Here is a 279,030-nt window from a genome sequence, read left to right on the forward strand (position 1 = left end):
AGGAATGAGTTTTGCACTTTGCTTCTGCCAGACACAGCCACATAAGTAATTATACTTCAGCAAATTGAATAATAGGGATGCATTTTTTAGAGATCACCTTAAGAAAAATGAAAAGAAAAAATGACATTCCTTTAATTTCTCAACTAGACTTATTTTGTGTTTGAATGAAACACATTGTTCTACCAGCAGCACTGCCCCCAAATTTTGATTAACAAGTGATGTTCTTGTTCTATTATAAAAATCTAAGAAATTTTAGTATCTCACAGTCTGTGCAAATAAAATTATGTTTCTTTGACAACATGTTAAGTAAATGAAACAATCTCAGGCTGCCTGGGTGGTTCAGTCAGTTAAGCGTCTGCCTTCGGCTCAGGTCATGACCCCAGGGTCCTGGGATCGAGTCCTACATCTGTCTCCTTGCTCAGTGGGGAGCCTGCTTCTCCCTTTGCCTGCCTCTTCCCCTACTTGTGCTCTCTCTCTCTGATGAATAAATAAAATCTTTTAAATTAATTAATTAATTAATAAGGCAATCTTAATTTCAAATCTTTTATTGAGGTTCTTCTGCTTAACTTCCCCATATAGGCATTGTAAGTGATGCTTTTCCATATTAGAAATTTATAGGAACTAGTCTTGGGAGTCTTCTAATTTCTTTTATCAGTGTGAATCGTACATAGATCAAACATACTTTTAAAGGGAGGGATATTGAATAATAAAAAGAAGCTTCCTCAACATAAAATGTCTATGAACATGAAATAACTTTAGTAGAATAAAGAAGAAAAATTCTGATAACAAAATGTTGAAATCTCTGCCCATATTTGGGGGAAAGAAAATGAGACTAAAATCTAAGCCAAAAGTTTTGGGGATTCATTTGTCTGGGGCCAATTTTTTCTTTTCCATTAAAGTCTATCTGGGACTTTTAATACATACCTTAAAATATTTAAGAACAAATTCTAATGTGGGATCCAAACAAAGCTAATGACCCATTAGATAAATTTGGGGGTTTCACTGCCAATAAAGTTAGAAGACAGGGAAGGTGAGTGGTGGGGTAGGGAGTGAAATCATTTTGCTACTATTTTTATAAAACTCAGAAAATCAATTGTCCCCATCTATCGCTGGAGATTCAGTTACTTAGTGTAAATGGGGAAAGGTATCTAAGATTTTTTAAATGCCATTATTTTTCTTAGTTTGAATATTTTCAGACGTACAAACACAGATATGGAAACACACTGTGTGCAATGTAATTTAGCTTTCTGTCTGTAAGTCAAGTTGTTGGTATCATCATTTTTAATTAGGTTTTTTTTTAAAGATTTTATTTATTTATTTGACAGAGATAGAGACAGCCAGCGAGAGAGGGAACACAAGCAGGGGGAGTGGGAGAGGGAGAAGCAGGCTCACAGCAGAAGAGCCTGATGTGGGGCTCGATCCCACAACGCGGGGATCACGCCCTGAGCCGAAGGCAGATGCTTAACCGCTGTGCCACCCAGGCGCCCCTATCATTTTATATTATATCATAAATGGAGTCTATGGAGGCCATCAGGCTGAAAGTGAATTTATGTTCTAACATGTATTTTCTTTCATAAATCCTTTCTATTTGCTGCTAGGCTTTAGAGCTCATATCTTTAAGGCCTATTGGGAAAAGCCTTTATTAGGTCGAACCATGAAATTGTCAATACGTTCATCATTTTTAACCTATTAAGCATCAGTTTCTCCCGGCCTAACCTGACATAATCAAAGGTCAAGTCAAAAGCTGAAGAGGTTTTCTGTCAACTCTCTTTATCAGCATCCTGTGACATTTGCAGAACTCTTACCATCTTCAAGATAATGAGAGGTAGGCTACGCTGAGCCACTTTTTCCCGTCCCCACACACAGCTGAGTGATTCCTTAATTCCTTCATCCACCGTTGACTGAAGCTTATGGTCTTGTTTTCCGATGCCACTATCTCAAGAAAACAGAGCCACACCTCTAAGGGAATGTCATCGTGCCCCGATGGCTTCTCTGGCAATATCGCTTTCTGATCCCCTATTTCTGGTCCACAGTCATCAAAGCTCCACCTGTTGCTTTGTATTGAATTGCCTTTTAGTACATTATGAGGAAAAATACTCGGGGCTTTGAATCACTGCGTTTTAGAGCGAGGAGAAATCTTAGCAATTACTTAGCCTAACTGTCCTATAATGACTATCGATGGTTGCTGGTCCCCTCTCTCAGCCCAATCTTCACCTGGTCTTCCAGCCTCCCTGACGCTGCCGGTGTATTTTGGCGATGGGCTTGACTTAGCAGTGGGGATGATCTCACCGGTTCAGAATCTCAGTCTAAGTCAATCTGTTCAGGTAGGTCCTTGTTATTAGGATGGGTGTTATGGGCTGAATTACGTCCCTCCAGAATTTACATGTTGAAACACTAATCCCCAGTACCTCAGAACGTGACTGTATTTGGAGATAATTCCTTTAAAGAGGTAATTAAGTTAAAAGCAGGTCACGGAGGTAAGCCCTGACCCAATATGACCAATGTCATTATAAGAGAAAAATTTGAACACAGACACTTACCGAGGAAAGGGAGATAGAAGACCCAGGGAGAAGACGACCATCAGCAAGCCAAGGAGAGAGGCTGCAGAAGAAACCAACCCTGCTGAAACCTTGATCTTGGACTTCTAACTTCCAGAACGGCGAGAAAATAAATTTCCGTTGTTTAAGCCCCCCAGTCTGTGGCAATTTGTTATGGGAGCTCTCATAAACTAATCCAATGGATTAGGCATAGGAATGGGACCCAATCTGAGACAACAAGAAGGGACGTTTTCGGAAACTTCTAGGAAAAGAATATCCCTTGTTTAAAGGAGAAGACAGGAAAAGACGCTCTTCTTCTCCATGTTAAGGGGTGGAGATGTGAAGCTTGTAAATTCTGCAGCCAAATTTGTCATCAGGAGGGATGCACTCTGAAAATGAATCAATACTCAGAGAGGTGCACGGCCAGGAAAATTGGGAAAGCAGTTGCTGGATTACTTAATTAAGCCAACCTCAAAGCCTGCTCAGTCTCTGAAGTTCCAGTTTTGTGAGCCAATAAATTTTCTCAGTGGTTTAAACAAGCTAAAACCAAGTTTTCTGTTATAGTCTCTGCCGTGTTTGATAAGTTACGTACCCCTTCATTTCACAGAGAGAGCCTGAGGCTTCTTCAAATCTTGTCTGATGTATCAGAAATTTCTTGTTTGAGTGATTTCATCCATTCATACCACAGCCAGGTTCAAGACTGAGGGCACCTCAATGGTAGGAACATTAAGAAGAGTGCAAGTAAAGGGTGTCACAAACAGGAGGAAGAAAATAGTCACTCTTACGTGATCAATCCAGAAAGGCTAAAGATAGAATTGGAAGTATTGGAAAAGGAGAAAAATAATCTGAAAAGTAGCTTTTGGGGTCAGTATGTCAACTCTTATGTTCCTCCTTTTAGCCTCCTTGTTAATGTCTTTAGTAGGGACTGTGCCTTACCCAACACGTAGCCCTCTCTTTTTTTGATTGCCTTCCTGCTTCTGGATCTCAAGATTCCTGTGCTGCTCCGAACATTCTTTCACCTGGGAGTAGTCCACTTATTCCTCTGCCCAGTTCTCAACACCTGAGCTGGATTTCTGCTCTCTGCCATGATCTGAAAAGCATAATTACATTTTCAAAGTAACTTTCATATTTTTAAAGTGTTTTATGAGAATGTAGATCATGGTGGTCCTTTTTTTCATTTATTTGATTTTATTTAAATTCAATGAACACATAATGTATTATTAGTTTCAGAGGTAGAGTTCAGTGATTCATCAGTTGCATATAACACCAGGTGCTCATTGCATCACGTGCCCTCCTTAATGTCCATCCCCCAGTTACCCCATTCCCCCACCCACCTCCCCTCCAGCAACCCTCAGTTTGTTTCCTATGGTTAAGAGTCTCTTATGGTAAAATCCCCACTTCCTCAAATGTTTAATATGCTTTTTCTATAAAAGGGAGGGAAAATAAAACAAGACAAAATCGGAGACAGAGACAAACCATATTTGCCTACTTTGAACTTCTTGGCAGTTTCAAGCCATTCTATCTCATTTACATTTGTTCTAGAATGTAGAAAGTGTCACACTGAGATATTTTCATTTTATACATTTCAGGTCATGATTTTGTGAATGATTCTTTCTTTTAAATCTCAGCAAGCTAAGTTATGAATAGGGATTACCGATCAAATTTAAGTTTTATCTTTAAAAAACATGTTATAAGTGTAATGAGAGCAAGAAAATCTTCTTGGAGTTTAAAATTGTGGCATATAGTACATGACGAAAATATATCCATTAAATATTTGAACAAATAATATTTTTTGTTTTTGTTTAGTTTTTTTACTCCCTTTACCTGAATGCATGATTTCTGACACAATTTTGTGATGCGTTTGTGCATTGCAAGTTGATGAATAATTTTATGTAAAAAAATGACCTCTCAGGTCAGTTTAATATCAAATTTTCAAAATTTCAAATAATATATATAACAAGAAAAGACAAGCTGGGCTATGAAGTTGGTGGGCGGTACATGGGATGCTATTATTTGAACATGGCAATCAATGACAGACTTGGACAGATATTACACAAAGCCTTGAATTTTTGGATACCATTGTGGAAGGAACTCATAGAAGGTATCCTTTTCTCCCAGAAGTGGGAGGAGCAATTAGAATGACAGTTCTTCTAAATTGCTACACTGTCCTCTTTTACATGGTGCCATCGCTTTCTTGTCACCCTTCTGTATGCTGTGGCTCAAATCAATAAAACCGATCTGGATTTTTACAGTTGGCATGGATAGAATATCACCCTTGTCTTCTAAAGGCTTCCTAGTTTGCTGTGGGGCCACACTATTGAGTATTTAAGCAAAACAGAAGTTGACAGACCTGTACGATTCTGTACTAGAAAAATCTAAGAACTTCTGTTTGTTTTTTAATAAATTAGGCATAGTCAAAACCCTGCTTCTGTTTTTGTTTTGATAGCTTAAATTGTCATGGTTAGTTCTTTTTTGCTGTTGTTCTTATTTGAATGATTTCAAAATTTGAACTGTCCAGGGTTTAAGTTGCTTATTATCTCAAAATACAATTGGCATTTTATCTAAATATATGTCCAACCCCTCGTTCTAGTCAGGAACTTGGCATGGGAAAATTATCACTTTATTAGGGTCAATTTACTTGGCCATTCATATTTTTCTGGAAGCTGTAGTCTAGAAATTGGATGTGAATAGTCTAGAAACTGCAGTCTAGAATTTCTGCATTTATGATCGAAAATCCTAAATATTCAGCACACCAACCTTTGAAGTTAGCCAAAAACTTTGCAGTTTTGTTGCACTGGTTGATTTTGTATTTTTATATACTCTATGTTTTCTTTCTTCATGCCAGAAAGGACAAAAAAAATTTCCTTAAGAAAATATTAACTACTTGATCGAAGAATGAAAAAAGAAAAATACATTTAAATTTCATTCAGCAAAGTCCGCCCATGCTTCACTGTCCTTAGTTCAGCTTCTTTTCTTAGTTTTGTGTATCCAGTGCTCCTTCTGCACTGGTATTTGAAGACAAGACAGATTAAAATAATGTGTCCTGTTTCTTGAGTGTAGCTAGTAAGGAATAAAAACTGCCTGCTGGCAGCCATCGGCTAGAATTTTTTTTCTCTTTCATGCTCAGTGTTGACGTAACAAGGTGAATCTAATCTCCTAGCCAAGTTTTACTAACTGCAACTCTGGGGGAGAAAGTTCTTTCTGATCTTTGCCGGTCTAAAAGCTACCATCATTGAATAATTTCCATATTAAATTACATGGTAAACAAGTTATCTTCAGTTATAGGCTATCAAGAAGACTTTGACAAAGTACTTTGTATTTCCATTTGTTTCCCCAGGGCAATGGTTTTCTGTTCAAACCGCCATTATCATTTCCAATCACTGAGCTCTAAGAAGTTAAATGAGACTAGAAGAGTATCGATGGCATTTTGGCACCCAACAAGAAGCCATTAGAAATCCCTGAAAGTGCGCATAAACTTTCTCACAGAGTCTAGGAAATAACACATCAAATGAAATTTTCATCCAAGATCATTAAAAAACAACAAAATTCAACAGACAAAACCAAGAGCAATAGCAAACAAAAACAACCCTTCCTCTGTAGCCTCCTTCCTGGCTGCAGATTTGAGATCTCGTGAACATGCCAGAAACAGCCAGCCAGGTCTCCTGACTCACAGGCACATGATGCTTCTCCCGGGAGCACAGACAGGTGGATCCAGATTTGATCGGTTCACCAACTTTGTTCTGGCATTTCGAATATATCACCCAGTGGTTGGTGGAAAACGATGCCATTTGAATCTTTCAACAACTGCTTAAAGATTCAAGGTAACTGTGAAAAAGGAAAGAAAATGAACTTTCAAATCAAGTCAGTTATGTGACAGCAGGCTCAGTATGAAAGATTCACTTGTAGGGGTTATCTAGGTAAGATCTAGATCAGTTTTCACGCTCTTTGTGCCTCAAAGTTACCACGAGTGTTCCTACTGGTGCTGGGGCTCCATCCCTAGAGATTCTGAATCGTTGACTCAGGAATTCCATTTCCAGATGGGAGGCAGAAGAGACTTCTCTTTTCATTTTGTAACTTTATATCCAGTTTGAAGTTTTCCATTTATACCTATTTTTTATTTTTAAAAATTAATTTGAAAAGCATTTGTCATCAATGTGGCCTTCCCTAACCACTCCCCACTTACTAGTGGTTATAGTTTTTCTAGGTAGTCAAATATCAAAATATCAACATCAAAACAAAAATCTATATGTCGTTTTAAATATAGAGGACTGGCGTTGTAAAGATCTATGATATAACGGATTTGAAAGTCTGGGTCTGCCAATATACAAATGAGCAATTTCTATGACCTCTCAGAGTCTAAGATTCTTCAACTGTGACATGGGTGCTTCAATACTGTACTTGTTTTTCAAGGTTGAGTGGAAATTAAATAGGAGCCATGTAAAGCAGTTTTTATACAGTAGGTGTTCAATAATGGTTTGTAGCCATTATCCACCTTAAGTAACCCCCATTCCCACCCCAATAGTAAAAGACAATTTATGGTTTATTGCATTCATTTATTCATATCATCTTTTCATGCAGTATGTGATGTTTTCATTTACAAATGTAGAAAATATGTGAACATTTCCTTAACGAGTATCCCCGTCTGAACTCAAAAGCAAATAGGAGTTAGTATAGGAGATTTTTTTTTCTAGTTAGCAAAGGTTCTCTGATCCTTTTCTGCCAGCTTTTCCTCATCACCTGCCATTTGTATACCTATCTTTCTTTACTGCTTTTGTTTATATATAACCACAGCTTTCACCACTTCACAAAACTCAAATAATGGTTCAGTGGGTGGTGTGTCTTAGTTAGGAGACAGATGGATTTGGGGTAAGCACGAGTCTTTGTTGTTGATGGTGATGGTGTTTCATGCCTGCCTGGAAGATGTCCAGTCCAGGGACTGAAACAAACAGGGAGACGGATAGATTGTACCAATTATAATCAGTAGCTTGTGTTTGCGCTTAATGGTTTTCCCTTATACGTTACCTCATTGACTGAGATGAGCATGGTTATTTAGCGTTCTCCTCCAGCTCTGGAGAGGGTCTTGGAGTCGCCTGTGGCTGGACCAGCAGCGTCAGCATCACCTGGAAACTTGTTAGAAATCCAGAATCTCAGCTGCCCCCTTCCCAACTGCGAAATCAGAATCTGCATTTCAGAAACACCCCCACGTGATATAGGTGGACAGTACAGTTGGAGAAACTCTCACCTGGGGCAACGTCAAGTGTTTTACTCACCAGTTGCCTAGGATTACTGTTTCGAGATGTCTTTTAATTGAATTGTGTGGTCTCTCTCTTGAAGAGACCCACAACATTCAGAATAAGTTTACTGCATCCGCTCAGTGGTATACAGTGTTAGTTATCTTTCACTGACTTTGGAATCACTAGGTTTACTGAATGAGAGTAGACAGAGGTTTTATTTTTCTTTTCACCAAACTTGTTCCAAGATTTTTAGGTTTTACCTCTCGTTGAACTTCTCAGTCATGTGCAAAATTATGAAATGTTTCCCAACCAGTAGTGCAAGAGATCAGGTTGTTGAAGGCAGTGTCAGGATCTGCTATCCTACTATTTCTTAAAAAGTTTACAGGATTTCGGTTAATGGTGTTGAGATGCACTTGCTTATTACTCTGTCAGTTGGTTTATCACTCAGCTGGGACCTGCTGCTCACTGTGAAGTTTTTGGTGGATATAAAGCTTTACATCATTCTGTTATTCTTATATTGTTATACTCATATTGCATTCTTAGCTAATAACTCAGAAACAAAAGAAATACGAATGACAAAGTACAAGATTATCAATGAGGACCGTAAGTATGATACTAATTCTCCAAGTCTCAGATTGATCCCCTCCAGATCGATCAGATTCAATCATCAAATCAAATTCTTAAATAGTATATCCAAATGGATTGATTTCTTTTTAAAAAATCAAACTTAAATACAAAACAATTGCAAGGATTACAGCCGCTATGATTTTCCAGTTATTGGACATGACTATTCACATATGTGTCATTTGCAGGGAGGTGCTTACAACCTCTGTTACCTCATCATTTGCAAACAAAACACAAAAGAAAAAAGAGTAGTTGATTTTCTCTTATGTGGAAAGTGCAAAAATTCAAAACACGTTTATTATTTTTTAAATTTATTTTTATTTATTTAAATATTTATCAATACTTTTATTTTTTTATTTATCCATTTTTGATGCCATAACAATTACATTTTTCCCCAAAGTAAATACAATAAATCTTTTAAAATTTATTTGTTGGTAAGTAAATATTCCTTATAAAATTAAAATGATCTAATAGTTATCTAATAATTATTTAATTTATTTAATTATTAGATAATTAGAGAATTCCTATTTGTGAAATAGGAAAAGACTGGATATCTTCACATATGATAGCCATTATTAAGGAATATATACAGTGAGTTTCCTAATATAATATTAAATACTATGCTGACCTTAAAGAAAATATTTTTTTATTTTAATGTTTTTTTTATTATATTGTATTAGTCACCATACAGTACATCCCTGGTTTCTGATGTAAAGTTCGATGATTCATTAGTTGTGTATAACACCCAGTGCACCATAAAGAGAATATTTTAAACTTAAAACCCCTTCTTTAGTATTTGAATTTTGTTTCTTAAAAAGTCTGCAGGGCTGTGGTTATGGGACCCAGATTCACTTATTACTTTGTTACTTCATTTATTGCTCATCTGAGACCTACTACCCACTATAAAGTTCTGTATTATATTGTAGAAAAAGGTGAAATTATTTTTAAATTCACACAAAAGTTTAGCTAATCATATATTACTGTGGAAAGAGTTTGAGTTCCAAAAACATTGAATAAGCTGAAGTAAAATTTACTAGGGCATTTCTGATCTTCTTTCAAATTCCCTTACTTCTCAGATACCCTGGGCCTTCCTGCTGTCTGTCTCCACTCTACTCCCTGTGAAAATCTGCTGTCCCAGAATTTGCTGATAAATGTACACTCAGATAAGACTGAAGGATTTAGTGCTATTAGGTGCTGACTCATTTTATTTTATTTTATTTTTAAGATTTGTTTATTTATTTGAGAGAGAGAGACTGCTTTCTTTTTTTTTTTTTTTTATTTTCTTTATTTGTCAGAGAGAGAGAGAGAGCACAAATGGGGGAGCAGCAGGCAGAGGGAGAAGCAGCCTCCACACAGAGCAAGAAACCTGATGCAGGACTCAATCCTACGACCCTGGGATCATGATCTGAGCCAAAGGCAGATGCTTAACAGACTGAGACACCCAGGTGTCCCAGATGCCAGCTCATTTTAATAAGAAGAAAAATCTCAGACCCTATTAGAACCCAAGGTATTGAGAATGAACTGGAGATGCATTTTGACAGGTTGGGAAAACTTGATGCCTTTGAAACCACCTGCCTGCTTTGGCTACTTATAAATCCTGTCTAGTTGCAAAATACTGCCAAGATTCAGATGATTAAGCATAGCAATCGTATCAATGTCAGCATGGAAACAGATAGTGTGGTCCAGAGCTGTCTTTGTCCTTGACTCTACTAGAAATTTTATATTAGTGAAGACCCACTTGTCAGATTTCCAGGTAGCATGAAACTGACAGAGTGAGTGCGTTGAATGGCAGTAAATTATAATCCGAAAGAAAAAGATCGCTAGAAGCTAAATTTAACTTTTACCAGGGACAAAATGAATCACACTTGAAACCCCAAATCCTACTACACCACAGGAAAAGATGGGTAAGATTCAGTCACCAAAAGCGTTCATGGCTTCAATGATAGAAGTAGAGGGCCTAGAGGGGGAGGCGGTATATTTCTCTCCTCTGTACTAGTAAGGACATTGGATACATTTTAAAAGTTTGTTGAAAAACCTAGAATGGAGACAATCAACCAGAAGGGGAAAGACACATAAAACACATCAGCTGGAAAGGGTCAAAGGAACTGGGGATGTCAAGCTAGGAAAAGTGAAGACTCAGAAGTAAGAGACAATCTTCACATCTTTTAAAGTAATCTCTGCCCAACGTGGGGCTCAAACTCACGACCCTGAGATCAAGAGTCACATGCTCTACTGACTGAGACAGCCGGGCGCCCCTCTCTTCACATTTTTAAAGGGACCAATGAGAAACGGTTGGACTTATTCTGTTAGGCCCTATGAGGGCAGAGTGAAACACAATAATATAAACAACTCTTATTATTCAGAGGTATCTGAAGAAAGGTTTCTTTGCCTCAAGGAGCAGCGAGTTCCCAATTAAAGATAGGGTTGAAGGATAGACAATTCTACCTGACAAGGATAGCTTCACAAACCAGGTAAATAGTTGAACTAAGTGCCTTTTATGGCCTTTTTCAGCAGTGAAACTCTGTCCTTCCACATTTCTATTACAAAATTGTAGGGATGAGGAAGTTAAAATCATCAGAATAATCAGAAGTTGTATCTCTAAATCTTGGGTAAATTTCTTGATCACCTGCTTGCACTTTGAAGTTTCTTTTCTATCATTTTCCATTTCCAGAACACACGAATTGAATTTTTACTTCATGTTGGCAAATAGACTACACTCGATAATTCTTTGCACTAGGATACTTTTTGGAGACAAGCTTTTGCTTTTATTATGCAGATGAAAAAATTTTCATGCTTTTCCCTTCAAAAGTTCTCAGACATCTATCTATTCTGTAGAGGAATAATCTCTGATGTCAAAGGTTGTTGGTTTCTCTAGGATTGTATTGATAAAGATTACACACCAACTTTTATCACATGATTTCTGAGTAAAGTAAAAGTACAATGATAGCTTTTGTGTAATTGAATTAGTGTGTGTCACGGTTAAGGCATAGATACTTTTTGCTACTATGAATCCTGAGTCAAGAATGGTTGATTCCCATACTTACAGAGTGCTTACTATGTGTCAGACAGTGTCCTAAGGTTTAAAAAAAAATATCAGTTCAGAACACTATAAGATATGTACTATTATCGTGACCATGTTCTAAATGAGGAAACCAAGACATGATGAAGTCAGGTAACTTGCACAAAGTCACACAGGCAATAATTGGCCTAAGTGCCACATAAGTAAGCCACTCCTCACGGTCACAGTGTCCTAGTTTTCGTCTTTGTAATCAGAACCAGGCTCAAACCCCTCCTGAGACATGCCATTATGTCTACCCTACCTCATAATGCCACATGCTTCAAAGCTAATTTTACTTTTCTTCTATTTCATTAAAATGGACATTCTCTGGCGCATTTATTTCAGCCGTTTATTAGGAAAAACAGATATCTGATTGAAATTAATTCACACTAAGGGGTATTGAACTATCAATAGATTCTTGCATGGGTTTTCACATTTTAAAGAACACTTGCTACTTTGCAACAATTTTTAAAATTTAGGAGGGCCAACTTTTGGGGTCTAGCAGGAAGGACCAAAATCCCAACAGTCTAGCCCCAAACACAAAAGCTCTGCTTTTCTGCATCAGGGTTGTACATAAAATTTTGTTTGGAAAAATAAAGGAGACTCCACTGCTTAAAATCATAATATGGAACCATTGCCCTAGTGAACTTTCCAGCTCTTCCCCTCCGTTGCCTGCCATGGGACATATTCCATCCACTCCCTCCCCGGGAAGGAAGCACTTAGAGGTTCACAAAACAGGGCACAGCCCCTCTGTGTTCAATGAACTTCAGGAGGAATGACAGGAAGTACTTTTTTTTTAAGTTTTTATTGGAATTCCAGTTAGCATAGTGTTATATCATACAGTATTTGTCTTTCTCTGTGACTTATCTTGCTTAATATAATACTCTAGCTCCATCCATGTTGTTGCAAATGGCAAGATTTCATTCTTTTCTATGACTGAATAATATTCCACTGTGTGTGTGTGTGTGTGTGTGTGTGTGTGTGTGTGTGTGTGTGTGTGCCATATACCACATCTTTATCCATTCATCAATCGAGGGACACTTGGGCTGTTTCCCTATCTTGGCTATTGTAAATAATGCTGCTATAAACATTGGAGTGCATGTATCCCTTTGAATTAGTACTTGTATTCTTTGGGAAAATACCTCCTAATGCAATTGCTGGATCATAGGGTATTTCTATTTTTAACTTTTTGAGGAACCCCCATACTGTTTTCCGGACTTGGCTCCAGCTCGCATTTCCATCAATGGGGCAAGAGAGTTCCTTTTTCTCCACATCCTCGCCAACACCTGTTGTTTCTTGTGTTGTTGCTTTTAGCCATTCTGACAGGTGTGTGAGGTGCTATCTCATTAGCGTTTTGATTTGCATGTCCCTGATGCTGAGTGATAATGAGCATCTTTCATGTGACTGCTCGCCATCTGTATGTCTCCTTTGGAAAAATGTCTGTTTATGTCTTCTCATATGTTAATTGGATTGTTTGTTTTTTGAGGTGTTGAGTTTTACAAGTTCTTCATATATTTTGGATACTAATGCCTTATCAGATATGTTCTCTGCAAATATCTTCTCCCATTCCGTAGGTTGCCTTTTAGTTTTGTTGACTGCTCCCTTCATGGTGCCGAAGCTTTTTATTTTGATGAAGTGCGAATAGCTTATTTTTGCTTTTCTTTCCCTTGCCTCAGGAGATCAGGAAGTAATTTTGAGCAGATGCTTTCAGCCTCTCAGCAAAGTGAAATCATACCGCAGAGGTGAACATCTCGGCGACAGGATTATTCTATTTGATACCTGGTGCCAACAGCCACATTTCCCAGCATCCTGACCTTACGAATTATTGACAAAGCAAATCTTTTAATACTGAGCAGAACAGGAAAGTCACCAGCCACCTCTACACCTAGTCCCACAGTAGCATTCCTCCTGTCCACCGCAGAAAAAGCCTGAGTCATCTGGGGGCCTGGACACCTCAGCCCCAGGCAGCTGGCCCTGCACCTCTTCCCGTGCACCGGCCGAGATTGCATCTGAGAGTGTCTACGACTGCTCCGGTGGAGTCAGATTTCTGGTCACGGGTCAGGTCACTGCTTGAAGCGGTTTCTTCCTCCACACCCAGTGAATTCTCCAAGGAATCATGAGTATACATGCAGATTTCTAGAGTCACATCTTGCAGTACCGAGAGCAGCCGAGAAACATCTTTCTGGTTCTAGTCAGTGATTAACTTTTGAAGGCAGCTTTTCGACAGCTGGTTTAAGTGAGTGTGGGGGTGCGGGGGTGGGGGGACATAGAAGACCTATTTTAAGTATCTACACAGAGTTACATACTCCCTTTCCTGATCAATTAATGGCCTAATTCCAAAGGGTTGTGACTATTACTGAGTCAGAAGTAATGAGTAAATTCCAGAGACTGTCGTACGACACAACGCCTATGGTTAACAATAAGGTATTATGCGCTGAAAACTTCATTGAGAGAGGGTCAATTTCGTGTTACCATAAGAAAAAAAAAAGTGGAGGGAACACAAGGAAACTTGTGGAGGTGATGGACATATTTATTACCTGGATGGTGATGGTAACAAGAATGTATACATATGTCCAAACTAAGTTGTATACATTTATTATGTGCAGTTTTTTACATACCAACTCTTCCTCAATAAAGCTGGGGGAAAAAAATGAAGTCTCATTTTCTCAGAAACTCTCGATTGCTGTAGAAGGGAAATCAGTGCACCTTCTCCCGGATGCCGCACTGTGGTATAGAGCTGACGAGATGGTTTTCCACTTACTCCTTTAGCCCCTGGGAGTCCACGGTCCAGTTCAGTGGCATCTCCCCAGAGGGATCAGCAACTTGATTATAGAGCTGTATGCCACGTTTCCCAGAGAGAAAGCCTCAGAAAACCATTTCTACTCGCTTCCCACTGACAGGTTTCATTTTATATTACTAAGAGTGAGACTCCTATCACTACATACACTGGAAACATGGTTGGAGCCGGTGGGAAAGCAGATTTCATCAAGACATTTATGGTAAAGGTTTTACATGTGCTCGATGATTATTAAATGCATATGTCCAGCAGATTTGCCCTCTCTTACATTTCTTAAATTTCAGTTCCTCATTTCAACTGCTCAGACTCTGCTATTAGAAAGACCATCCCCAGCTACCAACCCTGATGTTGCATAAATCACCTCACTATCTTCCCCAGCCGAAATACCACTTCCTCTGGATTCCCCATTTCTGTCCCCATGTCTTTAAAAAAAGCCTTTCTCTAGTCCCTCCGGCTCAGCATTATGTTTCATGTACTCCTCAAAGTAGTTTCATGGTTTAGTACGGTTTACTTTTGTAAGACCGTCCTACAGAACTGTTCCCTTTCGGGCATCATGCCTGCAATCCTTACAGGTGCCGACAGGGGAAATGTGGTTCCTGGCTATGGAGTTCAGTCCAAATGGTTAGCCTTCCCCAAGTGATTGGTAATTGCAAGTCAGTCTTTTGTGTATGTATTAGTTAACTAGTCATGCTAAGAAATGAGAAAATAACAAGAGCAAAATGCAGGGTAAAGAAAATAAGTAAAAGTACAGATTACTTTTTTACCCACAGATGATGTCAAAATAATACAATACAAAATAAAATCCAATAATTATCAGTTACTCTGCAGCTAACTATGCTCTTCCTCAACTAGCCCAAATAGAAAATACATTAATTTCAGCAAGTATTAATTGATGTGGTTACCCTGGTCTGTGGACTAGCTGTATTAGAATCATTGGAGATCTTTTTATTTTTACTTTAGTTTACTCGGTTTTGTTTTGCCCTATACTATTTAAAAATTATTTAGTTGTGAAAAAACAAATACACGTGCAAAGTACCAATTTCAATAGTTACAAAGGATGTACAGTGAAAATAAAGTGTCCCTCCTATCCTAGCCTCCAATCACTCAAATTCCCCTTCCCAGCTGCATCCACTGTGCTGGTTTCTTTTATTTCCTTCTGGAAACATACCATGTATGCATCTAGCAGATATTTTGGTTAATGTGTTTACTATCCATTCTTAACCTCTTGCTACCATGCCTTCCTGTGCTGCAGGAGCTAGAAAACTGAAAATAACATCACCCAGACTCCATCATAATCAGTGTTCCTGATGCGATTTAGGCTCGTCTCATCAGATGCACTTGCATGACACTTGGTCTTGAAACTGAGCTAAGTGAGGAGAGAGCAAGAGGCATCCATTTTGTTGGTGTGAATAACGGCAGAGGCTGCACAATTCAGCAGTGGAGTGCTGGATTTCCAATTTAGCAGAGGCAGCTTTCTGATTGTAGTGGCGGTGATGTAACTTTTACAGACAACAGCCTTACCCACAGCCTCCAGATTCCACGTATACATACCTGATTATATCAGTAACATCAGGTCTCTGGTAACACGGTTTTGCACTGTGTTCTTTGGGAATGACTCCTGGAAGCTTAGCTGAAATCTAGTTATTTAATCATCAGTTCTGAAGCCATTGAAATAGATTTTTTTTTCTGCTTAAGCTAACTGGAGTAGATTATATTCTCTGCAACTGAATCTTGGCTTATAAAATGTATATAAATGTGTAAGCTGTAGTAGGCTGAACAATAGCCCTCCAAAATACTCATGTGCTAATCCTTGGAACCTGTGACCATGCTGCATTAAATAGTAAAAAAAAAAAAAATAAATAAAATTAAGATGTAATTAATGTGGCAAATCAACTGATTTTAAAATACGGAGAGTACCCTAGATTTTTCAGGTGGGCCCAATGTAATTACAACGATCCTTAACAGTGGAGGAGAGGGGCAGAAGAAGAGTCAGTTAGAGGAATATATAACAATTGAAGAATGACTGGAGAGATGCAAAGTTGCTGACCTCGAAGACACAGAAAGGAACTATAAGTCAAGAAGCACAGGTGCCTTCTAGAAGCTGAAAATAAAACAAACTATATGGAGTATAAAAATAAATATTGGGGTGCCTGGATGGCTCAGTCAGGTAAGCGTCTGACTCTTGATTTCAACTCTGGTCATAATCTCACGTGGAGACGTGGAGCCCACTTAAGATTCCCTCTCTCCCTCCACCCCCACATCTCTAAATAAATAAATAAATAAATAAATAAATAAATATTGAGAGTATTGAGAAAGAGTTTGGGAAGAACATCAAATCTTGTTGTGCCTTAAATGTTTATTAAGTTTTAAATAACAATACAAGGAAGATAAATAGAGATTATGTTTCCTCTAATTTTATTTTGTGGAAGTGTTGGGAATGTTGGCATTCATTACATTAAAGAAAAAAAATGTTTCTGAAGCATATTTAACTTTTAGTTATTTCTTTCCAAATACACAATTGATATTTCAAGAAAAAATTTCTTATTTGGGGATTCTTTTCATGGTGTGATGTGAAATTAAAGGCAGGATGTCCATCGTACCACTTTAATATTTCACGGAGAAGAAAAACTTCAAAACCACACACAATATTCATATTATCTTCATTCAGACATAGTAAAGACTTTGAAGAAATTTCAAAAAAGGATAAATGAGAAACAACCAATTTTCTCACTAACCAAACAACAAAAACAAGAGTTACAAAGAAGTCCCTGATAATTCCACATACTTGGGAATCTACGGAGACACTGCTCTAGTCAATTACCATTGGAGACGGAGGGAAGCTGGAAAACATGGTGGCAATATTACAGCATTGTCATATCTGGGCAAAACTACTCTAAAAGTATCTTGGCCACCCACCGACTACTGTTTTAAGCTTGCAGACTTTGCTTAACAATGACCATAGGAGCAACTGAGCAGATAAGAGTGCTAAGAAATTATTGTTCCTGCTCCATAATGCTAAACTTAAAAATTCAACTTCTAGTATTTTCAATAAAGTTGGAATAATGATTTTTAAAGGAAGAATTGGCTTTTATTGATATCTCATTTTCAAATTACCATACAAACTTACCATACAAAAATTACGTATTTTGCCCAACATCTATCTGCAAAAAGTTTCCAAGATAGATGCATTTCTTGTTCAGTTGGAGTAATAATTTTTAATGAAAAGTTCAGATTTATTTGTGTGTGCTATGATTTCAATTTATATGACCATACCCAGCTTTGATCATGAGTTCTGATGAAGACTGATTTTTAATACTCAGTTGGAATTTAATCAAAATGTGTGTCTGGCATACTTTTAATGTTCAATCAGGCTTGGGAACCACATGTTTACTAAATATTTCTATGTGCCAAGTCCTGGCTAAACTGGCAGTAGAAAGATAAATATCTGCATAGAGTTGTACATGACAATTTATTAATACCTATGTTACCTGACCTAGAGATTGTTTTTGATATTGACTCACTCTTTCTTGCAGGGGCAAGGCCCTTTTGTAATTCTACACATTTAAAACAGTATATATTCTGGGGATGAGTCATTAGGGTGCGAGGGAGTGTTTCTCACAATTTCATATTAAAACATTGAGAAATAGTGAAATACAAACACAGGTATAGAGAGATCAGAGTCCAGAAATTGATCAAGGAGATACAGAATTAAGAATATGATATAGGTGGCATTTCAGATCTGTAGGAGTACTATGGATTACTGTTCTCAAACGTTATGAAGCGCTTGTCATTGAAGGGAAAACAAACCTGAATTCCAGTATCCTTCTATCCACCCTAAATCAAATCCAAACATATCACCTGACGTGTAAAAAGTGAAATTAGAATGACTAGAGATTTTACAGTTTGTGAAAATTTAGCAAGCTCTACATTTATGACATACATACTTTTGTGATTATATATCATTTATCAATGAACATTTTGAAACTAGGTTAAATGATAGATTATTTTTATAATTTCAGAGGAGAAAAGGCCTTTCAACTGTGACATAAAACTCCGAAGTCATTACGGGGTGCCTGGGTGGCTCAGCCTGTTAAACATCCAGCTCTTGATTTGGGCTGAGGTCATGATCTCAGGATCATGAGATAAAACCCTGTGTCAGGTGTGAAGCCTGCTTAGGATTCCACACCTTCCAGTCTTCCACCAGGGACTCTCATTGTCCAAACTCAGCTGGAAGCCAACTGGGAAAGCAGTCTACGTGGGCCAGCATGCCATATCTCCCCACCACCCCATATCCACCAATGGCAAGAGGAGAAAAGGCCCTATGAGCAAATGGATACCAGAAAAATTACTCATATTCCTAGATATGAGTTCTTAGAAATCAGTGAGAAAAAGATAAATAACAATAATAGAAAAATGAACCGAGGATGTGGCTTGGTGGGTTGGCCATTTTTAGATGAAGAAATAAAACGTAGTCAATCTAAAAAGATTCTCAGACTCCTTGATATAAATGCAAACACTAGGTAACACTATTTCTCCTACTATATGGATTACATTGAAAAGATTGTTAATACTCAGTTTCGGTGGCTGTGTAAATTGTTGAAAAACAGTAATTGGTACAACCCATTTGGATGGCTTTCGATCTATCAATTCCACTTCTGCGAAACATTTCACACAAGTGTGCAAAAACCTACATACAAAGATCTTCGCTGAGGAAGTAGTTACAGTATCAAAAAGTAAAACCACTTGTAAATAATTCAAAAGATCATTAATATAGACTTAGTCATGGTCAGACAAAAAATGAAATGCACCATTTGGAGCAATGACTTGTCATGGAAGTAAATGCATTGACATGGGAATATGCCTATGGGTGGACTGAGAAAGTACAGCTGCAGAGCAATATCTGTAGTATAATTATAAGCCATTTACATGTAAGAACATGAACAAAAATTCCAGTTAATATAAATCAAACTGTTAATAGTGGTTGTTCTGAAATGTGGGATTCTTTGAGACCTTTACCTTTTATTTTACACATTTTTGCATTGTTTGAATTTTGTACAATAAGTATTTTTTACATAATCTGAAAGAAAAGCATAAGAATGTAGATGTGATTAAATATGGATTTAAGCATAGGCTGATTTAAAAATTTATACTGATACATTTGACTTCAATTGATTACTTCATTAAAAAAAGTCATCCTGAGTCATAGTTAAAACATTCGCCTCTCGGGGTGCCTGGGTGGCTCAGTCAGTTAAGTGTCTGACTTCAGCTCAGGTCATGATCTCCAGATCCTGGGATCAAGCCCCACAGTAGGCTCCCTGGTTGGCCGGTAGTCTGGTTGTCCCTCTCCCTCGCCTACTGCCCCTCCCCCAACTTGTGCTGTCCTGCTCTCAAATACATAAATAAATAAATAAATAAAATCTTAAAAAAAAAAACCCATTCTTCTCTCAACACGAATGAATGAATCAATCAATGAGAGAGTTTCTCCCTCAGGCCTCTTACTGTCTGACAGTTCTCTCAATACATTTGTTTAAATTAGAGAGTTCCTCTTTCTCAGGGTTCTTCCCCCACAAAGGAAACCGTCCCCAAGCGCTTTCAGTTCCTGTCTCTTCAAAGTGTCTGCCATTAAGTTCCTTTCCCTTTCATTTTGGTTTCAAGAATATTCAAATAAACTCATTAACTAACACTTTCATTTGGGGAAGAGAGATCTGAATGTGGGCTTCCATTAGAAACAGGAATTTCTACAAAGCTGTTTCCCTTGGCATAGTATCATCTCTCTGGGCTTTGTCTTTTAACAAAACTCTGATGCGTGGTGATCACAACACCTTTCTGCTTTGTAAATGCTCTTGTTTAACCAGATTCTGAAACACTGAGCCTGTCTCCAAATTCTGGGTTCTCGTTTCTAACCTGATCTGAGGTTAAACCGCACATGGGTAGTGGGTAGGGAGTGACTTACTTCCCAATCAGCAGGTCATGACTCTTTAATAGGTTTTGCACACAACCTTGTAGTGTTGTAATAGCCTGGATTTCCTCATGCTTTGCATAGTCTTTAGGGGTGAGAGATAAGGCTTGAAGAATAAGGTGGTGAGTCCATGATGGAAAGAGAACACGCATAGAAACACGGCTACATGTCTGCACAGAGGCCGGGCTAATGGAGCCCAGACTTTGCCTCTGGGAGTGGCTGCTCTGGTGTGGACTGTGGAGTAGATAAGGCTGTGCCAGCTTTTCTCTCACACCATCAGCATTTATTTCACTACTCCCTCCCACCCCATAATTCTTAGAAAAAATTATGACTTTGTAATAAATAGAATGCATTTATTCTGAATATACTTCTTCAGGCTTTTTTGAGATAACATTTCTAAGAAATTCAGCATGTAAAAAAATGAACTTAAAACTGTTTCTTAATTCTTTAACAGGGGCTGCCTTCACTAAAAAAGATAAGGGACCACTTGGTTAAGGATCTATCTTAGGCAATCACATCTTGCCTAATCATCTCCAGGAAGAGTTTGTTGCAGAGTGGTGGAAAACTCATTTATAAGACAGCATTCATAAGAAGAAAAATCTGATCTAATCACTGAAGTAATAGTTCCTTGATTTGAAATCTTGAGGACACAGAGATATAATTTTACAGTGTTTTTCTATTGTTAAATTTAGGGCATAATTATCGAGTACGTCCTGTGTGTTACTAGTTGGCAAGAATGCAGAACATAGGTAAGGCATAGTCCCAGTCTTCAAGGACATCACCGTCATAACAGGAAATGGAAGTTGTATTACAAAAGAAAACACACCAAATGTCTTAGGAAAAGTATAAGGACAGTGTTTATGAAGGACAGAACACATTTAAGAAAGTCATGTAGCAGGTGGCATGTGAGAATTAATAGAGATGATTTGCATTGCGTACTTGGGAAATGCAGCTTCCTTCCTTAGACCATAAGCTCCATGATGCCTTCTTTATCATTTCTCTACACCCATTTACACAAGCACCTTGTACAGGACTTCAGTGAATGCTTAAAGGTGGGAAAAGAAATTAGCATCAAGAATCTACTTTGTGCCAGGCCCTTTCCTTGCTGATCTTTACAACGGATCATTGAAGAAAGATCCCTTTAGATCCTCCTCTTATCCTCTCTTTTTTCTCCACCTCTTTAAACAAAAGAAGAAATCCTGGCTCAAGGAGCAAACTGACTTGAGATAAGGTGGAACATTAGCCATGGAATTAGCCCAGGCTCTGCCACTTCATATTTATGTGATCTTAGGCAAGGTCATAATTACTGGTCTTAGTTTCCTGCTCTTTAAAATGGGGATGATAACAGTATGACTCATAGCCTTGCTGTGAGTATCATGTCAGATGAAATATATGAAGTGTTAGGTCATTGCCCAAGACTTAAAATGGTCAGATGGCGTTAGCTGTTATTAATGTTGCTGTTGTTGCCCACACTGTGAAACAAGAAATAATGCTGCCTACTTTACTGATTTATTTTAAGGAATGCATTGAGATTATATGCTATTAATGTGTCAACAACTGTAACCTCAAAAGAGTCTCAGTAAGGTCCAAGATTATTCTTTGAAAAGATATTTAATGGTGAAGGAGGGTTAGGAGGTTAAAGAGGCCACGTATGTCAGGTTTACTAGACTGGGCAGACTGGACTGACAATCCCGGAACAGTGTTAAGGAGTTAGAAAAGATGTGGCATAAGGTGGATAAAAAGGATGGGGAAGGAAGAATGGAAAAGGAGGAAGATATGCTCTAGGACTCTAAGGGTTAAGAAAAGATAGGCCAAATATAAAATTATGAAGGGTCCAAATCAGAGATAAGCCTGTCAAGAGAAAAAAAGAGGACACAGTCCATGTCGAAGAAGAATCGATTCTGTAAAGAAGGTAAGCAGAGGGTGCAGGAGATCATTTGGAAGGACTCAGGTTCCCTGGTTGTGAAGTGGAGCTATTAGTATAAGCCTCAGGAGCAAGAAGGTGGAAGTGTATCATGTTTCACTTGAACTTGCTCTCAGATACTTAAGGAGATGTGAGGAAAGGCAAAGCTGGGGAAGGAGCTGTGGGCTGACGAGGAGATGGAGAAGAGCTGCTAGGAGCATGTCTAGAATGTGGTGCAGTGGGGGAGTGGTGAGACCCGGCCCAGAAACCAGCAGAATGGAATGTGAATTCTCAGTAGTGTGCAGAGGGGAACGTCTTGGTTTATGAGCTTCTTTTGCTCTGGCAGGCATTTAATTCTGGGCAGCAAACTAATATGAGAACAGGTGGCTTAAGGGTTCCATTGTCAGAGGGGGCATAAGCTGCATTGTCATCTGGGCAGTGAAGGAAGTTACAAGGGATCTGAAATAAAAATTCCACTTCTTGTTTCAGAAACAGTTCTTGGCTAGGTGGGCAGAAGCACAGAAATGTAACAATTTGATGAGTGCTTCTTCGTGTCACATTAGGGCCAGATGAAGAAAGGGTAATGCCCAAGGGATAATGATTATAGATAGAATCCTCTGTGGAGAGTGCCCTTGGGTTAGTACTAAACAAACACACACAAAAAAACTCTTCTGTCATTTATATAAACGCACAAGGGACGAAAACACAGATGATGAATATTTTTGTTTTCAAAAAAGCTACCTTGGAGTAGAGAACTTGTGATAAGTACAAATATCACTTCTGAATATTGGGCAACAGGTCATTTGTATTTACTGCTTAAAATCTGCAAAATGATCTAAATAAGAATACTGCAAATACATTCCTGACATGAGAATGTGCCCCATTTACTGGTCTGTGCCATGATGATTCAAATTGCAGATTCTCTGCAATAAGGTGAATTTTACTTAAATAAGCATACATCACATTTCTTAAGGGCAGAGTTTGTGTTTGCTGTGTTACATATGCACAGTGCCTTGTATATTATATTGACTTGGACATTTTTTATTTAAAATTTTTTAAAAAATGATTTTATATATTTATTTGACTGAGAGGGAGAGAGAGAGCCCAAGCAGGGGGAGTGGCAGAGAGAGAGGGAGAAGCAGGCTCCCCACTGAGCAAGGAGCTCAATGTGGGGCTCGATCCAGGACCCTGAGACTACAACCCAAGCCAAAGGCAGAGGCTTAATTGACTCAGCCACCAGGAACTCCTGACTTAGATATTTTTTATATCAGAAAAAAGTCTAATTGATCGAGGGTAGTGGGTACTTTATCAATGTTTATTGAACCAAATGTTTTATATCAAATTTTTTGAGATGTGCCCATTTTTTGTGTGTGACCATAGATATGACTGAAAAAGCAAATCAATTATTTACTGAGAATCCTTCATTAAGTACCCATAACTTCTAGGATAAGACCTTAAATCATTTCTATGATACATGGAGCCCTTTGTGTTTGAATCTGTTTTCCTGAGCCTCGCCCCCCCAAAAGGCATCCCAGGGTTTCAGTTGTATACCTGCCTATTGACCTGGCTGTCTGAATACTCTTCCTTGTCCTTCTTACCAGGCAACCTCAATGGACCCCTAAAGGCTCCCCAATAGTTCCCCTTTTGAGGGCAGAGACTGTATTTTCTATCTCTATATTTATGACAAAGCAGGTGCTTATCTGTAATGGGTGATCAGTAAATGTTTGTTGAGTTGAACAAATGAGTACTCATGACTGGAAATTCTTGACATAATATTTTGTGAATAATTGAATTGCCTGCTATTTGAAAAATGCAAGTGTATTTGTCATTGGGACTACTTAAAATATCTGGTCCTTCAAAAGAGACTAGCTTAAACATTTTGAAAAAGTAATGCTTCTTGAAAGAGACTGTGTTTGAGAGCCTACAAGGCTCTATGACTTAACTGTTATACACCAGCTCTGTGATGACACTACTTACCTGAATAAAGGGCAAATAACATTATTAAAAAGGTCATTTCAGTTCGCAAAGCGGTGAATCGTTTGGATGGGCTCACCGTGTATTTAATTAAACTTCTTTTTTTTTTTTTTTAAAAAAAAGATTATATTTATTTATTTGAGAGAGAGAGAGACAGAGATAGTGACAGTGAGAGAGAGAGCACAGGCGGAGAGGAGAGTAGGGAGCTGCTCTCCCGCTGAGCAGGGAGCCCAGTGCAGGGCTCCATCCCAGGACCCTGGGATCATGACCTGAGCCGGAGGCAGATACCAACTGAGCTACGCAAGTGCCCCTAACCTTCTTCTTAATGTGCAATAATGAAAAGTGCTTAGAATGGTCATATGTTTGAGCACATCTCCAAAATTGCTAACAGAGTAGCAGGATTTTGTTGCAAGCTGATGGGTCACAGTTTGAGCAGGGAGATTTTCCAGCTTCAGTGATCTCACAATATAGGCATTGTGTTTGAGATTATTATTTCCTGCAATTGTTTTCTAAAGAATGATTTTCAAAATTCAGGTTATACATTGATGTAATTTGTGCTTAAGTGTACAGTAAATTAGCCAAGCCAAAACAAGATAACAATAGGAAAACTGGCCAGGAAATCTAGTACCGTAGAACTAAGAAATTAGAAACAAAATTAGTTGCCTGTAAGATTTGAGCTAAATGAATGCTTTAAAAATAACACAATCGAGTTAATGTTTAATTTCCTTCAGAATAAGCTTCCTGGTTAGAATAGTTTTTACCAGAAGGAAAGAAGGTAGATGATTTTTTCAATATAGATACCTTCCGATAAATTTCTAAGAAAAAATCAGGTAAAAATGATGGCAATTTAGTGAATTACGTTTGGTCTGAAGTTATGTTTTCACAGAGATTATAATATTCTCTTTGATACCAGATGAACATAGTCAGTATTCAGCAGAAAAAAAGAAAGTGAATGACCGGAGTGGTATTAGTCCATTTGTCTAGAAATACAAAGAAGGGTGAAGATGGATAGAAAAATCTAATTCATTATAAGGCAACAATAAAGAAAATAAACACAAAAGGATTGTTTTTAGCTGAACGGTATTTGAGGTTAGATCTAAATACATTGTAAGTATGACATTATCTTTTCATCATATTTTCTACCCTCCAATTAAGAGTGATTGCTGAGGAAAGCAAGGTTTTGAGCTGAGTGCTAGCTATATGGAAAACGTATAAAATATAGTGCCATACTTTGAAGGTCTCATTGGGAAAGCGAGACTCACAAGATGAAAAGACCTCCATGGAGAAATTAATCACAAACATTTGCTTAGTACTTGAAAGTTAAGAACATAGTTTTACATGCCATTTTGTAAGTTTAAAAATTTATTTCTAGATTTCATTCTTCTATTGGGATTTCCTCTGGCTTTACCTTTGGAAGGCGGCATCAGCTCTGGGATGGTGATTACTTCTCAACCTTTCTTACAGGTCTTATTCCCTGATCCAATTTCTTTTATGATACAATACCTCAACAATTACCCCAATGGGATGTTGCCCTCTGAATTTGCAAACTGATTTGCTTCTTCTGCTTTTCAAACTCGTAAAGTACATGGTTTACTAGGAAATAAAACGGATCCTGGAATTTCTAGGATAGAATTGATTGTAAATGTTTTTATCTTGTTGGCATATCAGATGACCTGACTTCTGGTTAAGAAAATATGGTTGGTCACCTTACCTACCTGTGGCCTCCACTCCCTTATCAATCATTTAGCCACTGAAACCTTTAACCGACTTTTAACTTTTCTGTTATATATATTCTGAATACATACAGTTATATCTATCATATATTGTTACATATATCCTGAAATTATACCGTTGAAGATATTATTATCAAATCCAGTGCTCTTTTTTCCCTCCTTCTATTTGTTTTCCTTAACCTCTCTTTAGTTCGATTCATTGGTCTTCTTGAATGTCTGGCATCCTAGAGACCTAAGAATTGTGTTCTGTTCCTATGCATTATGTTTTTCTTTGTCTCCTTTCATGAATCCTCTTTTGCTTCTCACCAGCCTCATTCTTTCAAATTTTACATTGTTTACTTTCTTATGGGCTGCTGGAGACACACAGACTTCTTTAAACTCAGAAATAGTCTGTTTGCATATCTGCCTCCACTCCTTACTTCTAAGACTCCTCCAGGCTGAAATTATTGCCTTCCTCCAAGCTTTAGTTCCATTCATACCATCTCCCTGAAGTTTGCCTTGCTTATGGTAATTTATTTTCCTTTAAGTTCTCAGGCATTTCACCTTCACTACCTCATACTTTTAACCAATGATATGCCCATGTCTAAGCTAAACTACAAATCTTTGAGTAGAAGGGCTGTACATCAGCTTGTGTTTGTTTGCTTGGTAGGAGACAGAGAACATAATACTCAACAAATACTTGTTGGAGGAGGGGATCAAGATAGTGGAGTAGGAAGATCCTGACCTTACCTCCTCCCACAAACACACCAAAATGTACAACTACATACAGGACAACTATCTCTGAGAATGAACTGCAAGCTAACAGATCTTACACAAATGAGGATATAAAGAAAAAGTCACAATGAGATTTGTAGAAGGGGGTGGAAATGCAGTCCAGTCAGGACCCACAGCCTGATGCAGTGACCTACAAGTGGGAGGGATATCATAACCATAGAGGCCCTGAGGGACAAGGGGTCCAAATCCCACATTGGGCTCCACAGCTCAGAAAACCTGCACTGGGAAGACAAGCACCCATAATGTCGGGCTTTGAAAACCAGCGGGCTTATGTTGGCTTATACCTAGAGAGTTAGAGGGCAAGCAGGAAACTGAGACTTTGCTCTTAAAGGGCCCACACACAATATCACTCACTGCCACGCCAACAGTTTGAAAGGCCCCTGGGTATCATGTGAAGGAGAGCCCCTGACTAATTTTAGGACATGTGCTGGAGAGGCAGGGATCTGTCAGAACATCCTTCAGCAATGGAAGCACTGGTGGGCACCACTTCTCTTCACTTCCCTTCTACCTAGCTGGCTCAGCACTAGGTGGGTGCCATTTCTGACTCTGTCCATCTATTGTGCTGGCACCACTTGCCAGCCCCAGTGTTCCCCCCAGACTCGCCTCACCCAACCTACCTAACCCAGATCAGCACTCTTACCAAGTGGCTCCCCACCCCCCTACACCCAGGAGGCAAACTCAGCTGGCACTGGAACCCCTATCAAGCAGCTCCCTTTGCCCCACCACACCTTGTGGGAGGCCTTGGCCAGCATCGGCAGTCCCTCCAAGTGCCCCACACGGGGCGCCCAGCCCTGCACACTAGAGTGCCTGCAACGGTCATACCTGGACCTTGCAGCCAGCCACACTGGAGGCCTGCCCAGCCCTCCAGCAAGCCCAGGGCTGTCACAGCTGGGCCTCACAGGCAGGCGTGCACAACAGTGTGCCTGCAGCAGTCATGGCCAGGTATCTCAGCCAGACAGGCTTGGGGCTAGCTGTACTTCACAGCCTGTGCGTAGCAGTCATGGCTCGGCCTACCATACAGCCACAGCACAGGAAAGCCTTGCACAACAGCAGGTCTACACCAGTCATGATCCAGGTGCACACAGGAGGGTGCACACAGCCCACACGGGGGATACCTCTGCGACACTGGCTCCGATAACCAAGGGTGTTTGTGCTACTGGGCCTCACAGGGCACATTCTGCATAGAGCCTTCAAGACCTGGAGATGTTACTGATCTACCTAATGCCACACAGAGTTAGGCAAAATGAAGAGACAGAGAAAGATGCTCCAAATGAAAGAAAAGACAAAAATTTCAAGAACAAAAGGAAAAAGAATGAAAACAAAACCCCAAACTGCAAACAAAATGGAGATAAGCAATCTGCCAGATAAAGTTCAGTGTAATAGTCATAAAAATGCTCATTGAACTGGGGACAGGAATGGATGAATACAGTGAGAACTTCCAACAAAGAGATTGAAAATATAAAGAAGAACCAGTCAGTGCTGAAGAATACAATAACCGAAATGAAAAACACACTAGAGAATCGACAAACAGATTAGATGATGCAGAAGAATGAGCTGCAATGTAGAAGACAGGGCAGTGGAAATCACCCAATCAGAGCATGAAAAATAACAACGAATAAAAAATGAGGATATTTTAAGGGGCCACTAGGACATCAAGAGTACGTACATTCATTATAGGGGTCCCAAGGAGAAAAGAGAGAGAAAGGGAAAGAAAACCTGTTTGAAGAAATAATGGCTGAAAACTTCCCTAACCTGGCAAAGGAAACAGACATCCAGGTCCAGGAAGCAGAGAGTTCCCAATAAGATGAACCCAAAGTGAATCACGCTAGACACATTATAATCAAAGTGTCAACTTTTAAAGATAAAGAATCTTAAAAGTGGCAAGAGAAAAAACCACTGGTTATGTACAAGGGAACACCCATAAGATTATTAGCTGTTTTCTTAGCAGAAACTTTACAGGCCAGAACGAAGTGGCACAATCAGAGGGCTGAATGGAAACAACTTAAAACCAAAAATGCTCTAACCAGCAAGGATATCACTCAGATTAGGAGAGATAAAGAGTTTCCTAGGCAAGCACAGGCTAACGGAGTTCATCAACACCAAACTGGCCTTACGAGAAATGTTAAAGGGACTTCATTAAATGGTAAAGAAAAGGCCATAACTAGAAATTTAAAAATTATGAAAGACAAAAATCTCACTGGTAAAGGTAAACATATAGTAAAGGTAATAGATCAACAACTTACATAGCTAGTATGAAGGACAAAAGACAAAAGTAGTAAATTATCTTAATCTACAATAATTAGTCAAGGGATACTCAAAAAATAAGATGTAAAAAATGCAAAAACATAAAACATGGCAGGGAGAGTCTGGAGGTTAAACAACCTATGCGTCAACGAAGAAATCAAAGAAGGAATAAAAAGATACCTTGAGACAAATGACAATGGAACCACAACAACCAAAATGTATGGGACATAACAAAAGTAGTACTGTGTAAAAAAAAAAAGAAAAAAAGAAAAAAGCAGTTCTGAGAGGGAAGTTCATAGTGATACAGGCCTAGCTCAAGAAATAAGAAAATTCCCAAATAAACAGTATAACTTTATACCTAAAGCAACTAGAAAAAAAGGAACAAAACCCAAAATTAGTAGAGGGAAGAAAACAATAAAGACTAGAGCAGAAATAAATGAAACAGAGATTTAAAAATATATAAAGAAATCAATGAAACTAAGAGCGGGTTCTTTAAAACACAAAACCAAAATTAATACACCTTTAGCCAGACTCATCAAGAAAAAAGAGAGGGCCCAAATAAATAAAATCAGAAATGAAAGAGAAGCACAAGAGATGTCACAGAAATACAAAGGACCATAAGAGACTTCCACAAAAATTATATGTCATGAATGAAACAATCTAGAAGAAATGGATAAATTCCTAGAAACACACAACTTTCCAAGACTGAATTACAAAGAAATAGAATATATGAACAGATTCATTGCTAGTAGTAAAATTGAATCAGTAATCAAGAACTCCCAACAAATAGAAGTCTGGAACCAGACAGCTTCACTGGTGAATTACACCAAACATTTAAAGAAGAGTTAATATGTATCCTTCTGAAACTATTCCAAAAAATAAAGAACAAGAAACACTTTCAAACTTATTCTATGGGTCCAGCATCACGCTGACACCAAAACCAAAGACCCCACAAAAAAAGAAAACTACAGGCCAATATCTCCGATGAACACCTATGCAAATATTAGCAGCAAACAATCTTAAAACCTGTATGGGACCACAAAAGGACCCAAATAACCAAAGCAATCTAGAGAAAAAAGAACAACACTGGCATTATCACACTCTCAGATTTCTAACTATACTACAAAGGTCTAGTAGTCAGAATGTTACTCTCACAAAAATAGACACTTAGATCAATAAAACAGAACAGAGAGTCCAGGAATAAACCCATGCTTACATAGTCAATTAATCTGTGATCAAATTGCAGGGGTCTCTTCAATAAATGATGCTGGGAAAACTGGACAACTACATGCAAAAGAATGAACCCAGATCACTTTCTTACATCACATACAAAAATAACTTTAAATGGATTAAAGATCTAAATGTCAAACAGAAGGGGGAATGAACTACGAGAGTCTGTGGACCCTGGGAAGCAAACTGAGGGCTTCAGAGGGGAGGGAGGTGGGGGATTGGGACAGGCCAGTGATGGGTATTAAGGAGGGCACATATTGCATGGTACACTGGGTGTTATATTATATAAATGTCAAGACTGGAAAGTATAAAGCTCCTAGGAGGAGGACACATATGCAGCACACTCTTGGACATCAGTCTTAGCAATATCTGTTTTGGATTTATCTCCTCCAGCAAGGGCAACAAAAGCAAACAAATGGGACTACACAAAACTAAAAAATTTTGCACAGCAAAGAAAACCAGCAGCATAGTGAAAAAACAACTTATTGTATGAGAGAAGACATTCACAAATGATATAACTGTTAATGGGTTAATATTCAAAATATATGAACTCACACAACTCAATATTAACAAAAAACCAAAATAACCAAGTTAAAAAATGGCCAGAGGACCTGAACAGACATTTCTACAAAAAAACACCAAATATAGACGGCGAACAGATACATAAGATATGCAACATTACTAATAATTAGGAAGTGCAAATCAAAACCACAATGCGATATCACTTTATACCTGTCAGAATGACTAGTACCCCCCCCCCCCCAAAAAGCAAGAAATAACAAGTATTGAGGAGGATGTGGAGAAAAACAAAACCTTGTGCACTATTGATGGAATGCAAAATGGTATAGCCACAATGGAAAACAGTATGGAGGTTCCTGAAAAAATTAAAAATAGAACTACCATGTGATCCAGCACTTCCACTTCTGGGTATTTATCTGAAGAAAACAAAAACACTAACTTGAAAAGATTTTTTTTTTTGCCTCTATGTACATTGCGGAAGTATTTACAATAGTCAAGATACAGATACAACCTGTGTCTATCATACACGAATGGATAAAGAAGATGTGGCATATATATATGGAGATGTGGTATACACACACACACACACACACACACACACACACACGAATATTACTCAGCCATAAAAAGAATCAAATCTTACCATTTGTGACAACATGAATGGACCTGGAGGGTATTAAGCTAAGTGAAATAAGCCAGTTAGAGAAAGACAAATACTGTATGATTTCACTTATATGTGAAATCTAAAAAACAAAACAAATGAAACAAAACAGATTCACAGTTACAGAGAAGAATCTGGTGGTTGCCAGAGGGAAGAGAGTGGAAGGATGGGCAAAGTGGAGGAAGGAGAATAAAAGGTACAAGCTTCCAGGTATGAAATAAACAAAACATGGGGATGCAATGTACAACATAGAGAATACAGATAATAATATTGTAACAACTTTGTATGGTAGAAATACTAGTTTAATTTATCCTGGTGTTCACAGTAAAGGACAGGCAGGGCTAGGTAGGAAGAGATAGGTAGGGGGCTACTGACCAGGCTCAAGAAATCCCAGATGAGGAGAAATGTTACAGATGAGATATTTTCATCAAAGTTACAAGCAAAACCAGAGCTAAGGGAATGTAAGGAGACCATCTTGTTTGTTTCAAATGTTATAGACAAGATATTTTCATGAAAGTTACAAATTGGCCACTGAAATTTACCAAACTTGAAGGGGAAATAAACATGGTGTTACCACTAGTGAGGTCAAGTTCTCTGGTCAGTTTTCTGTAAAAGACCCACCAAAAAAGCCCTCAATGGCAACCTATTAGGGACTCCTCTTACCCTAGAGAGTTTTTTCCTTTCCTTTCTGTTCTTACCTTCACTTAATAAACTTTCACTTCACCCTTTTGTGTCTAGGAGATTCATTCTTCAACTCGGTGAGACAAGAACCCTGCAATTCTGCAACAACCTAGTGTAATAATGTATATATGTTGAATCACCATATCGTACACCTCAAACTCCTATAATATTGTATGTCGACTGTACTAAAAAATATCTGATTGACAAAGGGCACATGCTCTGTAGTTTTAATACAACACAACCAACATGTACATCTCATTTAGGTATGCATATTAACCTTTTTTTCTTTTGTCCTTTTCAGCTCTGATTATGATTGACAATTCTTGCTATAAAGGTACCATATGCAACCTTTTTGGAAGAAAAAATATTAAAAGATGGCAAAGGCAGGTCTATAAAGCAGGTCTATAGTGAGAATAAATATTTAGAAGATTGCTACTATGTGACAGACACTATACAGTGTAAAGATTTCTTTCAGACTCAAGAAACTGAAGTTCAGCCAGGTTTAGTTAATTTACCCAAGATCCAACAAAAAAGTAAATGGCTGTGCTGTTTCAGAAACCCAGGTCTGCTTGATTCCAAACAGCAAGGCAGTTTTAGTGTTTAGATTTGTAATTCTTACAATTCATAGTTTTGAGAATTAAATGATATAATTTCTTTAAAAAGCATTAGGCACAGTAGTTGGCAGTCAACAAATGTTGCTCTCCACACATCCGTCTGGAATTGGGTCTATTTAAACAGTGGGGGAGAAAGCTGGCTGAATTACACTTGTTTCCAACTCTTCTAAGAAATGCTCATGTTTGATTACAGTAATCCCATGTCCTTCATTGAGGCTCGAAAAAATGCCTGGCAAAATTTCAAATCATGACTATTTCTCCCCCTGCTCAAGTAAAGGGATTTAGATATCGTAGTCAGCTGACAGAGGCTAAATGAACCAATAATTTATTTCTGTAAAATATAATTTTTTGTGTGTGTGCCTAGGGTTTTGTTTTTTTCCCACGAACAAATGCTTGTGATTCCTTAAGAACTTTGCAAGGTAAACTACGGGGGTCCCAGGAGCAGCTGGGCCTCTGAGGGTTGAAAGTAGGAGGTCTCTTTCTGTTCTCTGTTTCTGTCTCTTGCCATCTGTTTTCTGTTATGTCCCCCAGAACCTGCTGCTCCGCACAAAGCAACACCTCATCGCCCCCGCGGAAAGTGGGGCAACACAGGCTCACAATACAGGCTCACTTTGCTTATGAGCAAAAAACTTCGTATCCATCTGGGGCGACAAACCATACAAAACGGCCGTCCCAGCTGTGCAGAACTTCAAGGCGAAGGAGTAGCCGCAGCTCTTCCGGATTCCTTCCTCTTCAGCCTACTGCACCTGGACGCGGGTGGCGCGCGACTCCTCAGCCCTGACGTCACCGCACCTGGCACCAGCTGGGGTGCCGGGTAGTGAGACGGGACGCGGAGGGGGCGGGGCAGGGAGAACGAGGGGTTCTCGCGAGACTTCTCTCCTCCCGGGTCCAGCTCCCGGCACCTTCCCGGCCTCTGTGGGGTCTCCACCTCAGTTTTCGGTGTCGCGTTCTAGAACGACGGTTGTCGAAGGGAGGGGCGGGAGGCGGGCTTCGGGGCTCGGCCGGCGCTCCGGGTTGGAGCGGGCGGCCTGGACATACCGGCAGGTCCCACCCCTGCTGCGGGAACGACCGGGGTTTGGGAAAGCCGCCGTCTGTGCGGGCGGGGGAGGGCCCTCCCGCCGCAGCGGCTTCGGCGGAGGCCAGGCGCGAGGAACCGCGGCTGTCGCTTCTTGCTCGCGGGCCGCGCCGACGGGACTGTCCGGGAAACGCCGCGGGCGGATGGAGGCGCCTCTTCGCCCCGCCTGAGCTCAGGAGGGGCAGGAGCAGAGCGCGGAGCCCGCCTCCCGCCGCAAGTGCGGCCGCGCGATCAGCCAGAGGAGGAGCAGGGGGCGCCGGGCTTCTCCCCGCGGGAGCCCCCAGCATGGGTAAGAGACTCGCGGGCGCTTCCCGCCGCCCGGCTGGACCTCGGCGATTCGGGCAGGCGGTTCCCCTTGTAGGTCTCCGCAGGGAGGGACCGGGGTCAGCCCCTTCGCGGCAATACCGCACCCTCCCCACCGCCCCTCCTCGCGCTGCCTTCCACCTTGCTCTTGTCGCGGAGAAACTGGTCGGAGGGCTTTCGGGTGCTTTCTCCTGCGCTCCCCTCCTCGCCTCTTCCTGCTCTCGGGAAAAGTGAGGGAATGGGGGAGGGGCACCCGGTCCCCTCTCCTCGCCCACTGCCCAGCTAACCTAAGCCCGAACTGCCCTCCCTTCCCCAGCGTCCTCCTTCCCTCCCCACTTCTGATCGGATGGGGGAGGGCGATGGAAAAACTTGACAAAGTAGCACTTTTAACTTCTTCATCTTCTGCTAGGCTTTGTATAGATTGGCCTTTTAATAAGTTTTCCGTTTGTTGTTATTAGGAAAGGTAATTTTTTTCCTCCGCCAAAACTTTCAAGGGAGGGATGTCTCAAGGACAGGGAAGCTTGAGTATTTATTTTGTTTTTACCTAGGCAAGTGTGTTGGCACTTAAATATTAAATCTCTTCCTGAGGACTGAGTTAGGGTTTGATAGGATTTCAGTGTTGAACCCTTTGAGAAGCTGTTTCCTGTTTGGAGTTAGACTTCCTTGCGAGAGGAGAGAAAAGTACAAGGCCTTATATGTTATTTACTATGTGCTTTAAAGTTTTGTTTGGAGCTAGAAAAAGCAGAATGTGTTGCAGCCTGGTTTGAAAGGGAGTTTTGTTGAGTAGTGTAACAGTTCTTTTGATAACACATTTCGGTGTGGGCTAGACACTCTCTTAATCCTTGAAAAATTAAAAGCAATTTAAAGGAAGTGTGTGTGCCATTATAAATGTGTGCCATTATAAAATATAAATTTGTGCCACTGACGAGCGTAAGCATGCTCTATGAGAATAATCCCAGGTTGGTTTTGTAGAGTAAATCAGGAGGACTCTATCATTTTTTGTAGTTGAGAGTTGGTACTCTTCATATCAGCACACTGTTAACCGAAATTAATAATTCATGCAACTAACAAATGATTTAGAAGCAGGACAAATACAGACTACTGCTGATGTGGCACCTTCTGCCCACACAATGTTTTGTGGGAAATGCTTTAAGCACAGTGTTTACAGATCCTCACTTAGCTCTTCTGTATTTTGCTAGACTTCTACTTTTATGTCTTTCAGGTAGCTTTTGTACACAAAGTGCTCTTAAATCTCCAGACAGTAAAACCTTTGCTGTTTGGAACTTTCACATGAATTCCTTTCTAATTGATTAGTTGAGTTTACTGAGTATTTTGAGGGTTCATTCCTTTAAGCATCAAATTATAAAACCACTTTCACTGATTTGGATGAAAATCATACTAAAATATGTAATTATTTTTTGTCTTAAATAGGATGCAGAGTGTAATTAAACCTTTTGATGGCCTAGGGTCATCATTTATGACCCATCAGTTACCGTGATGCCTTGAGGGGTGTGTTGGACTGTGTATAGGACTGTTGGTAGATTCCTTTGCATTTTGAAGTTACTTAAATAAATATTTTTCTGCTTTCCTATTGGTTGGTTGTCACTGTGATTAGTGCCCCCTTCACTTTCCCTTTTCTAATTTTTCTACAAGTGTAGGAATCATATTCACATTTGTAATTCTGCATAAGGGGAAAATAAGTATGTTCTTATTTAGTGTGTGAGATGTTATCTTGAGGAAAATTAGCATCAATATTTTGACATTGGAGTATCTATTTTAATTGTTCAGAGGCCTTTTCTTAGTGACTTCTCTTGCTCTATTCTGGTTAGGCAATTTGCCACATTATCTAGGTAAAGTGTGATGTTTGTATGCTCTCAACTTGACTACACAGCATGTGTTTTGAAGATTGATTGCTTGGGGGCATTTGTAGTTAATTTTTGAAAGGTATTTGTCAGACATTTCCATATGAATGTATACTTTACATTTATTGGTCATGTAATAATTCATTCAAACTCGTTTAAAAGGAGTTTCCCCTTTAATATAAATCTCATTTGCTTGGTTTTGTTATAAGCAGTCTTTATTTTGTATGATTTAAGATGGCAGCTTAAAATAGTTATATGTTATTTTATCTGGTGTGTCGCAGAATAAAAAAATTAATTTCTTTGTTTTGAAATAACTTGAATACCTATTAAGTGATGGTTCCTACCATGTGCACTCTTTAGGTAGCATAGCTAGAGAGTTAAGAGCAGAGCTCTGGACTCGGACAGCTTAAAGCAAATCTTGGCTCTTCCACCTGTTAGCTGTTGTGACTGAGCAAGTTACTTAACCTGTCTCTGCTTCAGTTTCTTACTCTGTAAATGCAGTAAAAATAACCTCATAGGTTGTTGTGGGGATTGGATGAGCTAATGCTTGTAAAGTGTTTGGAACATGGCCAGTGTTGATTGCTGTTATTTTCATTTTCAAATGATTTCCCTAATTCTTGCACCAACTTATAAAAACAATTCTTAATTTTTGAGCTTTTTAGGAGCCATATTGCATTTACAGGATTGGTGGGATAAGATGTTTTGTAGTAATGCAGAAATTCATTTTTTTTCCTCAGAAATTTAATTTTATGTATCCTTATAAAAATTATGTAGGAAGATTTTTTCCAATATTGATTATATTTTGAAAAAGTCTATTATTGATAGTAAGTTTAGTAGTTTCTGGAAAAGTAAATGGGATGAGTACGAGGAGAGACTAGTTTCCTTGAATTTTATGTTAAACTAAAGCACTGCTTTTAGTTTCTTCATTTGTTAAATATACAAGAATGTTTAACATTAAAAATTTGAGGTACTCTCTGTGAAATTATTTGGGTAGAGTTTAGAGATATAGAAAGGCAAAACTTAACTTTTCTTATTCCAGAAATACAGATCTGCATTTTGGAGGAGAAAAGACAGTGAATGACACAAAGTGTTAAAATATGTGAATTTTTATTTTTGAAAAAGTAAGTGGATTTTAAGGATTGAATTTCTGTTAATTTTAGGTAAGGTAATGAACTTCTTAAAGGGTTTTTTTTTTTTTTAAGCTCACATATGGCCAATCAACATGTTTAAATTATGAGGCAGTGTTAATGGACAGGAAAGTGCAATTGGATTAGAGATGATCTGTGCACCAATATAATAGAGTGATTTATTTCCTTATTTTACTTTGTTGCACTATTTGGAGAAAATCTTGATTCATGAAGATAAGTAGTGGCAAATGGAAATTGCCTGCTAAGGGCTCACCTTTCAGTCTCAGGATTTACTTCAGTTAAACTAATCCAGAGCATGAACTAGGAATATTAGGAAATTTTTGTTTCAAATTTGGATCACTAACAAAACTAATAATAAGTTGTATTCCTTAATTACTAAGTACTAGTGATCAGGTTTTTCTAAGTGTTTCAAATTTTGCATAGTTACAGTTATATAAAATCCCATTAAGGGTGGAAATTCACACTGATAATATTTTATATTTTCCTATGGAAACTAGCCTGACATATGCCATATACTTCTCTAAATGAGGAGTTTGCAAAGTAAAGTGATGTCACATTAACTTAATAAAATACAACTTTTAAGGCATTTGAGATAAAAACAGAGTTGTTAAACATGAAGTGCTTTTGGTTCATTCCATTTGCTAATGAAAAAATACCTCCAGATTTTTATTTGTATGTAATCCAGACCTGTGATTTTTTTTGCCCTCTCATCTGTGATAGAATATCCTTTTTTATGAAATGTACTTCATTCCGAATCGATGAGTGTGATACATTGCATCAATAAAAGAAAGGACTAAGAACCATATTATCATTTCAATAGATGCAGAAAAAGCATTTGACAAAGTACAACATATATTCATGATAAAAACCCTCCACAAAGTATGTTTAGCAGGAACATACCTGAACATAATAAAAGCCATCTATGAAAAAACACAGCTAACATCTTGCATGGGGAAAAACTGAGAGCTCCTCCTCTAAGGTCAGGAACAAGACAAGGAAGGATGTCTACTCTCAACCACTTTTATTTAGCATAGTACTGAAGTCCTAGCCACAGCAATCACACAACAAAAAGAAATAAAAGGCATCCAAATTTGTAATGAAGAAGTAAAACTTTCCCTATTTGCAGGTGACATGATACATTATATAGAAAACCTGACTCTACCAAAAAACTGCTAGAACTGATAAATAAATTCAGTGAAGTCACAGGATACAAAATCAATGTACAGAAATCTGTTGCATTTCTATACACCAATAAGGAAGCAGCAGAAAGTGAAATTAAGAAAACAGTCCTATTTACAGTTGTACCAGAAATAATAAGATGCCTAGGAATGAACCTAACCAAAGAGGTGAAAGGCCTGTACTTTGAAAACTATAAAACACTGATGAAAGACACTGAAGACGACACAAAGAAATGGAGAGGCATTCCATGATCATGGATTAGAAGAATAAACATTTAAAAATGTACTACCTAAAGCAATCTACACATTTAATGCAATCCCTATCCAAATACCAACAGCATTTTTCACAGAACTAGAACAAGCTGTTCTAAAGTTTGTGTGGAACACGAAAGACCCTGAATAGCCAAAGCAGTCTTGAAAAAGAAAAGCAAAGCTGGAGCCATCACAATTCTGGACTTCAAGTTACGTTACAAAGCTGTAGTAATCAAAATAGTATGGTACTGGTACAAAAATAGATACATAGATCAATGGAACAGAATAGAAAATCCAGAAATAAACCTACAATTATAAGGTCAATTAATCTTTGACAAAGCAGAAAAGAATATCCAGTGGGAAAAAGACAGTCTCTTTAACAAATGGTGTTGGGAAAAGTGGGAACAATTTGCAAAAGAATGAAACTGGACCACTTTCGTACACCATACACAGGAATAAATTCAGAAAGGATTAAAACTAAATATGAGTCCTGAAACCATAAAAATCCTAGGAGAGAACATAGGCAGTAACTTCTTTGATATCATAGCAACTTCTTTCTAGATATGTCTCCTGAGACAAGGGAAAATAAAAGCAAAAATGAACTGTTGGGACTACATCAAAATAAAAAGTTTCTGCACAGCAAAAGAAGCAATCAACAAAATTAAAAGGCAAGAATGGAGAAGATATTTGCAAATGATACATCTGATAAAGAGTTAGTATCCAAACTATATAAAGAACTTAGAAAACTCAACACCCAAATACCAAATAATCCAAATAACCAATGGGCAGCATACATGAATAGACATTTTTCTAAAGAAGACATACAGTAGCCAGCAGTGACATGAAAAGGTGCTGAACATCACTTATTATCAGGCAAATGCAAATCAAAACTATAATGAACTATCACCTCACACCTGTCAGAATGGCTAAAATCATCAACACGAGAAACAACAGGTGTTCATGAGGATGTGGAGAAAAAGGAACATTGATGCACTGTTCGGGGGAATCCAGACTTGGTGCAAGCACTCTGGAAAGCAGTATGGAGGTTTCTCAAAAGAGGTTAAAAATAGAACTACCTTATGGTTCAGCATTTGCACTGCTAAGTATTTACCCAAAGAATACAAAAATACTTATTCAGAGGGCTACATGTACCTCTGTGCTTATTGATTGATTTGATTGAGAGAAGAATAGTGGGGGGCAGAGAGAGAGAGAGAGAAAATCCTAAGCAGGGCTCCATACCCAGCACAGATCCTGACACGGGGCTCAGTCTCGTGACCCTGAGATCATGACCTGAGCTGAAATCATGAGTGAGATGCTTAACCGACTGAGCCACCCAGGCATCCCAGGCAGCCCCAGCACCCCTATGTTTATAATTATAATTATTGTAAATAATTACAATATTCAAGTTATGGAAACAGTCCGAGTGTCCACTGACTGATGAATGGATAAAGAAGATGTGGCATATATATACATGTGTGTGCACACACACACGATGGAATATTATTCAACCATAGAAAAGAATGAAATCTTGCCATTTGCAGTGACATGAATGGAGCTAGAGAGCATAATGCTAAGTGTAATAAGTCAGAGAAAGAAAAATACCATATGATTTCACTCATGTGAAGGGAAAGAAGAGACAACGTGAGAAACAGACTTTAGATTATAGAGAACAAACTGAGGGTTACCATAGGGAAGGTGGGTGGCGGATGGGTGAAGTATTTGATAGGGATTAAGGACTGCACTTGTGATGAGCACTGGATGTTGTATGGAAGTGTTGAATCACTATATTGTACACCTGAGACTAATACAACACAGTGTGTTAACTAACTGGAATTAAAAACTTAAAACGTGTATTTTAAGTATGATAAATGTTTAATTTTCTGATGTGTATGTAAAAAGGGGTGTCATGGCAAGGGCTTGAAGATAGGCAGAAAAAGATGTAATGACTCGTGATTTGGTTGAGAAGAGGACAAAGCTGCAGTTTTGTTTTCTAGGTAAACTGGTGAAGCAAGGTGTTAAAGATCTGAAAGTGTTCAGTTTGTGTTCAAAAGAGAAAGGGTGAATAAAATCTAATATGATGTGATTGAAATTAGGTAAATTGGGTTGTTATTATTATGGTGGATCTGTGACTTGCTTAGTTGTAGGATTTGATATCCAGCTATTAGGTTGATCTCAAGTAGGATTTTGGTCTTTCTAGGTGGAGGAGAGGCCAAAACACTGGTCTGGGTAATCTGGATAGAGGTCCATATATTCCTGTAGTCAGTCTGTTAACATGAGGGACATGTGTAGTAAAAGGCAGTATATAGACAAATAGCTGGAGTGGGATGCCTTGGTGTGGGAGTGGGATGGTGGTTGGTAGCAGGCACTAGGTAGACGTTCAGACTGACATCCTGTGGGAAAGGGGAGGAAATGGGGTTTGGCAGCAGGCCTTGAAGACCTAGCCATAAGGAAACAAACCAGACAGGGCTCAGATTTTTATGAGATACAAGGTAGGTATTTGTTCCCAGGCACAAAAATGAACTTGGTTATTGGAATTGTTTAGGATGAGCCAAGCAGTAATACTGAAAGATGCTGAGCTCCAAAGCTATAGCTCTTACATATTTTCTGTTTTGAGAGTATACTAGTAGTTTGTGTTCGTACCTGGATCTGGGGATAACTGGGGTGGAATGAGATTCTCTGTCTAAATGCTTGAGAGGGTATTCACTGGTCACAGTCTGGGATTCTTTCTGTTTATTCAGTCCCAGGGATTTGATGTGTCTGCTTTTTCTTTGCTGTTCTTTTTCACCTGAGTTCCTCCTCTTTCAGACCCATTGCAAAGCAGATTACAGTTTCAGCCTACCATTCCGTTTTAGAAATAAGCACACAATCCTTAACAAGTGTTGAGTAGTTGTAACTACCAATATAATATTAAACAGGCAAGTAAGACATAAGCAATTTGAAAGTATCAATAATTATTGGTTTCTTGGTTCACTGAAGTCGAGTTTGGGTATTTGTTAGAAAGACTTGGGTTTTTGTTTTTTGTTTTTGGAAAGTGCATCTGTCCTTTTCACTCCTCCTACCATACTCCCTTTCCTCCAGTTTTCTTTTAGGTTCATGTTAGATACTTAGACTAGTTCAGAGTCATTTAATACCATTGTTAAGCAGATAAAATTCCCTTCATACTCTTACTAGGGCTTCTCTGACCCAAGACTGTGTTATAATAACTAGTTGATCCTTGAACAACTCCGGGGTTAGGGGTGCTGAACGCCCCCTTCCCCCCAAGTTGAAAATTCCAGTATAACTTTGATTGATTCCCCTAAGACTCGCTAATAGACTACTTTTGGTCAGAAGCCTTACTGATAAAACAGTCAATTAACACATATTCTGTATGTTGCATGTATTATCTATTGTAGTCTTAAAATAAGCTAGAGAAAAAAAAATGTTATTAAAATTGAATGGGGGCATCTGGCTGGCTTATTTTTAGAGTGTGGGACTCTTGATCTTGGGGTCCTGTGAGTTCAGACCCCATGTTGGGCCTAGAGCTTACTTAAAAAAAAAGTCAGAAGGAAGAGAAAATATATTTGCAGTATCATGCTCTATTTATATAAAAAAAAAATCTGTGTATAAATGGACCTGGGCAGTTCAAACCTGTGTTCGTGGGTCTAATGTACTTTCATTTTTCAGTCAGAGACTCTGGTTTTAGCTCCAAGTGAGGTAGGCATTTTCCTTTTGGGGTCCTAAAAGTTTCCTCCTTTGGACTAAATTTGACATTGTTTCTTTTTTGTTTTATTTTGGCTTTTGTTTGTTTCTGAAGGTCTTGGTACCTGGATGATGTTCTCTCTCAGTGACAGATTTCATTCAACTGAAAATGTATTTACTAGTTGTTTGCATTTAAAAGGACTTTTACTCCAAGAGGAAGCTCTGCTTTTAAAAAATTTATTGTTCTAAATTGATATGTAGCCTAAGATATTGATCCTGTTGACAGATATGGCAGTGTTATATAGACTCTTTCTTTCCTAGAACCTCTATTTATACCATATCAGTCCTTTCCAGTGCCTCTAGGAGACTTGCATTTTATAATCTTTCAAATTCTATATCTGTTATTAAAGTTTCCATCATGATCCTATTCTCTTTCCCAACTAAGTTACAAAACAGAGGTGACTAATATGGGATCCTAAATTCCAGGATCTGTTTTAGTGTCTAGTAGCTCAGGTTCTTTTTGATGGTTTGGTGTTCAGGTAATTGCAAGAGAGTGACTGGGTGGCACCTAATTACTGGGAATTTCTAGTAGAAAAATACTTTATGTTAACAGTAACAAATAGTTACCACCAACATTAAGAGAAAGGTTCTGTTGCAAGGTCTTATGGTCAAGGAAAGGAGCTTTATATGAAAGATTAATCAAGAGGTATTTGCCTTGGGGCGCCTGGGTGGCACAGCGGTTAAGCGCCTGCCTTCGGCTCAGGGCGTGATCCCGGCATTATGGGATCGAGCCCCACGTCAGGCTCTTCCGCTATGAGCCTGCTTCTTCCTCTCCCACTCCCCCTGGTTGTGTTCCCTCTCTCGCTGGCTGTCTCTATCTCTGTCAAATAAATAAATAAAATCTTAAAAAAAAAAAAGAGGTATTTGCCTTAATCTGAGGAATGTGATTAATGTCATGCTAGGCACTGGGGGGATTAGGACAAATATGTTTTGATGTCTTAAGTAGTTTATAGCAGTGTTATGGGTTGGGCCTATTACTGGAATCACTGGGATTAAAAAAAAAATTCCTCAACCCCTGGAGATTCTAACATAAATGCTCCTCTCTCTTCCTCCCTCCCAGTGTTGATGAATGTCATGAATGTTTTGGGATGGCTTGTAGTGCTATGATATGGATATGACTTAACATGATAGGAATAAAATAACACATGAATCATTAGAAATCCAAACAAGAGGGAATGTAGCACATTAAGAGGATGTATTCCATTTCAGATATGTTAAAATGTTACAGAAGCATGAGGAAGATCAGGATATAGATTCCTGTGTTAGAAGGCATTTGTTCCTCTCTCATTAGTTTGACCAGTGACATGGCAGTAGTCAAGATATTTATATATATGTATTTTTCCTATTCCTGGCACTGAGTCTTTAGAGTTAGGTACACTTAAGATCCTTTTACCTGAAATATTAAAACCGTCTTAACGTTCTTAGTATCTATCAGTGCCCTAGTACTGAGGCCAGAAATTTACCTAACATCTAGACTGACTTTAGTAACTGTAAGAGTGAAATTTCTAGAGCATTTATTTATCGTGATTATTATAATAAGTGCCAAATTGTTTGTTTTTGGTTTTAAGTATAGAAATTAATATATATGTTTGTTTGTTTTTTAAGATTATATTACTTGATTTTATTTTACACCAGGTGGTGGGCACAGAGCAGTCCTCCTTAAAGTTTACAATTAGCTTCACTCAGAACACTTTTAATAAGGCACATAAAAAGTATTCATCTTACAAGTTGTTCTGCAATCCAGATATACAGTAGCTTGGAAAACAATGTTCAGAAAACAAAAGCCAATGTAGAAAGACAGATTAAAACAACTAGAACTGTACAGGTTTTATATGGCTCTGTTTTTATAGTTTTCTTACCACATTATCAATGTCAGATCTGTTCCTTCAGTTGGCTCCATTGCTCGGAATTTAAATACCTTTCCTTTCAGGTTTCATTTCACCTTCTGGATCCATCCAGTATTCTTTAATATCAATTAGAACTTTCCCTTTAAAGTCCTGAACACTGACGTACCTCATTTTCCCTATCTGAAACATGTTATTGTCTCTTCTGCTGCTCTGCTCAGAGGATGACAGGGCTCTTGAAGTTTCACCAGTCTTGCTTCTTCACAGGTTTTTGTGGAGCAACTTGCTTTTTCCTCTTTAACTTTTTGTCAGCCTCACTGTTAGAATGGCTGCCAGAAAAGTTTGAAGAAACAAGTTCCTTTGATTTAGGCATTGCTGTCTGCTCTTACAGCCGAACTGCCTTCTGATCACTCACTTGCAACACAGAAGTTAATATATTTGTAGAATTGAGACCATCAGTCTTGGCTAAAGAATTTTAGGAAATACTAAAGTTGATCTTTCAAATGTATACTCTCCTACATGCTTCTTATTTATTCTGGAGTAGAAACTTTAAGTTCTTTAGAAATGTGTTCTCCTAATATCAGCTTTGTGTTAGACTTTAGTTTAAATTCCTGCTCTGCTGCGTCAGGTTGCACTCTGTTGAGTATTTTGTCTTGCTGTTTTGGGGTGTGTGTGTATAAATAAGACAAAGACTCCATTTTTACTTAACTATTAATCAGACCATTCTTATCTAACACATTTTATAAAGCAGTTAAAAAATTTGCCTTAAATGATGAAAATAAATCTGTTGAGAGTGCAGAATTTCAGAATGAATGTCAAATGAAGATGTAAAGGTGATATTTTAGATCCTAAGATAATTCCTTTCGTACAGATATTTCCTGAATTTCTCATATTCTTTATATTTAATAAAACCCAGTTGAATTTACAGTTAGAACCTCGTAGTGTAAAGCCTAAATAAAAACTCCTTTGTTATTCTCTTCATTTCATGTGTAATGAATGACCTTATTTGCCCTGAGCTCATTGTTGTCAGAGACTGTATCACTTATTCTACTAAAAAAATTTAACCCCCTTAATAATTAGCAGAAAATTGTAAGCCTGCTATGCATCCACTAAATCTGTGATTCAATAATACTTTAATTTGGAATAATTGGGGAGAGGGATCCAGCCAGTCTAATGAATAACACAAAATTTAAGTATATTGAAATATGTCCACCTAAACCAGGTTAACAAAATGCTGACTACTGGAGCTACTGTTTCAAGGTGGTATGAAGTCTAACTTTATTTTTAGAAATAAACTCTTTAGGGGCCCCTGGCTGGCTCAGTCAGATTGTGTGACTCTTGGTCTCAGGGTTGTGAGTTCAAGCCCCACATTGAGTGTAGAAATTATTTAAAAATAAAATTTTAAAAAAAGAAATAAATTCTTTAATCCTTTCTGTAAGACTCATTGAGTCTCTTAAATTCTTTTAATAGCGTAATTTGGGATAGTAAGTGTCTTGTCAGGTGGGTTGCTGATGGCTTACCCTGTCTGTGTTGCATTGATGTTACATTCTCCTAGTAAATAAAGGGAAAATTACCTATTTCACAAATCAGAGACATTTCTATGTAAGTCCCCAATTTATCGTGTTAAACAAATTTAAGTGTAAAGGCTTAAGTTGCTTAAACATTTGTTTAAAATAACTTAAACAATGTTGATTGAACTGTGAGATTATATCATCTTAAATGGGTGTTGCGAAGCAAGTATACACATGTTCTTTGAAGCATACTAACCTGATAAATTCCATAAATAATTAAAAGTTTACTAATAGCTATGTTAAAAAGTTAAAAGGAACAGGTAAAATTAATTTTAATATTTTGGATGTGTTGGGTTAAAGAAAATAATTATTTCCACATATATTCAGTATAAAAATTAATGAGATAGTTTACATTTTTTTTTGTCTTTGAAATCAGATATGCATGTTACATTTATCTAACATGTCCGTTTGGACTAGCCACAATTCAAGTGCTTAGTAGTCACGTGGCAGTTTTAGAATGTAAACCTTTAGGTTTGTTGTGAATCTAATGAGAATATATACAAAAATATTTCTAAGTTATTCAATTGTAAATTATTATATAAGGAATTGTACTATTTTAGGGTTTGTTAATGATAAACCATTTTTGGTTTTATCTGATTAATTCCGTATTAGATATTTAATTAGTGATGATTTATTACAGTTAAATAAGTTAAATATATTTTCTCTTGGAAAAAAATGCTCAGCTTAGTAGATTGCATGTAGTAGGCCTGAAGTTTATTTCATTCTGTCTTCTAAATAAAATACAGTTTTTGGCACTTGGCCTTCTGGTATATTAGAGAATTTGAAGCCTTTAAACGACATTCGGATTGTTACCTGAAGGTATTATTTGGCCTTAGTAATTGGAGAGCTGTTCTTTCAATTTTTAATGCTTAACTTCTTAGATAAGTAAGATTTAAGAGTGGTATTTCACAAATAAATGCTGTTGGCCAAGAGCACAAGAGAAAAACGCAGAAATAATTATTGGGCATATAATGTGTTCTCAGAAATGACATCGGAATATATTTCAAGAGCCTGTCAGTTTTAAACATGTAACATTTTGCATGGACCTCTGTGATGGAATTGTTTTGGGCAAAGGATCTATTTCTTTTATTGGATTTTCAGTGAGGTCTGAATTCTGAAAAAAGTTCTCAAGGACTCTTAAATAGCTATTCTGTGAATTCTTTCCCACCTTTTAACATTTCTGGTTCTTTGTAATCAGTCACGTCCCACAGTAGTTGCTTTTTCCCACAATAATAATAATTATAATCCTGTCTTGTCAGTAAATACTTTGGTTTAAATTAGACAGATATTTCTTGAGGTCTTGTGTATCAGTTCTGAGAGAAGCATTCCAAATAAAAAGGTGGACAAGTTCCTTACCCTGGGTTGCTGATGATTAGTGGGGAGATTGCAGTATATTGCAGTATACTGTGATGGATGTTAACATTTGGTGAATATTATTAGGTACTCCTATTTAAGCCATAGTTTGAGCACTTTACAGGCATTATTTAATTCTCACAACAAATCTATATATTTTTGGGTTCTGTTATTTTTCTTGTTTTACAGATTAGGAAGGAAGCACAGAAGTAGTTAAGTAGTTACTACTGAATCCAGGCAACTGTGTGTATTCCAGTGCTTGTGCTACTCTTAACTACTGTAAATGTGGAACCAATTCTTAACTCTTCCTCTGAGAGGTGTCCTTAGGGTTACAGATAATAGCCATTCTTGATCCTCCTTATCCTGCCCTACTTTTTTTTAATCCATTCTTTCTACATTGTAACTTACTTTGTATTTTCCTTATTTACATGTTTATTGCTTATTTGTCTTACCCTTTTAGAATATAAATGTAGAGTATATATTCCAGGAGTGCACAGCTTCTTTTTTTTTTTTTTTTTCTTCCTTCCTTCCTTCCTTCCTTCCTCCCTTCCTCCCTTCCTCCCTGGTACCTGGAACAAGTGGCTACCTTCTAGTAGCAGCCACTCAAATATATGCTGAATGAGTATTAAGTATCATTATACTTGTGTTGAAAGAAGAATTTAAAATTCTAGGCAATGTAATATCTTTCATTTCAGTGCTACAAATAGCTGTTTAGTACATTTGATATGTTAGGCACTGTGATGGGGCTTGGGAATACAAAGATAAATAAAACAAAGTCCCCTGCTCTCAACCCTGGCCAGATAATGTTTTCTGGTAATTTGAATTTAACACCTCTTTGAGTATAAGGATTTAGGTTATTTTTTAATGCACGTATTTACTTTTGGTGTAACGCTTGGCAACATGGAGAAAATAAAATGATTTCATGATCCTGATTTTCTTATAGGTTCTTGGAGTTATATAACTTAATTACACTTTTAAGGGCTACTTAAAGAGTGAAATTGCCTTTTAAAGCAACTTTCCATTTTTTGGTAACCTTAAAAATTCTTTTTAATTGAAATTTTGCTAATTATTAGCATTTAGGGAATGCTTACAATGCTAGGTATTTTACTCACTATTTAATTTCCACTGGAGCATTCTGGGGTAAAACATCATTGTTTCCATTTTTCAAAATCAGAAATTGAAGTTAAAGCGATTGTTACTCACCCAAGGTCAGAGAGAGGATGTGGAGAAGGCTGGATTAAAGTTTCTGTTGCTGTGATTTTAAAGCATGTCCTCTTAATTCTTTCTTTCTTTTTTTTAAAATTTTGTTTTGTTTTTAAGATTTATTTGAGAGAGAGTGAGTGTGTGTGTTGGGTGGAGGGGGGGACAGAGGGAGAGAGAGGGAGAGAAGCAGACCACCAGGTGAGTGCAGAGCCTGACCTGGGGCTTAATCCAGTGACCCTGAGATCATGTCCTGAGCTGAAATCCAAAGTTGGACATTCAACCGACTGAGACTCCCAGGCATCCCCTCTTAATTATTTCTTAAAACATTGGTGGGGAAAATGTTGAGCTAAACAGAGCAAGTAATATGGATTGAAATGACTGTCCTAATGTGGTTTAAGAATAAAAAAATTTAAATCTTTATCCCCCTAAAATTATGGATTGGTATTACACATTGTACATGTATTTGGGTAATTATTTTCTCTTAAAAGATTTTTAACTAATTCTGTGTGTTACACTTTGGTCTTTTACTTAAGTATCCAGTAGACTATCATAAGGCTTTTTTGGTGAATTTATAAAATTTTATGACAAATACATGGTATTTTATATGGCTTGAAACATGCTTAAAACCAATTTCTATAGTGTTTTCTCTAATAGTGGGAATACAAATCTGAATGAGGACTATTTAGTTGAATTTTCCAACTTGTTTGCTCTTCAGATGGATTTTGTATATTTGTTGTTCTTAGGATTTGTTATTTTGGAAGGAGCCATTAGTCACGTGTGCATGGTAATTTGTTTTCAACTAATTATTAAGTAATTGGTCTTTGTGAGATTAAAATACTTTTGTTTTTAAAATTTATATGATTTTTGTAGAGATTTGTCACAGATCTGATTTGGTAATATAAAAGGAATGTAATACTGTGTAAAAATTTTCTTACACATATTTTCTTCTCTTTGAATACTCTTTGAGTAAGTACCCTCATATGCAAATTTTGTGCTCTATTTAAAATACAAAAAGGAGGGGTGGGTTTTGTGTATGATTTTAAAGTGATTTACTTAACCTTTGTTGAAAAAAATGTAAGAAATGCTGATTATCAGTTCTATTTTAATGAACTTGAGGAAATTTTCTTATTAGTATTTTGACATTCTGGATAACTTTAGGGAACCTAGATAATGAAATGTCACTGGTTAATGACAGTAAGCAATGCTCATCAGTTTTGCATTTATGTAAAGATAGTCTTGGAAAGAAGTTGCTGGTAAAGACTTTTGGTTCTGGTAAAAAAAAAAAAAAAGGTATTTAATCCTGGGAATAATTTTTATCTTTTTTTAATAGGAAATAAGAGGTGGAACCATTAAAGTGTTTCTATCATATTATTGCTTCTTTGGAATAAAGCTTCTAATTGTTTCTGAATTTACAGTGGAGTATGTTTTTATAGAGACAGAAGGGAGGGGAGGGGCAGAGGGACAGGGAGTCTTAAACAGACTCTGTGCTGGGCGTGGAGTCCTAAGTGGGGCTTGATCCCTAGAGCCGTAAGTGGGGCTTGATCCCTAGAGCCCTAAGTGGGGCTTGATCCCTTGACCCCAAGATCTTGACCTGAGCCAAAACCAGGAGTTGGGCGCTTAACCAGCTGCACCACCCAGGCACCCCAGTGGAGTATAGTTTTGTTGATTTTTGTATAACTTTTGTATTTTGTCCTTTGCTATAATAAACAAAGGTTAAAGCTCAGTAGTATAATATAACAAGTGGTATAATATAGAGTACATTTAATTTCACAGACCTAATTAGATATTGTGATATCTATCTATATTGTTTTGATTAGAACCGAAGTAAATATTCCCTAGTGAATGTCCATACAACTCAAACCTGTTTGGAATTTGTGTAAATTGCTTATTTAATTTTTTTTTATGAAGTAACTTTTCATTATGAGAAGAAAACATGTTTATTAGGGCCATATAGTTGGTGAACTTAAAATATTACCATTGATATTTTATGCATAATTTAAAAAAAAATTTCTGGATTTTAAGAATTTTAACCTTGGTTTTCAGACTTTCCTTTGTTTTAAAAAAATCACTTCTTTATTAATTGTTTTTTTAAGAAATCACTATTAAAAAATAAAAAATGTAGACACCTTAAAAAATACTATCAGCAACCCCCCTGTGCGCCCCCCTCCCCCCGGGGGGTCCTGTGAGGCCAAGTTGTTGAGAAAATATGTTACTTTTTTTTTTTTTTTAAAGTGAGGATTAAATTCTTAGAGTGGCTGTACTTCATTTTAAATACTACATTTTCTTTTGCTTGTTTTTAAACCTTGGTTGTATTATTTTTCTTTTTGGTTCTTAGAAATGCTTTTAATTCTTTGGTTTTCTGTGGATTTTTATTCCTAGTTTCCAATTTGTTTACTTAAAAAAAATTTTTTTTAAAAGATTTTATTTATTTATTTGACAGAGATAGAGACAGCCAGTGAGAGAGGGAACACAAGCAGGTGGAGTGGGAGAGGAAGAAGCAGACTCATAGCGGAGGAGCCTGATGTGGGGCTCGATCCCATAACGCCGGGATCACGCCCTGAGCCGAAGGCAGACGCTTAACAACTGTGCCACCCAGGCGCCCCTACTTTTAAATTTTGACTCTTTTAAGTTTAGAAGCTTCTCACCACAGTTTGATATTTACTTCCATTCCCCCCCCTTGCATTTCTCCTACCCTCTTCCTTTCTTGTGTGTGTGTGTGTGTGTGTGTGTGTGTGTGTGTGTGTGTGTGTGTGTGTGTGTGTGTGTGTGTGTGTTTGCATGTGTATGTGTGAGGGAAGAGATTTAAAAAAAATTTTTTTTAAGCTTAATTTTTTAGTAATCTCTCTAGGCAGTGTGGGGCTCACACCTACAGTCCTCGGATCAAGGGTTGCACACCCTTCTGACTGAGCTAGCCAGGTGCCCTGAGAAGAGTTCTTTTTCACTCAACTGGAATTTACAGGATGTGGTTTGAGATGAAAATTGGTATGTAGCATATTTCCCCTTATATGGAATTTTTCATCCTTAGCAGTTTTGGGACAGAAATTAATTTGTTGTGGGGGACTGTCCTGTTCATTGATGGATGCTTAACAGCATCCCTGGCCCCTACCCACTAGATGCCAGTAGCATTCCCTGAGCCATGACAAGCAAAAATGTCTCCAGACTTTGCCAGGTGTCCCCTTTGGGGCAAAAATGTCCTGGTTGAGAACCACTGCCCTAATATAAATTAGGTCTGAATGTGCATATTATAAATATAGTTATCCTGAGAAGAACTGAATTGCTAATTTAGCCCCAAAACATGTGTTTTCTGGGGCAAAGTTTGAAGTTAAGACCTCATGTTAGGAGCTTTTTACTGGGATGAGAGGGATTGAGTTCACACAAGATACACTAATGCTCAAATTTATTGACTGCTACTTAGAATCTGTGGATCATGTGGTTTTTCTTATTTTATCTGTTTATATGATAGATTTTCCAAGATTTATTTATTTATTATTATTTTTTCAAAGTAAGCTTTACACCCAACATGGAGCTTGAACTCGACCCTGAGATCAAGAGTTGTATGCTTTATCCCGAGCCAGCCAGTTGCTCCAGATTTTCCAAGATTAAACCTCTATCCCCTGTTTATTGTGGTGGCTAATTATCTATGCATTTGAATTCCCTTTATTGACATTTTATTTAGAACCTCATGTGTTTGAGACAGTGTATTTGTGGGTGCAATTTTTGGTCTTAATATCACTTAAATTGTTTTTAAATAATGATTATTTTATAGATAGTGAAGCTTTGGAGTCTTATTTTGTGTTTTGTGGTAGTTTCGAAAGAATTAACCTTTAAAACAAATCATCTGTTTTTGGGAACTGTTTTTGAGACTATTTTTAGGCAACTTTCTGATTTTATTCCTGGATTATGGCTGTTGGTTTTATTTTTAATCTCTTGAGTAATACTTTTCTTTTTTTTTTTAAATAGAAATTTATCCATTTAATTGAGGTTTTTAGGGTTGGAAATTTATAGCCTAACCAAGAACCAGTCCAGTTTCATAGGATGTCACATGCCTCTGAGCCTCTGAGTCTGGCCCCAGCTCTGCGGCATCCCATTTTAGAGTGTTGAATTGACAAATCTCTTTGTGTATTCTGTAATCTTTTGTGGCTCCAGTTTATTTTTCATTGCTCATTCTGATAGGCTTCTTTGAAGTATTTAATCTTTTGAGATGTTTTAGAAGTGGATTGCTGGGTGAGCTAACCATACAAGTGCTACTGTTGTTTATTGGTTACTTAAAAAATCATAACTTAAGTCTTTGGGGTTAGGATGGCTCTTTGTATACTGGCAAAAACATCCCCCAAAATCTAGGATGAATTTATTTTGAAGTTTACTGACTTTAGGAAGATCTGGTTCACTTAGCTCTAATAAATGGGAAGTTAGTGTTTTTGGTTGTAGTTTATCTGAAAAAAATTAAAAATAGAATGCTACTTGAACTATGTATAAAATAGCTTTTATAACAAACTAATTTTTAAGGAATAAGTAAATTTTACTTAGGCATGAACTGTTGAAATGAAAGTTGGACTTTTGAGTAGAGATTTTGTTAAAGTGGATAAAATATTTGAAAGTCAACTCAGTATAATTCTCCTGCAAGATGGCACAAATAATTTAGAGTGATTCAACATAATTTAAAGAGGAGTTCATAGTATGACTGACATATTTTTTTGCCACACTTCATGACTCACTACTATAATATTTTGAAAAACATTGTGTATGTTTATATATAGAGAGTATATGTGTATACATATTATATATGAGAATATCATTAGAGAAATTTAACAATTCTCATATCCAAATATAGGCGTTATAATTAAGTAGATGGCTCAGATCAGATAGCACTATTAAATTGAGTAAATAGGCAAGAACTTGAAAAACAGTGCATTTGTAAGTCAGGAACATTTCTTGTTCCATATGACGTGTACTGTAGAATTTGTGGTTTCTAAGACAGCGAAGTGCTGTTGGAAGATTGGGATTAATCTTTTTGTATCGAGTTTAGTCTTGGTAACTAAATTATAGGAGAATTCTGTCAGACTAGGGTGGATGGGATTTACGGCTTTTTAATGATTCCTTCAGGGTTGAAACATATCCTAGAGCTCTAACTAGCTCTACTTCTAGGTGAAAGATTTTGATGTATACTGTGGAGCATAACATCAGATACCCTCCTGTATCACCTTGGAATGAACCCTAGCTGGAGCGACATTATAACAAGGAACACTTGCATAATTGGGGTTCTACCACACTAACATTCTGTAAATACAGCACATTATGAATTACCAATGTTAGTATCATCTTTGATTGTAAAGCTGTTCATTTTAGGAAGTTTAGAAAGCTTAGAATAAGGGAGAAAAAAACACCTGTAAATTTCTATAGAGTGAACAGTTATTTTGATGTCTTTCAGGTCTTAAAAAATAAATATATTTTACAGATTTGGTTTGTACTTTACATTTAGTTTGGTCTCTTGCCTTAATCATTTAAAATTTTATTGTATATGTTTTTGTAAACTATATCATTTTTTTTTTGATGGTTTCCTTTGCTGTGGCAAAAGCTTTTTATTTTGGTGTAGTCCACATAGTTTATTTTTGTTTCTATTTTCCTTACCTGAGGAGACACATTCATAAATATGTTGTCAAGGCCAATGTCAGAGACTACTGCCTTTCTTTCTTTCTTTTTTTTTTTTTTTAAAGGAATTATATGGTTTCAGGTCTCACATTTAGGTGTTTAATGCATTTTGAGTTATTTTTCTACTTGGTGTAAGAAAGTGGTCCAGTTTTATTCTTTTGCATGTAGCAGTCCAGTTTTCCCAACACCATTTATTGAAGAGACTGTCTTTTCCACATTGTACATTCTTCCTTTGTTGTAGATTAATTCATCATGTAAATGTGGTTTATTTCTAGGTTCTCAATCCTGTTTCATTGATCTGAGTATCTGTTTGTGTGTAAAACACTGTTTTGATTATTATCACTTCATAGTGTATCTCGAAATCTGGAAAAAAGCTTTGCTTTTTGTCAAGATTGTTTTGGCTATTTAGTGTCTTTTGTGGTTTCATAGAAATGCTGGGATTATTTGTTCTAGTTCTGTGAAAAATACTTTTGGTATGTTGGTAGAGATTGCATTGAATTTGTAGGTTGCTTTGAGTAGTATGGACATTTTAACAATATTATTTTACTCTGCGAGCATGGTATAACTTTCCATTTGTGTTGTCTTCATTTTTTTTCTTCAGTGTCTTATAATTATCACAGTATGGGTTTTTTACCTCCTTGGTTAAGTTTATTTCTAGCTGTTTTATTCTTTTTGGTGCAATTACAAATGGGATTGTTTTCTTAATTTCTCTTTCTGCTGTTCTGTTATTAGTGTATAGAAATATAACCAATTTCTGGGTATTTTGTATTCTGCAACTTTTTACTGAGTTCATTTACTCTTAAGTTTTCTGGTGGAGTCTTTAGGCTTTTCTAAATACAGGGTCATGTCATTTGAAAATAATGACAATTTTATTTCTTTCTTACCAATTTGGGTACCTTTTGTTACTTTTTCTCGTCTGATTGCTATATCTTCTAGATTGGCCAATTTGTTGGGATATAATTTTCCATGGTAGTATCTTAATAATCCTTTATTTTTCTGTGGTCTTAGTTGTTACTTCTTTCATTTCTGATTTTATTTATTCAAGTTCTCTCTTTTTTTCTTGGTGAGTCTGGCTAAAGGTTTATCAATTTCATTCATCTTTCAAAAAGCAGCTCTTGGTTTTATTGATCTTTTCTATTTTAAAAAAAATCTCTATATCCTTTATTTCTGCTCTGATTTTTATTATTTTCTTTCTCCTTTTAACTTTGAGCTTTGTATTTTTTCTAGTTCCTTTAGATACAAGGTTAGATTGTTTATTTGAGATTTTTCTTATTTCTTAAGGTTGATCTATAAACTTCCTTCTTGGAATTCTAAGTTGGTAGTTTTTTTTCCCCAATACTTTGAATAGTTTACTCCCCTCTCTTGAGTGTTTCTGAAGAGGGGTCTGCTGTATTCTTACCCTTGTTCTTCTATATGTAAGGTGTTTTTTTCCTTAAGGCTTCTTGCAAGAATTTCTGTGTTTGGTTTTCTGCAATTTGAATAGGGTATGCTTAGGTGTAGACTTTTCTCACATTTATCCTGCTTTGTGTTCTCTGAGCTTCCCAGGTGTGTGGTTTGGTGTGCGATATTAATTTTGGAAAATTCTCCATTATCTTCCTTTTCTAGCATTCCAGTTACTCATATGTTATATCTGTTGGAATTGTTGCACAGTTCTTGGATGTTCTGTTTTGTTTCCTTTCTTTTTTTAATTTTATTTTCTCTTTACATTTCAATTTGGGAAGTTTCTATTGACCTGTTTTCAAGTTTACTGATTCTGTCTTTGGTGGTGTTTAGTCTGGTGATGAGCCCACTCATGGTATCCTTTATCTTATTTGTTATATTTTCCCAGCTTTTATTTATATTTTGTGCTTTAAAAAGCTTGGCGATTTAAGTTTTTGCTTAGATTTTAGAATAAAAATAATATCTGTAATGAAGGAACTTTTAGAATGGGTAATTCCCCTTATCATATTTCTAGGAGAAATGGGAAGTGTAAGAATTATACCTCAGTTTTGTTTTAGGAAGTACTCTTTTTCATAGGTCTAACATAAGGTCTGTAACAATATGAAGAGCATTATGAAAAGGAAAAATATACCTACAGGTGCAAAAAAGTTAAAAAATTCAGATCATAATTCTTACCACTCTCATAATTATCTCACTCATAAATTGAAAGTGACACAGTAAATCAGTGATGAGACAAAGGTTACAGTGTACTATGACCACGGTATAGCACAGAACTATGTTTAGTCTATATATTTTTTTCATTTACATTTACTAGAAATAAATTGGCCTTTTAATTATACTGATGCGGTTTGTTCCAGAATTTTTACATGTTTCAAAACAGTGTACAAAATTGTGCCTATCCAGTAGTGGTGTAGGGTTTTTCTTTCTTTCTTTCTTCCTTTTTTTTTTTTTTTAAAGTTTTTTATTTGTCACTTCTATTGCTGAGAATACCGTGCATGTTGTAAGCACCATTCTTCTTTTCTTAAGCTTTCTTTAGTTTTTGCTGCTCTAATTTTTTCCTATATAATTCTTTGTGTTCCAATTTCTTTTTTCTTTCTTTTTTTTTTAAAGATTTTATTTATTTATTTGACAGAGACAGAGACAGCCAGGGAGAGAGGGAACACAAGCGGGGGTGGGGGGTGGGAGAGGAAGAGCAGGCTCTTAGCGGAGGAGCCTGACGTGGGGCTCGATCCCAGAATACCGGGATCACGCCCTGAGCCGAAGGCAGACGCTTAACAAGGGCGCCACCCAGGCACCCCTGTGTTCCAATTTCTGCTTTTACTCATTTTGTCTCTCATCTTTGTGTGAGCTGGTAAGGTTGTTGGAAAGCTTGCTGTTTTTATGTCCATTAAGGTTTTTAGCATGTTATATGTCAGTGCTACAGTGGTCTAATTCCAGTATTCATGGAGATTTTTTAAAAACTGCCTAATGTAATTGTCAGGATTTTATTAATATTCTCCTCAAACTAAGAATATATTCATTATTCCAGAAGTGTGCAGTACCTTCTCTCCAACCTAAGATTGAGAACTGGATACACACCTGGATATCTGCTTAAAAAGGGGCCTTCAATTCTTTGGAATTGTGTTGGTTCAGTGACATCTGTGATTTCTCATTTTCTTCTGAAAGCATCACCTCTTTCTGACTGCATGTTTTTGGCCAAAAGTTTAGCAGTCCTGTGATCACTGTTCATGTTAGTGTTGTGTTTTTCTCCAGAAACTATATAAGCCAGTAGGCTAGCTGAGCATGAGACAAAGCTAATCCTTTTGCAGTATGCATAAGAGTAAAAGCCTTCATTAGATATTATTTATGTTCTGCTCTCAGTGGTATGGCATAAAGCCATTGATAAAACTTACTAATATTTTAAGGAGTTCACCAACCCCATGGAAATGTTATTTCATATATAAACCCGAGGAAAGTGTTGTTAATTTGTTTTCTGATGACTGCTCTTAATCCAAGAAATTTTCTATAAATTCAGTGCGGAGCAGTCTTTAGGTATTCCTGTTCTTTGAGATACCTTCACTGTTGAAAAGGTCAGGAACTGTTTTACAAATTTCTGGTCCATATATCACTTTGCAATGCTCTCCAAACCAGAACTCTCCAAAAATCTTAACTCTTTACACCAATTGTATGTGAAGCCAAGAGGCCTCAAGTTCATCCTTTTCTGGATCAAAATCTAGATTATCACTTGGAGGAAGAGTATGGAAGATGCCAGCACTGATCATTTTTACTTTATCATAATACACTGATTTGACAAATTATCCTATAATTACTTGAAACATACTCAGTTCATTCAGTGTTATTCTTTTAATTTTGTTGGTCTTTGAGTCTGAAACTGAGTCCATGAAATTAAACAGTATGCAACACTGATGCAACTTCTGACAGAAAAGCTCTTGTTTATTTGAAGTGTCATCTTTGAGCAGGGACAAGGGTCGCCCCTTTGCCTGTTGCCCCTGCTGTGGAACTGTCAGGAGCCCTGGGAGCATTTCTGCCTATGTGCTGTCCATACTGATTTCTGGGTAAAGCTGACCGCTTTCTCTGAGGCCCAGATGGTGGTGCTGGCAGCTTCCATTAGTGGTGATTACCAGGACACCTTCACAGCCTTGGTGCTTAGGAGGGCTGCTTGCACAGAATGGGCAATGGCAGAGGGCGGAGGTGAGGATAGGTGCAGAGAGCTTTTACCCCTTTACCTAGTGCCTTCCCCCTTGTGCTGACACAGTTCCCCCCTCCTGAGCACCGGGGACCTTCTTGCTGCCTGTCAACTCCTCAGGGCCATATTTCAGTGCTGGTCCCTACCCCACATGGAGCTCCAGGAGCTGGGGGAGGAGAGGGTTGAAAAGTTGTTGATTCTGGGCAGAAAGGTCTGGTGGAAGGGAGCCCGAAGTTTAGAAAACTGAAGCAAAGTGTCGGGGCTGTGGTTGCTGAGCATGCCACTTGTCCCTTCAGTTTAGGTCACCAGCCAGCTGGCCAGCATCTCAGTGGCTGCTGCCCGTGCATCCTACCTTGCCTGGAACCTCCTTCTGAGGTGCTGCCACTGCGGATCCCCTCTGAGACACCACCTTTGCTGTGGCACCCACTTTTCCCTTTCAGCACTGACCCCTCATTTCCTGGGGCAGTGACCTGCCACCCTGGCATCCTTTATTTCCGTTAGTATTTTTGATTTCTTTCATTTCCTTTTGATTTTAGAGTTTCCGTCTGCTTACCTTACCCATCCGTTCTTGCTTGCTGTCTTTTTCTCCCCATTATTCCCCCACTTAACATATTAATCATAGTTATTTTAAATTTCCTGTCTGATTCCAAAATATGTATTATATTTGAGTCTGTCTCTGATGCTTGCTTTGTCTTTGTGTTTTTCTTGCCTTTTAAAAGCATGATGTGTAATTTTTTGTTGAAAGTTGGACATTATGTATTCGGAAATAGGAGCTGAGATAAACAGATACTGACTGTGATATTTTATGTTAGTCTGTCCAAGAGTTGTATTGTGTTTAATATTTGCTCTAGGTGTAGGTGCCAGAGGCTTCACTTTTTCAGAGTCCTTTTTTGTCTTCCTGGCTGTCTTTGGGGTTTCCTAAGAACTCCTCCTCAGATGGAATTTATACCATGCAGTACTGGAGCCTCACTTGCATGGTGAAAATGTATAGGAGAAATGAAGCATCCTATAATCTTAAAATTAAATTTCAAACTTTTAGTGGGTTTGTGTTGTGGGACTGTAACCTTGACTAGTCTGAGACAGAAAGGTAAGTAGGGACTAGAATCAGAGAAATGACCTTACCACATATGGGATATGGCCCAGTAAAGTCTTTTCTGTAGAGATTAAGTCTTTGTTATGGTGAATGCTCTGGTTCCTGGTTATTTCACAGTGACTTCTTTTAGCTTCTCCTTGCCAGAAGCACAAGAAGATTTTATGGGTTCTTAACTCTGAGAATCTGGTGGGGTTCCTGGAAGTACAACCCATGAGAATGGGTGACTCTCCTGTGATGCTATTCCATGTTCAGCCTGTAGTAGTTCATCAAAAATACCATTTAGGTGTTAGCAGTGGATTAACTTTCTGCCCCCCAAATATGTCTAAATTCTAAGCCTTGGTATAGATGAATGTGATGTTATTTGGAAATGAAGTCTTTGCAGATGTAAGTAAGGATCTTAAGATAATACTGCCCTGGATTTAGGACTGAGCACAAATCCAGTGAGCAGTGTTCTTATTAAGAGTAAGGGGAGGGAGACTTGAGACACACAGAAGGGCAAGGTCATGTGCAGATGGAGGCAGAGGTTGGAATTATGCAAGCTAAGGAATGCCAGAGATTTCTGTCAGCCTCCAGAAGCCAAGGCAGAGTGTGAAGCAATTCTTTCTCACAGTCTTCAGAAAGTTCTAACCTTGCTGATACTTTGATTTTGTACTCTGGCCTCCAGAGCTATAAATGTGAAAAGAATAGTTTATTGTTTTAAGTCACCTAGTTTGTGATTGTTACGACAGCCCTGGGATATTAATATAATGTTCTTATCAGTTTATAGGTCCACTTGTTTGTATTTGAGGTGATCTAGTAGTTCTTGGCTTTGACTTCCTGGTTCTGTCTGTCTCTCCATATCTTGAGCTGGCAGTTTGCCTTGTGTGTTCGTTTCTCTGATGGGTCCAGGGAAAGTCAATGACTTTCAGTTCGTTTAGCCTTTTTCTTATTGTAGGGGTGGGAGTAATAGCTTCTAAGTTTTTCACGTGTTTGAGCTGAAACTGCAAGTGCAGTATTTTGTTTGGCATTTTATACTCTTATTTAGTGATTACCACATGCATTATTAGCTTTTACAAATCTGAAGTTAATTAAAAAACAGTCTATTCCTCATTCCTCCTTGCTCCCAAATACCTCCTAGAACTTTTTATCTCCTGCTTAGTCTAGACTGTTCCTTATATTTGTTGTGCAGTTGCCATCTTAGCACTTTGCTTACTCTTTGGGATTGGCTCTACTATTTCTTGGATTTCATGTAGTCTTCTCTTTTGTTTCATATTTTTTATTTTACTGGGTAATATGTAAGGTCATGTAGGTGTTAATTTCCTCTTCCTTGCCTGTGTGAAAATGTTACACCCTACTTACCTGCTGATTTGGCTGAGTGTGGAATTCATTTTCCTTTAATACTTAAGCGGCCTTGCCTTTTTATTTCTCCTGTAGAATCTGGTGTCCTCAATGAGAAGTCTTCTGATGATTCTCATTCTTTTGTAGATGAACTCTGTTTCTTTTCAGAGAGCTTTCAGGGATATATTTATCTTTGTTATGAAATTTCATCTAGATGTGAGTACTTACTTTTTTGTTATTGTACTGGATTTTCATAGACCTCTTTGTATTTGAAGATTTGTTTCATTTAGCTTTGGCGTATTTTCTTGTTATTTCATTGTCAGTTCTCTATTTCGCTCTCTCTTTTTTCTAGAATTGTTAATTGGATGTTGAATTGTCTGGATTGATATCAGTCTTTTGTATTTTCTTTATGCCTTTTTGCTTTACCTTTTCTGGAAAACTTTCTTGGATTTGTCTCCACCTCTCAAAAAGAAAAAAAAAAAGTTAATGTGACATGTTGGAAGATACAGATTTTTTTTTCTTTTTTTAAGGATTTTATTTATTTATTTGAGAGAGATAGAGAGAGAACAAGCATAAGCACAGGCAGCAGCGAGGGAGGGGAAGAAGCAGGCCCCCTGCTGAGCAAGGAGCCCCCGGATGTGGGGCTGGATCCTAGCACCCTGGGATCATGAAGGCAGACGCTTAACCGACTGAGCCACCCAGGAGCCCCAGAAGATACAGATTTCTCAGCCCTTCTTATTTTCTCTTTTTTTTTTCCATAGCATTCTGTTCTGATTTTATGAATTTTGTTATATCTCTTGAGGATACAAATGTTTAAAATTTTTATTTTGAAATGGTAAATTGTAGAAATAAGTACAGTACAAAGACATTTTTTTTTCTGACTGATAGTCTTTCTCCTGAATATTTTAGTGTGTATTTTTTACAAACCAGGATCTTCTACTTAATTACAATCTAACCATAGAGTTAAAAAATTAACATTTATTTATACATGCCTGAACTCATGATTTCTTACTTTATTCAATGGGATATATTCTGTTACTGTCATTTTTTATTTTGATGCTCAAATTGTATTGATTTGGCCAGTAGGAGCCTTTTTGATATCACTTCTCTCTGTCCTTTGGCATCACCTTATCTTTTTTTTAACTTCCTTGCTTTGCGGCACAGTACTGTGTCCCAGGCTTATCTTGTACTTTTCCTGCCTTAATGGCGGAATTGCCTGTCTTCCCAAGGATTCCTAGTTCTTTTTAGTAGAAAGTGGTGTTTTTAAGATCTCAGCATTAGGTATGCTTATCGCCATTACACTGTTGCTCGTCTTAGGCCCTTTCAGTGGACAGAGCTGGTGTGTGTGTGTGTGTGTGTTTTATTTATGTGTATATCTATGTTTTGAAAACTTTTAAGTTCATGGTGATACTTCTCATTTAGTATCACATTATTGAATCTAGCTTTTTCTCCTTTATATTAGCAACTCCCTTCTCTGACACAGAGACACTTGGCTTCCATTATCCTTAATATATTTACTTATTTGATCAGTCTCTTGGATGTAGCTAGTCTTCCATCTCTGCTGTCACTCCCCACCCTCGCACAAAAACCCTGTTCTCCTTGGGCTATTAGTCCTCATTTTAGATTGCCTTTACCCTTCCGTAACTCTGCATGGAAATCTGCCACCCACCCCCTAACAACATTTGGCCTTTGGTATTCCTTACCAAGCTACCTCTTAGCTTGGAAGCCCTCTCCACTGTGCTTAGGGTCTGAAACACCATGTCAGGTTGCCTCTACATGGATGGATGCCCTCCTCACCTTGCGTTAGACTGCTGATATGCTGTACTAGGAAAACCCCCATATGTGGATGCTATCCATATGTGGATAGCTTGACTCCTGCTTCTACCCCACCCCAATTTTGGATACCTCACATCAGACTCTTCCTCTGTACCCCACCCCCAACCTCCTCCCCTCTTTTTCCCCACTGTGCTCTTCCATACATAAATGGCTTTAGGACTCAATTGTTTTGGAGGGTAGAAGTGGGGAGGTGGGTGTATGTTTCATCTAGGAGTAATTTTTCGTTTTATTATGATTTTTCATGATTAACTATTGTCTGTTCATATTTATGAATAAAAAATAATAAGCTGGGGACACTATTTAATAGGACTTAGTGTTTTATTTTACAGTTATCAGGTGGGGAGCTGCTCATTGCTGTGGAGACGTCTAAATTCTGGAAATCAGTAGTCATTTCTCTAAGAAACCAGCGCTCATCCATAGGAGCCGTACTAGTTTCTCCAAACTGTGTGTGTGTGTGGGGGGGGGGGGCTGCGGGGGAGGTGGAGGGAGGGGACTAACCCTTTAGTTTTTGGCCTTCAGAGAAAAATGCCTGCGTATATAGCATTATTATCTTCGAACTATTGTGGTTGATAGTGTTAGCTCTTCCATGTAGAGATAATTCCCCTATTTTCAGTTTTTCATTTTCCCATAAGCCCTCCTTTTCTGAATTTCTAGCTTTTATGGGATGCTCCAGAGCAATTTGATATCTGTTGTAGTTTCCTGAAATTCTCTGGGCTTTCTGTTCCTGGCTTTATCAGTTATGGGTCCATTTTTATAAATTTGAAAAATTTCTTTTTGGCTTTCTTCTCAGGTTGGGATTTTCAGCTACAAGTAGAAATCCTGTCTAAAATTTACTTAGAAATTAAGAAAAAACTGAGACCCTTGGGTGGCGCAGTCGGTTAAGTATCCGACCCTTGGTTTCAGCTCAGGTCGTAATCTCAGGGTTGTGAGATCGATCCCTGAGTTGGGCTCTATGCTCAGTGTGGAGCTGGCTTCACATTCTCTCTCCCTCTGTCTCTGACCCTCCTGCTTATGCGTGTGCTTTCTCTCTCAAATAAATAAATAAATCTTAAAAAAAAGTTAAGAAAAAACTACTTCTGTAACAAGAAAACTAATGGTATTGTAGCTCAGGGGTTGGTTCATATAGTAGTTTGATAAATTTAGCAAAGATCTAGGTCATTTTCATCTTTCTTCTCTTCCATCATAATCTTTTTCTTGTCTTAAGAAGGCATTGAGACAATCTCTTCATCTTTTTCTTGTCTTAAATAGTTACAGCAGTTTTAGGCATTACATTCTCACTGAAGAATATCTGAAATTAGTTATAGCAGTTTTGGGCATTGCATTCTCACTGAGGAATATCTAAAGTCTGCAGGAAGACATTTTTTTCCTTGTGTTTTGTTTTTAAGGTTGGATAAAACTTTCCTTGAACCCTTGCTTGTATCTTATTGGTAGAATCCATCCATCACATGTGTGTTTGAAAACCAGTCTGTGCATGCTTGTGTGTGTGCATGTGTGTTTGTGTGAAATTACTATAAATAAATAGTCTTTAGTAAATAAACTATCTTTAGACCATTTATTCTTTGTCCAGCAACATTAGATATCCAGGGCCTTTTCAGAGTACACATTTAAGCAAGATTCAACAAGATGACTTGACTGTACCTTAGTATTTGAAAAGTCCTGGTCTGGACTAGTAAAGATTTAACCCTCTGGGAATGAGGGCAAGCTGCATTTGTAAAAGTACAAGATCTCAAAATACCTGAACAAAATTAGGGTTCGATAAGAAAGGAAGAAGGAGGTGGGGAGTCAGTGTAGGAATGGCTTTTGGTTTGGCAACCAGCAATGCCTGCCCATAATCCTTTTCCCTTTTTTTTTGCTTGTAGCTCTGTGTGTGTGTGTGTGTGTGTGTGTGTGTGTGTGTGTGTGCTTTTTAAAAAATCATTCTTATAGGAGGAAGAAAAGATGAATGGAGATATGGTTAGTCTGCCATCTTGAATAGGAAATCTGTTATTGCTTTTCTTGTACTGAGCCCTTTAAAATATTAATAGTATGCATATATGATGTCCTGTAATCTAAAATTCTGTACTTAGAGGCGGTAAAATAGATCCTTACTAATCTTTACTTCAGGGTGTATTCATTTTCTGTTTTCCAGTAGCAGTATTGCCATAAACTTGGCAGCTTAAAACAACACACATTTTATTATCTCACAGGTTTTGTGATTCAGTAAGTCTGGGTGTGACTAACTAGATACTATTGCAAGGCTGCAGTGAAGGTGTTGGCCAAGTCTGTGCTCTCAGCTGGGGAAGGATCTGCTTCCAAGCTTACATGGTGGTTGGCATCATTTAGTTCTCTGTGGGCTGTTGGACTTATGCCCTCAATTTTTTGCTGGCTGTCAGCCAGGACCTTCATCAGTTTTTTGATAGCCCAGCTCACAGCAAAGCAGCTTGCATCTTCAAAGCCAGCAAGTGCGAGTTTCCTAGCAAGATAGACATTAAAATCTTATGTAGTCATATACAGTCTATCATCTTTGTCGTATTCTGTTGGTTAGAAGTCAGTCATAAGTCATGTCCCTGTCAAGGAGAGGGAATTGCACAAAGCCATGAATATCAGGAGATGGGGATCATAGGGACCACTATAAAGATGATCTGTCACTAACAATATATACATCTGACTGTAGAACAACTGATAGCATGAATTGTACATTGTATTGAAGCTTCTGCTTAAAATTTCTACTGTGTTTTATATGAAGACAATCAAGAAATTTGGTAGCCAAATATTTAAAATCATCAAAGTAAGCCTTGATTATGTCTTTGTAATATTGTTGTTAAACAGGCTTCTTAGTTTTAAATTTTTTAATATGGTTAATTGTATTTCATGAATTAAGTTTCAGACATTTATTTTTTTTTAGTTGACTATATTGTGGAGTATGACTACGATGCTGTACATGATGATGAATTAACTATTCGAGTTGGTGAAATCATCAGGAATGTGAAAAAACTGCAGGAGGAAGGATGGCTAGAAGGAGAACTAAATGGGAGAAGAGGAATGTTTCCTGATAATTTTGTTAAGGTAAGTACTCTCGCTTAAATTTCTAGCTGTTGCTTCGTAGGATTTAATCTTTAACTTCAGAAATACATGTATTTTAAAACTAAAATGTTGAAGGTAAATTTTTTACTTTACATTTGGTTGGTGTCCTGGTGTATAATAACACTGTGTGTATGTGTGTGTACATGTGTGTTTATATATGTGTGTATGTATCTACCTGTCTTTAAAAAAATATGGTACTTTGCGTTTGGGTAGCACTCTCATTTACGAAGTAGTTTTGTGTGTACATTCTTATTTGAGCCTACAAGTCTTATAAGTAGGGCGGATGATAACCTCATTTTAAATGTGGTGACACATAGATGAGAGGTTACATGGTTTACCCAATGTTGACTAGCTAAGAAGATCTAGAATTTGAACTGAAATCCAGGATAGTTGACTCAAGTTTAATTGTATATTATTACTTTTGCAGCCCCTTTGCAAATATCTTAGATTCCTCTGATAAGTTTCAGCATTGCCGCAGGTATTTATCAAAGTAACAGTTTACTCTTTAACCACCAAACATTCCTTTTTTAAATATTCTAGTCACTTTTGCCGGATAACAATCAAGATTCTTAAATCATTTACAAAGTTCTCAATAGTTTAGAGAAGGAAAAAAATAAAGAATATCTGTATATTTATACTTAAAATTAATTGTTTCCTGTATTAGTTTTCTTATACCTAGCTATATCAATGGCCTCATTAGATTATAATTATGAGTTCTTCTGGGAAGGCTAGAATGTGTCTCATTGGTTTGTTCACCTTACATAGTAATATCCACCTGCGCAATGTGGGTATTTAGTAAATATTTGTTCCCTGGATAATTTGTGTTTATTTTAATTATGGTTTTACCTCTAAATATGAGGTCATACTATAATATTAATTGGTTTCAGAGGTGAACTAACTACACTTTACCTAACTATATTTTATCTCTTGAAACCACCAAGAAAAGCTGTAATAGGGACTTGAACTTATAGGAGAAGGTCACTTTTGTTTTTTATTTTTTGTTTTATAAATTGACTTATTTTTTATAACCTAAAATGGAGTGTAATGCAGATACCTTGGAAATTGGAGTAGAATAAGTGGATTACAACACAGTCAAGTTCCAGTTTTGTCCTTTGCTGGTGGTATAAGTCAAACCACACACATAATTTCTCTGTTTTCTTATACTTAAAATGATATATTGATAGTCGGTATATAGTAAGCCATGACATTGACCTCTCATTTCATTTCTCTCTCTTTTTAAAAGGAAAGTGCCTTTTCAGAGATAATATATTGAGGTAATAGAACAGTAGTTAAAGAAAAATAAGGTAAAAGTTAAGTATTTATATAATTCTCTTAATTCTGTGCTGATGTGTTGTCCCAGTAGTGGAGATGACCTGTCACAGGACTGCATTTTGCAATACATGTTACTTTCCTGTTTCAGTACAACTAACACTAGAACTTGACTTTAATGAACTGCCTGAGAATAGAGCATGCAGTTTGAGGATGCTAGATAATAGAGGGAAGCATAATCTGGGATTAAAAAGTAACCACAGGGTACTAAATTAGAGTTGGAGACATCAGTATGAACTCATGTTTAGTTTAAAATATGTACCAACACACATAGATATATTTATATGTGTGTGTATTAATACTTGGGTTAATACACATACATACATACATACATACATTTCTCAGCTCTCTCTACTGAGACAGCCTAGAAACAGTGACACACCAGTAGCAGTGACAATACCCAGTGTCCGGCTTTTGGTTTCTAAATATTATTCTCCAATAAAAGGAAGCAGGGCTCTTTAGACAAATAGCTGATTCTAGGGCTGTGGCAAGGAAAATACATGATGGAGCATCTTGTAGTACCAGAAAGAAGGAAGGGCTCAAAAAAAATGACAGAATGATGGCCCATGTCAAAACAGCATAGGGGCCAATCTAAAAGAGCTTCCAGTGTCCAGAGCTGGAACAATTTAAGCAACAAAATAACCTATTGATTAGATTTGATTATTACCCAGAGTGGAGCATAAATATACATAAGTCCCTGCTGATGAAGATAAATGGTTGAGTAAATAAATAAATGGGGGGAAGGGATAAATCTCACAGAATTATTTCAAATATTTGTAGATACTTCCTTTTACACCATCCCCTCCCCTCTCCTCAGAAGCATCCCTCAGGGGCATCTCTCAGGAATGGGCTGGACTAAAAAATAGGTGGAAGAAGAAAATAGCAACGTTACAGTGGAGAAACCTGGCAACTACTGCCATAATCAACTGATCAAAGCTAACATCGTCAGTGATATATTATGTTAATATCATGTATCCTCTTCATCTCTGTTGTATTTATTCTTCCTCCAAAGCCCATAATCCCAATCTAAGCATGAGAAAAAGAATCAGACAAACCCAAATTGAAGACACTCTACAAAATGCCTGACCAGGGCTGAAAAAAAATTTCAAGGTCGTGAAAACCAAGAGAGCACTGAGAAACTGATGTTGACTAGAGGAGCCCAAGGAGACCTGATGACCAAATGCATTGTGGTATCCCGGATTGGATTCTGGAACAAAAAGATAGATATTAGTGAGAAAAACTGATGAAATCTTTATAAAGTCAGTAGTTTAGTTAGTAGTAGTGTACTAGTGTTAATTTCTTAGGTTTGACAGGTGTAATGTGGTTATGCAAGATAATAACATTAGGGGAACAGAGTGAAGGGGATTTGGGAACTCTGCGTACTACCTTTGTAGTGCTTTTCTGTAAGCCTAAAATTATTCTAAAGTAAAGTTGTTACTGAAAAAATTAACCACAGGCAATCAACAGCGATAAATAATAAGTTGGCTTTATTACTTCAGCTGTATATATGAAGATTTAAGGGAAAGTTAGAATTTATAATTCACTGTCCCCTTGAAAATAAGCCTTTTACAACTAATCTTTGACAAAGCAGGAAAAAACATCCAGTGGAAAAAAGACAGTCTCTTCAATAAATGGTGCTGGGAAAATTGGACAGCTATATGCAAAAGAATGAAACTTGACCACTTTCTCACACCATACACAAAGATAAACTCCAAGTAGGTGAAAGACCTCGATGTGAGACAGGAATCCATCAAAATCATAGAGGAGAACATAGGCTGTAACCTCTTTGACATCGGCCACGGCAAATTCTTTCATGACACGTCTCCAAAGGCAAGAGAAACAAAATTGAAAATGAACTTGTGGGACTTCATCAAGATAAAAAGCTTCTGCACAGCCAAGGAAACAGTCAGAAAAGCTTAGAGGCAGCCCACGGAATGGGAGAAGATATTGGCAAGTGACACTACAGATAAAAGACTGGTGTCCAAGATCTATAAAGAACTTCTCAAACTCAATACATGGGAAACAAATAATCAAATCAAAAAATGGGCAGAAGATATGAACAGACACTTTTCCAATGAAGTCATACAAATGGCTAACAGACACATGAAGAAAAGTTCAAAATCATTAGCCATCAGGGAAATTCAAATCAAAACCACACTAAGATACCACCTTACGCCAGTTAGAATGGCAAAAATTGGCAAGACAAGAAACAACAAATGTTGGAGAGGATGTAGAGAAAGGGGAACCCTCTTATACTGTTGGTGAGAATGCAAACTGGTGCAGCCATTCTGGAAAACAGTGCGGAGGGTCCTCAAAAAATTAAAAATAGAACTTCTCTATGGTCCAGCAATGGCACTACTAGGTATTTACTCAAAGGATACAAAAATAAATAGTTGCCTTAATACATAAACTTTTCATATTGTGTAACTTCTTAGAAGCTTTCTATATATTTGCAGCTGAAGATCCAGCTAGTAGTTAATCCTGAGACTGTGTATATGAAAAAAATAAAGCTTCCATACAAAAAAAAAGTTTTTGAGAAGAGATAGCCTAAAAATTACTTAAGTATCAAGAAAATATTTTTAAAAAGTCATCACTTTGGCCTTGTATGGTGGAGTCACTGAGCCTATGAATTCCCAGGAATATTTAATTGGATGGATAAGGCTGTACTACTACTACCTTTCAGCCTGAAAATTCCATTGAGAAGCATCTTTCTCTTCATTCTCAACTCTCCAGAACATTGAGCTCTCATTACTTCAGGCTGCAGTCCTGAGGCCGGGACTCAGAGCGCTGCTGTGAGTCAATGTGGAAATAGAGATTAACAAGGAGATCTGTAATTTGGGACAGGCCTGTCATGGGTATTAAGGAGGGCACATACTGCATGGAGCACTGGGTGTTACACGCAAACAATGAATCATGGAACACTACATCAAAAAAAACTAAGGATGTACTGTATGGTGACTAACTTAACATAATAAAAAATTAAAAAAAAATAAAAAATAAGCCTCTTATGCTTAAAATATGGTTACATTAAGGTACATAGGTTGTTTCGTAAATTTAAGACTATGGAGTGGATGGTAGAGCTAACTAGGCTTCCTCTAAAAGACTCACATCCCTGTTATTATTTCAGATAGCTGTACTGAAGAGCATTGATATTCCAGTTGGGCTGGAAGATGGATAGAAAGGTCAAATAATTTTTGCAGCTTATTGGAAAAAAAACCTTTATGGACACTAAATTTGTTTTGTGACAAACTGTCCATTTCATTGTCCCTTTGCAGTGTTATTTCATCTTTAGAGGATTTAATAAATAGTTTAAAAGAATATAGAACAAGGATCCATGAACTTATTTATAGAATGTTATCGTTTTGGCATTTTTGCTTTAGAGTATTACTTTCATTGTAGAACATTACAAATAAAATTGAGTTTTGTTACCTCCTTATCATTTCTTTCTCCTTCCAAACTCCATATTCTGAAATTATATGTATCCTTATAATACATAGTTTTATACATATTTACCTGTGCATGAACAAATAGTATTTTGTAGGATTTAGACATGGGCATAATTGTTAGGTTGTGGCTTTGTAAAACTTAATATGGGTTTCAATGTGATACATAACATAGTCACTTTGCCTACAACATATTTTTATAACACTGTGTAGTTAGCTCACAAATGGTTGGTAAAGAGGGGCGCCTGGGTGGCTCAGTGGGTTGAGTGTCCGACTCTTGGTTTCCACTCAGGTTATGATCTCATGGGTTGTGGGATCGAGTCCCAAGTGGAGCTCTGCACTCAGCAGGGAGTTGGCTTGAAGAGTTTTACCTCTGCCCCTCCACCCAGTTGCACACAAGCTTGTACTTGTGCTCTCCCTTTCAAATAAATAAATAAATAAATAAATCTTTAAAAAAATGGTAAATAGAGGAATGATGTCAGGACAATGGGAAAGTTGTGTTATTTTCTAGGTAAAGGGAGCTGTGATAAAGAGTGTAGAATTATAATTTCAGTAAGAATGGGAGAGGCTCTCATCTTGGCTGCTTGTGTAAACAGGAGTTCTTTTAGCTTTTAAGTTAAATCTTTTTTTTTTTTTTAAGATTTTATTTATTTATTCCAGAGAGAGAAGGAGAGAGACTGAGACCTTGCCTGTGAGAGTGTGTTAGGGGAGGAGCAGAGAGAGAGGGACAAGCCGACTCGAGGCTGAGCAGGGAGCCTGATGCAGGGCTTGATTTCAGATTCTGACCCGAGCTGAAACCAAGAGTCAGGTGCTTGACCAACTGAGGCACCCCTAAGTGAAACCTTTTTTTGTTGTTGTTGTTAAGGTGATCATCTGTACCTGGGTATTTTCCTCAAAGTTGACAGTCCTAGCATAAAAAGTTCTATTTTTTAACTCCTGGTGCTTACCTCCTCGTCTCTCTGCACTATCTTCACATCCATAAACCAGCCTTTCTACTTTATTGTTTCTGCGCGTTTTTAATAGCTGTGGAGGAATCCACCTGTCATCTGCTTGGGGAGTCTTAAGTTATTACCCACTTATTATACATTTTCTAAGGTTTCAGTTATTGTTACTTATTTTTATTTTCATTTTCAGGGCTCTGATTCCAAAGTTGCATAGGTCCAAATTGGTATGTCCCAAACCCTACACTTTTTTTTTTTTTTTTTGCATAATCACTGGTATTTTAGTGTTTGATTTAGTTTTCACATAATCAGTGGTATTTTAGTGTGTATGATTTTCTTTTTCCCCCAGAAGATCAGACGTTTAGGAATGTACATGTAGTTTCACAGTAGAGATTACACGGTCCTGTAGTATTCCATTCTGGATCTTTACCACATTTTATGAGGTAAAATAGGTCTAGTTTTCATTTTTTAGCTATTGAAAACAATGCTTCAATGAATATCCTTTTGTAGGTTGTATGCATTGCTGAGAATTTGCTGCATCCTAGGGTATGCACACATATTCAGCTGTATTAGACATTGTCTAATTTCTCAATAATTACACCAATTTAAATTCCTACCAGTATAAAAGAGTTTCTTTCTTCCATGTTGCTATAAACATTTGATACCATCAGATTTTCTTTTCCTTTTCTTTCTAATCCTATAGATCTACAGTAACAACTACGTGTTTCAGTGTTTCATTTTTGTGATTATGAGGGAAGTTAGGCATCTTTTCACATTTATTGGCCATTTAAACTTCTTTTCTTGTGTCTAGCTTGTCCAGATATTTCTGTCCAGTTTTATTGAGTTCTTGCTCATTCTCATTGTAGTACTTCTTATTGTGAATACTGTGAATTCTGTATTATGAATGCTAGTTCTTTGTCTTCCTTCTGCTTATGTGTCTTTTCTTTTTAGTAAGTGCTTTTTATGGCTTGTCTAAGTATAACTTGGGAGCAGGGAGGTTTTAAAGATATTCTATATTATCATTAAAGTTTTGGTTTTTCAATATAAGTCATCAGTCTTGCTTTACTTTTTGTACAGATGTGAGTTAGGCAGTAATTAAATTTTTTTTCACATAAAAAATATTGAATAGTTTACTCTTTCCTCACAGATTTGTAATATTTAAGAATTGAGCCCAAATTGGGAAGAAACTTGCTAGTTTTTCAGATCTTTCCTCATTCTCAACTTCAGTGTTTTGGACTAAAGTAGAGAGAGTCAAGTGTCTGATTTATTTGTTCGTGTAAACTTTGAGATTCAGTAGCAGTGCTGTGACTTGTTGGTATTTGGCATATTGGGTCTTTGTAATTGAGATGAAACAAAGTAAACACTCCTCCATTAAACAAATGCTTAGTAATTGTCTGAATTATTTTGGGGTGTGGTGAGAAGAGTTCCCGCAACTTATTTTATTGGGGGAGATAACAGCATGAAAACAGGATAAATTGCAGTGCATTATTGGCTGAACGTCAAATGTGTGATAAAGATGATGGGTGCTAAAGGATCTTGGAAAAAATATTTTTCAGAAAAGATGTTGAAAGTAACACTTGACTTGGTCTTTAAAGATAGGAAGTTAGATGAATAATTGGTGTGCTCTGTGTCTGGCAAAGCGCAAAGTGTTTTGTGGTAAAAATAATGGACTACTTTGTTTGAATGAAAGTTTTTCTGTGGGGGTGTGTATGATGGGATTTAAGGCTAAAAGTATGGATTAAAGCCAGTGGTACCATTCATTTTGAGTATCATGTAAAGGTATTAACTATTTAAAAGATACTAGGGAAATCACAGAGGTTTTAGAGACAGGCGAGGGAAGATAGAATACTTTAATGGATTAATCTTAGAAGGAAAGGTTTTATGAAAGTTGAGAGAGTTGAGGCTATAAAGTATAGTAATGGAGATCTGAGTTGTGCAGTGAGAATGAAAACAAAGGGATTGTTAATAGGCATAATACCTCTTATTTGTGTTAAGACTTCACAAGTTCCCTTACATTTTCTTACTTTATTCTGACATCTTTGAAAGTTAGACAGGGAATATGTCATTTATGCTCAAAGTCATACTGGTAATAGTTGGTGGGCCAAGGACTTGGTAGTTGATAGCTCTGTGATAGGCAAATGTCAGCCTTTTTTTTAGATGAGAAATGTTATTTTATATATTATGTGCTGGTTATTGGAGAAATGTGATCATTTTGTAACATTCTCTGCTTTTAAGAATCTAAAGACAAAGTGATATGAATCTTAGCCCTTGAAATTCTCCAGTAGCATCAGCATAGTTGAAAGATGTTAGAATTACAAAATTAATTGCTTTTGATAACCTTTAGCATTGACCCTTTAAGAAGAAAATTCAAACTGCTTCCTCAAAATGCAATTTTATGGAAACAACCTTTTTTTCCCCAAAACTAAACTTGAGATTCGACATGAGGGCATTGCAAAGACTGGAGATGGAATGGAAACATGCAGAGAATGTACAAATAATGAGATATGTGGAAAATGAAGCAGGACTTGCAATGTTCATGTAAAATTATCTGTAGGTAACTTTATAAAATGGAATCAGTTTCATTCAGGTTTTTCTACTGCCTCCATCCCTAGAAATGATGCTGAAAAACAAGGTTTAATAAGGAAAATAGAAGGCCCAATGTTATCATTAAGAATATATAATAACAACATTAAAATCTCAGGGGTGGCATAGCACAAGGAATACATGCTTTCGTACAGAATTTCATGTAGTACAGCTGGTGAGTTATGTTAAATATAAGTAAAATAAGAGCTTTCTTTATTGCAAGTAAGATTAACATCAACTTTAGCACCAAGTAAGGGATACTTCTCAGTAAGCTGTCTTTGAAGCCTGTAGTTTTCATCAACCACATGTCTTTTCTTGCAGTAGTTATAGCAGGGTTTTCAGTTCTTTTTGGATAATGGGACTCTTCAGTATCCCTGATAAGAAACCAGATTTCCGGGGCGCCTGGCTGGCTCAGTTGGTTAAGTGGCTGACTCTTGGTTTCGGCTCAGGTCATGATCTCAGGGTCCTGAGATTGAGCCCCACTCTGGGCTTCCTGCTCAGCGGGGAATTGGCTTGAGATTCTCTCCCTCTCTGTCTGCTCCTCCCCCACTCGTGTGCTTGTGCCCTCTCTCTCTGAAATAAATCTTAAAAAAAAAAAAGAGAGAAACCAGATTTCCCCGGCACTTTGTGTTGAGCTGTTTTGGTAAGATCAGTGGCAGTACTGTGGCATATCCTCCCCATACCCTGCCTCTCCATTTTTTTATTCTTTTCTGTTTGCCGTATTTGTTCAAATATTTACCGAGGTTCTTCCTATGTGTTAGGACTTTTTATAGATGCTGGGGACACAATGGTGGGTAAAACAGATAAGTTCACTTACCTTTATGAGTTTATTTTCTAATGGTGAGGGGAAGACAAACATGAAAAAATTGAATCAATAAGATGATAATTCTGATAGTCATGGAGTGCTTTGAAAGGAAAAAGAGTTGTGGGAGTTGGAAAATGGTGTTTAATACTTTAATTTGGGCATTCTAGGGTAGGATCTCTGAGGTTGTTTGGCCAGAAAAACCCAGAAGGGTGCAGAGGAGGTAAGGAATGAATTCTCTTTGAGAAGGATCTTGAAATTAGAGGAAAGTAGGCTTACTGTTTTAGTTGTGGTTGCCAACTGCTCTCCTAGAGCTGTGTCAAGAAGACAGCATGGCATTAGGAAAGGAACATGGCCTTTGGAGTCAGGATGTAGATCACAAGTGATCTGGTGGAAATGATTTTTTTTTCTTTTTTTTTTTTTTTGTTAAGCCCTTTGGAGTGGAAAAGGTGTTCTAAGAAGATAAAGGGGCTCAACTAAAATGCCTTTGGAAAGTTGTTTTATTATTGAGAAAGGAGAGAAAGCCAACATTTGTCTGGACATGTTATTAAAAGCTGAGGATTTGTGTTCATGTCCTGGTAGAAGTACTGGCGGTAAAAATATTTTTAAAAAATCATAACATTGGTTGAGGACCTTGGATCTACTTTTAAACTGTATTTTACTAAAGAGAGAACCTGTGCTGAAAAAAGAAAAAATGAGTTACTTCCAAGTCCAGTTTCCCACTCTGTCTCTCTTGACACTTGGAGAGGAAGGAGCTCCATGTTACTGCTGAGTGGGGTAGGAGTTGAGGCTCAGTAGTCCTCCATTGAATCCCCCTTAATGAAAATCCCCCTTAGCGCTGCCTTGTGGCCTCCACTGACAGAGAGAAGGGGGCTCATTCCCACCTGGTGGGTAGGAGAGTCCTGGCTCTCCACTTGGCCTTCTCTGACACCAGCCTGGCTGGAAGAATGGTGTAGTGGTCATGAGTGGGTGGTCTGGTTACAGCCTGGTGAGGGTAGAAGTCTAGGCTCCCTGCTAGTTTGATTTTTTTTTCTCTCTGTATTATTTGACTTCAGCAGATTGGTTTTGGTCTTGCTAGGTTACCAACGGTTACCCTTTTCTTGGTCCTTCTGCTGGAGAGAGCAGGCTTTCCTTGGAGCTTTTTTCCTCTCCTCTCATGGGCGATAACAGTTGCTGGTTTCTCCAGTACTCAGTCTAGAATATGAGGCAAAAAGAAAACCTAGTGAACTCACTAACCAGGTTCTGAGGAACCTGGGCTGTCTTGGCTGGTCTATCTTCTTTTCTCCACTTTTCAGAATATTGTATTTGTTTATTTTTAATAGGTAATGTCTAAAGTTTTTAATTGTAATTAGTGGGAAGAATAAGGAAACAGTTTATCTGTTCCATCTTTCCATGAGGGACATCTAGATTGTGATGCATTTTTTAAAAGTTTTTATTATAATTCTGGTTAATTAACATACAGTGTTCTATTAGTTTCAGATATACAACATAGTAAAATAACAGTTCCATACATCTCCTTGTGCTCATCACCGGACAAATGCACTTCTTAATCTCCATCGCCTATTTGACCCATTACTCCCAAACCCCCCTCCTCTGGTAACCATCAGATAGATGGTTATGCATTTTCATAGAGATTGAAAGGCATTTCCTTAATGGTCTAAAAACTCACTATGTAGAAGGAACTTCTCCTTTGAGAAATGGTGTAGTAATAGCTAGTTTTTCTTAAGAAAAGCAGAAAAATATCAGTGAAATAAGATATTAAAAGAAATTAACAAATACGTTTATTAGTTGTACTTAAAGAATATTATATTAGCAGGACAGTGTGGATAAGGGATGTTAATTTGTGAGCTTTGATTTAGCTTTCTTGTGAGCTTTATACTGATGGTATTATAGGTTATTACATGATGTTATGATAGTTTTACTTTAAAATATAAGTGGTTATATTCATAGATGTCTCAGATGTCAGTAAATGGTTTTTCCTATCTTTTTAAGTTTAAAATGAAATTTTGATCCCTTTTGAAGAGTTCTCAGAGCTTGATAAAGTGTTTCAGACTTTTTGATATAATAAGGAACAAGGAAACAAGTTATTAACATTTAAGTATTTTTGGAAGCTGGTGTATTTTTTTCTTTATTTTGACTTAAATTTCTAGCAGTTTTTTTCTCATTTAGAAAAAGATTTAAATCACTGAATTTTTTTAAGTTTTTTTTTTTTTTTTTAAATTTATTAATTGACAGAGCGAGTGAGCAGCAGCAGAGGGAGAGGGAGAAGCAAATTCCCTGCTGAGCAGGGAGCCCCATGCAGGAGTTGATCCCAGGCCCCCAGGATCATGACCTGAGCGGAAGGTAGACACTTAACTGACTGAGCCACCCAGGCACCCCTCATTGAATCTTTTTTTTTTTTTTTTTTAAATAGGGAGTTTGACAACTTATCTTGCATTTAAGGATGTTCGTCATTTTATGTCTATATTCCATGGGTTAAATGGTTAAGCAGACATTAAGTCTTTAAGTGTGTTTAAAAACTTTTAAAAAGTGTGTTGATTTCTTTTATTATTTGAAACACATTAGATGAGAAAACAACTGTAGATCTCAGAATAAAATGGAAGACAACTTTACTTATTGGGAATTACAATAAAAACAGTAGATAAAACGTCAAAGTTGTATGTAGTTACTTATGATACATTGTAGTACGTATTTTGTTACATACTGTAAAACATTGAGTATACACTCTGATTAAGAGCAACTTGTTCTGTGACTTGGGATATTTTTGATAATATTTTGAATCCTATGTAGGCCGTATTCACTGCGTTAAAGGAAGTGTTTAGTACAGGTAATGCTAGAAAAGATGTGTAAGGATTTAGATGTAGTAATGTGTGTTCATACAACTGAGATTCCAATGCTCTGAAACAAACTGCCTTGTAGCACTGTTGTTTGTGAGCACATCAAATTTTTTATTAAAAAAAATCACTGAAATAATACATGTTGAAACAAAATTCAGGGACTATGAAGTGGCTATTGTGAAAAGTACATTTCTTTCCTTATAACTCTCCTCCAACCTCCTTCCACATTTAGGAATATGGTAGATATTGTACAGACTCTTATCTATAGAAAAATCTTTTTAACTGAATCATTGGTATCCTCTTTCCCTTTTATATCCTATATTTAAACCATAAATTTAAATTTAAGACATCACTATATAAATCATGTTAATGTTTACCTACCTGGAAAGTTAAATTCTGATTTTTTCCCCTTAACGAGTTAATAAATTTTGTTTCTGCTAAGATATTTCAAATTGTAGAAATAATTGAAGCCTGGAAAGTGTGAGTGGCAGAAACTGGGCTTCTGGGATTATTTTCTGATCTTCCTTTTTGGATCAGCATTCATTGCCTGCTTGATACTGTTATCTCTGGCCTTAAGGAGCCTAGCAGCTTTGGGAGAAGGATCTCCCTGTAGGTCTGATGTCTGTTGAGTTGTAGATATATTAGCCCTCATTGCCTGCCGTAATCTCTTCCTCCTAGAACGAAGCACAAATAGGATTTTTAAATCCATATGACTAGTATGAAAAATGTGACCATTATAAATTACTGGGGTGTTTTCAACCAGTATAGTATGTCTGAGTTCTTTATTTAGTGTTTTTCCCACTCTATTTCACTTGGCTCTTATTAACATTCTTGTGATGGAAAAAGAGAAAGGAGTAGGATTCCATTGATAATGAATGTACATAACTTTTTCTCTCTCTTTTCCTACTTTTGCCTTTTCCAATGGGGGAGGGGCAGTTGCAATAGGAAGGCCCTTTGTCCAAGTTGGAGAGACAGCAGTTATGTGGAGAACAGCATATTTGGGGGAGAGAATAAATTTAGAAACTTTCAAAATAGTCCTGTTATATCTGTTACTGTTTTCCCTCATGGTTTTGATATGCCGGCACTCAGAATGTATGTACTGATTTCACGTTAAGGAGATTTTCTCCTTTTGGTCCTTTCACTTTGGACTTAAAGGTGTTTTGCTACTCTCTGATTTAATTTAGACATAAAAATGAAAATCGAATGACTTGAGGTAGACGATTCCTTATATATTATTACTTCTAAAAAACAAAATAAAAACTTTAGGAATAGGGTAAACCATTTTTGTTAGGTTGAAAACCTCATTTTTCAAGTGTGGGTCTAATGGATATAGCCAAAGCTAAAACAGTGGACATATGAAATAAACATTTAATTCTGCTTATATTCATACATCTTTAGTAATATCACTTTTTCATATTTTCTGATTTATGTTTCTGCAAAGTTGGAGCTTCTAGTTTTACATAACACTTTTGGAAATCCTTAATGTTATAAGTGTATTCCTTAAATTTTAATTAGCATAAGAAGAACTGACTCAGTTTAGGATGACCTCTTTCATTTGAGAAACAAAAAAAGACTGTTTTGCCCTTTAATCTGGTTTTTATTATTCTTTGTGATGTTTATTTAATGCTGTGATATGAAAATTAATTGCTTTCTTTTTTCAGATTATGATCATGCACTGGCTATAATTAGATAACTGAATTATTATATTATGAAGATATATTAAAACATGAAGAAGTGGTTTGTGAATTTGATTGATCATCTTTTAAGTTGTTTTTGGTTAGTGCAGAGTTAAGTGTCTTTGATTATCTTAATAGATGAAGAATAACTATATCCTTTCCAAACTTTTTAGCTCCCTCTCATTTGCTTATCTTTCTTACCTCCCTCTAAATTGCCTCTTCTTACTCCTTATGTATGAAACAAATTAGTGTAGTTGCATTTTATTTATATGGAGATTATCCACATTGTCTTTTTCTTGGCCAGTTTTGCATTGATATTACCTATTTTGTAGGAGGTTTTTCTCATTTGTAGGCCGAAATTCAAAATTTTTCTGAGTTCGTTGTCAGTACATGATACTCTCCAAGTGAGGATTCTTTTTTACTGGATTTCCTGGAGTCATTTTCAAAGTTAGGGAAGGAAGTGAAGTTGGTAGAAAGTAGATACTACTATGTTGATAGTTTATTTACTGACTGATTAGGTAAAAGGAAGTAAAGGGCAGAAGAAGGGAGAGACACTGGACACTTGAGTAACGCTTCATAGCAGTCAGTCAGGTTTGCTGTTGAAGAGAATAGCCCAAAGAGGAATTTGGAGGCACTGTGGTTGGTGAGTGAGTGTATCTGGTGGTAGTTTGTAGCAGGAAGAGGTTCCAGAGGAAGAGGAGGTGGAGCTCAAAGCAAACTTCATTTGCAGGTTTACTAGAGCCTTGAGGTCGCTTGGTGCTTGCGATTAAACATCTTACTTGGCACTATGTATTTGGGAGGTTGTAAACCTGAGTCGTCTTTATTCAGGGTAGACTATATATTTCTAATTTACATTCCCCCTTTCCTTTTATGTTTTGTGCCCTCAGAAGATTTATTATATCTAATATTCTTAGATATGATTATGTCTCTGAGAATATTGAAGGTCCTTAAAATGTTTCTAGGTCATGAGCAATACGTTCTAGTTTTTTTTTTTTTTTTAGAAACAAGAAGCATTGTCTCAATATATCCTACTAATTCATGTGGTAAATTTTTATTAAAAGGTAACACAAATATCCAAAGTTACATAGCCATTGAACAGGATAGAATCAAGATTTATACCCAGGTTTTCTGTCTCCTGAACCTGTACTCTTAATCACATTTGGTCAAATTGGAGTTACTTTCCTAGAGGAACAAAATTTGAATGTCAAGCCAAGTTCTTGGTCCCTGTATTAGAAGACAGTAGCTATCAGAGATATGACTTTCAGTTTTTTAAAATGTGGGCAGCTCATGAGACAGAAGAATTCAAAATGAACACTTTTTAGCATGTTGAAGTGGTAAGTACCGTTCTTTACAAAGATTTTATGCTTTTATTAGTTTGAAAAATACTTAGTGCAGTCTGAAAACTGTGAGGTTTTCAGATGTTGATATCCCATGTGTTAATAGCAAATTGGAGTATTTTTCCTTAAGTGCATTACCAGTAAAAATGAAGCAGCCCATTTTGTGAAATAGTTTGTATTTTCCATGGTTTATACTTTAATGACTTTTCACAGTTCTTGACCAATGTAATAGTTCTCCCAAAATGAAAAGCCTTTTTTCTCATTGTAAGATGATACAATTGTTAAAAACAAAACAAACATGAAACAATTCTGAACAGTATAAAGAAGTGAAAATTGTCTGAAATCCTACCAGCTAGAGAGTAACAACTGGTTAACCTTGTGGTAGATGTAAACACCTAGAGATACAAATTCTTTGTTAACCTTGTATGTGGAAAATATCTTCTGGTTAGTGATTTGCTTTTATAATGGTTACTTTTAATGAACAGAAATATTTAAATTTTATTATCAAATGTTTGAGGTAGGAATCCAGTTTTCTCCCAACCCCCTAAATATGGAACATTAGTTTTATGAACATCATATGTTTTTCTTTGCTTTTTGTCTTAAGTCAAGCTTTTCTGTTTATGGACTGTTTTGTTTCATTTATTGCTATGTCTGTTTTTATGCCAGTACCACACTGTCTAATTTATAGTATCATATAGCTTTTCTTTATATCTTATTAAAAAGAAAAGCCCCCTCACTTTGTTTTCCCTGAAGTATTCTGGTTGTTCTTGGTATTTTGGTCTATGCAAATTTAAAACCGGTTTATTGCTCTCCCAAATCTGTGGTACAGTTGTTGGGATTGCATTGCATCATTGCATCAATTTTAGGGAGAATCGATATCCTTAAAATAATTGAACTTTTAATCACTGAACATGGTATGACTTCCCGTTTGTCTTGTTTTAATTTCATACTTCTTTTCATGAAGGTTTTTTTAAAAAAGATTTATTTATTTATTTATTTATTTATTTATTTATTTATTTTAGAGAGAGAGAGAAAGAGAGAGAGAGTGCGAACAAACAAGGGGAGGGGCAGAGGGGGAGGTAGAGAGAATCTCAAGCAGATTCAAGCCAGACTTGGGGCTCGACCCCATGACCATGAGATCACAACCTGAGCTGAAGTTAAGATTTGGATGCTCAACGCACTGAGCCACCCAGGCACCCCTTCTTTTCATGAAGATTTGCATATCTTCTGTTAGACCTATGACTTAGAACAGGGCTCAGCAAACTATAGCCCACAGGCCAAATCTGAACATCACCTGTTTTTATAACACCCATGAGCTGATAGTGCTAGTTAAGAATATTATAAATAGTTGGAAGAAATCAGAAGAACAACATTTACTGTCATGTAAAAATTATATGAAATTGAAATTTTAATGTCCATAAATAAAATTTTTTGGAGCATAGCTGTGTTCATTCATTTAAGTATTTAACTGCTTTTGCACTACAAATGGTAGGGTTCGTTTTTCGAGTAGAGATTATATGGCCCACAAATTCTAAAATATTTTACTATCTGGCCCTTTATAGAAAAAGTTTGCCTACCCTGATTTAGAATTATTGTTTGTTTCATTGTTTATATATCTCAGAGTTTCTTTGTATCTTGGGGTGGAGATGGTGTTTCAGCCTGGCTTTCTTTACCTCTGTCTCCAATTCTGGTAAGACTTAGACTCATAAGTCACTGTTACCAAAGTGTGTTGTATTCTTTAGGTATGTGGGGGCAGAGAAAAATTTGCTGTCATGTTTTATATAATAATCACTGTACCTGTTATTGGGTATTTTACATTTGAGGATTTAATTTAATAAAATACAACTTAATTTACCTATTTATTGATTTCCCCTTTTATAGGAAATTAAGAGAGAGACAGAATCCAAGGATGACAGTTTGCCCATTAAACGGGAAAGACATGGGAATGTAGCAAGTCTTGTACAACGAATAAGCACCTATGGACTTCCAGCTGGAGGAATTCAACCACATCCACAAACCAAAAACATTAAGAAGAGTATGTAAATAATTTCTTTCCTGTTTAAATCAAAGTAAAGGATGTTTTATAACTGTTCATAAGTTATGTGAAGAAAAATTAGCTTAACATTTTGTAGCGGACTGCAGAAACTTCCTACATATTCACGTGTTACTAGTTATTGGCCCTTGTAGTCATTCTTCATAAAATAATTGAGCATGACCTGCTGGAATTATTTATGGGAATTAGAAATTAAAATATGAGGCTTTGTTTTCTTATTAGCCTTACAGGTTCTGTTGAATAGTTGATGCTTTGCCTTAAATTTATTTTAATACCATTTATATATTTATACCATAAATAAAATTTATTTTATGCTAAGATGTCTGCTCATCTTTAAGCAGTATAGATGCATGCATTTTGATAGTATGTTTTCTTCATTGGTTAGACATCTAACATAGACATTCAGTTTTCCGAGGTGATTGTCCCAGCAGAGTCCTTTTAGGTATTTAGTACTCTATAAATATGTTAGAACATTTTAGCATAGAGGGAAAGCACCACCTTTGAAATCAGATGTGAATTTGAGTCCATCTTAGGACCTTAGATCATTTAATCTCTTGAGCTTTATTTTGCTGCTGGTGAGAAAGGGGTAAAAAAGACAGGTAGTTTTGCTTTTCAAAAAGCTTACAGTATTGGGAAAGACTGTTATTAAAGTATTAAACATTAAACATGTACAAAATACAGCATTTATGGGAGCAGATAGTATTTTCACATAATAAGACCTGAAGCCCCTTGAGAGACTGAATACTGATTACTATGATTAATTTGAGTTAATAAGTACTAAATGAGTATTTAACCACATTTATCTTAGATCAGTGTCTTTGATATCATGGTCTGCAAATCCCTTGTGGTACCTAGTGGTTTACAGTAAAGAAATTTTGTTTATATACATTTTACAAATATAAGACTATTTATGATTTTTACAGAGTCTCCTTAATATCTTGCCTCTTCTGTGCTACTGTCTGTGGAATTTGGGGGAAACATTTACTTTCTGGGTACTATCATCCTTCGATTATTTTCATAAAATGAAAACATTTTCATAAAAATGAAAAAGATTTCATGATAATAAGACCAATTAAAGGATTCTGTGTTGTTTCCCAGTAAATTCATTGTACAAACAATATTTAGATATTACCCATACTGCTTTCAGACTGCTGCCTGAAGGTGAACAGTTTTAATAGTTTTAATTGTCCTGGACGCTCAGACTCTCTCTTAGAGACTGGGGGACAGATTACTGAGATTATTTCATATCCTACAGGTGAACCTCTATATGGAATTTTTGTGCACAGGAGAATTTTTAGGCCCACTGGAGAGTTACTTATGACCTCTGTCTATTATAAAATCCATTTACCACTTTCTTTAGTTTTACTGAGCTATAAAGGGACAGTTTTCTTAAGTAGAGACTAGACAAAGGACTTTAAGGTTATGATTATTTTATTCATTTTGTCTCCTAATAAGAAGGGACACACTCAATTTTACCTTCCTCAAGAACACTGGTCATAATTCTTTTTCTTGTAAAAGGAAAAACCGTTATGTAGTTGGTGCCAGGAGGCTTAGACTTTTTCCTGAGGATCCTCCATAACTTGTTTTAAGTGCATGTGCTGCAAGGACTAAATTGGTCATTTGGTGCTAGCTAACATGTAAAACAGGATGCAGGTTGTTTTTGCGTTCAGATTGATTTTCCAGGAAAAGCAAGCTAAGGTTTTTTTTTTTTATCTGATTTTTTTTTTTTGGGGGGGGTTATTGTTTGTATCATATCCTTAATTCACAAAATAGACCAGTTATTCTAAAGGTTGTTTATTGTAATATTAAATACTAGTGAATACTACTATCCAGTAATAATAATAAAAAAGAATTGTAAAAGTTGATATAATCACAGCAATGTGAATGTTCAGTTTTAATCTCTGTATGCCAAGATAAGTGAATCTGCATGTGTATTGAATTTTTGTTTAAGCAACTTAAAAAGAGAGTTTCTCATACATACTGTGGTGGTAGGTATCTGAAAACTGGGCTTGTTAGCTATTTTTCTCTAGTCTCCCAAGCCAAAAAAGTGTAGACTTTTTTGTGAAGTCTGGTCACAAAGCCATTGAAACTTTTGCCTTTGTGTGTAAGTTAACCATAATAACTGTGATAAAACAAACAGGTATTTTTTAGAGTGAGCACAGAATAATATTTTCCAGGACAATTACTATAAGTTGCTTAAGTTATAGAAGAGAAAAATTTGCACATCTCATAGCAAAAACTGGTCCAAGTCACATCGCTGCTGAAACCCTTATAAAATCAGGCACAGAGATAATATTGTAGAGTAAAATTACTTAGTAAATAATTGACATGTTTCAGTATCACAACTCTGTATTCCATTCAGTGTGGAATATTAGTAGATATTTCACTTTGCATTTGGAAAAAATTGATGCCAGATGTGAATGTACCCTTACTATACCTGAGGGAAGATATTAGTGCTTGTAACTTTTCTTATTAGTGGAAACTCATGCAGAAGTGGTTTTTATCTAGTTAATAATTATTTTGAATGTAAAAGATACATTGAAATTGATACTGGTAGATCACTAGTAGTAGTTGCTACAGAATTGATGTTGCTGCATGAAAAATTAGTTGACCAGAATGCCAGTCTTCATTGTTTCATCTCTAGAAAACAACTGGTAGCAAATAGTATGCCTCCTGATGATTCTGAGTCAGCGCTAAAGAAAATAATGAAAATTCAAAATACCATCAAAATATGGTCACTGACTATACATTTTTACAGCGTACATTTTAAAAAATAGGGGCATATTAGCTCAGGCTCTGCTCTTTAATCTTAAAATATTTTGACTCAGAAGGGAAAAAAGACTCTGAACTGACTCCTCTCCAGCTGCAGCTTCTCAAATGAAAGGGCAGGGTGTTCTTCTATTTTCTATAAATCTTATAGAAAAGTTGAAGGGATAATTGTGCAATGAATATTTTAAACGCTTTAAGTTTGCTGTTAGCATTTTTCACAGTCTTTATATCTGTATATATATAAAATACTTCTTTAACTGAATCAGTTGAAAGTATATTGTGACAAGATATCTCATTCCTAATCACGTGAGTTCTTTCTTTATGATGGTGATGATGATATCTTCTAAGATTTTGATTGTTTTAATCAAGCAGTATATCAGCAGTAGAGCTAGAGTCTTTGAACAGCTTGAATCTTTCAATTAATGGTCTAAGCAGTATGAGATTTTTTATTGCTGAGTATAAGAAAAAAAATTTAAGGATGATTCAGGCATATAGCAATGACTGTTTTTATTATTTGATTATTTTCTTTGCTTACTGGAGACATAAATTGACAAAAAAAATCTTGACATTAGAAAATGGATCAGGAATCGTTTTGCTGCTGTCTGTGAAATTTTAGCATTCATCTTTTGAATGTGGTATGGTCTTCATTTTGTATTTGATGGGGAGATTGAAAATTGTAATCTTAAATGAGAAATGGTTCCATAATTTAAGAGCTCTGTTTGATCTGAATATTTAGGTCTATTTTTCAGAGCCATGAAAATATTTGCTATTCTTGATGGACCTACATTTGAAAACTTAGGATTTTCTGTTTCAGTAGGAAAAATAGGAAGTAGCTTTACTGAGTGTAAAATTTTACAGAATTTTTTTTCCAAAAAATACAAAATATTATTTTGAAGTTTTTTTTTTGAAAATTGTTCAGCATTGATGTGCTGAATGCTTTACTATCTGTGAATTTGAAGACCATGAGAACAGTGTTAATGTGGGCAATCAAATCTGCCAAATAAAACTGGGTATGGATAATGATTAAAAACTTGCAGTCTAACAGGGGAAAACATCAAGTTACTCTGAAACAGAGGTGATAGTAATAATTATGTCATAGGTTTTAGAGGTACCAACACGTCAAGTAAATATTAGAAGTGCTCAATAAATGTTTGTGATTATTATTACAGTGTTTATACTATTACAAACCATATTAGAGATGTATAAAGTATGCAGCTATGATTAAAGGGGCAGTTCTGTACTGTGTTGTCAAGCAAGGCATATTTTAAGCCTTTCTTAGGTAAGACATCTCATTCACATGAAGATTGGGGAGTATGACATTACAGGTAGAATTGCTGCCTTTGGAAGAAGACCCATGGAGATAAGCAAGTACATGGTATTTATAGGTAGTAAGGATCTGGCAGGACTAGATTCATCAGCTGTGTTAAGGCACTTTGTAATCTGTAAAGGAGGCAGCATTGGTAAAGTGGGAAGATAAAAGGCTCAAGAGTCATATGTTGGTATAATTCTAGTTTTGCCTCTTTTTAGCTCTAGGGTCTTGGACAGGTTCCTGTTTTCTCATGGGGAAATAATGATGACAACAAGCTTTATTATCTGTTGTGGGAAGATATTTGTGAAGGATTTAGAATAGTACTGGTACATAAAAGGCCTGGAAATATATCCCTGCTTTTGCTGTACCTCCTTTATGTTCTTTCTTATCAATAACTTTACTTATAAAACATCAATTTGATAAATTTTCTTATTTCTTTGTAGATCTGAAAAGCTATATAGAGGTTGCTTGTGATAAAATACTGGTTATAGTTATTTTAAAAATTGGCTTATATTCAGACATCCTTTTATTGAGTAGTCTTCTTGTATATACTATTTTGTGCTTAGCAGAGGTTCTGATATATTGTAGAAATTCAGTAAATACTTTGGACTAATACGTATGAGCAGATATTGTATGTGCCATTTAGAATGTAAAAAAATCTCAAAATTCCCTTTCATTGTGCTCACAATTAACAGACGAGTTCAAATAGGCAGTCACTTCACCTTATGAGTAAACCATATTTAAATATGGAATCATGAAAAATTTTTCTTTTTTAAATAAAAATTGCTCATATTTTGTAGTAATAATAGGGGCTGTTCAGATATTTTTTATCCAATGTAGCTCTTTCCTTTAGGGGAAAAATTATTTGCAAATAATTTTGTAAACTACTCTGGAAAACATTCTGGTGTATTATGCTTAGTGTGAGCAGGGAAAAAAAACCCCACAAACTTGAAGTTTTTGGTTATGATATAACTAGGCTCCTCAAAGTTAATTGATATGCTTGCGTGCAGGGGGGCTAATTAATACTTTTTATCTACTTTAAATCATTTAAAAGATATTCATATTCATTATAAAGAAGCAAGCTACATTTTTTTAAAGGCCTAAGATTATCAAATGATAGGATTTTCTTTGAAGTGCACTCTGAGCAGAATAGAATTTGTTTTCAGTAATGTAGATCATTTCTCTTTCATCTACGAAGTGCTAACTACAGTGAACACATTTTCTCAAGCACACTTCAACTTCCAAAAGTATTTAGGGACTGTATTTATCTATAGTGTAAGAGATGAGAAGTTTTCCTGCAGTATGCAAAAATTAAATTATTACTTAAAAATTTATTCTGAGACGTGATGAAAGGTGACGCTTGAAAAATTTTACTGTAAACTCTAGGTCAGTTATAAACGTATGGTCAGTGTTTACTTTGGTTCCTTCTATTGTAAAACAAATTTTTAAAATCAGATATAATTATTAATTCCATTATGAAGTGGGGGAAACAATTACTGAGGTGTAACTTTCTTATATGGAGACTCTCGATTTCTCTAGTTGACTGTCATCTGTTCCGCCCCTCTTCCATGGTATCGATTGCATGTAATATGCTTCTTGTGTTGTTTTGGAGGTTCCGTTGGACTTATTTTTTGTTCTGATAAACAATTTCGTAGAATGTCAGAGCTGAAGTAACTGTTATAGTTGTCTAGTCCAGCTCTTTTATTTTGTAGTTCAGGACATTGATTCCCAGAGAACTTGGGTCAGATAATGAGGAAATGACAGCTGTACTAGAACCCAAGTCTTCTGACTTCCAAACCAGTGTTATTTCTTCAATAGCATGGCATCTTTTTTTTTTTCAAACTATATATGAGAGTTTATTTGGAGATGTTATGACTTGATTTGATGTAGTGAAGTTGTATCTATCTACACTGCTTCTCAGCATTCTCTTTTGTTGTCAGCAACAACCTCTTTAGAATCCTTGTATTATCAATTATTTCTCTGGGAAAACTTTTTTATCTAGAATATCTGCCACATCTTTTCCACCTTCTTGTATTGTGTTCATCTTTAATTGTGTAACTCTGACCATTTTTCTTTGAATTCTTCCACGTCTGCTGCAGTTCAAACCTGTCCTTTCTATTAATTTCTATTACTTTGGGGTTATTTGGGGTTTGCTCTAAATATTTACTATCTCATTATGTATTTGTATTTTATTACTAATCGTTGCCTGTTTCTTAAGTTCTTTTAGTTCCTTAAGTGTGCATTTAAATTATTAAGAAAAATCTTAGGATTGCTTGTGGTAAAGGGTTGATGGAATGTAGATACTCTTGGTATGATATTTCTTGGCATTGATGTCATATAATTAGGCCTAGATAATTGTTCATTGATTCGTTGAAAAATATTTAATGGGCCTAGCATAGGCCAGGCACTATGCTAGGTACTAGGGAGAGAGCAGTTAAATTCAGTGCCTGTTTATCTTTAGCCTACAGAGTATGGGGAGTACATACAAGAAAATAAATCATGGTAGAATAAAGGAAAAAATGAGTTGTCAGTAACAGGTAGGTTACAGAAGTAAATAAGTATAGGGTGCTGTAGAAGCACAAAGGAAGAGTGCCTGATCCAGAAAGCTGTTTGCAAAGAAGTTTCTTCATAGTTGAGACCTGAGGATGAGTTGAAGTCCAAGAAAGGTGGACTTTGTGGATGAAAATAAAGCGTCCTTGGCAAAATAAACAATGTATATTTTTTAAAAGATTTTATTTATTTGAGAGAGAGTGAGAGAGAGCATGAGCAGGGGTAGGGGCAGAGGGAAAAGGAGAAGCTGTCTCTCCTGAGCAGGGAGCCTGACATGGCCTCTATCTCAGGACCCTGGGATCGTGACCTGAGCTGAAGGTAGATGCTTAACCGTCTGAAGCCACCCATGTGCCCCCCAAAACAGTATATGTTAAGTCTTAGAAGGAATAGGGTTTGTCGTTTTCCAGCAATAAGAAATAAGTATAATTAGATCATGGAGTACAAGATTGAGAGTCATCTAGGGGAATCTTAAACTGCAGATCCTGATTCAGCCTGCCTGGGTTGCTATAATAAAACGCCCCAGACTAGGGGCTTAAACAGCAGAAGCTTATTTTCTCATAGTTCTGCAGGTTAGAATTCTAAGATCAAGGTGCTATCAGAGTTGGATTCCGGTGAGGCCTCTTTTCCAGACTGGCAGGTAGCTGCCTTTCCCGCTGTATCCTCATATGGCCTTGTGTGTGTGTGTATGCCCACATGCACAATTAAGTGTGTGTGAGGATTAGGGCACCACTTTTATGATGTTTTTTAACCCTATCACCTCCCCAAAGGGCCTACCTCCCAGTATAGTCAAGGACACAATTCAGTCCATAACGGGTAGGTCCAAGGTGGAGCCTGAGATACTGCATTTCTGTGAAGCTTTGACGTGGTACTGTTGCTGCTGGTCTGAGGAACGTACTTTGAATAGCAAGACGTTACCCTTGAATCAGTTATATCTGATCATCTACCCATAGATGCTTTAATGATTCAGTTTTAAAGATGGGAGTAAATCTAACTTCTCAACTTTTAGAGTTGGAAAGAAATTGAGAACCACAAGCCTGGATGGTTATAAATGATTGTCACTTATGTGAATAAATGAAACTTGTTTGAAAACTTAAAGTAAAATTACTGTCTTTACCTGTGTGAGTTTGATTTTTATCTGTCAGAAAATAGAACTCTTAAAGCATGTAAGATACATTTTGGGTTTGTTCATTTTGTGTCTCTTTAACACAGATGCTCTTAAATTAGTGCATTTTGAATATTTCCATACTTTGATCAAGAAGTAGTCTGGAAATTACTGGCTTGGAAGACAGCTTGTCTGTGAAAAAATTTGTTGTGCCAACAGTGTCTTTTATTGTTTATATTTTTAGTATCACAATTGGCATTGGATATTTTACTTTGGTCTAATTGGTGGGCTTAGATGTATAAATAAATTTCATGGCTGGGAGCCTTGTAACTTATTTGTACTTGGTTTGAATTTATTTTGGCACACGTAATGTGGGGGCAAAGTGAAAAGCCAACCAGAACTGATTGTGGTTAGCTGCTCAGAATGCTTACATGTTCTGTTTTTATTCATACATATGAATTCTATGGCAGTAAATATGGTGTGTAAATAAAGGTGCTGTTGTTTGTTTCAATGATCTTTTTTAACCTCATTTTTTACTATGTTACTTCTTTTAGAGACCAAGAAGCGTCAGTGTAAAGTTCTCTTTGAGTATATTCCACAAAATGAGGATGAACTGGAGCTGAAAGTTGGAGATATTATTGATATTAGTGAAGAGGTAAGGAAAACATGTGCTGGAGATAAAATAGCAACTGGAATTGATACTCTGGGTATTAGAAAACTGCTTTGTGAGAGTATTAATTTTTCATTAGAATTTTTTTGTGATTTTCATTGTATTTTATAAAAATTTTAAGATACAGGTTTTAAAATGGATCTTTAATGTCTTAATGTAGGGTTATTTTATCTGTTGGAATAAAGCTTTACTCATTCTTACTACACCTGGTATTTGTGTACTGTGCCTGTTGTATGTGTTGACTTTAGGAATAAAAATTTTTAAGCTAAAGTTAATGTAATCTAAGTAGCTAAGAATAAAAATAAACATTTTCTTTGATTCTGAATTCACTTTAGGCCCAAAGCAGTAAAATAGGAGCAGTTTTACCTTCTGCATAGCAGAGGGATACAAGAAAGGAATCTTTTTAAAAGCTTTGCCTTGTTTGAATTGTCACAGTCAAATGTGAACCAAAAACACTTTCCCCACATTTTAATATCTTAGAATGAGATTTAAAAGTATGGTAGACATAACTTTTCGTATCTCTTCTTTTACCATTATAAGAATATTAAAAGTTTTATTTGGCAGCTGAAGATCCCATTTTCAATCATATGTTTTGGTATCACATATAGTCATAGGGACTGATTTTATGTTATAACATCATGTAATTTATCACTTATATTAAGTTCCAGTGTATATATACGAGACAATTCTGTTTTATTTCCACCAGATGGCAATAATAATAGTTAATGTTTATTGAGGCTATGTGTCGGAAGCATTATGCTAAGTGTTTCACATTTATTATTTTCTTTAAATTTCTAAACAACTTAAGGAGACATGAATTTTTATAACCATTTTATATATGAAGAGATGGAAGCATGGAAGATAAGCGATTGGCTGTTCTAGTTACTGTTGCTGCATAACATGCTGGCCCAAACTTTGTAGCCAAGAACAGCTGTTTTATTAGGTTCATGGGTTGTGTGAGTCAAGAATTCAGATAGGGTACGGTTGGGATGGCTTGTCTCTGTTCCATGATGTCTGGAGGTCTCAACTGGAAAGACTGAAAGTTTGGGTGCTGGTGGAATCATGGGAAGGCTCTTTAATGACGTGATTGGTACCTAGAAGGCTCGAAGACTGCCTGTGGAGACCTATTAGGTAGCTTCTCTATTTGACTTGGCTTTCTCTCACTGTGTGGTGCCCCAAGATAGTTGGACTTACTACATGGCATTTCAGGGCTCTTAGTGTAAACATTTCAGCAAACGTGGTGATAGCCTTTTACAATCTGACCTTGGAAGTGATAGTGTCACCTTCACCACGTTCTGTTGTCTACAAGCATGTCAAAAGCCAGCAAGATTGAAGACAATGAGGACAAGACCACCTGTTGGTGGAATGTCAAAATTATCTTGTAGTTGATCATGTGGGATAGGAGATCTTGTTTGAGCCGTTTTTGCTCAAGTCCATATGCGTGGGATGCAGAGGAGCCAGAATCTGAATCCACATAGTTTGAGTCATTATTCTTCCACTGCTATACTATCCTGCCTCTTGAGAATTCCTTAATTTATAGGAATTAAAAGGTTATTTACCCTAACTACTCAGTTACTGCCAAGTTGGGATTGCAGGTATAGATAATTAAGTTTCCTGATGTTTTTCTCAGTTGTATCTGTTACAGTTTGGTCTGTATATCTCCATCACTATGGTTTGAAGAACTCAATCCTTTGGTGTCTCCTTAAGTCTGCTAAAAAATCCTGAACTCTTCAGTCTTACTGCCTTCTGTTTTTCCCTCAAACAGCTTGTATTCTAGCTGTCTTGTATTTCAGCTGTACATATTCCAGGAATAAGTCCTTTATTTTTATGTCACCGTATTTTTAACTTGGTTTGTACCTAGAATATTCTTATTCAACCTTTAATATCCAGCTCTTTTGTCATTTCAATTTAGGGGAGCCTTTTTTGAATCTTTTAAGCCCTTCTTTTGTGCTCTTGGAGCATTTCGTTCATACTTTTGTTATAGCACCTCTTATGTTATATTGTAATATCTGTTTAGTGTTTGTTTTCTTCTTTAGATTGTTTCACTGAAGGGCAGAGATGTCTCATATGCAAAACTCAGTCTTTTCACTAGCTTCTACATAGTGAGTGCCTGTTGGATGAATAACTTATAAGTTTGCTTTGTAATTCTGAAGTGAAAAACATTTAAAACACATTTTAAACAAAATAAAGAGCCTTTTCTCACAGTGATATTTCATGTTCTGCTGTTATGTGAATTTTAACAGTGAATAGTTTACTTAAAAAAATTTTTTTTTACCTTATTCAGACCTTTTAGCATCCTTAGCAGAAATTACACATTTTATTTATTTATTTTTTTAAAGATTTTATTTATTCGACAGTGATAGAGACAGCCAGCGAGAGAGGGAACACAAGCAGGGGGAGTGGGAGAGGAAGAAGCAGGCTCATAGCGGAAGAGCCTGATGTGGGGCTCGATCCCATAAGGCCGGGATCACGCCCTGAGCCGAAGGCAGACGCTTAACCGCTGTGCCACCCAGGTGCCCCAGAAATTACACATTTTAAAACAGTTACTAAATAGTATTAAGTAATCATGAAAATTAGTAACATTGTTATTTGTGAATGTAAATATTTTTCTTAAGAGTTTGGTTCCCAAGGATATTTCTGGTTGAGGTGAGGGGAGTGTTTAGGAGAGTCTAGATCTGGATTTTAAAAATAAGGGATTCTTTTTCTTACTTGGGTTAAGATTCACTGTTTAAGTGTAAAAGACTTAGTAATTTTATGTAGCATTTGGGAAGTTATATTCATCAAGCTTTTTCCAAATCTGAATTTTCATATACTTAAATAATACATGAAATATATTATAAATATCGAAATAATTACAAATTGAGGCTCAGTGGTGTTTAAAAGAGTAACATGCCAGAAGAGAGCTATCTACTTCCTGCTGTTAATACCTTATTCTTGGTTATCTGATATTTTTATAAAAATTACTTACATTGAGGAGTGCAGTTCATTACAAATTCTCATTGTAAATGTTGTAAAGTGCTACTGATAGGACTAATCCCATATATGATAAGTCTAATCAATTTAGATTTAATCTACTTAAAATATATTTTCACCATTTTTTTTCTTACAGATTTAGAGGGATTATTTTGCATCACTAACTTTGTGCTCATTCACTTAATGTAGCTTAATTTTCCCATAGCGGGAAGATTTTACTTAAGAGAACTTTTATTATTTTTGAGTTGTGAACTTTTTCAGGTAGAAGAAGGCTGGTGGAGTGGAACCCTGAACAACAAGTTGGGACTGTTTCCCTCAAATTTTGTGAAAGAATTAGAGGTAACAGATGATGGTGAAGCTCATGAAGCCCAGGAGGATTCAGGTAGATTATTTTAAAAATTTGAATAGATTTAAATAAAATTATATATGATCTAGTGTTTATTTGGTATTTTTTGAAACTCTGTTCTTATTGAAATATGAGCTTCAGTTTTTCTACTTTTAAAAAGCAGCTTATGACAGGGACTTAAAATGAATTAAAAATCTAGGCAAATAATTTAATATATTTCTTTCTCTGATGTCTGTTTCAACCCAAAGTAAATGTTTAGTACCCTGATTATAAATTAATACTGCTTATGTTATCTGATTTCTTTCCACTTAAGATGTACTAATATAATGTTTTGATTTGAGTTTGCAAATGTCCTAACTACTTCAGAGATTTTAGAAATTAAAAAAAATCTTGCTTTTGTTCTTGTTCATATTCAGATAATAAATTTTTTTTGTGTAGCCAGAATGTCACTTAATATTTTGTGATTGCCCCCATTTATAGACTTACCCACAAATTCATTTTAAATTTGCTCACCATTTATAAGTATGATTGAGAACATTTTATCCCAAAGCTAAATTTACATTACATTATTTTTAAGAATTGCTGTGGAATTTAGTTTTTTGGTTTTTTTTTTTTTAAAGGTCTATTTATTTTAGAGAGAGAGACAGCTTGTGTGAGTGAGCAGGGGGAGGGTTAGAGGGAGAGGGAGAGGGAATTTCAAGCAGTCTCCGTGCTGAGCATGGAGCCTGATGTGGGGTTCGATCTTACAACCCTGAGATCGTGACCTGAGCTGAAACCAGGAGTCTGGACACTTAACTGACTGAGCCACCCAGGTGCCCTTGTTTTTGTTTTTTAAGAGAAATTAAATTCATAAGTGGTAATGCAGGGTAAATAGATCTTTTTCTGTATGGAAAAATGTATGTAGTGCGGTTCAGTATATTTTCAAAATCAAGACATTAAATATTGACAGTATTTGATATTGACAATAATATTTAATTCATAGTTCACATACAGGTTTAATTGTTTTAGTATATGCTTTGTATAGCTGTTTTTTTTCTCCCAGTTCTGGGCAAGACCACACAGGGAATTTATTTTTCAAGTTTCTTTAGAATAGTCTCCCAGTCTTTCTTTGTTTTTCTAGACAGTTTTGAAGGGTTTATGCTGATATTTCATATAATGGATCCCAGTTTGGGCTTTCCTTCAGATTCTTCATGATTAGTTTCAGGTTGTGTTTTATTAACAGGATTACAAAATGATATCTCACTGCCTTGTATCAGGCGGCACATGATGTCTGTGTGCTTTCTTTTTGGTGATGTTCAATTTGATCACTTAGCTAAAGCTGTGCTGCCAGTGTAAGTGTACTGCTGTTTTCTTTATAATTGTTAAGTGTCTTGTGGGGAGATGCTTTGAGACTGTAAAATTGACATTCATCTCTAAAGAACTTTTCTTTCTGCTCAGTTTATTTGTCAATGTGGACTCAACAGTAGGTTCTATTTAATTCACTAGGTATTAATCTGTTACTGTTATTTATTTTGATACCACCAGATTTGGCCAGTGAAAGCTCCTTCAAATTAATTTCTGTGATTTTTTAAAAATCAACTTTATTGGAAATGTAATTTATAAATAATAAACTGCCTATTTAATATATACAGTATGAGTTTGACAGATGTATACGTCCATGAAAACCACTGCCACAGTAAATGTACAAAACATTTGCTTCATCCCCAAAATATTCCTTGTTCCATGAAGCAGTCCATTTCTTTTTCTGCCTCTGGTTTCAGGTGATCATAGGTCTGCTTTTTTTTCATTATGGATCAGTTTGCATTGCTATGTCTTCTGAACAGGTCTTCATCATTGTTTGAGCACTTTGTTATTTTCTTGTACAATTGTTTCAGGTCCATGTTGAACTCTCCCTGCTTCCTCCTAAAATTAGCTACTTGTCCAGACAAAGTTGGTTTCTTTTAGAGAAGTATAGTGGTTAAACACTGAGATCTGAGTACAAGCGTGCTCATTGATCCTGGGGTGATATTCCTTCTGGGCACTCTTAGTAGATAAAATGAGGGAATGCTTACACATGTACACACATGCCCACATACACACGCACTCCTTTATCTCTTTACCATCATCCATCTCTCTATCTACCTACCTACCTGCCTGCCTACCTATTTCTACTGGTACATTTAATTGTAGTTTAATACCACAGGGTACATTCTAGTCTGCAATAATTTCATCTTTAAGCCCGTTAGTCATAGAGATGAATGAAATAAATAATTGAGTTTACTTTACTTTTAAGGGAATTTTCAGGAAAGAGTTTTAGGAATCCATTTTAGTAATAATAGGTAATAGAATGAAGGTATAAATCAGTCTGGTGAATAGTTTTAACTTTAATCTTGTTTTTAGAATAAAATAAATGACCTTAAGAAGAGTAGAGGCCAGATTAATCAGGGAATATTTCTTAAGCCTTCTATGTGCTAAGTGCTAGATCGGTTTTGTGAGGGCACAGAATCCCGTCTGCAGTCCAGAAGCTTAAGGTCCAGGTCTCTGAGGGATAAGACAAGTACAAACTTAAATTAGTACATATCAGTCTGGATTAAAATGGTCTGAGTACAAGAGGTGCTGGTGGGAGACAGCTCTAAACAGAATATATTGTTTGTCACTTAAAATTACTTTGCACATTTTCATCTTTTCAGAAATGTTCTAGGAAACATTAGAAATGCAATCTGCAGCTCTGTAACTATCTTAGAAGATGTTATTTTCTAAACTCCTTTTCCTTCTAATTGTTCTCCTTGTTTTCCTCTATATAAGTTTTATTTTAAATTGTTAATTGTTATAAAAAACACATTATATAGAATTTATATCTTGACCGTTTTTTTTTAGAATAATTCAGTAGTGTCATGTATATTCACACTGCCGTGCAATAGATCTCCAGAACTTTTTCGTTTCACAAAATCAGAACTTCATGCCCATTAAATAACTCCTCATTCCTTGCCTCTTGAACCACCATTCCACTTTCTGTTTCTATAAATTTGACTACTTTAGATACTTTATATAAATGGAATCATACAATATTTTCTTTTTGAGACTGGCTTATTTCACTTAGCATAATGTTTTTAAAGTTTGTCTATGTTACAGCATGTGACAGTTCTCTCAGATTGAATAATATTCTGTTATATGTATGTACTGCATTTTGTGTAGCCATTTACCAATTCCTGGATGTTTGAGTTGTTTCCGGAACCCTCTTGGCAGTTGTGAGTAAAAGACGGGCTGTTAAAACATGGGTATACAGATATTTGAGACCTTGTTTTCCATTTGGATATATATACCCAGAAGTGGGATTGCTGAATTATATGCTAGTTCTATTTTTAATTTCTTGAGGAAATGCCGTATTATTTTTCATAGTGTTTGCACTACTTTACACTTCCACCAACAGTGTAAAGGGTTCTCCACATCCTCACCAAACACTCTTGTTTTCTGTTCTTTTTTTTTTTTTTTTTTTTTATATTTGCTGTCCTAATGGGTATGAGATGATACCTCATTGTGATTTTGATTTGCATTTCTCTGATGAGTAGTGATCTTGAGCATCTTTTCATGTGCTCATTGCCCATTTGTGTATCCTCTTGTGAGGAGTATCTGTTCAAGTCCTTTGTTTTTCAAACAGGTTATTGTGTTTTTTTTTCCTTTTGTAGTTGAGTTGTAGTAATTCTTTATATATTATAGATATTAATCTCCTATCAGATATATGATGTGCAGGTATTTTCTCCCATTCTGTTAATTGTTTCCTTTGATGTAGAAAAGTTTTTCATATAGGTAGTCTCAGTTGTCTAATTTTTCTTTTGTTGCTTGTTCTTTTAGTATCGTATTTCAGAAATCATTGCCAAATCCAATGCTAATGAAACTCTCTCCCTATGTTTTCTTCTAGGAATTGTATAATTTTTGGTTTTATGTCTAGGTCATTAATTGATTTTTAGTAAATTTTTGTGTATGGTTTAAGACAAGGGTCCAACCTCATTGTTTTACATGTGGATATCCAGTTTTCCTAGCAACATTTGTTAAGGATGTTGCCAGAAAGAGAACTGGTTCCAAGCTCAGGTTTGGTTGTTTGCTGCTAGAATAATCAATACTCGAAGGAAAAGTGATGGTGGGAAAGGAAAAGTTGCTTTTCAGGAAGCTGGCAACCTGGTAAGATGGTAGACCATCTTCACTGTCCAGGTGAAGGTTAAAACCAGAGTTGTAAATGGGAATAAGGGAGGGTGGTTACCTGCAGGACAAGCAGGCTCCCAGGTGTTGTAACCATATGTTGACATGACCTAGAACAGACCTGCTGCCTCAGTGGCAGCTGTTTTCGAATGTAGTCAGGCCTTATCTTCTGGGAAAGTCTGGGCCTTTAGTCCTCAAGGTCAGTGATGTGCAAATTTCAAAGAAAGTAAGTTCTGCAGATCAAGGGATTTAGGTCAGCAAGCAAGGAGTGCATAAACTTGAAGCAAGGTTAATAATTACCCTTGAGACCCATGGTGATGCTGTTACAGAAAGACAGTCCTTTCCCCACTGAGCGGCCATAACACTCTTGTTGAAGTTCATTTGACCAGTCTATGCAGACTTTTATCATGGCACCTATGGCTATTATACGTGTTTCTGTTTTTCCTCTCCAGTAGACTGTCAGCGTGTTTATAGACAGAGACTGTTATTTTTCTTTGTTTACCGCTTACTATAGGGATCCAAAAAATGAATAGCTTATGATCTGTTTAATTTTTATTCCAGAGTATTAGATGTGCCTTTTTATAGGGCCAACACTTTGGGGAGGGATAGTGTAATGGGGAAGTCCGGGGGCGCCTGGGTGGCACAGCAGTTAAGCGTCTGCCTTCGGCTCAGGGCGTGATCCCGGCGTTATGGGATCGAGCCCCACATCAGGCTCCTCCGCTATGAGCCTGCTTCTTCCTCTCCCACTCCCCCTGCTTGTGTTCCCTCTCTCGCTGGCTGTCTGTATCTCTGTCAAATAAATAAAATCTTTAAAAAAAAAAAGAATAGGCTCCAGTGAAAACAACGAAAATCATGGTGGCTTAAAACAAAGACATAGTCATTTAGGGACTTAGACTGATAGAGTCTCCTTTTTAACACATGGCTTAAACACAGAGGCAGGGAAAAAGGAACATGGCTTTTAAAACTTCTCCAAATTTGCACATATTACTTCCACTAATATTATATTGGACCGTTATGGCTATGCCTGAGTGAAACAGAGTAGGGATATGTAACTTTCCTACAAGGTGGGGCACGAAATGTGAATATTAATACAATCTACCCCATATACAACCATGGATCCTCTTTTAAAAATCCCTTATTTAAAGCTCATTGGCCTTTCAGAGGAGCTTAAGTGTATTCTTAGCTCTGTACATGTGCTAAAAACTAATGAAAAGAACACTAACTTCATGTATTTAGTATGAATGGTGATGGTCTTCTGGAAGGTGCAAATTTTCCTTTTTTAATTTGCCTCCCATTTCTAAGTGCTCTTCCACTGTATATTTTTTTCTCCTTAACTTTGCAGTGAACCCTTTAAGGTTCTAAATTTCTCTAAGGCTCTACCTTAAACTACGTGAATTAAAGAAATAAATAATGAATCCTTTAAAAGCTTGTCTTCTTTTTGGTCAGCTTCTGTCTTGTGTCCTTTTTTTAATCAGTACCTTATAAAGCATGCTCTCATTTTTCAGATTATATATATAGAGAGAGAAAGAGAGAACTTGGCGTAGTACCTGGCAAGTTTTGAAGCATAATCGATATTAGTTCTTTCTTATCAGCTATTTTATTTTAACTTCTTTATCCCATTCTTTCCTTTAATTTTCCTTTTTAAAAAAATGTGGAGTTAACCATTTTGAATAGTGACATGATAAAGTTTTAAGCAGAATAAGTTTTAATACTGGGAGTTATAGTGGGGTGGGGTTGGGACATTGAAATCATTCTTTCAATGCAGATGCTGATTACATTGAAATACAGAAAATCATTTAGATAGGAAGATATATGAGTCATAAAAACATACTGTTTTTTGTTATACTTATTTGAGAATACTTGGTATTCTAAAGTCAGAATTTATGTCATAAAGATGTGTAAAAACCATTGAGAACAAACAAGTACTGAAAACATCTGGCTTAAATTTAGTGGTACAGTTATTACTTAGCAGACTGTCCCCTGAATTACTTCTTTTTTTTTTTTTTTAAGATTTTATTTATTTATTCAACAGAGATAGAGACAGCCAGCGAGAGAGGGAACACAAGCAGGGGGAGTGGGAGAGGAAGAAGCAGGCTCATAGCGGAAGAGCCTGATGTGGGGCTCGATCCCAGAACGCCGGGATCACGCCCTGAGCCGAAGGCAGACGCTTAACCGCTGTGCCACCCAGGCGCCCCCCCTGAATTACTTCTGATGCATATTGTTGTTCGTATGTTTCATAGGTATTGGATATTCTGATATTTATTTTTAACACTTGGAGCGCCTGGGTGGTTTAGTTGCTTAAGCGTCTGACTCTTGATTTCAGCTCAGGTCATGATCTCAGAGTTGTGAGATTGAGCCCTGCCTGGGGCCTCTGTGCTGGGTGTGAAGTCTGCTTAAGACTCCCTCTCCCTCTGCCCCTACCCCCCCTCAAAAATTGTTATGATTAAAGCTTATGGTGAAATGATGTTTATGATGACATGTAAACTCAGCTCTTAAAATATGTACAAAATTTTTTTTTTAAAGATTTTATTTATTTGCCAGAGAGAGAGAGAGCACAGGCAGGGGGAGTGGCAGGCAGAGGGAGAAGAAGGCTACCTGCTGAGCAGGGAGCCTGATGCGGGACTCAATCTCAGGACCCTGGGATCATGACCTGAGCTGAAGGCAGACGCTTAACCGACTGAGCCACCTAGGTGCCCCCAAATTTTAAGTCTATATGGGACCACTAGCAAAAGAAATACAATTTAAATTTTATCATATTTTATATTTTTACATTTTATATTTGTAAATTTTTATTTTAAATTTTTATAATTATAAATACTTTGGGTACTTTCTTGCACTGTTCAGCCTTATTTGAATTTTTAGTAACTTCGTAAAAGTGTGTCTGTTAAAAATGTACTTCCTTGCTTGCTTAACCCCTTTAAAATAACACTGCATTCTAAATGTGGAACTTTGTGATTATGGGGTGGGAAGTCAGTGGTTGAAGTACACTATAATTCCCCTCCCCTTTTTTTTTAAACTCTGACTTTTAGGCAGAAAGTTTTTGCATATTGATTTGAATGCCGGGAAGTGGGTGCTTTATAAGAACTTTAGAACTCTTGTGATAAAAGAATATAGATCTTTAAGCTTTGATTTAAGAGTTCCATCTTATGCATTATTATTTACAGAATTGTAAATTCTGTAATCTACTGTTGCTATGCCCTAACGAAGTGTAACATACTCTGTCTGTAATTGGTATTTTTACAGTCTTTTTAGTCTGTTTTACTAGTTTAGATAAATATCTTCTAATATTCAATTTCAGGAAAAGCTTTGCTTCTGTAAGGAAGCGTTATGTTTCCATTTTTATAATGAACTGACTCCTTTTTCATTTTGTCATATATGTAACGCTTTTTGGTTACAGTGTCCTTTATCTTTTACATTCCACTTTATTTGCTAAGTAGGAACTGCTTTCAGTTCCCCCCATATTCTATAAAGCCAGTGACTTTAGCTTTTGGTATTTTCCTCCCCTGTAAAAGTCTTCTCCCCACCTTAAGCCTATAAAAATCTCCATTTAGATGTCTAATAGGCGTCTCAAACTTAAGATAGTCAAAATTGATCATCTGTCCTTTTCTCTGCACGTAGATTTGCTCTATACAGTCTTCCTCATCTGAATTAATGGCAACTCCATTCTTCTTTTATTTAAATCAAAGAATTGGATTCATCTTTAACTCTTCTTTTTAATCTCACATTCTACATTTGATTCATTAACAGATTTTGTCACCTACTAAATAAATGTACAGAACTATTTTCTGGGTGCCTGGGTGTCTCAGTTGGTTAAGTGTCTGCCATCTGCTTAGGTCATTACCCCAGAGTCCTGGGAATCGAGTCCTGCATCAGGGTCCCTGCTCAGCAGGGAATCTGCTTCTCCCTCTGCCCCTCACCCTGCTCATGATCTCTCTCTCTCACTCTCAAATAAATAAAATCTTAAAAATAAAAAAAGAACTATTTTCTTTTACTGCCTCTACTGCTCCTCCCCTGGTGTAAGTTATCTTTTGCTGTACAGTTGCAGTGAGCTGTTAATTTGCCATTACCTGCCTCCTGAATGTTAATGTGCTCACACTCTAGTAGGTACCTATTTTACTTAGAGTAAAAGTCAGAGTCTTTTAAAATTGACTACAAAGCCCTCTGGCCTGGTACTCCCAATGCCTTCCCCCACCTTTCTGACTTTGTCTCTTACTTAACTCTCCCCTTCGTTCATGTTAGTCTCCTTATAGTTTCTTAAAGATGTCAGAAACATTCCTGTCTCACAGCCTTTGCAGAACCTTTGGAGTTAGATGAGATCACCCAGAGAGACTGTCTAGAGTGAAGAAAAGAGCTCCAGACCAAGTCCTATATAGCAACATTTATGGTGTGGGCTTAGATAGAATTACTAAAAAGAAAACCCAAGAGGGCACAGAGAGAGAGCCAGGAGAAAACCTATGAGTGTGTGGTAGTCAAGGGAAGAGAGTTTTTCAGGGAAGACATAGGCAGTAATGTCTGATGCTCCTTGTGAAGTTAGATAGTAGGGTAAGAGAGAAAATGTAATCCTGAATTAAGGGATGGAGAGATCATTAATGGCCTGGGTAAGTAAGAGCAGTAAAGAAAGGTGATTGGGACAGAAGCTGAGTTGATTGTGGGGGGAGGCAGTGGAGAAAGGAAGTATAAAGCAGCGCAGCCATTGAAAACAACATATATTCAAGAATGTTTTTGTTCTTAAGAAGGAAAAGTCTTGGTCATTTTTAAATGGTAATGGCAGAGAACAAGTAGAGAGGCAGAAGTTGAAGATGCAAATTTGGAAGAATGGGATTTATCACCAGAACAGGTTTTACCCAGAAGGTAGAGGGAATGAGATTCATATTGTAGGTATCACGTAGGTCTCAGTTGATTGGCAATACATCAGAGTTAGTGCCGGGAAGCTGAGGGAGAGATGTCTGACTTCTGATTTTTTTCTATAAAAGAGGAGAGATGCTAAGAATGAGAGGTCATAGCTTTGAGGAGATTAAAAGGTTCTCAATAGTTAAATGTTTAGAGCTTTGCATCCCTCTGGGCTTTACTGGGCTACTAGAGGAATTCATGGCATAAAATGTTCAAGAACTCTGATAGATTGTTCTTCAGAAGTTCTTGTTTCTTCTGGGTAGAAATAGTCATTCTCTTGGGAGAAGTCAGCAGTGTTCTAATTTGATTATTCAAGCTCTGAAAAAGAAGATAGTGCTTATTGGTAGTGGGGCACAGGATCTTGTGGACTCGTGGTGTACATGGTTGTGCCAAAGGAGGTGGATTGAACTTTGGTGGTCTGCCGCTTGGTCTGCAGGACTTAAGGTGGTGCACCCTTACTTTGGTGTCTGTAGTCCCATATTAGCATTCACCTTGAACAACCTGAAGTAAATAGCTTTGTAAAGGAAAATTGTTGTGGGGCTTTGATGCTTTTACTGGTAATACATTATGAGTCTTTATAAATTGGGTTATAGCCAGATGCTGTTTCTAAAGATTCTGCTTAGGAACTAAGGACTACAGATTTTAACTACTTAAAACACATGCAACATTTTCTTAGGAAATGTAGGATTATTTTTTAAAATCTTTGAGTGATGGTAAAAGATAGTCTTTGGAGTAAAAAGGGGGAATTTGTGCCAGCAAATTTAGATTCTAAGTCCTACTTCGTTTACATGTTTTACTTTAACATATTCTATATTAGTTCCCCATTTAGTTCAATCGTGAACTTGGGTTGCTTCTATTAAATACTTTGTATTTTCATCAAGTTTCTACTTTGTATTACTTTTCTTTAGCACTCAGTGTAGCTGACATAGATTCTTGCTTTTTTATTTTTGTTTTTTTTCCCAACAATTGTACTTTGGGACTTTTGGTTCTTTTAAGTCATTTTATACAGAGGTACAAGACATTAAGTGGCTTTTGCTATAGAGATTTAATGGAAAAGGGAGAAAGAATTTTAGGCCTGATAAGACTTGCTTGTTATGTTTTTTGACTGACAGTGGCACACATAAAATGTAGATGTAATTTTTCTATAAGCTTAGAAATTCAAGGACAATCTGACAGATAAAGTAGGCATAAAAATATTAGGAATAACATATAGTAAGGTTTCTTTTTTGTCTGATTATAAAACGTCCTGTTTGACCTCTTTCCCCATATACCTCTCTTCCTTTCTCTCTCCTCCCCCTTCTCTACCTATTCTTCCTTGTAGTGGTTAAGACATTTTCCCTTTTATTTTTTGGTTCTTCTATGTGATCATGCTCTCTCTTACTTGAATGGTGCTCAGCAATACATCTTTAAACTCTTGAAAAATAATAGGCACTGAACCAGACACTGTTAAGCACTTTACAGGAATCAGTTCCATCCTCATTGCAATCCTATGAAGAATCCTGTTTTATAGGTGAAGAAACTGGGCACATACAGTGGAAATGGTGATATGAATTAAGATTTGACTCTAGAGTTGATGTGCTTTATTACTACACTGTGCTGCCTTCCAGCTGTTGATTCAGTATCATTATTAGGGGCACCTGGGTGGTTCAGTCAGTTGAGCATCTGTCTTCGGCTCAGGTCATGATCCTGGAGTCCTGGGATGGAGCCTGCATCAGGCTCCCTGCTCCTCTCACCCTCTTCCTCTCCCTCTGCTGCTTCCTCTGTTTGTTCTCTCTCTTGTGCTCTCTCTTTGTGAAATAAATAAAATCTTAAAAAAAAAAAGTCATTGTAGTAGTTTTGACAGTTTTCAATGAGCTGAAAGTAATCAATCTATCATTAGTATTTAGATATTTTTAATATCTAGGCATTTATTTTAATGATATGTTTTAATGACTCCAGTAAAGTTTACAGTCACTAAATCTAAAAGAAAATTTTCATTTTATGGCCATAATTCTAAAAATTGAGACTTGTACCTTAAAATAATTTGATGAAGTTACCTTTATTAATTTGTGGGTTATTAATATCATAGATTGTTTCACTTTAAAAAGCCTTTCAGGGGGTGCCTGGGTGGCTCAGTTGTTAAGTGTAAAATGAGCACTAACAGTATTAAGACTGCAGAAAACTTGGGATAATTTTAAATAGTCTAACATGTAGACAGAAAAAGAATAGAGAAAAGGTGGTCAGGAAAAATATTTGAAGAAAGAATGTTAAAATGTGTCCAGATTTGATGCAAACTATAAATTTACAAATTCAAAAAAGGATAAACACACATAGACAAACACACAACACACATACACGCACACACACAGGGCTTGCAACGGCACATCATAATTAAGTGCTGAAAATAAACAGTAAAGTGGAAAATCTTAGGAGTTAGAGGAAGAAGTTACTTCAAGTAGAGAAGAATTAAGATAAAAACCACAGATAATCATCAGAAACTATGGCAGAAGACGATGGAATGATACCTTTGAAGTGCTGAAAGCAGAAAAGTGGTCAACCCAGAATTCTATTTTTGTGAAAATATTCTCCAGAATAAAGGTGAGATAAAAGTTTTCAAACAATAATAGAGAATTCATTGCTAGCAGACCTGCTGTCCTCTAAAGAATTAAAGTTCTCTAGGAAAAAAGCAAAATGATACTAGGTAGACCATTGTATTTATATAAGTGGAATGAAGAGTGACAGAAATATAGGTAATACGTGGATAAGTATAAAACACTTTTCCATTTTAAATTTCTTTAAAAGATAATTGACTTTAAAATAATGTATTATGGGGAACATAGTTTATGTAGAAGTAAACAAATGCCGACAGCTGTAAACACAGATGAAATGGAGATGCACCCATTGTAAGGCCGTTACACGTGAAGCAGTATAATCTTATTTGAATGTAGATTTTGGCAAGTTGAAGATTAATATTATAAGGCTAGAGCATCCCCTAAGAAAATAAAACAGTGAGGAATTGCTAGTAAGTTAATAATAAAATGAAATGCTGAAGAAATACTTTTAAAAGAGAGACCTCAAACACAAAAATCAACTCAAAATGCATTCAAGTCTTGAACAAATACCCGAAACCATAAAACTCCTACAAGAAAACCTAGGTAGTAAGTTCCTTGATATCAGTCTTGGAGATGATTTTTTGGACCTGACCCCGGAAGCAAAGGCAACAAAAGCAAAAATGAACAAGTGAGACTACATCAAACTAAAAAGCTTCTTCACAGAAAGGAACGTATCAACAGAATGAAAAGGCAGCCTATGGAATGGGAGAAAATATTTGCAAATCATATATCTTATCGGGGGTTAATATCCATAATATATAAAGAACTCATCCAACTCAAAAAACATGATTAACAAATGGGCAGAGGATCTGAATAGGCATTTTTTCAAAGATGCGGTACAGGTGGTTGATATATACATGACAAGCTTCTCAACATCCTAATATTCAGAGAAATACAGACCAAAGCCATAATGAGCTGTCACCTCACACCTGTCAGGATGGCTGTCTCAAAAAGACAAGTGTTTGTGAGGGTGTGTAGAAAAGGGAACCCCCCCTGTACTCTTGGTAGGAATGTAAATCGGTACAGCCACTAATGAAGACAGTATGGAGGTTCCTCAAAAAATCAGAACTACTTAGTGATCCAGAAATTCCACTTTGGGTCATTTACCTAAGGAAGAGAAATACACTAACTTGAAAAGGCATCTACACCGTTGTGTTCATGGCTCATTGTTTACATAATGGATAGAAAATGTGTTTTATAAATGCACAATGGAATATTTTTTAGCCATAGAACAGAAGAAAAACCTTGCCATTTGCATCAACATGGATGGACCTTGAGGACGTTATTATAAGTGAAATAAGTCAGACAGTGAAAGACAAATACTATATGACCTCACTTAGATGTGGAATCTAAAAACAAACAAAACTGATCTTAAAGATACAGAGAAGACATTGGTGGTTGCCAGAAGCAAAGGGTATAAGATGGGTGGAATGGATTAAGGTGGTCAGAAGGCACAAACTTCCAGTTATAAATAAGTTCTGGGGATGCATAGTAACTGTAGTTAATAAAACAGTGTTGTGTATTTGAAAAGTCATAGGAGAGTAGATCTTAAAAATTCTCATCGTAAAATTTGTAGTTGTGTGATGATAGATGTTATTTAGACTTATTGTGGTGGTCATTTCACAATATATATATACACATAGGAATCATTTGTACACCTGAAACTAATATAATGTTATATGTTATATCTCAATTAAAAAAAAAAAGGGAGAGACAGCAGAGCCCACTGTCTTTATGTGCACGTACTGAGGAAAGGCCATGTGAAGACATAGTGAGAAGGCAGCCATCTGTAAGCCATGAAGAGAGATCTCACCACAACCCCACATGCTGGCACTCTGATCTTGGGCTTCTAGCCTCCAGAACTGAAAAAATAAATGTCTCTTGTTAAAGCCAAAGAAAAAAAAAAAAAAGAGAAAAAGGAACAAAGGTCAACTGGGGAACTAGAAAACAAATAGCAGGATCATGAATTTAAACCACATCAGTGATTACATTAAAATTAAATGGTCTAGGGGTACCTGGGTGGCTCAGTCATTAAGTCTGAGCTCAGCTCAGGTCTTGAGCTCAAGAGTTGAAGCCCCACGCTGGGCATGGAGCCTACTTAAAAAAAAAAAGTTAAAAACAATAAATGGTCTAAAAACTCTAATTGAAAGGCCAGTTGACTGGATAATATACTGCCTACCAGAAACTTGCTCAAAATATTGAGATAAAGGTTTAAAAAAAAAAAGGGTATTCTGTGCAAAGCATAAGCTATCTAGAATGATTACATTAATAATAATACATTAATATACGAAGGAAAAAATAGGAATAAAAAGGAACATTTTATAATGATGGACTCAATTCATAAAAATTACATAACAGTTGTAAATATGTATAACCTAATACAAGAACTATGAAGTACATAAGACAAACCGCCAGAACTGAAAGAAACAGGCAAATCCATGTATAGATTTGAACATTCTTCTCTCACTAATTGATAGAACCAGTGGCCAAAAAAATTAGTAAGGATATAGAAGAGTCAGATGATCAAATAAGTAGATCTGGTTGATGTTTTGAAACCGTTAACCCAACAACAGTATAATACACATACTTTTGAAGAGTACGTGGAATATTTACCAGTAGACCCTTAATGTTTGGGCATCAAACAAGTATCAGAAATTTAAAAGATTTGAAGTCCTATACAGTAGGTTTTGTGACCCCAGGGGAAATATTTCAGTAATAGATACTTGGGAAATTCTCAGTTACTTGGAAATTAAGCAATATTTATAAATAACCTGTGGATCAAAGAAGAAATTGTAAGGGAAATTAAACTCGTTTTTCAAATAAAAAAAAAAAGGAAACAACAATAAAAATTTGTGGAATGCTGGTAAAACGGCACCTATAAAGAACTGTGTTGCTTTCAATGCTAATACTAGAAAAAGAAAAACAGTAGTCAATAATGATGTTTTTATCTGAAATCAGTAAAAGAAGAGCAAAGTAAACCTGAAATAATTAGAAGTCAGGAAATAAGAGCAAAAACTATGAAATAAAGAACAAACCAACTTTCAAGAAAATCAAGAAGTTCAACGGTTGAGTTTTTCAAAAAGGTATAAATTGTTAAAGCTCTAATGGTTGCTCAAAGAAAAAAGGAAAAAATTTTACTGATAATCAGACATTAGATGCACACATTCCTTGAACGGTTCAGTATAACTTAACCAAAATAGAAATAGAACTAGTGGTCTGAGCCTATGAAGAAATTTGAATTCATTATCAAAAGTGTTCACACAAAATACTGAATTCTACTAAGGATTTAATCTTCTACAAAGTGTTTCAGATTTCTTAGGTTTGTATGACTTTGATATAAAAATCAGATGAAGTCATGAAAAAATGAATTATAAACCATTATCTCATGAGCATAAACACAGAAATCAAAACAAAGCATTAGCACATCAAGCCTAGCAAAATATGTAAAGATTATACATTATGATTAATGGGATTTATCCCATTCATTCAGAAGTAAAATATGTATCCCATGCATTCAAAAGTTAATATACTATATTAAACAGTTTAAAAGATGGCCAGCTCAGATGCAGAAAGAGAATTTTATGTATTCAACACTTAATTTCAGTAAAAAAGCTCCATAATAGCAACAGTAGGGAACTTTATAAATTGGACGAAACTCACCTATGAAAAACCTGCAGCTAACATTCTTAATGCTAGATAAATAGTGATATATCTGTATAATGGAATACCAATCAGCAATGAAAAGAAATGAAGTAGGAATGCATGGAACAGCATAGATACAGTTTATGCGTTCTGCATAGCAAAAGAAGCAGACACAAGACTTAAGTGTTGTAGGATTAAATTTATTTGAAACTCTAAAAAGATACCTTTAGTGACAGAATGAAAATCAAGGTTTCTTGAAGCTTGAACTTAAGAAGGATTGATGAGGGTGGTATATGGGTGTCCATTTGGGGTGACAGAAGTATTCTGTATCTTGAGTGTTGTGGTTCCATGGTACATACATTTGTCAAAAGTTATTAGCATATCCATTTAAAATTGGTTCATTTTATTATATATAAACATTCTAATAAACTGATTTAAAATATATTAAAAAATATAAAATTTGTGGCTTAGACTAATATTGAAAAGTGGTTAGAATAGATCACTGTACTTGTTAGCATTGCATTTAAGTTAATAAAAGTTGTTTCTTTTAATTCTCGAATGTTTCAGATGTCTGAGTGGAGGCTTTGTTGTTTGAACCATTATTATTAATGATTTAATGATTATTGTTATTAATAATTTAAAATGGTTCTGGGATCATCTAGAATTTAGTTCAAATGTTGGCTTTGTTACTACATATATGGCTTTGAAAAAGTTTTTTTTTTGGGGGGGGGAAGTTCTTATCTCTTTACCCAGTTATTTTCAAAATGAAGAATAATAGTTCTTAATGTTAAGCCTATGAGTGATTATGCAAATTAGATAAAATTCATGTGCAGTGCATAGCAAGTGCCTCTCATAGATTAAGCCCCAAATAAATGTAACTCCCGTTTTTATTAATTACCTTGTTGTTATTCTTACTGTTAAACTTCAACACACTCCTTTAGTTCAGTGAACTGATACTATGTGTTTTTTCCTACCCCTCCACCCCATTCTGAAATGTGGAATTTTCTTGGATGATACACTCTAGAACTTTTTTCTTAGATTATAAGGCCTTTTGAGAATCTGATAAGAGATTTACTTCGTATACTCAGAAAAATAAGCTGAAAAAATACCCATACAGTTTTCCACGGGTTGTTCATAACCTCATTAAAGCCTATAAATAAGATCCTTTGCTGCCAAGCAAGATTGTAGAAACAACTTTCTTTCCTATAAAGAGGAATGAAAGGGCATAGGACATTCCTATAATGTCCTATGAGGACATTAGATAAATTTCCTATAAAATGTTAAAATTTCTTAAAAATGTTTCTAATTGTAATTTAAAAAATTTTTAGTTCAAATTTAGACTTAAGTTATTTCATTTATCTATGATATAAAATGATCTTAAACTTTTTTTTAAGATTTTATTTATTTATTTGACAGAGAGACAGCCAGCAAGAGAGGGAACCACAAGCAGGGGGAGTGGGAGAGGAAGAAGCAGGCTTCCAGCAGAGCAGGGAGCCCGGTGCGGGGCTCGAACCCAGGATCCTGGGATCATGCCCTGAGCCGAAGGCAGCTGCTTAACAACTGAGCCACCCAGGCACCCCTGATCTTAAACTTTTAAAAATGAAAACAGACTTTTTAAAATAAGAATTTGCTAATATTATTAGTTGCTGTATTTGGAAACTCCTCTACTTTGATCAGATTGAATCTTATATAACTTCTAGAAAATTATTTTTTTGTCTGTAATGTTTTGTTCTTACATTCTATCATGTTTGGCCAAGAGCTGTGAATTTTGACATGTTTTTTTTAAGGACCTTGTATAACATGACTTCTTGGATTTCTTAATTAGCATTTTACTAAGTATTCCTAAAATTGTTATCATTTTGAACAATATCCAAAAAAATCAGTTTAAGTGAATTTTACTTTTCTGGATATTTTAGTGCTCCGTCATTTAATTTTTTATTTTTATTTTACCTTTTTTAATTAGGAGGTATAGAATATAAAAAGTATGGAAGGGGAATACCAAGATCTTTGTGATTCTATATTCTTCAAAAACAAATTATTCTTTCAGAAACTGTTTTGACTGGGACTACCTCACCTTTACCATCTCCGGGGAATGGGAATGAAACTGCACCCGGGTCAGTTACACAGCCAAAGAAAATTCGAGGAATTGGATTTGGAGATATTTTTAAAGAAGGGTCTGTGAAACTCAGGACAAGAACATCTGGTAGTGAAATAGAAGAGAAGAAAACAGAAAAGGTAGTAATGATGAACTTAGATTAACTGTACTCATTCTCTCATTGAGTATTTTTTAAAATGTAAAAGTTAGTTTGCAACTCATATTTCCTTTTTTGGGATCACTAATAATTGGTTATGAGTGAGAAGACTGAGAAACTGCACTTTATAGTGATTACTTTAATGTTTATATTTGGTTCTTATAAAATGAGAATGTTTACTGGTAAATTTAACACCAGTTTTTCTTAGTGGAAACTTTTGAGTTTTTTGTTACCATAGGTAAAAATAGAAAAGGCGATTTTTTGGGTTTGTTTTGTCTTTTAAAAGCTAAAATTACATATTTTTTCTTTTAATTTGAAATAGGCCTAACATGGGTCATTTTAAAATGGATTCACAATGAGATACTAAGTTAATTAGGCTCTATTTAACTTTCCTCTGGATTGTCAGCAATGGTGAAATCTGCTAATCTCCCTCTCTAAATGTATGGAGAACTTTATTTTTCATTAGCATTTCACTGGCGTTGTGAAATGAATCAAAACAAATGTACTATAAATTATAACATCTAATAACAGATTTTATTTTAATTTTACTTTATTTTTTACTACTTGGTAAGATCCTTATTTATTTTTTCCTTCCAAATTAATAACAGATTTTAAAATAAACCTGTAAGGCTTTGTTTTGGGGGAAAATAGCTAGAATTTCTGGAACAGTAATTGCAAGTCTCTTGTTTCTGAGGTTCATACTTTAGAGATCCGGACTGCTTGTTTCAGATAGGAGGTTTTTCCATTGACTTTTAGGGCATTGTTTCATTTTAGTTTTCAGTTGTATGTCTGTATTTAACTCTTAAGAGTTTAAAGTATTTCAGTATTTGCTTGCCTAGTTCAGCTATATTTCACTTATAAGACTCTTGCTACATATACTTTCATGTAATAATGATTTGGATTCAGGAAAGAGAACTTGTACTTTCTACCTTACCCTCTCCTAGCTCTGAGACTGTCTGGCAGTAAAATTATGGGGCCTAATTGATTCTTGGTTTTAAAGGTAAAGATTGGAATTCTTGTGGTTTTTGGAATGGTGCTGTATAGCGATATAACAGCCAGGAATGTTGGAGAAGCAGTGTTTGCATTATGAGGGACATTAGATAATTGGGCTCCTTTGCTTATGCTTTATATCAAATAACTTTATTTAATTAATAATTACACTAGTACTCTTTCAAATGCCACTTAAAATGCTCACTACTTAGGAGTTGTTATTAGTGAGAGTAGTCTCCGGGTCACCCTATGTGATGGCCTTTTGAGCCTCATTTTGACCACTGATCCAGGAATTGATGAAGTAGAGAACACATTTGCTGTTTGTAGGTGACATCAGATTAGAAGAAATGATGGTTAGAATTGGGAGAAGTTAAAGTTAGTATCTTAAAAGATAAACAGAACACCCAGTGATAGGTAGTTGGTACATTTAGGTTTTGAACTAATGACTGCTAAGGTTCAAATGTCATGTTATTTCTGGGGAGAGAAGTCAAGGAAAACACTAGTATGAAGGACTTACTTTAGTCAATTACAAGGTAAAATTTTCTACTAGACTATAGTTATAGAGGTTGTAACATTAGCTAGGTATTTTCATTCAGGTAGCAGCAGTGAAGTATAAAGACTTTCTTCTGTATGTCATCGTAAGGAAGTTTAGTGCTGTTGTTTAAGAGCCACTTTCTGGAGTCAGACCTTCTAAGTTCAAATCTGGGCTCCACTATTAAACTACTGTTATTGTGGGCAGGTAACTTAACTGCTTCCTAATCTATGAAAGGAGCATGTAGTAGTGCTTACTTTATGCAGATTGTTTTGAGGATTAAGTTATAATGTATGTAAAATGTTTAGCTCAGGGATTGGTATTCAGTACATTTTCAGATGCTATTTTTTTTTAAAGATTTTATTCATTTATTTGTCAGAGAGAGAGCAAGCACAAGCAGGGGTACGACAGGCAGAGCAGGCAAAGGCAAGGCTCTCCGCTGAGCAGGGAGCCCAATGTGGGATCAATTCCAGGACCCTGGGATCCTGACCTGAACCGAAGGCAGATACTTAACCGACGGAGCCACCCAGGAGTCCCAGAAGCTATTATTTTTATTGATTTTAGAGGTTTAAAATTAAATCATAGTTCTGTATTATTGGTAGCAGAAAATGTGTATTATCCTCTCCTTATGAGGGGGGGGTTTAAAAATGTGAAGTTCTGAGCTATCATTTAGGTAGCTTTTGTCATCTTTATCTTTTTCGTTGCAGAGTTTTCAGTCACATTACTAACCTGGCTACAGGTGTCATTAGGGAGAGCTGGCTAATGCAGATGGAAATTTTGTTTAAGAATATTACCTTAATTCTCACCCAAAGTAGTTGATACCATCCTTTTCTGTTCCAGCCCTCGGTTATACAGTCAGTAGGATCCAAGGCGCAGAGCGTGGACATAGCAAAAACAGACATAGAAAGTAAAACTAAAGGTAAGTTTTCGAATAAAGTTTGCATATTGGGGATGAAGCATGCTCAAATACATTATTAGATTTTTTGCAGATGTTTGTTAACACTATACTACTTGGTCAGAGTATTAGACCCTATGAGATGTAAGTACTACAGGGTCAAAGATTTTAGTGTGCTTTGTTCACCCATGTATCCCCCTGCAGTTAGAATTGTGCCTAGAACATCATAGGCACTTAGTAACTATTTGAGGGCATGGATTAATGACATTGTTACTTAATTCAGTGTATAGTATTGGCCAAAATTATTAATTCATCTTTAATAGCTTCTAGTATACGTTTTTTTACACAAAGTAGAGACTTAATAAGTATTGTTGAAAGAATCAATTTATTTAAACTACATCATTTACATTCTTTATTTTAGCAAAGGAATGTTGTAGAACATTATTTGCCTATGAAGGTACTAATGAAGATGAGCTTTCTTTTAAAGAGGGGGAGATAATCTATTTGATAAGTAAGGTAAGATATTTCTTGGTTTTTCAGTGCATTATTTAATTTATTCATTCTTATATTCCTCCTACAATGTAAGCTTTAGAGGAGCTGGACCTTTGTCTTGTTTCTGTGTCCTGAGAACCTGGCACATAGTGCTCAGAAAGGTTTTTTTGAGCAAATTTTTATTGTCTATCTAATAATTGATTTATTGGGGATTATTTTTACCATCATGTGTGTTTTTTCTCTAACCTCAACTCCTCCAGGTTTCTGTTCTCACTTCCTAGTTCACCTCATTACATTTTCCCCCCATGTAATGTTTGTATATAAAAAGAAAAAGAAGATAAATAAGGAAACAATTTAAATTCCATCAGTATGTCAATGTTTATAAAACCATACAGTGGAAAGTGATGCAGCTATTTCAAAGAATGAAGTAATTTTATAACTTGGAATAAATTATGGCAAAAGAAAAAGAAAACCTAGGACTATGTGGGTTTGGGCAGAATCCCGTAACTATTTGTAATAGAAGAAAACTATAAATATTTTGGTTTTGTTATAACCATATAGAATAATTTCTGAAAAATTTCCCCTTGTTTTAAATTGATTTTGTTATCAGATGGTTTAGTGTATGTAATTTTTAGTACCCATACAGTTTTGGACTGATAACATCCAATTTCTCATGGAAGTGGGGGTATCTGGAAAGAATTGTAGAATATCTTGTTAATTTCTAAGGCAAATGAATAATGTGCTTGTTTTTTGGTATATAAAGTGTTAAGAATGTTAAGTAAGACACAGTTTAGAAAATCATATTCTCCCTCCACCCTCCTCTCCCACTTTCCTTCTTCCTTTCTCCTTGTAAACTGAATTTTAAAATTATTTGACTTATTAAAAAATAATGAAACCCAATTTTATAACTATTGCTGGAAGTAATGTGTGGGTAATATTTGCTTTTAAGAAGACCTTATGATCTCTTTAGCCCTTTTTTCTCCTTGTAAAAATAATGCAATTCAATATTTTCCCATTCTGTTGTAAACTTTTTTCGTATTTAAAGATAACCCCAATTATTTTAATTATTCCTCATTTTGCATTATAGGAGACTGGAGAAGCTGGCTGGTGGAAGGGTGAACTTAATGGTAAAGAAGGAGTATTTCCGGATAATTTTGCTATTCAGATAAATGAACTGGATAAAGACTTTCCAGTAAGCTTTTACTTTTCAATGATGAAAATAGTTTAATGAACCTTTTGCCAATATTTCTTTAAAAACAGGTTTTTTGCATTGTTACTGAATAACTTTATTGAGGCAGTTTCCAATTTATACACTGAGGTAAAATTGATTTGAACTGTAGTAAAACAAAATAATAGTTCTGTGTTTTATTTCTGGTCTTTCCCTGCTGACTATATTGAAAAGTAACTTTAGACTTGTTACTTTATTATAATTAAAAGAAAAATTCTCTCATAGTAGTTAGACAAATTAACACTATCCTGGAAGAAATTACACTTTAGTTTTTTGGAAAATCTTCTTTTAAGCTACTCTTGATCTTAGAGTATTACTCTGTCAGTGGATTTTTGGGAGGGTAAGAAGCAGTCTTTGCTTACTTACAGGACTTAAAGTGACGCTGAGTCATTCATCAGTGATATTTTGCTTTTCTGCAGTTTGATCCCTTCCCCCCCATAGAATGATCAACCTCATTGAGGATTGATTGATTGAAGTATAACTGACATATAATATCCTATTGGTTTTAGGTGTTATAGATATTTTTATACATTACAAAAGGTCCCTATCATAAGTCTAGTTATCATGTCACCAAAGTTATTATAATATTGTTGACTGTGTTCTCTATGCTGTACATTACAGCCCCATGACTTATTTATTTTATAACTGGAAGTTTGTACCTCTTACTCCCCTTCAACTTATTTCACCTGCTCCCTAACCCCTTCCCTCTTATGGTAACCATCAGTCTGTTTCCTGTATCTGTGAGTCTGTTTCTGCTTTGCTTGTTCCATTTGTTTTGTTTTTTAGATTTCACAATAAGTGAATCATATGGTATTGTCTTTATCTGTCTGACATATATCACTTAGCATATTATCTTCTAGGTTCATCTATGGATTTCATTCTTTTTATAGCTGTGTAATAATCCATTGTGTGTGTGTGTATATATCACATGTATATATATATATGTTGTCCTCCAGTAGTAAACAGTTTTACTTCTTCCTTTCCAATATGGATGCCTTTTATTTCTTTTTCTTGCCTAATTGCTGTGGCCAACACTTCCAATACTGTGTTGAAGGAAAGTGGTGAGAGTGGGCATCCTTGTCTTGTTCCTGATCCTAGAGGAGGGGCTTTTAGCTTTTTACCATTGAGTGTGATGTTAACTTTGGGCTTATCATGTATGGATTTTATTAAGTTGATGTACATTCTTTCTGTACCCACTTTGTTGAGAGTTTTTATAAATGGATGTTGGATTTTTAAATGGTCTTTCTGCATTTGTTGAGATGACCATAGGATTTTTATCCTTCATTTTGTTAAAATGGAGTATTATGTTGATTGATTTGAAGATGTTGAATCATTCTGAAATAAATCGTAAGTGACCATGATGTGTGATTCTTTTGATGTATTGTTCAGTTTGCTAATACTTTGTTGAGGATTTTTGCAACCGTGTTCACCAGGGATATTGCCTGTAATTTTTTTTTTCTGTGATGCCTGATTGGTTTTGATATCAGGGTAATGCTGGCCTTATAAAATGAGTTTGGAAGCAGAAGGCATTTGTTCTAATAGATTAAATTTTTGTCAGTGACCTTTTGGTTGTTAAGGTCTTACTGTTTTTAATTTTTGGCAGGGATGGGATGAGGAGAGATACTCCCTCAATTTAGAATATTAATGATCAGAGTTTATTTTAAGTATAGATATGTAACATGTAAGTGTTCATGTATCTTCACCATTGTTGTTTTAATAGAAACCAAAGAAACCACCACCGCCTGTTAAAGGTCCAGGTATGTAAGAAACACATTATTCAGTTTGCTGTTTTTCATATTTTCAAGTTATAAAATGGTGAAATTGGGTTTTAAGTATAAACCACTTATATTAGCAAAAATCATATATAATGTGATATATACAAACTTTAGAAATATATAAAAATTAAGTGTTCACATGTATTAATATCAGTATTTTTTAAGCATAAACTGTATAAAATAGGATCTTAATAATTTGTATACTTTAGTTATAACTTGTCATTTCTAATTAAGAAAATTGACAAAGTTTAAATGTGTTTAGATAGAATACTTAATATATTGATCTGGCCAATTATTCTACTTTTTCACATTAAATCCATTTGTTAATGTTTCATTTAAATACTAATTTGTATTTCTTCAGAGAGTATGCTAAAGGTTAAGCAAACTGTTTATTTTTTTTAAGAAGTTGAATATATTATGGTATTCTTAGAAGACTTTTCCAGGGTTCCAGTTTTATAATCTGGCTCTTTGTCTATTTCTGTAAAATTTAGCCCCAATTTCTGATTTTTACAGATGAAGTACAGTTATTTTTCTTGGAAGATTTGCTTTATTTTAAAATAATACAAGTCCTTCCCTACTTCCAAGTTTTCAGCTTTGTATTTGCTGACCTAATCCCAGAACAAGTAAAGCATAAGTTAAAAATAATTTTTATAGCAGTTGGTGTTGGAGGCTTTTTAGTCACTAGTCCTATTTGGGCTTTTAAAATTTAACTAAAGTTAAATAAAATAAAAAATTGAGTTCACAGTCACAGTAGTAACATTTCAAGTCTCTATTCTCAATATTGGATAGCACAAAAATAGAATATTTCCATCATCATAGAAAGTTCTACTGGAGAGTGGTATTATAGAAGATATGAACACCTTCATTTGATGAAGGAACTGAGGCCACAAAGTAACTACTTAGTCATGTAGTAGTGGTAGGTGCAGGATTAGATATTTAGCCTAGTGATTCTGGTACATTGTTCCTCTGTTAAGCCATGTTTTTCTCTGATGTTATTTTTAAACTAACCTGTACTATTTAGTAGTATAATTGTCTTTGTGCTTTGAAACTATTTTAAGTATTAGCTTTGTTTTTTTCCTTAGCTCCAAAGCCTGAGCTTATAGCTACAGAGAAGAAGTATTTTCCTACAAAGCCAGAAGAAAAAGGTGAGACTAATTCTTCTACTTTCAGAAAAGTAATTCTTCCTTTTGTTGTCATTGTAAATAATAATATCTCTCCACACTGAATAATTTATACTGATTTTTAACAGCCATTCGGTATTTAGCACCGTTTGGAGTTTTCTGGGAGGAAGTATTTTGTCAAGATAGATAGGAAATTAAGATTTTACTCAAACTGATACCAATTTACATTCATTAAAAAGTTAAACCATTACTTCAGTAAGAATGTAGTGTTTCATTATATTTCATTCTATAAGAAAACTAAGCATTAAATAGTTATGTTTTAATTATTTTTTTAGAGTGTTAATTAAAATAAATTAAAAAAATTTGTTAGGTGAGTTCTAACTTTTAAAACTTGGACGTGATTTGTTATGTATTACCTAATTTTAACTGCCTATGTTTGTCATATAAACTTATAAAGTTATTCCAAGGTACACATGTATTTTATTAAAAACATCATTTTTTGTTATAAATTTGGAGAAAATAATTACTTCTCTTTGTGCAGAAAGATCTGCAGTAGTTATATCTAGTATACTAGATTATATATACAGTTGACCCTTGAGCAGCATGGGTTTGAACCGCAGAGGTCCACTTATACATGAATTTTCCCCCAACAAATATGATAATAGCACTGTAAATGTATTTTCTTATGATTTTATTAACCTTTTCTTTAGCTTAGTGTATTGTAAAAATAGGGTGTATAATACACATAACATAGAATAAATGTGTTGTTTGAATGTTTATGTTATTGGTAAGGCCTTCTGGTCAACAGCAGGCTTTCAGTTAAGTTTTTGGGGAGTCAAAAGTTATATGTAGATTTTCAGCTGGGAGGTTGGTGCCCCTAACTCTCTGTTGTTCAAGGGTCAACTATACAAGCAACAACTTGAACAATGTTTTAGAGTGCTTCTGTTTCTACTGCTAGTATTGTTTCTGCCTGTTCTTGCGTGTTCCTTTGTTCTCTTAACTGATTTCTCTTACTTTAGTCCCTTGTCTGGCTTATATTTCATATTGTTGCCAGATTTGTTTTTTTTACATAGACTTTTTGTTAGAATAGTTTCAGATTGCTTACCAAACAGGAAACAGTACTTATCTCTAATGTTCTACAAAGAATCATTCCAATTTGAACCTAAAAATAATCTTGACCTCTTAAGAATCTTAGTAGCAAATATTCTTTATTATACTTAACCCACACATGAAACAGATTTTTAATCAGATATTAAACATGCATTAACAGTATGCAAAATCAGTAGGTATATGTGAGGCAGCTGGCTTCTGCCAATCACTAGGAAGATTAAATTTTTTTTTCTGTTTTCTGTTTGTTTTTTGTTTCAAGTGATACTCTGACAATTGCTAGTAGACCAGTTAATATGTGCGATAAAGAAGAGATTGTAACTATTCAGAGACTTAGAAAATTAGCATAATGGGTTGACTAGAAAAGAGAAGGTGACCAGGCCACAGAAAGAGAATGTCAAAAGAATGAGAGAAATCATAACATATTCAGGAAATGGCTATAGGTAACTAGAGGAGTCGTAAGAAATCAAGCTAGCAGGGGAGCTTGGTACAGTTGTTTTCAGTCTTGGTGGTATATCAGGATTACCTGGGTGTCTTTTAAAAAATATGCTGGTGCCAAGGATCCTGTTCCAGAATTTTTATAGGGTAGAACTCAGGTCGTAGTATTTTTAAAGCTCTCCATGGGATTCTAATCTGAAGACAAAATTAAGAATCACTTATGTAATTCATAAAAGGCCTTTCAGTGCTATGGCAAGGAGTTGTATTTAACTATTTGTTTATATCTTGTCTTTCTTCAAAAAAGATTTAAAGTAGTGATAAGGGTTTCAGAATTTATATTATGGAAATAAAGTGTGTATGTACATGTTTCATAGAAATGTGTGTCAGTCATATTATGACTCATGGGACATGAACTTATTACTGTGTTTGAATACTTCCTGTTGCATTTGGGGAAAAAAATTTTTAGCTTATAGTATAGTATAGTCTCAAAAGAAGACTTTCCTGACCACATTAGCTTTAGCTTAGCCTACTAGATTTTGAAGGATCTGGCCCCCCATTGAGTTTTCTAGTATATTCCATACTTCTCTTTACTTGTTGACTCTGTAGTAGAGTCCTCCGCTCTATAATGTTCATAGAATGAGTTTTTTTCCCCTCCCAGTTACATGGTATAGTGTCCTTTCCTTGGAATCCCGTCATTGTCTTGCACTCCCCTCAGAATCTTTTTATATGTGATTCCTTCTCATTTTTCAGATTCTAGCTTAAAATGTCCAGCTGAATGTCACGTTCTTGGCATTAGTCTTTTCTTTATTACTCTAGAAGTAGATATTTCTCAGTATTATCACATATTAGTTCAGATATTTTGTGTATATTTTCTTTTTCAGACATTTGACTAAATCCCATGGGGTCAAAGGTGTAGGGTCTGTGTGTGTGTGCATGTGTGTGTGTGTGTGTGTGAATTTTATTTGACATTGGTTCTATAGTTTCTTGCAAAGTAAGTATATAATGCATAAGGCATACTCAATACAATAATTATTGTGTAATTGGAAGTCTTTTAAAAACTGGTGTGACATGTTCAGGTGTTTTTCTGAAACTGTTCTGTTGCTATTTGAATAGATGTGGTAGTGGTATGGATAAAAAGGAAATTGGAATGTTTTAAGAGCAAAGAATAAAAAATCTTTACTCAAACTGAAACAATAAGGAAACTGTCTTATATAATTGGAAGTCTAGAGGTAGGAGTCATATGACCCCCCACCGAATAATTTCATTTTGGACCTGGATTATATCTCTCTCCATTTGCCATCCTTAGTGTCTACTTTGTCTTCAGATTCTTTTCCTTGAGGTCACAGGAATGCTGACTGTGACAATCAGGGCAACTTGATATCTTGTCCATTTGGTAGGAAAGAGAGGAAAACCTCTCCACAGTCATGGACTGTAAGTCCTTTTCAGTTTCTTGGACTAATTTTGGGTACATGTTCAATTCCAGACCAATAAGTCTTATAAAAAGAATGTGCACTTACTACCGTGGTATAATCATGAAGGTAGGATAGATTTGAGTTAATCGCCTACATTATCTGCTAGAGATGTTGACATAAATTTAGGCTCTACCATAAGGAAGGTGGTTTAGGTTTTATATTAGTACACCTTACTGACTAAATCCCAAGGGTTGTGAGGATGGGGAAGTAAGGTATGAATTATAAAATAAAGACAGTTTCTGGGGGAAAATACATATGAGTTCAGCTTTTGAAATGGAATTTGATGTGAATATAGGAAATATGGGATGAATCTTTGCTGAGAGTTTGTATTAAGCATTTATTTATAAGATGCTATCTTGGACCTTAGCTGTTAAATGTATGGATATGGGTAATGTTCAAGAAGGTTGCTTAAAATGAGAATAGAAAGAGAGTTTAGCATGGAGTCTTAGAATATGTACATTTAAGAAGTTGTTAGATGAACTGGAACTCTTGAAGAAGACTGATGAGTGACCGTACAGGCAGGCAGAGAATGATCTGAGTGAGAACAACTGGAAGGGTTGTGTGAAATATATACATATATACTAAATGTAGAAGAGGTGTGAAGGGTACAAGAAACGGTCTGGCATTTGGTCTGTGTTTCCTTTTGAGGCATTTGCCAATTCTGAAAGTGGTAGCTGAGCCTATAAAAAGAACTTTCAATATATTTTTGGGTTTGAGGAGACGAATATTAGAGTTCAGGGGCCAGAAAAAAAGCAGATACCTTAGTGAACTCCTGGTCTTTGAGTTGGGTTCCAGAAAGACTTCCTTTAATAGGAAGTGTGAAATGGAAGTAGACCTAGCTCTCAGAAACACTGAGGCCCAACTGTTAATTGTCTCAGTCTGATTGGAAGAAGGTGATCTGGGGTTTTATTGCACCTTAGCCTGGCTGCCTGAAGCAAAGTAAACTATTCCCTGGAGAAGAGGACATCATTTAGAGTTTTAAATTATCTCTGTATGTTTTCACATAAATGTCTCATGTCTTGTATTCATAGAGAAATAACCAGACTTGGAGATACGACACATGACTAGAAACCAACAACAGAAAATAGAACCTGATCCACAGGTGTTTTAGATGTTTGAAATACCAGACACAAGCTATAAAGTATCTATGCTTAATATATATTCAAAATAATAAAAGATGTGATTGATAATTTTGGCATAACTAGAAACCATATAAATGTAAATGTAATGTGAATGTAAGTATGAATGAATTTGTATAAATATAAAATATACAGTTGACCTTGAACAATGCAGGATTGGGATGCTGACCCACCTCACAGTCAAATATTCCCATATAAAATTTTTTTAAAAGATTTTATTTATTTATTGGGGAGAGAGAACACACGAGGGAAAGAGGAGCGGAGGGAAAGGGACAGACCAACTCTGTGCTGAGTGCAGAGCCTGAGGTAGGGCTTGATCCCACAACCCTGAGATCATGATCTGAGCCGAAATCAAGAGTCAGATGTTTATCCGACTGAGCCATCCAGGCATCCCTCCCGTATAACTTTTGACTCAACGAAAACTTAACTAATAGCCTACTGTTCACCAGAAGTCTTACTGATAACATAAACAGTCGACTAACACATGTTTTGCATTATATACTGTATTCTTACAGTAAAGTAAGCTAAAGAGAAAATGTTACTAAGAAAATGAGAATGTTAAGGGAGAAGAAATACATTTACAATACTGTATTAAAAAAATCTGTGTATAGATAGGCCTGGATAGTTCAAACATGTTCAAGGTCAACTATATATGATATGTATGTGTGGGTATATGTTAACATATGTGTGTATGTTTTCAAAAGAAAATTTCTGAATTAAATCTTAACAGTGGAAAAGAAGATCTTAAGAGACATCGAATACAGTGAAAAGGTTTAATGTACATGTAATTGAAGATCCAGGTGGTGAGGAGAGAATAGGGACTAGAAACCTTATTTGAAGATACAATGGTTTTCAGTCTTCCAAAAATGAGGAAAAGCAAAAAGCCACAGAATCAAGAAATAATATGGAGCCCAGCCTGGATATATACAAAGAAAACTACTCCATACACTCGTTATAGTCATGCTGCTACAAACAAAAAATAAGATAATACTGAAAGCAGCCAGAGAATAAGACACATTAACTTTAGAGGAACAAATATAAGACTGACAGTTGCTTCTCAGTGGAAAAAAATTTGAAGCCAGAAGACAATGGAATGATGTCACCAAAGTGTTGAAGGAAATAACGGCTGACCTAGAAGTATAATGCCAGTGAAAATATCTTAGGAAAAAAAGGTGAAATAGAGACTTTTTTAGGCTAGTCAGATCTGAGAGAATTTATCACTGGCATGCTAGCACTCTAGGCAGTTCTAAAGGGTGTTATTCAGGCAGAATGGAAATGGTTCCAAATGTCAACTTGGAGATACAGAAAGCAAGAGCAACAGAGACACTTAAATAGACACGTAAATCTAAATATTGACTGTATGTAACATTAATAATATCTTCTGGGCTTTTATAGAAATAAAAGTGCAACAAGACAGCAAGGTGTAAATGGAGTGAAAGTGTTAGGGCAGTAGAAGAATTTATATATGACTTAAAGGATATGTGCTGTAATCTCTAGGCAATTACAAAAAATAGGATAATGTATAAATAAGATAATAGGAGAATATGGATAACAAAAATACAAAAAGGCAAGAAAGGAGAAAAAAATAAAATGGACTAAGCAAGAAAAAAATAATACTTAGTAGTTACAGAATATGTAAATGGGACTAAAGATTCCATTTAAAAGAAAAATTGTTAGACTGAAAAAAAAATCCAACCATTGCCTGCTAACGAGACATATCCTAATGAGAAGAATTCAGGAATGATTAAATTAAAAGGGTGGACAAAAATATGTCGGGCAAATGCCAATTAAAAAAAAGCTGGTTTATATTGATAGCTGACAAAGTAGACAGGATAGCGAGAAGCATTAAGAGGGACATTTAATTAAGGCCATGTGATTTATAAAGAGAAGTTGTTTTTGCAGGTAAAGATGAAGTAAATGATACTGATATTCATATAAGAACCAAGTCTTAATCTCTACCTCTCATAGTACATAAATTTGAATCCAGAAATAGGTTGATAAGTACTTGCCTTATGACCAGAGTTGCACTGTAGAGAAGTGATAAAGGGCATTCCTCAATAAATAAAACTTAAACTGTACACCTACTTTATAATACCTTATACCTACCTACATATCTTACAATATGCATAAAAGTTCCATGTGGATAGTGGCTCCACAAATTTTCTGCAAGATACTATAAACCAGTATTTCTGTGTCCTTAGAGTAGGAAGCGATTTCTTTAACAGGATATATAAGACATTACTGTAAGACAAAAGAGTAGGAAGTGATTATTTACAACACAGATAAATGACAAAGGACTTATATTCAGAACATGTCAAGAATTTCTACAGATCAGTAAGAAAAAGCTTGATAAAATGCAGCTAAGAGCCTTGAATAGATACTTCATCAAAGTATAAAGTCACTCAATTTCATTACTCAGCAAGGAAATACAATTTAAAAGCAAAGTAAGATTCTCACCAACATGGGTGAAATTTTGAAAAGGAGACTAACAATATCAAATGTTGGTGGGGATTCAGATTAAGAGAACTCCCATACACTGTTGGTGGGAATGCAAATTGTTATATCTAATCTGAAGAATTTAAGTTGAATGTATTCATACCCTATTAGCCAGCATTGGCACTCCTAGTTATATATCCAGGAGAAATGTGCTCTGTGTATGTACCAAAGATTCAAATAAGAAAGTTTATCATAGGATTATTTATATTGGCTCTTATTTGGAAACAACACAAATGTCCTTTCACAGTTGAATGAATAAATAAATTGAAGTATATTCACATACCAAGATACTGTGCAACAACATGAATTTGTGATTTTACTGATGTAAATTTAAAATGCAAAAGTGATCTATAGTGTTAGAAGACACCTTTGGGTAGGAGCAGTTGTGTAGTAATTGGGAAGCGCCATGATTGGAACTTAATGTGCCTAATGTTCAGTTCTTGGCCTGAGTGGTATTCATGTGTGTTCATGTGTGATAATTTTTTGAGCTTTGTACTTAGAGTTTTGAAAGTGTGCTTGCGATTCTCTCTCTCCTTCTCTCTGTCCTTTCCTTATACCACACGTGCACGAGTGTGTGCTCTCTCTCTCAAAAAAAAAATATACATTTGCTACTTTTTGGATAGTACTGTGTTTTTCTCTAACACGTCTTTGAGTAACCATCGATAAAGAATGGATTTGATTTTTCAGTCTGAATTGATGCACTCATAATCATTCATGCTTTAGTGCCAGTATAATTATTTTATTTTTCTATTTTTTTAAAAAATAATTCGAATGTAACTGACACACAATGTTACATTAGTTTAAAGTGTACACCGTAGTGATCAACAAGTTTATACATCATGCTATGATCACCACATATGTAGCTACTGTTTCCATACTTCGCTATTGCAGTATCACTGACTATATTCCTAATGCTTTGTTTTTCATTTCTGTAACTTTCCTGCTCTATAACTGGAAGCCTGTATTTCCCAATCATCTTCTCCCATTTTGTTCAACCCCCCCCACACCCCTCCCCTCTTTGCAACCATTAGTTTGTTTTCTGTATTTATAGGTTTGATTCTTTTTGTTTATTCATTTGTTATTGTTTTAAATTCCACTTATGAGTAAAATTAGAAGGTATTTGCTTGTGCAGTCTGACTTACTTAGCATAATACTCTCTAGGTTCATGCATGTTATTGCAAATGGCATGATCTTATCCTTTTTAATAGTTGTATGATACTCCTGTGTGTGTGTGTGTGTGTGTGTGTGTGTGTGTGTGTACACCCCCCCATCTTCCATATTCATTTGTCTATTGATGGACACTTAGGTTGTTGCTTCCGTATCTAGGCTATTGTATGTAATGCACTGATAAACATGGGGGTGCATATATTTTTTAGAATTAGTATTTTCGGGGCGCCTGGGTGGTGCAGTCGTTAAGCATCTGCCTTCGGCTCAGGGCGTGATCCCGGTGCTCCGGGATGGAGTCCCACATCAGGCTCCTCCGCTAGGAGCCTGCTTCTTCCTCTCCCACTCCCCCCTGCTTGTGTTCCCTCTCTCGCTGGCTGTCTCTCTCTGTCAAATAAATAAATAAAATCTTTAAGAAAAAAAAAAAAGAATTAGTGTTTTCGTTTTCTTTGGGTAAATACCTGGTAGTGGAATTACTAGATCATATGGTATTTCCATCTTTAATTTTTTGAGAATTGTTTTTCTATTCTTACTCGTGCAGTGGGGAACTAAACCTCATCCGAATTAACAAATGGATAAACTTATTACATATAGTGTTAGTAATATATTTTTATATTCTGTAGTAAATAAGATAGGGCATAGTTCAGTTATTTTGCTGTATTTTGTTAGCTGCCATATATTTTAGCTGCTTTGAGTAAAAAATTTTGTCCATACACTTAACGATAATTCTTTTCTCTGTCTTAAATTATCATAACATCTGTACCTTACATATTTCTTCCTTTGGGCATTTGAAAAACTAACAAGATGTTTTTTCTTTAAATTTCCTCTTGGTTTCGGTGAATTCTAGTTAAACTAAAATTCTGTGCACAGTTGGATATCCACATACAAAAGAATGAAGTTGAACCCTTACCTCATACCATATATAAAATTTGACTGAAAATAGATCATTCACCTAAATATAAGAGGTATAAAACTAAAACTCTTAGAAGAAAACACAGGGCTAAATCTTCATGGCCTTGGGTTTGGCAGTAGATTCTTAGATACGACACCAAAAGCTCAGACACCAAAAGAAAGAAACAGTTAAATTGTAATTCATTAAAATTAAAAACTTGGGTGCACCAAAGGACATTATGAAGAAAGTAAATAGATATACCGCAGAATGGGAGGAAATATTTGCAAATCCTATATGCAATAGCAGGAATATATAATGGGTCTGGTGTTCTGATATATAAACAGTTAGTACAACTCAGCAGCAAAAAGACAGTACAGAAATGGGCCAAGGATTGAAATAGACATTTCTCTAAAGGAGATATGCAAATGGCTAATGAGCTCAGACAAGATGTTCAGTATCATTAATTATGAGGGAAATGCAAACCAAAACCACAGTGAGCTGCTTCACACTCTCTAGGATGGCTATAATAATAATAAAAATGAAAATTAACAAGTGTTGACAAGGATGTAGAGAAGTGGACCCTTCATACTTTACTAATGAGAATGTAAAATGTTTTAGCTGCTATGAAAAACAGTTTGATAGTTCCTCAAAAACTTAAACATAGAATTACTATATGATCCTAGATATATACCCAAAAGAATGGAAAACAGATATTCAAACAATTATTTGTATGCAAATGTTTATAACGGCCTTATTCCTAACAGCCAAGGGGTTGAAAAAAACCCAGATGTCCTTCAACAGATGAATGAGTTGTGCTATATACATGTGGTGGATGTTACTTAATCACAAAAAGAATGAAATAATGATACGTGCTACTTGAGAATGAGCCTTGAAAACATTATGCTGTTGTGAAATGAGCCAGACACAGAATTTACATACTGTATGAGTTCCTCTATATGACATGCCCAGAATACCTAAATCTGTAGAGACAGAAGGCAGGTTGGTGGTTGCCAGGAGATGGGTGGAAGAAATGGGGAGTCAGTGAAAAATGGGAACCAGATTCTTCTTTTGGAAGAGTTTTGGAATTTGATAGAGGTGGTAGTTGCAGAACATTGTGAATTTACTAAACGCACTGAATTGTTCACTTTAAATTGCTAGGTAAATTTCACCTCAATAAAGGTAAGTAAAACCTAGTACCCAAATACATTGCCATCATATATGATAAATCAACATACTATATTGTTGATTTAGTCAAGGCTATACCGGGAATGATGAATCTTAGTTTTGTCACCTTTGATTTCCAGGAATATTTAAATGTGTTCTTTTATTTTAGAATAAACTGCAGAGTTGGATTGATTTCAAGCTTTTAGCTATATATCTGTTCAAAGAAGTATGTTCAATTAATCAGTGAACTTCTATTTAATCTTCAGTATTTTTCCTGATATTTTATATAAAACATCTTTTTTAACATTTTCTAGAGATTTAAGTTTGTTTGACTTATAAGTGATGCAGATGGCTCTGTTGGCTTATAGTTAGAATTTGATGGTATAATGGTGTAATTATTACATGATGCATTGTTTACTTTGAGGGCATATGAAAGTGGATTTTAGAACGACGTGAGGACCAATAGATTAGGCTGTATTTTCAGATGATCCAAGGAAGCTATGCATAGATGATAAAACTGAAACAATGGTAATTTGTATTTTCATTGTTGTTAGATTAAATCTAACTATTTTGAACCAAGGGTTTACCCATTGGCTTGGCAGTGTTTGTTCAAGATACACAGTCACCAGTTTCTGATTGATATGAAATCTCATGAAATTATTTGTGGTCCTGTGATAGACATTCTTTACAAAGACCAAGTAAATTTTGAAAATTAACTCGGTATCGCACTTAAGAGTTTCTTAGTTTTGCATATATGCATTAGACACATTTTTGCTGACTGCTACATCATGAATATCTAGTATGTGTGCACCTGTGTCAATTAAAAAAAAATCTATTTCGCCCATTCCCCTACCCACTTCCCCTCTGGCAACCACCAGGTTGTTCTCTGTGTTTGAGTCACGTGTGTGTGTGTCAATTTTAATATTTATTCTTAGTACCTGAAAGGTCAGGAACCAAGTATATCATTGTGTATAGTACCATGCCTTTTTGGTGATAAAATTGTTTTTTTATTAAATGGCTTAAAATCTTTCCCAGTGTTGTTTATTTCCAGCATATTTTCTTATCTAGTTCATAGAATTATTAACAGTGTTAATAAACTGGAAAAAATGAAATTGTGCTAATATATTCCTAGTACAATTGTGAGGATTGTAAATACAAGCCTGTAATTTCCTCATCTGTGACTAGTCAAGCTAGCCTGTTTTTCTTAACAATTGATATTTTTTCTTTGTCATTGTGATTTTTTTAAATAAGTATGTTAAATGTCACTAGTTTCCTATACTTAGCCTCAGAAAATGGTCTGGATTTAAGTATAGATAATATTGTCCCCTGATTAGAGTAAAATCATATGTGATTATATTTGAGTAGTATACCACCCCTAAAAACAAAGGATGCTGGGAAGACAATAAGCACTAGGCATTATTTGTTGCTCAGAAGCTTATTAGTGTTCCTCCTTCCCACCAAAGTAAGCTTTTTTAGGTATTTAAGCTTATTAAATTATAACTTTAAAACGGCGAACACATACACAAATAATGTCTCTGTTTCACACGTTTTCAGCCTGATGTTAGCTGTAAGAACTCGAAAAACCTAAATAATTTTGATTGTTAATAACTTATTAAATATTTTTAAATAATCAGATGAAAAATCAGTACTGGAACAGAAACCTTCTAAACCAGCCGCTCCACAAGTCCCACCTAAGAAGCCTACTCCACCCACCAAAGCTAATAATTTATTGAGATCTCCTGGAACAATATACCCAAAGCGACCTGAAAAACCAGTCCCTCCACCACCTCCTACAGCCAAGTAAGTTTTACCGAATTTTAATTTAGGTAATTTTAATTTAGGTAACTTACCTAATTTAGTTTATTAATTACTTGCCTTTGACATAAGTGGCTGTACTGTTTTTCTAAATGTCAAAATAATTTTTAAAGTATTTGTTTTCCAGATTCTTTCTATAGACTGTAATGATTCTCTGTTAAATGATTTATATTCATACTAGGTGAATACATACCTATTAGGCTGTTTTTACGTTTCTGATTTTATTGTGATTAGTCTTATTGTGGAGGCTTATGTTTATGAAAATAATTTTGTAGAACAGAAAGAAAAATTATTGTGCTATAACATCTTTAGTGTCATTAATTCACAATGTTAAAAAATGGTTATGATTCACACACAAGTGATTTCTACATATGTTTGATTTTCTCATTTCAGGATTAATGGGGAAATTTCTACCAGTTCATCAAAATTTGAAACTGAGCCGGTATCAAAACCAAAGCTAGATTCTGAACAGTTACCACTTAGACCAAAATCAGTAGACCTAGATTCACTTACAGTTAGGAGCTCTAAAGAAACAGGTAAGTTAACATGGAGAAAGGTGGTGCATTAAAAAAAAAGTTGCCAATACAGTTTTCAGAAACTATTTAAGAAATTTGTGCATGCATTTTATGTGTGGATAGATACAGTGGAAATTAATTAAAATTTGTTTAAAGTCTATGAAGCCAAAATAGAAAAATAAAACTAAAAGAAGATAAATGAGCAAAATACTTGATTCACATAAGGACTGAGAAATGGTTTAAAAAATCGTCCATTTGTCATGTAGTCTGTCCCCTCATAATGGAATGTCCATACTACTCAGGCAGATATGAATACATTTTAGTTTTAAAAGTTTAAGGACAAAGAACAGATTATCAATGCCAGCACTAGATTATATTGATTATTTTTACTTCTCTACGTTATCTCAGGATACTTTTGTTTCTAATTCAAGAAAATATGCTTTTTATGTCTCTCTCTCTCTCTCTCTCTCTGTGTGTATCAGCAGGCTTTACTTCTTAAGTTAAATATTGTTCCTTAGTTTTAGGACTGATTTTTCAACCCATCAATCATCTTTTCCCTGGTCTTTTATACCTCTTAGTTGTAAAACGGAAAACCTGAAACAGAGAAGTTTAATGTTTATCAGATGAAGGTCTCAATATTAAAAGCCTGGCACTGTCATTACTTTGTAGTAATGATTATTGTACAGTACCTTGCTTTTGGTCTTAGTTTTTTTAAACATTTTCAAAGCACTTTCTTAAATATATTCTTATTTTATCTTGATAGTAACTCTAAAAGGCAGATGCTGTTTTGCTTCTAAAGTAATTAAGCTGTAGACACATCAAGTGTCCAAGATCACATAAAGCAGAAGAGAACTTTTTAAATCCCCTTTATATAAAGTGCTCATGATATTCTTTTAAAAGTTTTAATGTCTTAATATTTTTAGCCTTCATGTTAACATTTCATCTTTACATTCAAACTTAAAGGCCAGTTATACTTAGGGTTTTTTTGTCACTGTATTGTAAGATATGCTACTAACTGCCTTTTCAAAACTATTAGATGATTTTATTATTTTTCCGAATTGTCATTTTGCCAGTACAAAAGCTCTGACCTACACGTGCTCTCCTTCAGTTTTTTATGTTTATTTTTATTTATTTTTATTTTTTTAAAAGATTTTATTTATTTATTTGACAGAGGTAGAGACAGCCAGCGAGAGAGGGAACACAAGCAGGGCGAGTGGGAGAGAAAAAAGCAGGCTCTTAGCAGAGGAGCCTGACGTGGGGCTCGATCCCAGAACGCCGGGATCACGCCCTGAGCCGAAGGCAGATGCTTAACGACTGCGCCACCCAGGCGCCCCTCCTTCAGTTTTTTAATTTGAATGTTTTATAGATCCTTTCATCATATATTTTGATCCTGCCTGCTCTGGATGAAGCCATGTTCATTATAGTTTCTGGAGAGTGAGATGTTGATTGTATTTTAGAGACGTTCACTCAAATATATTCAGTGTGTTTTATCTGGTGAAAATTACTATTTACTGTTAGTGAAATAAAAACAAAAAAATGTTCTTTATAGAAGGTTTTTAAAAAATATCTTTTAGGGGCATTTGCGTGCCTCAGTCTGTTAAGTGGCTTCGTTCGGCTCAGGTCATGATCCTGGGGTCCTTAGTTTGAGCCCCACATTGGGCTCCCTGCTCTGTGGGGACCCTGCTTCTCCCTCTCCCTCTGCTGCTCCCTCCTGCTTGTGCTCTCTCTCTCTCAAATAAATAAAATCTTAAAAAAATAAAAAAACACGTAATAATGTGAAGCTATTGGTGGTTTGTAAAATTTGATTTTTTTTACTGTTTTTGATCCCAATTTTTACTTTTATCCATACCCATTATTTACTCTTCATTAAAAAACAAAGAGGTCTTGTGAAACAGGGTTTGCAAATTCCTGATTTCTGTTTTGTTTTTTTCTTCAAATGAATAAGGAAGTAATCGAGAGAAGCTGAGACATATGTAAGGACAGAAAACTAACCGCTAACTTCCAAACTACTGTCCTTTATTCCTTCCACTATCAGGCTGCCTTTGATGTACTACACCTAACACCCAGTTAAGTTCAGGAAATACACAAAGCATACCACAGAGATACTGAGAGTTCCATTCCAGCCCACTGCAGTAAAGCAAATATTGCAATAAAGTGAGTCAAAAGAATATTTTTGTTTCCCATGTATATAAAAGTTATGTTTACACTACGCTATAGTCTATTAAGTGTGCATTAGCATTATGACTAAAAAAATGTACATACTTTAACTAAAAAATAACTTATTGCTAAAAAATGGTAACCATCATTTGAACTCTCAGCAAGTCATAATCTTTTTGCTGGTGGAGGGTCTTGCCTTAATGTTGATGGCTACTGACTGATCAGGGTGGTGGCTGATGAAGTTTGGGATGGCTTTGGCAATTTCTATAACGAGACAACAGTAAAGTTTGCCACATCAGTTGACTCTTCCTTTCATGAACAGTTTCCTTGTAGCATGTGATACTGTTTGATAACGTTTTACTTAACAGTAGCACTTTTTTCTAATTGAAGTCAGTCCTCTAAAACGCTGCCTCTGTTTTACTAACTAAGTTTATCTTACTATTCTATATGTTTTATTGTCGTTTTAACAGTTTTCATAGCATCTTCACCAGGAGTAGTTTCCATCTGAAAAAAACCACTTTCTTTGCTCATCTGTAAAGTTTTATCATGAGATTATAGCAATTCAGTCACATCTTCAGGCTCTGCTTCTAATTCTAGTTTTCCTGGTATTTCCACCACATCTGCAGTCACTTATTCCTCTGAAGTCTTGAACCCCTCAAAGTAATCCGTGAAGGTTGGAATCAACTCCTTCCAAACTCCTGTTTGATTTTTTCCATGAATCCCCAATGTTCTTAATAGCATCTAGAATCATGAATGCTTTCCAGAAGGTTTTTAATCTACTTTGTCAAAAGCCATCAGAGGAATCATTATCCATGGAAGCTATAGTGTAATGAAATGTATTTCTTAAATAATAAGACTTGAAAGTCAGAAGAAAGTCACAATTACTCCTTAATCCTTGGGCTACAGAATGGATGTTAGATTAGCAGGCATGAAAACAACATTAATCTTGTACATCTTCCTCAGAGCTCTTGGGTAGTAAGATGCATTGTCAATGAGCAGTAATACTTTGAAAAGAATCTTCTGAATAGTAGGTCTCAACAGTGGGATTAAAATATTGAGTAAACCATGTTGTAAACAGATGTGCTGCTATCCTTTTTTGTTGTTCCATTTATAGAGCACAGATTTAGCATCATTCTTAAGGGCCCTAGGAATTTCGGAATGGTAAATGAGCGTTGACTTCAGCTTAAAGTCAATAGCTGCATTAGTCTCTAACAAGAGAGTCAGCCTGTCCTTTAAAGCCTTGAGGCCAGGCATTGATCTCTCCTCTCTGGCTATGAAAGTCCCAGATGGCATCTTCTTCCACTATAAGGCTGTTCCATCTACCTTGGAAATCTGTTGTTCAGTGAAGCAGCCTTCATTAATTAGCTAGGTCTTCTGTATAACTTGCTATAGTTTCTGCATCAGCACTTGCTGCTTTCCCTTGCACTTTTATATTATGGAGATGACTTCTTAAACTCCATGAACCAACTTCTGCTAGCTTCAGACTTTTGTTTGCAGCTTTCCCACCTCTGTAAGCCTTCACAGAATTGAAGAGAGTTGGGGCCTTGCTCTGGATTAGGCTTTGGCTTAAGGGAATGAATGTTGTGCCTGATTTGATCTTTTATCCAGACTACTGAAACTTTCTCCCTATCAGCAATAAGTTTGTTTGCTTTCTGTAATTTGTGTGTTCATTGGAGTAACGCTTTTAATTTTCTTCCCGAACTTTTCCTTCACATTCACAATTTAGCTAACTGGCAAAAGAGGTGTAACTTTTGGCCTCTCTTGGTTTTCTGTATGTTTTCCTAACTAAGCTTATCATTTCTAGCTTTTGATTGAAAGTGAGCTATGTGTGACTCTTCGTTTTACTCCAACACTTAGAGGCCATTGTAGGGTTATGAATTGCCCCAGTTTCAATGTTACTGTGTCTGAGAGAATAGGGAGGCTCAAAGAGAGGGAGAGAAATGGGAAATAGCTTCACTGTGCAGCAGTCAAAACACACACAACACTTACAAATTAAGTTAAACATCTTACGTGGGTACAGTTCATTATGGTTGCAATGGTAACATCAAAGATCACTGATCACAGATCACCATAACAAGCATAATAGTAATGCAGAAGTTTGAAATATTGTGGGAATTAACCAAAATGTGACACAGAGATACGCAATGCTATTGCAAAACTGGCATCAATAGACTTGGTCATTGCAGGGTTGCCACCAGCCTTCAATTTGTAAAAAATGGAGTTATCTGCAAAGCATGGTAAAATGAGATATGCCTGTAAGTTCTGGAAATGGTGTGTATATTAGATAGGAAATATTTACTGAGGAAGTGTTACATCCCATTAGTATTTTAGGCACAAGTAGTAGCTAAAACAAAAGGCCTGACCGCTGATAGCATATAGCTCATGCTCTGAACCTCAACTCGGGCTATTCTTCATTTCTGTTTTTTATTGGAATATTATGTGTTTAGTATTTGTAGTATAGAAGTGTTTAAAAAAGAGTTTAAACTCTTTTTTTGAGATACTGACATCTTTAAAAACACTGCGTTCTACATCAAATACAGCCTCAAATTTGGCATTAGGTTGAGGCATGATTTATATTGTTGATATAGTTCGAGGTTTCAAATTTTTAAAATAGCATATGAGCCTAGCCCTTTAACATGTTTCAGAAAGTTTAAAACATACACGAAAGTCTTCTTAAAGTCTTATTATTACATAAAATAATAATTTCAGGTGATGATATAGTAGCAAGTACATTGACTTTGTTATTAAAAATGTGGGTTTAAAATTATTAGCTCATTTATCATTGTCTTGGTTCTTAATCTGTTTTTGTACTTAAATGATAATTGAATGATCCAATATGTCTATGATACCTACTAGAATACCTGACATGGAAGATGTTATAAACTGTTATTTCTCTTCTTTTCCTTTCCTCTGTTGTTAATCTCATCGCATTCTGTTTCTGCTCTTCCCTATAAAGGATACAAATTTCTGACACTATTCTCAGATATGATTATACTGTATATAAAGCCATTTATAAAATTTTTTAAAATAAATGTCCTTCAGTATATATTCTCATATATAAGATAGTACTATAAATTGCATAGTTGTTTAGAACCATGTTTTAATTTTTTTCCTCTCTTTTTCAAACACTTCATTAAAAATTGGTTTAGGATCATCTTACTGCTACTACTGCTTAATTATAAAGTTTACATGGCCTAAGTGTTTCTAAAATCCTAAGTTCTCTGGGACATAAAATTGGTTTGCACATTAGTCTTAAAATACAAGATAGAAAATTTAGTGGTAACATACCTATTGCATTGAGAAAGCACAGCTGAGGTGCTCTCGTAGTGTTATCGTATAGTATTTTATCCTTTTGATTGTTTTCTATGATAAATTCTTCTTGGGTTAAAAGGAAATTTTAGAGATATATATTATTATTTGATCCCAAAGCATTCATTGTTAAATAGTGAAGCATTCTTTGTTTTGTTTTGATAGTTGATCTGTTTTTATTTGAATTACGTTCTCAATGTTTATTTAATTTATTTCTTCCAGAAAGAATTTAAGGTGGAATTTTTCTAGTAAGATGCTTACCTGTTGAGTGGTAGACACTATACAAAATGAGTCTATATCTAAACTAAGACACAAAAACAAAACAAAACACACCCAAAATGTAGAATATACCTGGAGAATAAGAGCAGAGATTAAAATTATAATTTTCTTATAATAATTTTCTTGATAGTATCTTTATAGAGTGTCATATAAGGCATAATTGAAGATTCATTTATGTATTATGTGATTTTAAATGTTGTATTTTTATAGTGATACATTTTAAAATACCATTTGTCATGTTTTTCTTTTATTATATCGTAGAATTAAAATTGCCTCTTTCATTGTAATTACTATCATAAGCTGAAGACTAAAACTTGACTGAAAGGTAGTTTAATTTTAGTTATAACTGTATTAATGAGTTGTTAATATATTGATTTATTACTCTGACATCTAATTTTTTACTAAAACATCCTTTTGAAGCTGTCTGGGTGTTCAGTGAGTAATTTAAAAGGCTTCTTTCTACTTATGGTATACTGAAATTAATACTAATCATTTTTTCTTTTAAAAGACAAAATAATCTGAAATCTAATACACATCTTGTGTGAGTTTAGATAAACTGCAGTAGGTATATGCTAAACATTGAAATGGTTCTGTTCATTCTACAACTGTTCCTTTTTCCTGCTTTGTAAAATAATTTTTTTGATTTAGTCTTTTTTCTAGACATTCCTATCCTTGACTTTTCTTTCCAGATTTTGTTTCCTAGCCTGTTTGCCATGTTTCCCTTCTTACGTGTCAGGAAATTATCCTACCTTTCTCCATTTTGGTAAGATGACGATTTATAAAAGAAATCAAAACAATATATTCCATATAAATAGGTGGTGCACATTGAGTTTTTTTTTTTGTAATTGTACTAAAAGTGTACATGTTTGTCTGTCTATTCTAACCCTTTTGGTTTTCCATTTGAAAATAAAGTGAAATTTATGTTGGAACAATTTTCCTGATTAGTTTAAGATATTTTTTGACAAAAGTTTTTTTTTTTAATTGAAAACCGTAAAAGCCAGTTTGTTTTCTCCTAGAATTTGATATTTCATTTTGACTTTTTAAAATTCCATGTCTTCTTAAGCAATGTGTAGAAACATACATGGCTGGCAGAGTGGCAGTATAATTGCAAGAGTTAAGTAATTGTCATGCCTTTCATGCCATGTGTACAGTATAAATCCACTGCTATTACCCTTAGATAAATTTTAAATGTGTTCAAATATATCATGAGTCCAAAATGTGCACTGTTTTATTTTCCTAACCTAATGGCTTAAATGGAGGACCTGAGAGAGTTTTAGAATAGTAAAATTATTTGTCTTGGTGGTGTAGCCCAAAACTGGACATATGGAAGGCATTTTTACATGAGCATGGTCTATAATTTTATAAATCTACCTTTTATTTATCCTTTCCGTTTTATTTATCTTCATCCCTTCCTATGTTTTTCTGTTTCTTTTTCTTTCTGCAAGTTGCTTAAATATGCATTTGAAAATAATCTTCACAGGCCAAAATTATTGGATTGTACTTTTCAGGGTTTTTTTATAGGTTGTCACTACACATTTATCAGTGTTAAAAGCAATTTTTAACCCTTCAAACTACAGCATATTTTTAACATTTTTTATAACAACTGATTTGCTTTATGAAATTTACAAATAAAATGAAATATTTAAAAATATATTTAAACCCAAGGTCTTTCATATTACATAATGCATTTTCTATTAAAGTCAGTATGTCTCTTATTATGGTTTGTAATATTTTATAATTATAAACAATTATCAAAAGATTCAAGACCAAAATTAAATTGAGCACATTCAGTTGTCTGTTTTGATGTATTAGCCTGGTGAGTAGATGGCTAGATGTAAGATAGAATATACAAAGTAATCCCAGAATGGGAGGATGGAAGAGAATTAACAGAGGTCAACAAATACTTAAAAATTTGTTATAAAACACATATTGCTGAACAGTGATACCTTTTCTTATGCCTTACCTTTGTGCCCTTTTACCCTTAACATTTTTTTCTAAATTGATTACTTTGAATATGAAAATTGATGAATAAGCTTTGAGGGCAGTAGTAATAATAATTATCTTTAAATGTCTTTTTAGAAATAACAAATCACTGAGTTTGGATATCTAAATATTTGACAGAAAGCATTATAAACATCTAGGCAATGGGAATGTGCAGAATTAATTCTGTATCTGGAAGACCAGACCAAAGATATCTGCTGCCATATCGAGTATCTCAACTGTGATTAACATCCCTAGTTTGGAATCTGGGCTAAAGGAAGATTGTATTGACAATTGAAGTGTCTGGAGTTATCCTTAGGATTCTTGTATCACTTACAGATTTCTACGTTTCAAAATTAAAAATCAACTCTTTCAGCAAGGTTTTCTGAATCCTCTAGAAAAAGGGAAGGTATTATGTGCCATTGTTTCAGAGATGCAAATTACATAGATTTTTCTTTAAACCCAAGTTTTTGGATCAAAGGTCAACCAGCCTTTGATGGTGGGAAAACAAGTGAATGATCTTTGTAGCATTTTTCCTTGATATCCTGTTTGCCTTAAATTTAGAACTATTTTATAGTTCGTAAATATGCTTATGTCTAAGCAAAAGTGCAGTGAACTATGAACAGTTTGAGTCCCAGCTACAAAACACTGTGTGTGGGTGTGTGTATATACACACACACACCCACACACACACACATACATAAAGATGCATTAAATTTCACCTTACAGTTGGAAAGCATCAGGGTCCCACATATAGTTGCGTTCTTAAAATTTGAATATCAGGATACTACTTGAAATTTAAAACATTTGATGTGTTAATTTTCTGATATATTGTAATTAATCATGAGTTGAAGAAGTAGATCAGCCATTTTTACAAGCACGAGTTAAAGATGACAATTTTTTTATGATACCATAATTTTTGGTTCAGATTTGTATTTTTCAACAAGAACTTCTGTTGAGGTCTAACTCTATTAGAAACATGAACTTTCTATTGTTAGTGAAGTCTTATGCTATAAAATGTGTCAGGTAAAGAGGATGTTTGTTTTTAAGGGTGAGTGTTGTTTTCCAAATGCATATGAAAAGCACAGGTTAACTTGTGAGTCCTAGTGATACTTTTTAATGTATAGTTTGCTAGAAATCCAGAAACATTCTTTTTTACCTTTTAAAATATACAGTTATCTCTTAGTAGATATGTTTAATTTTATTCTCCAGATCTTGTAAATTTTGATGACATAGCTTCCTCAGAAAACTTGCTACATCTCACTGCAAATAGACCGAAGATGCCTGGAAGAAGGTTGCCTGGCCGCTTCAATGGTGGACATTCTGTGAGTTATACTGTTCTAAAACACAGAGAATTTAGCAAATCTAGAGTTCTTCTAAAGATAGGAATGAGGGAGGATTTATAACTCCACCAAAGTTTAAAAATCAGGAAGATAGCTGTTATACTTAAGTGGCAAATAGTTGGTTATATTTAAGGAGATAAAGGGGTCATGTTCATTTCAGAGAGGGTTGCAATAGAAGGTTACAGAATCAGGAATAAAGAGCTGTCCTGAGACCATAACCACAGAGCACAGGGTGAAAAGGGGTCAGGGTATCTGTGTAATCTACCCATCTCACAACAATAATTAGAATTGAGTGGTACATATTCAGTTTAGGAAAGAACAAGAACATTCTTTTCCTCTGAAGTCATGGGTTTTTTTATAGTACTAATGCTGGTATTTAAATGTGTTTCTTTTTTTTATGCTTTCTATAGACTGCCTGAAATGCCAGTAGTATTTTATTATTAACGTATTAGCTCTTGAGCGCTATGGTGCTTTTAAATTACCAAAGTCGAGAAAATTTTCGTTGCTAAGAAGCAGGCTGTTTTTACCTTCCAGATATGCAAGTGTGTTATTCAGCTTGAAATTATGTAATATCCTGTTAACAATAATGGAATATCTGGAACAGTAGCTGCTGAAAACAGTGATAAAAGTTACTTAGTTTATTATCCAAATGTTTATTGCCTTTTCCTTCTTTGGTATTTTCTGTTTCTTGATTTAAAAAAATCATTTAGCCAACTCAAAGCCCAGAAAAAATCTTGAAGTTACCAAAAGAAGATGATAGTGCCAACTTAAAGCCGTCTGAATTTAAAAAGGATTCATGCTACTCTCCAAAGGTGAGGGGCATTGTGGCCTAAGATTTGTATAATTTGTAGGATTCTTTGTGAACACCAAAATTGTGGAATTTAAAGTGTCTTCTAAAAATTATTTCTTCTGCCAAGAAATAAAAAATTTCCTGCTAAAAAATTGAGTTACTAAAGTCACACTGTCCACTGTAGGTCATTTTTAAAAAGAGCTTATTTTAAATGGGTAGTATAAATGTTATGCATTTCATATTTTTTTAAGGCCTAGATCTCATTTTCCCACTAAACATATACTCTTTAGGCCAGAAGCCATCATTCGTTTACTCCTAACCTAGCTTAGTGTTTGGCACTAAAATAAGCACTGAATATATACTGGAATGAATGGCAGTATACATGGATTCTTCCATTTATTACATGGTGTTAAGACTCTTCTAAACTCTTGCTATTTTTATTTAAGATAGTATCATCACAACCTATACACATCTTATATTTAAGAAATTCATGTTTCCTTTTCAAATTCATTCCAAGGGCATTTGGCTGCTATTCTAGTTTATCAGAACACTTAATCTGATTCTCTCAACTTGTCAACAGTTGGTTGAAATTTTACTTCTTGTTATTTTAGAGAAATAGTAATAAAAGTGAAACAGTATTTAGTGAAATAGTATTATTTAGTGAAATAGTGAAATAGAAAGGGCATCAGGCCATAGATTCATTTTAATGCCTCTTCCATGGACTTACTCAATTCTTCATAATTACTTTTAAATGAAACTCTCTGGATATTTTAAATAATGATTATTTAATGTGGAGGGTCAAAGCAGCACCTTAATAGTGCTGATATATTCTTGCCTCTAGATGCTCCACTCAGCAAACCATTCATAAGATAAATAGGTTTTTCTTTTTTTTTTCCCCTTTTTTCATTATTAATAAATCCTTTGACATTTCGCACATAAACTCCTAGTGACTGCAAGTTTATTCTTTAGTTGTTCGGAGGTTTTACCAGTTGTGAATATCAAACTGCTTTTTGAATTTCCAAAGTCACCATTTATCTTGAAGTATTATTTTAATTATCTCCTTGCTATAAAATTTTTTTGAACTTAAATATAAATACAAATAAAATAAGAAAATTTTCTATTACGTTTTCAGCCATCTGTGTACCTTTCAACACCTTCAAGTGCTTCTAAACCAAATACGGCTGCTTTTTTAACTCCATTAGAAATCAAAGCTAAAGTAGAATCAGATGATGGGAAAAAAAATCCCTTGGATGAACTTAGAGCTCAGATTATTGAATTGGTGTGCATTGTAGAAGCGCTGAAAAAGGATCACGGGTAAGTAGCCCTTGTTTTCTTCTTTGGAAACTACTTAACACATATGTAAAGAATTTTTTCAAATTCTGTGAAGTAGAGATGTAATCTGCCAGATTTCTGGTATAAGCAAGTGTATTTCCAAAGAGATTTTTATTAATAGTGCTTCTCCCCTCTCTGCAAAAAACTTGAATTAGAAAACTTGTTCTCATAGTCTTATTATGGAAAAAGGATATATATACCTATAATTTAAATCTTCTGGTCAAATACAAGGGTTAATTAGTCTTAAAAATACTAGGAAAAGTCACTGTATTTCAGATCTGGAGGGTATCTATATGTATATTTACTTTTCAGAGGGACTGGATCACTGTCTCTGTTAGGGTTCAGATTGGTATGTAAATAAAACCAAGGGGTTGGGAATAGGTGATCTCTAAGGCTGTTCTCTTAATTCTGAAACTTTTCAATAATAGTATGTGGTGAGATCCTAAGGGAAAGTTAGGGACTTTTTAGAGCGAAAATAAATGTAAAAGGTCACCTACGATAGCCCCCTTCTCTTCTTTTAACTGAAGAAGTAAGTAAAATAAGGTAAAATAGTAAAACTATTTACCTAAGATCATACAGTTCTTAAAAGGCAGAGCTAGAACTGAAATCATATTTTCTGTTGGTTTCGAGATATTTTTCTAGAACCGTTATTATTTGAGCTTTAAAACGTGTGTGTGTGTGTGTGTGTGTGTGTGTGTATACATTTATAAAATAAAACTTGTTAGCATTTTAAACATAGTCCTGCAAAGGCCCAATAGGTAACACAGGTCAAAGATCAGCTAATCCAACTGAACCAAGGGTGAGGGGTCAGGTGCTCTTCCCCTATCTCAGCTTCCCCTGTGCCTCTAAAAGTATTTGTTGGTGTATGGAATCTGGTGTAAAAATCATTGCCAGAAACCATGTTACCTCGGAACTGAATGTACCATTTCTCCCCCAGTTCTCAGTTGGCATTGGATTCTTTATTAAAAACGATATTGAGGGGTGCCTGGGTGGCTCAGTCGATAAGGTGTCCAAAACTCTTGGCTTCAGCTAAGGTCCACGTCCGGCTCCGCACTCACCGGGGTGTCCACTTGAGATTCCTCCTCTGCCCCTTCCGCATGTGCGCGCTCTCTCTCTCTCAAGTAAATAAGTAAATCTTAAAAAAAAAAAAAACGATACCGAGATTAACAATTGGTGTATTTGTAGTTGCAGAGCATTTTTATAAACATCTCTTAGATAGAACCAAAAAAATTATCTTGAATGACTACTTAAAAAGTACATTTGCTCATGTGTGTGTGTGTGTGTGTATATATATATGTATATGTATATATATATATATATATATATATATATATATATATGCATGTATATGAAGAGAGAGAGTTTTTAATTTGATGTATGATGGGTCTTTTTCCTTCAGTTTATTAGTCTGAGTCCTGCGGATTTTTTTTTTTTTTTACAGATTCCGTAATATACACATTATAAACTGTAAGCTCGTTCATCTAGTGTTTATTGAACACCATCCATGTGCGAGTCAGAGAACGCTCCTAATTTGATTTTGACATTTTACATTTTTGATACCAAGTCTGCTATTTTTAATGAACTGATAATTACATTTATAGATTGCCTGTAGGTGTTCTTAAAGTAGCTGTAGGATGAATAAAATATTTATGATTTATACATATTTTAAAACATATATCAGATATTTTAGAAGTCTTTCCAAAGGGTGTTTTCAAAGTCTTATTTCCTCTGGCAAATGAAATGGATGGCAGATTTTTTAATCTGAAAAATAAGAGCATCGCAGGAGGATGGATAAACACATACTGGTATGTTGATAAAACGAAATGCTATATACAGGTACAGCAATAAAAAAATAAATGGATTGTGGTACATGTGTCAACACGAATCAATCTGAAAAAATGTTGAGGGTGGGGAAAGCAAGTCAGAGACATGCATACAGTATTATTTCATTTACATGAAGCTTGAAAAGCATTAAAACCAAATAGTAAATGTGTTGTTTCAAGATATATTTGTATATGTGGTAAGAAAAGAAGACATAAAGGCTATAGAACTTTTCCTATGAAGGTGAGAGAAAAATAGGATTGTGGGTCTCTCTGAGTATCAGACGTATTGGTAATAACTGATTTCTTGAGCTGACTTGGAATTCTTAGGTCTTTAAATTGTTTTATCTTTATAGCCTACAAATAACTAGTCTTTATGCATTCAGTATTAGAATCTAAAATGTTTGGAACAAATCAGTAAAAAAAATTGAAGGATATTGACACAGAATGATTGACAGAAATATATTAGTAATCTGTTTCTTTAGTTGTAAGGTTATAGAACAAGAGATATAGGTTGATCTGTTCCTGTAAAAAGAAAACAATGTTACATAAAAATTTTATATTCACAGTTGTGTTTTTAAAAATAATAAAAATGTGATAAACAGTGGAATAAATATTTTAGGAATAGATTCTCATTTAGATATAATTTAAATGTTTAATAAACCCAGAATAATAGAATAATTAGAAAAAGGAAGCATTATTTAATTTAGTGGTAACATTTTGGAAATACAAAGTTAATATTTTAGCACAGTTTCTATCCTATGCCAAAATAAACTCTAGATAAATTGACTTAAATATTTAAATTATAATTTAAATTGAAACAATAAAACATGAGAGCTTTATAATTATTAAAACCGCAGAAGAAACTAGTTTTGAAACTATAGAATTTAAAAGTTCCTTTCTTTCTCATATATTCTTTCTTCCTGAGCATTTTCATTTGGTTTTTCAAGCTATTATTTCTATAATACTCTTGAAGAGAATTTCCTAGCATATGTCAGAAGGCTATGAAAATGTCCCTACTTTTTGATTTAGAAATTGATATACTGGTATAATCGTGATTTTAAATAAAATTCCTATTTTTTCCATCTCTCTCCCAAAAATCAACTAACCAAAAAACCTGGATTTTTGAGTGTCGACAATTATCAGAAATACGATAATTTTAGCAGCATGGAAATATTTTAAAATACTTTGTGTAAAGACACAATATGGAATATATACTTTCAGCTGTGGAGGGAAGATGACTATATAAAAAAGATAGACGGGAACACAGAAAAATGAAAACATGAGTTAAGGAGAAAGGATTGTTGGCTAAAATTATTTTGTTTATTGGTTTGGTAATTTTAATGTAATGTTTAATTTTAAAAAATATATAGAGAGAAATGTAAAGTCTAGGTAATCCTGTTAAATAATTGACCTTGTACTGTGACATGTTTTGACATTACCAAGTTGTTTGGGCTTTAGAGTGTCCAGCCTGGGAAATGCATGATAAATGAATACGGAAAATTGCTTGTAAAGGCCAGTTATTATTTCTTTATTTTATCATGAGCTGCTTTCTTTATTCACTTAAAAATTTCTTTATCAGATAGGTTTGCCATGGTATTGCTGAGGTTTTTTTAGCTGTTGTATTCCATTCCATTAGTGAATTTGAAATTTTTCTTAATCAATATGGCTATTTTCTTTAAAAAGTTTTCCCCCTGTTTTGGTATATCCTGTTAACATTAGTCAAATATATTGTTTAAATGAAAGACTTAACAGTAATAAATAGTTTGTTTTTAGGAAAGAACTGGAAAAACTACGAAAGGATTTGGAAGAGGAGAAGGCAATGAGAAGTAATCTAGAGGTAATTCATTTCTCCTAACATTAAGATTGTAGTCAGCATAAACTAGGTGTGTTTTTCCATCTCAGCTAGGCGATTGGTTTCCCTACATATGATGCTATCCTACTTAAATTGGACCCTCCCTGCTGGTTGATAGGCATTTAATTAATCTCTTGTTGACTCCCTGTCACATTCTGTTCACTCACGCCGCAGGTATTTGGAGCTCTAGCTGTCTTAGGCAGTGTGCGAGAGGTTTGAGTAAGCTGCACGTTCATGAGTACGACAAACGTGGTTCTGGCCTCTAAAGAGTGTGTGGTTGTAGATCTTTTGCACTCTTGCTTCCTTGAACTATTTCTCTTTTTTTTCCACAGTTAAACTATTTTCTTTTTAATTCTGGGTTGGTTTTTGTTTGTTTGTTTTGTTTTTTGTTTTGTTGCCTGGAGGCGAGGGGGGTGGGTGATAACGGGATGGCTGTGGGTTTGTGGACAGGATTTCTCACTGAGCATTTACTTCGTTAACTGTAATGTCATCATCTTCACTCTTTGCTGATGACTGACAATTTCACTTTTTTTTATCTTAAGCTTTTTTTCATCTGTGCTTAACTTTGGTCTTCATTTATATTCTTACTTTCTGCATATTTCAGAGAAAGTGTATTCTGCCTTTTTTCGGAGGCTCTTCCCATTCTGTACTGAAGTATTTCATTTGCCTCCCTATTTTTACCTTGCCTTATTGCTTACCCTGTTTCTCTTGTTAGCATTGTGAAACAGAAAAGAGCATGGGACTTGGTAAAAAAACAAAAACCTTGAGCCCCTCTTCTGACTTACACTGGTGACTCTCAGCTCTAACCTATGTGTCAGTTAGGCTTGGCACCTTCTGTACGTTATTTCAGTGGACACACATAACAACTTGTAAGGATGATTATTCCTCTTTTAAGGATGAGGAAACTAGGGTTTAGAGTGATTAAATCAGCAGTGCAGCTGAAATTTTTAACAGAAACAGCCAGACTTCAGAAACAGCTCTCAGGGATTAAGTTACACTGAACTTGAGGAAGTCACTTAACCGCTGTTTAGCTTTAGTTGTTGAGATACTACATGTGAAGGTCTTTGGGAAATTATCAAAACTCCATTTTTACTCTTACATCTGACATATCCCTTTTCTTGGCACTTTCCCTTTTTCCATGAAAATACTCAATTTTCCCTCTTTGTCAAAAAACCAAAGCCTTCTTTCAAGTCCAGCTGCCCTCTTGATCTACTGTAGTTTTCACTTTTCATTTACTGCAAAATAAACAACCGAAAAAAAATGTGTGTTTGGGGTCTCGAATTCTTCACATTTATTTATTTATTAATTTATTTATTTATAAAGATTTTATTTATTTATTGGCCAGAGAGAGAGACCGCCAGCGAGAGAGGGAACGCAGGCAGGGGGAGTGGGAGAGGAAGAAGCAGGCTCCCGGTGAAGCTGAAGCAGGGAGCCCAAGGCAGGGCTTGATCCCAGGACCCTGGGATCACACCCTGAGGTGAAAGCAGACGCTTAATGACTGAGTCACCCAGGCGCCCCTAATTCTTCACCTTTAATTCAGTCATAGCCTCTTACATTTTAGGTTTACTGGAGTAACTCCGATGTCTCTCCAGTGTCTACAGCATTTCGCATTTTTAAATCCATTGCCACTTTTTCTGTCCTGGTTTATGTGATCCTGCATTCTTTTGTTTCAGTCCACTTTTCAGTCTCCTCTTCCTTTCTCTAAGGGAAATGTTCCTTCAGAACTGCCCTTGGCCCTCCTATCGCATCTGCTCACTCTTTTCCGCAAGCATCGTGGTTAGCTCTCATGCCTCTCCCGTCTGTCTGAATCTAATTCCTCTTTTCCCAGCTTCTGTCCTGTTTGCAGCTGCTCGGCTCCCTGGCTGTTCCGCTATGATCTTAGAACTAGCATGTCCCCTTTTACGTTTATCATCTTCCTTTCCTGCCGCACTGAGTTTCTGTTTCTGTTGATCATTTCATTGCCTTTCAAGTCTTTCCGACGTGGTACTTCCATTCTAGTTCCGTTCACATTCAGGCCTGTTAGCTTTCCTCCCTCACCTTTATCTCTTTGTTCCTAATATTTCTGTCCTTTTCCCATGCTCTTTATCTTCTGTTTAGCTGTTTTAAGTTTTTCTCATTCTTATCTCAAATTAATCTTTCTTTACCTAGTATTTTCAAGAACGTTCTGTTACGTGCTGAATAAAGTTCAGACTTCTCAACTTAGCATGTGAGGTCTTCTATGTCTTGGTCCTTAAGTTTGTCCTTCTTTTCTTGCTTGCTGGTTCTCAGTTGTCCCTCACAGTTAATTCGTCTGAGTGTTTGCTCTTACTGTATTTTCTTGGATTTTCCTTTTATTTCATCTTCTCGTGCGTTAAGTTCCACAGATTTTGAGCTTACCTCATTAAGTTAGTACCCATCTTCTTCTGATTTAAAAGTAATTTTCTTTTCTTCCAAATTCATGTCCTTTGTTTTGAAAAAGATAGAAAGTAAGAGTTTTCTGTCTTATCACTGTGACATTATGGACTTATTTTGCCCATCTTCTAGACTGTAAGACTGTTTGAGGGTGTATCTGTCTGTCCTATCTTCGTCCATCCATAGCTCCAAGCAAAGTGCTGGATACAGATTAGATAGTGAATAAATTTTTGTCAAATGAAAGAATACATATTAAAAATGTTTTAAATTCCCATTGTGTAGCACAGAAATTCAGAAATTAAAAACAAGTTTCTTGATTTTTATTCCTCGTATTTCCTACATTCACATCTTCGTATATGAAAATAAGGTGATATAAGCAAGAGGAACTAATACAGTGTTAAATTTCTATTTTGATTTAATTTCATAAAAATCATGAGTAGTCAAATGAATTATTTCATTTTTGAAGAATTTCATTTGATTCAGTTTTTTAGCAAAATCAGCTATTACTTAGCCTCGCACTGATTTGTATTAGAATTCTTTTTGCCTGATGGGGAAAGTTTGACCCTTGTATTATAAAAGCACACTTACTAAGACAGAGTTTTAAGATCATACATTGAAAGCAGACATTATATTTCCCTAAAGATTAAAAGTAGTCCTTTGAACAATGAAGTTAAGATACCGTATTAAATCATACTGAGGAATGATAAAAGGACTAAAGGTGAACAATGACCATGAAAGTGCTAGAAGAGAAACTCTAGCAATGAAAATATTTGCTCGATATCTAAATTTATGTGACAGCAGTCTATAAGGAGTATTACTGATTGAGTGCAGGGTTATTCTTTCTGTCCCCTACTCCTTGTTTCACCAGTGGTTTTTTTTCCTCCTCCTGTTTTCTTTCCATCCTTGCTTATTAAAATTGGTACAGTTGGTTCATGTATCTTTGGAATAGAAATGATAATAGCACATCATGCTAAAGATTGAAGGTATTTTGTCTCAGTCCAGGCTGAAGACTAAGACTTGTCCCAAACCAGTGCTGTTTAAATGTTTACCTAATAATCATATTAGTGGAAGATTAATATTAGGAAAGATCCTAAAATTAACAAACCATACTTGAATGGTTAAAATCCCTGAGGAGGTTGTGAACATACTGAAATTATACATTTTGACTGTGGCAGAGTGCTTATCTTTTTTTTTTTTTTTTTTTACAGAGTGCTTATCATTTAATAGTGAATTATTTGTCAGAGGTTAGCTGTGGCATGTATTGTTTGTATGCAGTGTTGAGGACAGGGTAATGGTATCAGGAGCAGGTAAAGCCTATATATTTCCACGTGCAGGGAGAGGTCAGAGATCATCAAAACCTTAAATAATTGGGAAGAGTAGAAAACTGGGCTTCAGAGCCTTGGTCCCCGTCAGTGCCAGTTCTGTACGACTCGCTAGCGTGGCACACCTGGTGTGGTAGTTAATCTCGTGCTTCAGCTTCACGGTTTGTAACGCGTCAGAATTAACTGTAGTTATTGTGAACATGTATTGAATTTTCCTAATTCTCTTATGTTTCTTAAATTGTGAATTTCTGTTAAGTGACGAATGTCTTCTGCCTAAAGGTGGAAATATTTCCAGCATATTGACTGAATCTTAGATATATTCCTGGGTTTTAAAAAGAACTTAGTCTAGAACATAACTGTTTATAGATGAGGAAATTGAGACCAAGTGAGGTTAAGGATTTGCCAATTTCACATGGGTAGTAAGTGAAAAACATAGGACTAAACTGGTCCTTTATTATTATTATTTTTACAGTTCTGTACTGCCTCCCTTTTGTTTAATTACAGGTACTTGTACATTTCTCAACTTGGTTTCAGGGATTCTTGTGTTCTTTGGAGGGCTGATTTTCTTACAGTATTTTTTCACATACTCCCATTACTTAATATTGTTCTGGCTGAAACAACTGTGGTGCTGTTTTGGTTGTCTCCTGCCATTTAGGAGCCTGTATTGTGATGTGTTCTTATGTTAAACTTTTCCTATATTGATGACACCATTGGAAATTGGATTTTAGAATGGAAATCAAAATCTGGAGTTTTCAAAGTATGATTGCATCTTAAAGACATAGGATAAAATAAAAAAATGTGGCTAAAGATATTTTATCTGTTTTCAACTTATGTTTATATCTTAGGTGGAAATAGAGAAGCTGAAAAAAGCAGTCCTGTCTTCTTGAAATGGCATGGCCTCTGTTCTTAAGGTTCCAGGGATTCAGAAGCAACACTATGAACTTCAACTGACTTGTTACTTAAAAATAACAAATGCTGTTGTCCTGATAAAAAAATATGAGTATTTGAACTATAATCTGTAGAAAAGTAGGGAAAGGGTGGATTTTTTTTATATATATATTGTTTTGCCAATATGAAAAAAAGAGGCCTTATTTCTTATGTGCTGGAATTGCAAACTTTTTTTTTTTTTAGTTTGCTTGAAAATACTACTGAATCTGTATAAAAAGGAAAGAAAGTTGACAATAGTTTTTTTATTGAAACGTAGTATTTAAAGAGATCTATACTATAAATATGGTGATATCTTTACAAATAATCTGTAAAATATACTATTTGAGAGGGACAAATTAGCTTTATAGTAAATAGAGCCACTACTTTTCCCATAATACATAAGGGATATAAACTTTGTATATATATATTTTTTACTTTTAGCTTCTTACCCAGGATTACACTGTTGTGCCTGTTTGTTTGCAGTGCTGTTTATACTCTGGGTGATGAAATAGGAGTTTCCTAGCTATAAACCAGATTATTCACCCAAGCATATGGTAATAACTAATGAAACAATCAAAATAATTTCTTCAACTTTTAGAATATTTTATATTGCTTGCACTATAGGATTCATAAAAGGAATTTAGTTAAAATGTATTGGATTGTTAACTATATTTGGGAAAATACAAGCTATATTTTAAATTCATTAGATCTGAGGAACTAAAAATAAAAATGTCAATTTAACCCCTAACTTGTGCCTACAAACTACAGCACATATAATATGCAAACACCAGCCTTATTGCTGTACTTTTCTGCTTATTTTACAGACTCAGTTATTACTCATTTTATGATCTTGTGATTGAGTTCTTCATGCTCCCTCTGATTTTTAATAATGGTAATATGAGGAGAACAAAACTGAGAACATTGAGAACTTCAGTGTGAGGTTTCATACTTTGACAAATTATCATTATGTAAATACTCAGGTTTTACAATGTGTGATTTCCCTAAAAGACCAAACTAACTGGTGGAGATATTTTAGGCTGTCATTTAGGTGCCAGAGTGTTAGTATATCATAAAACATAACAGTACAGCTTATTTAAAACCAAATATAGTTGACCATATTCAAAATGCATTTTCACAGGATGGATGAATTAGTAGTTTCTTCAGAGTCACTTATGAACAGTTGAACGTTTTAAAATATTATATCTATAGATAACATGTCTTAAAATATGTGGGTTTATATTGAAAATAGAAAAATTGACTTTTCATTTAAAAAAAAATAGATTTTAAGCTTTATTATAGCAAAGACTTTCAGATTTTGAGTACCACCTATCATGCTTCGTTTGTGTAATTTTAAATGACCAAATCGATATTTTCCCTCTAAGTTTTAATCTATACATACCAAAATCTTGTGTTAAAGTTTGCCATGTTGTCGCACATAAAAGAGAACTGAAGTAGAATATAATAGAAATTCCAGGAATTACTTAATGTTAAATTCACAGCTTACATTAGTGCTTTTGGGGAAACCTGATTGTGCATTGAGTATGTACATTTTAACTCTTTAAACCTCTTGGGCTTTTCTGATGAGGTCACTACTGAAACGAAATTGTTTGCTCCTAATGTTTTTAAATGACTTGTTGAATGATTTCCTTCTTGCTAAAAAAATTAGATTTTATTTTGTTTTAATGAAAGTCCTTAGGTAGAAATAAAAACATTGTATCTTAGAAATCATTCTCCAGCTTTCTGACTGGAACATCTATTAAGTGACCCCTCCTCACCCTGATAATGGGGTGAGGGAAGTTTCCAGCAGATTTCAGGCTGTTCTTAAAGTTTTTCTTGGTCATTTTCTCACTAGTGCGTAAAACGAAGATGGTCATGAATGCTGACATACATTTAAAGTGTCTGCTTTGTATACTCCTGTCAGAATAGAAATTAAAGTACTCTGTCTCTATTAGAAAATTAAAGTATTGTGGCTGTATTTTTCTGCCCTTGATCAAAAAGTGAAGTTCTTAAAGCCAAACTCAAAGGGAAAAAAATGATTACTTCAATCTAGCAATTTACCAGTGTTTGCTCTTGATATGGGAATTTTATTATTTTTGTTCATGAAGTTCATATCACAAAATGGTAAATAATGATAGTAGCCTTTATTTGGGGATAAATCATTGTTTTTTCCATGAGTGAATATAAATGACAGACTAGAGATGAACAGCATGGAATCTGTCGTTGCCAAATTATTAGTGAATGTATTTTTCGGGTTTGCTGTTCTTTGAAACACATAATATTACTAATTTTCCTACTTGTATTTCAATATTGGAAGTATTGTATGTGTGTGCCTGTGTGTGACCACTAAGCTTTAGTGGTTGGTCTTACTATAAAGCTGTTACCTCTTCACAAAATTTAAGTCTGAAGATAGGAAGAGAATGGGGGTTCTCTTTTTTATGCTTTACTGTGATCACAGGAAAAAAAAAAAAAACCCAAGTGCTTTCTTGAGTTGTTGGTAAACATTTTATTCTTACTTTTAAACTTGAAATGTATGAACAGAATAAGACAATCAGTTAAAATCAGAAATGAGAAGCGTTAAAAATTTAATGGCCTTGTTTTGCTGTTAGCAATAAAATGACCAAGTGCAATGACTTGATTTAATAAAATCATCCTTTAAAAGTTGCTGCTATGAATATTTTTAGCCATAAAATTTTACCCTTGTTGTAGCCTGACTTGCCTTCAGTAGCTGTTATGTAATGGAGTTGGTGTTGTGGTATTCTAACATTCCAAAAAGATAAAAATAATATATATGTGGGGAAACTCAAAGTAGTATACTTCACTGACTTGTTTACAGGTGCTGTAAAAAAGCATGCTTCTCCCTCAGAAAGAAAACAATAAAGAATAGTATTGCCAGTTGTGTTGGTCTTTAGTAGTTATTGTTCATTAACATCAGCATGTATTTATTGCAAAGTATGATGAAAATTCTATTACTTTGAGTTTTCCAAAAAAGGGAAACAATGTAAATAGTAAAATGAAAGCATTAAAAGTTCTAGACCTATGTGACTTTTACTGAACCTTTATGAGTCTGTTTTTCCCCTGGAACTGTGAGATGATAATTTCTACCTCACAGGTGTATTGGGATAATTTGAAATGACTTACATAAAGTATGTTACAGAATACTTGTTGTAGAGTGGATTTTTTTTTTTTAATGGAAGCTTCTGTTGTACTCTTCTATGATGCAGATTAGATAAGATTAAAAGAAAGGCATAGTACTTCTCCCCCTGTTTTTGAGTATAGCATCTCTTTCTTTTGGGGGAGATAACTCCTTACACTTGCATTATATTCAAATAGAACTGCTACCGTCTTAAAGATTCTGCCTCCCTGACCACCCAGTGATTGACCCTAAGGGAGAGTACTTTACCCAAATTGAGTTCCTGACTTAGAGACTGAGATTTTAAAAATTTGAAAGATTTTTTTTTTTTTTTGGAAACAGAAAGCACTGATCTCAGCATGGGGGCGCTCTCAGTTAATAGTCTGTCCTCTGGAAAAAGCAGATTTGGAAGAACAGATCTTTAAATAGAGCATGAAGAGATGGAAACAATCCAGAAGGTTTTTTTTTTTTTTAAGATTTTATTTATTTATTTGACAGAGAGATAGCCAGTGAGAGAGGGAACACACCAGGGGAGTGGGAGAGGAAGAAGCAGGCTCCCAGCGGGGGAGCCCCATGTGGGACTCGATCCCCTAACGCCAGAATCATGCCCTGAGCTGAAGGTAGACGCTTGACGACTGCGCTACCCAGGCGCCCCCAGAAGGATTTTAAAACAGATTACAGTCATTCCTAAATCCCAGCTATCCATCCACTGCTTCATTCCTTAAGCATAACTTGCTCTTAAATTTTTTGGGTTTCTGATCTCACAACTGGAAGTCCTGGTAAAATCAAAAAACAAGAGTCCAGAAGACATCAAGGCCCATGTACTCTTGCTGAAAATATACCACATACACGACTGTAGGCTTTTTAGAAATGCACCGGAAGATTTGAATCATAGAAAAGGAATAAGTCACCAGTACGAAATAATACAGAAAAAAAAATGTGGCAAGTCATTTAAGTTAAAAATGTAGTTTGGAAATTTCTACATGCTTCTTGCTGGCCCTGATAAACACTAGGCATAAATTAAGCGTTCCAGGCATAGGATGGTGAGGTTTTGGATTATATAGAATTTTATTTTTTATTATTATTGATTGGGAAACAAAGGCAGAAGGAAATGGAGATAAAATTAAATGTCCTTATAACCTGCAGCCCATCGACAAATACTTGATGCAGGTAGAGTATAATGTTCCTCCAGGAAGCTTCCAACTGTCTTAGTATATTAATGCCTCACTAGAGGGAAAACAGCTTTGGTTAACAACAGCAAGGCCTCCAGGATCCTGTGAGTCTTCTTTAGCATATGAAAATCCTTTTGAAACTTCCCTTATCTTTACTTCCCCCCACCCCGAAGTATAAAATCAGTTGCTCCTCACAGTCCCAGGGCAGCAGCGCCTTGTCCCCATGCTTTGGGAAAACCTTTTTTGTACCAAACACAGCTCTAAAATACTTTCTTGGCCGTGGACTCCAGAACTTCACCAACATTCCAAAACTACGTCGTTTTTTGGATTATAGAATTTTAGTATTTGAAAGGACATTGAAAAGGTTGAACAATCCAATCCCTGTGCAGATGGTTTTATATGAAGATAACAATTTGCAGGTTTCGTCTTATTCTAGGAAATAAGAGCAGATAGTTTAACTCGAATGTTTGGCTTTATTACTTGCCAATTAAGATTTAGAGAGTAAACTGGATCTTGGTGTTAAAATTTGTTTCTGAATACTAAACATTATTGCTTTTATTTTGCCACTAACACCTTTATTGTGAATATGCTTGTATATAAGGAAAATAAATTTAGAAATAGGTATCAATATTTTTTGTATAGAGCCAATAATCTTTTCTATCACAGAAGGTGTTGTGACTTTCATTTTGCAACTATTGGGTGGTATCCTTTCCTATCAGGTTACAAGTGTTTTTTATTAGCTACATTTCAGTTCCTAAAAAAATTGTGTGAATAAAGTTATTAAAAGAAAAACTCATTTTTAAAAAGTGTACTGAGTAATTTAATTCTTCAATAAAGTCACTTAACATATTAATCGAACAGAATGCAACTACAACCTGAAATAACAGAGTAATGACATTTTTACTCCTTGTCTCCCTTGAAACTGACTAAAAACACATAGGATGAAAAAATAGATTTAATAGATTAAAAAAGAGATGTAAAATAAAAACATTGCTTTCCAATAAGGAAACAACCTCAATTTATAATAAGAAAATAACCTCCCAAATGCTTGGAGATGTGGAGCAAAATGACGGACGGCCTGAAGACTGACATAAGCCTCCGCAGACCAGCGTCAGATGCAGATTCCTCTGAAATGTTCATCTGATCGTCTTAGGCCCAAATCCTGTCCAGCAGAATGGCAGGGGACGTGGAACTGAAAGAGAAGCCACGCTAACTGTAACTATTACTTTGAAGGCTGAAAACGCAGGGGAGGGAGACGTGCTCTAGGAAAGAAAACAGCCCTGATGAGAGGGTGATTAGGTAACAGATGGAATTGAAGCTACAGTTCCCCACCTCATGCTCCTTCCCGAGCTAGTCAGCAAGTAACTGACACCGTTCAAAGGTGGGCAGTCAGACGCTACACACCAGTACCGTTTTAGATGCTTGTGCAATATTCAGATGTGTAAGACATTGTTCTAAAACAAAGGCTTGATCCTGCAAAGAGAAATCCCTGTGCCATCCAGGGGCCCCTAAGTGGTCAGTTTAATTACCCTAAGGTTAACAGGAAATTTATCTTTAAAAATAGGCATCGTGTCAAATAGTGACCTAATGTTTGCATTGTGCTACCATGTTCCAAGCACTGTTGCAAGTAACATTTGTCATCTATCACGTATCTCAGCAATTTTATGTAATAGGTGCTATTATCCTGCACAGATGAGGAAACAGGCTTGAAAGGCTAAGCAACTTGGCCAATAAGAGACGGAGCTAAACCCAGACAGGTTTTGAAGCCTGTGCTCTTGATGGTATGCTAGCCCGACATAGATAATTATCATATGGGAAAGAAGGAGCCTAAATTGGGAAGTTCTTCTATTCTTAGTTCTTTCAGACTTTGTAATCCTTCATATTATCTATTAAATTTTTCCATCAGTGAGGGAGTTAGACTGGACAATTCACAAAGCCCATTTTCAGTGATCCCACAGTCTGTTTAGATTTCTTTGTGTGATGTGGTCACACATAAGATTATAAGGAACATTCTCTGTTTTAGTGTCCATCTTTGCAAACGTAAGTGATTTTCATGGCTTTTCAGTCCAGCGGAGACAGAAAAGCCTTACTTGGTTCCCGTAAAGAAATGACCACTAGATGGCAATCAAATCTCAGCTGCTTTTGTGTGTCTTGAGTAAACCACAAAGACTTGTAGAAGCTGCAAATAAAACCTTGGGGCTCCAGCCCTTTGAATTCACGCAGGAGTGGGACACAAGCACCACACTTTCCTAGCCCAGCCACTTCGGCTGAGCTCCACATGATAAAATGAAAAGAATTGAGTCCTTGGAATCCGAGAGATCTGGCTTTGAAAACTGGCTCTAAAAAATTAGTAGCTGTGTGAACTTGACAAATCACTCAGATCTTGTCTCTTCCCTGATCTCTTAGGAGATTTAAAAAAAATTACTCCTATAACTTAAAGCCTTTCCCTCTTAGACTCAGAGAAGAGAGAGAAGGCGGGCCTTAAGCGTTTTGTTTTTCCCCTGAGCAAACAATCATCACGACAGCAGCAACAGAACCATCTTTCTCCTGTTTGTTCATATCATGAAGGCTCCTTTGAACCCAGATTGCTAGCTCTCACACATGTGATCTTCCACTGTCTATCCGTCCTTCTCTGGGAGCTGCTTTGCTTTCTCCATTTTGTCCTGCAATGTGTTTTGGTATCAACTGGGCCCAAGAGAACAAATCTCATCCATGGGCACTTAGGAAACCAGCTCACAAAATAGTGCGCTCGTGCTGTGGGCTTCTTACGGAGATTCTGATAAAGCATCTCTGATTTTCCGCTTCCCTCTTCTCCCGAAGGGCCTAGTGTAATTGCCACAGAGTTGGAGTCGGGCATGGTCGCCCGGAGCTGGGAGTCGCTGGAGAGTCCGTGGTGCTGTGACTATGCCTGAAAAAGCAAATCTACTTTCAGCTCAAATTCTAAGCCTAAAATGACTTTTCTCTCCAAAGAAGAAACGGAATAAAGTGTCGGTATCTTCACTGATCCCATGTCCACCGAGGTGCTGCTTGTCCTGATGCATTTCTCATGGCATCACACTGATAACACACTTGGTTTCTGTCCAAATCTCCAATAACAAGTCTCTGATTGTAGCACTGCCTCATCTCATGCCGATTTTCCCAACAATTCTCGAAGCTCCGCCCGACTAAGGCTTCCACAGATCTCTGGGTAAAGTTATGCTCAGACAGGGGAAGAGAGATGGTTATCTAACACCTAGCTCGTTACACTCTTATTTCCTTTGGTTTTACTATTTATTGTCCCGGTTCAACGTTAAGCAACATGCCCGGCACCTCAGGAGACCCCTCTGGTTAGTTTGAAACTCCCCATGAAATGTTAGGGGAAATCGGGCTTTTGTCCCTCGTTCTTGGGTCTCCTCAAGTGTAGCTGTGTGTTCCCCAGCCCCTTGCTTCCCTCCGCCCTTTCCTTCCCAGGCGAGTATAGACCTGAGAAGATACTTACATCTCCTGTCTTGCCCTGCTCTCGCCCTCCCTTCGGGCCCCTCCTAGCCCAGGAGAAGCTCTCTGTATTCATTTCCCATTGCTTCTGTGACCACCACAAACTGGTGGCATAAACACAGGCGGTAGCATCTTACACAATGGAGATCCGAAGTCTCACTGCGCCAATCCAAGGTGTTGTCAGGGCCAGCCAAGTTCATTTCTGGAGGCTCTGGGGGAGAATTCTTGCCTTGCCCTTTCCAATTTCTACAGGCTGCTGAGGCTTCTTAACTCAGGACTCCCTTTCTCTGTCTTCAAAGCCACCAATGTTGGGGTGGGTCCTCGCATTGTTTCTCTCCACCCTTTCGTGTAATCACATGTCTCTGTGACCCCAAGTCTCCATCTCCTTCTTCCACTTTGAAGAACCCCTGTGATTCCACTGGGCTCACCCGGGGAATCCAGGCTAACCTCCCCATCTCAAGGTCCTAACTTTATCACATCTGCAAAATCCTGTTTGCTGTGTCTGGGGATATATTCACGGGCTCCAGGGATTAGGACTTCTGCGTGGATATCTATGGCATGGGGAAGAGAGGCGATTATTCTGCCTGCGACAGGCTCTCTGCTTCTTATCACACTGAAATGTTCCTAAATCCCAGCCTCCTTCCCTTCTGTTTGCGGTAGTGTTGGAAAGGCCTTAGGGGAACAATTCAGTTCACGAGTGAGGGAAAGGACGTTTTTAGAGGGTGTATTTCAAAATGTCGTCCCCAGTTTGAGCAGGGACTTACTCATGGAATTCTGTCAGAGTTGACACTGTGGGGTGCTGTACAAATCCTTTGTCATCTGCATAATCCTCTGAGGTAAAAAAAATAAAACAGAAGAGAACAGAACAATGAACCCTTTACATATTGTTTCATGAATAATAGGCAGCTGGGCTGGCTGGACACTACCTTTCTAGAGACCCCCTAAGGTCCCCCTGGTAGAACCTCAGGACGTGGGTGCCCCAAATGGGAAGTTCGAGGTAAGTGGACACTTTCACAGTATTACCACTTTTAACTGTTTTGTTGCTTTTGCATTTTGTTTTAGACACTTTTTTTTTTTTTTAAAGATTTTATTTATTTATTTGACAGTGAGAGAGACAGCCAGCGAGAGAGGGAACACAGCAGGGGGAGTGGGAGAGGAAGAAGCAGGCTCATAGCGGAGGAGCCTGATGTGGGGCTCGATCCCATAACTCCGGGATCACGCCCTGAGCCGAAGGCAGACGCTTAACCGCTGTGCCACCCAGGCGCCCCACTTTTTTTTTTTTTTTTAACTTTACTATATGGCATTACCTCCGCCGGGGCTGCAGGTAAATGGGGGGGCGGCCTGCAGACGGACGGAGAGGCAGAGGCGCTGCAGGTGGCCGGAGCTGGGCCACGCACACCTGAGCTGCGGGCTGCCAGCCGTCACGTGCGGTGTGGTGCTAGGATTGCTTCAGGCCGAGCTGGTCTTTCTGGGCGCTTTTCCCGCCTGCCCCTTCCAACCCTAGAGCGCAGTGAGAGTGGGCTGGGCTTCCTAGAGACCCTGTGGTTTCTGGTGCGCTCTTGGCAATCACCTGCTTTTCAGGTGAGGGCTGAGACTCTCGGTGATAGCTTCCTAGTGTTGCTCCCCTGCCCTTCCAACAGATGTGTAAACCTCCCATTCCCTAGATTAAAACCCTCCGTACCTGGACTACAAAAAGTTGCTTCTGTTTTCTGAAATCCTGACTGATGAATGTTTTTGTTTTGCACTTTTTTTATTTAGAAAATATAGGCATTGTAAAAACTTGGAAAATATGAGTCTAAAAAATTTCCCATAAATCTGGTAACCAGAAGAGAGAGAACAATTACAAATATTTTTTTTAATATTTTTTATCCGTGGCATGGATATATATCGGATATTTTATTACTTGACATTTTACTAATTTTTTCACATCATTAAATATTCCTCAAAATCTGAATTTAGGGGTGCCTGGGTGGCACAGCGGTTAAGCGTCTGCCTTCGGCTCAGGGCGTGATCCCGGAGTTCTGGGATCAAGCCCCACATCAGGCTTCTCCGCTAGGAGCCTGCTTCTTCCTCTCCCACTCCCCCTGCTTGTGTTCCCTCTCTCGCTGGCTGTCTCTCTCTGTCAAATAAATAAAATCTTTAAAAATAAATATGAATTTACATGTGTAATATTCTGTCATAAACTATAAAATATATTTAATTGTTGGATTGTTGGACATTTGCATAAATTTCCATTTTTCACTATTATAAGGCTGCGATAAACCTCCTTTTACATGAATATTTGGGTGCGTCTCACATCCTTACGATAAAGACCTAGAAGTGGCATTATCAGCTGAGTTAATGATATGAAGATGTCTAATGCTTTAAATATATGCAGCCAGAGTCTTTAAATGAATTGTACCAATTTATACTCCCTACTTCTTTCTTCACAAGGCTTACATTACTCTGCGTGGGCTCCAAGTAGGCTGAGGCTCCAGCCCGGGTTTCCCCTGGGTGATAAACGCTATGGTAGCTGCAGCAATAGACGACATTAATACAAATCCATTAATACCCACCCATGGTGAGGCAGGGAGGAGAAAGTGAGACTAGGGAAGACCTGAGGAGAGGGGCGCCTGGGTGGCTCAGTCGGTTAAGCATCTACCTTCTGCTCAGGTCATGATCCCGGGGTCCTGCGATCGAGCCTTGCATCGGGCTCCTTGCTCAGCTCCCTGCTCGGCGGGGAGTCTGCTTCTCCCTCTCCCTGCTGCTCTCTTTTTCTCTCTCAAATAAATAAAATCTTAAAAAGACCTAATGAGAGAATAGTAAAGAGTAATAAACAAATGTCCTGCTCTACTCAAACGCCCTCTGACCCTGGCGCATTGTCCCAGATGAGGCTTTTCCATCCCAGGAGAACTTTTTTTCTTAAGACGAAGAGTTCTTTATCATGAGGCAGTGAGTTCCTAGGGCTAATAGTCCGTTAGAAAACTTTGTTCTTCTAGACCCATGTGAAGGCTGATTAGATTCATGAGCTTTGATGCCTGATATTTAAAGCACATCCCACTGTGATCTGTATTTACTTTTCCAGTTTTTTCTTCTGTTTTTTTTTATGCCCTACAAGGCACGTATGCTCTGAGCTATTCCACAGCAATACCAGCGGTGGGAGAAGGTTAGTGCTAGTAGGAGTGGTGGTGAAGATAGCTAACACTTACAAGGACGTGCGATGTGCCAGGTACCCTTGGAAGGGATTTTAAATGGATTAACTCTGACAATCCTTTGAGGAAGGTAATATTATCAAATCCTGTATTTGGATGCATGTAAAAAAAAAAAGCACAACACAGCAAAATCACAGCACGGTGTAACTTTTTTCTCATAAGGTCACAAATCAGGAGGCAGTCAGCCAAGGACTTGTGTAAACTGCTCGAGGAAGGTATCAAGGACCACAACCTCCCCTATTTCTGTCCTGCCATCCTTAGCATGTGGCTTTCATTCTTGATTTTACAGAACAGGTATTGCATCTGAAGCTCAGGTAGAAAGAGGGAATGCCTTCTTTCACATGCCTGGTCCCCCGATTTCCCTTTCTTTTGATGGAAAACAATAGGAACTTTGCCAAAAGCCTCACCCAGTCACTTCAGCTAACATCTCATCGACCAGAACTTGGTCACGTCCCCAGCTCTAGTCACAAGGGTCTGTTGGAATGTGTGCATTTTCACAGAGCACATTGCAACTCTGAAAAAGATCAGACAGAGCTTGTGAATAAGGAAAAAGGAGTATAAATATTGGGTGGACGAANNNGCGGTCTGCCACACCCCCACCTACAGATGAGCAAACTGAGGGAAGCAGAGGTTGTAACTGGCCAAGTTTACATAGCTGCTTGGTGATGAGTAGGCAGAAATGTGCCTTCTGGAGAACCAGGCTCTGGTGCAGTGGGTCTACATGCTTTGAGAATCCCTCAGCAGTTCTTTTGGTTCAGAAGAATGCACTCGTGCACACACGTGACTTTCATACAGTTCTAAGGGTTTAATGTGTCTCTACAGCCTATTTTAATAGATACTACTTTAGGACCCCCTAGACACCTCTATGACCCTAAATTGAATTAATAAGAACTAAAACTTGTTCTTATAAAAACTTTTACAAGACAGGATCTACAGACAACGCAAGGGGCAAAAGTCTAGGTTACATGTAAGTATTTTTATTCACTACTGAGTAGTTGTTTTTTTTTTTTTTTTTTTCTACTCTTGAACTAGGAGATGGGAGTCAAGATCTGGCTTCTAACCTGGCCTTATGTTCCCCCATCTCAGGGACCTTAAGTAGATTTTATCACATCTTTGGATCTGTGTCTTCAAAGGAAAAATTAGAAACTTGAATTTTAAGGGCTGTTCAAACTCTAACCTTATATACATTTAAAAAGTAGTATATTTAGTGTTACCCCTTCTTGCCCTTGATGCCACCTGTATGAAGTGTTGGTTGTGACTGCTCTTCGGAGTTACTCTTGTTTACTCTTAGGAAGGATTTCTATAGTCGACAAGTCAGCTAAGTGTTTACCCATGAGCTCAGCAACCCCTGAGAAGTCAAGCAAGTGGGGGCTTCTGGAAGCCTTCCCCTGAGACCCAAATCCACAGGATCCCAGACAAGGACAGCAGCCTCCACACGGAATGAAGGCGTTGGGAGATGCATCTGGAAGTGAACCAGAACTGGAACGGCCAGTAAATATTAAACAAGACAGGACATCAGCGGACAGGACCAGTCCTTTAAAAAGGAAAACAAGGAGGTGGCTTGAGCTGAATTGATGAATACAATGAAAAGGAAACACGTCCCCCATGGGACTCATTCACCATCACAGTCCCTTCCAGCAACCAGACTCTTCAAGTTAGCCAGCGATGGCTAATTTTGCGGTAGATGATAAGGCTGGAAGAGGAAGATGATAGGCTCTCCCGCTGATCAAATTTGAGCCTAAAAGCCTCTTTCGTGATTAAGATGGGAAACGAAGTTATCGACCACCTAAACAGTGGAGTTGAAGAAAGGTGAGGGGTGGGCAAAGAAGAGGGAATGCAAATTAAAGTTGAGGGCGAGTTTTAGAGCTTGACAAAGAAGCTTTCCTGATGGCTGAGAATTCAAACCAACGTACTTTCCTGTGTTAAACAATATTGGAACCGAACATTCTTTCCTGTCCCAGTGTGAAATAACACACACACGCAAATAAGCAAAAATAGCTTAAGTACTTGCTCTTCAGGAAATATTTAGCCCTGGGAGATAAGCTCTGAACCACATAGAACAGCTTATTATCGACTGCAACAGCTTATTCGTCAAGACGTGCTGGAGACCTTTGCTGGGTTGTTCCCATCCAGCCAAGTCTTCAGGTCATAGATTGGCCAATCCCAACCAGTTCTTCAGTTTTCAGCCTGAAAACTCTGTAAATATCCTCCCCTGACTTCCCTCTTCAGAAACCAACGAAGTCTGCCAAGGTGGCATTCTCTTAATACATACAACAGGTCTAACGAACTTGATTTTGTTTGATCAATGAATTGTTTGGGTTGTCATTTGGGCCGTTGACCTGTCAAAAGTGAAGTGTTGCTCTTACGTACGAAGCAAAAGTTGTATTGTGTCAGAAATTGAACCCCCTATATCACACCACATGGCCTTTAAATTTTGAATGTTGTGTTAAATGTCAAGATTTCTTTGGCTCCTTCCAAGAAAGTCTTAGTAATCCTTGAATTTTGCTCACCCTTGGAAATCCGAAGAGCTCACAGGGAACTGTATTTCCCGTATCAGTCCTGTGGCAACTCTTATCCTTCTCCTTTCTCCTCCACCCCCAGAAGGCAGAAGAAGGTGACCAGAGACTGATAGAACTTGAACCAATGTTCTTTCAAGGATAAGTAATTGTGGGTATTGAATGCATTAACAACCAAACATTTACTGTGTGTGTACAGCTCTGGTTTATCTGTGGAAGTGGAGGATAAGCAGACAGCCCCCAAATAAATAAATGTGCAGATAATTATAGCTTGGAACTGAGAGAAACACATGGTGCAGTAATTCAGGATGATGGGGTAGGTGGGTAGATGGATGGGGGTCCCTATTTAGAGAGAACGGTCAAAGAAGGCCTTTCTGAGAACGATACTGGAGCTAAGACCCGAGAGAAGAGTAAGGCTGGACTGAGGTAGAGCAGGAGAGAGGCTGAGGACACAAGGCTTAAGGAGGCCTTCACTCTCAGTCAAGCGCAGGTTTGGCACTTCCCTGAGTGAGAGCCTCTTTAAGGTTTGCTCCCAGGTGCCTCTCTTCCTTCATCTTAGTCTACTTGGCATGCTAGAGAGGAGAAATAGCTAGTCCCATGAAGAATGTGGGGTGTGTGTGTGTGTGAAGAAGACAGTGGGGCAAAGGGGTGGAGTGAAGGAGACATGGAACAGTGGTCCTAGGCAGAAGAAACAGGATACACAATGGCTGGAGGTATAAAACAGCTTGATATGTTTCTAGAGATTTTTCTGGGCCCTATGTCTAGATCAGAACAGACTGGAAGAAGAGAGTCCCAAGGTGGGGCTGGAGAGGCAGACATGTCCCAGGTCAGCCAGGCCTTGCAGGGCATATGAGGAGCACCAACCTTATTCTCAGTGCGATGAAAGTAGGTTCTAATCAGTGGTTCGCAGACAGCAAATGATATGATCGCATATATGTTTGAGGAGACTTTTGAAAGACAGATTTGAGGGGGCAAGAGCAAAATCTGGGAGACAACGTGAAATTGTATTAGTGTAGGCAAGGGGAAAAGTTGTCCTGGACTGGCTGGAGATAGAGAGAAATGGGCAGATTTGAGATGTATTTTGAGGAAAAAATGATAGGACTTGCTGACATATGAATGCGGAGCTGAGGAGAAATGTGGCCTGCAGATCGAGGCCGTGGAAGTAGAGGAGCTACCCCGGTAAGGACAGATGTGGGGTAGGGGGAGAGGGAAGTGAGGCAAGGGATGAGGAGAGAGGACTTGGGAAACTTAGAAGTCATAAAGAAGAGACCAGAGAGGAAATAGGAAGGTAAGCAACAGGTGGATTTAGGTAAGGGGTGTTTCAGCAACCGAAATGTCCATTGGTAGATAAACAGATAAACATGTGTGTATATACATACTGGAGTATTACTCAGCCCTAAAAAGGAATGAAATTCTGACAGATGCTAAAACATGGATATACCATGAGGACACTATGCTGAGTGAAGTAAACCAGTCACGAAAAGACAAATAATGTATGATTCCACAACATGTGAGGTACCCAGAGAAGCCAAGCTCATAGAAACCGAGAGTAGAATGGTGGTTACCAGGGGCCGGGAGGAGGAAGAAATGGGGTGTTAAGTTTTAGTTTTGCAATGTGAAAAAGTTCTAGAGATCTATTGCCCAAAAATATGAATATACTTAACACTATTGAATGTTAAAAATGGTTAAGATGGTAAATTGTGTTTATTAAGATTTTATTTATTTATTTGTCAGAGAGAGAGAGAGAGCACAAGCAGGGGGCAGCAGCAGGCAGAGGGAGAAGCAGGCTCTGTGCTGAGCAAGGAGCCCCACACAGGGGAGGATCCCAGGACCCTGGGATCATGACCTGAGGCAAAGGCAGACGCTTGCTTAACCGACTGAGCCACCCAGGCATCCCTGAATATATTTATTTATTTATTTATTTTACCAAAATAAGAATAATTTTTTTAAGGTGTTTCAAAAAAGGGAGAAGTGGTCAGCTGAGTTGAGTGCTGCCAGGAGATGAAGTGAGAAGAGAACAGAGTTGATAAGGCTGATTTATTAAGATGGAGAACATCGGTGACCTTTCTACATTGGCTGCACTAACGTGAGGAAAAAACTGGATTGAGGGAGACCCAAAGATTAGGAAGTGGACACAGCCGTGTGAACAATTCCCAGGAGAAGGTTAGCTAGGAAGGAAGACCCGGGGCAGAGTCGGTAGGAACACAGGGTACAAAGGAGGGGCTGTTGTTTTCTTTTAGGAAGGAAGACACTTGAGCACGTTTGAGTGTTAATGGGATGACCTATTGTGGACGCAGAGATGGATGAGGCAGGACGTCGGAAATCCAAAGGAATGCCGTCCTTGAGAAAGCCTGAGGAGAAGGGATAGAGCCCCTGGGAAGGGACACATTTTGACAGGAAGACAATCCTCTAACATGACAGGAAGGAAAGAGGAGAAGGTGGGAGTGCATGCGGGGTGGAGGGGTGTGGTGCTTGTGGGGCTGGAGGTGAGAAGCGGATAGAGTTCTTATCTGATGGCTTCTATTTTCTCTGTAAAATGTGAAGTAAGGATGGTACCACGAGGGGTGGGGAGAAGTTACATCAATGGTTTGAAGAGAACAAATGTACTGTCGTTCGTCATCCAGGGGCTTGCAGGAAATCACAGCAGGATTGACCCCTGCATAGAGGGGCTGTGGAATTCCGTATTCGTTATTTTAAAGTAAAACTACCATATTTTGTATTTTATCAATTCTAAGACGCACCTCTGAAATTGAGATATATTCTAGTATTGGCCTGTGGGATTGTATAAAGTTTCGGGACGTGAGAGACTCCATTTTGAAACGCCCATTTTCCTTTCCCACCAGTGAACTCTTAAGCTGGGCCAGAAGGAGCAATCCTTTCAAAAGCAGTTGCTTATGAAGCTTCAACAACGCAACTGGCATTCTGATCAAATGAGGACAGTGAAGTTAATTGATACATACCAGGGACAGTTTTGTTTGATAGCACCAATAAATTAATCAATAAGGTAGTAATCAAAAGTGGCTCAACCGGTCAGCACCAAATTAGCAACTTTTTCCCTCTTCTCTTCTTTATCTATCTTGTGTAATTACCCTATGCTTCTTTTTCGGAAAAACTTCGTTCTTTTCCCTACATGAGTGGGACACTTTTCTAGCAACTCTGGAATCCGTGCTCCCCCAAGTATAATTCTGAGATGCCAAATAAAGACTTTTTTATTCTTTGTCAGTTTTGCCCCCTTTTCTTGTCTGACAGTCCCATAGTCATATCATTGCTTAGAGTTTAATCATCAGCTTTGTTTTTTCTCAGTGGGCCATCAAGCAAGGGGAATCTTACAATCAGTGACATCTTAGAGTAAGTGACATATGGCACTTCTATCTCTGCCGGGTTCGTCTGCTTGTGTGCAGACATGGAGAAGGCATTTCTTTTGGGGTTGGGTTTCAAAGACAAGATGAATAGGTACCAGCTTGACCATAGCCGTCAATCCCAAAGAAGCCTATCGGAGCCCACTCGGGGAATAATGTCATTGCAGCGGGACTGTGAGCACTGCTTCCTGAGGGCTCCACTCTTCATTACTGGAAGTATTTCATTGGAAGTTTGGTCTACAAGGCCAATCTCTAAGACCTTTGGCCAGGTTAAAACTTTATTATAACATTCTCTTGTAAGCTGAACTAGCATAAGATAACAGTTCAGGGGCACTTGGGTGGCTCAGTAGGCTGAGCGTCCAACTCTTGATTTCGGGTCCGGTCAGGATCTCAGGGAACTGGGCCAGGGTGGTTCATCATGGAAGGTCCAGCAGTAGAGGAAACACCTGCAGACAAGAGTGAGTCAGCCAGGTGAAGCTGTGGGTGGGGTGGGCGGAGGCCTTTCAGGCTGTAGAAGAGGCCAGTGGAATGGAAAAGGGATATGAACCAATTTGTAAGCTAGAGCAAGATGAACAAGACTAGGTCGCAACTCTGTGAAGATGACTTCGGAGGGGAAGATTCAGATTCCAACATCGCAAAATTAGAGATGAAGCACACGTGTGCAAAAGGAAGGGTCCTCGGTTTCACCTCAGGCTCTGGAGGAGACTCTCTCAAGAAAGAGCCGGTGGGATTGAATCCTGACCGAGGACAAGGAGTTAGCCGGAAACCGGAGGTAGGAAAGTGGCCTTGGGCATGGCGCACAGCTTGACGGCGGCTTGGACACTTGAAATAACACGATGAAAACACTCAGTAAGGCATTACCAGCGTGTAACGTGTGAGTCAGGGTGCGACGGGTGACGAGGCTGGAGGCATGCTTGCGAGCTCTGCTTTATTTAGTTTAGGCCAGTACTTACCTTTTAAGAAGTCGAGCGTCCCAGGTAAGAAGAGCCGAGTTGCTTTTTGCAGTGTGCAGTGGGAGGGTGGGCTTGGATGATCTGTGAGAACACTACCGGCTGTTACATTCCTGGTGTCTAGTGGATGCCCAATAGAAGTTTGCTGAACAAAGGAACTCTGGGCAAGCTTCATTCTCTCCCGCTGTCCAAAATTTGCTCATCCTTATAAATAGCTGTGTCCTGGCCCAGCCGGGCAGTCTCCATGAAGTGGCCCCAACCACCAGCCTCCATCCACTTTCCCCTGCATTGGACCAACTGCTTCAGCTCTTAACAAAGAAGGCCTTGTCCATTTTCACATGTATGTTTCTTCTCTTTCCAACTAGACTGTGAGCCCTGAGAGGTCAGGGTCGTATTTCATGTAAATCAATATATCCACCACTAATGGCATATTGGGCACATTGTATATGCACAGCAAAAATACTGAATTTTCCCATTTGATGGATGGACTTGAGTGGATTTCAGCCTCAAAGGGGATTCTCAAATCTCTTGCCACTCCCTAGAAGATCGAGAACTATCTAAGAAGCAAAAGAGGATGAGAGAGTGCTGGGATTAAAAATAAGGGGGGGCCTGTCACAACATTGTAAGAACTTTTTAGTGAGGGTTTTGAAAAATGCCACTCCATAAATAAACAGAAGTGTGGTTTTTGAAACATGGGCCTTTTTGGAGAGCTAGAAAATCCATGAATGCTTAAAAAAGAATTAGAAAGGAATTTCGAGTGTTTCAAAGCTAGAAAAATACATCACTGTCCATGGTGCCTTCCAAGAGCCTTGGTCCTCGTGTCAGTCAGTAGAGGCTGGGTTACGCTGCAGTAACAAATAATTCTCAAATTTCAGTGACTAAAAATAATAAGGAGCAATCTTTGGCTCATGCCCATCACAGGCCAGCAAGGCCCTCTGTTTCTTACGGTCATTCAGGGACCCGGGCTACCATTTTGAATTGGCACTCACCATAGCAGAACAGCTTGCATGACCCCGTCCACCCACAGAGAGGTTATGAACTACCATGCTACCTCGTGCCTGGATGTCGGGACAACCAGACCAATCGGAGACCCATACTATCATAATCCTCGTGACCCGAAAGCCAGCCAAAGACAGAGCCACAGGCATAGATACTCGTCTTTTCCATACATACTCCATTTTCAGGCGTAGGCAGGTTCATGAGGATGTTCACAGGTACGGCTGCGTACCCCAGATCCCATGCCACCACTGTAGTCTTGGCGCCCTTGCCAGAAAGGGAAGCCCTTGCTTTTTGTGAAAGTCTGTGTGCGGATCACCAATGTGTGACTCATCCATTCTCTGGGCCCCTCCCATGGCAGGAGCTACTCCCATGCAGGACTTGTCTGTCGGGCTGCAGCGCTCCTGTATGTGGGGCTGACTGGCTGTTGGCACCAGGGCCGGGCCCAGCCTGGATGCCTCAGCTTGAGAATCTGCCATTCGGGTCTACACTGGCTGCTCAGAGCTACACGAGCCCAGCCTGCTGATCTCTTGCAAGATACCATGAAGGAAAGCCACTGATCCCTGGGGCTGCCAGGGAGTGGGGCGGCTGGGCCAGTGACTTTGCTGTCGGCTAGCCACAGTGAGTACTCCCACAAGCTCCTTCTCCTTCCAGTGACTTCCTTCGGAGAGGAATTTCAGAGATGAGCAACCCGTTATGATTCTACAGTTGCGAGGCTTTGTAATGTGGGGTTTAATAACATATGCAGCGAATAAATAATAAAAAAGAATTTGGTAAGTTGGAGGCATTTTATGTAATTTGGTAAGATCTGTAGCCTGGTATGAAAATATTTTGTTTTTATTACCCTCTGCTCTTCTGATCCCATCCAGATATCAGAGTCCAGGAAATTGGAATCTTTAAAGAAATTATTATTTTTTTCTGATGACCTAAACTGATTGAGTGCAAATACGGACATGAATTCACTGTTTTTAAATCGTTATTTCTCCTCATCGACCTTTGCAATGTTTTAGCTGTAGTTTGGACTTACTAGCCATCACCAGCTTTAAAGTCCCCCTGAAAACAGAGGAATATGTTTACACCTTCACAAAAAAACCAAAAAAAGAAATCCTGCGCTTCCAACAACTAACCTATGGCGTTAAGAATTTGATCCTGAACCTTATTTTCCCCAGACCAGACTTTCTCAGGAGGAGTGTGGCCTTTGGGGTGATTTCTCTCGGTTCGTAAGCTTGTCTGCATTGCGTCCATCTTCGTGAAGGGGAGATGATGCCCAAACGCTTCTGTTGGCGCTGATTTTCACAGCGTTCCTTAAAATACTGCTGTGCTGGATGCTTCGCTCTTCTTCCTTTTCCTGAAGGATTCTCCATCACTATTTCTCGAATGCAAATTTTGAGAGTTTAGTTTTGCTTAAAAACTTTTATCCTTTGAATTTTGACAAAGTGTGTTTTTCCTCTTCTACGGGAAACTCACAGACGAAAGAGTGAGGCTTGAGTTTATCTCACATTATCTTTGGTTTACTGTATTGAATTTCCTCTTTCAGAGTTCATTTCTATTCTTAGCGTTTGGAAACATCAACTTACTTGTAGCTCAGAGAAATGATTTCAAATACATTGCTGGGCAAGTAGTTCACCTTATAAGACTGCGAAACGCGTACTTTATGCCTGTTCAGCTTATATCCTAAAAGGGTGCGAGCCCAAGTCCCTTCCAACTGTATTTGCATGATACAGAGTTAGGGCATCATTGTCTTTTGCAAAATGAAGGAAAATTTGTAAACAGAAACCAAAACTCTTATTCAAAGATATTGAGATCAGGGGACAGCGCCAAGCCTGGCGACCGCTTGGTCTTTCTAAAATTGGACCTGGGAGCGGGGGCGCAGGGTCTGGGTCTGGGCCAGATGGGTTGCGGGGTCTACGGAGAATAATATTTCTAAACGTATCTAAAAAATAATAGAACTGACTACAAGTCGGTCTCCCTTTTATTATCAGCATGTTCCAGGGATTCTAAACCACCTCACTGATAAAATACTTCGTTCTCACACCTGGGGCAGAGGACTCCCACGGCCACCAGCCCCTCCCGCCTTGGAACTCTGCCTGCATTATGCAAGGTTGGACTTAATTCACCGGTGGAAAAACAGTCTGCTTTAGAACACAGTGGCTATTTCCACAAAACCATAGTTAACCATGTGGTCTAATTATCTTTAATCCCATTATCTTGGGTATTCATGGCTTCTGTGTGTTTTTTAAAAAATGTGTTTCTCTTAGCATAATCTTGATCTCGCAAGCCAAATAGACTCTGGTTTTATTTTTAGTTAGGCGTGAGTCTGTAGAGTCATGCTGCCTTTGTGTATTATTCTTGAACCTTTGATTGCAACGAGCAACCTCTCAAATCACACTACTTTAAGTCCCAAAGGTGATTTTATTATAAGGACTCTAGGGTATCTCCTAGAACCCAGGGCATGAAATACAGGGTTCTGAGCATCACCAGGACTCTCTTTTTAAAAAATCTTTTTCCTTCTTGGTGTATCTGCTTCATTTTGTACTGTCCTTCTTTTCATAGTTGTGTTCTTCTCAGTTACGTATCACTGGGCGTTGGTCTCAATTCTGCGTATTAGTATCACTTAGGGAGTGTTTAATAACCCATTCATCACTAAATGTCAACAATTAATGCAATCTAAGTGAAGGCGTGGGTAGGTGTTCACTGTATGATTCTTTCAACTTTGCAGTAGTCATGAAATTATTCAAAATAAAATGGAAAGTTTTTGGAGAAATATTAGTATCTGCCCCTGACTGCCAGAAATTCTGCTGCAATGGGTCTAGACAGGGATCTAGACATTGGCAATTTTTTTCAAAGCTCCTTTGGGAAATTCAGAGTCAGAAATTTCTGCTATGGTCTTTTTCTTTGTCAGCTTCTCTAGAAGCGAACGAGTCCCATTTCTTTTCTCCTATGGAAGTTTGAAAATCCCTGGGGTGAGGACTGGTCAGCCCAGCTGGGGTCAGCTTTGACCAGGCTCATGTTCAAAGCAGTTGCACCCACAGGAAACGTGAGAGATGGAAGCAGTTTCCAGACCCACATGGGTGCTGTGGGGGCCAGCTAGGCGAAATTATTAATAACAATAATCTTATAGGTGCCCAGTATATTCTTCCAAAAGAAATGCAAATTGCGTTCTGAATGGCTAAGTTCGGGAACATCTGGCTGTTGAGAAGTCAAAGCCTTTATTTCCTAATATGGCTATTTTTCTCTTTTAAAAAGATTTACTTATTTACTTGGGGGGGCAGGGGCAGAGGGAGAGGGAGAGAAAATCTCAAGCAGACTCTGTACTGAGCATGGAGCCGATGCGGGGCTTGATCTCACAACCCTGAAATCATGACCTGAGTGGAAACCAAGACCCAAGCGCTTAACCAACTGAGCCACCCAGATGCCTCTCTATTATAGCAATTTTTCAAATTATGTCTTTGTTTTAAAAGAATGGACTGATGGAGGATGATTCTGTTCTTTCGAAAGTTTTGTATAGCAAAATACAAATTCAATCTATTTAACAAAAACCAAAAACTCTGTCCATATCAAAGCAGGCCTTGTAAGTTGTTATGCATTAAATAATGTATATGAATAAACGGCATCATTAAAGGTCCTTTCTAGACATAATGTTCCAGTTGCAGCAAGCATACATTTTCGTGTTTCCGTAAAGAAATTCTCTGAATCAGTTAGCAGGCTCTGAGTCACACCTCCCACCCCAACTGTCTTGCAGGAAATTCTATCTCAGTCTTGTCTTTGAAGGGGCTGCCTCTTGCAGGGTCTGGCAAGAATTCTGAGAGTCTGAAGCAGTCTCAAATTGTCTTGCAACTGAAAGCGAGTGGTGCTATCACTTCTGTGCAAGCTTCGGGTGCAAACCTTTTGTGATGGTCCCTAATGCTGTGGCTCTCAGATTTTAGTGCTCCATGCCCCTGAGTCACCCAGAGAAGGTCCTGTCATCTCCAGGGGCATTGAGTTGTTGATGACCAGGGCGTCTATGCTCTGGGTATTTGGGGAGGGGAGGGCAGTAATCGGTGAAGAAAAGCAGGAGATGCACAAAGCTAATGCAAAATGGCTGAACAGTACCATGTTTCCAGCGGGTTCCAAAAAGACTGGGCTTCCTGTAGCAAGAACTGCACTTTAGGGGAGAGAAAGACTGTGATTCTGAAGGAATCAGAACAGGAAGGGAGAGGAGGAAGAACGTACGAAGACAGAGGGGCAGTTCTCCATGCCCCTGGGAAGTTGCAGAGACTGGGCTTGATCTGGGTAGTTTTCGACATTGAGAAAATAATCAGTGTGACCTCTGTGGACCTGGCTGTCAGAGAAGGGGTGGGGCACAGATGGTTCAGGGTGGGCAGTGCTGGGCCGAACACTGGGGCCCGAAGACCAGCGCTGATCGCCCAGCTCAGCAGCAGCTCGCAGGGTTGGAGGCTTATCCTAGCCTGCCTCTCTTCCTTCCGTGTAAGGCACCAAGCCTGCCTCTGTTCCGACGCTCGGATATCATCCCTGGGGGGAAAGAAGAGAAAGGAGGAGCAAATATTGAATTGATCAAAAGAGACCTAGTTTAAAGTGGAAATCAATGCGTTTACTCTGTAGGGGCGAATTTTCCATCATTGGCTCAGTGCTAATTAAATTCAGTCACAGTGCAAAACACAGTCCCATCTGGGCCAGCCTGGTTTCACGACTGCTAAACGTGTGTGTGCTGCCGCACGTAATCATCTTGGTCTTTGGGTACTTGTCCTAAATACGTCGAGTACCGACTCTTCCTCCGTGGATTTATCCAGAAGGTCTTGCTTCTCTCCAAAATGCTGGCTGTGCCTGAGACACTCTGCCTCACTCCTCTGAGCCCACCGTGTCTTGGTTCTCTTTGACCGCTGCCCTTTTCCTGGGATCTCGTCCGTGAAAGCCCTTTCAAAACTTATTTGGTGCTAAAGTCTCTTCTGCCCAAGGACCGAATTATAAACAAATCACCCTTTGAGCAGAAACATTGATGCCTTGACCGTTTACTCCTTCATTGAATCATCCCAAATGAGAATAAAACAAGAACATTTTCAGGCATTCAGAGAGGAAGAGAGTTTGCCACTCAGAGATCTTCATGGAAAGAAGTTTAAAAAGGTACATTCCAGCAAGAAGTAAAGTGAAAAGGAAAGGCGTGTAACACAGGAAAGCATGTAAAATGTAAGGAACCAAAGAGGAAGGGGTTTTTCCTAAACACAGAACTCAACCAGGATGGAAATATCCTTTCAGGTTTAGGAGGTAAATGGCTCCTTGTTTTCATACTGTTTTTTAATTTTTTAATTTATTTTTATTTTTGAAGATCTACTTAAGGACATTTTTCTCTTCCTATTTATATCAGAGAATAATTATTCATGACTCTTCCATACATATGAGTTGTGACTGATTACTTTCGAATGCATGTAATATAATTGAGAGTACCAAGGGTCAAGTGCGAGGCACTTAAGGAGCCCCAAAATCATGGACCTTTTCCACCTGCAATAACTATTTTCAATTTGAAATAGTAATCGGAAACTCCAACTTGTGATCTGGGTAAAGATATCTCCAGTTGAATGAATATGCATATTTTAATGTAACGTGTAAGGCACCAAGCCAAGAAATCCACATTTATTTTTTAAAGATCTTATTTATTTATTCGATAGAGATAGAGACAGCCAGTGAGAGAGGGAACATAAGCAGGGGGAGTGAGAGAGGAAGAAGCAGGCTCATAGCGGAAGAGCCTGATGTGGGGCTCGATCCCAGAATGCCGGGATCACGCCCTGAGCCAAAGGCAGATGCTTAACGACTGCGCCACCCAGGCGCCCCAAGAAATCCACATTTTTAATCCCTCTGCTGCCGTGCTGATCAGAGTAAGGGCGCTCTTTATAATTTCTCACTTTAATATTCACAATAATATTCTCATTTTGTGGCAAGAAAGTGGAATTATGACTCATCAATAAGCATAATCATGAGCACTTATACTATATAAAATTCAAATTTAATACTTTTATAGACACCCACGGTTCAGAAATCATTCTTAGGTGATTGAGACCATTACGCATTTCCATCTTCTAACAGTTATTTTATAAGGATTAATTATTATGCGCTTCTATGCTGGGCTGGTTCACTTCCGAGTCTTCACTCATGTGGGTGAGAGAGCTCGGGGAGCCTTTGGCAGAAGCATAGTGCGTTGTGGCTCCCTGCATTCCACAGCCATGACACTAGCAGGGTTTTACTAAAAAAAAAAAAGTGCTGAAGTCTATGGAAAGGTCAAAGATGATAGAAGTAGGAGAAAATTTGCATTAATGGAAATACATCGGTCTTGAGACACATTTTTCCCTAGAAGTACTACCTAAATATTTAGCCCAGTTTTCTTACTTTTATTGCTTCTCCTATACTTCCTCTCGATTCGCGTCATCAAAACTCACCCAGATGCTTAGTCTAGACACAGCAACGTTATGTTTTTCTCTGCTACATTTTCCACATATGCTTTCTTCCCTGAATTTTGCTTACTCCTCTAAACCTAATTTTTAATCCTATTCCGTTCTCCACTCCTTCTTCTTACTCTTTTGGTCATCAGGTCTTTTGAATCCATCTGAATGCCATCGCCATGGTTCTGGTCTTTACGATTGTTCACCTGGACTAGGTGTGGCCTTTCCACTGGCTTCCTGGCCCTCATCTCTGCCTTCTCTCTTATCCTGTATGCTGTGGGTAGAATAATTTTCTTAAACGAAATCTGATCCTGTCATTAAAGGATTTGATGACTCCTCATTCCCTTGGAAAAATCCCATTGCTTTACTGGGGCACGTAACCCACCTCACTCTGGCATCAACACAGGTTTAGCTAATGAGCTGCATATATTGCTTTCCCAACGCACACCTGATGTTCTGACGCTGTGACCTTCCCAGTCATCCCGAATTTATACTTCCTGCTTCGGACCTGCTGTTTCTCTGTCTGGTGCTGTTTTCCCTTGCCTCCAGCAAGATCCACACCAAAAGTCACCTTGTTCGTGATGGTCCCCCAAATTCCCATAGGGAGAGTTTATAGCTTTTTGCCATAGTTTCTGACTTTTGCCATAAAGTATGTTTTGTATCCCTCAAGGGGAATACTTATGATATTAAATTTATACCATTTATATTTTCTGTCTTCCTTAATTACACTTTAGATTCCTGAAGACCTGTCTTGCTGTCTTCATAACTGTCTCTGGAGCCTAAGTTGTGCTTGCATGAAACCGGCCCAAGATAAATGTTTTCTGAATGAATGAACGATTGAAGAAATGAGACTCAGAGAAGTTAATATCTTGCCAAATTTCATAAAACGAATCATGACAAAATTGGAAGAAGAGCATAGATCTTTTGATTTTTAACTTCTTTTATGCTCTTTATGCCACAATGTTAAAAAGTTTGTTTTTTCCAATTATCAATCTAATTATTTGTAGAAAATTTATTCTATATGGATCTATATATATATATTCCCTACACAGAGAGAGGAGTATGTGGGAAATTATTCTATCTTTTTCCTGTAGTTGCTAATACTCTTGGTGTCCTTCCAGTGTTTTTATTTATGTTTCCTTTTAAAAAAATAATATTTAGAAATTAGAAAAACCTTGGGTAAAGATGAAAGGAACAAAACATCCACACGCCCACCTCCAGATTACCTGCTGTTCATATGTTGCTATATTTGGTTCCCGTCTACTCACTCCCTCCTTTTTATTTTTTATTTTATTTATTTATTTAAGATTTTATTTATTTATTTGACACAGAGAGATAGACAGGCAGCAAAAGAGGGAACACAAGCAGGGGGAGTGGGGGAGGAAGAAGCAGGCTCCCAGCGGAGGAGCCTGATGTGGGGCTCGATCCCAGGACTCTGGGATCACGCCCTGAGCCGAAGGCAGACGTTTAAGGACTGAGCCACCCAGGCGCCCCTCACTCCCTCCTTTTTAAACCACTCTTTTATTTTGGTAGAAATAATATCTACATACAGTAAAACAATTCAAAGAGAGCAGAAAATTTAAAGGATAAAAATGCAAGAAATGATGCCCGATTCTGATATCAGAAAAAGCCATCGTTAATGATTAAATAGTATTCCATATATTTTCTGTGATGTTGATGTGATGTTGATTTATAAGGACAGATAGATGCCTAGAGATAAAGAAAAGCAGAAAGCAATACAAGTACGAAGAGGTGATTATACTATATTTGCTATTAAGTAGAAGTTACTAAATTTAGTTTTATTTAAATTAAATACACACGAAAAGAAACATCTAAAACCTAAGCGATTTTTGAACTTCGAAGATTTCCCCCCCTTACAATAACATCCAGAGATACTATTTTCTAGAAGGTGTTTCTTTTTTTTTTTTTTTAAAGATTTTATTTATTTATTTGACAGAGAGAGAGAAAGCACAAGCGGGGAAAGGCGAGGGAGAGGGAGAAGCAGGCTCGCCCCTGAGCAGGGGGCCCGATGGGGAGCTCCATCCCAGGACCCTGGGAACATGACCTGAGCCGAAGGCAGACCCTTAACTGTCTGAGCCACTCAGGCATCCCCTAGGAGATGTTTCTAATGTTTAAAAAAACAATTATGAAATTTGTTGAGATTGGAGGTAGTAATTAAAAAAAAAAATCCCTGTTAATTTTAGGCAGAGTGGATTTATTCCTTTCTGGAAGGATAAGGTTTTTGCACCCTCATATTTGCTTTTCGTTTTCTTTCACTTCTTAATTTTTGGCGGCTACATTGTACTTTTATTTCGATCTTTACTCCCCTCTAAATTTCAAGGAAACACTCTTGTATCTCAACACTCTTTTTTTTTTTTTTTAAATCTTTGGTTACACTTTATTTGTGTTCATTTTCAGGGCTTTGTTTGGATTTATTCTTGCTGTGGGTTATCTTTGTCTGTCTTCCATTTCTAGTACCTTCTTTCTACTTGTAGTTCTCTTTTTCTTTTCTTATCAGCATTCTGCTTGATTTTCTCAAGATTTATATCGATACTTTACTTTTTACCATTCCTTTTTTTGTTGAAGTCCCATGAATTTTTATTTATTTTTATTTTTTGAGAAAGAGACAGAGAGTGTGCAAGCAGGGGGGACAGGGGGAGGGGCAGAGGGAAGGAGAGAGAGTCCAAGCAAGCGAGTCCCAAGCAGGCTCCATGCCCAGCATCTAGGCTGACACAGGGCTCCATCTCAGGACCCCGAGATCATGAGCTGAGTTGAAATCAAAAGTCAGACACCCAACCAGCTGAACCAGGTGCCCCCATAAATTTCTGATAGTTTGATTTTGGGTTTTTTTATCTTAATATGTATTTTATCATTTCTTTTAGAAGCTGATGTGTAATAAAAAATCATAGCTTGAACTTATTGCATGTGTTTGTGTGTGTGTGTGTGTGTGTGTGTGTGTGTGTGTGTGTGAGAGAGAGAGAGAAATCCCATCAGTCATAATTTCCCTTCTCCACATACAGTCTATTGCCAACCCAATTTGAAAATTTCTCCTTTTAAAACAGAGGAAATAAGAGAATTCTCACATTTTGCTTCTCTTTATATTTCGGGGTACTAAGGAGATTTCTGAAGATTTTTTTCCACTCTAGTTTGGCTAAAAGGGGAAGAGAAAAGAAAGATAAAGTTTAGGAGCTGTTCTCTGCTTCTACCTTCTATTCCATTTCAAAATTTTCCGCTTCTTTAAGAGTTTTTGAAGTTGTTCCCTTAGGTTTTGCCCCTTTTCACATTTTTTGCAATTAGTGAGGTTTTTGCCGTTTTTCAATATTTTGTTAGCGCTGGGGGAAACATTCTATGATTCATTTCCAATCAAGCATCTTAACTGAGAAATCCCACCAGTGTTTTTCTATGGATGTGCATATTATTAAGAGAGTACCTTATTGACTAATGTTCCCATTAATATCATATAATGTTATAATTATAATATTTAATTTATTAATAAATATATAAATATGTCATATTGCTAACTCATACTATTATCAAACCTCTTCATGAATGTTTTTAAATGTGCATATAGATTTATCATATATATAGATGTATCATAGATTTTATATAGATTTATCATAATTTTATATAGAGTTATCATAGATTTATATAAGATTTATCATAATTTCCTATTCCCTTCATTATTGTTTGACATTTGTACTGTTTCCATACTCTTTTTCTGCTACTGTATATACAAACCTGCCATCGGCAAATTTGCATATCATGCTTTTTTCCTGTACAAATTATTTCTATACAACAGAGTCCAGAAGTGTTGCAGTGCTACAATAATTTGGGTTTACCAGGTTTTCAGCATTCCTTTCCAAATTTCGTATACTTTTATAATCTCTTTAACTTGTCCTGGCAGCTCTGTCAGATAAATTCTCTCCTGGGTTTTGTGGTGACTCATGAGGGAGCTGATTCTCGGGGCGCACCTATACCAAGTGCCTGACACAGGTGTCCTCTGCACACTCATCCCTGTTTACTATTTACCTTTCAGAGGTGAGTAATCATCCATTACTCGGCACGCTTGAAACTGGCACGCATTAGGAGGAAAGCAGCCAATTCAAAAAAGGTTTAGAGAAACCAGCCAAGGTTCAGGGATACCAATGGAAATGATTTAAGTTTAAAAAACTGGGCTTTTGGAGAAAACTGAGGGCTCATCTATCCCTGTGGGTAGGTAGCTCTGTGGGTGTAGCTTGGGACATGGAGAGTGTCCTTGCTCCCAAGAATCTGGCCCATTGACTTGGGTCATTGCCTTTATTTCCCACGGTGGGAGAGGTTACTTTTAGAAGTAACTAAATGACTGAATCACAAAACCACTTATATTCGTTTTCACATCAGTGCGAGGAAGCTTATCTTATTAGTTAACTGTTCCTTCTTGTCAGGTAAACGGATTCTGAAGGACAAAGACCTAGGAAAGGAGGCCCTTGATGTGGGAAAGATTGCTTCAGAGTGAGGAGCTTTGTCCAAGGAAGGAGATTCTAGACTGGAGCCAAAAGAGACCTGAGCGTCCGGGTGCAGCAGGGGACATGAAGCAGGAAAAGGACAGATGAAGGCAATTCTACTTTGTAAATTTCTTTAAGGTTATTTAAACTTAGATCTCTCTCATCTATCATTAATCTATCATCTATCTATCTATCTATCTATCTATCTATCTATCTATCTATCTATCATCTATCTATCTATCTTGTGTGTGTGTGTGTGTGTGTGTGTGTGTGCTAGAGATGGTGATCAGCCTTTTTACATCTTCAGGACAAGAAGGAGGATGGGACAGAATGATGTAGTTAAAGAACCTGTCTAGCTCATAAAATTTTATGATGTTAAGATGAAAGTTACATGTGAAACTGTTCTGAAAGAATTAACCCCATACAAAGATCAGCTCTTTCTCCTATCAGAAAAGCCATTCGACATACGGAAAAAAAAAATCACAGACCTGGGTTCAAATCCCAAATACACCACTTAGTACCTGCGAGGTTCAGCAGGGTCAACTTCTAGCCCCTTAATTTTGGAACATTGTGGAAGTCACTTCAGTCTCACAGAACAAGTCGATGGCATTAAAAGAGTTAATGTGGACATAGTGCCAGACACAGAGTAAACAGACGGTAACTATTTGATTCTCCTCTTGCCATCCATGATGTCTGCATTCAGACGGGAGGGATGGGGTTGGTGTTTGACTAGAGATAAAACAGTGGATGGGTAAATGACAGACACAATGGGATCATCCACCCCTGAGATCATCCCAAATATATTCCCACAATCTCTTTGGGAACTCGGATAGTATTTTGCAGATTTCACTGGGAGCCTCAGCAATTTGCTACAAAACCTAATTATGCAAGTAATAGCTGCAGACTGTCAGCTGACAGAGCTGGGAATTGAAATACTCCTGAGTGGCTGATAAAGTTCTGTCTGGAGTTTTGTTTATTTTTGTTTGTGATTGCCATGAATCGTGTTCCAATACTTTTGTGTTTTCCTAATCAAGATTTAAGGGTTCAAGTTGTCGAGTTTTTCTCCAAAATCACCCTATAAAATTGCTCCGGTCTCTCTTGCTTACGTGTGTGTGTGTTTAAATGAAGCAAATGTTTGTTTCTGATGGGGCCGTACGCAGAACACGCCCCGGCATGTCACTCACGTGCTTGCTCTCTGCCTCCTTTGTCCTTCATTAGTGAGCTGTGCCTGTTGCCAGTCAACCACATGGCTTTGGGGTGGAGGAATTTGACACCGAGAGGAAGAGATAGTTCAAAATTAAATTGTTAAGGAAGACGAGAATCGCTTGGTGAAATCTGGAACTTTGGAATTCTTGCTGTCATGCTGCTTTGACTAGTTTTGACTCCTAGAGTCTTCAGGTCTCTAAGGAGCAAAGCCGATCCAAGTTCCCAAAGCCTTGGAGGTGCCTCAGAAGCCTCATTAGCCTGTGGTTTCCCTGAGGTGGTGAGCAGACAGGGAAAGAAATTCTCCTTTGGTCGTTTAAATTCGAGCTGTTAGGACATTGCTGGGAAACGAGGAGTTCATTTTATGTTTGTTGAATAAACACATACATGAACATCATAAGCACCTTGTTCAGATTTGGAAAGCAGAGAGCAGAGAAGGGGAAAAAATATTCTAGTTTGGATGTTTGGAAATATGATCTCTGCAGATCTAGCCACAGCACCTGTACACTCTACTATTCTCCTTCTCCTTCTTTATAAAGAAGAAGGGACATGGTTTCGTCATTGAAAAAATTGTAACATTTTGTATTTGGTACATTTTACTTTGTGAAATGTCAGCGCTGATGTAATTGCTTCATGTTTTTTTGGTGTGAATTGCATGAGGTAACTGTTTTTTCAGGTTGTATGTTCTTGAGAGATAAGTCTTTTCTGAAATGAATGTCTGTAATGAAGTTTTTTTTGGCTTGGGATACACATGAAACCAACATTTTCGAACATTTGTTTGAGAGAGAAGAGTTACACTCTGGCTACCCCTGCATTGCAGAAAGGTGTAGGGCTGAGCCGGGCTAAGGAGGTCTGAACCATTGGAGACCTGAGGCTTTTTAAAAGAAAATGGGAAGGAAAAGGGTGGCGTGGGTCAAAAGATTGGATTCCTGCCGCTATCTTGCCACTATACTTTTGGCTTCTTCCAAACTTTTTGCTTTCAAAGGAATAAAAAAAGAGCTAATGACTATGGCTTAATGTCAACAAATCTGGAAGAAAATTGATTTTACTTAAGTCCACTTTACTTACGGAGGAGTTTCATAAGCAAAATACCAAAAGAGCCAACTTTAGAAAATGTTTCTTCCAGTTAAAAGAACTAAGAAAAAGTTCAAAATGCACCTAGAGTCCCATTGTTGTTGAAACTTGCACAAAGATAGCATTCCAGAGTTGTGGTCCTCAGTTCTTCTATGACAAGCTAGTCCCAGATACCAAAGCAGTTGCTAGAAAATTCTGGGCTCCAAAATTTTAGTAGTAGCATAACTATCAAAGAAGTCCCTACTGTAAAGTTTGTGAAGGTCATTACCACATAAAGCACAAAGTGCTCATTTTGCCATGCTCAAAAACAATTTTAGTAATAATCAAAATGCATTTTGATAACATTAAAACAACTATGTTTAAAACTTAAAACACCAGGACGATAAAACTTTTTTTTTCAATACAATACCTTAAAAATTTTAAGCAAACAATAGATTCCATATTGATCCGTCCACCTGATCTAATCATTCAACTTCTTCCCAGCCCCTTTAAAAAAAAATCTATTTGCATGTCTGGTCAGAACAGAGCTAACCCTTCAAAAGTTTGTTGTCTTCTATTAGTCCTTAAATCTTTTTTTAAAAGGTAGTTTTAGTTAAAGAGAAAACATTTTGTGTGATGAGAATTTTAATGTAAAATTCATGTGATTCAGAAAAACATGGACTCATGCTCAGATTTTATGAAAATTAGGTCAACAAATTCATCAGTGGCTTTAATTTCTTTCTAATTTTGATGATTTTACCCAAAGCAGTAACTGCATTGGTGATGATTGTGGTAAGTCACTTTGTTGATTTTCATACTGGATTTTCATCCATTTGAAAGATACAAGTTGGAAAAAAGGAAGCCAACGTGAAATCTACTTGAAATCTACTTGAAATTGTGTGTCCATCTGGGTTGCTACTAAATACATTTGAAAGTTATGAGCAACAAAGTAATCCTTGTGCTTAAAGAACTGTGGACCTTCAGAAAACCCTAACAACAGGTTGAAACAGGCCACATAAAATATTTTAAATAGTCATTGGATTTCAGTGAGGTAAGTATTTCACTGCAGGCAATGTGCTTAAAAAGACATTTTGCCTAGTCTTTAAAATAGTGGTGTTGTTTGCTGTAGAATTATGCACGACTGGGAGAAAGGTTATTCCTTTTTGTCTAAAAATGGTCAAATAGCAAATATCAACCATCACAAAAGCTCCTGGCCTTTGTTGTTGACACCAAGTCCTCTGCACCCTTCCATCTAAAAGCAAAGCAACCTCAAATACCTTTCAAAGAGGATTTCACTCAAAATGAAAAATATTAAAATCATTAAAATTTAATACTAAAAAAATTCAACTTATGTGAGTCGTCTGCAGAGCCTGGACCTGATAGAAATCGTCAGCTCTTCCTGACCACCTCCTCTCCCTCCCTCCTTTCCTTTTTCTATAATGAGCATATCGTGGGCCCACCATGTGTCCTGCACTTTTCTAGGTGCCAAGGAACCGTCATAGTTTTGATCACTTTGGGCAGAAATAACAATGGCAGGACTTGTGGAAGATCAGTCTTGAAGTTTGCTACCTCCCTATGAAAACACAGCTCCAGAGTTCGGTGGGAGTGAGGATCACAGGCCAAGCCCGGAGCTTAGTCTCCTTCCAAAGATACTTCTGGGCTGAGTTTGCACATAGGAACCCAGCTCTTCTACCGTAGCCACCCACATGTTTCTCAGGCCTGCCTAACCCAGGGAGTGAACCATCCTTCTGGTTCCCTGAAAACGGGCTATTATTCATTACTGCCCAGCAGGCAGCTTCCTTTGGAAGGATTCCCACAGCAGGTATCCCATTGCCTGCACTTCCCGCTCCCCAGTCCCAGCTGCTGCTCCCCGGTGACGTCCACGGGAGGCCACAGGGCTGCCACCTCTGTGGCAGAGAAGTCTGAGTTGACGGCATGAAGGACGGAACCTAGACTTACAGGTTGACTGGGTCTGCAACGACAAGCTTTGAAAGCTTCAGACTGGAGACGCTTTGCTTTTCCATTGATTTTTCTAGAAGCAAGAAAGGCAGCTGTGTGGAAGACGATGACTCATATACTTTTGCTGTACTACTTCGTGTTTCTTCTGCCCACAGAGTCCTGCAGGACGTTGTGCCAGGTAAGCAAAGGGAGGTGGGAGGAGGAACGGGTGGGAAAGCAAATGGAAATGAAAACCCATCGGTCAGGCGGCTTGTGTGCCCAAGCAGAGGCAGGAGGCAGTGGTCCCACCAGAAGACATTGCAACGACAGGTATCCAAAACCCATTCTTGCTAATAGCCTCAAACTATTTTCCTTTGATTTTTTCTGAGTTCCTCAGAGGCAATGAGGCTCAAATGATTTATGGTTCATAAACTCTTTTTATTTTCATATCCTCTGGCGGTGAAAGTTTTCATTGCTCATAACCAGAGGGGTGCTACTTCTATAGAGGCACCTGAAAATGTGGGGGTGGCGAGGGCTATCTCGCAGTGACTGGGAGATACTTAATGGCATTTAGTGGGTGGGACCTAGGAATGGTTTGGCTCAATGAAGCATTGTCCCACCCAAAATGACATCTCTTTGAGAATCCTGAGAGTGAACACAATGGATGGGCTGGAAGGAGCCATGAGCCCCTCAGATAGTCAATGATCAATCAAGGTTTAACTGGGATGAAGTTTGTAGTGACATACTGGTTTTAAATTTTGTGGGGCAGTGAGCCCTATGATTCTCTCTAGAATATTTTCCCATAAGTTATTTTATTTTATTTTATTTATTTATTTAAAGATTTTATTTGTTTATTTGACAGAGAGAGAGAGAGACAGCCAGCGGGAGAGGGAACACAAGCAGGGGGAGTGGGAGAGGAAGAAGCAGGCTCCCAGCAGGGAAGCCTGATGCGGGGCTCCATCCCAGAAGCCAGGATCACGCCCTGAGCCGAAGGCAGACGCTTAACGACTGAGCCACCCAGGCGCCCCCCCCATAAGTCATTTTAATGTCTGTAACCGTTACTTACTTAAAATAAGGTGTGGAGGATCATTGAGATAGACAGATGGAGAGAGAGACGTAAAACTACTTTGATGTTCTTGGGAATAGTGTATTATTATTGGACTACAAGATCTGGAAGGGAGTTTTGAGATCAACTGGTGAAACTCCATCTCTTACATGAGGGAGAAACTGAGGCCCATGCTGTGGAATGTGATCTTCTTGAGGTTACATACCTATCCAGCCACAGGACCACCAAGGCAGGACCCCTGTTTCTTCAGATCCTGTTTCTTGTTCTTTCCATTGTATTATGTGCCTTCTTAGCAAAACCCTCCTTAGGAAAGAAAGACTTTGGAAATTCTTTGTAGGAGTTTCCAAATGATATTTACTTTACCTTTTAAGTAGTGTGCTACTGGCTGGGAGTTTTCTCCATGACTCCCCTTCTCCATAGCACTGAACTGCTTGCTGTCCTTGCTTCTGGGACAGGCTAAAGACTCCTTCAGAAAGACCTCTTCCAGAAGGCGTCTTGACCCCACAGCTTGGTTCTCTTTCCCCTCTTCATTTCCACATCCATATTTTCCCACAAGACAGAACTTGGAGAGCAGGCAGAGCCTGGGATGTTGGTTTTGTTTTCTTGGTTATTGGGGACCACTTCACGAACATTCCGTCCTTTTCTTCTCAACTTACAAATTGCTGGATGCTGAGTTTCTGGGTGCTACCCCTCTCCTGACCTCTCTTCTCACTCGGGCAGCTTCTCAGGTTTAGCAGAATACAGGTTTCCAAAGGGTCTTTTTCATAGTATTCTGCTGAAGATCACAGATGTCTGAAGCTCAAAAGGTTCATATTAGAGGCTACCCTACAAGTGAAGCGACCAGGAGGAGTTGGGTATGCATGTGCTTTGGCAAGTTAATTGGGAAGAAGTGAATCAGGTCCTTCACTTAAGAAGGGAGAGTTTCCAGAATTCCTTGTAAATAGCACACCATGGTCTTCTGCGCACATATCTGATTAATACAATGTGACTTCATGGGAGTCTGTTTAATGGGCCAAGGCTTATCCAGAGTTGTTCACTTTGAAGTGCTTTATTGTGGTGTATTGGAGACCACGGCCCTCTCAGGATGGGTTGAGGGCATCATTTTTCCACACCCTACATCCTTCTCTGCTGTCTCCACTTGCGTGTGGGCCGACTTGGTGGAAAGGACAGTGTCACAGGATTGAGAAGAGCTGAGTTCTAGACCCAGCTCTAAGAGGAACCCCCTGCGTGGCGTCAGGTAAGTCACCTCGCCTATCGAAGACTCACCTTCCTTACCTATAAAATAAGAAGGTCTTTCAAAATGCAAAAAATGCCATTTTATTATTCTTGTTGCGTCAAAAGCCTGTAAGTCTTCTGGGCATATAGCAAGGCTTGGATCTCTAGACTGTGAAACGAGGGGTCATTTTACATCAGTGCTTTGAAGGACATTGTATTTCACGAATCCTCAGTGATACCTTCTTCCCCTTGGACAGACCCTAAAATGCTCAAGTCAGATCCTCCATAAATTCTTATTGGTAGAGGAAATGGAAGATTTGGGCTTGTTTCTTGATAACATACAGAGAAACAATATTGTGAAGGAGAAAGGGACATGGACTCCACACGTTACTCACATAGCTAAGTCACTAGTGGTTTCCATCTTGGAATGGAACTTGGAGAATTGGACCATGGCTCATCCCAGCCACTAGAGAGCAAACTTCTGGCACAGAAACAGGAAATTTCAGTCTCTCTCTTTTTCATTCTCTATGCACACACACAAACATAACATGCATGCACATGTCAGTATACATATACATGTTAATATGTACATATACACACATACGTGTGAGACACAGAACTAGCTGCTCAGGGTGATAGGAAAGACACAATACACAATCCATGTTCTTAAGGAACATACAATTCACCTGAGGAGATAATATGTTAGAGAGTAAATAGCAGGGAGGTGAGTATATGTGTATGTGAAGCATTGAATGAGTGCTATGGTGGTGTAGATAATAAATCCTACAGGAGCCAGAGAGAGAAGGATGTGTCCTTCAGAGATGGATCAAGAAAGACTTCTTGACATTTGCTGCAACATGGACGGACTGGAGGAGATAATGCTAAGTGAAATAAGTCAAGCCGAGAAAGACGATTATCATATGGTTTCTCTCATCTATGGAACATAAGAACTAGGATGATCAGTAGGGGAAGAAAGGGATAAAGAAAGGGGGTGGTAATCAGAAGGGGGAATGAAACATGAGAGACTATGGACTCTGAGAAACAAACTGAGGGCCTCGGAGGGGAGGGGGGTGGGGGATTGGGATAGACTGGTGATGGGTAGTAAGGAGGGCATGTATTGCATGGTGCACGGGTGTTATACGCAACTAATGAATCATCGAGCCTTACATCGGAAACCGGGGATGTACTGTATGGTGACTAACATAATATAATAAAAAAATATTATTGTAATAAAAAAAAGAAAGAAAAAAAAAAGGAAAGACTTCTTGGACGGGACAAACTTGAACTTTGTATGTAATAGATATTCGGATGCTCAGGAAGTCCCTATTCAGAGAGTAATAATGGGATCTCACTCCTAAATACTACTTGCAATATTCCAGGTGCCATTCTAAGTGTTTTCTGTAGGATGATCTCATTCATTCTTCTTTAAAGTGCTCTGAGGGATCACACAATTATAATACTCTCATTCTTTTTTTTTTTTTTAAAGATTTTGTTTTATTTATTTGACAGAGACAGCCAGTGAGAGAGAGACAAGCAGGGGGAGTGGGAGAGGAAGAAGCAGGCTCCTAGCACAGGAGCCTGATGTGGGGCTCGATCCCACAACGCTGGGATCACGCCCTGAGCCAAAGGCAGACGCTTAACCACTGTGCCACCCAGGCGCCCCTATAATACTATCATTCTCACCCTACTTTACAGGTGAGGGGACTGAGGCCCAGAGAGATGAACTTTTCTAAGGTCTCAAGTGGTGGTTTTGGGATTTAAACTCAGGTGGTCTATTCTCGGAGTACATCCGTTGACCACAATGTGAGACTGCCTTTCAGTGAGGGCTCCAGTCTGATATGAATGAGTGGGATGGAGAAGGGTTTTTAATCAGGAGAGGTGGGAAGTGCTCATGATAGGGGGAAGCCAGACTTGGAGGGAGTTCCCTCAAAGAACAGGAATACAAAATTACAAATACTAAATTAAGGGAAAAGGAATGTCTACTTAAATCCAGGAAACTAATTAAATTTCAAATTTTACAACAAATTTAGAAATGCTAAAGAGTTTTACATTCAGCAATTACTCAGCATTATTAAGTAATAAACCCAGTAAAATCACAATATTTTTATTAGTAAACTGCCCACATCTTTTTCTGTGTATTTTTGGCTGCATACTTGCATGTCAATAATTTTATAATATTTTTTTCTATGGAGAAAATAGAGAGATTATTCAGTTTTTCCTCTATCATTGCTGATCAAATTTGTTTTTTATTATTGCTAGTTTAGAAAATTATCTTTCACCTTCTCATTTCATTATTAGTAATGTCATGTAAATATGTAAGACTGTTGTCAACTTTGGGGAAGCATCTAATAAGTTTCTTTCAACTATGAGCTGCAAGGTATCCAGAACACTTAGAATTTTCTCGTTCTGTGAGTAATTGTAAATACTATTTAAGAATTGTAAATACTCTAAAATGAATGCCATTATGTGTTGATGTCCAGATTGTAATATGGAAATGACTGCAAACTTCTTAAATATATCCTATTAAATTCAAACTAGATGGATCCCCAACTCAACTTATACTTGTCCAGATTCCATATATACCTACAGCCTCTCTAGTGCTATCCATTCAAAATGAGGGTGTTGGGAAGAGGGCAAGGCGGAGTGGCAAAAAATAGTCTGAACAGAAGATGGTTAAATTATTTTGCCTTTGAAAATTTAATTAGATATATGGTCGTGTGAACACATTGCTAGACCCTCTCTCAGTGCTTTGAAGGGACCCATTACAAGCAAGGGATTCCAAAGCTTAGCCTCCATTAACTTCCATGTAAGTCCACCTCTGCTCATGGTGTATTTCTTGGATAGAATGTTGGTCCTTCTTGCTGGAGAGGAAGGAGGGCTCCTGCTGAGTCGCCGTCCAGACTGATGACAAAATGGAGCCATGGGGCCGTACTTCATGGTCTTGGCTTTTTGGTGGCGTCCTGGTGTCAGAGCTGATTCACACGTGGCCATTAGTCTGTGACTAAAGTAGATCATTGGGCTGGCATCGCGACGATTAGTTTTCATGCGGATTTTTATTTTCCCTTTCTAGGTTGCCAACAAAAGCAAGGAGAAGATGCCTGCCAGGCCACATGGTACGTTGGCAGTGGTTAGTGATCAAATGGAAGTTTTGTTTATTTATTATAACAGAGAGCCACGCTCAGCCCTCTGTTGACGGCATGACAGACGGGACTCCTTGATGGCTCGCATTTGGACTCTTTCGTTTTCTCATATTAAATTATACCTTTGACCCCTGCTCCCCTCTTCTCCTTCCAGCACCCTCTGTGCCATCCTGGCCAGAGAGTTCTTTGCCATAAACTCTTTCGATTGAGCCAGCCCAGCCTGGAGCAGCGGCCAAAGCAGGTCTGCGAGAACTCATGGATGACCTAACTCATTACGAAGTTCTGGAGCTGGGAGCTTTCTCACAGAACATGGGGTGCAGTGGGTTCCATACCGTGTTCTGGGGAGCTGGAGGAGTTTGAGGGAGCTGTGGGCTCTTCCTTGTCACTTCAACTGGGGAAGCTCCACTTTTATCTGTTTTATACGTTTGAGTTCTGGATAAGATTCTGTTGGAGACAATAGGTGTTTGTCACTGAAATAGATGATGATCACTGATCTGTTTCAATCTTCCTCCACTTTGCAAAGAAAATACATCTGATGTCCGTGGGGTTGATGTGTCCTCGTTGTGCTGACACCTTGGTGATTGGCCCACGCCGTGCAGAGCCCCGAGCTCGCCATCTGACGCTGATACCTTTTATTTCCGCAGATGTATGTGATGGTGTCTGTGTGGACAATTCCCACTGCAGCCAACCTTGCCCTCCAGACACTCAGGGAAATACGGGGTTTTTATGCAGGCAAAAGAAATGGCACAAGATCACGGAAACCTGCCGGACTCTTAATGCCTTCAACATCTTTGAGGTAATATCCTTTCTCTCACATGCAGAGGGAAGCCCCAAATGAGCAATGCATAGGCATGGTCAATAAGAGAGAGGGGGGGCACGAGGCAGGGTTGGTAGGTGAGTGCGTTTGTGCGTGAATACATAACACCTACGCGCTGTCTCTCTCTGCACAAGAATGGGGGTCCTCGCTTTGGGATCTGAAAGTTTGTGCCCTGGGCTCCCACATGCTTCATGATGCAAAGGGGCCTGATTCTCAGGTCAAAGCTAGAAGAGCTGTCGCGAATGATCGTGGCCTAGTTCTCCATCTTTGCTCTTAGGTCTTTACTACAAAGCCTCGGTCCTCAATGTCCTCTTCTCTGACCAGCAGCACAGGCTGCCCTGAAACTTCTAGGTATGCAGAGTTCAGGCCCCAGCCCAGACCTGTGGAATCTGAAGCTGTGGGCTGTCAAGACCCCCAGGTGATTGCTGGGCTCAGTAAAGCACGAGGAGCAGGCTCCTGAAGGGAAGGACTTCCTCATCACAAAAGTGAACCTGTTTCCGCACATACTTAAGTTACTACACATTTGTAAAAATTCAATCTTGATAAATACAATCAGGCGAAATATTATTTCTTCTCTTTTTGTTTCTTTTGCTCCTCTTCTCGTAGGGGCTTCACCTTTCTGACGTTCAGCTCCTGATTCCTTCAGAGGAGTCAATGCGTTAGCATTGGTCTGGGGAACATCCCCATTCGGTGATTTTGGGGGTGGCCAGGGGGAGTGCCAGTGGATGCTAAACCTGAAGTCCCCGACCAGACCTCAAAACGCTGCCCCCCCCCCCAGCGTGTCTCCCAATGGGCCCACCCCTAATTTGAGGAATCTGGGCAAAGATACACACAGAGACCCACGTACCATATGTTTTAATACCTAAATGCTTGAAATTAAGTTTCCAGACTGCTAAGTAAAGTATGTCCTGCCGGTCTCCCATCAGATTCTATCCAGCTCCTCCAGGGTGGTGGGGAGCCAAGGTCACATGTTCATAACCCTGAAAACCGGTGTCCCTTTGTCACCCCTTGGGCCTAGTGGTGAGCATACTGGTGGCACGGCCCATCCTTGGTAGTGTAGACTTAGGGAAGAGGCCCATGCAGGCCCCGGAAGTGGGCTTGGGGTTGCCGAGCGGGGACTCTGAGTGTCTAGATGCAGGGACATGAGCTCTGAGTAGGCATATCCTCTAGGCCCACAGTCCCTCTGTCTTGTGAAGGACCAGGCTAGAGGAGGCCACACATTAGTGTGCTCTGATGTAAGGGTTGGCCGTTTTGTTTTCTTTCTTTTTTTTTTTTTTTTTCTGTAAAGGGCCAGATAGTTAATATTTTAGTCCCTGTGGGTCATAGGGTCTCTATTGCGAGTATTCAGCTCCGCCATGGTGGCGTGAAAGCAGCCATAGACAATACTTCAGTAATGAGCAGACTGGGTCCCAATAAAATTTATTTACAAAAACACAGGCAGCCAGTCAGGGGCCATGTTTGGCACCCCTGCTCTGAAGTGTGGGACCCAGAGCCTGAATCTGTAGGAGATACCGTTTATCACTATTTTCAGTCACTCTTTTTGTGTTAGTGTCAGTTGTTTCAGCCAAATCTAGTTCAGAATTTCTATGTTTAAAATACGCTTAGTAAAAATAAGCTTCAATGACACTAGAAATGTATCAGAGGCACAGGACATACATACGGTGTGTATCCACAGAAGGGGTCTGAATGCTAAAGATAACATGCGCTCTCTAGAGGGGGAGGGTTTAGGAGCCGGCAGCTGGCAACCTGGAACCTCGGTTTTCTGTTCATATACCTTGGTAATAGGGCAAGTTATTCCATAGCAAATGTGACTATGAAGATGTAAAATGGAAAAACATTTTGCAATGTACAATTGCATGACAAGGCTATCCTAAATTTTATCAAATCTACTTTCACATTCAAAGCAAAAGTAACCTAACACAGACTTTCTTTTTGCCCTTTCTTAGACAAACTCATATTCGGTTCAACCATTCGGAGGCAATACAGTCATAAAAGAGTATGCCAAAGAGTCTGAGACCATCACAGACTTGCTGATGCAGAAGTGTCCGCAGGATCTGTCCTGCGTACTCAGGAACATTCGGCAGTCTCCCCGGAGCCCGGGGAACATTGCTGTCATCGTGCAGCTCTTACACAACATATCCACGGTACTGTGGACAGGTGTCGACGAGGTGAAGATGCAGGTGAGGGGTCTTGATTCCCTAGAATGATGTTTTGGTGGAAAGGAATGCAGGTTCGCTGGAGTATTCTGTGGGCTTTTTAGGGTCTTTCACATAGGTGTCTGTGATGCCTGGCATAGTAAACACTCAGTAAATGTTCACCACAGAATAAACAAAGGAATGGAGAAAGTGAACACAGCCAATACGCGTTTAGAGACAGCACTTACGGGGTGCTGGATCTGACACGGGATTAAGCTTTCCCAATGTCTGTTTTGGCTACTGAAAATGCCTAGGAACCATTCTGGTTCCTGCAGAGAGGGACTTTTCCTACTTTTCCTTGTGAGTCAGAACAGGCAGCTAAAATGGAAAATAACTGAATGCAAAGAAAACAGCCATATGTGTGTGCTGCAGGAAGTGTGAAAGTGGACCTGGATTCACTTCTTTTATTTTCAATCTTTGAGGCAGAGGAGAAAAAGGAGGTTCAGCCTCTGGCATCAAATTTCGATTTGCCATGTTCCTGTCCAGGGTCCTGCACACCGTTGGGACTTCATAGGTGTTCCTTGCATGACGGACACTTGGAGCAGGGTAGGCAAGTGGCTGGCTTCACCAGGGTGTGAAGGGGAACCGATGATTCAGTGAGCTTGGGGAAGGCTGCCCACTGGCCTGCCTCACAGGGAGATGCTTCATACATGACACGAGGGCAATTCCTTCCTCTCTGTGTTCTCCAGCTCAAACTTCGGTGGCCTGTGTGTACCCCGGGGATCTCATCACAATGCCGATTGTGATTCACTAGGTCTGGGATGGGCCCTGAGATCCCCTGAGATCCTTTGGAGTTCCTAGGGGATGCCTAGGTGGCTAGTTGGAGGACCACACTGTATAAAAGCGAATCTTGACTGTCCTGGCAGGTGCGGGGAGTGGCTCAGTACTAATGCTGGTTCTTCATTGGCAGAGTTATAGCACCATGGCCAACCACATTCTTAACAGCAGAAGCATCTCAAACTGGACCTTCATCCCTGAAAGAAACAGCAGCTGTGTCCTGCTACACTCGGTCAATTCCTTTGCAAGAAAGCTATTTATAAATAAGTATCCCATTGACATATCAGATGCCTTCATTCATACTACGGGCGCCACCATATCCCGAGACAACGCTGGGAAGAATTTCACTTTTTCAATGAGAATTAACGACACGGGCAGTGAGATCACTGGACGGGTGCTCATCAGTAGAGATGAACTTCAGAAGATTCCTGCCCCTTCCCAGGCTGTCAGCATTGCATTTCCAACTCTCGGGGCCATCCTAGAAGCCAGTGTTTTGGAAAACGTCACCGTGAATGGGCTCGTCTTGTCTGTCATTTTGCCCAAGGAACTTAAAAGAATCTCACTGATTTTTGAAAAGATCAGCAAGTCAGAGGAGAGGAGGACACAGTGCGTTGGCTGGCACCCCCTGGAGAGCAGATGGGACCAGCAGGCCTGTCAGATGATTCAAGAAAACTCCCAGCAAGCTGTTTGCAAATGTAGGCCAAGCAAGTTGTTCACCTCCTTCTCTATTCTTACGTCACCCCACATCTTGGAGAGCCCGATCCTGACTCATGTCACGTACATAGGCCTGGGCATTTCGATTTGCAGCTTGATCCTTTGCTTGTCCATTGAGGCCTTGGTCTGGGGCCAAGTGACCAAGACAGAGATCTCGTACTTACGCCACGTGTGCGTCGCCAACATCGCGGCCACCTTGCTGATGGCTGACGTGTGGTTCATTGTGGCTTCCTTTCTTAGTGGTCCCATGACACACCACAACGCATGTGTGGCAGCCACATTTTTTGTTCATTTCTTTTACCTTTCTGTGTTTTTCTGGATGCTTGCCAAGGCACTCCTTATCCTCTATGGAATCCTGATTGTTTTCCATACACTGCCCAAGTCAGTCCTGGTGGCCGCTCTCTTTTCAGTCGGCTACGGGTGCCCTTTGCTCATTGCTGCCGTCACGGTTGCTGCCACTGAGCCCAGCAAAGGCTACCTACGGCCTGAGGCCTGCTGGCTCAACTGGGACATGACCAAGGCCCTCCTGGCCTTTGTGGTCCCAGCCCTGGCCATCGTGGTCGTAAACTTGATCACAGTCACACTGGTGATTGTCAAGACCCAGCGAGCCGCCATTGGCAGTTCCATGTTCCAGGAAGTGAGAGCCATCGTGAGAATCAGTAAGAACATTGCCATCCTCACACCGCTGCTGGGACTGACCTGGGGATTCGGGATCGCCACCGTCGTCGATGACAGCAACCTGGCCTTCCACATTATCTTCTCCTTGCTCAATGCCTTCCAGGTAAGTCTAGACGCTACTGACCCAGTACTAAGTGGGAGAACTCAGGAAGAAGTTTTGTTATCAGGAGCTTCTGCGATCGTATTTACAATAGATTTGGAGTAGTGTAGTGAGTCAGGAAATAAACTTAAATAAAATAAAAAGGTCTGGGTTCAAATCTTGACTCTCTCATTTACTAATGTGTAAGGTTCTCTTGGGATATTTGCTTAACGTTTCTGAGCCACATTTTTTTCACTTAAAAAAATGGGTATAGTACTGCCCACCTTATAGGGGTGTTAGGAAAATGAAATAAAACACTGAGTGGGAAGGCACCAAGTACCAAAATGGCTTAAAGATCATAGATAGCCCAACGGTAAGGCTGAGCTGCTCCTGTTTAGAAATTAAACATCACCGCTTCCCCCAAATCTAGGTACCTAACTAGTGGTATTAAAATGTGCACTTTTATTGTATTTCTTTCCATTTAGAATTTTTAGTTCCCATTGGAAACCATCTTATTTTAATGAGGCAAGTCATACAGAATGATATTAAAGATAAAAAATTTCCCTTCTCTTCTCTCACCTCTATGAATTAAGCAATGTTCACAGGTTCATGGGTCCCCGTACCAAATTTTTATGCTTATATACAAATATATTTTGACATCATCTAGGGGTTAAAAATATATGTTATTACATACCTTACTTTTCCATTTAAAAATACATGGTAGCCTCTTACTAGGTTACTATGTATAAATATGTCTCTGTAATGGCTGTATAGTATTTCCTATTCAATAATTCCTTACCAAAATTTTTTTTCATTTTTTTCTTTCATTATATTGAATGCTAAATTTGTAGATAGGAACTAATTGATAAGAAAGCTTTTATTTTTCTAACGACCTTTAAAATAATCCTTTTTTTCTGAATGTAGGCTTATTTGAAGAAAACTGTTTTACCTGATGGATAATAGAGATTTGAAGTCAAATAGTTTCTCCTTTATCTTTCAAAATTGAGGTATAAATGATTTTGTTTTACAATAAGCATTTTGATGCCTTGGCTTACAAGGTTAATAATAATAGGGGCACCTCATCTTTTGAATCTCTGTTTCTGTGCATTATTCTAGAAAACGTGAATTACATCCTACATTTATTTTATTTATTTTTAAAAATTTTATTTATTTATTTGTCAGAAATAGAGAGAGAGAGAGCACAAGCAAGGGGAGTGGCAGGCAGAGGGACAAGCAGACTCCCTGTGGAGCAAGGAGCCCGATGTGGGACTCGATCCCAGGACCCTGGGACCATAACCTGAACGGAAGGCAGACGCTTAACTGACTGAGCCACCCAGGCGTCCCACATCCTACATTTTTTGTATAGCTTTTTACCCATGGTTATGCAGCTACCCATGTTTACCTATGGCTATGCAGCCAGTCACAGATAGGGCTGGGATAACCACCCAGTGGTCTTAAATTTCTGTTCAGCGCACCCCATGGCTGTTTGTCAGAAGCCCTGAAGGGGCTCACATATCTATTCCTCTGCATTTCCCTGCCTCGTCTCCCCGCGGCCGTCTTGCCTGTGAGTTTTGCTCTGGACTAGGCTGTGAGCATTTGCATTTTGGTACCATGAGCTCCTTTATCTGTCGTGACAGGATCAATTTATAATTTCAATTCAGTTTCTGCCTTGACTCCTGCCAAGGAGGGTGGAGCTCATCTAAATGCCGGTACTGATGGAGGTGAGAAGCTGAGAGCAGGGTGCAGGTGAAGGGTAGACACTGGGGCAGGCTGTAGGCACTGGTGTGCTGGAGCTGGTTTGTACTCGTCAAGAGAAATGACTTCTTATTTTCAGGAGTTTTGCAAACTGTCCTCATTAAAAATTAAATATGTAAACTTATAATTAAATAAAACAAAGATTTTGTGTAAGGACCTACAGCCTCAAAATGTATTACTTCCTCATTATTTGTCTACATGTTTCTATGCTTGTGAGGTTATTTGCACCTATTGTATCTGTACGGTGGAAACACTGTATAATGATGTGCCCCCTGCTTCCTAACTCCACGTTTGGTGATGCCACGTTGCTCGATTTAAACTAGCCAGGGTGGGAGTACTTAACCAGGGAGACTGACAAGTGCTACAAATTAGGAGAGCTGGTTATTGCTATTTCCCAGAGTATCAGTGGACCAGGGCATCCTCGGGATGCCCAGTGTGGGAGGGAAGAAAGGAGAGCCATCGATCTGCTGAGGTGGGGGACACAATCAAGTGAGAGGAAGGAAGCAGGATGAGCAGAGTCTCAGGATGAACCAAGATGAGGGGCAGCTGGTGCTGTTCGAGCAGACAGAAAAGAGAGTCCCCTGAACACATGGCGAGGTCCAGAAGATGTAGGAGAAATTCTCTTCTGGAGGTTTCCCGGCCCTAGCCCTGTGGGAGCACCCACATTGGTTTTAAAGCTCAACCACCCCCCTTGCTAGGGAACTGTCAGTATGTAGTCAGTTGCTGACTTGACTGCTCACTGTGTAACCCACAGCTCCTGGTCGGTATCCTCTCTCCTTTTTACTGAGAGTAACTGTGGGCTGGGTAAGGTTTGGGGATCCCCTCATAGCTGTTTTCATGGGAGAAAAGTAACTGTCTCAGTCCAGTTGGGCTGCTGCAACAGAAACACCATAGATTGGGTGGCTTATAAATAACAGAAATTTATTTCTCACGGTTCTGGGGGCTGGCAAGTCCAAGGTCAAGGCGCACAGAAATGCAGTGTTCGGAGAGAGCCCGCTTCCTGCCTCATAGATGGGTAGCCATCTTCGTACTATAACGTCACATAGCAGGACGGCCAAGGCAGCTTTCTGGGGCCTCTTTTCTAAGGGCGCAAATCCCGTCCATGAGAGCCCCACCCTCGTGACCTAATTTCCTCCCAAAGTCATGCCTCCAAATACCTTCATATTGGGTGCTAGGATTTAACAGACACATTTTGGTGGGGGGATATGAACATTCCTTCCCTAACAATAAAGTGTATATTTTAAAATTTGGGAGAACACCTTGAGATTTATCTGTTCAAATTGTGCTTTATCTACTAAAAGAAATGCAAAGAAGCTGCCACCAGGGAATTTTTTATCAATCAGATACTAAACCCCTGATTAATAATTTATTCAAATTTTCTGAATGATATTTTGCGTAACTTTTCCCAAGGTGGGACCAATGAAAAGTGGAGTATTTCCCTGTTACGTATTTGTGACTGTACAAATGCACGTTGCATAATAAAACCATTAAACACACACAGATCTAGACACAGGTACGCACATGAATAAATAGACAAAGTCGCCATATTTATTGAGTATTTTGTGTTGGGCATTATGCCAAGTGTTGCAGATAGGAATATACTTAGTTTAACCTCGAGAAATTAGAAATCTTATAAGGAGAGAAATTCCTCTTTGTCCTTTAGCCAGACGGATGTATTTTTTAGAGGAAACAGGCTAACATCATGGTTTCTAGATATTTAAAAAATTTAATTCCTAGGCAAAAATTCATGGAGATTCTGATTTAAAATGTATTCCTGGTATTGAAACCAGGCCTGGATGTTTTTGTCCCACGTATCTTTATACAAATGACGCTTTGTAACCTAATGGGCCATGCCATCTGTGACATTTTCTTGGTAGGCGCAGTGACAGATTTCAGTAGTTATCTTGTAGGCTGAGAATGTCACACAGAAAAGCAATCTCGCCAAGCTTTGGAGTGCTTGCTGGCCTGGCTGAATGGATAGGTACATCTAGTATGTTTGGGGAAAGGATGAGCTTCATGGCCAGCCCCAGTCCCTGTGAGATCCTCCACCTCTCAGGTAAGCTTTTTTTTACACACAGAGGTAGCAGTGGGGTTGGTATTGCTCTTGCTGGGGTCCACCGGCTTGCAACCTCTTTGTGACACCATTCATATTAAATCCATGTGTCTTCATAGACCTCTGCCTGGGTAAGCGTTCACATTCGATTATGAAATCGAAGCAGCTTAACAAGGGAATGCCTTGTTAACCAAAGGTCATTATCTCGTTCCCTTCTCAGGTGAGCCGGGACGAGCAGCCACACCTTCAGGAGAAACTGTCTAACGCGTGCTGCTATCTCGCACATGTTGAAAGTTGAATCTCTTGAGTTTCTTTCTCCTTGTCTGAAAATGGGACGAATACTTTTCCTTCCTTCTTCCAGGGTGGTTTTGGGCCAGCTCACACGGACTGTTCCTATGGAGGAACTGCTTCCCTTTGACTTTAATGGGGTCTGTCTTTGTACGGCTGGTAAGGGATCTGGGAGCGAAGGCATTCCCGCCATGTCCTCCTATTTGGAGCGTCAGTTTCTGAGCACACGTTACGTGCTGAGAAGCTCAATCTGTTTTGTGTCTTAGTCTTCTGAGGGCCCATGCACTTGATTTTTCTTTGCAAGGTTTGGAACAATCTTGGATTGCGGATGGAGGAAGGAGGTAGAGAGTGTTAACAGAAGCTGAGCATAGCCGCTTTTGATTTTTTCCTGTGGAAGTTTCTTTCATTACAGTTTGTGCAAGGACTGCAAGGCTGCTTGCTGTCCATGGTAACATCTTCTGTGACTCTTACTCCGAGTATTATATTCCGGTGAGATAAACATTTTGGTGAGCTCCTGATAAATGCAAAACACTTTTATTTTGCCCAATTTAAAAAGAAAGTCTCATAATCTGGTATGAATCACGGACCTTGGTCTGTTTGATTTACTGAGGTATCCCAAGCGTCTAGAACAGAGGCTGGGACATGGAAGACGCGCAATCAATATTCGTCGAATGGATGAATCTAGGTGTTGTGACCTTCAGAGAGTCAAAGATTTAATAAATCGTTTTTATTTTAGGTGGGTTTTTTGGTTTGTTTTTTTACCACAATAGGAACTGATGAGTACTGGTATTTAAAATGGCTCTTTTCTGTCTTTCTCAGGGCTTCTTCATCTTGGTGTTTGGAACAATCCTGGACCCAAAGGTATCATAAATAATGATAATTCTTCTTCTTCTTCTTCTTCTTCTTCTTCTTCTTCTTCTTCTTCCTCTCCTTCTTCTTCCCCTTCCTCCCCTTCTCCCTCCCCTTCTTTTTCTTCTTCATCTTCTTCCTCTCCTTCATCTTCTCCTTCTTCCTCTCCTTCTTCTTCTCCTTCTTCTCCTTTCTCTTCTCCTCCTCCTCTTCTTCTTCTTCTTCTTCTTCTTCTTCTTCTTCTTCTTCTTCTTCTTCTTCTTCCTCCTCCTCCTCCTCCAGCCCCTCCTCCTCCTTCTCCTTCCTCTTCCCCTTCTCCTTCCTCTTCCCCTTCCTCCCCATCTTTTTCTTCATCTTCTTCCTCTCCTTCTTCTTCCTCTTCCTCTTCTTCTCCCTCCCCTTCTTCCTCTCTTTATCCTCTCCTTCTTCCTCTTCTTCCTCTCCTTCTTCTTCTCCTCCTTCTCCTTTCTCTCCTCCTCCTCCTCCCCCTCCTCCTCCTCCTCCTTCTTCTTCTTCTTCTTCTTCTTCTTCTTCTTCTTCTTCTTCTTCTTCTTCTTCCACTTCTCCTCCTCCTCCCTTTTTTCCTTTTCCTGCATGATCAGTACTTGGCCCTGAAATCCTCGCTTGTAAAGACCACTTACTGAGCATCCTCTATCTCAATCATTTGCGCAGACACTTGCACAAGACATCACTCTTCTTTATGATGCAAGTAAAATCTACCATCTGGCAAACTCCTACGGAGCTAAGTATTTTATGTACATTAGCTCTAGTCCTTAAAACAATCTTGGGTATTCTTACTTTCAGTTGTATGGAGGTGGACACCAAGGCTCGGAGTGATTAACCCGGCCCATGAGCTCTACAGAAACCCACTCTTAACAAGTTGCAGCAGAAAGAGGATTTATTAAATCTCACAAGATCATCTTTGGGAAGGTCTCTCCGGCTTGTAGGCAGGGAGGGGACACGCCAGGAACAATTCCCAATCCAGAGCACAGAACTAGACAGCAGTGCTCCTCCCCACTTCCCCGGGCACAGATAGCACAGCTCACCAGGCCAATGTCAGGCAGCAGATGCTAAACTACAGTTGCCGGTCCTGTTGTCTTGGAGGTCACCCCTGGCCAGCCTGTTGGGGATCCACCGGCACTTGCTTCTTTGCAGTCTGATTGGCTGAGTCCGGGTCACATGGCTGCATCTCTGCCCCAAGGAAGGTGGGGACAGTGAATTCCACCTTAAAGAGCAGTAGACTCGGGGAAGGGAATTTTCCAAATACAGAGGAGTGTGTGTCAGTGGTGAGTGGTGAAAACAGATAAAAACTAAACAAATGAATAAAATATCAAACGTTTACTCAGGCTTCTAAGATCGCCCTCTTTCCTTTGTAGGACACTGCCTCTTAGAGTGAGCAAACTAAGCAACTCTCTCAAACATAGATGCAGGGGCCCCTGGGTAGCGCAGTCATTAAGCATCTGCCTTCGGCTCAGGGCGTGATCCCGCGTTCCGGGATCGAGCCCCACATCAGGCTCCTCCACTAAGAGCCTGCTTCTTCCTCTCCCCCTGCTTGTGTTCCCTCTCTCGCTGGCTGGCTGTCTCTCTGTCAAATAAATAAATAAAATCTTAAAAAAAAAAAACAAAGATGCAAACACCTTCACTGCAGGGTTGATTTTTAATTAATCAATTAACTCTATTATTAAGTTAATAGCTGAGGTTTATGAAAGAGGCATTTCACCCTGGTCCTTCATTTTGTCATGAGACTATCATATCGACCTAATAAAAATTATTTAGAGGTGGTGGAGTGTTAGTGTTTCAGTCTTTCTATCTCTGTGTACTAACTTCATGCCATTAGGGGAGTTCCTTAATTCTCAGGAGCGCAGTTCCCCAAACGGAATGCAGAGATAATGATGATTTTCCTGCCTCTTCTGCTAGATCCTGGTAAAGAACAAATGTGATTTTGCAAGTGAAAAAACACAGAAAGCATTTAAGGTAGTACACAGTTGTATACCATATGATTATTTTTCTTATTAGTCATAATGCCACCACTAGTATTTATTGTCAAAGCATCATCAGCAGGATTGTTACTTATTAATTTACCAGGTGTCGTGAGATGTGCAAAGAACTCTAAGACATGGAACTTTCTATCAAGATCAAAACCTCTTACATTTAACATTATATTGTAAAAGGTCAAGACTCAAAGATGTCACAGGACATACATGATTAATTGTCATAAAGTTGTTTATGCCAGGAATCCTCACTTTTTTTTTATTAGGATTAGTAAAAAGCAGTGAGCATATGTCCCCAGATGGGTTTATTATCAATTTACAAAGTATGTATTTTGCATGTTATGAACATAACATTTAAAAGGGTGAGAAAAAAAGAGATGTAAATAGAAACTCCAGGTTGTTTCCCCATATCCCCATGGACCCTTGAGTACACAGCCCCCAAACCCCAGGGAGTGCTTCTTCCCCTTTGGATCCATGTGTGACAAAGAATACCGCATTTCCTGGGAAGCGTGAAGTCACGCTGAGCTGGAGCGGTTTGGTACCCATTAACTGTGAAGACAGAACTACAAGGCCTCGGGAGGTGAATCACGTTTTACGAAGTGGAAGGGAAGATGGAATAGAAATAAGACAGTGCTGCCTTCCTCAGGAGAGATGTAGGGAAAATGACAGGCTGGTTTGGAGTCTGGGGACATGACGTGAAGTCTCATCTTCTCAGCAGTCAACTGACTTTGGGTGTCACCTCCTGTTCTTAATGTCCTTCATTGTAAAATGGAAATAGTAGTTTCTATTTTACGGGATTATTTCTTGAATAAAATGAGGTGACAGGCATGAAAAATATGTGAATATAAAACAAAATATAATTTCAGAAACAAAATATATTCGATACATTAATAAATTAGTTAATATAGGGGTGCCTGGGTGGCTCAGTCGGTTAAGCATCTGCCTTTGGCTCAGGTGATGATCCCAGGGTCCTGGGACCAAGCTCCATGTCGGGCTCCCTGCTCAGCGGGAAGCCTGCTTCTTCCTCTGCCTGCCTCTCCCCCTGCTTGTACTCTCTCTGTCTGTCTGTCAAATAAATAAATAAAACCTTAAAAAAATTACTTAATATATAAATATGCCATATTAGCATTATATTATGTTAATTTATATTATTATATATCATGTTATTATATATACATCATACATTACTTATATTATTTAATACATAAACATGCTTCATTAGTATATTATATTAATTTCTATTATTATATATTACATTAGCATTAATATACCACATATAATCATATATATTATTTAATATGTATTAAATATATTTACATTTCATATTTATGTTAAATCTATTTAATATATATTTAAAAAACAAAATATAATTGTTATTTATTATTCTTATTTTCTTCATTCCATGGGCTTTTGCTATGTTGCATAGGATTCTTCTTTTTTTTTTAACTATGGATTGGCCTCTAGACAGGGTTGTTTTCTCTTTTAAAAATTTTATTTATTTATGAAAGAGAGAGAGCACGAGCAGGGCAGAGGGAGAAGCAGGCTCCCCACTGTGCAGGGAGCTCAACACGGGGCTCCATCCCAGGACCCTGGGATCATGACCTGAGCCTAAGGCAGATGCTTAACCTACTGAGCCACCCAGGTGCCCCTAGAAAGGGGGATTCAAATAACAGACCAGCTTTGGGAAATGTCCGACTATTCAAGCGCTCCAAAAACCTACTCCCAAAGTGAAATCAAAGTTTCCTCCAGCTTGCGGCAAACTGTATTTCTTAGCCACGGGGTTCACGGGTCAGTCCTCTGAATAGAAGTCTCCGGTTCCAGCCTCATCTTCTTGCATCTCTCCCTCTCCCCACTTTTTCCTGAAGCACTTCTCCCAGTTACCGACCCCGCCTCATCCCACCGCCAGGGCCTGGCTGGTAACACACTCTCTCATCTCACCAGAGTGTTTGCCCGGCCTCAGCACCTGGGTTGACTTCTCACAATCTTTTAATTCTCAACTCCTTTTGTTCTCTATCCAGATAAGAGAAGCTTTAAAGAGTCGAGTAACTTCTGCAAAATGGATCTCCAGAATATCTGCGGTAAAGCCTTCATACTCATTATTGCATGTGGAGTGTTGCGAAAATGCTCTGTGGTATGGGTGGTTCAGAAGTGCCCCGTGAGCACCTGTCCCAGCTGCTCAGATTGTTTCTAGAATAGTGGCGCCACATCCAAAGAGAGGAAAGCAGACTTATAGGCATTTAGAGGAGAGTGGCCAGGCGGGGGGTGGGGGGCAAACCTCAACCCAGGCAGCAGGAGAGCAAGCCGGTGCTGAAGCGGAGGAATGAGAGAAGAGAAAAATCCCAGCTTCCTGTGACAGCCTGCTCGTTCTCTCTGACTCTAGTCGGCTGAACCCCATACAAAGTGTGGAAGTCCAGGGAAGCAAATTCGGACGCAGAGCTTGATTTTCAAGAGGGGCTGGCTGCCATGGTTACTGGAGTTGTAAGGAAGGCCGGGGCGGCTCTGCATGTTGTAGGGAAGCCTCTACCGTCTGGTAGCACACACGCCTTTCCTTGACCTTCACTTCCACGGGGCACAAATCATGTATTCTCACGCCAAGGCACCTTCTGAGGGAAACACGGGAAAATGGTTGGCAGCAAAAGAGACATCAGGGTTGGCCCAGGGCACATTCCCAATCACAAGAGAAGAGGCAGTCTAGAGTTTCCCACGCCAGCTTTGGATGGGATCCATACCCACGGTAGGGGCGGCACCCCGTGACCTTGAGTGGCAGCACTGCCCCCCCATATCCCTTGCCTTTCTAGTCTCTCTCCTTTGATTTTCTTAGCCCCCCCCCCCTTAACCTTCCCTCCTTTCTCTTCCCTTTATTTTCCTACCTCTTTTGCTGTTCCTCCTACCCAAACTTGGTCCTTGGTCTCTAAAGCTGGGGGATTATTGATCTCTCCATATCTTTTCCAGCTGAAATTTTAAAAAGCTATGTTTTATTGAGAATAAACATCCATAATTATTTAAAGCAGCGGATCTCAACCTTAGCCAAAGATTGCAGACAATTAGGAAGCTTCCCTACATGTTGCCTGAGTCCCGCCCTGGGGAGTCTCATTGGATGGGTCTGCGGTGGGTCTGGGAATTTTACAAGCTCCCCCAGGTGGTTGTAATGCTGGGACCCTCTCATCCACGCTTTCCTGAAGTACCAGCATTGTACGTATTTGCTCTAACCAGCCCGCCTGGCGGACCCCCGCCCCAGCTCACTGGTCTGCCTGGTGCTCTCAGGAGAGGCCGGGCTCTTGCGAACCCTTCCAATCTGCCACCGATCCTTTCTGAGACCGTTTCGGTACCAATCCATCCAGCCACACAGAGGTATTCCGCCCTTCAGTGCCATTCAGAAATAGTCATTTGGCCCACTTCCCTTTGTGTTTTTACGTAAAAGAAAAGTCAGGATTATACCCAGAACTTTATTATCAGTTTGTTGGTTGTTGGAGTCTGTGGTTTTCCACACCAACTGCACCTTAGAAACACCGAGAGAACTTTTAAGAAATACCACGTACACCCAAGAAAATTAAACCAGAAACTCTTGGGGGTAGGGCCTGTCACTTTTTTTTTTTTTTTTTTAACTCCCCAGCGATTCTGATGAGCTGCCAGGGCTATGGACCATGGTCTAGGAACCCGGTGAATTTATGCTAACTTCTTGCAACCCTTCCTCTGCCCACTAACTGTAGGCTGCTGCAAGTCAGTTTTCTCAGCCCTCCTCAGAGGAAGTAGGCTTATTGTCGGCCTTCTCTGCTGCCTTGTAAACCTCTGCTCCTTGGGTAGCAACCTCCCACAGGCCGGACTGATCTCTGTCCCCTCGTAGGTAGTAACTGCCTGTGAGGTGTCAGTCCCCGCTCCCCATGCCCAGGATACGAAATGTGCGCGTCTGTGTTCTTTTTATATCCAGTGTGGTGCGTTAGTCTGTGTGGTCATTCTACCGGCCAGTTAATGCATTACTTGTCCTAAACAACGTTTCCCTAAGACACGAGGCTATTTTAGACTCAGGTACATTATAAAAGGATGACTGTACCATGGAAGGTTCCAGCAGGCCAGCTGAGAAGAGCTATTTGAGGTCTAGGAGGCATTCTAGTGTTGCTCTGTCTCTCCAGGCCACTCACCTGCCTCCTCCCGCCTCCCTCCCACACGAGAGACCCCTCAGGAGAGGGAGCCAGGCGAGTGCCACGGAGAAGCTCTCACACCGGCCTGTTCCTATGTTGTCAGCGGTGCTAATATAAAGAAGGAGGGGTTGGAGTGAAAGGATAAAATCAATTGCTACAGGTTGCCACTCTCTCTGTGCTTGGAATAATTGTGATAATTGCAACTGGACTAATAATGATTAAGTGCAGTTTTACTTTTGTTGTCAACAGAACCTTTCTACTGATTTCTCTTGTCACCCCACCAAAGGGCCAAGCTAACAAACCCGGTCAGACCCCTAACTTGGGAGGTGAGTGCGAAGGAAGGGGGTTCTCAAAGACATGCCATCTATATGACATTTCTTTTAAAAACGTCGCAGAGGGAGTTGTTGTAATTAAGAATGATTTCTTTCTTGGTTGAAAGGATTCTTATACAAGCCATTCTCATCTAGGTATGGTTAGAGTTATGTCCATGCTTCTATTGGTTGCACTACTGAAACTTTTGTTGGTTTTGTAAAACAATGAGGCATATCTGAGAGTGGTTGTAAGTTAGCCTGAGTGTAGTTCGGGCAGAGTGAGCAGAAGTGCCAGCTCTGCATGGCTGCCGCCCCCCTCTCCTCTCTAACTCCCCATCCCCAGGGTGTGAGACCAACAACATCTCCACATATCCCACCGTGGCCCAGGACTTATCATAAACACTATCTGTGAGAGGCTTCGGGGATAATAGAGAAGTTAATTCACTTTTGAGGTAATGTCTGAGAGAGAGAGACAGAGAAACAGAGGGAAGGGGGAAACAGAAGTACAGAGACACTGAGGGGCGTGGTGACTCTGGGTTGTACGAAAACCACAGCGATAGGTGGACATGCGCAGACAAGTCTTCCAATCCTGTGTGTCCGTGTCCCTATAGATCCAGAGGGAGAAGATTAGCCACCCGGCACAGGATACCCACATTCACAGTGAGTCAGAGAGATGCAGAGAGAGGCCAGGGGTTACAGAGGGAGACCCAGAAGATACAGAAAGAAACAGAGATGCATACAGAAACACAGACAGTGACAGAGACAGAGCGGAGAGAGATGGAGAGTGAGGCGCTCAGATATCGAGACAGAGCCTCCCTCTGCAACCCCAGTACATCTGGGCTCCAGTAAGCCGCTGTGGCTGAGACCTTCTGTGGCAGCCTAGGACCTTGTACAAAGAAAGGGGTCTTTTCCAAGAGGAAAGGAAGTGGTCCAGCTTACAGAAAGACAAGGCTTGTAACCCAGCATTTGTAGGCAACAGAAAACTGCCTGTTCCTGGATTCCAGAGTGACTTAAAAGACTCCCATTTGCCAAGGGGACTCTACCCAAAGGGGCTTATTGTTCCAGAAAGAGTGAGCCCATAATGCAGCTGTTGTGAGGCTTTGGGGTCTTGCTGCTTGTACATTAAAGTTATGATTTTCTGTTCTTGACAAGGTCATACGTTCCAGGAATGGCAGAGCCCCAGGGAAAATGTGCTTCGCCCTGTCTTCTTGCCTCTGGGAGTATGAAGGAACCTCCTAGGCTGTGCTGCTGATGGAAGAGTGCATGAAGCGTGGGAAGGACGGAGGGCCCCTCTGGCTAAGCTGTTCTGCGNNNNTGAACCCTTCTCCCCAACAACTGTCAACATACATATACATGCCATGCCAGGCATCCACAAAGGAACAGAAAGACAAAATGGGCTGGAGCAGGACTCTGGTCTTGCTGGAACCTCCAGCTCATGCTGTTGGGTCATGTTTATCCTCAGGAAGAGAGTCTGGTTCATGTTGGCAAAGGTGGCCTGGGATGTCACCTGGCTGGATTCTGCCGGTTGCCAAGGGAGGGGCCCTCGTGAATAGTCACCAACAGTTGGGCTCACTCTAAATAGGTCATTGCTGGTTCTTTGTACAAAAGGAATCCAACTGCCAGCATAGTCCACCTGTCCAAATTTAAATGGATTACATGGTTAGCCTGGCTTGGGCTGAGATGCAACTTGGCCGTGAGCCAAGTGAAAAACATAGAGCTTTTGAACCAGAAAGATGCTCATTGTCAGTTAAGAAGCCTGGAGCCTGGAGTGATGGGCCACAGCTAATCAAGGCTTGAGCCAGAGCTAGAAACCCAAGTCTATTGGCTTCCAGCTCTGAACTTGCTCCTTAAGACACAGAACCACTGAGGGACTCTGTCTGCTCCGATGATGTAAGGTTAACCCTCACCAACAATGTTTTTTTGAAACCAGTGATGAGGAAGGGAGACTATCATATTTCAAGTACAGAGCTGCTCATTTTCTTAACCTTGTAGGTAAACAAATTGGATGTTCAAACAAGGAGCCACCGGATAGGAGAGCAGTACAATAGGTAGAAGCCTTTTGAGGGGGGGGGGGTAAGTTCTTTTATAAAGCAAGCACCAGACTGTTGCATCAGAAGAAAATGAGTGGATAAAGGAAAAGGGGGCAGTGAATAGCCTCTAATTATCCTACCAAGAAGCCAGTGTTAATGATATTACATTGCAAAAGGGAAAGTGAGACACACTTTGTGAATGAGTGGGGTCTCTTTCTTTTTTACTGTAAAAAATTTTCTCTACGTAAGGAGGCTTGAAAAAGCAAAAAAAAAAAAAAATACAATGAAGAAGTCAATCAGAAGGTAGAAAAAGAAACCAACCTGCAGAGTTAAGTCATCTTTCTAGTGGCATTGCTTATCTTGCGACAACAGTCACATTTTTCTCAAATGACGTCAGGAAGGGATTTTAATTTGACATTTCCCTAGTTATTTCTGTCGAGTCTCTTCCAGGGAAGGGAGTGAGGCAGGCACAGTCCCAGTTTTCATGACGCAGAGATCTCAGTACAAGGAAATGTGACTTATGCAGCGTCAATGTGTTGAAGTGAGGATGGAATCTCGTGAAGCCAAATAGTTCTAGAATTAGAAATCTGGAAAAGCCTTAGAAAAGACTGTGTCCAATGGCCTCATTTCATAGATGGGAACTCTGGGCACGATCAAGGGAGAGAGATTGGTCTTTCATCTGTATTGTGTGTTAAGCATGAAACAGTCTCATCTAGGATGTTCTCCTCAGATGTAGACCGCTTCCTGGGATGGGATGGCAGTAAAGGCATTCTTCCTTGGGTGCTAACAGAGAAACTCCAGAAGTGTTTGGAAATCCCTTGAGGAAGCTGTACCTTTTCTCCTGCAGCCCACCATCCAGTCTGCCCCTTCCTGAAAGACATCAGTGAACCGCACGTTTAGGGTGACTGTGGAAGACCCCGAGTGGAGAGGCATCCAGTGTCCTACTCACACCTCACCAAGGAAGTGACTTGCTCAAGTGGCTCAAGGAGAAATTGGTGCTACCAGTGTCTAAGGCAGATTCGTGGTTAGACACTTAAGACATGATGATTCTTGGGAAAATTACTTAAATTCTTTACATTTTGTTCTTCTCACCCATACATTGAAAAAATAGAGTCTACCTCATAGGGTTGTTGTAGATTAAAGGAATACATGTAGGTAAAATACTTAGACTGGTATTTGGCCGTGGAAATGTTAGCTGTTTTTGTTAAAGTGCCTGTAAATTCACGTACGTACAGACACACGAGCAAACACACAGCCGTGGGCTTGGCCATGAGTTTGGAGACCGGCACCCTCGTGGAAGTTAGTTCATTGACTTCTAAATAAAAGAATTAAGCATTTGATTCAGTCTGTTCAACATCAGGGGGTCAGCTAGCAAAATCCACTGAGCATATCACTGGACAGTTCTTTCATTCAGTGTTACCACGATTGTCATACAGAGTCCCCTGCCTGGGAAAGACTCGGGGGCTCTATTTGGGGCACACTGTCTGAGCTCTGCTCCACTTTTCACTTTTCTATGAAGTCTTCCCTGATGAGTCCATCCGGAAGGGCTGATGGACCCCACCTGATTCCTATAATATTTATAATCCGTGACACTCACTTTATATTTAGTATTTATTGTGTTTTATTGTTCGTTTACTTTCTGCCTTTTGGTGTACGTAGATTTTCTTTCTCAGATAAGACTAAACCTTTGGGGACCGGGTTACTCACTTGCTGTACTCACTGTGTCACTCCCTTTCGTACGCCCGAAGTGCAGAGCAAGGTGTGTTGCACGTAGAACGTGTTTAATAAAGGCCTTTGATTACACACCCACAGGTTTGATGATACCGGCTTTTCAATTCCCAAATGATCCGGCACTTACCTCACAACCTCAGTAGAAACGACCTAGTTCCACAAACGGGGCCTCCTTAATCTTCATTACTGTAAAAGATGGAACAAAATCGCCTTTCCCTTACTTTTCCTTAATGTCAACATTTCCCCTGGTGATATTGAAATGGAGGTTTGTGTTAGGTTTTGGGGCTGGGGGGGCGGTATGTACACAGGAGACACTAGGATGGGGATGTGTGGGTTTTGGTGGTGAGAGAGGAAATCCAACCCGGCTACTCTGTCGGCAGTCAGACCACATGAAGCTGCTTGCAAGTGGACACTGTGCCTTCTGTGTCTGAACTGCCCATGGTCATGGCCCGAGGCTCGGGAAGAACTCTTGGCCCAGTTATCAAAAAATAAAACAAAAATCTCTTTGGTGTAAGGTAGGGATTAGATCATGATTTACCGATTTCCTAGCCAGTGTTTCCCCAAGTTCCACACCAACACAGGCAAAACTGTGATAGCCCTTAAAACTCATCATCCACAGTGGCCCAACTCTGCATTTTCCCCCGTGTTCTAATTACACCAGTGCAGGAGATGCGGCCTGGTCTCATGTGATCGTCTGAGATACAGACGAGGAATTAAAGCACAAACAAGTGACTCATTTTAATGGATTTACTCCAGACAGGAGAAACCTGTAATTTCTCTTAGGCGTGCTTGATGGACCCATCGCGGAGTGAATCACAGACTTACACAAGCCTCGAAACCCAGGGCGGTTTTACAGTTCTCAGACTTCTCACAACAGGTGGCTGGTTTGCACTGGGGCCTCTTGGATTTCCCTTTCAAAAATGGAGAGGAGGGATCACAGGCACTGAAGGGGACCATGGGAGGAGCAAGGGCAGGCACCCATGATGGTGGGGCACAGCGGCCGGAAACTCGGTGCCAACCCTCCCGCCCGGCTGCTAGCTTTCCTGGATGCGGTGAGTACACGTGCCAGGACCAAACCGTCCTCTGACTGAAGACCGGGTTGGTTTTGCGTGTATTCCGGAATGGGGAAAATGTGTGATTTATGGTGGTATTTTCTGGAATGCTTGATTCTGCAGGAAGCTTTCCTGACATTATTTAGAAATTGGCTAGCTCAAGGTTAAAGTATTTCCTAGATCTCTTTTACATTTGTTTTTCTTTAAAAAGTCATTTGTCAGGATCTAATTGCTCACTCTTGGAGTGAAAATATAAAGCACTTTGTCAGGGAATTAGACTCCGTTTTCTGATTGTCCCTTTGCTTGATAAAGGGAATAAGCAAACCAGCTTTCAATTCCCTTCCTTTAGGCTGAATGTAAAGTTGTATATATATTATTATAAAGCATTCGTGAGTAGTTTCTTCTTATAGTGGGGCTGACAGAGCTGTTTTTTATATCAACTTAAAAAGAAATATTTCCGGGGCGCCTGGGTGGCACAGCGATTAAGCGTCTGCCTTCGGCTCAGGGCGTGATCCCGGCGTTATGGGATCGAGCCCCACATCAGGCTCCTCCGCTGGGAGCCTGCTTCTTCCTCTCCCACTCCCCCTGCTTGTGTTCCCTCTCTCGCTGGCTGTGTCTCTCTCTCTGTCGAATAAATAAATAAAATCTTTAAAAAAAAAAAAAGAAACATTTCCTCCCTGACTGCTAAAATCTTTTTGCAAAGTCATCTACCCTTGTTTTGAGTGGTCTACTGTACACCATTTAATCACCTATATTCCTCGTCCTCTGAGGACAATTGTAGCCTTTCAAATGTGTGTCGTAAGGTGCTATTTTGTGTGTGTGTCAGTACTCTGTGAGCTTTCTTCCTGGAGCTGAACAATTGCCCAGTTTCTCCATTACTCTAAGATCCTGTAAGTCTCAAGAGAGTTGTTGAGAGGCTAGATACCTTCCAGCTCTGACATCATGCGATTCTTCAAACACAACAGTATTTGAACCAGACTGCCATTCTCAGCAAAGAAACTGAGCAACAGAGAGATTGGCTGGAAGCCATCTAAAATAGCCCAGGATAAGATGCTTCTGATTCTAATAGATCTTTTCTATCTTTCTTTCCCCCAAGGCTCTTTATGAAACAGCTTCTCCATGGCAAGGGACAACTGGTAAGAGTGACTGAATCCATTCAGCTACTGAGGCCAAGAAACACGCAAACAACTTGTTTAGCTGTCTGACTCTATAATCAGAGCCCTAATTACACCAGCGGAGTAGACGGAATGTACGGTTATGAAATTCAGCAGAGGGGAACAAAACACACACACCCTAACATGTGGGGCAGCAGACTCTAAGTTCCTCACCCTCAGTTAACCTTTCTGAACTGGTCCTTCCCATCAAAGGGATTGGCCAATGAGTGTGAGGTGAGTTGCTGCCTAGAAGGTGAGCCAACAAGTGGAATGGGAACTCCCTCTCCCGTTGGGGTGAAGTTCATGGAGGGGAACACTTTGGGGAAGTGTCCACTTTGTCTGCACACATCCCTAACCGGCTCTCCTTGGTTGTTCTGTGTAGAGGGGTTTGAGAGATCACGGCTTCCAATGCATTCCTTCCTGACTGATTGTGGTTATCGTTCCTAGGCTGTACCTTTTTAAATTTGCTTTGAGAGTCCTGATGCTAGCACTCGCACAGCATGTCTGGGCAGGCGGGGAGTGCCTCGGTTCCATGACTCATACCCTACAACTCCATTCTAGCGCAGATCAGAAACAAGCTCCAGGACCCAGGCAGACTAATTGTATTTCTTAATTCCAACTCATTCAGAAACCCAGCTCTTAGTTCAAGGGAGGTGGGACAAATAGGAGATGGTGTTTCAGAACAGCTGGGGTCTTCTAGGTCTGTCCAAGAAAGTGTCTTGTGAGCTCTGACCTTGGAGACAGGGCAAAAAGGATGCTTACGCTGCCATGCCTGGGGCAGACATCACTCATCTGGCGTGGCGTTGTCTCTTGCCGAACCTAGATAGGACCTCACAATCCTTTTGCACAGAGGCTCCAAGTAGTATATCAGAGGGGTAGGCTGGTAGCATGTCTACTTAAATCACCAGGTTCCAAAAGGATCTAGAGTAGCACATACGCTCACCTTCCCCTCTAAGATAGAGAAGTTGCCTTGTGATTTTAAAACAGAAACTTCAGAAGTTGGTATCATTCTCTGTGGGGCCATTCGCTTATTCAGCACATGCTGACCGGGTAACTATTATGCCTGTTACACTCTGCTGGGGACTGAGAAATATCCCTTCCTGTTCACCTCCTAATGACAACCCCTTGGGTATGGTGGCAGAAAAACAAGAGGCAGGGCGCGTTTCTTTGTAAATGTCAGGTAACTGTTTACCTCATCACCACAGAAGCCTCAGGCATAAGTCTTCTGCATCTTGTTTTCTCTTTCTGTTTTTAATTATCCATTTCTGAATCTGCTTTCCCCTTCCTGGGATCATCCCAGACATCTGAGTGTTATCCCATCTCTGCCTGCCTTTCCTCACCTCTCCACCCAGAGATCACGTGTCAGGATAATTCTGACTCTTCTCAGTGTTAAAGTGGGCCTATCCATTGCCTCCTTCTTTCAGGATTCACTAAGCCAGGTCTGCTACTCTCCGAGGCCCTCCTTTGGGTCCCTGTGAGTGACCTCCTGTGAGGGTATTAGCATGGGTGCTGGGACGTGGTAGGTGCCCAACAAATGCACGTGTAGTCTGAGTCTGGATACATTAATGTGTTCCAAGATGGCGTGTGGTCCTTGAACAGTAGCCTTGAATTCCCCCAGGCACTTTGGATGATAAGGTAAATTTGGTATGACCAGAGTGAAGCAGTCTTTTTACCACAAAGATTCCCAGAAACTCTGCTCTGCGTCCATATATATGTGAGGAGCTGGGGGTGGTGATGCTGGGACACACGGTTTCTCCGACTGATCTGACCACGGAACCCCTTGGTCTTTTATGAGACCAGAGTTTCACAGAAACCCACTTCAGGACACAATATCTTGGCCAACTGCAATCGTCGCCAAACTGTATTGCTTGCCGTACTAAATAAAACAGGCAGATTTCCTGCAATCAAAAAACATTTAAGTCATTGTATACAAATGTGCTCAGGGTCAAGTTTTCCTTCCATTCTTTTAAAATTCAACTTTGGTGCCTGCTACAAACTTGGCAAACAAGTGGCGTGTAATATGTGTCAACCCCAGGCATAAATACACATTGTTGCACCACAATTCGGTCAGGATTACCGCGTACTGTTTTTATGTTCCCCCACCAGGTACTAGGATCTTGATTTAAATGGCCAGGGACAGTTCTTTCCAACAAAGCGCTTTTCTGCCACCATACCCAAGGGGTTTAGAGAAGGAGCAATTTTATGAAAACATGCAATTTTGCTGTTAAACTGACCACACTGCAAAGACAGAAGTCAGTGAAAGGTATGAAGGCAATCTAAGCATACTGGACATAGAATAACTCTGGATTCTCCATGGGGGAAGGACCTCTTGACTCCAGCACTCTTCTCTCAGCACTAGTAGACCCCGGGCCAGGCAGGTTGTCCTTGATTACGTTCACATCTGAAAGCTGCCTCTTTCAGTACTGTCAGTGTTTTTGCCAATGTTCTTTTGGACAATCCACTCTTGTAACATTTATTTAAATTCTGTGACCTTGTTCTTTTCTTCATTCTTTCAAGAGGTCACTTACTATATGCAGACACTATGCTGGGTATTGGAGAAATATTATATATTCACATATATATATACACACACACACATCTATATAAATAATATTTCTATTTATATATACAGTAATTTTTTTTAGAGAGGAAGAGAGGGGGTGCAAAGGGAGAGGGAGAGAGAAAATCTTAAGCAGGCTCCACGCCCAGTGCAGAGCCCAAAGCGGGGCTCGATCTCACAACCCTGAGATCATGACCTGAGCTGAAATCAAGAGTCGGACGTTTAACCGACTGAGCCACCCAGGTGCCCAGAAGTACTTTATATCTGCAGAAAATTTTCAGTTCAACGTTATGCAAAACTCAAAGTTCGCTTTAATTACTAAGTCTTTATCAATGGTGAATTTAAGTATGTTTCTTCCATTCTGTTCCATAAAATATCAGCCTCTGATTGTGAATTATGCTGTATATGCTTCTTTTTATTTTTTAATTCCCCATTTCAGAGCTCCTAAGCACTGGCTTATTGTGTGCTCTGCAGAACGCTCTGGCTTTTGGCTTCAGCTGTCTCTATCGCGATAGGACAGTTTCCATTCTACTCTTTCTGGTGAGAAGAGAAACAACCATGTGGGGCTACCTTGAGCACACATGTCTCCATCTGACCCATCCCTACCAATCAGACTAGGCAACAATTAGAATGCCGTGCCTCCTCTTGGGTAACATTATTAAACAACCCCTCCTTCCCACTTGTAATTATTGAAGGACACTTACCATATAATTATCATACAAAATGGTAGATGGGTTACATACACCAGACTATAAAAACATGAATGATGAAATAGCAAATTAATTAACCAAAACTCTCCAAACGGCTAACTGTGCTCAGTTCAAAGTTTCTGTTTCTTGTGGTCATGCTTATGATTTCATATGACACATAAATGATCTGTTACTACATTTTTTCTTAGAAAAAAATGAATGTGTCATTATTTCATAATGTTCCACAAAGAGCGTAATGATCTACAGAAAATGCCATGACTATTGGATCCTTTAGTCCCTGAACACTTTCAGGAGCTGTGGGCTTATAGGGGCCCTGGCACTGCTCAGGAAAATGGTTTTGGACTTCCTAAATCACATCACGTCATTGTGCCAAATGCCTGACTTTCTTCCAGCAAGATTAACTTTAAGTAAAGTTCTTATATTGAAAACCGTGGACGGTAAAAGTCTTCCTTCTGAAGCCTTAGATAGCAGGCATTATTACTTACAAGTGGCCTCCTGTTGGCTCGTCTTCACCCATTTCACTGTGCATTTCAAACCATTGCTCTCTAGGTGGAAGAGAATCGCATTTACCCTCAGCATCAGTCCTATTATTTGGCTCTGGATGTAGGTATCTTTTTTCCCTGAAGCACGTACCTTGGGAAGAAGATTTGGATAGAACTGTGAAAAATAGTAAAGAGAAGGACCAAAGGGACCACTTCAGTGGGAGAAGTGAATGATTTATGACTTGATGATGAAAATGAATCTTCCAGTCGATATTTCTACTTCTCAAATTGTAGGTTACAATCCATTAAAGGGTTGTGGATTCAATTTAATGGGTGGCAACCAATTTCTGAAAGAATGTCAGAGTGAAATGCAGGATAAAAATCATAGACAGAGCAGAGTGTCTTGCTCATAGGCGGGAAAGATAAGCAATACGTAAAAGTTTTTGAAATATAAAAATTATGTATTTTTCCACTTTTATGTATGGATACCTATACACATACATATATATGTCTGTACCCAATGAGTGATGATGTAAGATCTGTTTTATTATTGTGTCAGGATAAAAAAATTTTGAAAGCCACAGGTGTATATGTGAAACACACAGTTACATCTAAGACAACTTACACTGGGTCTTCTGGTATTTTCTTTTGTGAAGACAGTTAAAAATCTATCCTAAATAATATTAATATTGCAAATTGCTTAGTGTCCACCAATTTGCCACGTACACGAGAACTTCTTTCCATCCACTCATGTAAGCTCTTGAATCCCACACACATATCCCAGCAACTGTGCAAATCCATTACCACACTTTGCTTGTCATGCTGCCATGTTTCCTTTCCCTTGCTCAGACTTGCTCTACAAGATGATAGTATAAGCCAAAATACTTCCCCCCTGTTCATTGGTTAGGAATGCAAAGAATTTGAAGCTCAAAGACAATTTGGAAGCCTTCCTGTAAGTGCCTGTGGCTCATCCTTTCACGTGAAGGCTCACCGGAGTCATGACAGTCCATCTTAGTCTTGACTCCACCCAGGGAGGGTCTGATCCTTGATCAGTGGGTTTTCTTTGCTTCCTGGCCACAGATTGTCTGGTGATCCTAGACGGATCAGACTTAGCTCATCTCCATGAGAGCATAAAGGAATTTGTTTGCTGAGGCTCAGTTTCTGCTCAACCTTATTCACTAGCTACAGTACGTAGATGATCTCTCTTCTGTTGGTTTGGCTTGTCTGCATTCCCCACTGGACATCCTTTATGGAAATGACAGGACCCTTTATTTCCCTACCCCCAGCATCTGGCACAGTTCCTGGCAAATAGGAGGCACTTGATAAAGGGTGGTTCGTAGTATGAATAATCATCCCACATTTTATGAAATGGATGAGAAAGAAAATAGGCTCAGCAAGGTCAAGTACTTCATCCATAGCATAAATATGATTAACAACCTAGTACACGCTGACTCTGAAGTCCGTGGATGCATCTGTACCAGGAAAATCATTCTAAGGAACTTTGAGATAATTGGTCTTAGTTTCCACTATCCTATCAGAAAAGGATGGTGTGCTCATCATGACGATGTTGATGAATTTCCACTGTTGCAAAGATGCTTTCTTGGAGATTGGTCTTTGAAAGGCGGAACTATCAAGAAAAAGCCTTTATCAAAAGAAAAATTGTAACCATGTGTGGTGACAGATGTTAACTAGACTTACTGATCGTTTCATAAAAATACAAATATCGAATCATTATGTCGTACACTTGCAACTAATAAAATGTTGCATGTCAATTATATATTTAAAAAAGAAAAAGGCAAGAAACAGAGATATGGCCAAAGAACAGAGAGTTATCTTCTCACGCTTCTAGTTCTCTGTACAATAGTTAATCCATCTATGAGAGAGAGTCTCAGTGCTTGCTCCAGCAACAGACGACAGAGTATATTTGTTTCATTTTAAGTTATTGACTCCATTTGCCCAGAGAGACAGTACGCTGTAGAACAGCAGTTCTCAACTGGGAGCAATTTTCTCTCCCAGGGCACATGTGGCAATGTCTGGTGACGTTTTTGGCTGTCACCGCTGGGGAGGAGGCTGTTCCTGGCATCTAGTGCATTGAGGCTAGAGGTGCGACTGCACACCCTACAATTCCCAGGACAGCCCTCAACAACAAAGAGCCATCCAGCCCCAAAAGTCAATAGTAGCAGTGCTGAGAGATCTCACTCTAGAGCTTGGCTTTCCAGCTGCACCATCTGGGTCGAACTCTTGGCTCCACCACTTTTTATGAGTGCCCTTGACTCATAGTTTCTCCACACTTTGTTCCTTGTCTTCTCCACTGATAAAATGAAGATGGTAATACTGTCTTATATCATCTGATTAAATGAGGTAATGCGAAGAAAGTGCTCAGAACTGTGATTGGCAAATACACGTTCTTGATAGATGTGACTGTTAAAGAAAATAGTGGATTAAATAATCAGAAATGATTCCTTGGTGAACATAGATCTTTCTTGGTGCTTCCGTCACTTCCTGTCTATTGTTCGTAGACACGTTAACAGTTGAGAGAAAATCTTTCCCTTTTTTTTACACGTTAGCTGGCCCGAAAGTAGACGTTGGTGTCCTTTCTTGGAGCAGGATGTTTTGGTGTGGACATCTCAGAGTACCCAGCAGGGTCACCAAGTGGTTGGTTAGTTGGCTGAGGCTTGTGTTGTCTGGTCTTATCACCTCCAGCTGGATCCACTTTCATTCTGTATTGCAGGTGAAGATCCTAATGTGTGAAAATGAAGTCCCAGGCAACCACGATTTGCTGTTTAATGTTATTTCTGGCCATAGAATGTTCTCACTATAGATCCAAGGTCCACATAAAAGTAAGTTTGATCCATTCTTAGGTGGTCCCATGAGAAATTTGTCAGTCCTCCTAGATGGCTAAATTTATGATAAATAACATAGTCTTAAATACATTTTCAAATGACTACAGTTTTGCTCCGGCTGATAGTTTTGTTTTGTTTTTTTTTTTAAAGGGAACAAGAAAAGTTGAGAGGAGGCTGGGCCCTGCAACAGTATATTTGCAGGATGCAACAGAGTGCAACAGTATAGTAGAAAAATCACGTTGCAAGCCACAGAGAATGTAGACAGGCAGCTGCTGTGAGGGGGCAGTACTAGCCTGGCAGATAGCACTTCGGCTCGAGACCTTACTTTTATTTCTCATTAGTTGTACAAGTCATTTTGCTTCTTTGAGTCTTAATTTCCTTATCTATAAAATAAAGTGTTTCTTTTCTTTTAGATAATTTTTTACAGCCCTTTATAGCTATAAAAGAGTTTGTGATCCTATTATTGTCACCTAATGATTATTCCTAGTACCTACTTATTTCTTCCTCTCTGGGGATCATGGTACCTGGTAGATCATATTAGCTCCATTTCATAGCTACAGTTAATACAGATGGAGACCAGCTTAGCATTATAATTACTACATCTCTTTTCTCCCTGGGTACTTAAACTTTCCAAAATATGTACCCTATTCACTAACCGGACCCTCAGGGCCCAAGTGACCACTGGCAAGGTTCTAGCCCTCCTCAGAGGAGAGTTTGTTCTCCCTCTGTGCTCACCTCTATGCTTCTGTCTGTAAATTCCCGCGATACCACACGTGGACCTGGTACAGTTTTCTTCTGAGTCCTGAACACATTTTCTCTTCACCTCCACATGGAGCCTCTACATTGAGATAAGAGAGGAGAGTCCCACAATAAAGAGGACCTTTGGGAATTTATGTTTTACAGGATGGAGATAAACTTCAACACCTTGAAGGGAGGCTCAAGACTGGAAGGATACAAGGTATGTGTCTACAGAACAGTCTTCTTCCATATGGAGACTGAGTAGAGGAAAAGAAGGGCATGGATATTGCCGAGCACGTCCCCAGTCCACAAGCTCTCAAATGGAATAACAGTCTCTACAAGTTCTCAATGTTTACCAGTATTGATAGACTTTCTTACAATTTTACCATTATCCATGGCAGAGTCAATGACCCACATTGGCAAATTATTCACATGCGTTTTAGAGTAGAAGACAGGTGTTCACTTTAAAACCCCAAAAGGAAATCTGTTTGAACTAATGAGCCAACAAGAGCAGAAGAGGGAACAGGGCAGAATTCATTCCTTCATGTGAAGAGATTTTCAGAATGCTTAAATGTACGTAACACTCTGGTGCTGGGAAGTCTACGGAAGTGATGTAAGATACGTATTGTGTTGGTGAGATGGGTTACTCAAAAACTCGGAGATAAACTATGGAGGTAATCATTACTAGTAAGATAGTGAAATCACGTGGCTCTTACCCAAAGAGTAGAGATCACTGGATTCTGCACAGACATGGCCAAATATATTTTTAGCAAAAAATACATGGCTACGTAGATGTGGAATTGAGAAAAGAGGGAGAGAGAAGGCTAGCCTTCATTGAGCGTTTATGGCAACACTGATCGAAGTGCTGGATGCTCCTTCATTCAGTGTTTGTAAAAAGATGATGGCATCACCTCCAAACTGGATAGATGAAGAAACTGAGAATCAGTAAGCTTAAATAACTTGCAAAACCAGGGACCGTGGGTAGGTGGTAAAGAAAAATGCAGACTTACTCGTTTCTTTTCTCCATGAATGGGGTCATCCGCAGAGCTGTCCAAACCATAACTACAGATGCCTCCCTTGACTCACAATTAGTCACCACGTCGTATTGATTTCAATACCTTACTAGCTCCCATTGGGATCTACGTCTTTTCATTCCATTACCGCTATCCTAAGGCAATTCTTCCTGGGAATACTTTAGCAGCTTCTTTCTTGGGCTCTCTGCCTCGAGTCAATCTACCCAATTTGTGGATCAAATTAGGCCTGCCACCAGGTTTTAGAAATAAAGTTTTATTGAAACATAGCTGTGCCCATTTATTTACGTATTGTCTTTGATTGCCTTCATACCACAAAGGCAGAGTTAAGTAGTTTTGACAAAGACCACTTGACCTCCAACGCTGAAAATATTTATACTCTGGCTTGAGTTGTTCTATTTAGCAAATAAAAATATGGAATGCCTCATTAAACCTAAATAACAGATAAACAATAAATGATAACGCACAGATCATACGAACACCAGAAACTTATTCATTGTTTAACTGAATATTTTCAGTTGATCCCTGGTATTCATGGATTCTGTATTTGTTCTTTGAAACTTATTTGTAACCCCCAAATCACTGGTCACAGTGCTTTCTGGATCATTCACAGAAAAAAAAAAATCGAGTTAGCTAAGGTGCAAGTTCCCAGCCAAGCAAGGTGGCTGTCAGCCTTCTTGTTCTAGCTGTCCTGCTATAAATAAGTAATGCTTTGTGTGGCATTCTTTGTGTGGCATTACTAATGCCATATTTTTTGCATATGGGCTTTTTGTTTGTGATTTTGCTGCTTAAGATGGCCCTGAGTGTAGTTCTAAGGTGCTGTCTGGCGTTCCTAAGGGGGCTATGATGGGCCTTAAGGAGAAAATTCACATGTTCGATAAGCTTTGCTCAGGTGCTGTTATGAGTTATGGTGCTGTTGGCCATGAGTTCAATGTTAATGGATCAACAACATAAATAAAGTGTCTTTAAATAGAAACACAAATAAAACAAGCTCATGTATTACTCAGCTGATAAAAATGAAGCTGGTAAGAACCTGCCTTGATTTCCCCTCATTCAGTGTTTGTGGAAGCAACTCCATAGACCATAACTACTGCAAATGGTGAGACTGAACTGTGTCTGAAAACAAAATTAATATTTAACTGGGCTTTCTGTAGTTTATCTGGCAGCTTTAGCTGGGCCTTTATAGAAAATCTTACTGCCTTCTGCTCTATGCTATTGCTAATTATCTTTCAAAAACCAATCCAATCGTGTTTTCTGGAACCCCCATATTTGCACAGAATTTGAAGTCCTTCGTGTCTTGACTCCTGCTTTTCTCCCATCCTCATCTGTTGCCCCGCTCCCCACAGATGCTCTAAACTCGCCTTTCTGTCTGACCTGCGAGCCCTCCTCTCCATGTGCTCTTCACTCTGCCTCGACTGCAGCTCCGCAGTCTGCCTGGCACGCCTTACTTGGTGCTGAGGACACTGTTCAATGTCACCTCCTCTGGGAAGCAAGCAATCCCCCAATCCCTAGAATGAGTGAACTGCCTCCATCAGAGCACAGCAATGCTAATTAGGCCCCTTGTATCTCTGCTTCCAACTGCAGCCAGCCCTGTGCTCAGCACTTTCGTGGAGAAATAGGATTCACATGTCATCAGAACAAGTGGCAAAAATCAACTGAAACATGTACAAGCCTTTCTGTGGAAACACTCTTTAAGGTGACACATTTGCTACTATTGGCTTCCAGGGCTAACTTCCCAGGAGATGGTAGAGGCATTTTCCTGTGTTCTGTTCGGCACAACAATACATCTCAGATCTAGACTTGGGAAAAAGGCAGAGGGGGTGAAATTTGTCTCTTCTCCTTCTTTCCTTATCCAAACTCTCAAATACTCTCCCCCCTCCTCACTCTCTCTTTCTCCCTCTCAGTATCTTTTCTTAAAAATAGATCTGAAACTCATTCACATGATGGTAAATGCTTAGAGGTTAAAGTTTGAGCTCTAAAGATGGATTTGTGTGTACCTTCGCCTAATTAGTGAACTCTAAACTTCTTGAAATTACAATTTATCATTCTTTGTTTGACCTGCCAATCTCCAAATCCATCCCCCATGCACGCAAATTCCATGAGACTCCCCCTTCAAAAAATTAAAATAAGTAGACAGATTTTGTGTTCAGAATTTCTCCACATCTCTGGAGAAAACTCTTATCGCACTCGAGTTAAAACCACCAATAGGTCAGTATCCTGATCTCAGTGGGAATTGGGGTGGAACTTTCTTGTCTGTGCGTGACTCCGTCTTACTCTCTCCATCTTTCTTGGCATTTAAACCCCCTTTTAGGACCACTTGCTTCTCTGTTTTCCCCACGTGGTGTATTTGTGCCTTAGCTCCTTTATTCTGACATATGTTAAGTAATTAATCATTTTGAACAAAACAACATTTTTTTTTTAAAACAGGACTTCAATACTGCAGCACGCCTTTCCCTTGCAGCATCATCCATACCCGTGCACATTCTTGACTTTCGAGCTCCAGAGCCCGTGGAGAGTGTAGCCCAAGGAATCCGCAGGAACTGTCCCATTGATTATGCCTGCATACTCGATGTTGTGAAATCATCAGAAGCCACGTCTGGAAACATTGCATTCATAGTGGAGTTATTGCGAAATATTTCTACAGATTTGTCCGATAATGTTACCCAAGAGAAAATGAAGGTATTCTTTGATAATTTCATTTAAAAAACTGACAGGTTTCTTTCTTTCTTTCTTTTTTAAACAATTCTTGCATTTAAACAGTTTCAAATGTACTTTTCAGGTCCAAAGTATGACAGCCGCAGCAACCATAACAACCATGATAGGAATTTTATTTCAAATTTGCATATCAATTCACTCTAATTTATGTAAGTTTTCAAGAAGTTAGCACATTTTTAATACATAGTTTTGTACAGATTGACTATTTTCAAGAAAACATCCCAAAAGGATGGCTGTGAGCAAGACTGTCTACTCGAGTGTTGCCCAAATTTCATTCTGTAGAACACAATTACTTTGAGAAACGTTAATGGAGGTTTCGTTTCTAAAAGGGAGATCTGTACATAGCAGATGTAGGAATTCTGGGTGAAACAAAGTTAAGCAGGTTTCCTATGGCAGGACTTTTTAGAGCTTTTCATGCGTTAAGGAAGTTTGGCCCTCTTTCTAAGGGGGGATTAGAATATGGTATGCAGTATTTCTCAGATTTAGGTTTTTATAGAATCCACCCCCAATTCCCTCCATTAAACAATCATTAATATCTCATGAGAATCTTGGGTTATATACGCTGTAGTTTGGAAATGCTGCCCCAGGCACATAATAAAGCAGGTAAACTTTACCTGTGATTTTTAAATTATTTTAATGATTGTTTTACTTTACTTCCCTCTCTGAAGACCTCTTAGCATGAGATTCTAATAAACAGTGAATTTGAAGAGAAGTATGTCAACTAAGATCTGATCATTTGATCTTTAGAAATTTCAGGTTTTAGAAATTGACTTTCTACAATAATGTGTAAATCCGTAGCATAATTTCCATGTTTTCTCCATTGCAGAGTTATAGTGAAGTGGCCAACCACATCCTTGACACAGCAGCTATTTCAAATTGGGCTTTCATTCCAGACAAAAATACCAGCTCGGATTTGTTGCAGTCCGTGAATCTGTTCGCAAGGCAACTCCACGTCCACAATGACTCTGAGAACCTTGTGGATGAACTCTTCATTCAGGCAAAAGGGCTTCGCATCAACCATAATACCCCAGAGAAGAAGTTCAGTTTCTCCACGAGCATCAACGGTATGACAGAGGGTCTCTTAGGAATGATAGAAATTCCCAGGCAAGAGCTGCCACCAAATGCATCCCAAGCCATCAGCATAGCTTTTCCCACCTTGGGGGCCATACTGAAGGAAGTCCACTTGCAAAATATGAGTCTTCCTAGACCTGTAAATGGTCTCGTCCTTTCGGTGATTTTACCAGAAGGATTGAAGCAAGTCTTATTCACCTTTGAGAAGATCAACAAATCCCGGAATGCCAGGGCCCAGTGTGTTGGCTGGCACTCCAGGAAGAGGAGGTGGGATGAGAATGCCTGTGATACCACGCTGGAGATCACGAACAAAGTGAAATGCTTGTGTAACTACACCAACATGGTGATGTCCTTTTCCATTCTAATGTCCCCCAGATCTATAGACAACAAAGTCCTGGACTACATCACCTGCGTTGGGCTCAGCATCTCCATCTTTAGCTTGATTCTTTGCCTGATCATTGAAGCCGCGGTGTGGTCCCGGGTGGTCGTGACGGAGATATCATACATGCGTCATGTGTGTATCGTGAACATAGCCGTGTCGCTCCTGATTGCTAACGTGTGGTTCATCATAAACTCTAACTTCCACAAAAAGGCCCAGGACTCCAGCTGGTGTGTTGCACTGACATTTTTCAGCCACTTTTTCTACCTCTCTCTGTTTTTCTGGATGTTCTTCAAAGCACTGCTCATCATCTATGGAATATTGGTGGTTTTCCGTAGGATGATGAAATCCCGCATGATGGCCATTGGCTTTGCCATTGGCTATGGGTGCCCATTGGTCATTGCTGGCACCACGGTTGCTGTCACAGTGCCAGAGAAAGGCTACATGAGACCTGATGCCTGTTGGCTTAACTGGGACAATACCAAAGCCCTTTTAGCATTTGCCATCCCAGCCTTAGTCATCGTGGCTGTGAATCTTGTGGTGGTTTTGGTTGTTGCTGTCAACACTCAGAGGCCCTCTATTGGCAGTTCCAAGTCTCAGGATCTGGCCATAATTATGAGGATCAGCAAAAACGTTGCCATCCTGACCCCATTGCTGGGATTGACTTGGGGTTTTGGAGTAGCTACACTTGTAGAAGGCACTTCCTTGATATTCCATATAATCTTTGCCCTGCTCAATGCTTTCCAGGTAAGTACCAAGAGAGAAACTTCTTTTCTTAGCTACTATTATTAATTAATATTTTATTTATGAGATATTATTTTTATTTTATAATTTGTTATTCTGGCTATATGACCAAAAAATGGCTATGATTGAAAAATACAGAATACGAAATGTTCCTTTCATTTCTTTCCATGTCCTAGAGCCAGTCAGCTGTGGCATCTCTCACCCTATTGATCGTCAAGTTGGATTTAGCTGATCAGGCTGACTGGGTGGGAATCTCCTGTCTTCTGTCCTCAACTGACCCACCTGTATCCCTCCTAAAGTTTCAGTGTCAGAAGAAGTTGACCGTGACTTATAGAGGACCAGTCTTTGGTCAAAGATGTGTGAGTCTACGCTCACATGGTATGCCTCAAAACAAAGCAGTTTTTATCCTTTCTCTAGCAGTTGGGAACTCAGGGAAGTAGTCATTTTCCATAGTATGACGAAACAGGACTTGGCAATCTCTTTGAGTGTTAACCAGTTAGGAGTTCTCACGGCTCTTCCGTGTGAAATAAATGTAGGCTGTTCTTCGTTGAAATGGATCTTGCTGCATGTTGCCTGACCCTAGAAGTGTCACTTTTCTCTGGGCCTCACCCTTCTCCTTAGTAAGCTAAAGATACGAATCTAAAATCATCTCTTTTCTTTTCTTTTCTTTTCTTTTCTTTTCTTTTCTTTTCTTTTCTTTTCTTTTCTTTTCTTTTCTTGCTCAACCATACTTGGTTGGGCAAAATTATCCCTCTATTAGTTGCTTTACTCTATGTTGGCTCCCGAGCTTGTACTTTTGGGAAGCTGTCAGACTGCTTTCCATACCTATGAGTAATAGCAAGTTTGGCAAGTTCATATCCTTAATTGTGCTTTTAATCAGGGGTTGGAGAACTCCAGCCTGCTGCCTGTTTTTGTAAATAGTTTTACTGGATTAAAGCCATACTCATTCGTTTTGCATTTTGCCTATGGCTGTTTTTGAGCTACGAGGGCAAAGTTGAGTGGTTGTAACAGAAACTGTAGAACCCGCAAAGCTCATTCGTTTTGCATTTGCCTATGGCTGTTTTTGAGCTACAAGGGCAAAGTTGAGTGGTTGTAACAGAAACTGTAGAACCCGCAAAGCTAAAACTATTTATTATCTGGTTCTTCACAGAAAAAATTTTCCAACCTCTGCTTTAAACATATAAATATAACTGCTTAGTAAAGCAGCAACGTATTCCTATTAACGTGTCACTATTACTCTGTTTAAAAATGTGGTACAAAATATAAAGCCGACGTTTAAGAAATGCCAGCTCAGATCCATTATATAGCTTACTCATACTTCTTTAATAACTATGGAGAACATTTATTTCACTCTTTGCCTGGCATGGCTTTAAAGGGAAACATTTGACTTACGGTTGTTGTTGTTTTTGTTTTTTTGTTTTCAAAAGCTCCTGGACTGGCATAAATCTCCCCAACTCTTGAAGTTACTTTGGTGACTAATGACCTCATTCTTCTTTTTTTTTTTGCAACTTAATTAAACCCCAGAAAGTTTTATTCTATTTCTTTTCCGAATCACTTCTTTTTCTCTTTTCTTGATAGACAGAAAAATATTGAAACACTTTCAGTTAAATACACTCCCACTTTTCTCACCAAGCTTTCCCTGTGACTCACATTTAAAAATTTTCATCTTCTGATTAGCGTTTCTCTGCCAAGGAACTATCCTTGGAAACCCAGCCTTCCTTCCACTCCATGGCAGGATTCAGAATTTTCTTAAACTTCAACTTCCAACCATTTAAAAAGATTGGCTATCGATTATTGTGACTTTATAGGTAACCAAATAATTTAAACTTGAAGAGACCCTGGTCTTTGAGATCTCTGCAGTTTTCTCTCTTTTATGCATAAACTTATTCCACCAGCTCAGAGACCCTGCTATTTCATGACTTTTAACCCCAACTGAAAGTAAACTATCATCCAGGTTTCACTTCTCAAGACATCTTCCATGATTGTCACTTTGACCTGCAGGATTCCATGTCATGTTATGTCATGTTACTGTTACGATGAATAAGAACAGCTACTTAATATTTGGAAAGAAAGCAAACATGTAATAAGGTGGCAAACACCATTCTACATCTGCAGCCATTCAATTAATAGCAATAACTGTCAGGCACAGACATGAAGGTGACCCTCTTTCTTTGAGGTACGATCACAGAAAATACTCGCCACTGTGTTTTCTCTGAATCAGTAGAAGCTGAAGTTTCTAATATCCAATAACTGTCCTTGGAGATATCTAGAAGAGTGGTATTACAGTATCAGTTGGTGGTATTACAGTACCAGTTGGGATGTGGTCTGCCAAACCATCCCTGATGCTTCTGTTGACTTTTGCCATAGGGGTTTTTCATCTTGCTGTTTGGAACCATTATGGACCACAAGGTAATTTGAATTTGTTTCACTCATTGCAAAAATTTTCACGTGACTCAGGGTAGCAGGGGGATGAAGCAGCTTTGATCAGAAAGCCTGGTCCATGGGGGTGAGTTTATGGGGGTGTTTCAGGCATCAGTTGAGAGGAGGAAAGTAGAGAACTCTACTCCCTCATTTTGTGCACTTAAGTCAACAGAAGACTGTGTGTGAGTGTATCTAAAAGAATGAAAACCATAATCAGAATTTTAATTTTAATCCTAAATCTAATTATAATAACCAGAATTTTAATTTTAATCCTAAATGTAAACATAAGTACACCTCAACTTTTATCCAAGTCTTATTATTGGCTAAGCACTATGCTAGGCCATCTGATGCTGCTTCTGCCAGGGTCAGTGGTCTCGAAGTTTCAGGACACGGGTCTGGGTTTGGGGGATGTTGTCATTTCTTCACTGTCATTGTTTCTTCAGATAAGAGATGCTTTGAGGTTGAGGATGTCTTCACTGAAGGGGAGATCAAGGGCAGCAGAGGTAAGCCCTCCTTTCAGTCTCCTTACTGAAGGGTCTCTGTTCTCAGCAGGGTCATGCAGAGACAAATATTATAGCTTAGTATTCTGGGTTTGTTAGCAAAGAGAACTATTAGGGCATGCATTCATTCGTTCATTTCTTCACTCGACAAATTTGGAGTATCCCACTAAAGCTTAAGGTCAGTAGAATATACCTCTCAAGAGAATTTTCCACCTTGGATGCATTTCAACTTGACATCTGGACCATTGAGATGGGACACCATGAAACCAGGATCATAGATTCATAAAACACCAGAGCTGGGAAATGAGAGATGAGTTAGAAATGAGATTCTAGTCCAACCTAGTCATTTCAAAGGTATGGAAAGCAAGGCCCAGAGTACTTACACGATTTGCCTGAAGCCACCCAGATAATCATGAGAATTTGCATTCTCCTTGCTCGGGACTCTTTTCAGTAAACCCTATTCTTGGATTGAAGTATATGTATACTTATTGATCTTGAAGATGACTTTGACCAAGCTATCTGTCTTTCAGGTACCAACTGAAATTGCCATCATTGCCATATTAATTAGAAAGAAGTCATTCACTCAACCAACAGTTTGTACTTTCTTAAAAATAAACAAGCAAAACATGTTCTGAACACATTGAAAGTCAGCATTTACGGTTAGCTAGTATTGGGTGTGACTTTTGGTACCCCGGTTCATCAATTCTAAGATAGGCATTTTCTTTACCTTTTAACATTTCTGCAATTGGAATGTATCTTACAATCAGTGCCATGTCATGATTTAATTGGCCAGTTTTTTTCTTTCTTTTTCTTAGTGGAACATAAAAATAATGATGCAGCTAACAACATTAGGGTCAATGAAATATAATTCTGTGCACCTGTGTCATTTCGGGTGCTTCTTTCTATGTTTCCATTTTTACGTGTTTATCTCTAGGTGGCTGTACACATAAATATAAACACATTTTTTGTCAATGCCATTACTTACTGACATTACTGTTACTCATTTTTCCCATTTAGAATGCATCTTTAAGCCCAACCAATGGATCTAAGTTAATGAATCGTTGAAGATGAGATGTGAGTATTAAAAACTGAAGGAGAATCTTTGCTTTCAAGTTGTGATGAACTCCTTAATGCCCCTTGTGAGCACACTATTGCCTATGGTGTGATGGAGGAGTGAGGTGGGAAGGGAACAGGTGGATATATTGTGCAGATATGAGAAACTTCTTTATTGCCCAGCACATAAATGAAAATAGGCACATCTTTAAAACCTATGTCATCTCAGTGTATATGTCCAAATCTTTTAAAAAAGTTTTTATTTAAATTCCAGTTAGTTAACCTACAGTGTAGTATTAGTTTCAGATGTACAGTATAGTGATTCAGCACTTCCATACAACACCCGGTGCTCATCACAGGTGCCCTCCTTCATCCCCATCAACTATTTCACCTATCTCCCTGCCCACCTCCCTCTGGTCACCATCAGTTTGTTCTCTATAGTTAAAGGTCTGTTCCTTGGTCTGCCTCCCTCTCTCTTTTATCCCCCTTTGCTCATTTATTTTGTTTCTTAAAGTCCATATATGAGTGACATCATATGGTATTTGTCTTTCTTTGACTGACTTATTCACTTCGCATAATACTCTCTAGCTCCATCCATGTCATTGCAAATGGCAAATGGCAAGATTTCATTCTTTTTTATGGCTGAGTAATATTTATATATATATGTACAGTATATGTACATATATTCATATATACATATATATTCATATATATATTCATATCTATATTTATATATCTGTATCTATCTCACTTCTTTTTTAGCCATTCATTAGTCAGTGGACACTTGAGCTGTTTCTATAATTTGGCTACTGTAGATAATGCTGCTATCAACATTGGGGTGTATACATCCCTTCGAGTTAGTATTTTTGTATTCTTACATGCCCAAATCAAGCATCCTTCTCCTTCCTCAGTGAGAGGATGATGTCATCACATCTGCACTGATAGAGGATACACCCTTGCTGTCTATTGCACTTACACACCCTAATTCCATCTTGTCAGTGAGTGGTGACACTTACAATAGCCTCATTGTTGAGAAGGAAGACTTAATTGATTGAAACCACAAAGCAACAACCCTGTCTCTTGTCATGAAGTTGGAGCCCAGAATCATCGCTAAGGGGGTGTGGGTAGAATTGCAGCGAGTTAGCTGCCTAACAGCCAACCTCTGAGACATATTTCTGCACAGATGAAATTAGGGGAACACAAATATTAGGCATCTGTGACGAGGAGATTGTTAGTAACAAAGTGGCAGCCAGGAGCCTGAGAGGTAGTAGGGAGATGTGGGCAGGGGTGATCCATTTTGGTGTGGTTTTGTCTTGGAGAGTTTTCATGGCCTTTGCACAGGGAAATAGATGAGTCTCAGATTTGTTTAAACACCATCTGGCAGCAGACATACTGTCTTTTACATTCATTCTCTTTCTGAGTCAGGGCCGAATAGTGAACAATGGGGCCAAGCAGAAATGGAAGAATCTCAAGGAATCAAAGACATTCGGAGTTGGTAGAACTCTTAAGGGACCTGCTGTGTTACAGCACGTTGTGCTGCTGTGGGCCATTTGTTCATGGTCCCGGGGCGAGGGAGGGAAGGAAAGAGGGCTTTGTCATACCCGCTGCCTGGCATGTGTGGGGTGCTGGGAAAACACCAGCATAGTATCCTTATCAATCATCCTCACATTTGCGTTTTTATATTAGAACTTTAAAAGGGGGGAGAAAGTATATCGCAGTCCTTTAAAAAGGTTAACTCTCCCACCTCTGCCCATTTCCTGGTCCATAGAGCTCCTCCATAGTGGAACATCACTGTACTATTTCGTCAGGAGTCACTCATCAAGAGGTAATTCAGATGACCTGTGCAAGCTGACCTTTCCATTATAAGGTCGCAATTTGCCCTGTTTTAGGAAGTTCGTTAGACTGTTTCAGGTGGAGGAGACTCTGCGTCCTGGGGATACTAAGTCTAGCAATTCTAGAGAAGAGAGACACGGTTAAAGTCTAATCTCCAGCTTCTTGGGCATACCTGGTTGGCTGTAGTGAAAATTGGAGAAAACCCGTAGAACCCAGAATCTGGACTGCACTCCTTCCTGGAATTGGGGAGGTGCACAAAGCTTCGACGGGTACTTGGGGAAAGTGTGGGAAGGAGGTGGGAGTATACTAACAACTCCCCAAAGAAATGCTCACCACGTGATTCTTCAATTTCTATTTTTGAACCTGTGAGGTGGGGCACGCACTGAGGACTGCATTTTTTCAGCATATCCTTCATAGGTGGTCTTGTGCCTATTGAATTTTCTCAGTAATTGGAGCTGTGCTTTTTACATCTGGGTGCACATTTAACCAGAAGGATCAGGAACAGCAGCTGACAGAGGGGCGGACCATGCTAGGGGTGCAACAAGTTAGACATCAGGCGTAGGAAATTCACTCTAAGTGAATCGAGACCTACCAGCACCTGGGAGGTCCTTCAGCAGAGGAAGAGAGGAGCTCCAGCCATGGGTCAAGGTCAGAATTACAGCTCAGCAACACCGGGTGTTTGGTAAGTGCAAGGTAGGTGCAGCCCGAGGCAGGGCAAAACCATAAGGAAAAGGCAGTATTTCAGACCTGAAATCAGAGTACAAAACTGAAGGCTGATGGGGTCTGAGGAGATAGGCAGAATTCCATTGGTGAGACAGGGGGTGGGAGTTCAGAATTGGCTTTGTGTTCAGAGACTTGAGACCCTGAGCATGGGTGGAAAAGCTCTTCATATCCCAGTGACCTCAGGTTTGATTGCTCTTAGAAACACGGTTAGGAAACGTTTGTCAGGAGGTCTTGAGATCACGGAAGGACCGCAGAGGTGTGAAAACCCAGCGGTTTGCTTCAGATATAGATTCTAATTGGGGGAATCCCATTCTGGAGGCAGAGGAGGGAGGGAGAGAGGACAGGCTTGTTATGAAGCCACAGCTGCACAGCGCCCTCTGCTGTTCATATGAAGGGCGGGCCTTACCTCTGACGCAAACAGAGCCTGTTTTCCCCAGGGTTATTCCAGCGTGACAGGGAAGTCTCTTCAGTTCCTGTAAAATCCCTTCCACATATTTGTTTATGCCTGAATTCACCTCAAAGGATGCAGAACTCTTCATTCCAGTGAGACATGAGACTGACTGAGCAAATGCCCCGAGAGAAGCAACACAGTTTTCTATGTAAAGTTCTAAGTTCAGAGTCATTCCAGAGACCAAGCTTAGGTAGCCGAAGAGGGAGAGAGGGCTCTGAGCACCGGGTTTAGGGCTGAGGAGGCAGCATGGAGAAGGTAGAGGGCACAGAAAAAAGAAGCTGGGAGAATAGTCTTCCTACTGTGCGACTTTGAGGAGATTGTTCAAGGCCTCTGTGCCTTTGTTTCCTCATCTGTGAAATGGGGCTAATAATAGTACATACCTCCCAGGACGGTTTCAGGATTCAGTGAGCTAACATATTCGGAACTCGTAGAATAGCGCCTGGTTCAAATTAAGTTACCAGTAAATGCCAGCTCTTCTTCCTGTTAACGTGTGTTCTAACCATTTTGCCTAGGCTGTTGCATTCCTCATGGACGTTCCGTGTCCTGGACTGAGAGTGAAGCCCTGGGAGAGGGAGGCTGGAATGAGGGACAGCCGAGCTTCCTTGGAAGACTTTCTCTTCTGGCCAGGAGTGACATCTAAGCTGTCGGGGTGAAAACGCTTGCTGAGGGAAAAGTGAGAATGACGTTTGGTGACTGCGCTTGAAGGAACTAGAACCACTGACTCTTTGACCCATGACTTGCAGGAGCCTGGTTCTTGGTCAGCCTTGGCAAGATCAAGACAGCAAGCCATCTTCTGAGCTCCTAGACAAGCCTGGAGCTGTTGGGGCTCTACTGGACGAGGTCTGCTTTCATGCCCAAGGCCGGCTCTGTGGCTCCATCAGCCCAGCTGTTGTCACTGTGCATGGATCCTGCTTGCTCTGGGGGACAGGAGTTAGATCCGGGGTCAGGGGTAGGGGCGGGCATGGGGGTGGAGGGTGGGTGGCAGCAGAAATACTGAATCTACTTTGGAGACAGTTAAGTCATGGTAGGTTTCCTAAAAATAGGGAACAGAAGAAAAATAAGAGGACTTTTCAATGTGTTTCTGATTTTAGTCTAATTTAGACCTTGAGTAAAATACTTTAGCTCCTAAGACTTTAGGTTCTTCATTTGTGAAACTTAAAAATATTCCTGTAGGTATTATTATTATTATTATTATTATTATTATTATTATGTGTGTGTGTGAGTGTTTAAACCCCCACACATAAAAAAATTTAGAAATAAAAATAAGAACATTTTCATAACTTGCTCATGTGTGAGTTCATTCAAGGTGGGTGGCCCCATTGGTACCACACCATTCTTGGGTACAACCCTTTTATCAATTTGCCTCAACCCATTGACCAGACACACAGGAGGCCCAGGAATATAATCCTACCATGTCCGTATAAGGTGAGGACCTCGAAATATTTGGCAAACAACACTACCGTCCTTCAGGCATGCTCAGTGAAATTTCTATTGCCAGCTTTGTTTTAAATAACCAGGCAGTTGGTAGGGCTAAAGATGGCCATGTGTGTGTGTGTGGGGGGGGGGAAGGGGTGCACAATTTGATCAAAGCAGAAGTTATAAAGGCCAGTCACCCCTTTTTCACAGCACACACTCACGAGCACCTCTTTGCAAGCCTGCTTTCAGAACCCTTAGTGTTGGTAGTTTAGAAACAAGACAAGGATTGGTTTCAAATCAAACAGTAATTATTTTAGTGATGAAAAGTTTGAGTCAAGTGGACATTGTACCCCTTTCATAAAATTAAAATAAATTATTCATAGTGAGGGACATGAATCTAACTTCTATATTTGTAAAAATTTCCTGAGCATTAATTTATGGACCCACATTTCCTTTTTGACTCCAGCCGTCATGAAACCAAGTTTTACTTCTCTCAACCCCCTGAGACTGAGAAATTCCAGAGGATCGTGTAATTCCAAGCCAAATAATTGCCTTTAGTTTGGTAGATTTACTTGGTATTGTATCAAGGTCAAATTAATAATTTCTTATGATAATAGCATTTAGTCTCCTTTCTTTTCCCTATTTTCCAAGCTCTCCATCTTTTTAGGGCATATTAGGGAAACTATCATGCTGAGTAGTCAGATTTGCAATAAGAGAACACATGCATTTTAAAAAACCATCACACTATTTATGCAAACTGGTAATAAAACCCACAGAACTTACGGGAAAAATGGCATCAGGGATATAATATGCCAGCATCCAGGCATGAATCTTAGGCAGAAATATCTTAGCCTTGAGCAGCTCAGCTTAAAGACAGATTTTCTCCTAGGAATTTTTCCCTTCTGGTAATTTTCGTCTCTAAACACAACTCAGGAACTCAAAGGTTGTACTCCCATTGAGAAATCTATCTTTTCTACTGTTTTTTGTTCATTTGTTTGTTTCAGAGAGGGAGAGAAGGGGTGGGGAAGGGACAGAGGGAGAGCAGAGCCCAATGTTGGGCTCAATCACACAACCCTGAAACCATGATCTGAGCCAAAATCAAGAGTCGGATGCTTAACCCACTGAGCTACCCAGGCACCTAGAGAAAGCCACTTTTCAACGGCATTATGTGGCCCCATGATATCTTTATCATCTCTTCCCAACTTCCCAAATCCCATTCTTTCCCTTTAGAGGTGTGGCTGGAGGTTTGCATGACAAACTGAAGGGATGGCTTTACTTGGTGTCTCAGTTCCCATCCCAGCTCTTCAAAAGGTAGCAATCTGCTCAGCGAGTGGGGACTTGGTTTCCAGAGAGATGCAGGATCTCTGGGACGCAGTCATGGAGGGTCACCACTGAAGGAGGCGACATGGGAGACACTTGAGAAAAGTTCGTTCCCCTTCCCCATCCCTCTCTCTGTCTGGGGATGGGAGTGTGAGGGCACTACCTTTCCTCGGCGGGTATTCTTGGCTCTGTGTAGCGGGCGGGGGGCAGGGGTGTGGACTGGAGAAGTGGAATCGAGGACTTACATACTAGGGCTTTCACTGGGCTCAGGAGCAAGAGCTGGAGGGGGGCTTCAAACGTCCTTCTAGGGGGTTGGCCTGGTCACAGGATAGGAATGGGGACAGGGTTTGAGAGTGAGTGATTGGCCTCAGGAACGACGTTTAAAACCGGATCTGGAGTCTGGTGCAAGAGAGCGAAGGACTCTGTATGGGATAATAACAATTTTCTGAGTAATGGAGAAGAAAAATTCCGTTCTCGAACAACTTAGTCACTTAATTCCACAATTGAAAGCAAGCTTTGTGGAAGATGAGTGGTAAGGGCTCTCCCGTGCTAAAACTAATGAGTGTACAGAGGGTTCCTTGGGGACAGATGGCTGGACACTCCTATTACAGTTAAGAAGACAAACCCCTGAGATGGGTAACATGAGCATGCACAGAGCCATTGACACCCTGGCCTCAGTTTCTCTATCTACAAAATGGTAGTGAAAGCATGAGCCTTTCCCACATGCTGTTATGAGCCAGTTGTGTCCCTTAAAAATTCTTTTGTTGAAGTCCTAACCCCCAGTTCCCCAGGATGTGACTATACTTAGAGACAAAGACTTTTTAGACGTGATTATGTTAAAATGAGGTCATAAAGGTGGGCCCAAACCAGCATGACTGGTGTCCCTATAAGAAGAAAACCTCAGGACACCAATAAGTACAAAGGTAAGACCATGTGGGGATGCAGAGAGAAGGCGGCCACTGCAAGTCAAGGACAGAGGACTCAAAAGAAACTGGCCTAGCAACACCTTGATCTCAGACTTCTAGTCCCCAGAGTAGTGAGAAAATAAAGTTCTGTTGTTTAAGCCGCCTAGTCTGTGATATTCTGTTATGACACTCCTAGCAAACTAATACTCATGGCCAGAGATTAAAAAAAAGAAGAAAAGACAATTCTTTTAGAGCAGTTTTAAGTTCACAGCAAAATTGGGAGGAAGGTACAGAGATTTCCCGTATTCATCCTGGTCCCCACACATGCACAGCCTCTTCCATCACCAACACCCCCAGCCGGAGCAGTACATTTGTGACAATTGATGAGCCTACATTGACACATCATAATCACCCCCAGTTCATAGTTGACATTAAAGTTCACCTTGGCGTTGTACATTCTGTGGTCAACAAATGGTCAACGAGATGCATCCATCATGATAGGGTCATCAGAGTATGAAATTGTGACATAACTATGTGCCAACAATAGGGCAAGTCTTATTTCAGACAAATCTAACGCCGATATTTATCAAAGCCTGCCATCTGCAAAGTGCATCAGAGCACGTAGCAGAGTGGGTCTAGACAAAGATGTGATGCCATTCTGCAAGAAGTTGGCTGTGAAAATGGGCCACCTGTTTATATTCTTGAAGGCAGCATTTGTCGCGGTCGCCATGATGCCCTGCTGAGACTCTCCCTTCAGGACAGAGCCCCTTGCTGCTCCAGCCGCCCGGAGTGTTGCTGGCGGATGGCTCACAGCCCAGCTCCTCTCTCACGTTGCCCCGCAAGGACTGAAGGAAGCTGCGTCTTCCAAGGTCATGCTGGAGTCAGCTTGCATCTAAGGACTGAGTGATGCTGGATGTAAAGGGCCAGCCCCCTTGCCTAAATTTAGAACTTTTCTGAGGACCACCCACCTCCGGACTTCCTGTGGGGTCGGTGTCGGCAGCCTCTGTTGACCCTACAGCACGGTTTGAGCCTCCCTCTGCCCTCTCCGGCTCCCCTCTGTCCCTCATGGGTGTGCTCGTGAATACTCCCCAGTAAACTTCATGCAAGCAAACCGCCGTCCCAGAGTTGATTCTCCAGAGCCTGTGGCCAATGACACCATGCGTCCTATTGTTACTGATGCACTAAGGCTGTTCTTTGCGCAGAGCGAGCTGAAGCAATTGACAGTCTGAACGTTCTGCAAGGTAGACCGGGAGTGTTGGTGAAGATTTTCTCACAGTTAGTGATATGTTGTGTCCTATAGAAGTAGGTCTCACTTTTTTTTTTTTTTTTTTTTTTTTTTTTTTAAATTTTTTTTTTTTTTTTTTTTTTTTTTTTTTACTAAGCCACATTGTGGCAAAGTAATCTGGGATCCAAATATTTCATGTTCCTCAGCTCTTATTAGAGACCTGCCAATCAACAACCTTGCAGGCTGCTTAGAGGGCCCTGTAAAGAGGAAGTGCGGCTCCTGACCTTGAGCGTGGCCACCCAGCACGAATACATTTTGAGATGTGATTGTTTACCGCACCTCCCCTCCACCGCCCAGGACTGAGGCCACTTTGAAGGCAGTCCAGTGCTCTCCTTGATTTTTAGAGTGATTATATAGTAAAGACAAATAAGGAAAAACTCCGGCTCTAGCCCCTGCTATGAACTCTGAGAGCACCTGAGTGCTACGAGGCATGGGGTCTAAGAACAGTCAACCTTTCTGTTATCCGGTGTCCTCACCTGTCACTGGGGCGATGAGGAAAGAAGGTTGGCTGTGACCCTGGATCTCCAGTACCTTGACCTCAGAGGCTCTCAGAGAAGAGCCGCAGGGGGCATGCTCGGCTATTTGTTGCTCACGAGCACTTCTGCGTGCAGTCATATTCTCCCAGGGAAGCCAGGACTGCTGAACCGAGCAGGACCATGTCCCTGGGAGCCTCAAGGACACCTTTTGTCTTTCTGGCCCCAGGCCACATGTCCTTGGTTTCCTTCCTCTCTAATCTTGACTCTCACAGTCTAAAATGAACTCAAAGACTAGGGCCTCAAATATAAGCAAATATTTGTCTTTAAACCTTCGAGCAGTGGTCTTAGCTCTAGGCTCTGGGTTTCCTACTACCGCCAGGACTGTGGTCAGTGGGGCCACCTCTGAGGTCAGTGGGGTCACCTCGGACCCAAGCTCTCTGTAGAGCATCTGTGCCGGGCCTCCCAGCCTCAGTCACTACGATACGGAAGACTTGTACTTACCAGCTCAACTCTGCCCACTTCTGAGCTACGTCCAACCGTTCCAGAAAGCACGCTCAGAGCATCATACACACCGGAGCTTAGGGCATGGGATTCGCAGCCATCAGTCTGGGTTAGGTGTGCCAAGGATGAGTCCTGAATCCTGAGTCCTGGGTGTCTTTAGCCCATTCTATGCCCTTTATCTCCTATATTGGTGGGGTCAGTTTTACTGGACATCTGTTGTGCTGTGACTGTTCCCTGTTCTGTAGTTCATCTTACAGGACCAGAGCCCTGACATGCCCCCCTGGACAGTTTCATCCTTGGAGACTGTCCCACGTCCTGGCTGGAGCTCTGCTTCAGTGGTCACCTGCTTGGGATCGATTGTCATTGTCAAGTGTGTTTGGCTGCTGCTCCCTGTAGTATCTTAGACTCCGTAGACAGTGCTCATGGCCCAGGTCAAGTGCCAGTTACCCAGCCCCTGTGAACTCTGTCTGGGACTCCGGTGGCTGCTCACGCCCTGCGGGTCCCGCCCAGCTTTGCCCCTTCTCATCCTCATTAGCTTTTTCTACTGGGGTCTCAGAATACTTCAAGAAAGAGCTTCTTCTTCCTTCTATTCCCTCTCTGTCCCACCTCGCAATCTGCTATAGCTGTCTAGCCCTGTCCCCGAACGGAGCTCAGTAGAAAAGTTCTTAAAAATAACAAGTTCTCCCCAATAGCATTTTTTAAACAGAAAAAAAACCCCTATTATTTCATGATTTTAAAAAATACTTATTATTTATATATTTGACAGAGAGTGAGAGAGAGCACAAGCAGGGAGAGCTGCAGGCAGAGGGAGAGGGAAAAGCAGACTCCCCACGGAACAGGGAGCCCGGTGCAGGGCTTGATCCCAGGACCCTGGACCATGACCTGAGCTGAAGGCAAATGCTTAACTGACTGAGCCACCCAGGCGCCCTTTATGTTTTAATCAGTGTGTATAGCAAGGGTCTCCAATACATGATGGGCCTACTTGGACTCCAGTGTTTTCTCCTAGCTGAGGTCACCCAGTCTTAAAATTTAGGATCAGACTTGCCTTAGGCTTTAGACTGATTTTGTTCTTACTCAAGACAAAAGAAGCCTTGTTTGGGTGGAACTACCTGATTTAATAGTAATTAAACATGCCTTTTTTTTTTTTTAACCATGCACCCCCATTATAGCACCTGGAAGCTTCCACCTTCCTCCTGGGACCCACTTTCCATAGTGTACCAGCCCTAATAATAAACCTATGCCTTGTGTTGATAGACTTCTCTGAGTTGAGGTCCGTATAAGCTTGGGTCTTCACCTTGTCCTGTACCTTCTCTTTTCCTCTAGATCCTCCCTGACCAGATCCAGATGTCTGTTTCCAGATGTTCTTTACCACACTCTGCCCACTTACTTATAAACCCCTCTTGCCTTCCCCAGGAGCGCCTTCTTGCCCAATATTTACTCCAACTGCCATAGATTTCCTATTTTACTTTTTCCAAAGACATTTATTAATTGAACACATAGCATCTACACTGCGCTTATAATTGTGAACAAAACCCAGTCCCTGTCTCCAAGGAGCTTATAGCGTTCTGAAAGAAAGAGACAATTAAAAAGGCAATATTAGTAGCTGACAACTCTGCAAAAGATATTATCTAAATTAGTCCATTTTATTCTTGGAATCCTATGAGGGGGATATTGTCTTCATTTTATAGACGTGGAAAGTGAGGCTCAGCTAGGTTAAGTAGCTTGGCCTGGATCATGCAGACAGGAAGGGGCAGAATTAGGTTTAGAATCCAGGTCAGCCTGACTTTGCTGTATTAGTTAGTAATCATCATCGTGTGTGATGAAAAGTCTAAGCACAGTTTGTCAGTTCACAGGGAAACAAACCTACTGACTGTGGCTGGAGTTACATTGACCCGGCAGAGAATTAATAGCTTGGCAATTTTGTGTCTTCTAATTCATTAACATAGTTTATTCTTCCCATGTTAGTCTTTTGGTCCATGGGTCTTTAAATTCTCTACATGTTTTATAGTATTCTATATAGGTGTCTGCATTTTTTCTTTGTTTCATTTATTTTTAGGTACTTGGTGTTTTTTGCATATTTTTGGTATTTTTAATTTTTGAAACTTATTTTAATTTCTTTCTTTTTTAAAAAATTTAAATTCAATTAATTAACATATAGTGTATTATTAGTTTCAGAGATAGAGTTTGATGATTTATCAGTCTTATATAATACCCACGGCTGGTATTTTAAAAAATTAATTTCTAATTGTTGTTATTATATAGAAAGAAAAGAGTTGATGTTTGTATATTGCTTTTATATCTGGAAACCTTGCTGAATTTACATATATTCTAATAGCTTATCTTTAGATTTTTTCCTGTGTATACAATCTAGTTACATGCAAATAAGGACAGCCCCCCCTTCTCTAGTACTTACGCCTTTTCTTTTTCTTGCCTTATCGTTTTTATATCATTTCATTATCTGAATAAATGAAGCATAATTAGGGTGTTAGAGGATACACTGTTCTCTGGCTGATTTCATAAGTTTCTGTTGTCTTTACCATATTGAAACTGAATCTTGCTCAGTTGTGGCCCTAGGTAGCCTACACTCTGATGTCAGGCAGAGTTGGGAGCGGGCGGCACCTGTTATTGCTAAGAGTTGGGTCTATGTAGCTGTATATGAGAGCTTCTCTCTATGACTCATTTATTAGTAAGGGTTTCATTCTATTCTGCATAGGTCACAGAAGACTTGTTAGCACCCTTTGTGTTTATTTTTTATTTCTTGATGCACAGACCACAGCTCAGAAGCCTGCGAGGGAAGAAGGGAAGGAGGGAGGGAGGGAGAGAGAAAGACCGCATTTGTTAAAAAGTTTTCCCAAGCCTTATTCTGTTTTGTAGCCAGCACTGCCATTATGCCTTTAGTGTCCCCTCTACACTGCTATAAGGCCTATATAGTTCCCGTAGGGCTAGAGAATCAAGTATTGGTTAACTTTGGGTAAATCCAATGCTCACTTTATTCTTAGGTTGAAGAGGTCAGAATTACTGGGGTCTCACATAGTAGCACCCAGCCCCCTTTTCAGAGAGCCTCGCTATCCTTGACCTTAGTAAATACTCCCTTTGAGATTGTCTTTAACTGGGCATCAGTGCTGATGCCTTACTCCATATGACAATCCTGATTTCACCTTTTAGTTTTTTTCTTCTTATACTCAGATAAGTACTAATGGGGGCGATTGTGGAAATATAGAAGATTAAGACTCATGTAAGGCTAAATATGGATCGCCTGATTGGCTCAGTTGGTTAAGCAGGCAGTTCTTGATTTCAGCTCAGGTCATGGTCTCAGGGTCATGAGATCAAGCCCCTTGTTGGGCTCTGTGCTGGGCATGGAGCCTGCTTAAGATTCTCTCTCCCTCGGTCCCTCCCCCACTCCTCCTCCCTCCACCTCTGTCTTCCACACACTCACACTCCCTCTCTCTAAAAAAAAAAAAAAAAAAAAAAAAAAAAGTTGAATACTTCAGATTTTTAGGTTGATGGGCATTAGACATGTATTCCCTAAAGTAACTTCTTGACTTCATAGCTGATATTTATTGACCAGTAGAAATATGGAAAAAATGCACTTAAACATCAGCATTTCTTTCTGTGAAGAAAAGGCTATAGAAAGAAAACGGGGGCTAGTCACTAAGGATCAAAATTCAAATTTCCTAACTAGTACAAAGTTTTCTCCAGCATATCATTTTCCACATAGCATGCCAATGTGATTGCATAATTTTGAACAAAAAGTTGAGATCTAGGACTTCTTGGCAATTCTATTTATCTACCTGTTTATTTATTACATATTTACGTCTAGTAGACATATAATTTCAACCCATGTACCCAAGTGTACCAGAAAGTTTTTTTAAAAAAAAATCACAATTTAATTTTCATTTTGAGACTTGCCTCATCTTAAACAAAAATGTTATTATATATTATACATAATTTGTATTTTTTATATTTCATATAAATTATATACATATATATATCTATTTAAGGTAAACTCTTCCCTCTAGGTAAATTTCAATCAGTTCAGGATATATTTCTCCTTATCCCATCCCCACTCTTATCCTCCTGAGATTACACTTAAGTTCTAGAGACTTCCATTAGCTTCACCCATCATTGAAAAGAAGACCTTGAATCCTTGGGCATGCTCTATGGTATATTGGCTTCTACTGGGTGCCATCTGGTCCTTGGGCATAAGTCGTCCTCCATGCTGGCATCTGCTGAGACTCTGTGAATATATCTGGTCCTTGGCCATATGGCTTGTCCCACTTTCCTTTTCCTTTTCTCTTTCTCCTAACTTCCATGCCCTTTTCTCAGTTGTGTGCAGAAGATTTAGTTATTACCCCATAACTCTCTGAAGTCATGAGGCTGCCTTACTGCTCCCTTCTGACAGCCTTGTAGCCCTGTTCACTCGCCAATCTCTGCCAGTATAGCAGGGAGAATGTGAGTGTTCAACTTCCAAAATTTCGGATAGGAGTGTGGACAAAGTGTTTTTTTTTTTCTTGGACCCCCAAACTTTTCATTTGATTTATTCTACAGTCTCTGCCAATCTAGTATTGAACCTCAGGGCTTACAAGAGCAGATGATCTTCCTGTTTCTCCGTGTCTTCTCTCTCACAGCCAGAAGAGTCTTAATTTTTTTGTGGATAGAATAAACCCATTTTGAAATTGGAAAAAAATTTTTTTCAGGTACTATTTTAAATCTTTTTTCTTCCTTCCTTCCTTCCTTCCTTCCTTCCTTCCTTCCTTCTTTCTTTCTTTCTTTCTTCTTTCTTTCTTTCTTTCTTTCTTTCTTTCTTTCTTTCTTTCTTTCTTCTTTTTCTTTCTTTCTTTTTAAGATTTTGTTTATTTATTTGACAGAGAGAGAGTATGAGCAGGGAGGAGAGGGAGACAGAGAAACAGGCTCCCACCTGATGCAGGGCTCGGTCCCAGGACCTTGGGATCCTGACCTGAGCCAAAGGCAGACTCATAACTGACTGAGTCACCCAGGCACCCTAAATCATTCTGTTTTATCCACAGACTAGGTTTTCCAAAGCTAAGAATTTGACGTTTGATTCCATGGCAGTGATTCATATCTGTAAGACCAAAGGGGATGAGGGAAAAAGTCGTGAACTTAAAGGAGTTGGTGTGTGTAAAAGACATTGGTTCATGTCTTGTACTTGTATGAATATTCACCCAAGCATCCACTTGTCCATCTGTCTGTTCATCCATACATCTTTCCATTTAGGCGTCGATTCTCTGAATACTCCAGAAAAAAACGTTGAGCATGCTGTTTGACTTGAGCATGACAGGGCAAAATATTAAAAATCAAGATGCATTAGAAATTCCAGAACATATAGTAGTTGTGGCAGGCAGAACAACAGCCCCAAAGAGATCTACGTTCTGTTCCTTGAGACCTGAGATTACGTTAGGTTACCTGGCAAGGGAGAATTAAGGTCGCAGATGACATTAAATTTGCTGATCAGGTGAGCTGAGATAAGATGATCTTGGATTATCCACGTGGGCCAATGGAATCACAAGGGTTCCTATAAGTGGAAGGAGGAGGTCAGAATCAGAGATTTGAAGATACTTCAGTGCTGGCTTTGAAGGTGGAGAAAGGGCTGTAAGCCAAGGAATGCTTGCAGTCACTAAAGGCTGGAAAAGGCGAGGAAATGAATTCTCCCTTAGAGCCTCCAGAAGGAATGCAGCCCCACGGATACCTTGATTTTAATGCATCGAGAACCATGTTTGACTTCTCACCTCAGAACTGTAAGATAAGGCGCTGTATTGTTTTAAGCCAATAAACTTGTCGTAATTTGTTACAGCAATAATAGGAAACTAATATAGTAGTTGTAACTCTCTAATCATAAATAATGACTATATAATGACTTTATATGACTAGCAAATGGATTTAAAACTTGGCAAACCAACAATGCAGACAATTGATTTTATTAAATTAAACACTTAGGTGCCACCTGGTGGCTGAAATCTTGCAGTGAATGACTTGAAATGCTATCAATTTACAGTATTTCCGTCCAGGCAGGGCATAGTCAGGTTTATGGTTTGTGGTCAAATGATTTAAAAAAGGTTGAAACAATTCATTTGGATTGCCAAATAATACAGCAGAAAAAAAAGGAGCTCAACTGTTAAACATTCAAAAATACAGTATTTTATTGCAAGGACATGTGACAGAAAACAGGTGGCCTGTGAGACCTGCCTAGGAAGGGTTAGCCAGTGATGGTGCCCGCAGACGGCACCTGAGGGGGAATTTTCCCTCACCCAAACCTTCCTCTATGAAATGACCTCGAGACTCTCCCGATGTTAGTTACTGGCAATTAACACTTTCTTAATCTCATACAGAGCATAGTGAAAATACAGCATTGTTTCAACCAGAAAGCAGCGCTACGCCTTTCCTATAGGGAAAATCTGGATCCGTCTTAGCATCCATGGCTTAGTTAAAAGTGCAAGGTACCTCATACCTGTTAGGATGGCTACTATTAAAAAAGAACCACACACACAGAAAAATTAATGCTAAGGGGAATGTGGAGAAGTTGGAACCCTGTGGACTGCTGGTAGGATTGTAAAATCATGCAATTGCTATGAGAAACAGTGTGGAATTTTCTCCAAAAATTAAAAATATAACTACCGTATGATCTAGAGATCCTACTTCTGGGTGTGTAGCCTAAAGAACTGAAAGCCCCTATCAGGTGCGAGGGGGAAAGGAAAAAAGGAAATTATTATTTAATGGGCATAGAGTTTTAGTTTTGCAAGATAAAAAAATTCTGGAGATCTGTTTCACAGCCATAGAAATACGTCTCACTCTACTGAACTGTACATTTAAAAATGGTTAAGATGATACATTTTATGATGTTTGTGTGTTTTTTGCTACAACAGAAATAATGCAGGGTAGTGGATACAGTAGAGGATAGAGGATGCCAAATCCACCCTCCCACGGGCCATCTAGGTCTTCGGCTGGGGAACATGAAGGTCCCTGTATGCTGGAAAGACATGGTGGCCACGGTGGCATTTGAGCAGGCTCTCTTATCTCAGAGAGTGGGTCCTATTCAGAGGGTCCCGAGAGCTGTCTTCCTCTTGCCATTTTTACAAGACTTAACTCCAAAAGCATAGCTTTAACCCTCTTATCCTCTAACCTGATTTTTTGCCAGTCCTTGAAAAAGTCCTATTTTCTCATCAGCCATGGGTCACTTCCTGCTGGTATAACTATACGGTCATGTTATGCTCAGATCTTTCCATCATAATTTTTCAAATTATTGATAACTTTTCGAATACCTCTGAGTCTAGAGGCTGAACTTGATCACATAACCTATTTTAAGGAAACCTTTCAGGATTTGAGCTAACTTAATTCTCTCAGGGTTTTCATCAGCCTATAACCTTCCTTATGTTAATTTTCCAGAAACCGGTAGCAAGTGGAGGTGAGGTGCATGTGCGTGAAGTGAGACAACACACCCAGTTCCACCCCCAGTCCTTTCCACCGTTGCCTGCTGTGTGAGCTTGGACACCTAAGTTAGTTTAGGAACTGCCCAAAATGGTCCTTCTGATTCTGAATACTCCTGACAGTCTAATTGTCAACAAAAACCCTGAGTGAGGTTATGAAACTGATCGGTGTTTGGTTTTATGTTTGTGTGTTTGAAGCTTTGTTTAAAGATTTTTTTTTTTTTTTTGTATCCCTAGGTCACAAAGTTGTTCTTTTCCATTCAGGTATTTATTTCCTCTACAGAAGTGGTACAGAACTGGGGGGTGATTTTGAATGTCTTGGGAGACATTCAGCAATGTTTTGGAGACATTTGGATTGCCATGAATTGGGTGGTTAGGGGTGCTGTTGGCACCTAGAGGCACAGGATGGCCCCCTAAAACTAAGAATTATCTGGCCCTAACAGTCAATAGTATCAAGATTGAAAAATTCTGATCTATTAGCCACTTTAAAAAAAAAAAGATTATTTATTTATTTGAGAGAGAGAGAGAATGAGTGGAAGGGAGAGGCAGAGGGAGAGGGAGAAGCAGGCTCAATCCCAGGACCCCGAGATCATGATCTGAGCCGAAGGCAGACACTTAACCAGCTGAGTCACCCAGGCACCCCTATAGTCCACTCTTGAACAATATGATATTAGGTGGGAGGGCAGTTTTATTTGTTTTTGCCCAGAGCAATCCAGTTTTCCCAATACTTATTTTCAGATTTCCATGTATCCTTTTTTAAAAACACAATTAATGATACCTGCAGACACTTATTTAGAGCTTAATACATGCATACTGAGATCTTGTTAGTGCTGGTGTAAATATGAATATCTTTGCCCTTCCCCCAAATCATACAGATCAAGAGGGAGGCCAAATGAAATCACCCATGCCCCACCTTTATAACGTAATTAGAGACAGTAGTACAAACCTCCAGTTCATGTGCCACTAGGGAACTATTCATTCAAGACTAGCAAAGCTGCTTCCAGAGCCTGCATTAGAAGGGATGGTTAAGAGGGCTTTGCACAGAAGAGACCAGAGGGCAGTGGGTCTCAGTGGCAGAAGAGCACAGATCATGTCAACTAGGATTTGACCTCCAAGGAAGGGGGACCTAGCCTGAAGCCCAGTGACCAGAGGACTGGATACTGGGGAGTAAGTCAAAAGGAAAAGTCTGGAAGGTGAGCAGAGCAGCAATCTCAGGAAAACCCTTGTCTGGGGGAAACAGAGAAACATAGCAGAGAGATGAGTTTCTTGAGACCTAGAGGTGAAGGAGGAAAAGGAATCAATCTAACCAAAGTCTCTAATGAAACAAGAAAGCATCAGAGATTCAGAAGAAGATAGACAAAAAATACACGATTTATTAAAGAAATTGCACTTCACTGAAACTACAGAAGAAGGCTCTGTTCAAGGCTAACTTCCTTTATATGTAAAGAATTTTTTTAGATTGAGGAGGAAAAAAAATAAAGATATGAGATAAAGATCTAAAAAGACTATTTACAGATAAAGAATCTTGGGGTCTCTAAACACACACACACACACACACACACACACACACACATTTGTTTATTAAAAATATATCCACAGGAAAGATAAAGACGAAAATAGAAAATATGGTTACTGATAAGTGGGGTGGGAGTGAGGAGTGGGTTGGACTTAACAGATGTGTATTAGGTTTCTGTAGCTGCTATACAACCTGCCACACATTGAATCATCGAGAACAACACACATTTATTATGTCACAATGCTGGAGGTCAGGGTTCTTAAACGGGCTTCCCTGAGCCAAAATCAAGATGTCAGCAAGGCTGTGTTCCTTTCTGCAGGCTGTAGGGAAGAACACACTTCCTCACCTTTTCCAGCTTCCTAAGACTGCCCACATGCTAGACACCCTTTCCTCTTCAGAGTCAGAAAGCATGGATTGAGTCCTTGTCCCATGGAGTCACTTTAGCCTCCTCTCTTGGAGTCCGATCTCCCTCTGCTTCACACTTCTGTCTCTGTTTTTTTTTACTTTTAAGAATGCTTCTGTTTACATTGGGTCTACCCAGACAGTGCAGGATAATCTCCCCACGTCAAAATCCTTACTCACGTCTGTAAAGTCCCCTTTTCCATGGAAGTGTCATCTTCACAATTTCTAGAGATTAAGACACGGACATCTCTTTGTGTGTATGAAGGGCATGGGGGTAAGCATTCTTTTGCCTCCCACAGCGTGGAAATGATATTATAATTTTTTAAACATTTAATACCACACACATTTTACTTATTAAAAAATTAACAAATCAAAATAGGAAAAAGAAAGCAAACATAAAAAGAATACATATCAGGTACATTTTATGGGATTCAATGCATCTAACCTTTAATAAAATATATGAGGCAGTGCAATCGTGTACAGAAAACTGAAAACCTTTGCTATTTAATAATTTTCCCAAATCGGTGGCAGAATTATGGTTCAAGCTCGAGTTGTTATGACTCTGGAATAGTTCCCAAGGTCATTCAGCTCTAACATTTAAGCCCCAAACAAAGATTCTTTCCATTACTTCACAGCTGCCCGTGGTCAGTTGCAAGGCTTACACAAGTGTTTTTTCTCTTTGATTTGTTGCCTATACGAAGAATAATAGTAAAATCTCCTGTACTGCCAAATTGTTATGAAATGTCCTCTTCAAGTTCTTTTAGAAGCTTCTTGTACTTGGAAAATATTAATATGAGTAGCAAAAATAACACTTCTCGTAAGTGTGATCTGGTACCCAGGGATCGGGGCTGACTTTAGATAGCAGCAGATCTGGTAGCAAATAGAAAGCCAGAATCATTGACTATCGATGTTGATGGGTGGGCAGCAGTGATGGTAGGATTCTATGGAAGTTCTTTTCTGGTTGCTTCAAGTTTTTCAGAGAAATAGGAAGAAAGGTTGTTGGGTGAGAGGGAGGATGGGGAAGAAGGTGTGGGAGTTTGGGAGGACAGAATGTGTGGCATTGTTGTTTTGGAAAGTAGGGTATCTTTTGACTGCTAGGCAGCATAAAGAAGCCACTTGCTTTTTATGGTCATGTATTTAAAGAGGTTGAGGGCCGAGAAGGCAGCAAGTTGGCTTTCATCGAATTTGCGGCTTACCAAGCACGTGGGAACACGTAAGAGAAGGAAAAGGGACCAGAGTGTTTAGGTCAACAACTGACCGTGGAATTTCAGCCTGGAAGGGAGGGGAGTGAAACCATCAAGAAGATGAGGAACAGTAAAGAGATTTAAGAATCAGTGAATCGTAGTTCTCAGGGGAGTGGAAGGATAGTTGGCACGAAGCGTTAGGGGACAGAGAATGAGATGTACATGCCTGAGGTTATGGTGTGTGTACAGCTCCATAAATGATGGGGATGCTGAGGTCTTAGTCTCTGCCATAGAAGTGGCCCAGGGAAAGGAAGTCTCTACTCACATGAGTATTGAAATTACTAAAGATTAGAACCAAAGTAGCATCAGAGTGAGTGACAGTGAACCAACCCTTGGGAAATGAGGAGGGAAGACATGGGGTCAGCAAATGACCTTGACAGTGAGATTCAGAATGGAAGGGAGAAGAATGGCCAGAAAGCAGCCATGGAGGTTGGGGGGTGAGTAAGAAAGACACTTCCTCCCTTCCAGGTCTGGGGGAAACAGTCAATACTAGAATTTTCTGCAGGGAGCCCAGTGTCCCCGTGAGGAACAGGTTTCTGTTGGAAAAAAAGATGAGCAAACATCAGGAGAAGAAGGTGGCAATAGAGGGGATTTGTTCTCTGTGATTTGTCATGAGTCTAGGCAGTGCGGTGGGAATGCTTGGGGTCAGGGGGGAGGGTAAAGGGGTTGACGGAACTGGAGATATGTAGAGCCTTATGGAACTACAGTGTGGGAGGTGAGGGGTGACCTTGGAGTTTGGGGTTTTTGAGGAAATTCTCATAAACAGAGATAGAGTGATCAGTGTGGACCCAAGGGAGAGATTGGGGGTGAGACTTTGACTATAGAGGGTTGGAAACCGTGGGTCTCTGGAGCTGCCTTTTTATCCCTGATGATGAGGATAGGTAAGTAGAAGGGAGGCACGTTCTTAGACCAAGTATGTCAGTTGCCCCTTACTCCACCGGGTGTTGGGCTTCACCCCAAGGGTTTCTGTTCTGTCTGCCTCCGTACTGATAGCCTGGAAGATTCCTGGAGAAGCAGGTGTAATGTCAAGGGCACCTCTCTCTACACATAATAATAAGAGTTGAAGGCACCATCTTGTTTCCACAACAATGAAGTATGAAGTTTGAATAGCAACAGGCCAGGAAATGGAGTAAAGTTTCCTCAAAGGGAAGGCCAACCTAACTGATGGAATGAGGTTTATGTTACTGTTGTCGGAAGCATTCAGAGGTGCTGAGAACAAGAGAACCCTGAGTGTTCTCATCAACTGAGACTGAGTGTCCGCTGCATGCCCAGCACTGTTCAGGGTGCTGCAGGACATGGAACGAAGAGGTCCCACTGTCTGCCCTTGAAACCGACTCCATTAGAAAACAGTGAAAAATGGTGTATATAAAGTTAGTGCTGTCCCGAGAGACATAGGCTACCATGGATAGTGTTGAAATGTAACTTCTATTATTTACCTAGAGTTTGACTTTCATAAAGTATCAGCAAATCAAAAGCCAAAAACAAAACTAATACACAGAAGTTGATTTCTCTTTCCTTATCTTGTTTTCCTGCAGGCATTTCTGATTCTTGAATTTATCATTATTACACAGGGTCTACATACACTGTAGCCAGAAATGCCAATGTGCCATAATGGACGTTTCCCCTTGCGTTCTTAAGATTTATATATCGAGAACTGAATATCTGTATTTTTTATATTTCCATTTTTAGAGACAATCACAAATAGCTAAAAAGTGATAGATCAGGGATTTAAATTCATTGATTTTAATGCCCATCCGGTCTATTTTGTGTCTCCTGTGATTTTTTTTTTCCAGCTAGGTCTTGCCCTGTACCATCTCTCTTGATCCCAATTATACACTGAGTCACTGTCAAAGATAGGGACTCATAGGAATGGGTCATCTGGAAACGTCTGTTCTATTTTAGAACAAATTAAAAGTTGCCTCAGTCGGCGGTGTCTAACCCCTTAACTTAGAAGAGAGAAAATATTAATAGGAATCAACTTTGCTTATTTAGCAGGTCGAGCTGGTCTGTGGTATCCATGGGGTTGCTTGAGGACAAGCCGATTACCGTGGAGATTTGTGGAAACAGGATCAATAGTTTTCAGTAACTGAGGAAGATTACCAGAAGTCAAGGGAGCTTTTAACAGGGGCTGTGCAGCGCGGAGCCCAGGCCTGTCAAGCACTTGGCAGGCGATTGAGAAAGTCTAATTGTGGCTGTTGATGAGTCATTTTACACAATTGTCACACCTCCGTTCTCCAAGTTCCATTTTAGGCACAGTATAACTTGCCCAGCCAGAAATTGCCTAATTTAAACCCTGACTCTTACCTGTGTGAGTCAAAATGACTCAGAAAGTGCAAATAAAATATTCCCAAGGAGTCAGTGATTGTTTCATGTTTCTCATAGCTTCTCTTCTTAGAACTGAGTCTATCTGTACAGAAAAAAAAAAAAAAATACAAGTACTGGAGAATTGAATTGGGGTGGGAAAGAGAAGAAAAGAAGTCTCCCAGGACCTAAATCAGAGCCCACATTTTTCTCTGACATGAGAATACAGGGTAGGCTATTTTAAATTTATGATCAAAGTTTTAATTATACAAAAAATAGAGCACTTATTCTTTAAAAGGAGAGAGAATCGCTACCTTTTAAATATAATTAGGACTTTGAAAAAAACCAAAAATGATGAGTCCATGGGTACACACACACACACCCACACACACACAATCATAGATACATACACACTTTAATCCTCTATGTTCAGCTCCTATCTGCTGCTCATCTCAGCCTGAACCATTTCCCACTGCCCAATGGCTGTTAGTAATTCCTGATGAAATGAGTAAAACTGACCTGCTATTCTTTGCCGAAACTAATTTTGATCCTTTTTTATTTATTTAATAACCACAGCCTAGATTCTAGAAAGAAGGCTCCAGAACTCACAAAACCACGGCATATTGGCCAATGAAGGTATGAACAAGTAGTACTGAGTAGTCAGTTCATAAGACATCGTTTATTCCAATATCCACAAAATATTGATACTTAAAACAGCCCCGAATCACCTAGAATGTAATAGCTAACATTCCTTATTTCTATATAGTCTTTCCAGTTTTGAAGATGCTTTAATACATATTATCTCATTTGACCCTCACAAAACCTTGTATGGTAGCCAGAGCATAAATTTTTATTTACAGTTTATAGGTAAGGAATCAGAAATACAAAACGCTCAAATGATGTGACCAATACCAAATGATCCTACAAATTATGTGTATTTACTCACAATCTAATGATGGGTAGAAAAATATAATACATGATCCAAATATTTCCACCATGAAAGTATTAAAATCTCTGAAATAGTAAGAATATAAATTGAATGGCTTCAATTATCCAGAAAAGGTACCTATGTGAATGACATCATTTCCCCTGACTAATTAGGTGTCACTATATTTTAAACATATTTTGATAAAAAAAATTTTGCAATTCATAATATGCAAATTGTTTCTCGATTCTTTTTATTTCATTTTATTTTATCTGTAAAGTTACGTTGTTTATTTGAGATCTTTCTTGTTTCTTCCCGTAAGCGTTTGTAACTATAAACTTCTCTTAGAATTGCTTTTGCTGCGTCCCACAAGTTTGAATGTGTTCTGTTTCCATTTTCATTTGTCTCAGAGTATTTTTTGTTTTCCCTTTTGACTTCCTCTTTGACCAAGGGGTTGTTCAGGAGCATGCTGTTTAAGTTCCACATGTTTGTGAAAATTCTTCTTGTAGTTGATTTCTTATTTCATACCACTGTGGTTGGAAAAGGTACGTTATATGATTTCGGTCTTTTTAAATTCATTGAGACTTGTTTTGTGGCCTAACATACGGTGTTCCTGGAGAGTGTTTCACATGCATTTGAGAAGAATGTGTGTTTCCGCAGCTGGTGAACAGAATATTCTGTATATGTCTGTTAGGTTCATGTGGCCTAGCATGTGGTTTAAGTCCAATGTTTTCCTATCGATTTTCTATCTGGATGATCCATTCATTGTGGAAAGTGGGGCACCAAAGTCTGCTAATACTGTGTTGCTGTTTCTCCGGTCAGATCTTTTAATGAATTTTTGCTTTATATGTTTTGGTGCCCCAGTGTTGAGTGCATACATGTTTACAATTGTTAACTCTTGTTGAGGAATTGATCACTTATCATTATACAATGACCTCCTCTGTCTCCTGCTACAGTTTTTGGCTTAAAGTCTGTTTCGTCTGGTAGAAGTATAGCTACCCCTGCTTTCTTGAGAGCTTGTTTGGAGGTTCTAGCAGGGGAGCGCAGCTACTCGTATACCCTTGACTGAAGAACGGTCCTCCTCTATCGGGGAAGGTCGTCCTCTTCGACCGAGCGCGCAGCTTCGGGAGGGACACACATGGAGCGGTGAGGGAGGAAGGGGACACCCGCCTAGCCAGCCAGATCAGCCGAATCAACCCTGGCGATCAATGGGGTGACAGATGTCGCAGCCAGATCGCCCTCACATCCTACCCCTGCTTTCTTTTGGTTTCCATTTGCAATAGAATTTTTTTTTCCCATCCCTTCACTTTGAGCTTATGTGTGTCTTTAAAACTGAAGCAAATCTCTTAGAGCACACACTTGGGTCTTTTTTTTTTTTTTTAATCTTTTCAGTCACTGTAAGTCTTTTGATTGGAGAATTTAATCCATTGACGCCTAAAGAAATTATAGACATGTCAACTGCCATTTTGTTAGTTGTTTATAGTTCTTTTGTTCCTCTCTTGCTATTTTCTTCTGTGATTTGATGATCTGTAGTCATATGTTTAGATTCCTTTCTTTTTATCTTTTGAGAATTTCTTTATTCATTTATTTATTACTTATTTTTTATCTTTTGTGTACTTATAATAGGTTTTTGCTTTGTGTTTACCATGAAGACTACATAAAACACCTTATAGTTATAACGTCTATTTTAAACTGGTTAACAACTTGACTTCACATACAAAAGCTCTATATTTTTATACTCCCCATTCCATATTTTATATATATATTTTCCACATTTATATATGATATATAATATATAAATAATATATAATATATATACATATATGTAATATATATAATATATTACATATATGTGTAAAAAATATATATATATATATTTTAGAGAGAGAGAGACAGACGGGGGGTGGAGGGGCAGAGGGAAAGGGAGAGAGAGAATTTAAGCAGGCTCCATGCCCAGGACAGAGCCTGATATGAGGCTTGATTTCATGAGATCATGACCTGAGCTGAAATCAAGAGTTGGACACTTAACCAGCTGAGCCACCCAGAGCTCCTTACGTTTTATTTTATTTTATTTATTTTTAGAAAATATTTTATTTATTTTAAGGAGAGACAGAGACAGAGAGAGAGAGTGGTAGGAGGAGCAGAGGAAGAGGGACAAGCAGACTCCAAACTGAAGAGCCTGAAGCAGGTTTCAATCTCATGACCCTGAGATCATGAACTGAACTGAAATCAAGAGTTGGACACTCAACTGACTGAGCCATTCAGGCACGCTGCCACTCACATTTTGTATTTTTGATGTCACAATCTACATCTATTTATACTGTGTTGCCATTAACAACTTATTGTAGTTATAGTTAATTTTAATACTTTTGTCTTTTAACTTTTTTTTTTGTCTTTTAACTTTTATGCTAAAGTTAGTTGTATAACCTACCACCTTTACAATATTGAAGTATTCTGAATATAACTATACAGTTACCTCTACCAGTTAGTTTTATATTTTCCTATGTTTTCATGTCATTAATAAGCATTCTTTTGTTTCAGCTTGAAGAAGTCCCTTTACATTTCTTGGAAGGCTGGTACAGTGGTGATGAACTCCTTCCGTTTTTGTTTTTCTGGAAAAGTCTTTATCTCTCCTTCAATTCTGAATGACAGCTTTGCCAGGTAGACTATTCTTGATTGGCAGATTTTTTTTTCTTTTAGCACTTTGAATATATCAGGTCGCTTTCTTCCGGCCTGCCATGTTTCTGCTGAAAAATCTGCTCATATTCTCATGAGGTTCCCCAGTACATAATAAGTTGTTTTCCTCTTGCTGCTTGTAAAATCGCTCTTTGTCTTTAACTTGGACAATTTAATTATAATGTGTCTTGTTATGAGTATCTTTAGGTTCATCTTATTTGGAACTCTTTGTGCTTCTTGGATCTGGACGTCTGTTTATTTCATCAGGTTAAGAGAGTTTCAGGTGTTAGGTATTTGAATCAGCTTTCTGCCCCCTTTTCTTTCTCTTCTCTTTCTGTGATATGTGCATATATGGGTCCTCTTGACAGGACACTCTAAGTCCCTTAAGCTATCTTCATTCCTTTTCATTTCTTTTTCTTCTCCTCCTTTGATTGGATGAATTCCACTGCCCTGTTTTCAAGTTTGCTGAACCTTTCTTCCACTTCACCTAGTTTGCTCTTGAACCCTTCTGTTGGATTTTTCAGTTCAGTTATTGTATTGTTCAGTTCTATGATTTCTGTTTGGTGCTTTTTAATATTTTCTCTTTGTTGCAATTACCCCTTTGTTCATGCATTGTTCTCCTGACCTCAGCGAGCATCTTTATGAGCATTAGTTTGAGTTTTCTATCGGGAAAATTATTTATCTCTATTTCGTTAAGATTAGTTTCTGGAGATTTATCTTGATCTTTTGTTTGGAACATATTCTCCTGTTTCTTTATTTTCCTCCACTTTCTATGTTAGTTTCTGTGCTTTAGACAAAACAGCCACTTCTCTCAATTTCAACAGACTGGTCTCGTATAGGAGATGAACATTGTCAATCCGCCCTGACTGAGCTCCTGGTTGTCTCTCAAACTTTTTTGATTATCTAAGCCACATTCTTTGTTCATAGTGGCTCCCCATATTTGGGAGTATGTCAAGACCTGTCAGCATCCCAAAGGGAAGGATTGCAATCAGCACCGAGGTGCAGGCTGATTAGATGCCAGACCTCAAGCAGCAGTTGGGAAAGTATGTAGTTAAACCCCTTCCAGAAAGTAGGGAGGTGCATGTTTTTGTCTGCTCCTTCTCTGCTGGGGCCAGGTGTTACAGGGGTTCTCCTTCTCCTGTTTAAAAACTGCTTCTTTGTTTGCAAGAGCCCTATGGGACTCAAATGGAAGCCCCATTAAGTATTAGAGCCATGTAATTTGGGGATTGGTACCTCGGGCAGCAGTTGTAAAAGGTAGGGGTGCTTGATGTGTAAATAGGGTCCTTCTAGGGAGATACTAGCAACCTGGTTTTATTGTTGGAGTGAGCAGGAGGGAGCAGGTGGTGGAAATGCCCTTTGGCTCCTCTGGGCTCTGGAGGGGATCCTAGCCAGCCCCTCAATGTGTGCTAATTAGAAGTTGGACCCTCAGGCAGCAGCTTGTAAAGTGTGCAATCAAACCCCATTCAGGGAAAGATTGGGAGATTGGTGTTTTTGCCTGCTGCTTCCATGCTGAGCCCTAGGGGCATGCTTCTGCAAGTGCTTGCACGTGCTCTGAGTAAGAACTGCTTCTTTGTTTACTACAGTCCTATGGGACTCATGAATGCAAGCCCTGTTGGCTATCAGAAGCCAGGCAATCCAGAGGCACATTCATCAGATGACAGCTGCTGAGGGTGGGGTGTCAGGCATTGTACAACATTCTTTCAGATAGATATTGGTGACTAGATTTTATCATTGGAGTGAACCCCTTTGAATTCTTTCGGATTGGCTGTTTTTGTTTTATGTCAGGGGGTCCCTTTCTCCTTAGTCATCTGTTTCCATATTGAATTATGGCATGGGTTAACAACATAGTGTTACACTTATTTTTACTAATTGTAAAGGTAATACATGTTTATTATAGAAAATGTGGAAAATCTACAAAGAAATATGTTTCAAAAATAAAAATTAGTCATCTAGAAGATATCCATTTTCTACATTTTATTGTATTTTCTATTGATTGTCGTTTTATTCTTATTCTGGTGTTTTCTTAAAGATTTTGTGAGGATGTGCTCTTCATACAAATTGTGTATCGTTATTATTTTTCTTACTATTCCATAATTATTTTTCTGTCATTAATATTTCTTTGAATGTTATTTTATTTATTTATATTTTTAGAAGATTTTATTTATTTATTTATTTGAGAGAGAGAGAGAGAGAGGGAGAGGGAGAGTGTGCTGGGGGAGGGGCAGTGGGAGAGGGAATGTCAAGCAGACTCCCGGCTGAGCGGAATTAGTGTTAAAAGATATATTGCTATTGTAAAAAATTACCACAAAAGTATTACGTACAGTTTGCATGTCAGAAGTCCTAAAATCAAGGTGTTAGTATGGCTACATTCCTTCTAGATACTCTAGGGGAAAATTGTTTCCTTCCTTTTTCTAGCACCTACAGCTTCCTGAATTCCTGGGCTGGCATGCCCTTCCTCCATCTTCCAAGCCTGGAATGCAGCATCTTCAAATCTTTCTCCCTTTGATCTGCATCTACCAGCACAGCTCCTTCTCTCTCTCAGATCCTCCTGTCTCCCTTTTCTAAGAAAACTTGTATCACATTGGTTCTACCTGGATCATCCAGGACACTTTTCCATCTCAAGATCCTTAACTTAGTGATGACATCTGCAAAGTCTCTTCTGCCCTGTAAGGTAACATATTCACGGGTTCTTGGGATTAGGACATGGGCATCTTTGGGAAGCTATAATTCAGTCTACCACAAAAGATAAAACATAATTTGACTTTCTATTCTAATATCCATTTTGCAGAACTGCTAGAGGATGTACCGATCTTCATGTCCTGCTAGCTCAGAAAAGTTTTCATCAGGATTTTTGCATGGTTGAAGAAATAAAGCAGAAGGGAATGTATTTATTGAGTCTTTAATAAGGAAACTGAGATTTAGTGAGATCATGAAACATCTCAAAAGTCAACTGGTTGGAAGGTACATCAGTCTGACTTCTTTGTTCATTACTGTTTTTGGTTGTTTATTTGTTTTGTTTATTATCTTCAATTAAGAAATTAATGATGTGTGCATCCAGTCATCATGTTGTACACCTTAAACTTACACAATGTTATATATCAATTATATCTCAATAGAGGTAAAAAAACCCTAAGGATATCAATGCCTAAAGGCATAACAAATTAGTGCTAATTCTACAATTTCATTACTGCTAGAAAAAGTAGCCTATTTTCATGTCAGTAATATTGGCACAGTCAAGAAACAATTGCAAGAGAGTGTCCAGGCACAGTGTTTGTCTGTAGCAGGGGTTCAGTGACACTGCTGGTGGCTGCCAGACTATTTTGGTCTATTTATTGTTAGAAATCATGTATTTTTCAAGATTTGTATACATTTAAACTTCTAGTAAGGATATGTGTTAGTTATAGGAAAGCAGATTTTAGAGGGCTTCATGTGTTAAGAACAAGAGAGTGTTTTAGGAACACTTTTCATTCCATTAGTTACTTCTGCGAAGGTTTAAGTCCATGTAAGTATGTAAGCTATAAAGCATCTTTTTAAAAAACTTCACAGGGATCTTATAAGGACAACTGACCCACTCTTATTACTTTAAAGTATTAAAGACAAAAAATAATAGTTGGCCATGATGTTTGTAAGTACGTTTCAGAGAAAACACACGAAAAATTTCTTAAGATTTTGGATCAGATGAAGTTATTAAATTTTATATCTGACTCTGTGGGTCTATGATTTGTCATAACGATGTCTTTTTGCATTAAGTTGTTCTTGCTAATATTTATCTTGTCATTATAAATGATATGAGGATATATATTATACTTTGGAAAAAATCTAGCGAGTATTCAGTATATATGTATCTGAAACACCAAAAAGCAACTTCTGCTCTCCTTCCAAAGGACAGTTTTTTTTTTTTTTTAAGATTTTATTTATTTGACAGATACAGCCAGCGAGAGAGGGAACACAAGCAGGGGGAGTGGGAGAGGAAGAAGCAGGCTCCTAGCAGAGGAGCCTGATGTGGGGCTCGATCCCATAACGCCGGGATCACACCCTGAGCCGAAGGCATACGCTTAACGACTGTGCCACCCAGGTGCCCCGAACGGACAGTTTTTTAGCCAGGTTACTAACTATCATCATGATCATCAAAGATTTAAGATTTCAATAAATAAGCATAGGTTGGGGCATCTTGTCAATTCACTTGATGCAGTTATCAATACTTTTGTCTGTTTGGCTTTCTTTAGATAACAGTCCATGTTGACTTGTTTGTATTTGTAGCAAGTTTTATGGAAATCCAAGAAAGTAGGGATGAGAGTACTGAACCTATGATAAAGTAGCCCAGGTATCTGTTGATTCAGGAGTGCAGGATTACTGTACTCATTGTAGACTCACAAATGCTGTTGAAGAGAAGCCTCAAAATCGTTTTTTTTTAGTCAATTTTGAGGGCATAAAGAAAGGCACAACACACTGCAGAAAGATATTCTTGCTTCTATACTCTGCCTGGGATCACTGAAAAAAGTCTGCAAGGTCTTGGGTGAGGAGCAGAGAGTAATGAATAGAACTGGATACATGCCACTAGCAGAGAGGAATTCTGGGTTGTCGCTTTGGATCTTTCTATCATGTCAGGCAGCACTGATCAGGTCATTTTAGAAATAGCAAGATTATTATTATTTATCACCTTCTTAATTGTACCATGCAAATTAAGAATATACAGAAAGTGTTCAGGACAGTCATATGACATTCCCGCATTCTTTCCTGGAATACCAATCTTCAGTAATTATCTTCTGATTCAAAGTCAACAGCAATGCTTCCTGCCTCTGCTTTGATTTTTTTTAATTATTTCACTGGAAATCTGGTTCTTTTTATCACGTAATGTGCTGAGGAGCATACCTCCATTCCATTCTCTGCCACCTCTTCTACATAAGTCTTCCAATTCAGCAAGTCTACCTGTGATGACTGCCTATTCAATGAGCTCCAGCCCAACTCTTGTTTCTTCATCTAATGCTTACACCCAAGAGGAGTGAAGAGGAAGGGCTGCATAGGGCCAGTAAGTCATAGTGCTAGCACCCTCCTAGTACAGAAGACCAGTGGCCAGGACAGCACTCTCCATGGCATCCTACCTTTAAACTAAGCATCCTATCTTTGTGAATAAAAATGGAATGAATGAATCTAAGAGGAGGCAACAGCATTATGGTGAAGATCACTGTATTTATAAAATTGTAATATAAGTTATAAGCGAAGAAGAGAGAAAATGAAGAATGGTTTATTGAGAAGCAGAACTAAGACGTTGTTACAGAAACTTGACAATAGAGAAAATAGGCAAACTTAATATTTATGTAACTGATTTATTGTGAATTTTTTCTTCACTAATTGGACATACTATTCCACAAAGGACTTGAGGTAGTCTAAAGAAGGTAATAAAATACACATATAAATTAAAAAATAAGGCTAGGAAAATAGAAAAATAAAAGAATAGAAAAATAAAAATAAAAAATAAGGCTAGAAAAATATTGATAATATAGCAGGAATAGATGGAGGGAAATTTAGAAAATAGAGTAATCTGTGTTCTTCACCATCCTGAAGTCACAGGGAGAGAAGAAAAGTGTTCTTTGGTTCTTGCTACAAAGACTCTTCCCATGCGTTAATGGGAGCCTGGTCTCTGGGGAAGTTTACTGTAATTCACTTTACTCTCCCTAGTAAGCCAATTTAATCTTTTCCCTTTAAATAAATATAGCTTTTTGATGGTTCCTTGCTTATTATCCTTTTTACTTATAATATTGAACTTTCTGATTACTGCAAGTGATATTTTTTTAGCGTCCAATTAAAAGTTTAGGCTACTAGTGACTTTGTAGAGCACAGCTCTTCTAAATCAGCCAACTGGTGGACAATATTCACACATTCTTGGTCTTTGCGAAACAAGTACTGAACGTGCAAATATAAAGGAAAGTGTCAGTTTCTATAATGGCTTGTTTCCTATCCTATTTCTGCCTGTATTGAACCCAAATGAACCTGTATGGTTCATTTTTTTCTAAAAGTAGCTTTTATTTTATGTTCTAAAAAAGAAATAAAAAAGAAAAAAAAAAAAGAAAATCCCTTCAACTATTCCACCAATTGGCCCAGAAATTAAAGAAAATATAGTTTTTCTATTTATGAACCATGATAGTTAACTTTGTAAATGCATTTATTGCTGAGCAAAGCCCATTATTATATTTTGGTGGTAGAAAGTTCTGGGTTTAGTAGATTAATATTGAATGATCATTTCAGAAGTCCTACCAATGTGAATTAGAAATTAAGTTGTATTTAAAAAATGCCTAATTGGAACATTCAAATTACAGCTGCTCATGATGCTATAGTGTCTTTAAGTTTTTGTGTGATTCAGGACTACCGTTAAGTAAGATCTCATTTTTCCAAGCTAATAAAAAGCACGTTTTTAAAAAATGTTTAAAATACAGTCTAACAATTTCACTAAAAATAATATCTAAAATAACCTTGAGGGTCCTTTTGTATAGTATGTTTTTAAAAAAATACATACAACTTACATATGTGTAGATATATATTATTTTGAGTTCTGTTATTATGCAAAATTTATTTCTCACATGTAACTTTGTATTATATTCATACTTTCCATTTTAATGATCACATAATATATGTCCGCTGGGCATATTTTTGCTTCCTTGAGTGTTATATTGGCATTGGGGATGTTTTTCTTTCTATCCTGCTTGCTAGCTTGCTTTTGTTTTTTTCTTTCTTTTTGGCATTTGGTATTTTTGTTTGTTTGTTTGTTTTCCCCCTCCACTATTATAAATGTACAGCAAATATACCATAAGCTTTAGAACATAATTTTGGCAATTCAAATTCTTTAAAAATTATTGAGACTAACTTTAGGACCCACTGTATGATCAATTTCAGTAAATTCTCCATGTGCACATGAAAATCTGTGTGTTCTGTATGTGAATGCAATGTTCTGTACATGTTAATTAGGTGAAGCTGATCATTCTTGTTCAAATATTCAATGTCAGCACAGTCCAATAGAATATAATGCTGTCTGTATATATAATTCTTATTTTAAACTTTCTCATAAGCACATTACAAAGTAAAAGGATGGGTGAAATTAATTTCAATTATATATTTTACTTAACACAATATACCCCAAAACATCATTTCAATGTGTAATTAGTATAAAATTAATGAGACTATTTTTTATCTTTAACTTATCTTTCAGTATGTATTTGATATTTACAGCACATTTCAATGCAAGTGTCAAATTTTGACTCTTATTTAGGTTTCACAAAATTTACTGCTTAAAAATGGGTACAGACTCAGATATCCAGGTTGTTCCACCCAAACTTAAAAGTTTTCAAACCTCAGTTAAGTGCCAAAAATAATTCTCCTTTAATATTTACATTAATGTCAACAAAACTGGTTTATCTTTTTCAGAATATTTGATTTGACTTTTGAGGCAAAAGCATATAACTTTCAAAACTATACCTGTTCAAGTTTATTAAATTGACTAACTTTTGTGCCAACTCAATAATATTAATATCAATTTAAATGCATATTGCTAGTTGAAAAGCAATTTTAAATTTATTGACATCAAGAAAGCATCATTCAAATTTTCTTGTAGTGTTTGCAGCTGATTTATATAATAGTGTTGATTACAGTTAAAACTTCTATATGTTGATTCATGTTAGAAAAATGTGTAAAACTAAGTATTACTGACTTATGTACGTTGTGATGTTAACAGAGATTATTGTACCTATTTAGCTAGATTTAATAAACTGTTTCTTTTCCTTGAAACCTGAAAATTTAGTTCATTCATATGCAGTGTGATATCAGTGAGGAAACATAAATCACACTCTTAAATTTTTGTCTTTGATTATTAGATATTTGAAAGGCAGCCTTTGTTTTAAGGAAATCTTGAATTGGAGTTAACAATACAATAAATATTTGTAAAATCTTCCACAATGAACATTGGCAAAGAACACAAGATAATTGAATTCACTGTCTTCTATTTCTTTCAGTAGGTCCACATATTGGTGATGAATCCAACCACTTGCATATATATACTGAACAATTTTAATAACTTTTATGCATGAGATCTTTCATAGAGACTGTTTCAGAATGGTGAGCACAAATATTTTCAATATGTATCACATATTAAAATGAATTAATGAGGAAAGCATGAATTTCTTGTTCAAAATTCCAGTAAATATGTATTTTTGATCTAAAATTACTGGAGTAGTATCTTCTGTGTCAGAAACTAATTTTTAAATATTTAGTTGAAAATTTTCTTTTATAGCTGTAAAAGACTTAAGAACATCTATCCCATCAGTACAAAATTTTAGGCTGTGAATTTCCAACTTTTTTATAAGCTGGGAAGCCCTTGAGACAATATATGTCCAAAATATTAACTGAGCAGAGTCTGTTATTTATATAACTTCTCTAAAGCTAAAGAAAATATTTGCATTTTATGGTCTTGTATTTTATGGGCAATGGTGGCTTAATCAAAGATCTTTAACTTTGTGTAAAATATCTAATTTTGGGCTCATCTTATAACTTTCTGGCTAAATTTCCATATTTAAAATGATAATTTTCTCATATCTCTATCTAAAAATGATTTTCTATTTTGTGCACAAATCAAGCTGCTTTATAGGTGGACAAGCCTAGCTCCTCTTAAAAATTGCTTAACACTTTTTATTGGACATTCAATTCTGATTTCAAATCGCTAGTTTTGCCAATTCTTTTTTGACTGTTGAAAGTGAACTTCTTATATAATGCTGAAAATATCTCTCAATATTTTCACTTTATCTTTAAACATTTTTTTAATCCAACAAACCATTTTTTTGCTTTGTTCTGTCATAAAAAGTCAACATTGCCATTTGTTGTGAAATCCGTAACATCTGTTTTCTCAGTTTTTTTACAGTCACTGTATCAGTTATAACACTGGTTTCTGCATCTATACTCATGTCTGGATCTGTAAGGTACCTTAATTTTATATTAAAAAATTGTTCCTACTAATTTTTTAAATTAAAATATAATTTAATTACATTGTAATTAATTAATTAATTATTAATGCAATCTACATAGTCTTTAATTCTTGCTGTCTCCACAAAATGTTCAAATAAGCACATTAAAATGTTACATTGGTATATAGAAACAAAGTTATTCCAACTTAATCAGTTTGTTGACACCAACTAGACTGATATCGTCATATATTATATATATATATTATTATACTGGGACTGGTGGTATAAGCACCTGACACATGTACTACAAATGGCAATAATATGCTACAACGGCTGAGCGTGAAATGCAGACTTACCAAAACACACTTGTGTTTAACAAAAAAATATTTAGTTGTAAAAGTTGAATTATTTAAAATGATAAATAAAATAAAAATTGAATTCTTCAGTTGTAGCCACAGGTGGTTCATGGTTAGTAAATTGGCCAGCACAGTTCTAAGTTGTTATATGTGTTTTTGCATTTGTTCTATCAGAAATAGAGGGTATGTTAAGATCATTCACTATGATTGGGAAACTTTATTTTTCCTTTTAATTCTGTCAGCTTTATATATTTGAAGCTATGTTAGTATCTAATTTGCTTTTTAATTTATCTATTGTATTTCTAGTTTCAGTTATATTTTTCAGATCTAGAACTTTTTTATACCTCTTGTTGATTCTAGTTCTCTGGTTCTTTATCTTCTTATTAAATTTCGAACATGTAATCAGTTTTTGAAAGAAGGGATTCTGTTCATTAGTTACAATATCTGTATCCCTGTGTTTTTATCATCTGTCCTATGTCTTTTCTTTTCTCCGAATATATGTGCTTGGTGATTTTTTATTGTATATGAAATATTGTAGAGGTTCTGGATGATTATTTTCTTCCAGAGAAGAGGAGATCATCTTACTTCACTCAGGGCTTAAGTAGATTTTAAGTTTTATTTCAGTTGTTTAAAATACGTGATCAATTTCCACCTAACCTTAATTTCTAGGATGCAGTACTTCTGAAGGCTAGGATTGCTTATCTCTCCAAATAAGCACACATGTAAGCTCCAGTTTTTATCTGCTCAGCACAACGAGATTGCTAATAATTGTGCTGAGATTTTTAGCCTCTTAGCAAGTACTCTTTGTTGACCATAGGCACCAAGTTCACTTCTCTGTGCTTCTCCTCTCTATTGGATTTTGGTCCTGATTGCATTGGTAGCCCTAACCTACAAATATGACTTTCCAACCACCAGAAATTCTGCTCAAATTTTCTTCTATTATCCAAGTTTTGTTCGGCTTTTGTCTCTTTGCCTGTATTACTTTATGAACCAGCAAATGCTTTGAAGCATTGAAGAAAGTTAGATTCACCTCTTTGATTTTCTCTGCCTCTAAAATCCTGGCTGACTGGGTAGTATTTTGATACTTGCATTCAGATTTTTTTGTGTGTGTGTGTGTCTTACAAACTTCCCTTGTTATTCTCAGTGGGAAAATTGGTTTTCTCGAAGTTAAACTTTGATAGCTGGAAGCAAAAGTCTTTCTAATTCATAGAAACTAGCACTATCTATAGATTTTTTCCCCCTCTTGATTACATAAAGGATACATATTTATTGTGGCAACTATAGAAGACTCAGAAAATATGAAAATAAATCATTCATCTTCCAGATAATTACTTTTAATATTCATATATGCTATAGACTAAATGTTTGTGTCCACCCAAAATATATATGTTGATGCCTTAACCCCCAACATGATGGTATTTGGACAGAGACCTTTGGGAGGTAATTAAGTGGGGGAATTAGTGCTCTTATAAGGGAGACACCAGAGCAGGGCCCTGTTCTGGGGGAATTAGTGCTCTTATAAGGGAGACACCAGAGAGCTTGCTGTCTCTCTCCCTGTCATGTGATGACATGGTGTGAAGGCAGCTCTCTGCAAGCCAGGAAGGGAATTCTCACCAGAACCTGACCATGCTGACACACCCTGATCTCAGACTTCCAGCCCCACAGAACTGCGGGAGATAAATTTCTGTTGTTTAAGATACCCACCCAGTCTATAATATTTTGTTATGGAGTCTGAGCTGACCATATATACATATATGCAACCATTATCTCTACTATAGACATATCTTGGTTTTTGACTAAATGGAATCCCACAAATGCTTTTTATAATCTGATTCATTTAAACTTAGCAGTGTATCAAATATTTTTTTGTTTCATCGAATATTATTCAACTATATATTTTACTAATTGCAGAGTATGAAATATGTCCAATTAGATTTTTTCTAACTTTTTCTTATTTAAGGTAATGCTATAATGAACATATGCATGCATAAAGTTTTTTATTTCTCATATTTCATCATGATAGGTTCTTCACTGTGCAATTTGCTTAAGTAAGTGAACAGTCATGTGTACATATGTATATGTATATATATACATATATATATAAACTTCTTATTCTAGAAAATGTTAAATATGTAGAAAAAAAGTAGAGACAATAGTATAATGAATCTCTGAGTTCCTATAATTCAATGTCATCATTTCTGCAAGTTTTAAAAATATGATTTGGTCCTTAACTTCAATAGTGAATAAACAATTGATTCCTACATGTTAGGGAACTTTAGGAAGTGTTAGGATTTTGTTTTTCCACTCGACATATTTGTGTTTTTAATTTCTTTTATTGTCAATGTACAGTAACCTCAAACTTCTAAAAGTCCAATATCTATATTCCTATCTATATTATATATCTATATATATCTATATATATATCTATATTCCTGATTGCCTTGAACATCTGTGGGGCTAAATTTACATTGCTCCTTTAGGAACTCTAGAAAGTCACAGCAGGACCTCGGGCATTTTATTTTACCTTGGGGACCCATGGGAGAAGAAGTGGGAGACATAGAATGGGGACTTTGGGCTCAAGGTCATGTTCCTAGAAACTAGAAGAGTTAAGAAGGGTACTTGTGGAAGAGTTGGATCAGATTCCTGGCTAGGTGAGTGAAGGGATATATTTTTTCTTTGGGAGATTGGCCAGGGTTCTTAGAAGAAGTCAGCTAGAAAATGTCATTGGAAACTTTCCAGACTTGGGTTCTATGGGAGCTGAGAACTGTCCCTCAAGGAACCGATGTAAAGTTCAAAGCAAAGAGTTACATTTTGAGGGCACAAACCACTTAGAGTCCGATGCTTTAAAACTGGCTGAAAGAGCTGCATCACCTGAGGAAAATTTTTCTGCGTTGAGACAGTCAGGGGCTAAGAAATGAGGCAGTCATCAGTGCTGGAGACTGAAAGTGCTGGGGAGGAGTTGGAAATGGTCAATAGAGCAGATCAGTGATGGAACAGACACTGGAAGAAGTCAACAGAGAACTGGAGGTAAAGAGCACCCCTGGTGGGGGGGGGCAGTATGGCAGGTCAGGATGACATGTGCTCGTGATTTGAAGCCTGAGAGGGAGGTGGGGTGAGAAGAGTGGCTCAGGCCAGCTTCCTCTTGCTTCATAGTCTGGGCTCTGGATTTTCACCCCATGAACAATATAGCCTGAGAAAATCACATGGGTTTTTGCTGTTACTCATTTCATCCAAGTAACTTCAACCTATTTTCTTCCACCTGGAATAAACCCATTAATCCTCAGCAAAGTGGGACCATCATGAAGGAGATGGCTCTTGAAACGGACTTTGAACCTCATGTAAGAGTATAAGAGTATTGGTGGAAAGAGTTCTAGACCAAAGCACACGCACTAAAGCTTAGAGGCACAAAAGCAGGTTGGTAATTAGCAAGCAGTGAGATATCTGGTGACTGCCCCACAGGTTTTCAATAGGAGGGGAGAATCAGCTGGAAAGCACATTTGAAGCCATGGGGCAGAAGACAGCAATGGCCCCAGGAACTAGGGAATTAGCAGAATCATTTTGGGAAAAATAACTTTCTTCTGATTTCTCAGAGTAATAATCTAAAATCTCCATCCTCATTTTTTTTCTTTAAATATTTTCTTTGATTTAAAAATCAATAGGGGAGTTTAGAACATTTGGGAAAATAGAACAAGAATAGAAAAAAAAAATCACCTGTAATTTTACCACGTAGAATCAACCTTTTACATTTTCTTCTACAAATTTCATTTACCTATTTGTGACATATAAGCATTTATTAAGCTTTGAAAGTTTAATTTATGTGTAATATCACATCCTAAGCATTTCTTCATGCTATTATCTGGTTTTCATAAATACCAATTAACGGCCTTCAGTATTCCATGATGTTGGTATATTGTAGTTTAATCATTTGTCTCCTGCTAGATTCATGGGTTACTCCTTTTATTGGGAGGATAGTGAGCCTGCAACACAGTGATAAAAAAGGTCTTTCCAGTTTAGCATAATAACTATAAAGGAAGAAAATTTAATAGGAATGTATGGGTCTTTTAATAGCTTATATTTTAGTTTCAAAAGAATAACAAGTATAGGTGAGATACCAGATGAACTGACATGAAAAGAACCCAGGAGCTTAATTTAATTGGACTCTCATTGAAATGATAGTTGTACCCTGTGCTTGTGATTTAAAATAAGAAATACATACTTGGTCTTCATCCCCATTTCTGGCACGGAGTTCCTAAAAACTTTGGAATATCCTAAGTGATGACAGCAAGTAAAAATGTCTTTTGTTATGTTAATTAGGACCCTACTTAGGGTTTGGGGCTGGTTGCCAGTGAAGCCAAACCTGTGATTAGAGGGTTGGAACTTCCAGTCCTACCCCTGCCCGCCCCAACCTCTCAAGAGAGGAGAGGGGGCCGAGAACGAGTAATGTTTGATCAACTGTGCCTGTGTCATGAAGCCTCCACAAACCCCCAAAAGGACAGAATTTGGAGAGCTTTCAACCAGGAAGCTTGGTGAACAGGTACAGATTCGGGGAGAGTAGAAAGCTCTGAGAGAGCTCGGAAACTGCCCTTTCGACACAACTGTACATGAGCTTCTCTTGCACTTGGCTGTTATATCCTTTTATAATAAAATGGTGATCTAGTAGGTAAAATGTTTCTCATAGTTTCATGAGCCACACTAGCCAATTAATCCAAGCGGAGGAGGGGCTACCATTTGTTGGAGCTTCTAGTTTGTAGCGGGTTGGTCAGACATACAGATAATAACCTGGCTTTCAACTGAAATCTGTAGTTGAGGGGGGTAATGGGGAAGGAGCAGGCTTGTAGGAGTGACCCTTAACCTGTGAAATTTGATGCTGTTTCTGGTTAGATGGTGGCAGAATTGAGTTTGAATTGTAAGACACCTTGTTGGTGTCTGGAGAATTGCTTGGTGGTATCGGAATTTGTCTCAGAACCAAAAGAAACCAAATAGCTAATGTGATCTTAGGTTTTTAATGTAAACATAGTGCCACGATAAAGTAAGTAAAGGTCATCTAAGCTCTGACACATTTATTAAGGAAAAAAGAATTACTTGAGAATGCATGAGAACAAGGAAAGTCAGTACTTCCCAAAGCAACCACCTTGAGAAGTATATATATATAGTGATGAGCTTCAAATTTCAGCTTTTAAATGTAGATTGGTGATGAGAATGAGTAACATTACTTTCCAGGAATGCTTCCCCCATGACATCACGCTAACAGTTCTCCTGGCGTCCAGGGCATTAAATTAAGGAAGTTGTCGGACAACAAATGCTAATCTCCATTTTGTGCAGGAGATGAATCAGCAAAAGGCAATTAGAGTCAAATTCTTTAATAAAACCTAACTGCTTAGGTCCTTAAATTCTGACCATGAGTTTAATAGACATGCAATATGCAGATGTCAATGAGAAATTGGGTTGAATGGAAATGAGGACGCTGGGGTATTGCAGAGCATGAAATGTTAAATTATAATTGCTGTTCACTCAATATGCTTTTTTGGAATGCTTCCTAGGAGGTGGGCAAGGTGAAGGTGTGAAGCATGCAAAGGTGGTGAGCAGAACACAGTCTCTGTTTAAGAATTACACAGTGAAATGGGGTCAGCAAGGGCACAGGGCATTAACTGTGGTACGATGGGATGTGTGCTATAATAGTGATCAGTACCGGAACTAGGAGAACTGAAATGAGTGAGGAATTAGTGACTCTCTACTGAAGTGTGATGACAAGAATGGAATGATACCTACAGGTGACATTGAGCTGGTTGTGGAGGACAGAGGATGAATATTCCAGAAAGCAGTGGCAGCACATGAGAAGGTAGAGAGAGATCATCTCTTTGACAAGAGTCACATCCTAGCTAGACAACAAGCTATGAGGTTTCTGGGGCCTATTAAGGTTTGAAAGTAGATAAATATATTTCAGAGTTCTTTTTAATAAAGTGGTTATAATAAAAAATGTTTTCTTCTTTTAGTTAGCCAGAAAGTTATTCATAATTTTGTTGAGCAGTGTGTATTACAGGCCACAAATCATTTATTCTTCACAACTCTGTAATGTAGGCATGACCTTGTTATCTCCATTTTGCTTCTGGGGCAACGAAGTCTAGAGAGTTCCTGTATCTTCTTAAGATCACTCGGCCAGACCCGGTATCTGAACCCATGTGTTTGTCTGTAAGAGCATTCTCTCAAATGTTATTTGTTGTTTTTTTTTTTTTTTTCTTTAAAGATTTTATTTATTTATTTAACAGAGAGAGAGACAGCCAGCGAGAGAGGGAACACAAGCAGGGACAGTGGGAGAGGAAGAAGCAGACTCCCAGCAGAGGAGCCTGATGTGGGGCTCGATCCCAGGACTCTGGGATCACGTCCTGAGCTGAAGGCAGACGCTTAATGACTGAGCCACCCAGGCGCCCCTTGTTTTGTGACCTTTCAGTTTTCTAGTTTTTCTCTATAGTGTGAGACTTCTTCTCAGTGTATAGACCCGTGCGGGCGGATGCACGTATAAAGTGGCTGTTTATTATTGCCTGGCCACATGGATCATAGTGTTCATTTTTTTTTTTTTAAAGATTTTATTTATTTATTCGACAGAGATAGAGACAGCCAGCGAGAGAGGGAACACAAGCAGGGGAGTGGGAGAGGAAGAAGCAGGCTCATAGCGGAAGAGCCTGATGTGGGGCTCGATCCCATAACGCCGGGATCACGCCCTGAGCCGAAGGCAGATGCTTAACCGCTGTGCCACCCAGGCGCCCCCATAGTGTTCATTTTGTAGACATCTTTTGGAATCACTAATCCTCATTCCTCTCCTGTATAAATGTTGACAGCAAACCTTTCTATGCACTGTTCCAAACACTGCCTATATTAACTCATTTAATCACAAGTAACTTGCCCACAAGCAAGCAACTAGGAAGTAGGGAGAGGTTCTTGTGTGTGAACACAGGAACTAGGACTCCAGAAGCTATGCTCATAACCACTACAATATTTACCTATTTAGATCTTAGTTACTCTTCAAATTCCCGCCCTTGAGCTCATCTTGCCTGTTAAACTGTCTCAGCCTGTGAAGGCTGAGTTCCCAGGTATCTAACTTATGCCACTGGAACTATGGCACTGGAGCTTTCCCACATTGTGTGGTTAGACATTTCACTGCACAGTCTAATTCTCCTGCTCTTACCAGACTAAAAGCCCTATAGAGGTAGGCATCTATGACTGACGTCATCATAAGCCACATCTCTCCCTTCAATATTTGTCATCTGGAAAATGCTTAATAAATATTTGTGTAGTTACTAAGATCATAATTATGGATATTAATATTGCATTATTGCATTGTGCTATAAAACATTGATGATCCCAGGTGCTCTCACCATGTGCACAGCCATTTATCTCAACCCTAAGTGTCTCTGTATTTTTATCTTCTGATAAATTCTTTATTTTGTTATATATATGTATATATATTTATTATTTTATATATATATATCTTTCCCTTGCTGGCTGGTGACCTGTAATCATGTCTTCTTTTGATTAACAAACTCAATTTTTTCAGAGCAATTTTAGGTTCATACCAAAATTGAGCAGGAAGTACAGAGTACTCGTATATCCCCTGCCTCCACACATGGACAACCTTCCTTAAGATCAACATCCCCAACAGAGAGGTACATTTGTTATACTTGCGAACTTACGTCAACACCTCATTATCATCTAAACTCCATAGTTTACGTTAAGGTTCACTCTCGATGTTGTACATTCTATGGGTTTTGACAAATGTACAGTGACATGTGTCCATCACTTTAGCATTCTACAGAATAGTTTTATTGCTCTAACAATCTGCAGTGCTCTGCCTATTCATCCCTTCGTCCCCTTTATCCTTGACAACTACTGATCTTCTTCCTGTGCTTATAGCTCCACCTTTTCTAGAATGTCATATTGTTGGAATCATACTGTACGTATTGTTTTTCACCTTCTGTTTTTAAATGTTAGCTCTATGACCAACGTGGGGCTTGAACTCATGACCCTGAGATCAAGGATTGCATGCTCAACCTACTGAGCCAGCCAGCCACTCTTGTATTTTTCTTTTTTTTTAGATTGACTTATTTCACTTTGTAACATGCACTTAAATTTCCTCCATGTCTTTTCATAGCTTGATAGCCCTTTTCCTTTTAGTACTGTATAATAGTCCATTGTCTGGATATACCACAGTTTTTTTTTACCTATTTACCTAGCGAGGGATATCTTGGATGCTTCCAAGTTTGGGCAGTTATGAATAAAGCTGTTATAAACATCTGTGAGCAGGTTTTTATGTGGGCGTAAGTTTTAACTCACTTGAGTAAATACCAAAGAATGTAATTGCTGGATCATATAGTAAGAGTATATTCAGTTTTGTAAGAAACCACCAACTTGTCTTCTAAAGTGGCCTTTGCAATCACCTTTGTTTTTGGGATCTCTAGTTTTTTTCTGTACTTTTTTTTTTTTAATATTGTGGTAAAAAACACCTAACATGAAATTACCCTCTTAAAAATTTTTCAAGACTTATTTATTTGAGAGAGAGAGAGAGCGCACGCTCATGCACAAGTGGGAGGGGCCAAGGAAGAGCGAGAGAGAATCCCAAGCAGACTCTGCACTGAGCATGGAGCCCCACGTGGGGCTGAGATCATGACCTGAGCTGAAATCAAGAGTTGGATGCTTAACCAACTGTGCCACCTAAGCACTCCTACCCTCTTAAATTTTTATAGAACAGTATCATTAATTATATGCACATTATTGTACAACAAATCTCTAGAACTTTTTTTATCTTGCACGACTGCAAATCTATACCCATTGAATAGCAGCGCATTTTCACCTCCCAGCAGTCCCTGGCCACCACCATTGTACTTTCTGCTTTTATGAGCGGACTACTTTAGATCCTCATGTAAGTGATCTGGCAGTATTTGGCCTTAACCACCGTATGACCCAGCAATCCGCTTCTGAATATTTATCCAAAAGAACTGAAAACAGGTTCTCAAAAAGATATTGGCACTTCATTGTTCATTGCAACACCATTCACAATAGCCACGAGTTGGGAACAACCTAACTGTCCACCAACAGATGAATGAATAAAGAGAATGTGGTATATACATACATTGGGATATTATTCAGTCTTAAAAAAGGAAGGAAATTGTGTCATATGCTACAACATAGATGAACTTTGAGGACATTATGCTACCTCTGTACTTTTAATCTCTTTCCAACATCCTGCAGTCAGGGGAGCCAGATAACTAAGCTTGTTAGAATTGTGTCTAAAGTAACAGGAAAAAGCAACACAGATCTGATCAAAGAGTTCTGTGACGCACACCTGCACATCAATATGTATAAATGTAGAGACTTTCCTTGGTCGTCCTTGTTTTATATTTTATGACCATGATATACATTGTTACATAATTATAGTCAATATAAAGAATATAACTAAAAAACAGGAATAAGCAAAAAATGTTTGCATTTCATTTTGTGTTAAAGATATGTAATAAACAGCAGTAATAATTTATATAAAATTTGTGAATAAAATCTATTGTTCTGAAATCATCATGTCAGGTCGATGACCCCCACTGTTATTAGCTGACTAGCTGTCATATTTATGTCCCTGATCGACATGAGAAAGGTTGGGAAAATTTTGTTTGGTGTTAAAATAAATTTTGAGGGTTGATAGGTTTTTAAAATTCCGTCATTATGTTATAGCATTTTTTTCGTTGCGTGGAAGTGTCACCTGAGGGATTCTCCAATTATGTCTGAATGGAAATTTCAGTTGCTACGAAAATAACTATGTCTTAAAATATCATTTACTTCACTTCGCTCACTTTTTTTCCTCTTTGAAAGTCTCTGTGAAGGGAAATCTTTCTGCACTTTGCTCCCTGTAAATCTCTAGAGAGCCAATTCCATGAGAACTATAAATTCCCTTCAAAACACACACCCACACAACTCTTTTTCAAAGTTTTTTTTTTTTTTTTTTTTTAATCAGACAGGCTTCATGTTTCATTTAACCACAACATTCAGCATTTGCACACATTTCTGGGGATGTGTGCTAGAACTCGCAAGTGTGCCCAGTAATACTACAGCTTGGGTTTGGACGCCATCTTCCTCGCTGTTTCATTTGGGCAGGAAGCTGTGCAGAATCCAGATCGGTTGCTGATGTGCCAGTGACCTTACCTCATCTTCTCTGAGAGCTTTAAGAAACTCCTCTTTAGGGTTGTTGGACGGGACATGTGGACAGCCACACCCTACCTCCCTGTTAGGTCTTAAACGGATAAGCTGGGATAGTCCATGGAAGTTTATGTGGTTCAAGTAAGGGATAATAACATTTAATAACCTAAAATATGCTTGTGACGAGCAAAACTAGCTTGTTGATCTAGGATGGAAAATTCTGTGAAGTTAGCTTTTGGGACTGTTTCCTTCCTCATACTTATAAGGCAAATACCACTGTGAGGCAAATATAGTCTCTCTCCCTCCCACATAGAGGTGCACATACTTACACAAGCATAGAGTAGTGACTCGATAAACAGTAGGAATTATTGGGGCACCGGACTGGCTCAGCTGGTAGAGCATGTGACTCTCTATCTCGGGGTTGTAAGTTCAAGCCCCATGTCGGGCACTTAAGAATAAAATCTTGAAAAAAATCAGTAGGAATTATTATTATTACCATCATCACCATAATTTTTTTAACTATCATCTTAGTCATAGTCATCAGGTGAAAAAAAAATTTTAGTTTAGGTAGTTGTGATAAATTTCTCCATGAGGTGCTGTTTGATCTTTGTTTCTCTTACTCTTTTTTTTTTTCTCTTTGTTTCTCTTGAGAAATTTGTTCTGTCCTCATTATTTTAGAACGTATGGACCCTGACTGATATTTCATAATGTATGCAGCTGATTTCATGTTTCGTTGTGTTTTATATTTTATCATGTTTTGAAAAATTACCTGGAGGACATTGGGTTCTGCCTGTGTCATGGATGGCATCTTATGTTATGACTTCGGGCATGTTGTGATGTGAAGGGTCCAATGCTCTTCCCATTTCTTACTCTCCTGATGTTACTGCTCACACACATTCATTTCTGAGGAATTGTTTGCTTTAGGAGAACTCTATCTCATTACCTCATTACCTCATGAGATGTGTGTTCATAAGAGTCACAAGGAGGGTTTTAAATATGCATAAGATCTCAATTAGAAACCCCAGTGGGGCCCAGGCACTTAAAGGAGCTTGCTAAGGGATTCTAAGGTTCAGTTAAAGTTTCAAATCACTGAGCTAAACCTGCATAATTATAGATTTCATCCTTCCACTGTTCAGTCATTCACTGAGGCAAATGCCATTGGATACCCAATTCCACAGACTGTTCTTTCTTTCAGGAAACATTTTAATGGTCATTGCTGGTTTTACTGATTTTTCTTTATTGTTTTTCTGTTTTCTCTTTCATTGATTCTCATTTTTATTTTTATTACTTCCTTTCTTCTGTTTATATTTGCACTTTCTTCATTCTAGTTTCTTAAGATGGAATCTTAAGTCATTGATTTGAGAAACTTCTTTATAAATATGTACTTTTGATGAATTCAACCCTTCATTATTATCAAATGACCTTTATTACTTGTAATTTTCTTTGCTCTGCAATTTACTTTTTCTAATATTTTTTAATAATTTTTATTATGTTATATTAGTCACCATACAGTACATCCCCAGTATTTGATGCAATGTTCCATGATTCATTATTTGCGTATAACACCCAGTGTACCATGCAATAAGTGCTCTCCTTAATACCCACCACCGGCCTATCCCAATCCCTCTTCCCCCCTCCCCTCTAAAGCCCTCAGTTTGTTTCCCAGAGTCCACAGTCTCTCATGGTTCATTCCCCTTTCTGTTTACACCCCCTTCATTCTTCCCTTCCTTCTCCTACAGATTTTCCTGCTATTTCTTATGTTCCATAAATGAGTGAAACCATGTGATGATTGTCTTTCTCTGCTTGACTTATTTCACTTAGCATAATCTCCTCCAGTCTCGTCCATGTTGCTGCAAATGCTACTTTTTCTAATATTAATATTGCCACAACAGCTTTCTTTTTATCAGTGTTAGTGATGTAGTTTTTGAATGTAGGTGAGGTCAGGGCAACCACCAAGAAAGAATTCTTGAGATGTCTTTGGGGCAAAATGGTGGTTTTATTAAAGCACAGAGATAGGACTTGTGGGCAGAAAGAGCTGCTGCCTTGGGGTTGTGAGGGGTGGCTGATTATATACTTGGGAGTTGGGGGTAAGGAGAAAGGGAGGTTTTCAAAAGAACTTTCATATGCTAAAGAGGACCTACAAGATACTGGAGGCCTCTCCATTGTCAGGTTAAGGTGGTTTTTCCCTCTAATAAAGGGTTAACATTAAGACAGTTGGGAGCTCTGCCTGCCTCAAGTATTTGTCAATGGGCAGCAGGTTATAAGGTCATTAATTTTATCTACATTTCCTTCTGGAAGTTAGGTTATTGATAAGAATGCTTTTCCCTTGTAAATCACTAATACACTTGTAAACTGAGGGAGACTCATGTCTTGCAGGCCTGCAATCTTTGTACCCTTTGTTAACCGTTTGTTTTTCCTTCCCTTGGCTTTAGTGCAGCTATTAGTGCTCGAGGAATGTCACACATGGTCCACCTGGGAGTGTGTGTGGGGGTCGTGGCTGTGGGGTGTCAGCATGTGCTCTGTCCTCAGCTTTCCTTTTTCCCTTATCATTAACATGGTATATCTCTTTTTCTTTCTTTCTTTCTTTCTTTCTTTCTTTCTTTCTTTCTTTCTTTCTTTCTTTCCTCTTTCTTTCTTTTTCTCTTTCTTTCTTTCTTTCTTTCTTTCTTTCTCTTCTTCTTCTTCTTCTTCTTCTTCTTCTTCTTCTTCTTCTTCTTCTTCTTCTTCTTCTTCTTCCTCCTCCTTTCTTCCTTCCTTTCTTTCTTTCTTTCTTTCTTTCTTTCTTTCTTTCTTTCTTTCTTTCTTTCTTCTTCTTCTTCCTATTTATGTCTTTATATTTAAAGTGCATTTCATGTAGGCAAAATGTAGTTAACTCTTGCTTTCTTACCCAATCAGATAATATCTGACTGTTAATTTAGGGGTTTAGACCATTTACGTTGAATGTGGCTATTGAAGTTTGTATCGCTCACCTTGTTTCTTTTCTACCTGTGCCATCTGTGATGGCTAATTTTATGTGTCAACTTGACTGGGCCACAGAGTGCTGGATATTTGGTTCAACATTATTCTGGGTGTGTCTACAAGGATATTTCTGGATCAGATTAACTTTTGAATCTGTATACCCAGTAAAGCAGATTGCCCTTCTTAATGTAGATGGGCTCTGTCCAGTTAATGGAAGACCTGAAGAGATCACAAAGGTCCTTCTCCAGTAGAGGAAGACTGTGTCTTCAGGCTGGGACCTCAATCTTCTCCTGCCTTTGGACTTGGACTGAAACTTGTACCATCAGCTTTCCTTGTTCTTAGGTCTTAGGCTCACACTGGAACTATGCTATTTAGCCTCCTGTGTCCTCAGCTTGTCTACTGCAGGGCTTGGGACTTCTTAGCCTCCAGAATCACTTGAGTCAATTTCTTATAATAAATCTATCTCTCTAATACACACACACACACACACACACACACACACACATCCTATTGGTTGTTTCTCTGAAGAGCCCTGACTAACACACCATCTAACCTTTGTTCTTCTTTTCCTCTTCTATTTTTATGATACCATCTCAGTTCTGTTGTTGGTTTGTTAGCTATAACTCCTTGTTTTTTTATTTTGGTGGTTGCTTTAAGAATTATTATATACATCTTTAACTGATCACACAGTCTACCTTCAAGTGATAGACACTTCACATATAGCATAAGAATTGTACGCTATTATACTTCTGTTTCTTCATTCCTGCTCTTTGTGATGTTTTCATTCACTTTACTTTTATATATAATATACATCCCACACTACATTTTTATTATTTTTGCTTAAACAATGAAATTTCTAAGAGATTTAAATAATAAGAAAAATATCTCCTATGCATATAATTATATTTATGCATATAATTGTATTTCTGTTCTTCATTCCTTTGTGAAGACCCATGTCTCCGTTTGGCATCATTTTCCTTCCACCTTAAAGACGTCTTTGAACACTTCTTGTGTAGTGTGGGTTGGCGGCTGCTGAATTCTTATAGCTTTGTGTCTCAAAATGTCTTTATTTGCCTTTGCTTTTGAAATGCATTTTCTCTGGCTATAGAATTCTAGGTAAATCTCCACTCCTACCCCCTTGCCCATTACTACTTTTAACACTCTGTTCCACTGTTTTTTCCCTCCATTGTTTCTCGTGAGAAAATCTTTGTTCCTCTGTTATGTGATGTGCCCTTTTTCTCTGGCTGCTTCTAAAATTTTCTTACAATCACTGGTTTTAAGCAAATCAGTTATGATGTGACTTGATGTAGTATTTCTTTGTGTGTCTTATACTTGCAGTTTATTGAACTTGGATTTGTGGGTTTAAAGTTTTACTCAAATTTGGGAAAAAATGCAATATTTTTTTGAACATTTTTCTGCTAAAATGACTCTAATCACACATACATCAGATCATTTGAAAATGTCCTATAGCCCACTGATTCACTTTTAATTAATTAATTAATTAATTAATTTTTAAAGAGTGTATTTATTTGAGAGAGAGAGAGAGGGAGAGCACAAGGAGCAAGGAGGGGTACAGGGAGAGGAAGAAACAGACTCCCCACTGATCAAGGAGCCCAACAACAGGGCCTGATCCCCGGACACCGATGTGGGGCTCGATCCCAGGACCCCAGGATTAAGACCTGAGCTGAAGGCAGACACTTAACTGACTGAGCCACCCAGGTGCCCCTGATTCACTTTTAATTTTTTAGAATTTCTCTTTTCTTTATATGCTTCATTTTGAGTTTCTATTACTTTTTCTTCAAATTTGCCGGTCTTTTCTGATCTAGTTTGT

The 279,030-nt window shown here is 38.3% G+C and overlaps 3 protein-coding genes and 2 pseudogenes across 3 annotated transcripts; 3 read left to right on the plus strand and 2 right to left on the minus strand.

The window, feature by feature from the left end:
• Window positions 1–31,445: 31,445 nt before the first annotated feature.
• Window positions 31,446–155,262, plus strand: LOC103664137 (CD2 associated protein). Its single transcript, XM_040643566.1, has 18 exons — window positions 31,446–33,906; window positions 64,975–65,135; window positions 81,983–82,136; window positions 90,439–90,539; window positions 93,789–93,909; window positions 111,220–111,407; window positions 113,787–113,865; window positions 114,263–114,357; window positions 115,421–115,525; window positions 117,282–117,318; window positions 118,419–118,481; window positions 129,964–130,129; window positions 130,538–130,680; window positions 139,597–139,709; window positions 140,438–140,539; window positions 141,650–141,831; window positions 145,446–145,509; window positions 150,083–155,262. The coding sequence occupies exons 1-18, from the start codon at window positions 33,903–33,905 to the stop codon at window positions 150,122–150,124; spliced, it is 1,920 nt and encodes a 639-aa protein (XP_040499500.1). The 5' UTR covers window positions 31,446–33,902; the 3' UTR covers window positions 150,125–155,262.
• On the minus strand, window positions 43,943–44,315 carry LOC103664028 (annotated as a pseudogene).
• LOC103664027 lies at window positions 54,997–58,424 on the minus strand (annotated as a pseudogene).
• Window positions 155,263–184,188: 28,926 nt separating the features above from the next.
• Window positions 184,189–203,837, plus strand: ADGRF2 (adhesion G protein-coupled receptor F2). The gene is made up of 7 exons (XM_008691954.2): window positions 184,189–184,260; window positions 189,413–189,455; window positions 190,127–190,278; window positions 192,246–192,479; window positions 193,405–194,766; window positions 199,658–199,699; window positions 203,697–203,837. Exons 1-7 carry the CDS (start codon window positions 184,189–184,191, stop codon window positions 203,835–203,837), a joined length of 2,046 nt encoding a protein of 681 aa, XP_008690176.2.
• Window positions 203,838–210,749: 6,912 nt separating this feature from the next.
• Window positions 210,750–233,285, plus strand: ADGRF4 (adhesion G protein-coupled receptor F4). The gene is made up of 12 exons (XM_008691953.1): window positions 210,750–210,941; window positions 212,038–212,077; window positions 218,579–218,687; window positions 219,594–219,648; window positions 221,253–221,392; window positions 222,015–222,155; window positions 222,887–223,138; window positions 224,001–225,371; window positions 227,736–227,777; window positions 228,233–228,292; window positions 229,307–229,363; window positions 232,862–233,285. The coding sequence occupies exons 3-11, from the start codon at window positions 218,601–218,603 to the stop codon at window positions 229,352–229,354; spliced, it is 2,196 nt and encodes a 731-aa protein (XP_008690175.1). The 5' UTR covers window positions 210,750–210,941; window positions 212,038–212,077; window positions 218,579–218,600; the 3' UTR covers window positions 229,355–229,363; window positions 232,862–233,285.
• Window positions 233,286–279,030: the final 45,745 nt, after the last annotated feature.

The sequence above is a fragment of the Ursus maritimus genome, unplaced genomic scaffold (genome assembly GCF_017311325.1).
Source record: "Ursus maritimus isolate PB19 unplaced genomic scaffold, ASM1731132v1 scaffold_29, whole genome shotgun sequence".
NCBI lineage: Eukaryota > Metazoa > Chordata > Mammalia > Carnivora > Ursidae > Ursus > Ursus maritimus.

What these genes read in the sequence shown, in the direction of transcription:
- LOC103664137 (XM_040643566.1), top strand. An exon ending in AAGAGAAGAAAACAGAAAAG is followed by an intron (nt 111,408 to 113,786) that starts GTAGTAATGATG and finishes TTTCTGTTCCAG; the next exon opens with CCCTCGGTTATACAGTCAGT. An exon ending in CAATGAGAAGTAATCTAGAG is followed by an intron (nt 145,510 to 150,082) that starts GTAATTCATTTC and finishes TTTATATCTTAG; the next exon opens with GTGGAAATAGAGAAGCTGAA.
- ADGRF2 (XM_008691954.2), top strand. Translation starts at nt 184,189, where the DNA reads ATGACTCATATACTTTTGCTGTACTACTTCGTGTTTCTTCTGCCCACA. An exon ending in GATGCCTGCCAGGCCACATG is followed by an intron (nt 189,456 to 190,126) that starts GTACGTTGGCAG and finishes TTATTTCCGCAG; the next exon opens with ATGTATGTGATGGTGTCTGT. An exon ending in TCGACGAGGTGAAGATGCAG is followed by an intron (nt 192,480 to 193,404) that starts GTGAGGGGTCTT and finishes CTTCATTGGCAG; the next exon opens with AGTTATAGCACCATGGCCAA.
- ADGRF4 (XM_008691953.1), top strand. Translation starts at nt 218,601, where the DNA reads ATGAAGTCCCAGGCAACCACGATTTGCTGTTTAATGTTATTTCTGGCC. An exon ending in GATCCAAGGTCCACATAAAA is followed by an intron (nt 218,688 to 219,593) that starts GTAAGTTTGATC and finishes TATGTTTTACAG; the next exon opens with GATGGAGATAAACTTCAACA. An exon ending in CTGTTGGCCATGAGTTCAAT is followed by an intron (nt 221,393 to 222,014) that starts GTTAATGGATCA and finishes AATGCTAATTAG; the next exon opens with GCCCCTTGTATCTCTGCTTC.